Source organism: Sciurus vulgaris, assembly GCF_902686455.1.
Source record: "Sciurus vulgaris genome assembly, chromosome: 10".
In the NCBI taxonomy this organism is placed as follows: domain Eukaryota; kingdom Metazoa; phylum Chordata; class Mammalia; order Rodentia; family Sciuridae; genus Sciurus; species Sciurus vulgaris.
Genome location: NC_136470.1, coordinates 83,447,734 through 83,712,736, shown reverse-complemented (window position 1 = coordinate 83,712,736; position 265,003 = coordinate 83,447,734). Strand labels below are relative to the sequence as shown.

Sequence of the window (265,003 nt, the reverse complement as noted above, 5' to 3'; positions counted from 1 at the left end):
CATCTCTTTCTCTCTCTGAAACCTCATATGTCGCAAGATCAGCACACAAAGACATTTTCAAAATGCTTATTATTATTGTTGCTCTTTATCTGCTTCCACTGTCTGCCCAGAAGCCATATCCTATAGTCAACGATTGCTTCATGGATTCCATAATATAAGGTGATGATAAAGATCATTTGCTCTAATATCTGCATCAGACAATCATTCCAGTCGGAAAAATTCAACCCTTTATCCAACAAAAATAATATACAGACATTTTTGGTGATCGTGGAAGACTTTTTATTTAAAACACAAAAATTTCTAAGAAACACACTTATTTATGACTTATAATTCCTATTATTCCTTTACATTTGTTATGGTAAAATTGCTGCTGTCCCCCCTACATTAATTGCTTTTTTAGAAGTTATATAGTTTATCTTTGATAGGTCTAGGCTTACAGAAAAAGGTCTGTGTGGAAAGTAGAGAATCCCCAGGTCCTCCCTCACTTCCCCACCCAGTCTCTGGTTTTCTTTACTATTAACATATTGCATTATTATTACATTAGTTACAATTGATTACTCAATATTACTTTACTAATTAAAGTCCATAATTTACATTAGGGTCACTCTTTGTGTTGAACATTCCATAGTTTTTGACTATACATGATGACAGGTACCCAGCACTACAGCACCAATACAGAACAGCTTCATTTCCGTTAGCATTCTGTGTGTTCAACTTCTTCATCCTTCCCTTCCTCCAAGCCCCTGACTACTGCTGATCTTTTTACAGTCTCCATAGATTAGCCATTTCTGGAATGTTACATTGCTAGAATCATATAAGCTGCAGCTTTTTCAGATTGGCTTCTTCCACTTGGCAAAATGCATTGAAGGGTTTTAACATCTCCTTGTGGCTTGGTAGCTCATTTCATTTTAATACTGAATTACTGAAGTTACTGAAATACTCCATTGTATGGAAGTAGCAAAATTTATTTATGCATATTCTCATTGAAGGACATCTTGGCTATTTCCAAGTTTGAACAACTATAAATAAATCAATTATGAACATTTATGTGCAGGTGTTTGTAAAGACATACATTTTCAACTCATGAATATGTAGTAAGTAGCACAATTGCCAGATCACAGTAAGAGTATATTTAATTTTGTAAAAAAAAAACACTGCCCACTGTCTAAGTAGCTGTGCCATTTTGCATTCCCACCAACAATGAATGAGAGTTCCTGTTGCTCCATATTATCACCAAAAATTTGTGTTAGTGTTTTTTCAACCATTCTAATAGTAGCTCATTGTTTCAGTTTTTAATTTCTTAATACAAATTATATAAAGCATATTTATTTGATTATATGCCATCTGCCTATGTTCTTTGGTGAGGTGAATGTTCAAGTATTTTGCCCATTTTTTATTCAGTCTATTTTTCTCTATTGTTTAGTTTTAAGAATTCTCTCTATACTTTGGATACCAGTCTTTAACTAAATATATTTTATGTAACTATTTTCTTCAAGTCTGTGGATTGTAAGTCTTATTTTCTGGATATGTCTTTCACAGAGTAGTTATTTTTAATTTTAATGAAATCTAATTTGTTAATTTTTTTTCATGGATTTTGCTCTTGGTGGTATGCTTTAAAAGTCATCATCTACCTCAAGGATAAATAGGTTTTCTGTAGATATGTTCTAGGAGTTTTATAGTTTTGCAGGTTACATTTAGGTATATGAACCGTCCTGAGTTAATTTTTATAAAAAGTATAAGAAAAGTGTCTAGAGTCTAGATGGTTTTTTGTTGTTGTTGTTGTTGTTGTTATTGTTTATTTATTTATTTATTTATTTATTTGGCATGTAGTTAAGGTGTAAGGTAAGCATCTAGTGTCTAGATCCTTTTCTTTCTTTTTTTTTTTTTTTTTGGTTTGTGCTTATCCTGTTGTTCAAGAACATTTGTTGAGACAATCTCTCTTTCATATCAGATTGTCTTTGTTCCTTTGTCAAAGTTGAGGTGATTATGTTGTGTGCATCTACTTTGGGGCTCTTTATTCTGGTTCTATGATCAATTTTCCAACTGCTTTGCCAATACTACAGTGTCTTAAATACTATAAATTACAGTAAGTCTTGAAGTCGGGTACAGTTGGTCTTTCAACTTTGTTCTTCTCTTTCAATATTTTGTTGCTACTATGGGTATTTTCCTCTATTTTTAAAGCATAGAATCAGCTTATAAATATCCACAAAACAACTTGCTAGGATTTTGGTTGGAACTGACTTGAAACTATACATTTAGTTAAAAAGAACTGACATATTGCCAGTTGAGTTTTCCTATCCATGTGTATGTAATCTCTCTTCATGTCTTTAGAACTTATATCTATCAAAGTTTGTTAATGTTCCTATTATTCATTACATGTATGTATTTATGTGTGTATACATATGTATGTATTTACAGTTATATTTATGACTACAAATTTCATTTTTTGATTCTAGTATTAATGTTGTGAGATGTCCTTACTTAAATTTCAATTTTTCATTGCTATTACATAAGAAAGCTGTTGACTTTTGTGGAGTTACTTTATACCTATAAATCTTAAAATAATTGCTCATTAGTTCCAGGGTTTATTGTTATTATTTAGGATTTTTCTACACAATCAGGTCAGTATTATTTCTTCCTTTCTGGTCTATATACATTTTATTTTATTATTTTGTTTTATTGCATTAACTAGAATTTACAGAATGATGTTGAGTAGAAGTACTGAGAATGGACATCCTTGTTCTGTCTTTCAACTTACTGGGAAAACAAGGTTTCTCATCATCAAGTATGGGAATGGTTTTGATTTATTTGAAAATATTCTTTATTGAGTAGAGGAAATTCCCCCACATATTTTAATTGTTTCGAGGTTTTTAATCATGAATGTGTGTTACATTTTGTCAAATGCTTTTTCTGCCTCTCTTGATATATATGATAATATATATATATTTTCTCCTTTTGCCTGTTGATGTACTAGTTTTTTCTAAAAATAATGCATATGTGGAATAAATCCAACTTGTCTATGGTGTAGAATTCTTTTTACACTATCTTGGATCAATTTACTAATATTTTCTCGAGGATGTCTGCATCTATGCCCATGAGAATGAACTACACTGATTTATGGATTTACAAGTGTAGTTGTATCTATATGCTGAAATTGTTTTATGAAACTTGCAACTCATTATGAATTTGCTTATCCACCAAACTGTGAAGAACTCAAAGCAGTAACTGTCATATTTGCTTTTGTATTTTCCCAGAATGAGGCATACTGTGTAGCAAATAGCAAGACAGTAAGTTTATTCATTCAATTGATTAACTAAATTATCTATCATGTGATAACTAAATATGTACATCAATCCCATTTCTGTGTTTGGAACTGGACTAATTAATGGCAACACAAAGATGAATACCTGCACCCTGTCCTTATGGGTCTCTCTAGATATTACTTGAAATATAGTAATTTAAAATTGTTTAAAATATGATAGCTAAACTAAAGTCATAGCACCAGTCAATGTAAAAGTGGACCAAACAGCAACAACCTGAATTTGAAAGTTAATTCTTTATATTGAAAAGCAGGTTTTCTAGTACATATTTATGATACTCAAATAGCATAAATTTTATAAGTGAAATAATGTCTACTATGCAAGTAAGAGGATTAAGAAATACTGTGCAGGGGCAGCAATGGGTGTGGAATTAAACTTTTTTTTACTCCTTTAATTCAATTTAATTGAATTTAATTCTTTCTCAATTTAATACTTTCCTTCATGATCACTTCCCATTGCCACTTACACTTATCTCAACTCCATAGTAAACAATGAAATGCATATTTAGAGTATAAGCACTAGTGAAAAGCATTTGTGGTAACAAAGGTAGAGCAAATATGTTATTGATTTTTCTACTCAAGGGTAACACAGTTACAAGAATCTGAATAGAGGTAGAAAGAAGACAGTAACTTATGAATTAAAAGGGTATTGGGAGGGTTATTCATTATAAAGATATTCTTTCATTCAATTGAGCATATCATTTACTGAACCAATGTTTACAAACTTCTTCATAAGTGCTGGGCACAATGTTAAGTACAGCGGAAATCTCCACTCCTTCAAAGAACACAATAGAAGATGAGGAAAGACAGGAAGTATCCAGGGGTAACCCTGGTATGGTGTTGGCATGCATTAAATATGTACTGAAATTTAAGCTATTGATTCAGTAAGTATTTATGGAGAACCCAATATTTGTCAGATATTCTTCTAGATACTTAGGATATTCAACTGAACCTAAAAGAATAGACAAAATCTCTGCCTCTAAGTTGCTTCTGTTCTTAGAGAACAAAGTTAATTGTACTGAGAGAGAAATTTCACCTCAACTAATGAAAAATACAGAATGTGTAATAAGGCTCCTACTGAAGGATAGAGCAGTAGTTACCCTGGATTGTGGAACATCCAGGAAGGTGAATTTTTTTTTTTTTTTTTTTTTTTTTTGAGATTCAAAAGAAATGCAATCCAAGCAGAAAAGAAAAGCACAGAGGAGTAACAGTTCCCCATGAATAGGTGGGTATGCAATACCAGATTCTCAAGTGCTTTACTGGAGTTAGCATTGGATGCAATACCAGATTCTCAAGTGCTTTACTGGAGTTAGCATTGGATGTGGGGCTGGAACTTCTAAGACACAATACTGAAAAGTTAGATGAGAACCTATCAACTTTTAGTACATGGCTGTATAGATAGGATTTTTTTTTAATTAAACTCAGAGGGAGCTATTGAAGATTTAAAAGCAGAAGGATGATATTCACAAGGTTATTTCCAGAAAGATGGATACATAGTGTCATTGAGGAACAGAGAAAGGAATTTGAGGCAAAGGCATCTTTGTGCTAATTTAGTGAAAAAAACCAGCATGGAGCCTGTTGTAGGATAAGGCTCCAGTCTGTTCCCATGCCCCATGCATCACATCTTTTAAACTTGGAGGTTATCTAGGTGCTAAGAAGAATATTTGGGAAAGGCATGGGCTGTTCTCTTCACACTTTCACAACTACTTTGAGATTATAGTTCTTCTGAGGATGTTCTACTGTCTAGAAAATGAATAAGAGTGCCATTGCAAAGTTCTACTTCAAGGTCCCCACAATCTGTTGAGTCATTAGTGGCCAAAGATCTGTGCTCCCAACTATGTTAGCATAGGGACTCTACCTCTCTGCACACATCTGCCTCTGGGAATATGATGGTGAGGCTGGGAATTCTGGTCTCCCAAGTATGGACCTCCTTTTCACCTCAGCAGTTGTTCCTGCACCCTCTTTCCTCATCACTGTAAGCTGTAGAAATAAGAGTGGAGCAGGGTGGGTCTGCAGCAGGCACCATGGCTTTGGTCTGAATCAGAATGTTTTCAGAAGAGAAGAGAAATGGTGTCAAGCATATAACTGTGTCCTAGAGACGCAACACAAGAACGCTCACACGCCTCCTTATACACTTGAGGCCAGGGGAGGTTAAGAAATATAAAAGATAAAGAAATATAAAATATAAAGAAAATAAAAACAAATGATAAAACATGAGGAGTAACAACATTAAAACAACACATGAGCTGTGGATGATTCCCAGCTATCCTAGTTTTTAACAAAAAAGTATATCAAATAATTAAGTGGGCAGATGGAGTGGAAGAGTCACCCAAAGCCAGTTTGGGTTGAGCCCCTGGCTTTCTTAAGTACAGTATCCTGGAGACACAAGTGAAGATAGTCTTTCTTTCTTTCTTTCTTTCTTTTTTCTCTTTCTTTCTTTCTTTCTTTCTTTCTTTATTTATTTCTTTATTTCTTTCCTTTCTTTGTAGGAGTCCTTTAATTGCTCAATTCCTTCATTTTTTTCCCTGCACTATCTCTTTGGATTTGCTGGACTGTTTTGGAAATACCAGTTTTATTATGTGTGTTAGGTAAGGCAGTAAAATTTCACACAGTTTTAGAGAGTGATATGACTGAGAGCTATAGAAGGTTTAGAAAATGACATTCACTTTCCAAAGTGCTCAGTATACTTTGCCATATTTGTTCCTATTTACCTGCTTGTGTACATTCGTCCTCTGACTGGCTTGCTCCTCACTACCTGACTAGCTCCTGCTCATTCTCTGAGACCCAACTGAGGTTTAAGTCTTATGTGATCCCTTTATAGTCCCTCTCAGGCTAAGTTACACCTGGCTTTTGAATTCCATGGCTTTTTATATATGTTTTATTTATAGCAATTACAAAGCACTTAACATTTAAGATCTATTTTTCCTTATGACTAGACCTGAACACCAGGTCTGTCTGATTCATTTTCCTTTCACCTCCTGCAAATAATGCTGCTCTTGATGCATTAGGGGCAGACAATACATACACAAAATAAGAGTAAATGTGCTGACCGACCTCTTTGCTTCTCTTGCTGACACCATGGGTGTAACCAGTACTCTTGAGCACTATGAGGACCTGCCACGCCCATGCCTTATCCTAGTGACTGGGTCTATGTGAATTTGACTGGCTTTTGCCATATAGGTCACCCCCTTTTTTGGGCGGAGAGTGATCAGACCTGGGTGTTGGAAGACAACTCCAGTACTGAGTCACCGTGCCCGTGGGTACTGTGGTTCCATTCTGCGTGGAAGGTCTCCCTGTAGCATTCTTGCAAGATGAGTTTTCTAATTAGCGTTCCCTTATAAGGTGCCAGAGGGGATGGTTGGTCAGCATTAGGCCACAGATGGGGAAACAGTAGCTACAAGACTTTGCCTTAGGCTATTGGGTGGGCTAAAGCACTGCAGTTTTCATCTGGTGAGAATTGAATGACTCAGTGATCTATTCTCCACCCCATGTTCTCTCATCCCCTGTTCTCCATTCTGTAAGGCCTGGAACTCAAGCACATGACCTATTCTATGATGTGATTGTGACTTCACTGCTGGCTACATTTTGCATTGATCCAGGAATGCCCAGTCTTTAAATGGCTGTAGCAAGAGGACAGGATATTTCTCTGAGTACCATTTAAATCTAGTATCTTTGGGGCTTCTCCAGGAAAAGGATGAGACAAGACCCAAGCATTTATAGAGTGATCGAGAGACTGAATAATGACAGAATAGCAATAACACTGAAAATGAGTTCTTTTGACTATATAACGAACTTCATATGCCACTATAAGCAGTCTTATGAAATATGTACTTTTAAAAAAATATATTCCTCTTTAGAACAAAATTAATAAATGTTTTAGAGTTAAAAATTGGAAAATAGGGGGGAGGAATAACAACAACAAAAATAAGTTCACATATAATCCCAACATCTAGAAATAACCACCACCGATTACTAAGTATTTCTGCTTCATATTTTTTAGCATACTTCCTTACACATGAGAAGGGACTGATAGTAATTCTCATCTTATAAAGGAGGAATGAGATGGCAAAATTACTGGAAGAGTCATTTAGGAAAGGAGAAATCCAGTAGTCCTGATCTTAGGTACACACAGGCCACACAGTGATCTCCTAGTCTTAAATGTTTCATTTCAAAGTTCTTAAAGTGTACTCTCACCCTTAATTTATGCCCTTAAAAGAAGATAATTCAGATTTCAATGTCAACAAAAGCTCAGAGCCCTGAGATGAAAGTTGATCATTAAATTTCAAGTTTTATTGTGATGAAAAGTTCATGTACATTCAATGAGCAAAGGCACCTAAATTGATTCTTAACCTCAGACATGCTGACAGAATTCCTTGAATGAAGGAATTGTAAATTAATTCTTTACATAATCCACATTCATTTTCATTATGCCCATGTTTTTGGATTGCTGAGGCCTAAGAAAGGAGGAGGATGAGGTAGCTTAAAAGACTATGAATCAAGACAATCGGCTATCATTTCAATCCAGGAAATAAACAACAAGTCAGTTATAATATCCACCATTCCTGAGCTAGTAATTAGTTGTACAACAGTAATTAGTTATACAACAGTTTTCTGCATTGAATTTTATCACATCTTAAGATTTAATCATACATATTCTGTGGGCCACATACTCTCCTCTGATGCCCAGACATCATGATACGAAAAATCTTCCTAAACTTCATGAAGACTAAAGAAGATGGAAATGTTCACTCTGAGTCCCAGGAGTGGACACCACATACCTTTTTAGCCTGGGAAAGCTAGTGGGGTGGGAGAGGAAAAGGATTTCTGAGTTTTCATATTTGCATTGCTGGTCTGTAGTTTAAGATTTTCTTATCATAAGTTGTCTGCTATTTAGGAGAGAACTTTGATTCTATGGACCAGAGGAACCAGGGAAGGACCCAGAAGAAAAGACCAAGGGCTGGCAGCATTGGCCTAGTCCTAGGTTTTGAACTCAAAGGACTGAACTCACAGACAGAGAAGATCCTTCTATATGCTTCTCAGCGGATAACACAGTTTTGGGTACACAAGAAGAGTTGGGGCATTCCTTAGATTGTATCATATTTCAGATTGGCAGTTAAAACCAGAGAATGCTTCAAGCATAAAATTTACAGAAACACTCAAATGTTGTTTAAACTAAACTCTGTTGAGTAAGGGTAATGACGATGTTAGGGATGATTATAAATATGGCTATCAAGTATATCAAAATGTTTAAATGCATTCTACTGTCATGTACAGCTAATTAGAACAAACAAAAAAATTAATAAAAATTGTAAGTGTTCTATATGCCACTTGACATACATTGTTCCTTATATAACCCTGTAAAATAAGTATCATTTCTTCCATTGCACACATGAGGAAGATAATGTTCATATAGAAGGAAAACAAGTCTCCCTAAATCACCCAGCTACATAGCAAAAAGCTATAAAGTGAGGTGAAATTTCTTTCACTATTTGCTGTCATTAGTATAGGGTTCAAGCTGTGGGTTTAGTTCATTATGGAGAATGCAGGATACCAAGTCTGCAGACTCTTGCACCTCGCATGTCTGGGCTAATGTTCTGAGAAGGTCTCACAAGCATATCCAATGTCATTGGGTGGCATGGCTACGTGGCATTTTGTAGCAAAGGCTGTGGGCCTAAAGGAAAGGATTGGTCTCATGAATTACAAATTATTTCCTAAGGCATCTTTTAAGAGAAGAAAGATAGAGGGTTGATTTTTCAGGATAATGGGGAGAAAAGGCTGCATGGGTACAAGGTAGAAGCAGAGGCCTTTGGCTATTTCCTGCATCTGTCAGGGCAGATCACAGCTCACTTATTTTCCGTCTGCCTCAAACACGTACATTTTTTTTTTTTAATTTAGAAAAGAGATTATCTTTAGACAGAAGTGGCACCAATATCCTGCCACCCCGATTAAAAGCAGGATGAAGATAAAATGATTTCTCTATCCCTCATGGCCTCCAAAGCCAACGCCTCCCAGGGAAATGGCCCTCTCCCAACCGCAGTCCTGCTCTCCACCTTTGAAGCTGCCTCTAAACCTGTTTGCTTTTGGTGCCCCAATAAGATTTGTGCTTCTGCCTCAGGCTGGCCCAGCTAGGCTGCTCATGCTGAGACCATGGCTGGTTTCCCGGGTGAACAACCAGGACAGTTAATTACATCAACCCAATTAGCAGCAGCACCCACCTTATGCAAGCAGGGCTCACCTGCAGTCTCACCCATGTCTGGCAAAGGCCCCCAGGCCTTAGTGGGGAGGCTGGGGAACTGGGAAGCTAAATGTTTAACAGTGACCTCTTCTCAGAACCCTCATTTCTTGGAGATAAGTGAGGGAACTGGAAGAAGACCAATCTCTTACACCATAGTCTGCTAAGTAGCCTGCAGATGGTAATGGTTTTCAGATGATTCCACGGGGTAGGAACAGAGTCTTCCCTCAGCACCTAGTGAATGATCAGAGGTGGAACATTATCAGATTTTGCCTTTGGTAATGAGGCTGGTTTGCCCTGCCTCTAACAGAACACTGAGAGACAGAGCCCTCTCTATGAAGGCGGGAGGTAGGTAAGGGAATGTGACAGCTGTTTTCCTTGGCTCTGTGCTCATGTTTTCCACCTTTACAGGGAATCAGAAGTGCTGGGTTCAAAAGCAAACTCTAATCACCTATTAGCAGCTTACCTTGGGCAAGTTGCTTAAACTCCGTGAGCTTTGGTTTTCCTATTTGTTGAAAATATGATTATAGAAATTATATGAGGATGGAGAACAAACCAGTGACTGCCAGGGAGGAGGAAGGGAATGCATACAAAGGGCAGCACAGGAGGACAGAAAAATTCTGTGCCACGATCACAGAGGTGGCTGTGCCACTCCATGCGTTTTTCGAAATGCAAAGACCTGCACTCTGAAAGGATGAACTTCGCTGCATGCAGATTTAAAATATAAAAAACTTTTAAAATTGTGATTAAAATAACTTTTCAGGTGGTGCATGTCTGTAATCCCAGCAGCTTGGAAGGCTGAGGCAGGAGGATTGCAAGTTCAAAAAGCTAGCCTCAGAAAATTAGTGAGGGCCTAAGCAGCTTAGTGAGACCCTGATTCTTAAAAAAAAAAAAAAAAAAAAAAAGTACGGGGAATCTGGGGCTGTATCTCAGTGGTTGAGCGGCTCCTGAGTTCAATCCCTGGTAAACCACCCACCCCCCATTTTTTTTTTTCAAAGGTTAGTTATAAGGATGAGGATGATAAAAAATTTGAAAGTACTTAGCACAATGAATGACTGGTATATGTCCTAAATATATTATTAACTTTCTTTTGTCTCTGAGCCTGTTTTCCTCATAGATAACATGGGAATTAAAATGTTACTTTTTATAAGCCTAAAATGTCTTCTCTTCTTCATAAGCCTGGTGCAATAATAGAGGATTATGAATGTCAAGACACAGTCATTCATTAGTTCATTCATTCATTCATTTTTTTTTAAATGCCCTTGTTGGATTGGGCCTTGTAGTAGGCTCTGCTATAAAAGCATAGTCTTCCCTACCCCAATGCAGCTCTTAGCCTAGGAAGGGAGACAGACAAAGAAACATCAGTTTGATGAATGATAGACATGTGTAGTTCCACCTGCTATGGCAGTGTTTCTAAGGAGCATCTGAATGCAAACTTTAGTGATCAAGGAAGACTTCCTGAAGATAATATTACCTAAAATGAGACTTGGTAGGCAAGTAGTGGATAGGCCCAAAAAGAAATAGGGGAAGAGGAAAGGCTACTGCAGGCCCAAAAAACTATGCAGAGAAAGGTCTAGAAGTGAGGGAAAACAAGACTCTCAGGATGGAGCATCTGTCAGTCTGGCTGGGGTCAGGGATGTTTCGTCCTGAAGATTCCAAGCCTCACACAGGTTGTTGGACCAAGTGGCCATTAAGGAGCTTTCTACTCCCGTGGGTGCATACTTCTATGATTCTTGGCTATCCTGTACCCATTGCAGGTAACTAGGGCCTCAGCCCTTTGCATCTCGTGGGAATTGGGTCAGAAGCCAGGAGACTGCCTCTCTCTTGAGGAGTCTTTTTGTTCCTTTCATTTGTTTTTGCATAATCACTCAGCTGCCACCCTGGTGTTTTTACCTCCAGATGGGAGGTGACAGGAGCCACGGAAGGGATTCAAATCTTCTAAGGTGGCTGAATGACGTCAACCCAATTACCAGAGACAGCACTATTGGCATGGTGCTATCCCTCAGGTATCTGCACCTGTGTGGACCTGGGTGGAATTCTTTCATATGGCACTGGCTGGAAAAAGCTCTGCTCCTTCCTCCCTTTTTTTCCTCTCCTGAAAAGGAAGTGGCAGTAGAGCGAAGCCCAAGTGACCTTAGAAGAGTTCTGGGAATGACAAGAAACACTGCAACTCTGAATATACTGCTGAAAGGCTAGAGCTCATATTCTACTGTCATGCACCAGGATGGCTTTCACAGTTATTAAGTAATCCCAGGCTATTTGCAAACAACCACCTTCCTGGTCCCAGCACCTGCTGCTCCAGCCATCCCAGCTCCAACTCTAGAGCCCTCCTCAGATCCAGCCTGAAGGGGAGGAACCTGAACCCTGCCTTAGGGTCTTTTCTTTTTTCCCCCCCTGACCAGATAGAACGTATTGCTTGTTATATATTGTAAATATCATGTCTTTGGAAGACAGAGCCCAAATGGCCAGACGATTCTGCTGGGCTGCTATGACTTATAATTTTATTAAGCATGTGGGATTATTGAACTGGTTGATTTCTAGGTGTCTTGCATCTTTAGCCATCTGCGATTCTGCGAATGATGAAGAAATTCAGATTTCCATATCTAAGTTCTAATTAGCTAGTACTCCTTAGAGGAAGGAATCCATAGTCTGCATGTGGATATGGTGGAAACTTGAAATCTTAGATTCATAGCACCTAAAAGTGAGGAGTGTTAGAGTTTGCCCAGAAGGCCTAGGAGGATGTGTTCCAAAGTTATCTAGGAAGGTATGGGAGGAAGATGGGGGTGGATGTCAGCTGATGAGGCTCCTAATTCCTGACTCTTGCTTCAACCCAAGCAGCCCTGATTTTTTCTGTTTTATATAATAATATTCTACATAATATTTTTTTTGAAAAAATATTTCTGTGTCTTTTGAATAAATCCTTAAAACCCTGACCTGGCAACATGCTCTCCATAGGGTCTTGGGCATCTTACTTAACCCCTGACAACCTCCGTTTCCTTATCTGTCAGTGGAACCCATATCACAAGCTCACAAGGTTTTAGAGGAGCACAAAGCATTCCAGTAAGATGTGTGGCATGAATAAGGAGCTTAATATCTACTAGTTGGGTATAAATTCAACCCGTGGTTACTTCCTTGAAGTGGAAATCAAGTTCTGAGCTGCTCTATAAAGACTCAGGAGGATGGTAAACACAGATTAGCACGCACATGTGCACACGCACGCACACACACACACACACACACACACAAGAACACACAGGAAACTGCCAAGAGGACATTTCAACAGTGACAATTATACTTGCAACACTTGCCATTGTCGTGTCACCAAACAAGGTTGACAACAGCAAAGTTCTATTCAACCACAACTGCAGAGGAAGATCTACCCGATAACCACTGCAACACCATGGATTTGGTTACTATAGAGTAACTCTTTGACCTTACCCGGTTCAGGTTTGTATCCACACGGTAGCTGTGCAGGGGAAGGTTGAATAACCAGTTTGGTGCCTTGAGCTCAGGGTGTGGTAGCTCTAACGCTTGAACTGTCTCCTTTAAATTTACTAATTCAGCCCCCTGTGCCCTTTCTCTCTGGACCCCCTCTGAGGTGGTGGCTCACTTTTTCTACTACTGGATACAGCACAGCCTTAGGCAAAATTTTGTGTGCAGGAGGAACTCCTTTCCTGTTTGAAGGGGTGCTATTTTCCCAAGGGGACATCTTAAAACTTACTTCTGTCTTCTCTTAAGCTCTCTGTTCTTGGATGACTAATTGGAGAACCCACCCACTCTGGGGGCCATTAGGAGGCTGCTAGGAAAGATTTCCAGGCAAAGTTCTAGTCACAAGTATGATTGGTGCAGGACTCGGTCATGAGATGGGAATGGGCCCTCCCGTGGTGTCATTTCAGGTTGCTTGGACAACTTATCCCTGGGCTGAGGCTCAGTCCCAGCCCTGTAATGAGTCGTCTGTGTCAGCTTGGCTCAGTCACCTGCCTGCCATGCATTTCCACATATGTGGAATTCTCACATCTCTTGTATATATTTTTTCTCCGCTGGTACTGGCACAGTGTTTCTCCTTACCTTGTTAAAGCTTCCTACTTTTGAATCCCATCTGACAACACATTTGGATTCTAGTTCTTACCTGTCATGGTCTCATGGATGCTGAGAATACCTCTACTTGTACTATCCTCAAACAGATTTGAGTACAACACCTTCATTTTATAGTTGGAGAAAATAAGAAGTAGGGTCAGAAAGTAATTTTCTCAATGTCTTTAAAATTCTGAGTGAGCTGAAATGTGCAATTCTTGGTCCATTGCTCTTTCACTGCCTGCTTTTCTCCTTTACTAATCATGTGCACATGCAGTATGTATTCATGCAAACTCAGAAGAAACTTCTGAGTATCTTCTCTATGTACCATTTTAAACTCTGGAATGATAATAATGAATATTTTCCTACCCTAAAAGCTATTTTCTAGGTGGAAGAAGACAGCCAATACACAACATAAGTTAGTTAAAAGGTAAGTAGAAAGATAATACATGCATGAAAAAAAAATAAGCATGGGGTAGAGAAATGGGAAATGGCAACTGCCAGAGTTCAATTGTAAAGACACATCATGAGAGACTTCTTCAGGAAGTTGTACTGTGATTTCTTTTTTTTTTTTTTTTTTTTTTTTTCACACAAAGGAAACTGGATTATTTATTTATTTTTTTTTAACTGCAACTCTGAAAGAGAGTATTTAGAGCAGAGGAACTTGGAAAGCTTACGCTGGCCCACATCATGAGATAACCCAAACCGCTTCACTATTAAAATCAGGGTGACATAGCTCTCTAGAGCACAGGCTTGCAATCCTCGAAGAGGCCCACACACCAGCATCAGCAACAACTGGAGGCTGATTAGAAAGGCAGAGTCGAGTCCTGTTCAGGCACAGTGCATCAGTCTCCATCTTAATCTGCAGACATAGTCACCTGGAGTTCCTGTTAAACAACACAGGCCTGCGGTGGGGCCAGGTCTGCTGCTCCCAGACCACACTTGGAAGAGCCAGGCTGAGAGTTCCAAAGAAAAACTGTGCCAAATGTGAGAGGACTGTCACCTGGAGTCTGTAAATGACAAGAAGGGTGGATGGGGCATGATCGATAACCAAGGAAAGTGCATGGCTAAGAAGATAAAAGGCTGGTAGCATAAGGAGCTCCTTGCTAAATTCTCAGAAGTAGAGACAAGCCATAGTCAGCTTTGTTTCCTCAGTTGAATGCTTGACATGAAGGAAATGTTCACTGAGATCAGACACTACCTTTTTTTTTTTTTTTTTTTTTTTTTGAATATGTATTTTATTTTTAATATTTACTTTTTCTGTGGTACTGGGGATTGAACCCATGGGCACTGTACTACTAAGCCACATTCCCAGCCCTTTTTATTTTTTATTTTTTATTTATTTATTTTTTTGTTGTTGTTTGATTCACTCTGTTATTTTTTCCCTTCCCCCCACCCCTCCCACCCCTCTTTACCCTCTACACAGTAGTTCCTTCCTCCATACTTGCCCCCCTCCCTAACTCCAACTGGAAGGGTTAGAGTTGTACTGTGATTTCTATTTGATGGATGTAGGAATGAGTTCTGTAGACACCTGAGAGGAGAGTAATTCAGGCATAAGGAAGAGCAACTGCAAAGGCCCTGAGGCAGGAACACACTGAGCATGCTCTAGGAGGAGGGGCAATGAGTCCAGTGGCACTGGAGTCAACTAACCCAGGAAAGAGTATATCAGACATAGAGCAGAGAAATAGTTAGCTCAGATCTTGCTGGCCATTAACTTGGCTAGGGTGAGAGAAAGCCTGTAAACTATTTTGAGCAGAGGAGTAGCATGATTGGACCTTAAAAGAATTACTCTTCCTTTATGTTCAGAATATGTCAAAAGGGGAAAAGGATGGAGGCAAAGCGAAAAACCAGGAGGTACTGCAGTAATTCTGCAGAGAGATGATGGTTGCTGGCCCAGGAGCCTGAACATGGTAGAGGCACAGATGCAGCTTCTGTGGACAGCAGAGAAGGACAAAAATGCAGTGTGTAGCTGTGAGAGCGAGGTCATCAAAGGGCAAAAAAGGGAAGGGCTGGTCTGCTCAGCCAGGACTGAACTTGGGCTGGGAGTGGAGATGGTCAGAGATGGCTTCCTACAGGAGGAAGTACACCAGACTAAAGCAGTGCACACTGTAGGGTGACCCACTGTCCGTGCTTGCCAGAACCACACTGATTTGGGCATTTCTCACTTCCAGGGAAACTACTTTGTTGCCTAAGTTCCTGGTGCAGCTGGATTGGTGGTGGATGAGAGTGTTCTAGGCAGAGACAACAGAATGTAAACATCCCAGAGACAAGAAAGGGAGAGCTAGAGGGCAGGAAGGAAAGGGGAGGAGAGCCACCACAGGTGGTGGGTGCCCAGGAGGCTGGGCAGGGTTGAGGTGTGCAGCGTACCCCAAGTCCAAGATCACAATTTGTTTTGATGTCCTTTGAAGGGTTTTAAGGGAACAGTGGTAAGACTAACAACTTGCCAATTTTCCCTCACTTCTGTTTATTGACTTATAAAAAAGCTATTATAGATCATTTATGAGTTTTTAGGTGAAAACATCATTACCTTATGTAATGTATGATTACACAAATGGTGTGACTCCACTTCGTGTACAACCAGAGAAATGAAAGTTGTACCCCATTTGTGTACAATTAACCAAAATAAATAATAAAAACAAAGTCACAAAAGAGTCATGAGTTACTCCTCCAGCTCTGCTAATTGATAGTTATATATAATGTGAGTGAGTTATATCTGTTTTCTATGCCTCCGTTTCCCTGTCTGTAAAACAAGCATGACTCTTGTACTTTATCACACAGTGTTGTTGAATAAAATACATAAAAATACCAAAAAAAATTGAATAAATGTCTGCCCAAAAAACTAAAAGGAAAAAGGTGAAAAGCATGAAATCAATACATAGAACAGGAAATACATTTGCATAGAAACACTCCAGGTGAGTGTTCACTTGCCACATGGAAGTTCTGATGTCCAGTAAGGTCACCTTCCCTATAAAGCCTCTGCTTCCCTGTTTGCACTAAGGACATCATTACTTTCCTAGGCTCAACATCTCAGAGTCATGGTTTTTGTCTTTTTACCTAAGTTTGGTGACTTAGGCAGCCTCCAAACTCTTGTCTCTTTTTCCTTTAAAGTACTTCTTAGTTGTTGACTCGGAAGTCCCTCTGCTGCCAGCCTGATGTAGGCTGTCATCAAGTGTGCCTTGAGAGCAGGTAACTAAGGCGGAGGGCATTCCTCAGAGAGATTGGATCCCCCACACATCAGGGTGCATGCAGGCAATGGTGGGGGGTGTTCTATAGGTCATTTAAAACCAATGTAAAATGAATTAGAAATCAGTCTGCTTTGTATTATTCCCTTGTGTCAGCGATTACCGATAATGACAGTGATAAAACTGCTTTTCCACTAGGGCAAATGACCCTGGACCCTCTCTTCCAGCCTGGATTACATTTTCCTCATCAGTGTGCCTGATACATGTCACTTTCCCTCCAAGTCCACCTATGCTGATTTTGTTAATACACCATCAGAGGCACATAGTCACTATTTCTGACTTCCAAATCTCAGCCTTCTGCTTGAGGTTTAAACCCCAGTGCCTCAGTCTAGCTTCTAGTCATGCCCTCAGTAATACAGAGGTAACTCCCAAACATCTGAAACTTGCACTGTTTACACTACACTCCAGTGGGGCATGATGGTGCATGCCAGGAATCCCAGAGGCTCAGGAGGCTGAAGCAGGAGGATCCTGAGTTCAAAGCCAGCCTCAACGACTTAGCAAGATCCTAAGCAACTCAGTGAAACCCTATCTCTAAATAAAATATAAAAAAAGCGCCCCTGGGTTCAATCCCCCATGCCAAAAGGTGCCCCTGGGTTCAATACCCAGTACCAAAATCGAACAAACAACCAAAAAAACCCTACTACACCACTCCAAACCCTCACCACTCCAAACCCCCACGTCTAGGAGAGTCGATGTCACAAAATTCAGGATTTCCTTCTGCATTAGCAGGGAGTGAAACTAGTTTGGATCCCAAAATGACCAGTGACTGCCTGCGTGACCTTAAGCAAGTCACTTTCCCTCGAAGAAGCTCAGTTGTCTCATTAGTCAAATTAGAACAATACCTGTAGAGCCGAAGTCACAGGATTGCAGCAAGGGCTGAATGACATCATGGTTGTGCAAGCTGCCTCCCACATGAGCCATGATGATTATTATAAGTGGCAGAGGTAATGATATTCGTCAGCATACCGGTTGTCACAGTTACAGAGCTGATGTTCATGGCATGACTCTTCACTTTTGCTTGTGTTGTCAACGTTACCTGGCTTTTGTCTTAACCACCCCAAGGCCTCCTTGTCATTTAAGGAACAGCTCTAGACCAACTGCCTTGAAAAATTTTCCTGGGCTACAGAGCTCATCCCAAACCCTCAAATACCTCTCCTGAACAAACATGCATCCTTTGTATTCACGCAGGTACCACACATATCTTTACTTATTTTGTACATGGTCTTTGCACTTGGTCTGCAAGTGCCACATCTTATGTTTGTTCGGCATTCCTTTCCACACAGAACACACAATTGATGTCAACTCAAGATTGCTAAAATGAAAGCCAGGCGTGGTGGCACGTGCCTATAATCCCAGCCTCTCTGGAGGCTGAGGAAGGAGGATAGTAAGTTCAAGGCCAGTCTAGGCTACTCAATACCTTGTCTCAAAATAAAAATTTTAAAAATGACTGGGGATGTACTTCAGTGGTAGGTCACATGTCTAGTATGTGAAAGGTTCTGGGTTCAATCCTCAGTACTGAAAAAAAAAAAAAAAAAAAGACTTTCCAAAATAAAAGGAGACCACTCCCCACCCCGACCCTCATAGCAAAATATACTAATAGTGCCCTCTGCTGTTGGCCAATGATTCTGCTTTTTCTGTATAGTTGAAAAGCAAGGGAGAGAATGCTAGCAAGAGAAATAGGTAAAAATTGTTGTACTTTTTGAAATGCCTGGGACTCTGTGTACTTGGAAGAGTAGCTAAAATGTCACTTTCAGATGCAATTAGGGAGTCAGAAGGGTCACATGAGGTGTTTTTTTTTTCTTTTATGCACCAAGGATTAAACCCAAGGGTGCTTAACCACTGTGCCACATTCCCAGTCCTTTTTATTTATATATATTTTTTTAAATTTTGAGTCAAGATCTTGCCAGGTTGCTTAGGGCCTCACTAAGTTGCTGAGGTTGGCTTTGGACTTTCGACTCTCCTGCCTCAGCCTCCTGAACTGCTGGGATTATATTCATGCACCACCATGACCAGTCACTTAAGGTAGAATGGTGAGGGGTCTCCTTTCTGGACAGATGGTGGTCAACCTGTTTGAGGTTAAAATACCCTCTCAGTTGTGTGTTACAACTTTCTCTTCTCCATGTTAATTATGGTCATACTGTTTCTAAATGTAATTATATGGAATTTGACTTTGAAAATGCCAAAATTCTTCATGGGAATAATATCTTCTAAAAAACTCACAAGAGCTGGAAAATACTCAGAGAACTTATATTCCTATATATTTTTGTCCTTTCTAGGTGTTCTGAGGTAGTAAAACAGCCATTGTCTTCTAAAGGTCACTTGCTCTGTTCAGGGTATTTTCACGTATTAGTTCAATTAAATCTCTTGAAAACTCATAGAATATCTTTCCTTTATAAATAATGACTTTAAAAATGAGAGAATTAGGAATGTGCCCATCCATAAAGAGCTAGGAAAAGGCAGCAAGGGGTGCCAGCTCTGTGTGACTCAACTGTACTCTTCTCTATACTATTCTGTGGATTTTTGTGATGGAGTTCTAGACTAGGAATCAGGAGGCCTGGGTGTGAGTCTGTATCGTATTGCCAACTTTTTAGTAAACTTGAATAAATCACAACTCTCCCTGGGCCTCAGTTTCCCCAAAATCTAAATAAGTGGTATAGGACCAGGTGGTCTCTAAGGCCTCTTTCAACTTTGAGTCAGTATTTGCAGTGGCCTTCATTTGCTCAACTATAAACACATTGCACTATTGTGACAATGATTTTCTTGAGGTCCCCATCATGGGCTTGATCTCTTTAGCTCTCTGTGATGAGCACAGATGGCCATTCAAATATCTTTCTATTTAATTGTAACTTTCTGCATAAAAATGAAGGGCTTGCTCTGCCACATTAAGGCAGGATGATATCTACTACGCTGATTCTGAAGGTGAAGTGGTTTAGAGTCTTCAGTATAGCAATTAGTCATATTTGACAGATTTGACATTTAGTGTTCAGCTGGTAGTGCCTGGGTGGGCAATGTGTCCTGGTTCACAGGCACACCTTGGAGTTCCCGGGAACAGTCCCCTGCGTGGTGTCCGGACTTTGAAGTGGTGCACTAGTGCTTCAAAGCAAAGTTCCTGGTACAGGGAGCAACATCTGATGTACTTTTTATTACCCTTAGAGACAAAAATACATCACTCAGAAGCTGAATGTCTGGAAGAAAAAATCCGTACCCTGCACTCAGCCCTGCGGCTTGGAAGTTCAGAGAAGGCTCACAGAGCTCCCTCAGACGAAGTCAGGGCCTGTTTGAACAGAGCTTTAACTCCATGTGACCAGCTCAGAGCAGTGGCAACAACCATCCTGCTGAAGACGGATGCCTCCTTCCGGATTTCCACTGCAGTGTGGAGGAGCCGGTGAGACCTGGGGCCACATAGATCATGAGGTCTCCACCCGCCTTCTCATTATCCGATCACCTAAACACAGAACTGCAACTCATCTGAAAGTACCGTCACTTATTTGTTACTTGGGAAAGTGACCTTCTGCTGTGACTTGAAGTTAAATTATTTATCTAGCATGTCTCCTGGGATGGTGTGGAAAGCTTAGTAACCCCAGTGCTAAATGATCAAGGGAAGAGAAGCGTTCTCCCAGGAATCTACAGTCTAGTCCAGGCAGCCTTCCAGGGCTGTTCTTGACTTGACACTAAGTGGTTAAAAGAAGAATACGTCGCAAAGTAAGACCACTTAGAAGGCAATTGTGCCAACAGATATGTTATGGTTTAACCGGAATACTGGGGAGTATGGAGGGAGGAGGGGGTGGGGGATACCTAGTCTTTATTTAATTACCAATATTAACTTCAAAGAAGTATAATTTTAGTTCATATTATCTTGCAAGAAAAACATGTCCTGAAACTCTGAACTTCAAATATAGAAAAGAAAAACACTGGTGTCTGTTCAGTCAATGTTGCTAAACACTGGACTATCATGAGAAACCAGAGTATTACCCTGGTGACCAGCAGCCTTGAAGTCAGTTTCTGAGCCTCAGGGACTCTATAATTTATTCTAAATCTAAGGAATATGATTGCTTAAGACCTTCAAAGGCATTTGAAGACTTTAACAAACCAAAAAGCAGGTAGAAAGAACAGAGATTGGACACTTATTGTGTAATGTCCTATTTGGCCCTTTTGGTTTTAAATAAGGAAAGCTGATCCCATTAACTTCTGCTGGAGATGATTTTCTTCTAATGATCCCCGAAGTTTCTGAAACTGCATTTCCTGTGTGACACTGGAAAAAAAAAAAAAAAAAAAATTGGCCTTACCCTGTTACCTGGCCTTCAGATTTTATTAGAAGACATACTGAATTTTCTAAATGCTTTAGGCTTTTTAGTTCTCATACCTGAGGGCTGGAATGTCCTCATCTCTCCCATTTCTGACATGAAAGTGTAAGGACGCACACGGGCTCCAGGGCCTGCGGGATGGAAAGTTTCATACATCCCAGGCAGAGAGAATGCTCTGGTACCGCCATTGGCTTCAGTCTGCAGGATGAGCTCCCTCAGCAATTTCTGGCAGCAGCTATTCCTTTCCTGTTTGGTAGGAAGCACAGTCCTTGAGGGCTTCACCCCACCCACTTAAATAATGATTCCCTTGCAAGGGGATAAAATAAAACTTCCTCTTTACCTGGTATTTATTTGAATTTTCACAGCATTCATTAAAGTGCTTGCCCAAGGCGATCCATAGTAAAGATCCCATTCTGTCCTACCCCCAAATACAAATTTCAATATGAACTCTCCCTGACGTCTCTGAAAGCCCAACATTTTAGAACCCAAGAATCCCTCCAGCTCAAATTCAACACCCTCCAGTTTGGGACACTGATAGTCAGAGGTCATGTGACTTGTGTCTGCCTGTTGGTGGTGGAATGGGCAGGCACCTAAGAACCAACTCAACGGTCCCCTCTGTAATCCTTTCCCTCTCCCCAACCACTTTCTTCTCGGAGTCCATCAGGCCTATTCCACCTACCAGAATATCTACCTTATTTCAGATTGATCATTTGTTTACACTGATTTTTTTATACTTGGAGTTCCTTAAAGAAAGCAGCAGAATTTACTTCATCTTTGAATACTTCCCCAAACCCACAATTGAGTGTCCACTCAAAAACTGAGGACTGAATCCAAAAATGACCAGAGCATCACTACCCTCTCTTCCCTGAGACTGTTCATTTTCCCCATTTATAAAATGAAGATTGCATTGATGTGTCTCTCAAGATAATTATGTAGTTATATATGATTGCCAAGTGCTCCAAGACCATAAAAAGCTTTATAAATGCCAGCCATGATTATAACCCTTTGAAACAATGGGATACACGGTTAACAAGTGGAGAAAGATGAGACAGAGCAGGTAATGCTTCTTGCCCTCTCCCCACCCACCACTCAGAGGTAAAACCATAAAGTGCGAAGAAGAGGTTTAACTGGGGTCTACATAGGATTTCTTGGACCTATGCCATCTTACTGCCCTATGTCTGACAAGGGGAGACCAAGGCAAGATTTCTCACTGGGTGAGTGAGTCCCAGTTCACTGTTGAAATGGACACTCAGATGATGAAGGCACCTGGTCATATCTACCGAAAGCTTTTGGGGCCTTCAAAAGCAGACAAGGGATTAGGAGAGGGACTGGAGGGACTCTCAAGGTGAAAACCTGGACTCTACATGGATCTCCAATGCAGCTGGCCTGCCCAGGGGAGGGAGACAGGGCATGTCCCCTTCACCTCTTGTTTTCCTTTCCCCCAGATATATCATACAAAGAGGCCAGGAAAGGTGTGTTGTTTGTTGAATCAACGGGGCATTCAGACATTCCTCTCAAGCAACATGTCAGGAAAGGAGGGCAGGAACATCTTTGGTTCTTTTATTGTGGATCCTTAACAAGATTTTTGAAGCCAGAGGTGACTCATTAAACCAACCGTTCACATGATTGTTACCATTCAAGGTAGAGAAAACCAGGATCAATAATCAGATTGTTCCCGATTTGAACTGTCTGGCCTCCGAGGTCAACCGTGGGCACAGAAAACATTGTGATTTATAGGGAGGGGAAGTGAAGGGGGCAGATGACAGAATCTGAGGCTCCAACACAGCCATGAGCTGAAGAATGGTGGATGTTACTTGTCTTGATGTGTCTGAAGACGTCAACCATGTCCAAAACAAAGTGGGTCCCTACGTCTCATATTGGAAACATTGAATTATCTGGGAATAGCTGATTTGTGGGTGGGCTGCTGGGACTATGTGGGGAGGTCACTTCCCATCGCAGGCTTCTTGGCAAGAGATAGAAACGTGGACTTGAGGTTTGGAATTTTTGCCAAATGGCTCCTATTTCCCTGAAGATTCTGGATGTGGGATCAGTTCAACTTTTCCCCACTTCTCAGCCATACCACTGTCAGCCACCTCAGAACGCTGAATGCCTTGGCATAAAGAGCTGGTGAGGTGGCCCCCATTACCTCCCCTCTTGACGTCAGTGAGGGAGTTGTTCCCTGTGGCTGTCTTGTGGGAAATAATTCAGCATTTGTACTTCAATTAAAATTCATAGGTATATATTATTAAATGGTACTGACTCATTCCATGGCTTCTCTTCAGCTGAATAAGTGCCAAAGAGTGTTACATATGTGTTAATGATGAAGAGTACATTAAAACTAAGATTTCCATGTCCATTGACAGTGCTGTGAAGCAAGCACTTCACATGTCTGGAGGATCACTCTGTCCTGTGTCAGTCTTTTCTAGAGAAGAAACTCAAGTTCAAAATTCTGTCTGTCTGTGAGGGAGAGAAAAATGATACTCAACTAGAATCCTCTTTTATTCAGCGAGCTTCGTGCCAGGCATGAGGTACGTACTCAAACATGGGCCTGAATCAAACTGAGTTGTATGCAACTCATATTCAATACTTCTCAGAGAAGGGGAATCACACACCAGCTCAGGTCACTCAGCAGGAAAACAGAAGAGGAGTTTTCTTGACTTCATAAAGTCAAACCTTCTTTACACCGAGTCATTATTTTACATATGTGCCTGGGAGGATGGCCGGGGAACAGTGATCCTAGTGTTTTTTTCTCCTCTCCAGCTCAAAAGACCATGCTTGTAGCTACTGTGGTCATGCCACGCTGAGTGACCACAGCAGTCACTTCGCTTCATATCCCCTGCTCAGCACACCTCCTGGGATTCTTCATGTGTGAACATGTTCTGTCTTATAAGCACTCAATACAATAATACAGATGAAAACAAAAGCTTAGTCATCAAGACAAATGGTTGGTAGTTCTCCAAGTCAAACCAACCAAGAGCCCTAAATATAAAAATTGAGCTTTCTAGCCTAGGCTGAGTCCAGTACATCTATCACTTCTGTGTGAATAAGGGAAAGGCTCCCCAGCCTGCAGAGGCGCACACCTGTAATTCCAGTGACTTGGGGGTCTGAGGCAGGAGGATTCCAAGTTTGAGGTCAGCCTGAGCAATTAACTAAGACCCTGTCTCAAAATAAAAAGGGCTGGGGATGTAGCTCAGTGGTAAAGCACTCCTGGGTTCAATCCCCAGTGCCCAAAAAAAAAAAAAAAAAAAAAAAAGGGAAGAAAAAAGAAAAAAAGAGAAAGACAAAGTTCCCCTCCTTCTGGACAGACACAGACTTGCAGATCCTTGGATCAGTGAGTAAGTCCCATTTCTGGCCAAACTGTAAGAAGCAGTCCTTCCTGTAGGTGGATGAAGTCCTACCTAGGATCTTGAGCCCCATGTAACATAATCAAATTCAACAGTTCTGGCTTTAGCCCTGGTTCTATTTCTAACCATAGGATTATCTCTTTTTTCCAAAGAGAAAGACAGAATTGAATTGTGATTTCTATGACTTTCTTTATCTCTAAAAGCTTCAAATTTTCCAATAGGCTTTTCCATTCTTCCACAAAAGGGATTATCTAGCATACAGATACTGCAATTTCTGAGTGTGATATTTTTTTAGTCATCTGATGACACTCCCTAAATATTTGAATGAAATTATGTATGGTTTGATGTGGAGCAGATTAAAATATAAATGCTTTAACATATGCATGATGTTCCAGGTGTCGAGCAACATGGGGAACCAGCAAAACAAGAATAACTACCCTGTGCTGTCAGCAAATGGCCCACGATGTGGATCTCACACAATGACATCTATTGAGGCCTTCACCCACTTTCTGTGGGACTGAGCATCAGACAGTGCTGATCATCTGCCTCTCCCAGAGCACCCACAGCACCCAGGAAGAAAGGATTGCGAGGAGCGAGGGACTGTTTTCTCTGTTGATGCCTTGTTGCCAGAAAACAGAAATCAGATCCTTGCCTGGATCCTCCTATCAGCAAATCTGAGTGCCAGCAAGTTCTTCACAGTGGGAGAGCAAACAAATAGCAATCTACTTCAAAGCTCAAGAATTTCAAGCCCTTAAAATTGGGTTTAAAATCTTACAATCACATGTGCATATAAGAAACCCATTCACAAGTCTCAAAATGTTAATAGAAAAATTTGTTCATATTTGTGAATATTTCTGGAATTAGTTTTGTTTGAAGGTTTTACTTATTTGTATTTGGAGCAAAAGGGAGGAGTTCTGGAAAGTTATGAATAATTATGTCATTTTCAGAGAAAGAAACTTAAGTCCAGAAAGGGAAAGAGAGTAGTTCCAAGTCACACAGCAGGATCTGATAGGGCTGGGATTATAATCTGAGGCTCTTTCCATTTTCCCATGATGAAAATGTGAGCAGAAAGTTTGGTAGAAAACAGATGGCACATAAATCACTGAAACTCAAATTTTCAGTTTCAACATGGATGTTCTTACCAGGAACCAAGAACATACATTGCAGAAAGTAAATCTTAGTTCTACCAGTGCCCATCACAAAGGTGCCAGTCTCCTACTGTTTAAACACGGCTCAGACATTAATCTCTGGATTAATATCCTTGTGGGCCAACCATCTGTTTCTTCCACAGCAGTGCTCCCCCAGAGCTGTGTGCCTGCTAATAAACAAGAGTCATGGCCCAATACTGCTCCTAGGTTGTCCAGGAGCTGCCGTGGGACCATTACATGAAGACAAAACAGGTATTGGGCAGAAGAAAAAAAATCCAGATATGAAAACAACGCTCCCTTTATTAAATAACTCAGACACAAGCAGGAATCTGTGAGCTGGGTAGCAGCAATATGGAGGGGACGTTAAATATAGGCAGATGAAGACTGGAATTAATCAGAGTCATTTTTCTTAGTACAAAACGTCCCTTTTCACTAGTGGCTGCCACTCTCCAGCAGCCTGACCATGGTGTCCTGAGCCAGGTGGGATTAAAGATTTTTTTCAAAGTCACTGGAGGAAGACCCATTCCATTTCAACCTTTATGTGACTCTTTGAAGACAACTCAGAGGGCGGTCTTCCCTGGAGCACGATGGAGGGTGAGCTGAAGTTTCCAGTGTACAGTATGAGGTTTTTCCCTGGGGAGAAAACCAGAGCCAAAAGCTCCAGCAAGGCCCTAGGAAGATGGGATCCCTCTGTCTCAGGCAGTCCTTATCCAACAGCTTCCCTCCTGGAGCCTGGATGGCCCTCGTGCCTGAGACTCCTGAGGTGGTGCAGACTCTGAGCTGACTCTGAAGAGTGGAGCTGACGGCTGTCAGCACTTTGGGAGGACATGGCGGAAAGGCTCTGAGCCAGGAAGGCATGCTGAGACCAAGTCACACTCTAACTTTAGAACTGGGACACACACAAGAGCATGGATTTGCCAAGAACCAGCTTATTCTCTCTGCCCTTTGGAACGTGCAGCAAAATGTATGTGTATGTGTGGTATGTATTTTTGGTGTGTTTATTTGTGTTCGTGCACGCATATTTGTGTGTGTGGTGTGTTTGGTGTGTGTTTATATGTGTGGCAAGTGTGTGGTGTTTGGTATACTGTGTATTGGCATGGTATGTGGTACCTGTGTGTGATGTGTTTGTATGTGGTGTGTGTATGCAGGACAGGGGGAGATTGAGCTTTGAGAGAGAAACTGAAGAAAAACCAAGAAAGACAGGAGTAAAGCGAAGCCAGCATCCTTAAGAACAGAAGGGAGATCTAGCAACTCATATTAACCTGTTAATTTATACCACGGCTCTGTACAAAAATAAAAAGGTTCTTTTAAGATTAACAATTTAAATAAATATTTGATAGAACTTCCTTTCTCATTTTTATAGCTCATCTTTGGGGTTAATGTTCAGTTCATGCTTCCCCCGCTGCTTCTGATCCAGGATCGCAATCACTTCATCAGCCTGTATTCGCTCCTGCAAAGAAGACAATTGACACGTTTCTATTACAAGCATAATAATCAGTCCCAGTGGCAGATGCTTCCTGAACACTTTCAGGCATCCATCTGGGCATGGACTGCTACTAAATCCAGCTAACAATTAAACCTCATCTTCATCTCCAGGCTTGGGGCATTCCCCTTGTCCTAAGCAAATACTTTCCACAATTTCTCTCACTGCAAAAAAGTCTTGCCCATTCAACCACTTCCTACTCTTGCTACTTCATGGTCTCATCGACAGCTCCAGCTTGGCTCAGTGTCCTGACTCAGTGCATCCTTTCTCTCCACAGACCTGTTCTGCTCCCCAGGTACTGAATCTCTTAGTAAAGGCAACAACTGTACACCCATTTGCCATAATAGCCTGACCATGGATTCCTGCAATGATAAGCCATCTGGTCCTGTCCATTTTCTCTCTTATTTCTGCCCCTTTCTTTTACAGGCATATTACTGTGGTTTTATTTTGGGCCAGGGTTTCTCAACCTTGGTACTACTGACATTTTAGCCCAGATCACTGCTTGTCATTGTGTGGGTGGATGGGTGAGAGGGCCTCAGGTGCACTGCAGGATGTTCAGTAATGTCCCTGGTTTCTATACTACAGGTAACCAACAGCATGTCTCCCTAAGTTGTGATGACCAAAATGTCCCCAGACATTGCCCAATGTGCCCTAGAGGGCAAAGCTCCCTCTTGAGAGTCGCTGGTTTAGGTCCACATTATTTCCTAACTTGGTTGCATAAGAAACTTCCAAACTGGTCTCCCTGTTTCCCTACTCACATACTTCTAATACTCATGTGCTTCTCATGGGTCCTGTTCCTTAAACCTGGCCATGTCACTCTGCTATTCAGCACTCATACCCATTTAGCTTCCAATTGCTTGAAGGTTCAGGTTCATATTTTTCAATGTGCTTATAAGAAGCTCACCAATTCAGACTTTTCTGTTCTGTCTCCTTCAACCTTATTTTGTTTTCTTCCCTCTTCTCAATTTACACGCCACCTTCCCGACTTACCTCCTTGTCTCTAAATACCACAGTCTCAAAAGAAACTGCCAAGTCCTGGTCTGGATTAAATGTTCCTCTGGATATTCCCATTTTATCCTGCATTTTCTCTTATCTCACACCAACCAGCCATAGGTCCAGCTGGTCTACCACCAAACTGCATCTCAAATCCTCCACATCTTTCACCTTCTCTGTCATTATTCTAAGTCCATGTGTTAGCTAAAGTAACCTTCTGGATCTGGTTGTTCCCAGGACTGGGGGAGCAAACTGGGAGGAGGGGGGCACAATGGCTTCCTAGCAGTTAGAATGAATTTCACAATTCTGATCCAACCTGGAACTGTGGGCCTGCCTTTTCTATCCATCCTCTTCATACCATGCACCATCTTGCATGCCATAGTCCAGACACTCTCCTTTGGGCTTTTTGTTTTTGTTTTTGTTTTGTGGTGGTGAATTGGTTGCTTGCTTTTGGTGCTGGGGACTGAGCCCAGGGCCTCACAAATTCCAAAGCACACTGTCTACTGCTGAGCTACACCTCCAACACCTTCTTTGCTTTTCTACCTCTCCAAATTCCCTCTTGTCTCTGGGCTTTTGCAACTTGTCCTCCACCTGAAATGCTGTTCTCCGGATGTCTGTCTGCTGGTTCTTCTTGTCACTGAGGTTGCAGCTCACATGTCACTTGCTTGGCGAGAGTTCGCAGTTTGACAGCCCATTATTTTCAAATCAATTACCTTGTTCCATTTTCCACACACCATTTATGACTATGAGAAAATCTCTTAATGGGTGATACTTTTGCTTATTTGTTGCCTGTCTCTGTCCACTAGAATGTAAGTTCCAGGACAGCAGGGAATCTTATCTTCTTGGTCACTCCATTTTATAGTACCTAGAAAAGCTACTGACATTTGGCAAGGACTCCATTATATTTGGTGAATAAAGGCCTTCTCTAAAATGCCTTTCCTTATGGAAATCTCACTCACCCTGTAAAGCTCATTTCAAACATTATCTCCTCAATGACCCTTTCCTGTCTGCTTCTTTTCATCCCCTACACCATTCATTTGCTGCTGACAATTCCTACCATATTCTGTGTTACATTTTACTTACTTGGGCCCCTGAATTATCTCTCCAATGACTCTGAGCTCCTTGAAACCAGGGTTAAGCCTCATCTAGTCTGTATCATAGGTAGTCCCTAGCACAAAAAGTTATAAAAACAACTGTTTTATGACATGAAAACAAATCCCCTTTCATGTAGGACCTTGTAATTGAAAACAATGTTGACATAAAGGCAACCCAAAATGACCAAATATACTGAATAAAAGTAAAATAAATTGCTGTTATAGCTTTATAAAAAGGCCTGAGTACTAATTTATGAATAAGAAAAGAACAATCTGGATGCTTAAAAAAAAAAAATCCTGACACATGCAAAGCTCTCGCATCTGATGGCCACAAAATACTTTTACAATTATGTCTCTTATAAAGGGAAAGAAATTCAAGACCTGAAAATGAAATACACGAAACTCCAATGCCCTTGCATAATTTATGTTGCTAAACACCTCTTGAGATTCCAGTGTCTTTAAAGTATTCTATAATATACATGGGAATCCGCCAGCACTAGATCTCCTCGCTTATGGATTCAATCTGAGAAAAGGTTTTTGCCAGGGGTTCCTAAACTTTGCTGCACATTAGATTCCCTTGGGGAGACATTGAAACTCCTGATGCCCATGTAACACTCCATAGAAATTAAATAAGAATTTACGAGGGTAGGAGCCAGATGCTAATAGTTTCATAAAGAATATCAGGAGATTCGAATGAGAAGAAAGTTTGGGAATCAAAGTGTAGGCAAAATTTTCTGTTGTTGAAGGGGCTCTTGCCATTTCCCACTGTGGCCACTAGATGCCGCTACTGCCTGAAGACTGGACAAGTTCACAGTACTTTTCCATCCAAGGAGACAATGGGATTGATGTTTTCTGATTGGAAGGAGCAGGGAACTTACTTTGTGTTTATTTGGTTAATTTACATTTTATTTTGATAGAACAATATGTTTGAAAATAGAGTTGGAATACAGAATGATTAAATCCCCTATTGAGTAAGGTTAAAATTATGGTAGCAAGGCAATTTTTAAACAATTTTATCTTTGAAATCTCCTTTACCTATGGGCCTTAGTATAGAAGGAATGCTTTGGAGAGAGGCTGATATTTTGAAGTTTAAAAAACACAGGGGTGGGGGGAATGCTGGGGAGTGATATTGACCAAAGTATGTTGTGTGCATGTACAAATATGTGACAACAAATCCCATCAATTTGTACAACTATAATGCACCAATAAAAAAAAAAAAAAAGTGGGTGGAAATAAATAGAAAAAGAAAGGAATTATAGGTGAAGGAGACCGTTCAGTGCCCTTGAAGTTTTCAGCTCTGTGCTCTCTTCCCTGTTAGGACAGTTCTTTTTCTTTCCACGCCAGCTATCATCTTCTTTATGTCTGAACTTATGTGAGTCTTCTTGAGTCCCATTTCCTGTCTACTTATCTCTCCCTGCTTCCTGCAGTCAGGGACTATGTTTTGTTCATTTTGTGCTCTAAAGGCCTGCCTAGAAGAGCTTGCCAGGCAAATAACCAGTCTTCTGTGAACCTGTGTTAACGTATGAAAGAATGCTCAGAGAATGTGGGCAAAGAACTTTTGAGTTAGTTACTGTTTTTCACAATGCGGGGGATTGAACCCTGAGCTTAAAATGCACATACTAGGCAAGCGCTCTCTCTATCTCTGAGTTACATCCTCCACCCTTGTTTTTGTTTTTCTTTTTTCTGAGACAGGGTCTTGCTAAGTTGCCTAGGCAGGACTGGAACTTGTGATTTTGCTGCCTCAGTCTCCCTAGCAGCTGCTATGAGATATATGAGAAAATATATAAGAAAAAGGGATTATTTTTAAGTAGTTTCTGATGAAACTGGATTCAATTTAGAGAACCTAAAAAGGAAAAACAGACAGACTGTCATTTTAAAGAATAGATTCATTAGAACTTGGGCTGGAGAAGACTTTGCAGTCATTCAATGTGAAGCCTGTCATGAGGCTAAGTTTTAACTTCCATGTTCCAGGCCCCACTGTTGACTGGGCTTTTATTGGAGCCATCAATCAGGTAGATAAGGGTGATAATTTGAAAGTTATTCCTTATGGTGATCCCCAATTTTTCTCCCAGGGACTTCTATCTTTTCACTGGCGCAGAATACAACCTCTGCCTAGGCTCATCCACAAGGATAAGATTACTGTCTCTTTTTCAGGCTAAGTGTCCTCAGCTATTTCAAATACAATATTAAGATTTAATTTAGTAGTAGTAATAAGTCATAAAAAGCTTTCAGATTCCCTCATCCTCTTCCACATATTTTATAAATTATTCAGTGATCATTTTAGAGCTTTGCAAAGAAAATAATAGTCTTCTTCCTGGAGACCCACAGACTGTTATTCCCCTCTCCTGAGGCTCCAATTTGTTAACGAGCTCAATGTTGATTAGTAACTCCCCAATACCAATACCACTGATGCTCCAATTTCTGAAAACAGCTTCATTTATTAGACATTTTAATCAGATTAAAAGCTGCCTTCTCAGGACGGGATCAGGAACATTTGTTCTTGCTTAGAAAACAGTGTCAGCATTGCAAACCAGAAAGAATTCTCTAAAGGTTTTGTCATGATGTCTTAGGTCCCTGAAGGGATATGGAACAACTTAAAGGACTTTACAGATTGATCAGTTCAGAAAGCAGGTCTAACTGGCTTTCCGAGTGTTAGGAACTCACCAATTCTCTATAAAGTGGGTCCAAGGTGAACCACAAAGCCACAGCACACCTCTGTCCTTTGGTGACTGCTTTCACCCCATGTGGGTTCTCTCCTCCAGATGAGAAGCTGATCATACGCCCACACTTTGGTTTTATAGAGGCCTGCGAAAAAAAATGACAGCTAAACTTTTAAGTCTTAGATGATAGACATTATCCTCCACAAAATTATTTGGGTTAAGATTTTAGTCAAAGAATAATGGAATGCTGAGGCTGTAGAAAGAAGTCCTCTCAGTCTTTTGATCTGTAGAACAAAGATAAAACCTCATAAAATACAAAGAATTAAACGAAATATGTGGAGTAGCTCATGCACATAGTAATTGCTTAATACATGCTGTGCTAATAGCTTAGAGATTCCAAGAAGGCAAAGTTCTCTTTTAATCACTTATATGGTTTTAACACAGCAAAGCATCTATGTGCAAAGTAAGTGTACATTTAATATTTGTGGAGTTAAAAAGAAATCAAGAAGATATCTGAGCACCAGAAAAGTCTTACTATTGGTCTAGGTAGTAGGAACATGAGAGCACCCTTTGTAATTTCTTCGTTGTGCATTTATGGGTTATACATTTGTCACAATACAAAGATTTCTAAAAGTCAAATCTAATCCCAATGATGCATTAATCCCTTTACAGTATTCCTGGCCAGTGGTTAATCAGGTGTTGTTGACTGTCTTCAGTGAAGCGAACATACTACCCTTGGGATGACCTATTCTGTGGCCTCCAGGTGTTTTGAGATGGCTGACTCAACACTTCAAAGCTCGGCATTGCTCAGGTGGAGTTGTCCAGTGATATGGAGGTAGAAGAGTGCAGTGAGGGAAAAGCAGATATTGCTGGGGGCACTGGGTTGGGGTGGAAGATGGAAAAGCAGGCTCTTCAAGTCGAGAGAGCTCAAGCAACTGGATATTAGGAGCCTTGGTTCTGGGTTTTAAGTGACTGATTTGAGTAGATCATTTTTCTTCCTTGGGAAATACTGAAACCTTACAAATTGTATTGTAGAGTTTAGGAAGTAAAGCAAAGCAAAACCGTGGGACTGGCCATTCTTACTGCTTGGTAAGAGGGACTATTCGATGAGCTGTTTTCTGAACTGACTTCAATTAATACAGTCCTATTAAGGGAATTTTCATTTTTCTTCTGCATAACATGAGATGATTATGATTTTTTCACTGGTTTCTTCAGGCAGAATGTCTGAAGCATTTTCTGAAGTCCTTGGATGTAACATTTTATACTCCCAGATAGTGTGACTCACATGGAAGCTCAGAGGTAGGTGGAGGAGTCAAAAAGTCAGAGGCCCAGGTGTGTGGGTATGCCCATGTGTGCATGTATTTTTATGCCTTTGTGTGTGTGCATGTGCATGTGTGAGTGTTAAGGGGAAGAGCAGAAGGAAAAAGTCAGTTCCTGATTGCTTTCCTATTCACAATAACCAGTGATTTGTCTTTTCTAGAGAGTTGCTTCTCTTAAGCAGCTCTACCGAGGTGACTGTTCTGGTGCAAATCTGAAGAGTTAATTAGTTACTGGTGTTCACAGTATCCGTCTGATTCCAGGTTACCGGGGAAATAGAGCTTGCTGTGTATTCTGCATAGAAACAGAACAATAAATGATGTGTGAAGCCTGTGAAGTAGGATAGAAAAACCTCTCTAGTAAATGACTGTGGGAGCTGGAGCTTCAAGTTCTCTGATTGGCTCCCTCAGAGGAGCTGGTCAGGACTCACTTACCACACATGGTGGCCATCACTGTGTGATCACCAGATCTGGTGGCAACATCTTAGGATATTAAAAAAGTAATGTCAAGACAATTCAGAGTTTATTTTCGGATGGAATTAGAAGAATTGGAAGTATTTTTCTAAATGTGAAAAATTTCAAGGAAGTTGAGGAAAACAAGTTAAGGAATGGCTGAAGCAATCAGAACTGATGACAGGGGTGTGGGCTCTCAGGACTGACCAAACAGGGAGCTTCGCCTGACACATATCAGCACATGGAGGAGTAAAGACGCTTTCGTCAGCCATTTGCATTTTTGACAGTTTCTACAGGAAGTTGTGGTCTGAAGTTTAGTTAAAGGGTTATGAACATACTTTTGGAAAACAGCACCATTCACGCTGAATTTCATTTGTCACGAGGAAAATACAACTCATTAAATTTTATCTTCTTCAAACTTGCACAGAGAGCCCCAAACCCCTTAATTCCTGGCCCATGAATAAATGCTATTGTTTAAAATAAGCCATGTAGCTTCCCAGTATACAATTTCCAAGCATGATATTTTAAAACAATTTTGCCTTCCATCTAAGTGATGATGAAGAGCTGGAAAGTATTTCCAATGGATTTGTCCTTAATAAATGTAAACATTCAGTCAGTATTTAGTTCATCATACAGTCTCTATATTTTTCCAAAGTAAAGGACAGAAAAATTTTAATTCTTTGTGTGGCCCTACATTAGGTCATTACTCTTCTCTGTTTGTCCTTTGGGAGTCAAATAAGAGAAGTAGAAAAGGAAAACTGTCCATTTGTCTTTGTTAAAATTGGAATAAATTTACTACAGGAAAGTACTTGGAATTCTTCAATTTTAGTATTTCCTAAAATCCTTACCCGGGAATCTTAATTGTCCCGTAAAATGTTCTAAAAACTGTCATATGCATTAATATAAAGTATTGATAAGTTTTTGGATTAAAATTTTAAGACAGTTTTCCATTTACTTTCTTGAGGGGAAGTTAGATTCATTGCTTTTAAAAACAAAAATTCTCTGATAATTAGAGATAGCTCAAGTGAGAATATTATCTACTTTGATGTGGTTAAAAAGCAGAATTCCAGTTAACTTACATGCAACAGTGAATGAAACTGATTCATATATAGTGTTCCAAGCATCAAATCTTTCAAACATTCAACGTCTCCAAACATGGCCACTAGGGGGAGTAGAAGCAAAGAAATCTTCTCAACCACCTGTCTGCTTTTCTTTCAAACTGTGATTTTCTTCCAAAGTGTATAAGATAGCAATGGTTTTTTGTTACCTCAGTTTCAGTGTTAGTAGTAGAGCTCAGAAACAAAATGACTTCTATACACAGCTTTCAAAAAGTATCAATCTTGTATAGGGCTTTTAAACTCCAACCAAGATCATCAATCTTCACTTAATTTTCCACATTATGAAGCATCCAAATACTCCAAGGTTAATATTTAAATTTACAAAAAAAAAAATGAGGCATCATAAACTTTTAAACATATATTATTGTATTCTACTACATGAAATATATATTTTCATTCTACTGCATGAAATATATATTTCTACTGCATGAAATATATATTTTTCTACTGCATGAAATATATATTTTTCTTAATTATAACAATATTTCTGAGCAAGGTAAACAGAATCTTCATAGAAATTTTCTTTAAACCCAGTAATAAATAACATTTTATATCACCTCCTACAGCACAGTACTGTGTCACGAAAGATGCACAAATGCCACACTGTTCAGAAAAACATACAGCTATGAGGGTAAAACTAAAACTCAGGAAAAGTTTTGGAAATGGCTTATGTAATACCATACTTTGAAGTTTATCATATTCATGTCCCAACTATTTAGATTTTGTATGGAAGAGAGACATATCTCATTTATTTCCTCAGTTGGAAAATCTACTTTTCTACCATTGTGTATGTTCTTTAGTTTAAAGATCAAATAATGCTAACTAAACCTGATATGGTATAACATGCCTGGAATCCCAGCATCTGAGAGGCTGAGACAGAAAGATAGCAAGTTCAATGCTAGCCTGAGTAACTTAACAACACCCTTTCTCAAAAAAAATAAATAAATAGATACATAGATAGATAGGTAACAGGGCTTGGGATGTAGCTCAGTAGCAAAGAATAACTGGGTTCACTCTGAGTGCTGAAAAAGAAAAAAAAAAATGCTAGCCATATAGCTTCTGTAATTGCAAAGTAGGCTGGTTTTCTAAAGGCACTGGTTTGCTTAGAAAGTTGGTTGAATTTTAGGTTTTTATTTACACATTTGTGAATAAGTGTAACAATCTGCAGATCTAAGTTGACTACTTACACTTAAAACTATGTGTATGTGTTTGTTATGGTTTACATATGAGGTGTCCCCCAAGGGCTCACATGTGAGACAATGCAAGAAAGTTTAGAGGTGAAATGGTTGGGATATGAGAGGTTTAACCTAATCAGTGTGTTGATCCTTTAATAGGGATTAACTGGGTGGCAACTGGAGACAGGTAGGTGTGGCTGGAGGAGGCAGGTCCTTGCGGGGGTGTGCCTTGTGGGTATATATTCTGTTCTTGGTGAGCGGAGCTCTCTCTCTGCTTCCTGGTGCCATGTCCTGAGCCTCCTTCCTCCACCACACTCTTCCACCATGAGGTCCTGCCTCACCTCTGACCTGGAGCAATGGCATCACCATCTATGGACTGAGAACTCCAAAACCGTTAGCCCCCAAATAGAATTTTCCTCCTTAAAACTTTGGTCATAGCAGCATAAAAGCTGACTAAAACAGTGTTATACATACACACAATTACATATACCCCTAAATGATCATTTGGATAACTAGAGATTAGGAAGCAATGCTCAATCCAAGTAAGTGGAACACCAGGTTACTTGAATGTTATTCTGTATAATTATTTAACTTGGCCTAGACTTGGGTGACTAAGGACTAATATTTTTATTTTTCCATCAGAGTACCTGGCAAAGAATTAGAAAGTCTAGGTTTGGGTTCCAAGTGGAACACTACCTACCTATGTGGTCCTTATCAAATCCCTAATATCTCTACTCTGTATGTATCTTTAAATTGGACTAGAAGAGATTTATGGATGCTTCTATTTCTAAAAGTTTATGATTCACCAATTTACTTGGACTCTTTCTACCACTTGAATTCTTGAGCTCAGAAGTATTGGTAATCCAACAGTCTGGGAATCCTTGGAAGAATGTAAGACAAATAAAAAGCAATACATAAATTTACAGGAAGAGATTTACTCACAGTCACAGTCTTAGCATCCATTTCAGTGAATATGAATTCTCCTCCTTCAAAGTCATCATTCATATACAGGAGAGCACTAAAGGACAGAGAGAGAACCATTCAGAGGACGATATGCTCGCAATATCATCATTGGGGAACACTTAAAACAGGTGATGAACGGGCTGCCTCATTAGTAAAGTTGCCTTTGAACTAGACCTCACAATACTGGACCCACCAGACTCTTGAAGGTAAGATCAGTTATGCTTTGGGTTATACCTCTGAAGTATTATTAATTCCACTTACATAAAAGTTATAATTGTATTTCAAAGCTCCGATCATGTTTCACTTCTTCCAAATCATACCTGATTAAATTTATTTTAATGGAGCCCTCTGAACCCACCCACATGGCTTCTAACTCACCTAATAGTAATTCTCTTTTTTCCTTAACTAGCTGGAGTCTGGCCTTTCAGATAGGGGTGCTCAAAAAATATTTTAGAATAGGACAAGTGTCATAATAATTATCACACTATTATACACATGGGGACTTCAACTCCTGATTCTTCCCTTTACAGACTAAGATATCTTTCCATGTCATAAAACAATATATATTTTTCTAGGTTTCATTTTTCTTGTTTACAAAATGTGACACAATTCTTCACACATGTGAATAATTGATAAGTGATGTAAGAAGATCCCCATGTGTATTAGAACACCATGATTTTGTGTTCTTAGATTGAGATGCACATACCAAAAAGGATATGCCTCAGTGAGAACACAGTGATTTTTTTAAAAATGAAACAAAACACAACACAACATACACGTGACTTGGTAGGAGGAAAATGTGATGATTTTGAAGATAAAAAAGAAGCCATCACTTCTCGGCTATGGAAACTGCTTCAGATTACTTAAGAATCTCTGCTTCACAGAGACAAACATGATAAGCAAAACCAAAGTTTTCCAGTTTCCATGGGTTCTGATTACTGCTGGGTAAGAGCTTGGTTCTGAAGCAGATGCCCACTGTACCTGTAGTCCCGAAAAGTGTAAGCAGGAGGCTCCTTCCAGCATTCATTGGCTTCTGGATCCAACAGGCAGTTGTCAGCATGGATGGGATGACTGAGGTCATTTCTCCTATCCTGTTGACCTGCCAGAAAAAGGAACAATATTAATAGCTGTCTTCTCCCATTCTTGGTGTCCTCTGCAAGTGGGAGGAGATAGATGGGAGGCAGAGCAGATGAAGGACAGTGGGCAAGCAGCCAGGACTCTGGTCTGGTTTTGACATGAACTTGATGTGTATGTAACCTTGAGCAAATCACACCTGTCTCTTCCACTGAACGCACGCGCTGATAGAAATATATGTGTATAATAAGCTCCATGCATTTCATGGATTGCACTTCAAAAAGATAAAGATGAAGCGAAAATGTAAACAAATGATTTTGATTGAGGGGAAACTCCCCCAGTGTGGTTGACTCCTATGGCATCTTTCCCTTCCCATTCAGGTGGATGGAAGAGATGATGCCAAAGAAAAATGATAATGGATATCTCTTCAATAATCCCTTTAACAAACGGCAACCATGATGTCCAGGTTCCTGGTCCCTTGGAAAGAGAAGCTTAAGAGAAGAAAAGCATTTTTCTGTATCACATCAACAATAAGGGAAAATACATAGAGAGTCTTCAGCAACTTTAGGGGATCAAAAAGGAGCAAAAGAGGGATGTGAAAAATAAAATAAGGCCCTGAATTTCCTAAGTTGCTGCTGTTCCTCTTCCTCCTTCTTTCGAAATATAGACCTCTTCTAGAATATTAGGCTACGTGTAATAGAGATCTGTTTTGCATTGGTTTAATTCCCATTGCATTGTGGGTAGAAAGGAACAAGTTCAGCTCTGGATTCTCACCAGACAGGGCTGTTCGGCAGACCATGTGTGTATAGGAAAAATAAAGGGTCGAGTTCAGCATGAAATAGGACTCTACGATCTTTCGTGCCTTCTCACTGATGTCATAAAACAGACGTGCACTCTTCAGTGGGACTCGGCCCTCATAACCAAACTGAAAAGAAAAAAATAAATAAAAACATTAGAAAGCAGTGGGTTGAGCAGTAGAATTAAAAATCAGGAACTTTATTTTTCCTCATCCTGTCAATTCCCTGTGTTAGCCTCTTCTCCCTATCCTGTGTGGAATGTTGGGGTGGGGGTTTTATTAAGTTTTATTAAGTTGTTTTATTTCTCCAGTTACTCAAGTAGTTAGGTCCTTTAGTCACTTTGTCCCATGCATTCATTTTAGTAATTAAAATATCCAGGTACCCATATTTCCTTTAAATCTGAGCTCAGGCTTGCCTAAGGCTGGAAGCCTGCAATGGGAAAGGGTTTGGTAGTAGAGACTGCTAAATTTTGCTTTTTTTTTTTTTTTTTTTTTTTTAAGATATGTTACTTAGATGTGGCTGCCCAGTAAGAGACCACATTTACCTCCTCAGGGCCATGTATATATGTGAGACCATGTGACTAAGTCTTGGACGGTGCCATATGGGTATAGGAATCTAGGTCTGACCCATTAAAATTTCTTCCATGATCCTGTATTTTCTTCTCCCATCTGCTATTTAGAAGGGCACACCCAAAATAACTACGAAAGCCAAATGAAGATGGCAAAGATGGTCAGTTTGGTTCCTGAATGATTGTGAGGACCAGTTTTTCCTTTCATTAACTCCACATCTCTCCCAGATGACTTAATTCTATGCGAGTAAGAAACAGACTTGTTTTGAGTAAGAAAAAAAAAAAAAAAGCAGTGGGTGGATTGGAGGAGTTTGAAGCCAATACAGGAATACAGGGTGGCCATATCCACGCTGACTAATGGGAATGCTGACTGGGGTTAGACAAAGAGCTGCTGAAATAAGCTTTTACTAATTATAAAGGGAAAATCAAAAGCTAATTGTTTCCTCCGCTCTTCTCTCATAATACATTCTTCATTCCTCTCTAATAAAACTTCTTGTAGTAGAGAATAATTACTTGTTTTGGTATGTTTTATAACCAGATCATGAGCTCTTTGAGGACAGGGGTTTTGTTTTTGTGTCAGGTACAAATTTAGTAAATGTAAAGTTCAATGAATTAAATGACAGAATGAAGGACTGATTAAAAACAATGAAGGTGTCTGGGCATGGGGAGCTCAGTGGTAGAGCATGACCTTAGTATGCACCAGGTCCTGGGTTCAACCCTCAACACCCAAAAACAAATCCCAACAAAGTTTCTGCTTCATATCTGCTCCTGATTGGTGCATATTCTAAACTCTTCTCTTTCCTGCGTCTGCCATTCACCAAAGCCCCTGGGCTGACATTTAGGAACACAAATCTGAACACAGGGAGACTTTACTTTGAGTGCTTTCAGAACAGTTGCACCTTCGAACTTTTCATTGGGTGTATGGGGTGAAGTTTTTCCTCTGTAGCCGTCACCAACAAGCATGATTCCCTGGAAGCAAAAGGCAAGAAGACACTTGATCAGTGACAATCAGGAATTCATCAGGTCTTTCTTTCTGCTTTGGTTGCCAGGAAGGTGAGAAACAAAGTGAATACTCAGAAGCATCCCCATTTGATTCCAGGATCCAGGTTTAAGTTTTTTAATCAAAAGAAATATCTGTACTGTCTTCACACTCCATTTTCAGTATAAAATACTGTCACTTTTTAGTAGAAATAAATGAAATGTAATAATTCATATGTCAGTTGATTATTGATTAAAATAAAGGGATTTCCCCAGCAACTTTATATAGTAGGCAGGGCACATGCTGGATGGCTATTGTCCTGGGAATTAAGCCACTGGGGTATTCCCATCTGCAGAAGTAAAAATCATCACAACCCAAAGCTATGAAAATCTCTCCACAGTCAATGTCCTTCTAAAGAAAGTCAAAGGTCAGGCCTAATTCTCTAGATCCACTGAGACCAGACCATGGGTCCTCCAGGCTCATGAGGGGCCCCGACCCCACTCCATGCTCACGCTGGCCACACTGTGGAGCTCCCGGCACTGCTCCTCTGACAGGACGTTATCCAGGAGAACCCGCTGGGTCCCGTTCAGCTGCTCTGAGTTGTAGACAAAAGTGATGTTCTCGTAGAGCAGAGGGCCACCTGAAGGGACAGAGCACATTGTCTTGTTATCTCTCCTCAAGGAGGGAGCACAGAGCACACAAGGGCTTTGAGTAGACACTGTGGGAGAGGCAGATTCCTCAGGAAGACATAGGCACCATGACTAATGACATAGTAGGAAGCTCAAGAAACAATATGAATTCAGGGAAAAGGCATGTTTCCCTGCAGTGTCATAATAATATATTCCATGCATGTGGTATTTTGGGATGGACAAATTTTTTTTTTTTTTTTCTTTTGATTCTCATGATCCTGAAAAGTAGACCAGGCAACTCCTAGAATTCTCCTCTGGGAAGACTCATCCTTCTCCACAGCCCTTCATCTATACCTCTGTCATATCACAGGAGATGACTTGGTCACATGTCCGTGTCGCCCAGGCATGACATGCACTACCACAGTTCACTGGCATCCACAGCATTGCCTCTGCAGGTGACCCTGGTATAACGCCAGTGTTCTGCTCTTCCCCCAGGCACCCCCACCCCCCTGTCTAATGGATTCCAGGAGGTCTTGTGTTTGTAGTTGTTTTCTCTGCTTTCCAGATAAAGTGTTTACATTGCTTTTTCTGCACAGGAGGTTTTCCTGTAGGCTGCTTCCTCCCTAGAAAAAGTCCACAACTTTGGAAAAATTAGCTCCCTATAGGCTCTTCAGAGTGTGATTCTTTGGGCTCACATTTTAAATTGCAAAATTACAAAATTCAGACCTGACAAGGTCTTTTCCTTAAAGAGTAGGAGTGACTGATGGATAGAGACTCTAATGTGAAGAAATCTTCAGATGCAGCAAAGTGAAAACATTTTGAAACAGAAACTGAACAGAAAACGGTATTTTTTAATTCCTTATAATACTCCTAATAAGTATCCTAATAAGTATAAGGACCTGATAAGCTGACAAATGTCTATGAGTAAGAGCAGCTCACCCTGGAGGTTTCAGGGGTAAGGAGACACAGCTCCCCAGTCCTTTAGTCTAGCAAAGGACGCCACCACATGGGGCTAAATCACATGTGCTAAAGGATGAAGAGACATCAAAATTGATGTGTGCTTTATCTCCATAAAACTCAACCTGGGGAGTAACACTACTTGTTTATTAGTCAAGTTAGAAAAAAAGTAAAGCTTTCCCACAGACCATGATTAATAGAATATTTGAAAAACGAGACAGTATATCTCACTCTTGAGTAAGGTATGGATATCTGGTAAAGCCAATGAGAATGGTCCCTAAGGAGCTGCAGTGTGGGCATATTATTTTACTGTGATTTTTCCTCCATATTTGTAATTTTAAAATGCATACCATATTATTATTGTTTCATACAGCTATAATGCCAAAAATAATTTACAAGATTAAATAAAAGCAAGACCATAAAGCCAACTAAATTCAAATTAACAACACTAATAAAATGGTCGATGTGATTTGCTGAAAATAAAACAACAGTTTCCACCTACCTATGATACATATTCTTCTAAATAATTTGGCCCAGGCTCTTCTGAGCCAGCATTTCTAACAACACTGTGGTGTGTAATGACTTGCTCTTTCTACCACAACTTTTCTCTATAGAAACCACTTTAAAATCTTACTGTATGTGATGAATTTTGGCCTTCATCGGATCCTAATATATTAGGTAGAAGTATATCCCCTTTGTTTATTCTTAGTCCTCAACCACTGATGTATGAACAACTGGGCCAACATGACCATAACTGCACTCATGTCCACTGACAAGGGAAACCTCATGGCAACACCTAGCTACAAGATGGTCATCAGATGACTCACTCATTGCCTTCCTTAGTTTTTAAAACTGTCATCAACGTTTATAAATACAGAATTTCTTGGATTCTAAAAATATATCCACAGCCCCCAGTTTCAGTATCACATATCTTCAATGAGCAGAAAAATACATTTTTCAACAATATTTTTGTGCTGAAAAGTTTTTGGTCAGGGCTGGGGAGATAGCTCAGTCGGTAGAGTGCTTGCCTTGTAAGCACAAGGCCCTGGATTCGATCCCCAGCACCAAAAAAAAAAAAAAAAAAAAACAGGTTTTGGTCGAGTACTATGTTAAATAAAATTTAAAAGGACTTCCTAGAACTTTTACTATGTGAATAAGCCCTATGAATCTCCTAAGTAGTGATGTGATTCACGACAGATTTTAGCCTTAAGTGAACACAATTCCTCGCCTCCTTTACCTTGCCCTCCTCCCTTCCTCTTTTCACTCCCTCTCTCCCTTCTTTCCCTCCCATGGCAGAGAGACTCTCAGATGACCCTGAATGATCACTGCCTCCTGGCCTTCATACCCTGCTGTGATCTGTTTCCCACAAGGGTGGGTGTGAACAGGACCTCCTTCTAATCAGGAGAATACAGCCAAGGTGATGGAATGTCACATCCTCGATATGTCATATAAGATTGCCTCTTTGATCTTCAGCAGACTCAGTCCTTTGCCTTCCCATGCTTTGATACAGCAAGTGGCTGCATTGGAGCTCATGAAACTGAGGTCCTCCTCCAGGGAGCATCCAATAAGGAACTGAAGAACTACAGTCAACAACCCCTTAGGAACTGAATTCTGCCATCCGACTTGGAAAAAGATACTTCCTAGTCAAGCCTGGGAAGAGATCCCAGTCCTGGTCACCAGCATATGACAGACTGAAGTTCATTCAGCCACACTAACCCCAGACCCCTGACCCACAGCAACTGTGAGATAATGAATGTTGCTGTAACTGCTCTATTTGTGCTCATTTTTTTCATAGCAACAAAGCAAAACAAAGCTTTAGCCTCCCACAGACCCTCTTAACACAGAATACAATTTTGGTATGTTGCTCTAATCTATGAAACTGATTAGAATTCATAATCAAATTAAAGCAGACCCTCCCTTCAAATATTTGGAAAAGTAAACTGTGTATTCACTCTATTATAGAAATATAAAAACAAATGTTCCTTCAACAGAAAGAGGAGGTATCTGGAGGTTAACTAAAAAACCTTTGTTAATATAAAATTCAAGCAGAAATAGAAAAATGGAGATACATCAAGTTTAATAAAGTAGGCTGGTTTGTATTTTATCAAGTTTTGAGCATATATGACTTTGAATATTATTAGTTTATTTGTGAAGTATGATTTTTTTAAGTTATTGAACTAAAACATTTGGAAAAAGTATCATTCAAGCTCTATATTTGTTATCATCATCATCACCATTATCGTACCACTAAGATTGAGCCAGTTAACTGTGTCTGGAATATTTTGTGAACTTTAGACTGAGGCACCTTAATAAAGAATATGGCTTGATGGGGAATATTTAAAGGAATGCTAATGGGATACTGACATCTCCCAAATGGACTACAAGTAACACTCAAAGATATGGTAAACAATAAGTGCAAAATTGAGTCTTAAATGTCTAGATCCTAATAGATTCAGAGAGGAATTTGCATTAGAAACCTGCCTTTAATGTAAAAGCTATCAGAAAGCATACATTTTTATACAGAAATTTTCCACTTCATAAACAACTAGCTACCTACTCAATAGCAAAAAGGGAAAAAAAATAAAATAAACCTTACCATCCATAAGGCAGGTCAACCAGCCTGCAGATGACTACTAGCACACCAGACAGAGGATAACATTAAAATTAAAATAAAAACATAGTCCAATAGGTTGTGGTTCCTGTGGCCTGACTTGATGGTTTCAGTCAGCTCTTAACCACAGCTCCAGGAGATTTAGTTAAATAACTTAATTCTTCCCTCATTCATAAAGTATGTGCCTGGCTCTGATTCTCTGGTTGCAACAAAGATATCATCTAGGAAGCTACGCCTTTGCACTCACTCTGTGGCTCACGGCAATTAGGATCAATTTCTGATAAATATCACAATGTCACACAAGGTACCGATGGGGTGCACAAGCTAATGAGTCCTTATATGAGTACAGCTCTTTACAGTTTACAGAAGATTTTCACACCTCAAAAATGATGCTGTACTTCCTTTACAGATCAGAATGAAAGGGTCCAGAAGTCTGACTCCAGTATTCCATCAGTACACAGAACATCAGAATAAGATATCCCCGAAAACTAAGCCTTCTCATTCCAAGTTCAATGTTGTTTCTACCATGTCCCCAACAATCTCTGCAAAGCTGGTGGTTACAAGGAGTCAAAAATGTCCTTAATAAGTTACGTTGTATGTTCCATGGACAGAATGTGGCTCCAGGTGACTCCCATTTAATGCTTAGGAGACATTCCCTGGGAATGCTACTAGATACCACCAGGGAACCCAGGGAAAAAATGATATCTTTGTGGAAGATGAGAAAAGCCAAAATATAATTTATGGCACTTGCATATTTTCTTGCCTCCTTAAAATCTTCTTTCAGCCTGTTTCCTGGTTCAGAACTTTGCCTCTGTCTATCACTGCTCTAAATCTACATCCTATGCAAATGCTTGATCATTGAACAGAAGGTTTTCCAGTTGTGGTATAATGATAAATATATTTGCTTTTTGTCCCTAGTTCATAGTGCACAGCTTCTATCACTCTTTTGATTTATTAATGATAGAAGAGTCTTTTGTTATTTGTAATAAGCTTTTTTTTTTTTTTTTTTTTTTTGAGGGGGTGCTGGGGATTGAAGCCAAGGGTGCTTATTGAGCACCATCTCCAGTCCATTTTGCTTTTAATTTCAAGACAGGGTCTAAGTTGCTCAGGGCTTCACTAAGTTGCTGAGGTTGGCCTCGAACGTGTGATTTCCTGCTTTAGGCTCTGAAGTCGGTGGGATTATAGTTGTGTGCCATCACAACAAGCTGTAATAAGCCTTTTTTTTTTTTTTTTACTACACCTGAGTCTACTACGCTAATGAAGTGACCTCAGCTGCAGTGCCTGGATAGACTCAGGATGGGACTAGTCACCAGAAAGACTAAGTGATGAGGGGTGTAGAACTGGAAGTCTCAATGTGAACCTCTGGGAAAGGAGCAGAAGGGCTTGAAATCAAGCTCTCTGAAAGATCTTGAACAAGGGGTAATGAACTTCCTGGGTGCTGAACATGTGGGGATGCTGGAAGGCAATTCCCCTAAGAGGGCAAGGAAGCTCTGTGCTCTCCCTCTCAAGCCCTGGTTATATTCACCTCTGCATCTCACTGTTCATTTGTATTCTTTATAAAGTTCTTCATATTAAACTGGTAAACATGAGTGATTCCCTGAGTCCCGTGAATTGTTCTATTAATTAATCAAGCTTATAGAGGGGGTCATGGGTCACAACTGTAGCTGGTCAATAGAAAAGTCAGCCAGAAGTATAAGTGACAACCTGCTACTCTCAGTGGTGTCTGAAGTGGGACAATCTTGTGGAGTTAAGCCCTCAACTTGTGGGACCTGATACTCTCCAGGTGGAGAACATCAGAACTGAATTAAGTTCTAGGACACCAAGTTGATATCCCCTAGAGAATTCCTTGGGGTGCTGGGAGAAAACCCCACACATCTGGTCACAAACATGTTCGTATTGAGTATAAAACAGAGAAGGAATTTTCTTTTTCCTTTCAGACCTGTAGGTTCCCAAAGAATATTCTAAGATCCATTCTCCAATTCAACCAAATAAAACTGTAGAGATGGTAGATTTTGGTAACCCAATATATCAATCATCACATAGAGTCAGTCCTGTGTTCCACGCTTCCCTTTAAGCTTCCTACTTAGCAGTCAATTACTGGACATCAGATTCTCTCCTGGTAGCACAGTAAAAAATAAATAAATAAATAACTTTGAAATTTGGCAACTGCTCTGGAGTTTCCCAAACATTTATAGCAAAGTGCTGGCCTACTGGCATGTACTTCCTGGGTGATTTCTCGGCTTAAAAAGCAATATGAACTCTGGCTGACCATGAAGCTTTCTGGCAGTTGGAAAACAGCTTGGGATTTGTGGCTACAAACTGAGGTCTAGGTCAGAGGAGATGAGCATATTATCCTGTTTACTGCTTCAAACTGACTTGGAAGCTAAGGAAGGAAAGGGCTGGGAAATATAAGAGTATAGAGAGCCAGACATTTTTAAATCAGCTAGAGGAATGTGCTGACAAGTTCACTTGGGAACAGAAGTATGGTACTCCTCAGTGCAGGTTTTTGAAAGCCTCTTCTTATCTTTCAACTGCAGTTGGCCCTCCATATCTTTGGTCAGCTATGGATTCAGCATCTTAGACTAAAAATAGTTGAAAAAAACTATGTGCAGTTTTTTTTCTTTCATAACACAGTATAACACCTATTTACATAGCATTTATCTTATATTAGGTATTATAAATAATTTACACATAATTTAAAGTATAAAGGAAGCTGTGCATAGGTTATATGCAAATACTAAGCCATTATATATAAGGAACTTGAGAATCCTTGGATTCTGGTATCCTTGATGACTTAATCGAGGATTATGCTTTGGGAATACACATGTCTATGTTCCATGCCGCAAGTTAAGAAGAAAAACTGGAAACTGGATTCCAAATTCTGGGTTCAGAAGCCTGCCCAACATGTTATGAGCTGTGGACTTGGGAGAAGTCACCAAATCCCCTCACATGAGTGGCTCTTAGAATTAAAATGAATTGTGTATAAATTTGATTGAAATATTATAAATTATAAAATGAAAAACTGTTAAGAATGAGTATTTCTATTAGGACTATGACTGCTCATAATTTATCATTATAACAATGTTTGGTTCTATTTAAAAACTACTTTTGGTAACTCTCTGATTCCACTAATTTTGATCTACATGACTAGGTATATAATACTCTATTCTCCCCATCTCTGTGACTTTGCTTTATTTGTTTTATAGACCAGAATGGCTCCCTCCACACACTGTGAATTCAATCTGAAGTCTATTTTGGGCTGGGATGTACAGCTCAGAGGTAGAGGGCTTGCCTACCACACCAAAGGCTCTGGATTGAATCCCTGGCACTGCAAGAAATTTTAAAAATAAAATAAACTGTACTTTCTCTCAAAGCACTGCTCAGATCTATATTCTTCAAGTTTGTTTAGATGTATTAACCTAATATCCCATGTGACCTAACTCCTTTCCAAATTCCCTGGATATTCCTACAATATCCAGCATTCATTAGCTGACTATGTGATGGAACTAAGTCCTGTGGCCTCACTAAGCCTCAGGTATTCAACTCGGGCAAAGGATGACCATACTGTACCTGCCTAACTTACAGGATTTCTGTGTGGAAAAAAGATGAAAGAGTGAATTTGGAAGCACTTTTGTAATAGCATCCAAATCTGAGACATTCTTGTTTTTAAGTCTTACTTTCAGGCTCTTATGAACAACTGCAGTAGGTCAGTCCTAAACTTAATTTTCCAGAGAAAGTGGGTTCTGTATTGATCTAGATAAGAACTACCCTCTTCCTCCCCTCCTTGTAAAAGTGAAAGCCAGCAGGAACTTACCCTCTCTTAGATCTCGATCTATCTTGGGTGATGACTTTTTCCCCATTGATAATCCATGAACTTCTGACCCCTCCACATTCACTCCTGAAGGGACCCTGTCCATTCAAAAAAATTGCAAAATATTTCCCCTGAGTAAAGATAGATACTGAGGAATTTTGATTCTGTATTGTACATTTCCATTGTACATAAGTCCACTTGCCTTTGAAAATCAAACTTTACATATCCCTGCCTCCATGAGGTCCTTCTCTATTTCTTCAATGAGTATGCTCCATTTCACTCCTGTGAATCTTCTTTGCAAACTCGTTTACAATTAAAGGTATCTATAACTTAACCTCCTTCAGATCAGACCATAGTTCCAGTGGAGCAGGAAAAAATTATCATATGAATCTTTAGAAAGCTTGGAATATTGTGCTTTAAACAGGGACTGCATCACTGAGTAATGGTTGAACCGAAATAAATTATATTCTAATGTTCTAGTTCTTTGCTATTCTGAGAAAGGAGATTCATGTTTGTGTCACACTTTGCAAACACATAAGTGAGAGTTAGCTGCCTTTTCAACATACAGGGACTAGATAAATCCAAACTGCATATACATCCTTAGATTTCAGGCAATAATCTTACACCACCCAAGAGCTAAGTCCTTGAAACTTAGTAAGAACTGGGTCTGCCAATCTCTTGAGGTGAAACTAAGCATGCTTTCCCATGACATGGCCTGTTCTCCAATTTGAAAGTGAATAGACAAACATGTAACTCCAAATATGTCAACAGTTTGAGTTATTCAAACATATAAATTGATGTCAGTTATTTTTAAAAATTAGTTTCTTCATTTCTGATCGAATCAGTGACAGTATTTTAGCTTGCAGAAAAACTACCTGGACTTTTTGATTTCAAAGAAATATAGTCTATGAATTCACCATCAATAAGAAAATTTCAGTTTCTTTTCTATTAATAAATAAAACAATGGCATTGACCTTTCTCCAATTTGGAATCACAGAATGTTAGCACTCTGAAATTGCTGGATTCAATTTCTTTTCTTTTTTTTATTTTCTTTTTTTCTTTTTGAGGAAAAGTCATGAGATCCAGTGAGAAAGATAATTACTTCAGGTCATAGAAAAGTGACAGGAAGAACTGAAACCAGGATACAGAGCGCTTAATTTGTAGCTCAAAACTCTTTATCTTTTTGCCAATTTCACAGAGCTAAGTTCCTTATAATATGTTTTGACTCTTAAGTATTTCTTTCATGAAAAAGAAATAGTTCGAACTCTGTATGGAAGACTCACCGATTCTCATCCTGTCGTCCTCCATATCTGATCCAATAATTCTGTTTTAAATTAAGAAAAAAATTGTATTTGTTAACTAAAATACCATTTGTAGAAATAAAATTAAAAACATATTTAAAATGTTCAAAAGACCTAAATTATTAGGAAATATACTTTATATAAAATACCATTTTTTATATTATTAATTAAAAGGAAGGCTAATGTTGATGAAATCTTGGCAAAATGGAACATAAACGGATTTGAAAGTAGTATGGGATTGCTCAGGTATCCATCATTCTGACCCAGAAAATGACTTGGAATTTGTTGTCAGAAAGAAATTTGGAAGACTATTCAGTCTAACAAAATAGATGGAAGGAGTAAAACTTGATTAAATATCTGTACAAGATTATAAAGTAAGTAAATGCAGTATTCTGGGGTCTCCTCAGGTATACGAATTTGAAAAACAATAAGTTGGAATAAATGTATTCAAAGCATTACAATAGAAATATTACCTTAAATTAACCTTACTTTAAAAACATACCAATGAAAACATATCATGACTAAGAAAAACTGAAAAAACATGTTGCAAATAAAATACACTACAAATAATAATTTAATAGGCATATAATTTCATAAGCATATATAAAGAATATATTTAGTAACCAATAATGAACAAAATCCATGCCCAGGTAATTCAAAGATGAACAATAGAACAATAATACTGAAAAGGGCTATTCTTGCTGTTTATTGAAGATATATAAGTTAAAACAGCAATGATGTACTATTTTCTATATAATAAATGAATAATACAGGTGATTTAAAATATTATTTCTTGGTACCAAGAAGTTTGTAGTATACCAGTACTTTTACTGGGAGCAGTGAAGGTATTAGAAAATTCTCTTAGAAAAGTAATTAGTTTCAAGAACTTTACAACCTCATATGGTTTGATGGCAAAGTAATCCCACCCCTGGGAATTTATTCTAAGGTTATAGTTCAATAGACACAAAAATGCTTAGGAGTAAATATGGGAGAAAAAGATGAAAAACAATTTAAATATCCAGCAGCAAGACAGAGGTTTATCAGTTCTATATAGATATAGCTAAAAATAATTTGTGAAGCTGTAAAAATATAGAGCTGCTTTTGATATTTCTCAAATAAAAATCAGAACACAGATCTATCTACAACCATAGCACTAGCTCTGCAAATGGTATGCCTTTGCATGAACAATTTAGAAGACAGCTTGGGAAGTGCAGAAAAGGCAGCATGAAAAATTGATCCAATGCTGTTCTTTCTGAAGTCTCTTTAATGTTTACATAATAAACAAGCACTAAGAGAAAATATTAAATGTTCCATCCAAACTCTTTGAAAAATAAATCAATCCTGAGGCAAATGAATCATATACCAAATACTTATTTCCAATATATTTGCTTTTGACTTTGGTCTTGGATGCTATGGAAATCTACCGGTCTTTTAAAGTTCATCACATATGTTGAGTACAGATCCCACCCCTACCCCAGTGTTAACTCAAGGAGGGCATTAGATCCTTAGCAAGTGGGGTTGGGGAACAAAAACACAAATAAGAATTCCACAGACAAGTTCTTTAATAAACATTTCATTTTTCCACTTTCCCCTTACTGGTTCAGTGTATGAAAATCCCAGTCCCTCTGCAGCTGATTTTATTAGTTCAGATTCAAGTTTATGACGTTTCACAAACATTGTCAAATCCTAGAGAAAAAAAAAGGAAGAAAATTAATATTCAAGTAACAGCTTAGAGATATGATAAATGTTTGAGTGAGAATAATTTTCATTATACAATGACAAATGAGCTAACAGAAATATTCAGAGTCTGAAGAAAATAAAAAGTCCTCCTGTCAACAGATTTTCAAGTTAGGGTATAAGAGAAAAATGTGCTTCTGGCAAGATGAAGCCTGAAAGAATTAAGTTCTAGAACCTTTCCTAAATTGTTCAGTATCTTTAAGAGCAGTGGTATATTTAACAACTCTCTCCCGAGCACATGTCAGAATAAAGAGCTCTTTCTCACATCATTGGTCTCACCTCTCTGGCCTCAATGGATGCTGGGTCAATGCTGTCATCCAATAGACTCTCATAGTAATCCACATTGTCTTGGACATCCTCATCATCAGGGTGGAACAGAAGGTAGGCCCTGGCACACTCCAAGGCCTTCACATACTCACCAACTGAAAGGCCAAGGACATGCAGCATTAGAGTTAGCCTAGGTCTGCCCAGAGAATTTTTAAAAGAGATTTCAACCTGCCAATCAATGTCAACATCAATCATCAATAAAAGAAGATAAACTGAGCAGAGTAAGCAGAAATACAGATTAAGGAAGGACATGGGTTCACATACTCAAAAGGGATTATCTTGTCAGGCTTGGTGGTGCAAACCTGTAATCCCAGTAACTCAAGAGGCTGAGGTAGGATGATCAGGAGTTCAAAGGCAGCCTCAGCAACAGTGAGGCACTAAGCAACTCAGTGAGACCCTGCCTCTAAATAAAATACAAAATAGGGCTGGGGAGGTGGCTCAGTGGTTGAGTGCCCCTGAGTTTAATCCCAGGGACTGAATCATTATCTTTGGTCTGATTCGGTGCCTGATATTTTGCATAAATTATTAAAAGTTTCTACATGAAGATGCTTGCTAACGACTCATTTAATACAAACAGCAGAACTGGAGGAGTTAATTCTTATTTCCATACTGAGTTTGGATTAAGTACACATCCTGTGGATGATCTTCTACAATAGTGATGTACTATTTTTGTTCATAATGTATGAGAAATCTAATTTCAAAATGCTGCTCCTCATTGCTGTAAAGTTTGTGGTAAAGTGTTACTTCTTTAGAAAGTCCTTTGAAGAGTCCCAAATGCTCTGGAGGACTTCTCTCCAACCCCTTACCACACAACTGCATTAGCCTCAAGAGTGGCCAAGTACAAAAAGAACAATTAAGAATGTTTCAACTATGAACTCTTCATTATAGAAACGTTTACCTATTATAAATATTTAGAAATATTTAACCATTATGAATGGAATTTTGAAATGCTGTATGTCATATTTTCAAATCGGTCACAACCCTTGATTTCTTTCTTTAAAAGAAATCCCATATCTATACACATACACATTTTCAGAGATGGCTTGGATTTTTAGTAAGAATGATAATATTCAGCAATTCTTTCGACTCTTTTGCATTCACTGCTCATGACTTAAGCACACAATTTATTTTTTGCCATTGGTGCCAGGACAATGAGTAATGTTTTGCTTTTGGAAAGGGAGAGGATTTGCCAAAGTAGCTTAAAAATGTTGATTTTCTGAAGTAGCTTTAGAATATTGGCTTGAGATTTTTTTCTTCTTATTTCAGAAGGGGAAGAGTTTCTAGTGACCTGATTACAAGGCACTGATGCTGGAGACAGAGAGAAGAGCAAGGAACAGGAATTATGACCTTTCACTAAGAGAGGTGACTGCAAGCCAATCACTTCTCTACAAAATGAAGATGTTAGACAACGTGACGCCAAAGACCAGTTTCAGCAATCTCAATTCTATTAACTGCTTCAAAGCCCAATAAAGGATGTTCAATATCTCTTTCTCAATAAGATAAAAAGAAAGTAAAACTACATTGAGATTTCATTTTTTCACTTAGTGGACTGGGGAACATCTAAAAATTTGATAATATATTCTGATGATGAGCACTGGAAAATGTACTCTATCTGGAGGAAACTTTGTTAACATCTGCCATAACTACACCCAATAAATCATTTGACCCAGCAAATGGACTATAATGATCTTACAGATAGATATCTGTGGTCAGCTGTGCAATGACATACACATAATGCTCTTCACTTCAAAGTTCACGCATTAGCAACAGATCACCAAATACACAACTGTCCATCAATAAGGTGACATTGAAAAAAATGACAGTTCAAAGACATGCAGAGAGCAAGAAAAAATGGACGAGAAAGATGTCTACACACTGATACAATTATGTTTAACCCAAAAATTGCCAAAATTTAACCATTTGACTAACAAAATGGGGATTTCATATCATCTTCAGGAAATGATCACAGTACGCTACATTCTGTATTTTGCCTATTTGCGGTATCACCTTCTGCTCTTCTTGTCCCAAGCAGTGATAGGAAGTGAGGAAAAATTGTAAAAATTCCATTGCTTTGGTAATAAAGAAAGCAGAGGACTGAACCATGAAAATGTAGTGTCGGCAAAGATGAAAAGCAACCTCCCAAAGTCTTCACAGATAATCCCTGCTTTACCTCGGTAGTAGGCAAACTGTAGGTAGTCATAATGCAGAGGAAGGAAGTTCTCAATGGGCGAGAGGCGGCCAGGACGGGTGGCAAGCTCCCTCACACACTCATGCTGGCAAACCAGCACCTGCATGTAGTGATCTGGAAGACAAGAGCCAAAGGTGTGTCCTGCAGTGAGCCATGCCTCAGTCATGCTCCATGGGCATTCCTCACCTGCCCTCACTGCCAGAGAGACCTCCTTAGCATCAGCACTTTGTGATGGTTGAAGCTTCTCACCAAGACAGTAACTTTCCCTGGTCTCCTTACTCAACAATGGTAGATCCCAAACCTCTGGCTCATGAACTTTCTCCATATTGTACTCTTCCCTTCCCATACGCCCCTTTTTTAACCCTTCTGAATGTGACGGAAGCCATTTTACCCCACCTACATCTAGCTGCATGTGGACTTCCTTATTTAACAACTCTGAGGCTTCTCTTTGGATGCCTGAAGCATCCTGGAATGAGGATTGGAAGTTCAGATCCTAGTGATGTTAAGAAACGGTTCAGAGAATGGGGCCTCCATGTTGATTTAGAGTTCAGGCCAAGAAATGAAGCAAAAAAGCTCCGTTTCCCTGGTAATATTTTCAAGACAAATTTGCCTAAGGAAGAAATAAAAAATAAAATAAATAATAAAAATAAAGTAAAAGATAGCATTTCTTGACATTTACTGATCAAGACTCTACCCTGTTACAAATTAGTCCATCACCTGGATATTGCATATTTTAACACTGGGGACACTGTACGCATTCTTTACCAGGAATTGGTAAAGTAGCATGAACTTTATCAGGAACTGGCAAAGTAGGGGAAAGGATGAAAGCTAAAGAATTTGAGTAAACGTTTTTCTTCTTTCTCCTTGCTCCCTCTTCTATCACTGCCATTCTTCTCTCTTGCCCAGACTTTGATTTTGACAATGAAGCAGAGGCAGTCTTTTCCAGAAAGAATAGTCCATTCATGCTCGTGTTGAGCAGGTTCCCTTGAGGAGGATGATAGAACAAATTTGACTTATGGCTATACAACTTAATTTACCCAAACTACCTTCTTTCAAGAGGTTTTCTGTTTAGTCACAGCTCGGCTTAGGGCTGGATGATCTTGCAGAGGTCTCAAAACACAACAGGAAAGAAATGTGCATTTTCTGGTGTGGGGGAAAAGGTGCCAGGATCACATGAGCTGACTGACTCCTAGGGGCACAGTTAGAATCCCTGAAGTCCACTGGCTCCAGATGGACCATGTGAGAGGAAGAATGAGTTCCATTTATTTGATTAGCTAGTTAGAAATAAACAGCTAGCTATTTTATTTCTCAAGGGAACAACAACAAACAACCTTCAGCTGTCTTCTCCTACTTAACTGTTTGTATTTCTATTTACCTTCTAATGCACATTTCCCCATTCCAAATGACAAGCAAAAGAAAAAGATGAAAAACACACCCACCATGAAGTAATCTTCTGGTGTAATAGTAATTTTCTATTTTGAAAATATTTTTCAAAGCTGGATATAAACAGCAGCAAAAGTGATAAAATGATATCCTTCAGGGTTAGTAATAAATAACTGCATTCAGCAGCCATTTGTACTTTTCTCCAACTTTTAATGTCTCTTCTAACTCTAAAACACAAACATTATGGCTTTCTGACACAGTCCGTATTTTAAATGCCAGTTTTACTCCTAATTTAGGACACTTTTGAACCAGACAAGAATTAACATAGAGTTGTCATATTTCTTTTTATGAGTTGTATTCCCTGATTGCATTCTGCTTGAGTGTCATTATGCGATTAATATGTTTTTAATAAGCATGAGATCCAAGATGCTTCTGTGGGAATACTTTAAAATTTTCTCTTCTTATAATAAATTAGATATGCTTCAAATTCCCAAGAAGACTTACCATATTTCTGAAATTACAATATTTGGTTTTGAACTCTTTCTTATTGCTTTTCTTTATTGGAAATTGTGATGGTAGTGGTGGTGGTTGTATTAGGAATTAAAGAATCTGAGTTAGAAGACCTGTATTCTTTTCCAGTAAACCATGTGCTGTAGTAGTGACCTTGAGCAAATCACCAAATGCTGATCTGTGGGAAACAGCTTCCTAAACCAGATCTCAGATGTTTGCCAACACTTTTCCACAGGCATTACAGAGGAAGGTTTAGAGGTGACTGTGGGGGTGAAGTCTGGGGACATATCCCCATAATATCACAACACAGCAAACTATAACAAAAGAAAAAATAAGTGTAGGCATTTCCCCAAAAAAATAAGTGTAGAGAAATACTTGCAATTAGAATGTAAAACATACAGAAAATTGACATTGAAATGAGCAATGCTACAGGCAAATGGATATGGCAGAAACCCAGGGAAACAAAACTTTGGGGAACAAATCCTCAATAATTCATGAGTTTATCGATTTTTGGTGAACTGAGCTGATTTTGAGTAACAGGGGAAAACTAAAAGTAATTTTGAGTCTACTAAATTATTGATTCTAGTTTATATTTTGGTAGCTATTCCCTAATTATCCCTTTAAAAAACCTTAACAATTTATGACCTACATTTTCACAAACATGGAGTACTATTAACCATGTTAGTCTTTATAGTAATGTTGGTTATCTGTCATTCTAACTCATTCATCCACCTATTCATTTAACCAATATTTACTAAGTACCTACTATCTGCCAATCATTGTACTTAGGTACTAAGGACTGAGCAATAAAACAGGACTTTGGACAAATGACACAGGAAAACATTTTGAAGCTCTGTGAGTAAAAATAAACATGGTATATCCAAGAAATTAACAGTGCAGTAAGCACCAATCAAAGAGAAATTTGGGGGTGGGAGAATGAGATCATAGATATGAAAGTCCTTGAAGGTTTTGGGTTTTATTCCAAATGGAATGTAAGTCATTGGTGGTGGTGATGGTAAAGTTTAAGTAGGTCTGCGAGTATAGAATTTTGTGTTTTAGAGACACAAAATTGTCTGTCTCTGTTTAGTGTCAAACCTGAGCTATACACTAGGAGCAGCAAGGAGGTAATCACAAAGGTTTAGTTAAAATATACAGGGAGTTAGCAAAAGGGATGGAGAGAGCCAGAAAATCTTAAGTACTACTACAAGGTAGTATCTATTAAGGTTTTGTAACAAATCAGATGAAAGAAGGAATTGAGGATGATGTTGGCCTGAAAGATAACTTCCTGGGACCTGGTTTGAGTTACTTGGTAAGTGCTTTCTTAGGGAGACAGAGAACACTGGAAGTTGGGGAGAACAAACTAACCAGTAATTTACATCTCTATGAAATTGAACACTTTTTTATACATGTGTAACTTGGAACACAATAAATACTCAACGAATATTTCTTAAGCAGTTGTTGAATAAATTACTCTTTGTCCATTTTTCGATTATCTAGACCTTGAAAATATGGTCTCTAGATTCAGAAAAGCCTGCATTTGACATCCAGCTTCATTTTAGTCGCATTGCTTGATCTTACTGAGGGATAAATTCCTCATTCATAAAAGGGAGTGGAGTCTCTTCAAGGAGGTGACCAAGTGACTGCCACAAAGATGCAGACCTCTGTGCAAACCCTGATGGCCATCACGTTTGTGGTCCAGCCTAGTGACACCATCAAAAATGTCAAAGTCCAAAGCCAAGACCCAAGAGCATCCACCTGACTAGCCGCATTTGATGCCTGCAGGCATGCGGCTGGAGGATGGCCGTACTCTCTCAGGCTGCCACACCATGCACCTGCTGATTTGCCTACGTGGTAGCATCACCAAGCGTTCCCTGCACCAGCTTGCTTAGAAACAGCTCTAACAAGACAACTGCTGAAGGTGTTATGCTCTCTTGCAGCCCACACTGTCAAATGCCACAAAAAGTGAGGCCATAGCAGCATCCTCCACGCCAAGAAGGAGCCAAGCAAGTCCTCTCCATGGGCTCCTCCTTCCCTCACAGGGCAGCCGCCTGCCCAAGACCCATGGCTCTGAGGTCTCAAAAATTTTTCCCTTTCATTGACTGGAGCAGTACCAAAAAAAAAAAAAAAAAAAAAAAAAAAAAAAAAAAAAAAAAAAGACAAAAGGGATGGGGGACAATACCAACAGTATCTTGCACCTCATATCTCATTTTATATCTTTCCTATAAAACATTTCATATCTTACAAACTTTATGCGTCTTAGATCTTATGAAGCAGTCTGTCAAAAAATGTGGGTGTAATTCCAACAAAATAGGAAAATGTACTTTCTTAAGGGGCATCCACAGGTTGATAACCTGTGTCTCTAATATCCAGTACAATCTGTGGATGTAAAATTTTTCAAGACTATTATTGGGATTACATATAAGGTGATAGCTTAGTTTTTATTCTGTTACCCTGTGTCCCCTTTGACTTTTGTGACCACCAGTGCCACATCATATCCACAGATAATTCAGACAACTAACTTGGTGGTGCAGAGGAGGGTAGTAAAAACCTAAAAAGGTGGAGTTTGTGTGTGGTCATGGAGATGTGTGGCTAGGTCCCCTTGGAGGGGGGATTTGGGACAATAAGTGCTAGGAGAATCAGAGACACTCACTTGTTAGCAGTCAGCCCTCAGCGAGCTGTGTCATAGGTCTTGCTGTTCTGGGGTGGCCCATGTTCACTGACTGATCAAATATACAAAGGCCAGGTATTTCAGTCAGTGCAGGATATCCCGAAAAGCTCTTTGCTGTGGAACTCCCCATGAAGACCTGTTTTGCAGCTGGACTTGTCTTTCTGCCCACTCTAGTTCCTTTCTCTCCCTTTCAGAGGTGCCTTGATCTTGGACTTACAGCTTCCCAAAGTATTTATGAGCAATAAATATCTGCTGTTTACGAACCATATAGTTGATAGTATTTCTGTAACAACTCAAATGAACTAAGACACAACCAGTTTGTTTCCTCATCTGTAAGATGGGATTATGAATACTCTACTTACATCAAAGGGGTGCCATAAAATCAAACAAAACAATATGTGTGAAATAGTCAGAAATCTGCAGAGAGCTCAAAAATATTTTGTTGTTCATGTCTTCTACATGCCTTCCTAATTAACATCTTTTAGTTCTATTCAAATACTTAGTATTTTATAATCCTTTATTTTTTACCATTCTCACTACTTTCTTACATTCTGTTATGCATAAAATAAACATTTTTAAGTATTTTTAAAAATATGCCCTTTAAATATAAAGGATATTAACTCTGTCCATAAAATATTTTGCAATATTTTTCAATTGCCTTTTGTAGATCAACTTAATTTATTGTGTAAGTTCCTATTTATGGTTCTTATATAAAGTCTTTTACTTCATTCATCTTGTTTTTGTCATGCTCAGAACTTTTCCTCTCCCAACATAATACAAAAATTCTCCTATATTTATTTTAACAATTTTACTTTTTACATTTATATTGTTAATACAAATAGAATTTATTTTCATGCACAGTATACAGCAAAGAACTAACCACCCCCCGTGCTTAATTAGCTAATCTTATCAGTGTATAATGCACATTACTTACTAAATACCATTCTCATATATAATAAACTACACTTTTAAGTAACTGAAGAAGACTATACTAAAGTGTTCACTACTACGTTATTTATAAAAAATGAAACATTGCAATCATTTTAATTAAATGACCAGTAAAACTGGTCAAATAAATTATGACATCCCAACATAATGGAATATATCAAGTCATTAAATACAATAAGTTGAATCTGTATGTACTTACATTAGAAGTCCACAATTAGTTAAGCATAAAATAAAACAAAAATATGTTGAAAAGCAGTATTTATAGCATTTCCCTATTTTATAAAAATGCAATAATAATTATAAACACAGAAATATCTGCAAATGAATTGGAAAGTGTTAACCGCACAGGTTTATCAATGGGAGATAGAATTGATATGAGAGTCTTTCACTTTTTAGAATATACATTGTGCAACTTCTACATTAGTGCAACTCTTTTACAAAATGCATGTAGTATTGTTGTAATTAGAAAATAAAAGAGAAAAAATAAGCCTTACCTGCAATTGTTTCATAAAGACCGGCTTTATACCTTAAGTGCTCATACTCTTCAAATCTTTGAGGCCCCTCACATAAAGTTCTGCACTCCATATCTTCATTGAAATATTCTCGTAAAGCTTGTTCAAAGTACTTGATAGCCACTTCAAAGTCATCAGCCTCGTAGTGTTTAACGCCTGCACTGTAACTCTCCTGCAAATAAACAGACAAAGAACATCTTTTCACAGAGCAGCATATAAGCAGCCCAGGATCCTGTAGGAAGGTCGGGTGGAGCTCACATGCTGCAGGAATAAAGCGGAACTAGAGTGGGAGACTGCAATCCCTGGATTCAAATGACTAAATGAGAGAGGACTGACTGAGCAAGCAGACCGCTGGGGCACTAACAATTTCATTCTTTTCCTGAGCGCACATTAAGATTATACTTTCTAGGCCCTTTTCCTGTGGGTAGGGCCATAGAACAAGGGCAGGACAGCAGGTGTGGATGGAAAGAACACCCACTTGCGGGCCTTGACCAGCTGAATGACAAAAAGAAATCTTCCTCTCTTGTCCTTTACCGCAATGATTTTGGAGGCCCCTGAGAATGGTGATGACAAGAATCGGGAAGAAAAGCCCTTCTAACGTGTGATTTCAAATAACATTCAAGAACCAAAGAATTGTGCAGCTCTTTAAAACCCCGATTTGAAAAGTACAGAGATCATGGGCAAACCTGTGCCCCAAGAACCAGGGAGCCATAGTGTGACCGTCGCTGGCTTCACAAAACTCCTAGGTATGAAGTGTGTAGGAAGCAGGGCATAATGGTGTGTGCCTGTAGTCCCAGCTACTCAGGACACTGAGGCAGAGGGTTGTTTGAGCCCAGGAGTTCAAGGACAGCCTGAGCAATGAAATAAGACCATGTCTTGAAAAAAGGAGAGAGGAGCTAAGGGTTACAGATACCTGTATGATGTCCTAGTTTTTACAATATACTGATTCGCTAAGTCAATTTTCCTTTCCCTCAATTTTTAATATTTTTAAAATTTAAATGTTTAATTAAAAACAAAGATTTTCTTCATTTGTTGAATCTTGATAATTATAATATTTCCTCTGAGAACTCTGAAAATATAAAAATTACTACTGGAAATTGAGAATCGAGTCGAGATATCCATTGACATGAATCTTGTTTGGGTCCAGTGAAACCTGAGGAGTGCGTAGCTCCATGAGGGGAGGAGGCAGGGGTCCTCAGAACTCACCAGGTGAGGTTTGGCTTCTCGGTCGATCAGCCGGAACTCTTCCACACCAGACATCATTCTGTAATTCTCCAGGTTCTGCTGCATTTCCATGTGCTCGGGATTGGCCATGAAGAAAGTGTGAGCAGCTTCCACTGCTTTTTGCAACTGGTTAAGCTGTAGAGGAAAAAGGAACAAATGAAGTGCGGCAAACATTTCTAAGGTGGCCTCAGAGAAAAAGATCAGTTCAAGGTCTCACAGGGTGAAAGCAGTATGGCCAGGATTCCAGTTTGAAGGCATTATTCTATACATATTTTTTTTCCACTACACTATATCCAACTTCCACACTTAAATGTCAGGAAGTTAGTAGTGTCTCCAAAATAATATGTGGATATTTTTGGCTTTGGTGACAATGAGTACACATGCTTTTTTCCAAATTTATGCTCCTCCCTCTGTTTTCTTAGCCACCTATGTTTTCTAGGAAACAATATATGTGATTATGTTAGCTTTATGATTAATTTATTAAAAAAAGCTCCCAGGGCTGTGTATTGCCAATTCACATTTTCAATATTTTTGTCTTCTATTCTCTCCTTTTTGCCCATTTTGCCATCAATCCTGAAATTCAGTACAAATACTCTTCTCCTTTTCCAAAGGATGCGAGTAAGAAACCTGTCCCTCCATCAAATATGTCCTCGGGCTTAAGATACGTGATGAATTAAATTAAGGTGTAAACTATTCCAGTGTGTGAGAGACCCTGAACTTACCATTCTGATTCTCCCAAATATGAAAGGAAGGACTTTTAATAATCACTACTCAGGCATTGTCATCCTCCTAAACCACTTGACCCTATTCTCCATGGACAAAACGAGGACTCATTTTTAACATAACAGAATTAAATTCATCAATTTAAGACATTTTGATTTGTGCTTTGGTCATGGAGAATGTCTACGGAAAGATCCATTTATTTCATATCAGAAAAATAAATATTCTCATTAGTAGTCTTTTTCATGGTGAAAATCAAAAGATATGTCAGGTCTGTTTTAAAGTACGAAGATATGAAACTCATTATTATTGAAGAAGTAAGTATAGAATCATAGGCATCATAAAATATTCAAATAGGTCTTCTTTTGGCAATGTAGCTACTCAAAGACTGAAAAATAGAAATAACAGTGGGTTCACAAGCCCCCAGTCACTGCACGCTGGTGATGCCCTTCAACAGATGAATGGATAAAGAAACTATGGTATATATATATGCAGGGGAATATTATTCAGCCATAAAGAAGAATAATATGGCATTTGCAGATAAATGGATGGAATTGGAGAATATCATACTAAGTGAAATAAGACAATCCCCAAAACCCAAAAACTGAACGTTTTCCCTGATAAGTGAATGATGATATATAATGGGGGTGAGGAGTGGGGAGTAAGAGAAGAATGGAGGAACTTTAGATTACATAGAGAGAAATGTGAGGAATGAGGGGATGCGGTATGAAAAACAGTGGAATGAGACAGACACCATTACCCTATGTACATGTATGATTATACAAATGGCAGGAAAAAAAAATAATTGACTCTCCCAGCAGAAAACATAAACTACTTAATTTTATGACCTGGCATCCTTACTATCATATTCTTAACTACTGACCTTCCTTATATTAAATCTTTCCTGAGAGACTTTTTCCCTTTGTGCTAAATTCTGTGCTTCCAGAATTATTTTGGTTGTCAAAATCTCTGATTTTGGATCTGTTTTTTTTCTCTCTCTCCCTTTCCATTTTCTCAATTTCTCCCACACTAATCAGATAAATAGGAATCATATGGACATCAACATGGTGACAATTATACAAGTACAAAAGGAAAACAATGGGTTCTAAATTATGCGTAGCTTCACTTTTATTGGCCAAGTGAACCTGGAAAAATGTCTTTTAAACATTTGTGCTTCAGTTCTCCCTTAAGAAAAACATACTCACAAAAACTGCATATAACTACTACCACATAAGATTTTGGAAGGACTTAACAGTGTAATATATATGAATGTGCTTCAGAAAGCACTAAAAATAAAATAAATCAATACTAGCATACAGTTTATAAATGATCTATAAGTTCTGAAGATGTAAATCTGTTCCCTTGAATGAGTATAATCCATAACTCACATGAATATAATCTATGACTTCCATGAATGAGTATAATCTAATTAATTCCTGCGAACACACCACTTATGAGGTTATAGTAGACACCTTTGGTGAAACTGTCTCAAAGTAATAGCCAAACCATAAGCAGTGAGTAAAACTGATTAGTACTGACATGCTCTGATTTCATAGCCCAAGGTCTAAAAGTTGATAGAATACAAATAAATAGTTGTGATCCTCATTTTTCTCCTTTTATGCCTTGGTTCAGGCTGTTCTACTGATTTAGAGAAGCTTTTCTCCTGTGTCACTTCTTACTGAAATGTAACACATTCTATAAAACCCAGCTTGAATCCTGCCTTCCTTAAGAGCTACTTTCCCAAACCCATAGCTATGGTGAAACATCAGATATCATCTTATCCCTATTACTCTGCAGGTACTTAACATATTCTGCCTTACATTTTATGTGAGTATATTTGCATCTCCCAGCAGAATTTTCTGTGGATAGGGACCACGTAAACTTACTTACCTTTTTATTTCCCACCTAATTTACATATAATATACATGATGTCTATGATCTGTCTAAGAAAAGAGAAAACATGTAAGGCAGATCTTTAATACATAGATTGAGAGGTATTCATGTTAGTGTGTCTCATAAGATATACAGTACAAAGAGGATGTAACACTGAGAGTTTCCAATAATGGTTATCACAGGTGAATATGATTCAGTGACTCTTCAAAATGATCAGCTAATGTTTGATAAAACACATTGCCTATTTGCTTATTTGGTGCAATAATATATGTGAATGTATTTTCAACCAGGGTTGAACGCAGTACCATCTTCCTCACAGAAATACAAAGGAGATTTCATAACTTCACATTGAACCATAAAACTTCTTCATGAACTGGCTTTGGCTTTTAAATTATTGTAAAGCAGTTATGAAACTAAAATTGTCTGCCAGATTCTATAAAAAAGATCACTGTTTTAATTGGAAACTTGATATATCTGTACTCTCTCTTAGAAATAAAACTCACACACTGGGTTTCATCGGAAAAGTCCACATAACCATGTGCACACTACATAAAATGTTGTATCATTAGATGGAGATTACTACATGGCCTTGTAAGTACAAGATCTGGACTAAGGAGGGAACTACCGACTACTCAGTTGATGCAATCTGCATCTGAAGACTTCAAACTGGATTTCCTTTAAGGTATCATTAAAACATAATATGAGGATAACTCTGCACTAGAAAAAGAAATTTTGAAGTAAAAAACAATTGAGAAAAGGGGAATGATTCAACAAGATGATATCAAACCTATAAGAGAAGCCACTGACCTCTGAGATGTGAGAAAAGTGTTTAAGAAGCCCTGGATCAGTTCAACCCAGGGTATGAGGAATGCAGGCAAACATTTTCTCCTGCCAGCCCAGAAGCACAACTCTACGTGGCAATCATGCTGCATGGAAAAAGAAATGAACACTGACTAAAACAACACCCTACTGACGTTCAGAAGTTGCAGTGTCATGAGCTGGTGAGTGAATGAGGCTCTTCTGACACGAAAGTCATTTTCCATAGCCAGCAATAAAGGAGACATTTCTAAAGCATGCACCAATGACTGAAAATTCTCCAGTAGCTAGCTATCCACGGACCACAAAGAGATTCCAGACACTGCATCAGGACATTCAAGAACTCCAGCATTTGGCTCCAGTCTTTTTAGCATAACTTCATCCTATCCATCATTAAGAAAACTTTCCCCAGATGAGCTGAACATACCAAGTTTTATAACTTCCCATCACCCTACTCAAGAAAAGCCATGTCTCATTCTGTTATTCCCCCTCCTACAATGAATCAAAATAAGTAAATTTTTAAAAAATTAAAAAATAAATTAAAAAAGAAAACCCATGTGAGTCCAGTAATCTAGTGCCCAAATTCTTCATTTCGTTCATTCATTTATTTAGCAAACATTTATTTTGCATCAACTCTGTGCCAGACACTATATTAGCCAAGGAGAATACATATGTGGTCAAGGCAAAGGCCCTGCTTGCAAGATGCTAAATATTCTCACTGAAGGAGACAAATCTCTAGTGAGTAATTATTAGTAAAACAGGTTGAGTGAGTGCTGAGTGTTATGAAGTTACAGATGAACACAGCTGTGAGCCTGGCAGGACTGGGGCGAAATGAGGAGCCCTCAGATCCATTAGTCAAGGAAGATCTCTCTGCAATCACCTAAAAGTGGAGAACCCAGTCGTGAGCTTAGCAGAAGAAAGATAATTTCAGGCAAAAGAAAGTCAAGGGAAAGGGCCCTCAAGTGAAAAAAGCCTGGCATATTTCAAAAGCTGAGCAGTGACTAAGCAGGGAGATTTGAGAAACTAGAGGACTTGTCACTTTTAGGCTATGCTAAAGAGTTCCATGTCAATCAAAGTGCAAGAGGAAGCTATTAAGAAACTTAAGGAAGGATGTAACAAGATCTTAAACACATTTTAAGATGACCATCAAAACTGTTATGTGGAAACCAGATTTTGCAGCAAGCAGGAGGGCACTGCAGTAATTCAGGTCAGAGTTCCCTCCTTGAACTTTGCAAAATATAAACAGGGCTGCATAGGTCAGTCACCTCCTTTTTCTTCCTCTCCCCTCCATGCTCTCCATTCCTTTCTCCTCCTGTTTTGCCCATTATGCTACGACCATGTTTCTCAACTCAGAAGGCACACACAGTACAAAAGGAAAGAAAATTAAATTTCCAAACACTGTAGGAAAAATATAAAATTTCTTTTTCTTCTGATTTAGGGCAAATATAAAGCACTAATGTTTTGAATATAAAATTGAGAACAGTATGTGAGATATGTACAAGAAACGAAAAACCCAAATTCTAAAGCACATTAACATACTTATGGACCCCTGTGCACTTCAGGTACACTTTTTCTCTTCTGAGGACTTTTTGAACAGTGGGAGTAAAACACCGAATTTGAAATAAGTGATTTCCATTCTCCTACTCAGACATCAAGGTTTTCAATAAAGAAGCAAATTTTTTTTCTCTGTGGTCATCTCCCTAAACTTTGGAAATTTATCCAATATTATACCTCACCTTTTGATAAGGTGTTGTATTTTTGCTTTGAACTGTGTTTCACAATATAGCCACTCTTAGCCCGGTGTGGGGTTGCTCACCAGGTGACAGGATGTAAGTAGACACTGAAGTCATCTGGTTTCTAAACCACAGAAATTTCAAGTTCTAGTTAGTAGCATTAGCATACCAGTTAGAGAAAAAAAAAAAAATAGGCATCAGATGAAACCTAAAAATTCCTGAGCTGAAATGTAAGTTTTCGTTTTATGGAGCTATGAGATATATACTGTGACACAAGACACTTCTGTAAATATTTCATCACTTGCGAAAATCTCCAGATTTACTTCAAAATTTTGTGAACCCTAGTTAATTTTTCTTCCCAAAGCCAAATAGGTAAATACATATAAACATACCTTAAATTGAACAAAATAGTAAAAGAATATTCTTTAAAAATACATACAATTTCAAAACAAAATTTGGAAGCAGTTTGACCTCCTGGATTACACTAAAGCTTGTAATTTATTTCCTTCAAACTTAAAAGACCTGACCATGTGGTATGAATTCTATCTTATTTAAAGAAATTCCTAAACTTTATATAATGAAATCAGATTTTGAGGCAATGAAAAATTGCCACATGAAACATGACTTGGCATTTTATTTCGTAATTAGTAATGCCATCTATCATGTTAATATACCTTGTAAAAAGACCCATGTATGAAATTCCCTTCATCATTCAGAAGTGAAAAACAACAGCTTGTTTCTTTTGACAGATTTATAAAATTAAGTTTAGTATATGTTGAAAAGTCCATAATATATTGTATAGCCCCTTTCACCCTGACTTCTGGGAAACCCAGAACTAAATTTTATCTCATTTATAGTAACTATATTACATGGAGTTTCTAGTATATCAAACTGAAGCTGGCATACTTCCCTTTCTTCTTTCAGGTTTTCTTTATATTTCCATTTTAAAAATCTAAAAATAAAAAGAATTGCTGTAGCAAAGTAACTCAAAGACCTTTTGAACACAGGAAAGGTACAATTTATTAGAAAGATATATCCCCAGAGGAAGGGAAATTTCTAATAATTGTATTTCTTTCTTATATCTCAGTATAGAACATTTGAAATTTCTAGCTTTGAAGACCTCAGTTATTATTAAGTTAAGGTGTCCACACCAGTGTAGAAAATGAACTTATCTTTACTTTTATGGAATATTAATCTAAAATGTAGTCATGGTTATAAGTAAATATTTATAGATTTCAAAATGCTACTTGGTCGGGATTAAAGGGAAAATGAGATTTCTAAGGAGTAACATTTCCTCTGTGGAATAGGTTGGAAAGGAAGGATATGTATTTTTAAAGCACTTTCTCTTGCCAAACTACTTATATGCTTTTCTTCAATTACGTATGGTCCTGAATCTGATTAATAGACTCCTGCTCTTTTTTAAACACTCTAGTGAACTTTAAATCCCATGTTTACATTTTAGTGATAAACACCAACGCCTAAAAGCCACTGCCGAAAGAGGTGACCCTGTTAGCTCATTGTAACAACATACTCCATATGCTCAATTTTCTAGGTTTCTTATCTGAAAAAAGCCCATCTTTCTGGTAGGAGGGAAAAAAACACTAAAATGAAGAAGCAGAACTTCTCAACATGCTATTTCAGATTAGATACTATTTAAAACAAAAAGCCTTGATGTTTGGAAAAAAAAAAAAAAAAACCTCAATATCAGCCAAAAATAAATGTGAGCCTAATTGGACAAAATCCCTCCAGCCATCTGCGAATTGTCTGACTTCGTAACAAGAGAGCAGTCAAAACTCGTTGGTTCCTGGGCCAGGAAGAGAGTGCACTATCTTAGTGATGGAATGTGGACAAGCCGTCTCTGCCTTGGATCAAATGAAACTAGTGTGCGTGGCTTACTGGTGAGTGGCTGTTGTTTTTGGTTCTCCGCATTAAGACAAGGTGCGCCTGGAGAACCAAGCAGCATCTGAACCTCCGCCGTGTTTGTCCAGCAGTCTCCCTCGAGGTGTCAGAGGGTGACTAATGGTTCCTGAGCAGCGAGTTTGGGCCAAGACCTCTCTGACATTTGCTTCCTGCTACTGTTTCTGGAAATATTAACTTTAATCCTCTCTGAATATTTCTTGTGAAAGTCTGTGCCACTCATTTCATAATCCAGGTCCCATGGTTACTGTAGTACTCATCACTTAAATGTGTAAAGAATCTCACTCAGGGCAGATTTTAAAAACAAATATAAGTCCAGTATTCCTCTATATAAGCTCAGAACTACATTCCTCTCATGGGTGACCATCATATTGGTGAGCAGAATCTAGTTTGTGAAGTTGCTAATAATAAGATGTATCCTTATGTATTGTTTACAAAGCATTTTACAATACTAATAATAAAAATAAAAGCAATAGAAGTGGTCATTTACTGAGTGCCTACAATAGGAATGTGAAATTTTTCAAAATGATAGTAGATGAGCCTCTATCTATGCCTTCAGTGTGGAGCACAAGTAGCTGGTCATTATGTATGGGGGTACATTCTGATACAAACAATATTTTATAGCACCACATAGAAAACTGTCCTGGAAACTGTTGCTCTTAACAAAAAACATGGTTAAATACAAAAGTGTTTGTGCATACTTTTCACTCATGTTTTGTTTTGCCTGGTTTTTCATTATTAGAAATGGAGATGAATGCTATCTTTCCCTAGTGATCTATCTAAAAGTTTTAGCTGGAGGGCTGGGGTTGCGGCTCAGTGGTAACGCGCCAGGCCCTGGGTTTGATCCTCAGCACCACCACATAAAAATAAAGGTATTGTGGGCTGAGAATATAGCTGAGTTGGTAGAGTGCTTACCTAGCATGCACAAGGCCCTGTGTTCAATCCCCAGCACCACAATCAATCAATCAATCAATAAAGATATTGTGTCCACCTACAACTAAAAAATTTATTAAAAAAAAAAAAGTTCTAGCTGGCCCCCACTCTACTAATGCCAGAAGCCAGTTCCCTAAGTGTTCACTCTCAGAGATTTGTCTCTGCAGCCATTTGCAGACAGATTACATTTTCCCCCAAACTGTACAATATCACAGTCATATTAATTTGTCCACTGTGATAAGCAACATGATAATTATCTAGGAAATCTGCTTCTAAAATACCTTTGAAAATCAACAGTGAAATAGTTTACTATAAACTTAGGACTAATTTTCTGATCTTAAAAATGTACTGAAAATTGTTTTCAAAATTTTTTGTGTCTGCATCATTGTTTTCACAAATGACAAAGTGGCTGACATAAAATGTTTATTATGGCAAGAAGGAGTGGAAGGCCAAGGACTGGGAATCAAATTGTGGGTTTACTTCCTATTTCTCCCATAAGTACCCATGTTTCCTGAGTGGATTGCAAAGAAAGGCATGCTAGGCAGAGAAAAAAATGAAACAGTTGGGACTTGGGCTGCAGAAAATTAGAACAGAGCTAGGATAACACTGAAAATAGCCAGATGAAATTAATGACTTTGAAAAGGGCTCTAAGGTTTAGTGAACATAAAAAAAATTCTATCATGACATTTTTCTAACATGCTTGATTTCTGTTCTGTTTTGTGTTTACTAAACAGATTTAATATTCCACTGAAACTGCTCCACCAAGAGAAATGTAAGAAAAGCAAACAAAGTAAATCAAAAGTTTTTCCACTCGCACCTTTTTGGTAATATGTAAATATGCCACATTCTTCTGTGAAACATAATCTTTTGCTTTTATAGGAGTGGGGAGTTTACTTCAAAAAATATTCCCAAATGCTCACTTCAGCTTATGTAAAGCAATGTACCATGGCTACAAGCCAAAGAAAGTTCATTCGAGACTCTTCCTGGTGGGAATTTCCAAAAAAGTCTGAGGTCTCTTCAGGTATTTAACCCAGCGAGCTGACTAATGAGCACTCGTAGCCTAACAGGCCACGTGGTATTACTAAAGAGGTGGTTTGGATGACAGGGTTCTTTCAAAGTTTCATAAGCACCTCTGGCATCACACCTGCACCTCTTTAAGTATTAGGTCACAGCAATACCTTGAGGCTGTATAGTAAATGAAATGTCCCTGCCACATATACAGGTTGTACCTAAACCCAAACTTCTCTGTGCTTTAGTCAAGAGACGTTTTTTGGGGGAAAAAATGGTCCCAACTGTCTGAATTTCTGAGAAAGTTAAAGTTTGAAAAAAATATACTTGCTGACTAAACATATGGGGTAGCATCAATTTTGAATTGGTCTTATGAATACTAACTTCCAATAACCATAGCGAACCTGGCCTGTCTCACTGCTTCATTTTATAGATGAATAAAACCGAGTGGTTTTTGCCCAAAAATCGAGTGTCAGGATTGTCATTAGAATCTACGTCTTTGATTAAAACAAACATTCATGAACACACAATAGGCATTTCAGTCACCATTATGTTAAAGCAGAGGTGAGTTAACACATATTCCATCCACGTGACAAGTGTTTGCTGATCAACCCTGTTAGGGAAAGAACTGTGATAGCTCTGTGCTTCTGAGGACACGAAATAAATGTGACATGGTACTGATCTCTTGTCCACCAAGGACCAGGGGACATACATGGAATATTAATAACAAGAACTAAGGTTCCACAGGATTAGAAGGCAGAGTGAGCGGGTGCAGGCAACACGGAACGTAGAGAGAAGTTCTCTCCAGGAGCCTGGAAGATTCGGGAAAGTCTTCATTGGAAAAGTGGGGAGGATTGAGGTTCCTGGAGAACAGAAAACATGTGGGTCTCTCAGATGCAGAGGAACATGAACAGAAAGCAAGCAAAGTGTCTCAGAAGTGTTTATGAAATACTGTTTTGGTTGACCTGGTTCATGTGGGAGGGCTGGAAAATCAAACAAGCAGAAACAAGATTGAATGGGACTGGATCACAGGGATCTTTGATCATGTAGATAAGGTATTTTGGATTTTACTCCTAGCAAAAGGAAGGAAGATATATCGATCTATGTTTCTATGTATGCATCTGTATAAGTGTAGTAATGAAAATGTATCCTACTTCATTTCAAAAGGACTTCAAAAAAGAAAAGCTAACATGTGAGGTGGTTTTGGAAGACTTCATCTCCTAGCAGGGAGAAGAAGGGTGTGAGACTAGGGGCATGTGATCAATTTGATGATGTCCTCTGAACTGTGGAAACTAGCCTGGTTATGGCTGGATTAACTGGGAGTCAAGAGATTGGAGGACAGGCTTAGTTCTTGGGAAACCTCTGCACTTTCCTTCCACACATAAACAAGAAGCAAGTTCATCAAAATGAATGTAAAGTTAAGAGCATCTTTAAAATTTCAAAGCCAGTCAACTAAGAATATGGTGGTAACAGCAAGTGGTAGTCTTCGCTTGAGGTGTTCAGTCTCAAAGAAAGCCAGGGAGAAGAGTTTCTAAAATGAGAAAGCCATAAATCAGTCAGAACAACCTAGGAGGACAGGAAATAGACATTTTGGGGTTGATAATTAACCTTTATCTTTCTAAGAAGCATCTTCCCCTGGATGTTCAAAGACATAAAAATGATTTTATAGTTAATAAAGTAGATACCAAACAGTATTAAGAGTAAAATGTACTTCTGCAGTCTTCATTGTATGATTGCTACAGTTAATCACCATAAATGGAATATTCCACCATCTTCAAACTTTTTTGACCAAAATCCTTTCTGCCTGCTTCAGAATGACTCAAAAGACTAATGGAGTTTCTGAGACTCTATTTGGGTGATATGTAATCTTTTTGTTTTTGGATAAACCTTTCTAACTTTGATGAAAGAATGGCTTCAACTATAAAATCATCCCCTTAGTGAGACCAGACTCCTAAAATGCAGAAGTTGAAGTAGCCCTTTGAGATCATCAGATGTCACGCCACCTCATTCCATACTATGCTTATATGAATAGGTAGCTGAAGTATGGAGTGAGATTATGTTCTCAGGTCCACATGAATCCTGAAAGAGGAGCTGGATTCCACAACCTGAACTTCTGACTCCAAACTTAATGATTTTTCTAGTATGCTCCATGGCACCTAAGCCTAAGTGGCCAATCCACCTTGTTCAACAGGACAATGAGAGTCCACTATTTTTAACAAGTGCATAGGAAAAATGAGTTACACACAGACTAGCTCCTTCTAAAAATCAGTGTCACCTAGAAGAAGCCACAGTAAAGTTCTCTCTCCATGTCACCCAGAAGCAGCCCAATTAAAGTTGCAAAGTGACTGCTAATGAGAACAGAACTATAAGATTCTGTTCAAATGAAGAGGCTGGTTTGAATTGAAAATCAGCCTAGAAAAATCATATCAAATAGACTGTAAAATTATATTCAGTGGTTAAAAAACTCAGGGTTTCTGACTTCAATTTTGCACATACTGTGGGTTGACATTGGCTCCCCTCCTCTTGAAATGTTACACTGTGTCAGAGTTTAGCAGCTGCATGTTTGGTCTGTGCTAAGAAAAGATTGCCACTGGGAACTTCCCGAGTTCAATACGCCAAATCTGTCTGCATTTGGTATTAAAAACTGTATATTTCTAGAGGCCTGGAGGCTTAGTCTACTCATCTTTCAATCCAACCTGACTAACATTCAATGAGTATCCTAAACTGGGTATTGGGTGATTGGAATGGTGGAGAGAAAACTGAAATAATAATAATTCCTGATTTTCAACAGTTAATCTAGGGCATGTGGTGGAAAATCAAACACATCTATAATTCAGGGTCAGGTAAGGGGTCTTAGAAATAAAAACACTTAGCATAAGGATTCAAAGTAGGAACACAACACTTCTGAATAGGTGGATTAGGATCTGGGCAGTTTGCCTGAGAGCTTAGTGTGAGTATGGAATTTGTAATAGATCCTGAAGGATAGATGGGACTTCAACAGGCAGAGCATTTCGCCATGACAGAGGGAATGCTGCATCCTTGTGTGAGGACTCATGCATTGGGAACCTAAGGATGGAAGCGGGATTTGGAGAAAACAAGAAACTGAAAAGGTACATTGGATCCAATATGGGATGGAGCTTGAAAGCTGAGTGTATGTTGTATTATATTTTGGAAGCACATGAAAATTTTAGAACAATGGAGTAACTGAATCTTTTAAGCCTCTTTTCTAGAAAATTTCTCCATCTCATTACAGATGAGAAAGTCTAGGTAACTAGTTTGTACCATTGCATAGGAGCGTCTGTAGTGAGATAGCAAGATTAGATCTATCCCCCTGGGCAGCAGCTGCCAGTATCTCCTGCTCCCTCCAACCAGGCCTCTGCCTGGCCTTGAATCCCAAGTGTTTGGAACCACAGACTCACACTGCAAAATTTCATTTGGTAGGACATGCAAATAAGATGCTACATTGCCACATTGCCCATTTCTAAAAGACCAACTTTCTATTCCTCTAAAGGCTTTTATATTTTAAAGACTGCATCACACATCCAATTTTAAGACAGAGAAAAATTCTAGCCATATTATTAAAATGAATAAAGTCTTCCGAGAGTTGCCACCTCAACTCTTCTCTACCCAGGAGAACATGTGGTCCTATTACAAAATAATGTGTGCAGCTTTTTTTTTTTTTTCTTTTGCATTTGAAAACACTGTTATGTGGCACCAGAGGAATTCTCACTTGCCTCTACTTGGAGAGGGCAAAGCAGAGAGATTCTGTTACACTTGCATTAATCTGTGCCTTTAGCCCCAGGGGAGTAAAGAAAGTTACCTTGGGAAAGATTATATGAAAAGGGATTTATTAACCTTCTGCATTCCTGTTTCAGGGGCTGAGGATGCCACAGACGCTTTAACGGGGAGAGGAGCAGGAGCCCACGCTCTACCCTTCCAAACCAAGCTTTAGTGTTAAAGAAGCTAATGGTGAACTCCTGGATGCGATTTTCACATTCTCAAAGAGAAGCCAAGTACATATGTGCACATTTAAGACAAACAACAGTTTCCTACCAATTATTTTGTAAAGAACTTTAATATAAATTATCTCAAGTCAGCATCAGATACAAGCTGGACAAATGTCACTTTCCCAGCTTCTCAAATGAGATTGAATGAGGACAGATAGGAAGAGCTGCCACTACTATTGAATATTGAATATGCCAGAAACCTGAGGTAAATGTCTTACATATTATCAGGTGTTATGAGCTAACTTGTGCTCCCCTGAAATTTACACACTAGAGCCCTAACCCCAGCACTGAAGAACATGGTTGTATTTGGTGATAGGACCTTTAAATAGGAAAGGTTAAGTTAAAATGAAATCATTATGATGAGCCCTAATACAATTCGATTGGTGTCTGGATAAAAGGAGGACGTCAGGACATGGATTGAGAGCCTGAAGATGCATGTGCACAGAGGAGAGGCCACATGAAGACCAGGAAGAATGCAGACATCTAGGAGCCAGGGAGAGAGCCTCAGCAGAAACCAGCCCTGCCGACACCTTGAACCCGTACTTCTATCTTCCAGAACTGTGAGAAAATAAATGTTCAAGTCACCCAGTCTGTGGTATTTTGTTATGGCAGCCCTAGCAAAGTAACATACCACATTTTAAAACTGAAAATAACAATGAGGTTTGCATCAATAATTTCATTTACATTTGAGAAAACTTAATATCTCTTACACCAAACTTTTGGCCCTTAATCTGTACCATATATACCCCCAATGATAAGATCAGTCACCAGGCTGGCAACTAAATGAAGGCATTCTGATGTTAATTCAGTGTTCTTTCTACAAAAGAATCATGAAGTGACCCTGGTAAGACCACTATAACAAAATAGGAAACAAGGTTAAGAAAAAAAAAAAAAAAAAGACTTCCAAATGAACACCAAAAAGTCTGTTTTTTCTTCTTATTTCTCAGGATAGGACTACATAAATCAAAGCAAATAAATAAATATTATTTTGCAGGCATTCTGGAGTGCTACATCTGGTTTTATTTATGGGACTTAAATCTCCCATTTTGTTTTATTCTAAAAATGAGTTTGATCAAGACTATCTTCCTCTAGGCATCTCCTTTCATTTCATTGTAAGTGAAAGATTTTCCTAATGAAGAAAAACTCCCAAAGGGAAGATACTTTCCTGGTGTTATTTTGATTAGCTGCGAAAGTTTCTGAAAAATCCAGAATACCAGTATCACAGAGAAGTGTGCTAGGAAATGTCATCTTAATTTTGTGATGCAGAATTGCTAAAATGCCGTAGAAGCTCTGGTCGGATTAAATTAAAAGCAAAATTTTATACAAGGATGGACTAAACTGAGGCACAGTCACATGCCAGAACATTGTATGCCCACTGAGTATAATGAGATATGAAAGACGCCCATGATACTCTTCTGAATGGAAAAAGCAGGCTGAACACTAATAGCATGATTCCATTTGTGTAATAAAAACCCAAAAGAAAAATTTTCTATTCCAAATGTTGACAGGGGTGGTATGTAAGTGGAGCGGGGGACTTAATCATCAACCCTATTTTTAATTTTAAAAACAAGTGATGGTATATATAAAAGGAAGAAACAAATAGAAGTTGAATGAGAAAATAAGTAAAATAGAGGTGAACATGATTTTCTGAATAAAGAAACATTTCAAGAATAGGCAAGGAAGGGTCAGCGTGGAAGAGGGTCTGATAATTCCACCGGTAAATTTGGTTGATTTATATAATTTGTATGACAAGTGAATTCGGAAACGTGTGTCTGTGTGCAAGTGTGTGATCAGGAGGGGCAGGATATTTGAATGTACAATGGAAAACAGCTGTAGGGAACTTTCTTGTGAATTCTTGCTTCCCTTAATCTATTTAGCAAATGACAGCCAGAATGATCTTTCTAAAATGTAAATCTGATCTTATCTCTTCCTGATTTAAAACTCTCAAAGCCCCCTCCCCCTTCCACCCACTGGTTAGAGGATTAAGTTCACATTCCTTAACATGACGCACCAACTCCTGCTTGACTGATCCTGGAATACCTACCCAGACTCACTATTTTCTCTTGCTTTCAGAACTGTGGTCCCATTCAATTTTATCTCAGTTCCATTCATTGTCTCCACTCTGAGTTTATAGTACTTTTCTTCTTGGAAAATTCTCCTTCCAAGTCTTTGGCTGATGTTTGTCTCATCTTCATTAGTCAGCTTAGACACCATTTCCTTTGCCTTGTCTTCCATGCACAACTAAGCCCCACACACTCCTATACACCTCTGGACTTTACCTCGCAGTGCCTCCCTAACAGTATTACAGCCATTCACTGATGGGTCTGAGTTCTCCAGTGATTCTCTGGGGGCAGAGTTCAGACAACATTGTTTACCAGAACACAGAAGAAGGTTAAGAAATTTTGCAAGTTTTAATAAAAATGAACTCATTTGCAGTTCAACAAAACAGAACAGATTCTTTTAATTTGAAGGTCTGCTCATCTCATGAAAAGTTATGACTCTATATCTCTCTGAATGATTATTTATCCCCAATGACAAACTCTCCTTGGCACACCTGGGGCTCTCAATAAGAAATTGGTGAAAGGTTGTCCAAATACTTGTCATTTCATCAAATACTGATTGAAGGCCCTCAATCTGCCACTGTGGTTCAGTTATCAATATGACATGACAGTACATGGGCATGAGTTTGTCTCTCCATATATATCAATATCAAGATAAGAGGTTATAGCATTGTGAGGGCTGTTGCAAATAATTAAGCAAGACAATAATCAATTAATTAGTCAAATGCAGAGGAGATTTATGTAGGAACACATAAAAGGGCCACCTAAGTCAAAATGAGTGGCATTTACTACAGAACCAAATATTTATAGTTATAGCAACTGGTTAAAAATAATAGCAGTCTCCGAAGAGCTATTTTTTGAACACAGTGTAATTAAACTGGAACTAATAGGTTATTCTTAGATCAAAAAGCCCAAATATGTGATCCTACAATATGTACAATCAGAAAAATGAGAAATTACACTTCATTTATGTATGCTTTATCAAAATGTATAAATGCATTCTACTGACATGTATAACTCATTAGAACAAATAAAAAAAATATAAAAATGTCCAAATAAACCAATAATAATGTTGAGAATTTGTTAGCATATTTGATTAACTGAAAGTCACTCAGTGGAAAGTGCATAGTCTTCAGTTACCGATGAGAGGGACACATCTGTAGGAGGACAAGCGGATCTGTGTTCTTGCCACGTGGAACGGGGCATGGGTTAGACACGTAAGATGAGAAAAATAGACAAATAAAATCTGTAAATTCCAAAGAGAAAACAGATTTTCCTTATAAATATTTCCCCTTAGGACTTCTGACATCCTTTAGGAAAAGGATGATTTTAACAACCCTGGCTTTGCCTGCCACTAGGTTTTCAAATATCTTTTCCAGGACCAGAGAATAATTGGAATGACCTGGTTACCACATGCTAATGGCTTGAAAATGGCCATGAGGGATGAAAACCCAATTAAGATCCAATTAAATCATCACTGCAGAATTTCTGCAAATGAAATAGTGCACTGAGATCAAGAATTTGATATAGGTAGGCTATCAATGAATCTCTGTTTCAACCTTATTTTTTAAAAATACATAAAAATGTTCTTTCTTTTCTTGGTATTTTTCTTGAATATTATCCTCTGGGAATTTATGGTCTACTAAGGGTGAAAAACTTTTTTGGTGCCAAAATATAGATAATAAATAGTTGATTTATGAGAAGTATTTATTACTTACAGGGAAGGATCCATGAAGAACATAATATTTGTGCTGACCTTTGAGGAAAAGGTGTGATTTGGATGAGGAGCGATGCTTAGTAAACGTTTGTTAAACTTTTAAAAGACTGAGTGAGTGCCAATTTCAAGTCTTCATGAAGCTAGAGGATTTCTTGCATTTTCTTATCATTAACATTACTTTCTCCTATTTTTATCCAAATAAATTTTATTCCTTCTGAGAGAAACATGGACAGGGGGTCAACAGGTATAGCTGCATGACAATGTGAATGCCTGGGGAGAGAGAAGTCAGGTTCCATAAAGGAGGGGACCCTGGGATCAACTTGGATATTCTAGGTGAGGTTGCTATAACTGACCAAAGCGGGATACTCAGAAAGTGCAAGCTAGGGTCTAAGAGAGGAGCTGTAGTTAAGGCTGCTGACTGGGAAGAAGTGGACATTAGGAAAGAGGACAAATTTACATCGTGGGCATATTTGAATGAATATAGACACCAACACTGAACCCACAACATCTTCTGTGACTTGAGTCAAAATGAGGAGCAAAGAGGACACCAAGCTTGTTGAGAAGCTCGGTGAAGCTTGGTGTCCTCTTTGCTCTTCCTGGTGGCCTTGTGGCTTCTCCAGGGCCTTGACCTTAGCATGGGGGCCTTCTTGATGTATCATTCTGCGCTGTATCCCTCTTGCCACACTGTCAAGCTGAGGTCTTCAGAGCAGCAGCAACTACTTTACTAGACTTTTGAGGAAGGAGGCAGAACTGGGAAAAGGGGGAGTGTGGGACCAGGAGTCAAGAGACGGATGCTAGTTCCGGCTTTGCTGGTGAACAGCTGAGTGGACTTCAGCAAGACACTCGCTGTCTCTAAAGCTGCTACTTCTTGTAAGATGAAGGGCCTGGGCCAGATGGTCCTTATGATGGCATCTCTCTTGCTACATTTATAAAGGGAGATTATGTAAATTCTAAGAATGAATGGCATCAATGGCATAATTGGCTTAATCCATTTTAGAAATTAAACATGAAAATTTTAAAGGTGGCTTCAATATATACCAAGCCTTACTTATAAACCCTTCTGTTTTCTTTACTCACTGCAGAGTAGTTGATTCCCATGCCAGCACATTTCCTGTGTGCCAATAAGAGTTCTGTATTGGAACGAGCACTGGCTCAGCTGACTTTCCTTGTTGCTCTTACCAGTACTCTTCTGACCAATCTTAACTATTCCTCACATGAGAGTAGGTTCAGATTTTCTGATTATTTCCAAGCTGGTGTTGGTAGGCTCTGGGTTAGTCCGCATTACTAAGGGGACCTCACTACTTTTATCTTTTAGGTATTCACTGAATGAACTAAGGGAGAATCAGTACGCGAAGAGAACTCCTTTTTTTTGCAAGATCATTCTTGCATGGCCTGAAACCCTGCCTTGAGCATAGGGTTGGAGATAAATGGTCCACTAGAAGAAAAAAGTTAGAAGAAATGTGGATGGAGAAGTTGGTACATATGTGTGTGTGTGTGGTGGAGCGAGGAGTGTTTGTATTTTGCTTCCTGGATAGATATTTTCCCTGAGAGTTCGGGCATGATGGCAGATGTCTATTAATTGCCCTTGCTCCCAGCTTGCTGTTCTGCCTCTCAATCCTCTGCTTCATTATCAGTTAGTACATCTGTGGCTCCTTTATTCTGGAGGGAGAGCAAATTCACTGCATACATCACAGGTGGAATTTCCTGTTCTGCTGGATCTATATATAATTAATAAGTCTTTATCTGTTTTAATTTAATTGTCTCATATGTATAATAGGAGCAATAACCTTAATTCTTAATTTTTTTATTTTTTTACATCTGGAATGTGATTTGTAAAAAGAATGCCAAATTTGAAAATTAAAATCCAATGTAAGTTTGATATTTTCTCACTGCTTTCTCTATTGACTCTCGGGCATTGAAAAGTCCTTAGGGGTCACTTGGTGAAACCCCACCCTCTCTCTATTCTGGTGCTTGAATCCTCTGAAAATTCTGTCAATTGCCATGTGGCTTCTGAGCGAATATACCCACTGACATGAAATTCACTATCTTCTAATAAAGCCCATTCCAACTTTGACCATCTTTGGTCATTCCAAAGCTGTTTCTTATGCTGACTAGAAACTGTCTTCTTAGAACTTCTACCAACTAGTCTTCCATCTACCAGTTGCCGCCATTGCAGATAGGTCTAAGGCAGCCACACTGAAGTTGTTCCTTTAAGAATATTGTCATGTGCTGCCAATGTCAATTCTAAAGCCAGACAGGTGGCAGGGCTCTCTGTATCATGGAACCTGCCGCATCTTCTCTATGTTTCCTTGCATTTGTTCTTCAGCGCCTTCCCAGCTGCCCTATCAGTTAGCAGTGGTCTCCCACATCCTATGGGATTTTGTTCAAGGCAGCAGTGATACTTGATACACAGGGTAATGTCATTTCTTTTTCCTTCATAAATCAGCTATGACTAAAGCAATGAAATTCTATTAAGTAGTATAAATTTAAGCCACCTCAGCTGTTCTCTCAAGAAAGAAAATAAGAACTGTTTTACTGTTGGTTCTCCAGTTACAAAAGTCTGGGTATCATCCCAAAAATATTTCAAAAAGAGGTATTATTTCCAGAGGGCAAATAGCACACACATGGGATGAGAAAGATCTGTTGACTAAAAGGAGCCAGCAACAGCATAGTAAATATACCTGATTCCTGACAATAACCAAAACAAGTCCCAAAGACAGCTGGGTTAATGGGAAATAGATTTAAAAAGAAATTCTCCTCCTCTGGATATCTCCTTAGCACATCGACTGCCAGCGTACACAGTTATGTGTTTGCCACCGAGCCACACCCCTAAGCCACAGTGTATTATGCATGTGGTTTGAGATGTTGAATGCTGCTGAGGCTACAGTCCTTGTTAGTCTTGGACCAGGAAGTAAGCTTTGTTTGTGGATTCACAAGCAAACAGAAGAACATTACATCTCCATGTAGTCTACTCTCTGAAAACTTTCTCTCTTTGACTTGAATGAGCATCTCTTGGTAATTAAAGCCAAATTACTTCAGGACTTAGGAATTGTGAAAATTGGCCCCAAGAGGGCAGAAAAGTGCTTTCATGGTAGAGAAATTTTGCTAAAGCCATAGACACATAACATCTCAACATATACATATCCATAACCCGAGAATAACAGATCTGAACAAATGGAAATAAATGTTTAGATTATCTTTCCCATGATTTATCAGGTGAATGAAGTCAGTGTTCAATTCTTTATTTTCATAGCTTTTAAAGGCATTATAATATTTAACCTTAACATCATTATAAGGTGGGGATTAACAGTCACATTTTTATAAATGAGAAAACTAAGACTTAGGTTAAGTACTTCAGATCTTTCTAACTCTACTACTTCATGCTGCTAGTTTATTTTTACATAGACATGAGGAAGGAATGAGCTACAAGTGGTTGTTTGTGTATTTCTGCATGCATGGCTTGGGATTGTTGTTTTCCAATCTATTAACTATTTTAGGGCAGAGAAAATACTTCTGTCTTTTTTTCTTATATAGCCATCTGGCACTCCTTACATGGAAATGACCCAAGTTATTATGAAAATACATGCACACGAGATCTTAGTGCCACTGTGACATTTGAAGGAAGAAACTACTGGATTCTATACCACTCATCCTTGTCCAAAACACATAGGAACTTGGAACACAGTTTGACCAAAGTCTCCCCTGAGGAATTCAAGAAAACTTCCATTCATTTTAATAACTGGGAAGATTCAATGCAGGCACTTTTCTGACCTACATTTAAGGAAGAGCAAATAGCAGAAAGGAAAGCCCAAGGGGAACTGACCCTCCCAGTGTCCTCAAAGGCAACGGAGATTAATGATGCTGATGCTATTTTTAACCACATTTTCCCCTGAATTGAATGCCAATTTTTAACGTCAAAAAAAAACCAAGGTATTTCTTTCCATTCCAGAAGTACAGTGTGAGAGCCTCATAATCACCATACCTGAGAAAGGTTATGATTAGTTTCCAGAACTGAAAAAGATCAAAATACTGAATGGTATTTGTTCAGTGACTTATTTATTTATTCTTACACAAGAACGTTCCTCTATCTCTACATCCAAATATATGTCAGGGTGTTCACAATCAGTTCAAATACCATTAATTTGACACTTTATAATGGTAAAAAGACAGATGGGTCTGTCTTCCATTCATGGAAACTCAGCTCAGTTGTTCCACTGCCCTCCTAGTTTTGAGGACCTCAGTAAAAAAATAGCAGTGATGATCCCTGTTCAGGTTTCCCCATGGAGATGCTATGAGGAACAAATGGGAAAATCCACATGACATTGCTGAGGGGAAAACATACAGATATAAATATATATCCACAAACTCACAATTGATGTTGCTATAACTATTTCTGTGTAAGAACTATTTCTCTCCATCTCTACAACACGGACTTGTGCTTCATGTTATCTCAGTGCTTAGGATGGGTAGACGTTCAGTGCATGTCAATGACAATGATGAGAAAGAAATTACACATAACTAGCCATTGGACACCATTCTGCAGCAGTTATAATCATGGCAGCAAGAGAGGGCACATGCCTGAGCCGTTTGATTAGAAGGGTACATGGTTACTTCTACAGTAAAATGAGAAGCTACCAAGTAAGCTCAAAGCCTCTCCTTCAGAGACAGTGGCCTAGTGCTAGTAGCAGATAAAAGCACAGGATATAAAATCGGGGATAATTTCTCACACATAAATCTGTGATGCTAATGATATAAAAGTCAAAGAGATTCAGAAAAAAATGAACTAGAATATTCCTTCTGGAGAAGAGTGGAAAATTTTATTAATAGCCAACTTTACTTTTCCTTTTCCATCTAACTCCAACCTTTTTATTTTTCTTCCTTTCAAAACATTGAAGCAGCTTAGTGGATCCCCAAATATAGTATCAGTGGCAATTTCAAACAAGCCACGATAAGTCGCTCAAGGACTTTCCCTCATAGCATCTTTTTTTTTTTTTTTTTTTTTTAAATGCCTGGACAGACCTGACCTCCAGATCTCATCTTAGAAGTCAAACTCTTCCCCTTTCATGAAAGCCTCCTATGTCTGATCGGCCCCAGACACACAGCAAAGTTAAACAGGGTCACAGTGTGGGTCTTCAGTGTGAAGCCCGTCCAGGGGTGGGGTGACTTTTCCTGTGCGTGGTCTGGCTGGTGGCTGCCACACACATGCTAATTAAGTCTGCAGAAGAGCCTGAAGTCTAACTGGCCTTCTAGAAAGCCTTCATAAGAAGTCATTTTCCAGGGAGGAGTGGACACTCTCAAAAATGGAAAACAAATAGAAGCAATGTCTACAGAATCCCAGTTAAGATGCTGGAGGAAAAACTGGATGCCTTGGAAAGACAAGGAATCCTACTTTCACCCAAATCCCTCATCAAAGGAGAAACAGACCCAGAAAGGGGAAACAATTTTTCAAAAGTCACTTGGGAAACATCATTGCCCAGGACCCTAACTAACCATCTTTGCCTTATACCAGGCCAGTGTTTTCCAGATGTTCAGTTTAAATAATGCCAACTACAGACATCTGGAAACCTGTACTTACACAACACCCAACATGAACTATTTCCAAATAATCAGAAATTTGCTTTGAAAAATTAATATAACAAGGAAAAAATATGTGAGTGATTTCAGACTTTTCACACCATTCATGCAGAGGTTTTAATATGGTGGAGAAATAAACACAATTAGGAAGAGCAAATGTGGTTCCCTTGCTTATGCATTGATGTAGCCCATTAAAATAATAATTTGCAATTGTCTCTAATGCTTGGCATTTCCTTATGCCTAAACACTTGAAATTCAGTTGGCCTCTTTCACAATGTTTATAAAGTTTTCCTTTTGATTTTTTTGGTTGTATAACAATGGATTTTCAACATTGTTTTAATACATAAATCCAAACAAAATACATTTTTTCTTTCATAATTTTCCTCTTTTTTTTAAGAAAAGTAACTTTCTTTTCTCTGCAAATATTTTACTTATAAATTATGTAATCTCTTTCTCATCCAGCTTTAAAAATAAAACAAACTTTTGGCTTATGTTGCACAAATTTGTAATATTCATGATAACAGATGTCTATCCAACTGACCAGATCTGCTTGCCAGACCATCTACCACCCATCCACTCATTTTTTTTCAAAACATCTTTAATGAGTGCCTTTTATATGTCAGGTATAGCAGTAATTATGGGTGATCCAACTGTGTAAGAGGTAGACAACATCCCTTACCTGACTGACCTAGTCTAGTGGTACTAAATTTGCATATTCTAGATTTTGAAAAAAAAAAAAACAGTGTATAATGTTATATGATGGTATGCTTCTATAATGTAACTGACCTGATAAGAAAGTTTCTAAAGTTTGTTAATTATACTCCATTGGCTATCCATTCAACAAATATTTAGTGAGTACTTACCATGCATCAAACACCTTTTTAATGAAAAAGATCCTCTCTTAGGATTTTACAATGGCAATTAGCCTCTAAAGAGTTTTGAGAGTACCTTGTAACAAGTCACCCTCTAATCAGACTTCTCTCAAAATAGAAAAACATGTTTAACTATACATTACAATAGTTAATAATGTTTTTTTCTTATAAGAAACATCAAATAGCATTCCCAAATTATAGTCCATGTAATAAACAGAAGATCCTTAAAATCTGCCAATGTAACAATTGTGATTTCAGCTCTCTGAGAATGACCTCAAAGACTTTCAGTATTAGATTTATAACTTACCTAAAGTACAGATGAGCCCTGCAAGAGCGGGGGTGTGCATTTGAGGGAGTGGATCCAACCATGGGGTCAACGCCCTCAACTCAAAATGGCTTTGCTTTTCTAAACTTAAGGTAATTAGTGTAGTAACGCTCAGGATTTGGTAAGATCTTTATTTCTTTATGAAATACAGTTTAAGGAGGTTAAAGTTTTCTTGAGGTATTATTATATACAGAAATAAAATTGTTTATAGTTATTTAACATATTACCTTCAAGAAATACAATTTTTAAAATAGTGTAATGCATGTATATGAACTTCTCGGTTTGCAAAGTTGGAAAATGAAAGGTTATTCTAATAGGTCAAATCCCCAAGTGTCTTCAGGGGTCAAGCAGGTAGTATCAGCACTTAAATGGTCACATCACATAGCACTGAACAGTGGTTCTCAAGCCTTAGCACGCCTCAGAATCATCCAGGTGTCATAAAATACAGATTGCTTCTCAACGACTCAGGAATCTGAGGCAGGAGAATCGCAAGTTTGAAGTCAGTCTGGGTAATTAAAAATAACAAAACAAACCCTGAGCGTGCAAGCGCGCTGGCACACACACACACACACACACACACACAAGGAAAGAAATAAAGTAAAGAAAAGTAAAAGGGGTTAGGGGTGTAGCACAATGGTAGAACACTTGCCTAGTATGTACAAGGCCCTGGGTTCAACCCCCAGTATTTCAAAAAACAAAAAACAAACAAAACAAAACAACATCAATAACAAAAATGCACAAACAAAACACACAGATTGTTGGTCCCCTCCCCTAACTGATTAAGTTGATCTGAGTCAGGGCAAGAAAAACTGAATTGTTAGCAAGTTCCCAGATGAAGCTGGTGCTGCCAATCCAACATGCTCTAGGAAATGATAGGGTCATGAACAAGAACCCTTTAAAATTGCTGCCTTGGGAATGGAGACCAAGTATTAAAAGGAGTTTCCATTTTTATAGAGATGATAACCTAGCAATCTATATAAAATTTATTGGCAAGTAATTAAAAGAGTAGGTTTATGGTTTAAATATGAGATGTCCCCCAGAAACTCGTGTATGAGAAAATACAAGAATTGTCAGAGGTGTATGACTGGATCATAAGAGGTGTAACCTAATTGGTGGATCAATTCGCTGATATGGATTAACTGGGTGGTAACTGTAGGCAGGTAGTGTGTGGCTGGAGGAGACAGATAGCTGGGGGTATGCATTAGGGTTTATATTTTGTCCCTGGTGAATGAAGCACTCTCTCTGCTTCTTGATTGCCATGCCCTGAGCTGCTTTCCTTCACCATGCCCCTTTTGCCATGATGTTCTGAATTATCTCAACCCAGAGTTTCCAACTGAGAACTCTGAAACTGTGAGTCTTAAAAAAACTTTCCCTCCATTGTTGTTCTTGTCAAGGTCCCGTGGTCCGTCACAGAGACAAAAGAGGTGACTAAAACAGTAGGGGTCAAAGAAATCAAGTCTATAAATTGTCCTGCAGGCTAAAGGTTTGTACCCTTGACCAAACTGCATTTAGTTTTTTGGGGAATAATGTGTCAATGTTCTATGTAATATTACAAAGACAACATGATGCCTAGAAAGCTGTCAACAAAGCCACTTGGCTTAATGCATTCGCCACATGTTGATGGTAAGGTATAGTAAGTTACTTAACTGTGATGGGCCTCGCTTTCATCCTCTGCAAAACAGAGTTTATAAGTATACTTGCTTCAAAGGAGAGCCTGTTATTCGATGAAATAAAGACATGATGAATAAAACCCCTATAGTGTCTAGTGCAGGGGCCCTACTTGTTATAAAATCAGTAAAAATAGTGTATAAATAATTGTTAAAATTTAAGGTATCTGCCCTACTATTACTTGGTACACACAGTAGACTCCAATATAGCAATGTTGTGCAATAATTCTACCATTGGGGAATGTTTTTATTTTTCCCAAACGAAAAGAAACAATATTTGGGAATATTTTTTTAAAAAAGGATTTTGAGCAAATACAATAAAAGAAGACACGGAATTATATTTTTTTAAAGGCAGTGTTAATACTGGGGTCATTTTAGGATAACTAAATGTGCCCACTCACTAAAACCCCTCTCTACTAGAACAGTTGCCACCCTAAAGGGGGCAAGTAATTTTGTCCTTGCTGCCAAGAGGGAGATACTGTTAATAAGCAGACTGACTTATCAAAATTTAAAAAAAGACTCTTAAATAAACTTATAATTGGCTCTATATCAAGCCCTTGATACAGGCTATCCCTTTTAGCACTTAAAATAGACCTATGAAAATGTAAGGCACACAAAATACAGACTTCATGCTTACTGAATCATTTCCTTCTGAAGTTTTCACCTAGAGTCACTAATAGAATTTTTTTTTTCTTTTTGCCTATAACTGAGTACCTCTCCAAATAACTTGCCCCTAAAAGCAGTTGATTTTTTACCTTCTATAGACCAGATGAGCACAAGTTGTTCTTATATTTTGAGATTTTTTTCAATAATAAACTATCTTTGCCTCAAAACTCTTTATTTTTCATCTTTTAGTCACTAATAGGCAGAGTAGTGAGTTAAGTTGGCCAACTCTTTTAATTTAAAAAATTTTGTACCCTGCTTTATTCAATTATGCTGACATATGAACACACAGCTGAGTTTAAATTTTAAATCTGTCACTAGTTCTATTTCTTTGGGCACATTAATTAACCTGTCTGTGCCTCAGTTTCTTCACCTTTAAGATAAAGATCCTTACCTCTGAGAATTATGGTGAGGATTAGGTAAATAGATATTTGTGAAACACATAGTACTATTCTTTGCAAAAAAAATAATAAATCAATTAATTGTTGTGCCTTATCTAGATCCTTTATTCTATACTTTACATCCCCCAAATGGGAAAAATTAAGTATAAATATGGATGAAAAGATAATAGTTAATAAAGCTATTAAATTATATACTTAAAAAATTAATTCATTTAAAAATGGAATAACCTAATATTCCTCAATCATGATATCCAGAAGAATATATTGGTACTTCTACTAAGAATCAAGATTATCTGTAAATTAGAAGCAGAATCCTGACCTGTTCAGAAAAAAAATATTCTCAAAGTTTCTTTTGAAAAACTAATTTTAGAAATTCACAACTAAATTTACCAGACATCTTAAAAGATAGGAAAATCTTAGAAAATGTTTCCAGTATGTGAAGGTGTGTTTTATTGTCACTAATTTTATTTTGATTTTTTTTTTTTTTCTTCATAAACCATTATTCCTCAGGTTCTGGAATGTCCTTTTCATTTGGGGAGAGTGTCTCAGCCAGTTAATACAACTCCCAGCATTTCATTTTATCAAATGAAATTTAATAGAGTGTTCTAAATAGAGGATCATGTCATTGGCAAACAGAGATAGTTTGAGCTCTTCTTTCCCTATTCCTATCCCTTTAATTTCTTTGGTCTGTCTAATTGTTCTGGCTAGTGTTTCAAGGACGATGTTGAATAGAAGTGGTGAAAGAGGACATCCCTGTCTTGTTCCAGTTTTCAGAGGCAATGCTTTCAGTTTTTCTCCATCTAGAATGATGTTTGTCTTGGGTTTAGCATATATAACTTTTACAAAGTTGAGATATGTTCCTACTATCCTGTCTTTCCAGTGTTTTGAACATGAATGGATGCTGTATTTTGTCAAATGCTTTTTATGCATTTATTGAGATAATCATGTGATTCATGTCTTAAAATAGACTTTTAAGTCTATTTATGATGAATTACATTTATTGATTTCTGTATGTTCAACCAACCTTGCATCCCTGCAATGAAACCCACTTGATCATGGTGCGTTATCTTTTCACTGTGTTTTTTATGTGATTTGCCAGTATTTTATTATGAATTTTTGCATCTATGTTCATCCAGGATATTGGTCTGAAGTTATAAAACTCCTAAATGAATTTAGCAAAGTAGCAGGATATAAAATTAACACCCATAAATCAATTGTATTCCTATACACCTATAATAAATCAGCTGAAAGAGAAATTAAGAAAACTATCCCCATTTATAACCTCAAAAAAAAAAAAAAAAAAAGAAAGAAAGAAATGGGAATCAGTCTAACAAAAGAGGTGAAAGACCTCTACAATGAAAACTACAGAACACTAAAGAAAGAAATTGAAGAAGACCTTAGAAGATGGAAAGATCTCACATATTCTTGGATAGGCAAAGCTGTCAAAATGACCATACTACATAAAAATTCTATACAGATTTAATGCAATTCTTATTAAAATTTCAATGACCTTCTTCATAGAAATAGAAAAACCATCACAAAATTCATTGAGAAAGAGGCCCAGAATAGACAAAGCAATCTTTAACAAGAAAAGCAAAGCAGGAGGTATCACAATGCCAGACTTTATATTATACTGCAGAGCTTCAGTACCAAAAACAGCATGGTATTGGCACCAAAACAGGCATGAAGACCAACAAAATAGAACAGAAGACACAAGAGATGAACCCACATAAACACAGTTATCTCATACTGGACAAAGGTGCCAAAAATCATACATTGGAGAAAAGATAGCCTCTTGGTGCTGGGAAAACTGGCAATTCATATGTAGTAGAATGAAATTTAACCCCTATTTCTCACCCTGCACAAAACTCAACTCAAAGTGAATCAAAGACCTAGGTATTAGATCAGAAATCCTGTACTTACTAGAAGAAAATGTAGACCCAGCACTCCAATTTGTCAGCATAGGAACCAACATCCTCCACAAGACTTCTAAAGCCCAAGAAGTAAAACTGAAAACTAATAAATGGGATACATCAAACTGAAAAGATTCTTTACAGCAAATGAAACAATCAAAAGCACAAAGACAGAGCCTACAGAAAAGAAAAAAAATCTTTACCACCTGCACCTCAGATAAGGCGTTAATTTCCGGGATATACAAAGAACTCAAAAAGCTTGACACCAGTAAAAAGAAATAACCCAATTAATAGATGAGCAGAGGAACTAAAGAGACACTAAAGAAGAAATACGGTCAACAAATATAGGAAAACATGTTCAACATCTCTAGCAATTAGAGATACACAAATCAAAACTACACTGAGATTTCACCTCACTCCAACCAGAATGTCAGATATCAAGAATACAAGTAGCAATAAATATTGGTGAGAATGTTGGGAAAAGGGTACACTCATACATTGCTGGTGGGACTGCAAATTGGTGCAACCTCTCTGGAAAGCTGTATGGAAATTCCTCAAAAATCTAGAGATGAAACCACCATTTGACTCAGTTATATCACTCCTCAGTATACATCCAAAGGATTTAAAATCAACATATTACAGTGACACAGCCACATCAATGTTTATAGCAGTTCAATTCATAATAGCTAAGCTATTGAGCCAACCTAGATGCCCATCAACAGATGAATGGATAAAGAAAATTATACACACACACACACACACACACACACATACACAATAGAGTATTTACTCAGCCATAAAGAATGACTTTAGGACATTCACCAGTAAATGAATGAATGTGGAGACTATCATGCTAAGTGAAATAAGCCAATCTCAAAAAAACAAAAAAACACAGTTGAATGTTCTCTCTGACATGTGGGTACTAACACACAATGCAGGGGGAATAGAATTTCAGTGAATTAGCAAAGAGGAATGAAGGGAAGGGATGGGGGACAGGAACAGGAAAGACAGTTGAATGAATCTGACATAACTCTCCTATGTATACACACGAATACACCACAGTGAATCTTAATAGTGTACCTCCTCAAGACTGGGATCTTAATTAGAATAAGATATATACCATGCTTATATAAATACATCAAAATAGATTTTACTATCTTGTATAACTAAAAAGAACAAATATATATAAAAAAAGAAATTTAACAGTTTTATTCCAGTTTTTACATGTTGTATGTGAACTAGAGAAACCCCTTTCTTTCTCTTCACCTTTTTACTTAGAAATGAGATTCCCAGGAATTTGTGCAAAATCTTCCTCATGGTATTGCTGCAGGGTGAGCAGAATTGAGGAGTGCTTTAGAAATAGAATGTATTGGATATACAATAATTGTATATGTTATATATACATATATACATATATATATATATATATATATACATACACACACACACACACACACATATCAGTTGTTCTGCTATCTAGGTATGGCTTTTCAGTGTGGAAGCACAACGGATATTTGCAGGGTGTGTGAAGCTATTAACTGAAAAGGGTTGGTCTAGGAAAGAATCCCTGAATTTTACTTTAAATGTGAGTGCTTTTTTACAAGGCAAACACTGTGTTAGGTGATTTATAAACAGTAACTCATTGAATCCACATGACGATTTCATAAAGCGGGCATTGTTGTTGTTCTCATTTACAATGAGACACAACCAAGCCCCTGAGAAGTAAAAGTAACTAGCTCATGTTAACAGGGTTAGAAATGACAGAGGTCATCAATCAAACCCAGGCAATTTGGCTCTGAGGCCTGTGATTTTAAGCCACAATGCCCGACTAAATCCCTACCACTTAGCTCTGAGAAGAAACTGCCAAACAGATAATACTTTGCTATAAAGCAGGGATGGTACCAATCTGCCTGTGGCATTTTACTAGTGTTATACTCATAGGGACATCCAAAAAGGGCACTGTAGCCAGCTAGCTCCACCTCTCTATAAAATACAGTAATTCGACCTTAATCAGTGTGGGAGGGTGGGGGTGGGGCTGAAGTAACTGAAAAGTCTTGGAGTAAAAGAATTAACTCTGAGAAATCACACCCTCATAAGGAAATACCAGGTTATAGAGAAGGAGGTCATTGGTGACCCAAAAAAGTACTTGCAAACATTTGTTGATTTTCACTAAAACAAAACATCTCTAAATAGATGCTGTTACTATTTAGTGAATCCTAAGTGAGTACCGAACTCAAATACTATTGACTGCCATGCATCACTCCCTGTCGGGCTCTCTTTCTCAGTGCTGGTATGTGTATTTTGTACACACGATGTCCCCTATGCTGTCTAAGCACCCACCTCCTCTTCTCCGCCATCACAGCACACAGGCTTCCACCACCTTCTCTGCCCACACTGTTCCCAGAGCCTTCTGCTCTCTAGTCTTTGACTTTTGGGTTGAGGTGGTTTTTCTACCTATTCCTGCCACAGGTTCCTTCCATTATCAGATTTTTCCAGGAGAATGAATGATTATTTTCATAACATCTATGTTACATGGACCCATATTTTACTGTATCATGCCCCAAAAAAGACAAATAATACATGGTACCCCTATTCTTCGCTGGATAGTTACCTTGTTTAGTAAGAGGTATAGCAAAGGCATTCTCACTGGGCAACAGTTTTGGGCTGCCCTCTCACCCAGGACACATCAAGTGCTGTCTGGTTTAGTCATCTAGGACATCAGGATTGGGAGGGACAGGGAAATGCATGATGGAGAGGCATTCAGTCCAAGTGCCAGAGGCCAGAAATCCTCCCATCTCCTCGGCTGACCCACACCTAGAGCAGGTGTTCTCTGCCAACTATTTCCACATCTGAGATGCTCTGCCAGTTGTACACCCAGATCAGAAGCCACAACTCAGACCAATGTGAGCTTAATCTCTGTAGTAGCGCCCAGCACAGGATTCGACATTCAGTGAATACTGCCAGAATTAATTAAAATTCTGTGGTTCTTAAATTCAGGGGAGGGGGAATCATTATTATTATTTCATTATTATTATTTGAACTTGTGTTTGGATTTTCTCTTAGTTTCCTCAAAAAGTCTATTCCTTAAGAGCCCAAACTGATATAAGAGAAGAATGGGACAATGTTTCTGAACCTGGACTAAGCAAGTCAAGGGGAAGGAGCCTGAGGTAAGACAGGGAAAGTTCCCAGGAGGCTGCGGTGGAGGTAGAAAGCCTGAAATCACCACTGACTCCCAAAGTCACCTACAGGCCCTCTGAGATTTCTCCTTGGTTCCTGCCAACTCCTAGAGTTCTGGCCTGAACAAATATTTGATTCTCTCTTAAAAGTTAGAGTGGGGGATGACAAATATTTACTGAGCGTCTGTAGTGAATTTGGCATCTTTCTGGCACCTAATGTAAATTATCTGATTTAATGGAACTCTCAATATATGAATAGAAGTTGATTATCCCAGCAGTTGAGACCACTGAATCAATTCAGCATGAGGTCCTCAAATCAAAGTATACTTCCTACTTAATCTGTCTCCTGATGATAATTACAAAGAATATGTTAGGAAATCATAGACATCCAAAGATTTTTAAAAATCACCTACTTTAATCCATATCTCTTTTAAAGTATCCCTAACTTGACAACTTCATTTTGTGAGAACTGGATATGCATATATCAAGTGGTGGATGACCCCTCAAACTGATAATCTTTTTAGAAATATCATAAGGCAATAAGAAGTTAGTGACTTTCCTGTACTTCCCTTTTATTAAAATCAAAGTATCTAATGTACTTGACATAATTTCTGATTCAATAATCATACTTATTGACAAAATGTTAGAGAAGTTCTTATTTATATTATTGTTTATTTAACTGTGTTCTGGAAATTCTGAACACTAAAACAGATATGTCAAAAAATATAGAAAAGCAGGGACAAAAATTATCAATTGAGGAAACAAAGAAAATTTACTGAACTATTAGACTTAGTAAGACTTCAATTAAATAGATGTATAAAATATATAACTATGTAAAATAGCTTTCCTATATTCCTTTAATAATCAATTTACACCTGAGCTTTCAAGATGGCGGCCTAGAGGGTGGCTGCATTACGTGTTGCTCCAGAACTCAGGATTCAAGAGAGGAGATATTGAGATGCTTGGGACCAACTCAAAGTAGCCGGGTGACTCTCACCCCCTGGGGGGGCACCCCGGATGGGACGGGGGTCCCGGAACACAGGAAACTTTGTGAAGTAGAACTGCCGGCGAGACGCCCCTCCCCCCGCTGGAGCGCCATAGAGGAGGCCGCTGGGCACAGCGCTGGGACTCGGAGCAGCCACTGGGGCTCCGACGGCTGCCCGGGGGAGGAGTGGCGGGGAGAACTGTGTGGACTCAGGACACCGGGGCCTGCCCTGAGGAGGAGGAGAGGAGCGTGGCCACTTGGATTCGGAGAGACTGCGCCAGAGCTGCAGGCGGTTGCCAGAGGAGAAGCCGCGCGGCGAGCTGTTTGGAAACAGAACGACGCTTCTGAACCCCGGGGCCTGCCCTGAGGACAAGGAGGAAGAGGAGCAGCCGCTTGGATTCGGGTGACTACGCGGGAGCTACAGGCGGTTGCCAGAGAAGGGGCTGCGTGGCGAGCTGTTTGGACCCTGACCACTTCTGAACCCCGGGGCCTGCCCGGAGGAGTAGGAGAAGGAGGAGAAGGAGCGCGGCGGGTCCTTTGGACTCGCAGTGACTGCATTAGCGCTCCAGGCGGCTGCTCAGGGGAGAAGGCGAGTGGTGAGTTGTTTGGTCTTAAAGTGACAGCTCCTGAACACAGGGGGGCTGCCTGGAGGAGAAGCGTGGTGGGACGCTTGGTCTTGAGGGACCACACCAGAGCTCCGGGCGGTTGCCCAGAGGACCCGTGCAGCGGGTCACGTGGATTCAGAGCCACTCAGAGGGACTGCTCCTGAACACCCGGGGGGTTATCTGGAGAAGGAGGAGGAACGGGCAGGGTCACTTCGACTCGGAGTGATTGATTGCCCCGGGCTACGGGTGGTTGGTGGGAGGAGGAGGCACGAAGTGAGTTTCTTGGACTCCTAGTGACCGCACCGGCATACTGGGCGGCTGTCTGGAGGAAGAGGCCTGTGGCGGGTCTCTGGGACTCAGAGCGATTGTTCGGGGCCACAGGTGGCTGCTCAGAGGAGGGGCCACGCAGCCAGGCGATTAGGTGCAGAACAGGGTCCCAGGATCTAGGAGGCTTCTGGGTGGAAGAGCCGCACAGAGACAGGCTTAGGGCGGAGCGAAGGTTCCAGGCCTATGGGCAAATTCTCTGAGGAGGGGCAGCCTAAGGAGATTCATCTGTGAAGGGTGAGGCTCCCAGGCCCAGGAGGTAGGGCCGGGCCCCTGGAAACTTTGCAGAGGAAGGCAGCCCAGCCCAGGCAGTAGCTGTAAATTGAGGGGAACCTCTAGGAGGAAACTGACCAGCGAGACCTCCCCACCGGGTGAGTCTTCCCTGCTGGGTGAGGTTTCCCACAAGGACGGTAAAACCCGAGACTCAGGCCCAAACAGGCCTTGCCTCAGCCCACAGCCTAGGTCCCCTTTGGATGACCATTGGTCAACAAGTGGAGGCACCTCTGCCCACTAGCAGGGAATATACCCCACCTGAAGGCCACCACTCCTAGAGAGGCAGCTTCCTTGTGGAGCACCGCATTATCAACCTCCTCCAAGACTTCAGCCTACTGAAGGCTAAGAGGGGATATATATAGAAATCTTCAGGGTCATTGTAAATCAACAGAGGAAATCTGCAATATCTCAGCGGTCCACTGATATCTGAACAACATGAGAAAACAAGGAAAGAAAATGCTGCAAACAAATCTAGATGTTACATCAATAAAACCCAATGACAGCATGGCAGAAGAAATGACAGAAAAGGAGTTCAGAATGTACATAATTAAAATGATCAGAGAAGCAAACGAGGAGATGAAAGAGCAAATGCAAGCATTGAATGATGAGATGAAAGAGCAAATGCAAGCATTGATTGATCGCACCAATCGACAGTTAAAAGAGCAAATACAGGAAGCAAAAGATCATTTCAATAAAGAATTAGAGATATTGAAAAAAAACCAAACAGAAATCCTTGACATGAAGGAAACAATAAACCAAATTAAGAACTCCATAGAAAGCATATCCAATAGGATAGAACACCTGGAAGACAGAACCTCAGACATTGAAGACAAAATATTTAACCTTGAAAACAAAGCTGAACAAACAGAGAAGATGGTAAGAAATCATGAACAGAATCTACAAGAACTATGGGATATCATGAAAAGGCCAAATTTAAGAATTATTGGGATTGAGGAAGGCCTAGAGAAACAAGCCAAAGGAATGAACAACCTATTCAATGAAATAATATCAGAAAATTTCCCAAATCTGAAGAATGAAATGGAAAATCAAGTTCAAGAGGCTTACAGGACTCCAAATACACAAAATTACAACAGACCCACACCAAGGCACATTATAATGAAAATACCTAACATACAAAATAAAGACAGAATTTTAAAGGCTGTGAGAGAAAAGAACCAAATTACATTCAGGGGGAAACCAATACGGATATCAGCAGATTTTTCAATCCAGACCCTAAAAGCTAGAAGGTCCTGGAACAACATTTTTCAAGCCCTGAAAGAAAATGGATGCCAACCAAGAATCTTATACCCAGCAAAACTTACCTTCAAATTTGACGATGAAATAAAATCCTTCCATGATAAACAAAAGCTAAAAGAATTTACAAAAAGAAAGCCAGCATTACAGAACATTCTCAACAAAATATTCCATGAGGAAGAGATGAAAAACAAAGAAGCAAATCAGCAAAGGGAGGAATTATCCTAAAGGAATTGTCAAATAAAGGAGGAAACAAGTTGTGTCAAACAAATAAATAAACAAAATTTTAAAAATGAACCAAATGACCGGGAAAACAAATCATTTCTCTATAATAACCCTGAATGTTAATGGCCTGAATTCATCAATCAAAAGACATAGACTGGCAGACTGGATTAAAAAGAAAGATCCAACAATATGTTGCCTGCAAGAGACTCACCTCATAGAAAAAGATACCCATAGATTAAAGGTGAAAGGATGGGGAAAAACATACCATGCACATGGACTCAGCAAAAAAGCTGGAGTATCCATCCTCATTTCCGATAATGTGGACTTCAAGCCAAAGTTAGTCAGAAGGGATAAAGAAGGTCATTTCATACTGCTTAAGGGAAGCATAAATCAACAAAATATAACAATCATAAACATCTATGCCCCAAACAGTGGCTCATCTATGTATGTCAAACAAATCCTTCTCAATTTCAGAAACCAAATAGACCACAACACAATAATACTAGGTGATTTTAACACGCCGCTCTCACCACTGGACAGATCTTCCAGACAAAAATTGAGCAAAGAAACCATAGATCTCAACAACACAATCAATAATTTAGACTTAACGGACATTTATAGAATATTCCAACCAACCAAGAGTGAATACACTTTCTTCTCAGCAGCACATGGATCCTTCTCTAAAATAGACCATATATTATGCCACAAAGCTAATGTTAGCAAATACAAGAAGATAGAGACACTAGCATGTATTCTATCAGATCATAATGGATTGAAGTTAGAAATAAATGAAAGAGTAAAACACAGAAACTATTCCAACATCTGGAGATGAAACAATATGCTATTATATGATGAATGGATAACAGAAGATATTAGGAAGGAAATTAAAAAATTCTTAGAGGTAAATGAGAACAAAGAAACATCATATCAAAATCTCTGGGACACTATGAAAGCAGTACTTAGAGGGAAATTTATTTCATGGAGCGCATTTAATAAAAGAAGTAAAACTCAACAAATAAACAACCTAACACTACAGCTCAAAGCCTTAGAAAAAGAAGAACAGAACAGCACCAAAAGTAGTAGAAGACAGGAAATAGTTAAACTCAGAGCTGAAATCAATGAAATTGAAACAAAAGAAACAATACAAAAAATTGACAAAATAAATAGTTGGTTCTTCGAAAAAATAAACAAAATTGATAAACCTTTAGCCACACTAACCAAGAGAAGACGAGAGAAAACCCAAATCACTAAAATTCGGAATGAACAAGGAAATATCACAACAGACAGGATGGAAATACAAAACATAATTAGAAGCTATTTTGAAAATCTATACTCCAACAAAATAGAAAATTTCGAAGACATCAACAGGTTTCTAGAGACATATGAATTGCCTAAACTGAATGAGGAGGACATAAACAATTTAAATAGACCAATTTCAAGTACTGAAATAGAAGAAGTCATCAAAAGCCTACCAACAAAGAAAAGTCCGGGACCAGATAGGTTCTCAGCCGAGTTCTACAAAACCTTTAAGGAAGAGCTCATTCCAATACTTCTCAAAGTATTCCATAAAATAGAAGAGGAGGGAACCCTCCCAAACTCATTCTATGAAGCCAATATCACACTGATACCTAAACCAGACAGAGACTCATCAAGGAAAGAAAATTTCAGACCAATATCCTTAATGAACATCGACGCAAAAATTCTCAACAAAATTATAGCAAATCGCATACAAAAACATATTAAAAAGATAGTGCACCATGATCAAGTGGGTTTCATCCCAGGGATGCAAGGTTGGTTCAACATCAGGAAATCAATAAACATAATTCACCATATTAATAGACTTAAAGTCAAGAATCACATGATTATTTCAATAGATGCAGAAAAAGCATTTGATAAAATACAGCACCCCTTCATGCTCAAAACACTAGAAAAAATAGGGATAGTGGGAACATTCCTTCACATTGTAAAGGCCATTTATGCTAAGCCCATGGCTAATATCATTCTAAATGGTGAAAAACTGAAAGCATTCCCCCTAAAAACTGGAACAAGGCAGGGATGCCCTCTTTCACCACTTCTATTCAACATCGTTCTTCAGACTCTGGCCAGAGCAATTACACAAACCAAAGAAATTAAAGGGATACGAATTGGAAAAGAAGAACTCAAACTATCCCTGTTCGCTGATGACATGATTATATATTTAGAGGAACCTGGAAATTCCACCAGAAAACTCTTAGAACTCATAAGTGATTTCAGTAAAGTAGCAGGTTACAAGATCAATGCCCATAAATCCAACGCATTTTTATACATAAGTGATGAATCTTCAGAAAGAGAAATTAGGAAAACTACCCCATTCACAATAGCCTCGAAAAAAATAAAATACTTGGGAATCAATCTCACAAAAGAGGTGAAAGACCTCTACAATGAGAACTATACAACACTAAAGAAAGAAATTAAAGAACACCTTAGAAGATGGAAAGATCTTCCATGTTCTTGGATAGGAAGAATTAATATTGTCAAAATGGCCATACTACCTAAAGTGCTATACAAATTCAATGCAATTCCAATTAAAATCCCAATGACGTACCTTACAGAAATAGAGCAGGCAATTATGAAATTCATCTGGAAGAATAAGAAACCCAGAATAGCTACAGCAATCCTTAGCAGGAAGAGTGAAACAGGGGGTACTGCAATACCAGATCTTCAACTCTACTACAAAGCAATAGTAACAAAAACGGCATGGTATTGGTACCAAAATAGAAAGGTAGATCAATGGTACAGAATAGAGGACACGGACACAAACCCAAATAAATACAATTTTCTCATACTAGACAAAGGGGCCAAAAATATGCAATGGAGAAAAGATAGCCTCTTCAACAAATGGTGCTGGGAGAATTGGAAATCCATATGCAACAGAATGAAACTAAACCCATATCTCTCACCATGCACGAAACTAAACTCAAAATGGATTAAGGACCTCGGAATCAGACCAGAGACCCTGCAGATTATAGAAGAAAAAGTAGGTCCAAATCTTCACCTTGTTGGTCTAGGACCAGACTTCCTTAACAGGACTCCCATAGCACAAGAAATAAAAGCTAGAATCAACCACTGGGATAGATTCAAACTAAAAAGCTTTCTCTCAGCAAAGGAAACTATCAGCAATGCGAAGAAAGAGCCTACAGAGTGGGAGAATATCTTTGCCAATCATACTTCAGATAGAGCACTAATCTCCAGAATCTATAAAGAACTCAAAAAACTCTACTCCAAGAATTCAAACAGTCCAGTCAACAAATGGGCTAAGGAAATGAATAGACACTTCACAGAAGAAGATCTACAAGCAATCAACAAACATATGGAAAAATGTTCAACATCTCTAGTAATAAGAGAAATGCAAATCAAAACCACCCTAAGATTCCATCTCACCCCAATTAGAATGGCGATTATCAAGAATACGAGCAACAACAGGTGTTGGCGAGGATGTGGGGAGAAAGGTACACTCATACACTGCTGGTGGGGCTGCAAATTAATGCAGCCGCTATGGAAAGCAGTGTGGAGATTCCTTAGAAAACTTGGAATGGAACCACCATTTGACCCAGCTATCCCACTCCTTGGCCTATACCCAAAGGACTTAAAATCTGCATACTACAGAAATACAGCCACATCAATGTTCATAGCTGCTCAATTCACAATAGCCAGACTGTGGAACCAACCTAGATGCCCTTCAATTGATGAGTGGATAAAGAAACTGTGGTATATATATACTATGGAATATTACTCAGTCATAAAGAATGATAAAATTATGACATTTGCAGGCAAATGGATGAAATTGGAGAATATCATGCTAAGTGAGATAAGCCAATCTCAAAAAGCCAAAGGACGAATGATATCGCTAATAAGTGGAGGTTGACACATAATGGGGGGGAGGGAAGGGTTAGAGTTAGGGTTAGGGAGGGGGGCAAGTATGGAGGAAGGAACTACTGTATAGAGGGTAAAGAGGGGTGGGAGGGGTGGGGGGAAGGGAAAAATAACAGAATGAATCAAACAACATTGCTCTATGTAAATTTATGATTACACAAATGGTATGCCTTTACGCCATGTACAAACAGAGAAACAACATGTATCCCATTTGTTTACAATAAAAAAAAAAAAAAAAAAAAAAATAATCAATTTACATATACAATGGGCAAAGAGAATATCTATAGAATCAGTATACCTTTAAAACAAGATCTTTATAAGTAACATGTGATAATCCCCTGAAAAAAACTATAAAATTTCACTGGGATAAAAATCTAAATAATTAGAAAAAACAATGATTGTATGTTCAAATGGGAAAATGAAAAGGTAAAAAAGATAGATAATATTTTCAAATAAAAGTGAACTTGCTATAATACAGCCATGATAATTATAATAATCTATTAGAGAGAGAAAATTGAAAATTTTCAATGTAACAAAAAAGGAAGCCCATAAACAATTCTTAGAATATAAATGAACTTTGTATAGGAAAAATGAGTCAATGACAATCAATGAGAATAGAATGTAAAATTCATAAATGATGTTAAAAAAATCAGTGGATTACTTGGAAAACATCATTTTGACTTTCAATTTTAGCTTGATATCACACTAAAATTAAATAACAGATGTACTGAGGGTATATAGTAAAATTCTTAAAATTTTTCCAAAATTTATATTTTAAAAAAATCAGAATAAAACTCATGTAAATGTTTCTGGTACCTGGATGAGGATGGATTTCCTATGCTTAGAAATGATGAAAGATACCACAAGTAAAATAAACTACAAATGGATTAATATACTAAATGACCTAAGATAACTATAAAATAACTAGACTAAAATATATGTGGATATAGCTGATTTCTAGATGAGAGAATTTCTCATCTTTAAAACTGATAGAAGGAAAAAGTTAAAGTGAATATACATGAACTGAAGAAAAATAAAGAAAAGATAAATTCTTATGTACATCAAATGACAATTATGTTGGGAAAAACATCTCAAAAGAAGTACAATTTACATTAATATCATGATCGTAATCTTTCCTAATTTTTAAGGAACATCATTTAATCTCTAATTGAAGTAACCATAATTCACAAAAGAACAAGCAAATTGGGAACATTAAAAATTGAAGCTAAGATTTATGATATACATTTTAAATGCTTCAACTAGAATAACTGATCATGACTTATCAAAATTGCCAAAAGACAAGTAAAGACTGAGAAACTGTCAAAGGGAGCTCAACAAATTAATGCAGTGTGGAATCACAGACTTGATGCTGGATCAGAAAAATGACAATAGTGGAAAAACTGGTGTAAAATGAATAAGGTCTGCAGTTGAGTTAACAGTATGGTATAAATGCCAATTTCATTTTGATCATTGAACTATGGGTTATGTAAGTAGATAACATTAAGAAACTGGGTTAAGGGTGTATGTCATTTCCTGCCTCATATTTTGAAAGATTTCAGACTAATGCATTTTCAAAATACAAAGTCAAAAAGATTATGCGACTAAAGGGAAGAAAAAAAGTATAATAAAGTCTTTGTATTTAATCAATAAATATAAACTGAAGCTTTCCTTGGAGGAAAAAAAACTGGTTCAATTACATTACAAATCAAAGAATTACAAACATAAAGTCTTATAAAGAAACAGAAATCTATCACAAAAGTAATGAATACCAGTTATTTGTACACATAACTGCTTTTTTCTTTTTAAACACAGTCAATAATATCTGTATAATCAGAAAAAAGTGCATGTGTGTATACACACACACACACACATATATATATACATACACACATACACACACAAACACACACAAATACACACACACACACACACTTTTTTAAAGAGGAGAAAGGAGACATTGCAAAATATTGGGATGGCATTTAACCATTGCTTGGGGACAAGGACAAACATGACTTTTTAAAATAGAAGAGGTACTAATAAAAACTTACTGGTTTTATAGAGCATAAAAGTTTCCTATCAACAGCACCATCATCTTTGTGAGTCAAGAAGAGGACATTATGTTAAAATGCATTTAATCAAACAGATCAAATAATAAAAGTAAAATATTGCCAATTATTAAACATTTTAACAAAATATCCAAGAAATGTTTTTTTTTGTTCTTTTTTATACCACTTTTCAGCTAAGAAAGCTTACAAATCCAGGAGCTATCTATTGCATCTGAGGCGATTTGTGTGATCAGACAGAAACTTAAATATCTTGTGTTGACAAGTTGTTATATCATATGCCACACTTCCCTCTTTCTTTCCTTTTCTATCCTTGTGGTTGTTCCTTGCTTTGTTATTTTTAGTTTGTTCAAATTGAATGCATGCCTGTTCAGTGGTATATCTACTGCTACGCCCAGGAAGGCCAAAATGGGACAAGTTCCTTGTCCTTCAGACCATGGCAAAGTACTGACAGACATTAACTGATGTCCTAGAAAAACACTGTCTGAAATGGTTAAGATGTGCTTCTTCCCACATTCCATTCTAAAGTGGATTTTCAAATAAAGCATTTGCTTTTCTTCTCCAATTCCAGAAATGTTAGTGGTAGAACTCCCTGTTTCAACGTTGTTCATTTTCAACGATATAACCTTTCAAGTTAGCATATTCCTGCAGGCATGTTGTTGAAATATGTCTTCATCTGCTCAAATATCCAGTTTACTATGTGGATTGCCTTAAGATCCTGAGGATTTACTAAATTCCATGCTCTAAATCAACATGTGAAGATCACAGTTGGACAAATTTCTGAGATTTGGTGTCAAGAAATTCAGACTAAAAATTAAATGTTGAAGTTTTTGTGACAGCACAAAGAGAACGGGGGGGGGGAGGGAAAGGGAAGAAAGAAGGAAGGTGGGTCGGCTCAAACCCCAGGCACTAAACCTGGGACACTGACTCAGCAACAGGAGAACATTTACAGGTACATTGGGAGCTTTGGATTTGTCAGATCAGAGTTTGAAGTTTTATTATTTCCTCTCAGAACACGGTCTACAATTAAACTGTCACCAGATGTCAGAATTACTAAGATAGTGTTAAGTTTTGGTTTTTGTTGTAGGTGTGATTTAACAATCAAATCATCTGAATGTTTTTATTAAAATTAATATTTAAAAATTAGAAAGACACACAGAAAAGTGAAAATAAATGAGAGAGAAAATAAGTATCTAGCCTAATTTGATAATTTTTTCATACTCATTAAAAGTAAATCTTTTTTTTTTTTTTTTACATTTATGGTATTTGTGACTGCAAAAAGAAAACGTTTGACCCTCCCTTTCATTGGTTAACCTGGCACTTTTGTTGTTTTTAATTTTTATTTATTTAGTGGTCAGGGGGGACCGGGGATTGAACTCAGGGGCACTCAGCCACTGAGCCACATCCCCAGCCCTATTTTGGATTTTTTTAGAGACAGGGTCTCACCGAGCTGTTTAGTGCCTTGCTGTTGCTAAGGCTGGCTTCAAACTTGTGATCCTCCTGCCTCAGCCTCCTGAGCCTTTGGGATTATAGGCATGAGCCACCGCACCCAGCAACCGGGTACTTTTAGAACAGGTGTATTGCTTTTCCTGCTCAGCATTCTTTCTGTCTTGTTTTGAGAGCAGCATTTCAATTTTTAACTGCCAACAGTTCCTTCCTTGGTTCATGCTCTTTGGATGGGGCTGATTCTATAAACTTGTCTCTAAAAGTTCCCAAGGGTGAAAGACTATTCTTACCCAGGTAATAGTCTTACCTACATCTAATTTTCCTGCCTCTTAATCCCCCATGTTAAGCTATTTAAAAGAGACTATATTAGCCTATCTAGCCTGAAATTCCATTTTGTTGTTTATTTTTCCATCCAGTAGTGAATATTAGCCGAATCCTAACACCCAAGGTAAAGAAGTTCTCTCCCTTTCAACAATTTTGTCCTTATATTCAAATATTTAAAAAACAGAAATTTACATACAGAAACTTACATATTCCCTTGACAACCACAGAAGCTCATATTTTCTGTCTTTGAAACTACAATTAAAATAAAAAAATTTTTAAAAAATTCCTAACATGGGATTTACTATAATTCAAGCACATCATAAACTACTTTCTGAAACACTATTTATACTAAACATAATGTTCTAAAAAGTTGTAATGTGGTTCCACATCATGGCAAGGCAAGTCTCGACATGATGTAAAGGCCTGTGTAGATTTCTGTGATAAAGAATGTTCAGTGGGCTGGGTAAAGACATAGTTGAAATGCTTAATTACAGATCAATAATTATTCCTCATAAACTCAACCAAATGTCAGATTTAGTAATGATGGAGACTCAGGCAAGTAAGAGCTGGACTTGTGTACCTGGTGGTAGTACTCCTAAACATGTTAGGGGCAGTCTTTGGTAGAATTTGAACAGTTATTTGTCTCAGAATTTTAACATCAGGTTTCACAATAAATTGAGAACTTTCTATAGGATTGCAGAGTTCCAGATAGAAGTCAAAAAAAAAAAAAAAAAAAAACTGGAAAGAAAAAGATATATTCTCCATATGATTCCAATCACACATATAAAATATTTGAAAACAGAAAGAAGCCAAACTCCAAAGACCTCCTACTGTTTGATTCAATTTACAGACTTTCCACAACGGGCAAAACTTTAGGAACAAAGAATGGGTAATGATTGGGAACTGAGGGAATGTTTTTGGAGGGATGAAGCTACTCTGTATCTTATTGTTTGTGTAGTTATTACATGACTATGCAAGTGTCAAAAGTAACAGATACATACACCAAAAAGAGTGAATTTTTAATGTTTGTAAAATTTAAAATGAACAAGTCCTAAATATTTGAAAGAATCTACACAAATGACTATTTTTTTTTTTCTTGTTTCAATTCAGGAATAGTTGACAAAACAAACAATTTGTTATCAGAAGACCAGCCCTGGAACTTTGTCCCGCACGTTATTTGTTGCATGACTTTAAGGGAAAAAAATTAACTTCTCTTGTTCTTTATACATTAAATGGATATGAAGATACTTGCTACCCACTGGCACCTACCTCACTGTATCTGGCAACTAAGTGAATCTATATAAAATCCTATTAAATTTTTATATGAATAAAAGCTTATTCAAAGGATACTTTAAAAATTTTAAATCCTTAAGGATTAAAGAGTCCTAAATTCTGAAAATCCGTTTTCTCTGTTTTGAATTCTTCACTCAATTTCTCAGGGCATCCTCTTTATCATTCCATTCACCAGCTCTGATTCCTACGGCAGTTCTCCATCACCCCTTAATGATTCTATGGGTCTCCCTTTACTTACACTTTTCAGTCACGCCCTTTGCCTTAATTTACACTAAAGGACAGCAGGATGGGAAGAGGTGCTACTGATAACTGGAAGCTCTTCCCATTTAAACAAAGGCAAAAGGTCAAGAACCATTGGGGCAGCTTGAGGGGATCTGGGAGGTCTAAAGCAAACCCAGTTCTCACACTGAAATGTCTTCCTGGAATTTTTCCCTTAACATGTGCTGTTAATTATCAGTGAGATTTGGAGTGGGGAGCAGGAGGTGCACAGAGGAAATGTGCCCGATCGTTAAGTAGCTGAATTCAAATCAAACACAAGACACTGCAGTGAAGAGTTCCTGGAAAGTATTTACCCCTGGGATGGGTATTTCCTAACGATGACCTTGTTCTATTGCAAACCAGTGTCTCTACCTCCACACCATTTCTCGTCTCATTTTTCCACATTCAGAATGAAATTTTCTTCTGAAAGTCCTACTCACCACCCTCCTTTTACTCCTACCTCTTTGGTTCTTTAATAAGCAGCAAAGTTTGCTTTTTTTAAAACCTCTTGACTCTCCCTTTTCTCCCAGACCCTTTTTCACTTGTTATATAGTTTCTGATTTCTTATTTGAGAAATTGGCTCTTAACCAATGATGCATCCCACATATTTCTAGTGTCTTCAAATAGTAACTAATATATACATTTAAACATGTTTGAATAAGCAAAATAGTGATATCCCATCATACGGAAGTCCAGGGGAGCCAACAAATCATTGTGCACCATAGAATTCCGTTGAAATGATTATACCCTAATAATGAATAATATTAAATTGGCATATTGTTACAAAGTACATCCCATAGATACAATCATTTCATACTTAACATATTAAATAAATCCTTTTGTTTAATAAGATCTTTCTGTTTAATATCCATTTTAAAAACACATGACTTTGGGTCTTAAAGAGATTGTGACTTGCTTAAGATTGCATGGCAGGTGAAGCAGGACATTCAATTGATAATCTAATGAGAAATTACATTAAGTCTCATTCTACTTAATCCTCAATCTCAGTTATTCAACCTATCTTTGGCTTTAATCCAAAGGAAACAAAATTAGTACCTCCAAGTTTCTTCTGTAGACTCAGAGGCCAAGGACTCTGAGTGGTGATCCCACCCCCTCCTCAAGGATAAGGGGGCAGCAATCATGGTGCTTCAGTACTGGCATCAATTCATTTGAAACCAAAGGAAGAATGATCTCGCTGATAAGCGGATGATGACACATAATGGGAGGTGGGAGGGGGCAAGAATGGAGGAAGGAGGGCAGTATAGAGGGAAAAGAGGGGTGGGAGGGGTGAGGGGAAAGAAAAAAATAACAGAATGAATCAAACAACATTACCCTATGTAAATTTATGATTACACAAATGGTATGCCTTTACTCCATGTACAGAGAATCAACACGTATCCCATTTGTTTACAATAAAAATATATAAAATTTTTTTAAAAATTTAAAAAAGAACTTAAAATCAGTATACTCCAATGATACAACCACACCAATGTTTACAGCATCAAAATTCACAATAGCTAAGCTATGGAACCAACCTGGGTGCCCTTCTACAGATGAATGGATACAGATGATGCCGTACATATACTCAATGGAATATTATTCAGCCACAAAGAAGGAAATTATGGAATTTGTCATTAAATGAATGGAACTAGAGACTATCATGCTAAGTGAAATAAGCCAATCCCAAAAAACCAAAGGTCAAATTTTCTCTCTGATATGTGGATGCTAAAACATAATAAGGGTGGGGGAGGGAAGAATAGAAGTTCATTGGATTAGACAAAGGAGATGAAGAGAAAGGAGAGGGGGTGGGAATAGGAAAGATAGTAGCATGAATTAGACATAACTTTCCCATGTTCATATAAGAGTACACAACCAGTGAAACTCCATATCATGTACAACCACAAAATGGGATCCTAATTAGAGTAAATTGTACTCCATGAATGTATAATATGTCAAAGTATACTCTATGTCATGTTGTCATGTGTATCTAATAAGAACAAATAAAAATAAATAAATTTGTAAAAAAAAAAAAAGAAAGAAAGAAGAGACCTACAAAGGCATGGCAAAACTGAATCCCTGTGCTTTAAGAAACTAAGTTGACACACTAGAAAAATACATGTATTAAGTTGGCAATCAAATAAAAATCTCAACTAATAAACAAAAGCATGCTAGACTGTCAGATTCAGATGCATGAGCAATAGTAATACACTCCATTGGTAAATCTTCTATGGTTTATTATGGATAATCACATAGTCCATCTCATTTGACTCTCGGGAATAAAGGGATAAGATTTTCAGTTCATTTTCTATATAAAGTCATTATAGGTAAATAATTTCTTAGAAATCACACTGCTGATAAGGAAAGAATTAAGAGCTATAATTTATGCCTTCTAACCCAATTGTAGGATCCTGCCACTAAACACACTGTCATCCCTGTAAGGAGAAGCAAGTTATAAATCAAAATCTACTTCAGTGATTTTTAACATTCCAGAGTCATTACTTTGAATATAGTATAAGCTTTAGATCCTTCTCCCAAAAGATGTTCATATATACACAATTTTGCATATAATTCTAAGGGCTTCATTGAGACTCAAGCCTCAACAAAAATATCAACCCAGGGAAGAATTGCTATTTTAGATAAAATCTGTATTAAAAATAAGGTATCAGGATCTCAGATTTTAGCAAAGGTATTGACTTAGAGATTCTCCACCAATCTTTTCCCCTTAGTCTCCATACCCCAATCTCTCACATGTACTCACTCTATCACTCTATTTGCACAATTCTACTTTCTTTGTGTGACTATTAATCAGTATACTGAGAGTGTGTGTGTGTGTGTGTGTGTGTGTGTGTGTGTGTGTGTGTGTGTGTGTGTTACGGGGAATCCAATGCACATGCTAGGCAAGTCTTCTACCAGAGTTACACTCCCAGCCCCAAGCATGCTTTTTAAGGTTATTTTAAATTACTGATACATATTCATAACTTTGATGTTATGTAATTTATGAAAAAATAATTTGTGATAATTTAATATGGATACTATGTCTTATTACCTTGTTTGCATTTCTTTCAGTGTCATGTATTGCAGACACTCAAGATTTCTTGAACAAATCCATAATCTAAAAATAAATAAAACAATGTTTTATTCTTATAGCAGGGTAGGCATCAACATGTGGATTCAAATAATACTATCCACAAGTCATTACTAACATTTACTTTCATAACAAAGTCATCTAAAATGTGTTAAATTTATACTTCTTCACTGATTTCAAAAACCTCCAAAATCTAATAACAAGCTAGCTCACACTGGGAATGAAAACTCAAATATAAGAAAAATAAAACTGAATTTGAGCTTGGCACTCATTGTATCAAGCTAAATCCAAAAGAAAATTAGAGCAAGCTTTGTTTGATTCCCACTCAAACTGTCTCTGAGAATGCTTACAGCAAGATCTGTCACAACATGGAACCCTTGCTGGGCCTGTGCTTCTCGGAGACAGTGAGTGAACCTGGTGAGATGCTCGGAAACCCAGCACCAGGATGCTGAGGTCTCTCCTGGTCTTCTGGGCACCCGCTCTACCTCCAAACACCAGGCACGTCTCTGAATTCTCTCAATCACCCTCCAGGTTCTCCCAGACAAAAACCTAGAGATGAACAAGAAGAACCAACTGCAGAACCAACTGCAGAATGGAAAAAATGCCAAAAACACAAGCAGGAGTAGAACAAAAATCATCTAGGAAAACCTGATGATTTTTCAGGTTACATTCTGCCTAAAACTCCAGGGAAGAAACAGAGATAGAACCTGCCTTTTTAACTTAAAGCAAGTTATTTCTCCGAAACCAAAGATGGAAATGACTGCATAGGCCGTTAATTTCTTCCTCAAGACAAGCCAGAAACATACCTTACAGTTTCCTTCCTAAAGTGCGTACTCTGAGTGGAACTATATGCCATCATAATTCACATTTTATGGACAAGAGAAAGGTTAAAAGTTTTAAAAAATAAACTAGACATGGTATTCATTGGACACTGCTTTTAAAATTTCTGTTTAACGATCACGCACTATAAGGAAGGAAAGTTTTAGGGGGCATGTGGTAGTTGAATTCTCCACGAATAGCCCTCACTTCATTATGGACCATAGTTAAAAGGCAACTCACAGTTGTATATATATTGAATAAAAGTATATATTCAATTTTAATAAGCAACTGGTATATTGGTACAGTGATTCACAATTTGCAAAAATTAACTCTGATGTGGCATATACTATTTTCCTTTACAGATGAAGAAAACAGGATTCAGATACTAAACCACTATCTAAAACTCTTATACATTTTTAGTGCTAAGTCACCAGATCACTCATTTGTCTTAAAAATAACTGTTTAGCACATAATATTTACTAAGAACTATACTGGAAAATAGAAATACAATCTGTAAGAAGGACAAGAAGGACACAGTCTTTGACTTCTAGGAGTTCAAAGTCTATCAAGGAGCATGAAGAGAAAAACACAAAACTCTAAAGTAAAAATAATCTGATAAATTCCTCAAGACTTCTGAAATGACATGGGGATTCAGGAGGGAGGAATCAATAAAAGAGATTTTTTTTTTTTGAGTCGATTATCTGCTAACCATGAAATTAGTACAGGCATAAAATTGGACTTATTCATTCCTACTTTCCCAAGGACCTTAGTGTCTTCTGTAGGTGCTCAGCAAGTGCTGGTGGGATGAATAAATAAATGAATGCACTATTTATCCATTCCCCATGTTTTCTCTATAATTCCTAAAATTATTATTGTACACTCTAGAAATGGGGTACAGACTGAAAAATTTCTGCACTATGGAGAAAAAAGAACAGTGATTAGTTGTTGCCGTAGATATTTCCTAAAGGGGTATTCATTTATTTTCTACATAATGATTTTGTATGTGTGTCATGATGTTCATAGTAACTGTCACCAGAGAAATCAGTTTATATTTTATCAAAAGGCATGCAGGAGACCACCAGTTATAGGGTAACTGCCAACTTGGCTGCAGAGATTCCAGAAGAGATTTAGAAGATCTGGGATAGAGACATTTTCAAAGTACTGCCAGACATTTAAATTGTTTTTATTGGGTCTGTAAACCTTTGTGTTATTCGTTTAGTGCAAAATCCATGTGTGCACAGAGGGGTTACTTGAGGTTTGCAAGAGAGAATGCCAACTAATAGTTCCGGAATCTGCCACCTGCAGAATAACTTCAGAAAATCAACTTGTTCCAGCAAAGTCAAGTTACAAGTGTGCATCATTTTATAGGACATGGAATATGATTGGTCACCTAAGGGCAAGCGATATATGGACTAAAAACATGCATACTCATCACCTAGGAAGGCACTGCTTACATCTTCAGGATCACAGAGTGGCGTTTTTCCAAGAGCATGACAGTCTTTCTCTGAGTCATGAACACCTCTTGGTTTCTTGTCCTCACACAAAATGGCCCTGACTTAAGACAAATTGCATTATTGTCTGTGGAAAGCTGTTGGATTTTCAGATAGATTGGATACATTTTCCTTAAACTCTATAGAAAAGCTGAGCTGATCAACATGCAATTCATTCAACAAATATTTAATGAACACCTACTACAAAGCTAGTATATAATAGTTGTACATTAAGTTCCATATGGTGTTCACGACCTTTAAGTAAACACTAAAATCTGTGTTTAACACAAGTTCTTCATTTATTATTTTCATATCCTCTTTCCATTAGGCGTATTAAGATTGAATAGTCACCAAAAGAATGGGAGTAAAGAGAAAAACTTTTCTGCATACTGAGCAAAATGTTTAAAATCTGTCCAACAAGAAGGTCCTGAGAGGCTCACAGCTGGCTTTTGCTTAGTGCAATTACAGAATGCAAACTAGCACTTCTGTCAGAGACTTCTTAAAAATTTCCATTCGTGATTTGCAAAAGCTTAAAGGCATCCTTAATTGTTCTGCAACCTGAAAGGCCCCCAAAGACCTAGGTCAAGAGCTCAACATCTGGTCCAGTCATTGCTGATCTTCTGTTAACAAGTAAAAAACTAAATTAAACAACATTTCCCACTTGATTTTATGTGGCTTTTTATATCCTCAAGGACAGGGAGAGAGATACTCTGCTTTTTTGTCTACAAGGACAATTTTAAATTTTTTAAGTAGAAAGCAATACTGTAAAGAAAACTTAAAAAGTCATGGGAAGTTAAACATTTTAAAATTTCTCAACGTGTTAAAGAATGTCTGAAGAAAGTAAAAGGGAATTATTACTTGGCTAGTGTGTTTTTCTTATCTAGTTGTTCAGTTTAGAATCACATATGCATATGAAATAGATTCTCCCAAAGGAACTAGTATGTCTTAATGAATAATGTCTATAAATGCCTAAACCAATGTCATCTAGTAATCATCAGTTCTCAGGTCTCTGTACTCAAAAATTACCACTGTCATGAATGCAAAGTCAGAAGAGTGGAGGGGGCAGGTAGGAGAAAGATGTTTATTTTGTTGAAGACCTATCTGTAGGAAGATCCTTGACTTGCAACTAACTTCACAGACATGAGTAGAAATCCTATATTCTGAATTGTCTTGATGACTGACCGTCATTGCTATGTTGGATGTGCTTTTTTTTTAAAAAAATAAAAGGGGGGGGAGGGGATTTTTAGTTGTAGATGGACACAATACCTTTATTTTATTTATTTTTATGTGGTGCTAAGGATCAGACCCAGTGCCTCACACATGCTAGGCAAGCTACACCACTGAACTCCAATCCCAGCACCAGATGCTTTTTTGTTTAACTGATCCAGTCCACAGAGTTTGTGGCAAGTGACTATGAAATTGCCGTGCTGACATCAAAAAGAGTACAGTATTGGGAATTAGGTAACCTGGTTCCAAAAAAATTTGTCTTAAGACATCTAAAAACTTCATTGTCATGTGTGTGTATGTATGTGTGTGTGTGCATGTGTGTGTGTGTGTGTGTGTGTAATCTATCAAGAAAAAGAGAGAGAGAAATATATATTTTTCTGGCCATCTCTCTCACAGGAGTGTTATGTGATATATCAAAATATATAAAAGCATGCTACAAACTCTCAAGCTATCTAGCAACATATGAAATTATTACCTTTGTAGGGAAAGATTTTAAAAACCAATGTAGCATCCTCCTCCAGAACAGCCCTATGGATAAAAATACCATATTTTCTATTTCGTATCACTTGTGGTCCCCTCTGCTAAGCCTTCTGGCCTGAACTCAAGGAACAGCTCCTACCCGACACTGGCCTCGTTACTGTTCCCTTTTAAGGGTAAGTGGGATTCCAGCATGCTGACTGTTCTTAGAAACAAGAGGCAGGAGAAGGCAGGGAAAAATCTGTCCCCAGAGCTCCACAGTTTGGAGGAAACTGGTGAGCACTTACGATGTTTGTTGATGTTTTTTTGCGTTCATTTCATTTCATTTCATCTTGTAGGAAAAATCAAACTCAGAAAGAAGGCAAATTGATTTTAATGTGAAAAATGAAGGCACATAGATCTTTTCACTACAAATGTAACCATTAGAGATAGTCACTGCTTTTCCTATAATAATCTGTGGTAGTAGAACTAAGCAAGATCCATGTCTTGTGAGTGAAGGACTGTGAGAGAGGAAGTAAAAGAAAGTGGGTGGGGGATATAAGGAGTGAAATGGAACACCAGGATCACTTTTATATTATCATTATTATAAAATAACAAAAGTGTGTGTAAGATGTAACAAGGCAGTGCCATTTCTAGCTAATTACTGTGGGATCTTCAGGTAATTGCTGTATGTAATGAGAGTAAGGAGGATGAACCCTGAGCCCACTAGCTCTGCATGTCCTCACTGTGCCCCTGGAGTCAGATGGAGACCCCTGGAGTGGGAGCTGAAAGCAGCATAGAGGTCACCCTGTCTGACCTTCTCATGGGAACAATGAAGCTCAGGGATGAATGGGGTGAAGGCAGGGGTTCCTTTATGGTTCCTGATGGTTAATATGTGATTCACAGTCAAAAACTCAGTAAAGCTATAAACTGGCCCTCAGTAAAATGATGCTCTTTCCACTCTACTCCGTCTCCTTTTACCTCCCCAGCAACTGCAGGAAGAGGAAGAAGGAGATCCAATTCATTTGAGTGCCAAGTCAGCAAATTCATTTGGAAGGAATAGGACAAAAACAAAAACAAACTAAGCTCTGAAGCCAACAAAGACTAGCTTTGAATCCCAGTTTTATCAATGACTGGGCAAAATTCTAAGGCTCTGTGATCCTCCTGCGCTAATCTAACTCAATACCCTAGCATACATTTTGTTCTTACTTTGTAGGACAATATTTTAAATTCAGCAAATGGCGATGCCTAAGGGAGGCATAAAGCCTTAAAACAAATCTGTGGTTTTATAAATACTCCAGTCTCTTCACATATGTATTCATGTGCACTGCACCTGGGGTGTACAGGCTTTGGTTGAAATCTTTCAGAAAACTCATCGGGTTTGGTTTCACTCTTTTGCACTGTAATCCCACAAAGTCCCCCACCCCTGCCATCTGCACATCCCCAGCCATTTTGAAGGAGTCCCTTCACATTTCTACAACATTTCTGGTCTTTCCAGAATATGACAGCTGTTTTCACACCCCTATGATGTTTCTCCTTCAGGTTAAATTTCCCCATTTTTAGCGTTCAGTGAATTCCTTAGCTTTTTCTGATTGGCAGCTATTATGATGTGTTATTGTATAGTGTAGGACTAGGGCACACCATCCATGACAAAATTCAGAATTCCATCGAACCACTGAGTCAGGACTTTTGGAAGGAAGGTAGCGATTTGATAGTTTTGCAGCTTGTTTATAGGAGATCCAAAACTTGGCATAGATAACATGCTGTGTTATGACTTTCTTTCGACATCTCTGATTTACTCTTCTAGGTTTATAATTATTAAACCAACTTCAGTTAGAGAAGATATATGCCTTCTGTAATTCATGAAAGTCAGCAAAGCTACTGACTATGAGTCAAGGTTATCCACTTAAATACTAACAAAGATCATATGCATAAATACAAGATGCCAGCCTTTATCTGTGTCCCAGAAAAATTTACAAGAAACAAACAGGATCCAGTCACTGACTTCCTAATTCAAATAAGACGAACAATGTAGGTGGTCTTAGGGAATCAGGATCCAGACCGAAAATCACATTCCTGCAGGAGTGACTTCGTAGAAGTAAATGACATTTTGGAAAACATTCTCCCTGCGAAACTGCATCATTCACATCCACAGAAGAACAGTTACAAATCATATTATTTATTTTTTGATAATTGCTTCTTGGAAAACAGTATTACCTCTTCGGAGCTTAATTGTGCTTGGTATCTATTGCCTGCCTTATCATACATTCTTTTATGGTTATCAGAGTAGTTGTCTGTGTAGCTCCTTTCTATTCTAGGAATTACTAAAGAGGATGTAATCATTAATCCACTAATAAACATTATTCTAATGATACATTGATAATCAGTGTAAAGTTAATGTCCTTCCCAACAGAGAACAAATAAACAATTGAGAAAATAAAGTAAAACATTTTTCATAAAATATATGCTAGATATTATAAACAAAATTTGAAATTTTTAACTTTCCACAAGAAAGTGCTATTTTTGCCTGGCAAGGTGGCACATTCCTATAAACCCAATGACTCAGGAGGCTGAGGCAGGAAGATTGCAAGTTCAAGGCCAGCCCCAGGAGCTTAGTGAGATACTGTCTCAAATAAAAACCAAAAAAGGACTAGGTAGAGCACCCTGCCCCTATTCTACTCCAGTATCATACACGTATATGCACACACAAAGTGCTATTTTAAAAAAAACTACACACACATCTAATATAATGCAGTATAATGAAGTGAAGGACATTTCTTGAAAAAAAAAATTTTTAAAGCAAATTTTCTGGCAAATCAAATCTCTTTTTTAAAAAACCTGTCTTTTTTTAAAACTGAAATAAGAGTTTTAGAATGTTATTTGGCTGAATTCCAGATAGGAATCAAAACAAAATAAATAATAGAAATATATTGCTCTCCTAGAATTCCCAGATACAGACACACTTTACAAGTAAATATGAAATAAAAACAAAACTATTACCTTTTATTTTATTTTTAGTTTACACACTGTACATCTGTTAAAATATATGCAAGGTCAAATAAGTTTTTTTCTTTTAATAAAAACAAAACAAGTTCACAAACAAGGGGGTGAAAAGGTGCCAACTCCATTTCCAAGATATTTTGAAAATCATCATCCAAGACTTTTTCAGCACTTGTTAGAAGTAGAAGTTACTCCCAGATGCTCGCTGCCTTCTCTCCACACTTCATAATCCCAACACATGACATTAGTTTCAGCTAAACCAGATGCCAAATGGGAGAAATTTTACAGTACAGAGAAATCAGCGTGGTGGAATGATACAGAAACTTCCAGCCAAGACACATTGCCTCTGCTTTCAATTCCCTGACAGCTGCCACACCCCTTCCTAGAGTGTACTGCACACAGAATACAGTTCTGGCATTAGCCTCCCTGTGGTCCCAAAAAGAAATTATAAGACATTTTTAAAAGAATTATAAGACATATATTCCTCTCAGACCTGGAGCATGGAACACTTCACAGGGACTCTTGATTAATTCTGCAAAAGCAGGCATTTACCAATAAAGTATATACTTACCACCTCCAAAAAATAATATGTAACGTGCTTAAAATAAACATGCATAATCAGAAAATACAATGTTAGAAAGATAAACAAAAACATTTTATAGGAACAAGTGATTGAGTGGACCTAGCAAGTGATTTGGGATACATCCACTGGTGTCATAGTATGGTGCAGACTCCTAAGAAGACTGTAGTCACATGATTTATTGGAGAACAGAGTCTCTGCTCTCAAAGATGTAGGCAAAGTGATATATGCAATGATTGACAAAACTGTGAAATCATTAAGATTATTAGAGATATAACTTTTCACCATAAATATGAACATAGGACAGTGAGATAGAGTAATTGAGAGAAGAGGAGACTCCTTTGGGTAGGGTGGCGGCCAGCAGGACCTCTCCAGGAGGTCACACTTGGACCAAGAACTCAAAAGCTAGGACAGGAGAGAAAAGACCTGGAGGAAGGTATACAAGGAAATGAGAAAAGTATCCGCAAAGGCTTCTTGTACCTTTGAGGTTGAAAAAAGAAAAGCTAGATTGTATCTAGTAAAATGATGGGAGGCCCCATAGCAGCAGAGTCCAGATTTTCTAAAGCACTGCAAGGACAATAAAAGGAAGGATCCTAGATTACTTCTCAGCAATGAGAATACTGACACCATTAGGCTCTACACTTACATCTGAGCCTCCTGACAGCTTTATGATCTCTAATCGTGGCTTTTCCTTCAGCAAGGAAAAGTAGGGCTAAAGTTGTAAGAAAAGATATCTGAAAACAATTCAGATTTTCTTCTTCTGTAACCCACATTCCTTCTTACTGGAATGTATTTCTGCCCTTACCCTTTAAAAATTCCTTCATATATCCTAGTTTAATTATGGGAGAGAGAGAAAAAAAAAATAAAGAACTAACCTTGGAGGTATAGAGGTATGATGGAAGTTTTACATGTCAAGTTAGCTATAATACAGTCCCCACTCACTAACTGAAGTATTGTTCTGAAGGTATTTTGTAGATGTGATTAAAATTCGTAATCAGTTGACTTTCAGTAAGGGAGATTATCCTAGATAATCTGGGTGGGAACTGATTCCATCAGTTGGAAGGTCTTGAAAGCAGAAATAAAAGACCTTAAGAGAATTTTTATTTCCCTCAGGAAAATGCAAATCATCCTATAGCAAGAAGTTTCAGTTCATGGCCATGAACTTTTTGCCCTTTTTCCCTTTGGTGGCCTTCCTTAAGGATCCCATACTTGCCAAACCAGCCCCACAATCATGTAAGCCATTTCCTTGCAATAAATCTCATTATTATATACCTGGTTCTATTTTTTTCTGGTTGAAAAACTGACTGATACAAGATGTCATGCTGATTTATAAATAATGTCTTAGAGATAACCTGCACCAAACACCAAAAAGGTGAAGACCAACACAATCCCTTCATTTCTATGATCTATGCAATATGGATTCAGTTATGTGGAAGATGTAAAAAGAAAGAACACTCTACTTGGGCATAAAACTGCCAAATTCCTTTGTTCTGGCCAAATGAACTCATGGTAGATCGTGATGAAGTCAGGATCAGAACTTGGAAGCCCTCCCATCTTGGATGTGTGAGTCACTGTCATCCTGGAGTCTACAGCCAGGATAGCTTGTCATAATGAGCAGTAATATTAAAAATCAGAGCTGGAGCATCATAACACCACAGATAAGAATGTATCTTTAAGAAATAATTCATTATGAATAAAAATTGCTATAAAGGAATTTTCCTCAGTAAACAGTGTTTCTGGACAAAAAGAAGATTAAATTAACCAACTGCTCAGCATTAATGTGAATTAAAAAAATTTATGGCAATTTAAATCATGAAATTCTATTAAGCTGTGACTGACTGTTTATGTGCCAATGACATCAACCAGTCGTGTTCTGGCCCACTGAACTGTCAGGATAAGCCTGTCTCCTGGTTTCCCACAGCACCTTCAATCTTCTGAAGCTGCAGTTTCACCAGCTCCAAATCCATCAATCATCCTCATTCCAATCACATTTATGCTTTATGTTCTAGACTCCTTTAGCATGAATAAAAATCTTGCTCCCATCACCTCAATGACATGGCCACATCCCATTCATGTTTCTTGCTTATCATAGGTCACCACCTCCATGTAGGACCTTCAAGAGACCTTCAAGAGGTTATATCTGACTACACTACCTTCAAGGAACTTCTCTGCTTCTCTGCAGTTGAAGAGCTTCCCCTATCAAGCCCTTGACTTCCACATTCCCTTCTGATGAGTTTCTTCTGCATTATATCTGTTCTCTACACATTCCCTATGGCACAGTTCAGAGACAGGCCCATAGTTCAAGGAAAAACTTACCAGTCACTATGTTATGGCTTAGATGTGATGTGTCCCCAAAAGCTCAAGTGTGAGACAATGCGAAAAGGTTTGGAGGAGAAATGATTGGGTTATGAGACCCTTAACCCATTCAGTGAATTAATTCCCTGAAGGATTAACTGAGTGGTAACTGGAGGTAGATGGAGTGTGGCTGGAGGTGGTGTGGTATTTGGGGCATGACTTTGGAGTATATGTTTGTATCTGGCAAGTGGAGACCTCTCTCTCTGCTTCCTGATCATCATGTGAGCTGTTTCCTTCTGCCACACTCTTCTGCCATGATGTTCAGCCTTATCTTGAACCCCAAGAAATGGAGCCTGTCATCTGTGGACTGAGACCTCTGAAACCATAGGCCTCAAATAAACTTTTCCTCCTCTACAATTGTTCTGGTTGGGTCATTTAGTCACAGCAGTGAAAAAAACTGACTAAAACACACTGATTCCATCAATTTTTGCCAGATACCTCTAAACATTCAATTCTGTAAAGCAATGCTACTCTTTAGTCTGTTTTTTAAGCTAGATGACTTAATCTATATTCCTCTTTAGAGCAGGATTTTGCTTTATTCATTTATAAATCTCATAAATATTTTTTTCTCACAGTGTACACCCAATAATTAGTGAGCAGAATTGAAATGATTTGAAATTTGATAGGAAAAAAATTATACCCATTAACTCTCTAGTTTCACTTCGGCAAATATTTTTAAAAGTGGACACAGATGCTTTAAAATAGGTTGGAAATCATAACCTAGAGCTTGCATATAATATTAATCAATATTATATTTAAATTATTTTACTGATATATTATTTTTGTTATATAGTTCTATAAGTTTTTATGTATTTTTCACATCTGGGTCAATGGGACAAATTGGGTAAAAAATAAAATAACAGAATACACCTTCTATCCTTCCTCAAATATCAGTATCATTCTGGCAAATAGAAGTACTTACTGCCCTGGACTGGAGATGGAGAGGTTGTAAGATTCTGTGTTTTTGTGAGGAGGAAGATTTATCCTTCCGAATACATATGCTTGAGCAGGGGTTTTCACATTGAGTTCCTGGAGGCCTATCCCAAAGACAGTAGGATCCAGAATACATGCAATTTGACCAACACAATGGTCTGCATTCATTCTTGTTTTTATTTTTTTCTAAACTAATAATTCATGAGATTTCATTTTTGGAAGTGGGTATTGTACAGCATGCCTGTACTCTCAATGACAGGAAGCTGGTGCAGGAAGATTGCAGGTTCAAGGCCAGTCTATGCAACTTAGAGAGACTCTATATTAAAAATGAAAAAATAAAAAGGGCTGGGGATGTAGCTCAGTGGGAGAGCACCCTGGGATCAATTTTTATAAAAGAGAGAGAGAGAGAGAGATTTCATTTTTAACATGGCTTCTGCTGACTTAATAAGAATGGTTTGAAAACAACTACATTAGAGATCACTTGTTTATTAGAGATCCTTTTTGCCTGGCAGGTAACTGATGGACTATGACAATAATAACCAAGTACTTTAAAAAACAAATTCAAAGAAATTAAAAAATCCAGAGAAAGTTTAAATTTAAGTTTGACACTGTTGGCCATAAAAAATTACACTTATCAACTATTACTTCCTATCTCTTTGGCTAACTGGAGGAGGTTATCAGAACTAAAGACTTCTAATGTCTGCCAAGACTACAGGAATAACAGCCACAGGTCAGCTGAAACATATCCCAAAAGCAGTGTTCCTTCTGGGTCAGTATCATATTCACAAGTTTAAAATGGTTGTGTAGGAGACAGGAAAAGCATTCCACTTGCTGTCTATCCACATGTCCTTCAGTCTTAGAATGTTCCAGAGGAACAGGAAAAGACAGCTTTGCAGGTGTGTGGAATGTGTGCAGGTAGCATTTCAAGAACAAAAATGGCTGCCTGTCACAGCTGTGTGGGAATTTGCCTCAGATTCTGGCTTCACATTACAGAAGACGTGAGTAAGGGCACATCTATGACTCAGTCCTCAACTCTTGCCAAAGTAGTAGTTTTCTAGATAGAAATACTAGTTTACCAGATTTCTTACACAGAATCTAGTAAATTACTAGATAGAAAACTACAGGAAAAGAAAAATAGAAAGTCAGAAAAAGAGGAAGAGAAACTGTGCTTTCAGAAGTCCTGAAATCTTGAAGGTAAACTAGGGAGAACAGGCCTGGGGAGTGTTTAGGGAAGAGAAGCACACATACGAGGCACTACCTAATGTTTCAATGGACACATGGTTATTTTCCAGTCACATTAATTAAGTTCTCTGCATGGTGCTTACACATAAATAAAACCAGATGTTTAAGATGTGGCTCAACCATTACCCTATATTCACTCACATCCCCTTCTGCCTCCTATACCACTTTCAAGAAATTGGCCATTTGCCTAAATGTTAGGGGAGGAATGGGAGAAAGGAGAAACTAGTCATAGGCTACAGCCTCACTCTCCGGTTGATGAGTGGTTGTTGATGTGTGGCGAACACAGTTGGCTTTCATGACCTCTCTGAGGGAAAGTAAAAATCGTAGTGTTTTTGAGGCAAGTTACAGTTCTTAAAGGATTATTTATTCATCATGCTATCAATTTATATTTCCTTTAGGAAACTCTTTCAAAATTGTCAGCTATACATAAAACAAGCTTTGATACCCTGTCCTGAACAGACAAACAGACACCTAGGTGTGCATGTGTAGGTATATTTATAGGATGTATTGGGACATATGGAGAGAATGGTTTCATGGGCTCAGAGTCATCTGGTCCACTTCCTATTACTACACTTCCCAAACTGTGTTCTGTAGCATACTTATTCCATGATATGTGGAAAACTTTAGAGGTTTAAATGTTGGGTTACACAAAGTTAAGTGAATCTCTTTACTGTGGAACTTTGAGAGTCTCTAATAATGCTGAAGCGCATTGTGAATGTTCAAGAGGTGATACACTGTATAATGTCTCTCCAAGATGTCTGACCCAGAGTCTTGTAAAATACCTTGTGAGGGTAGTGATCTGCAGGGTATGCACTAAGAAATGTTAATCTAAATTAACCCAAGGTGTTTGTTCAGTCTCTATAAAATTTAAAAAAAAATTAAAAATAATAAAATAAATTTTCCTTAAGAAAATCACTACTTTCCAGGAGTATATTCTTTCCTACAAAAGATCTAAGTCAACATGTAATTGTTTTCTTACACAGAACCATAATCAACTTCCTTATAACTTCTACCTTTCCTCCTTATTTTGTCTTAGAAGAACAAAATCAAGAGCAATGTAATAGCTTTTTCCTATGACATCTTTTCAGACATTGGAAAATAACAACCATATTCTCACAAAAAAATTCATGTAGTTCTTGTGAATGTGTCAAATTATGAACTACAGTCCCATTTTTCAGTGTGCTATTTACGATATGGCACTCAGGATGAACACAGAGTCAAATATGCTTCTTTAGGGGAAGCCCTAGATCCTATTCATTTAGTTTCTTTCTTTCGGGCAGGTATTTCTCATCACTGATTCCAATTAATATATGAAACTTTTGAGTCTTCACAAGAATCAAAGCTAAGTCACTTCTCTACACTTTAGGTTTTTATGACTATTTTATTGGGTATATATGTTGTCTGAGGGAATATTAGTCTACTACATTTTACTTTCCCTCCAATGGAAAGAAACTCCTTAAAAAATTTGATTATCTTTTCTTAGCTACTTTCTCTTATAAAGTTATATCAGCTGCGTGCAAATTTTATCACTTGAAGAGAACTGGGAGTAACACCTCAGAAGCTCACTACTAAAGACCTCCTCCAGTTAATTCTAATTCATTATTTGTTACCTGGTAAAAACCTTTCAAGCAGTTGCAAAATCTATGTTATACCAATCAGAAAGCATTTGTTTAGCTGGTTATGAATATCAAAACGTAATAAAAGACACTGTCAAATTCCTTCTGAAATTAAGATATTAATATGTAGCAATTTCCTCATCTGTAAATTCAAATAGTCTCACCTCATAGCTATGCAAAATGCAGGGTTTTTTGTTTTTGTTTTTGTTTTTGGTATTGAACACCAGAGTGCTTACCTACTGAGCCACATCCCCAGCCCTTACTATTTTCATTTTGAGACAGATCTCTCTAGATTGCTTTACGGCCTCAATAAATTCCTGAAGCTTGCTTCAAACCTACAATCCTCCTGCCTCAGCCTCTCCAGCCACTGGGTTTACAGGCCTGTGTCACCGCACCTGACAAAATGTAGTTCTTATTAACCCACAATCTATGGCATAGTAGGACCATTATGTAAATTGACATGTCATAAATATTGTGGGAAGAGGAGACTAGTAATGGCAATGAGCTATAGGTGCTAGTTAGGATCTGAAGAAAATAGGCTGTCACTAGCTGGGAGAAAAGACACTAGCTTTGGATGATAGAGAGATAGGAGGTAATTGAAGAAAAAATTCTCATACATGAGGATGGACAACGAGCACAAAGCAAGACAAATTTTTTATTTTGTTTTTCTCTAAAAAAATTGGATTGGAAAAGATGACGATGAATTTCACATCATTAAGATAATGTCATTTTCAATGTGCACAAACATAATTTAATATGAAAACAGTAATAAAGTAATTTGTTCAACCTCCTGTATCACTAGATTCCTCTGTTAAACAAATAGAAATCTCGGGCACTTAGTTGCTGTAAAAGTAGGATTTTGCTTTAAAAAGAACTTACTTTTTATAAAGTTTATAGTTTATTTATTGTTTAATTTAAAGAAGCACAGGAAGTTTATCATTTACAAATGTGTCCATGGCTGATTTGCAAAATCCCCAACAATTCAATTGGAACACAGAAAACAACAGGAACCTGCAATACTTGTTTGTCATTTTAAGAACAATTATTACTTTCAAATCACTTTTCCTCCCCAAGATCTAATCTGCCAGTTTCAGCCCACAGTGAATTCTTGCAGCTGGGTTAGGAATCCCCCAAGAAAGGGCGTTCAAAACAGAAATGCTGAGAGAGGCATTTCAGCCAAGGGAGGCGGTTCAGCTGCAGAGGAGGATGGAAAATTTCCAAGCTCAGGACTTCCCCTTGCAGGCCTGGGATGCCATTTGTTCTAGCCACGCTTCCAAAAGCATGGGACTTATAAACCAACAGCAACAGAACACAAAGGCAGAAAAATAGCTCTTGAGGGACATAGTTTTTTTCCTGGTAAGACACCCTAAAAAATAAAAGAATAATGGGGGCAGAATAAACAAATAAGGTTTAAATGAAGGGAATTATTACCATGAGGTAATAATATTAGTAAACATTAACTGAGATCTTGCTCTGTGCTCGCACTATTGTTTCCCTATGAAGACAATATTATATTACCAATCTGTACAAATGTAGGCTGAGAACACAAAAGTAATCAACTAGCCTATGAACATACGGCTCTGTCTGTTTATGTATACACCTATATGTGTACGTTTATGCATCTGTATATCTATATGGATATATGTATAGTTGACAATAAACTGTACACATTAAAAACATAACTCAGAGAGTTTTGACACATTACTCATCGATGAATGCATATCACAATGATGATAATGAATACATGAATGACCCCTGAAAGTTTCCATCTGTCCGTCCTTCTATAATTCATCTCTTTACCTTTGTTTCATCTGACTACAACCAAGAAACTGCTTTCTTCTTCCCACAGATTAGTTTGAAATGTTTTGGAATTCTATATGCAGAGAATCACATGGCAAATACTTTTTACTGGTTTCTTTCACTCAGAAAAAATAGATTGAGATTCAACCATGCTGTGGCACTTACTGAAAATTTATTCATTTTTATTTCTGAGTAGTACTCTATCATATGGCAATACCTCAATTTGTTTTGCTATATGCTTATTGATAAATATTTGTTTCTGTTTTTTAACTATTATTAATAAAACTGCTAAATACATTCATATAAAAAATCTTTAATTTCTCTACTGATGTTGAACAATTTTTGAAGTACTTACTGCTATCTGTATTTCATCTTTGGTGAAATGTCTGTTCAAATGTTTTACTTTTTTTTTTTCAGACTGGGCCTTTTTTTAATATTATTGAATTGTCAAATTTATTTTTATATTCTGGACACAAGTCCTTTGTCAGATATATATTTTGCAAAATAAACTTTTTTCCTAGTCTAGAGCTGCTTTGCATTTTGTAACAGTGTCTTTTGAAAGGGGCAACCATTTTTCATTTTAATAGAGTATAATTTATTGATTTTTCTTCTTTTATAGTCTGTGCATTTCATGTTCCATTAAGAAATAACTGCCATACCAAATTACTAAGATTTCCCATTTTCTTGTAGAAGTTTTACAATTGTATTGCCTAAATGTAAGTCTAAATCTATTCTACTTAATTTTTTATATGATATGAAATGAAGATTGTGGGCTTTTTCCCATTCTGCATATGGACTATTCAATGTTTCCAACACCATTTGCTGACAAAACCATCTTTTTTCCATTGAATTGCCTTGTTACATGAATTGAAAATCCCTTGGCCCTCTACATGGGACTATACCTGAGCTCTTACCTAATGTTATTCACCACTCTACCGTATCACACTCCCAGGGCACTGTTGCAACAGTGAGGTCACAGAAATAATGTATCATTGAAGTTCCTCACTCCCACCACAAGTTTAGTGACTATATGCCTAATTTATCACCAATAAAACAACGTAGGCAATGAAAGAATTTGGCTTATATAAGTATAGTGTTCAAAAGACTCTGTAACAGTCTTTAGGGACCTAAATCCTGTAACCTGCAGGTGGAATGACCTCTGAGATTTGGGTTAAAGCTATCACCCACTGCTCAGACTGACCTGAGAGTTTACATCAAGGGATATCCAGTTTTGTCATATCTGACAAAATCTGTGGTGAGGAGAAAGAAGATCACAAAATGTCAGCACTAGAAGAGATACTCTCGGGTTCGTAGTGGATCTGTGTGGCACTAGGATCCTCTTAGCATGTGAGCTGCCTTGTCTCAGTCATGGAGCTTTGGGCCTCTAGAGAGAGAAATCAACCTTATTCCCACCCTACTCAAGAGAGCCCGGTCATTTGTGGACAGTCCTAACTGCCTTACAGCTCTTCCTCACATTGGAGTGACTTCTATGATTCGGAATCTTTACCCAACAATCTGATTGGTATAGCCCCTCATGAATTCTACTGGCCTGGCGTCAGGCATATGGGAACATTCTGGGGTACTGCCCTCATCTTCCCACCCAGTATTATGGGTACAATCTAAAGAACTAAGCTCAATATTCCTCCTTCTTCTCATCATAGGGTTATAAGTCCTCTTGCCATCCAGTTCTCCATTTTAAATAGCTTTCTTTTTCAATATCCCTCTTAAAAGGCTAGCCACCCCCCAGCTCCCACCAATGAACACCATCTCCAAGAATCATGTCACAATAACTACAGTAGGAAAGTCAGCTTCTGTGTTCATTAGGCCTCCCAAGCCTTCTTACCTCTCTCAGTGGCTGAAGTAGGCATGCCTTTCTGTCCTCTAAAAGAGGGGCCTCTATCAATCAAAGAATTCCCAATCTTCCCAAGAAAAACAAGGATGTATGGCATGGGTGTCACATTTTAGAAAGAATACTGACTTTTGCGCTCATACATCAGCTTCAATTGTGCATTTCAGAGCTAGGAATAATAACAATATGCACATAATATACACTCAGATGTTCAGCAGTCTCCACCTGACTCATCCAAGTTTATTTGGTTTGGATAAAGACTTCTAAAACCTTTCCCAAGTTGATTTTCTTGTGCCAAACAGTCAAACTGTAATTGCATTATGTTTAACTTATAAAACTCAGTATGAAAAACTAAAATTTGTTAGTGCCTTCTTCATCTCAAACTTTTTATTAAATAACAAACACCAAAAAAAAAAAAAAAAAAAAAAAGTCTCTGGTTCATTGTCTCAAGAACCTTTAGTGATAAACAAAAATGTAAATGGAATTCTACGAAAGGTCTTCTGGCCAAATACATGGTGATATTTTTTTCCTTTTCCTTTTCTCTAGTTTCACTGAATACCAAAAGGTCCAGTACTTAGATATGTGAGGCATCTAGTAATTACATTTCAAGAGTCAGGCAATGACCATAGTTAAATTTCACAAAATGATCATTTTCTCTTTAAGGAAGTCAAAGATTATTGTGTGGGTGTTGAAGCCAGTCTGAATAAAATAGGGTTCCAGGAAAGAACACAGAATATGATATAATTCTTGATTGTTTTTGCCTGGATCTTCTGATTTCTACTTTTAGTGGGTAATAAAAATAATCTTTATAAAGAAACTTCATAGAATACACCTATAAAGCAATAGTATCTTTTTGCCTCTTGGCAATATCATACTTTGTAATTGAGTTTTATATATGTGTTTACCTGTGCTATGGACAGAATATTTGTGTTCCCCCAAATCCATATGTTGAAACCCTAACCCTGGTATGGTGGTATTTGGAGACAGCCCTCTAAGGAAGTCACTGTGCTTAAATGAGGTTATCAGGGTAGAGCTCTGACATGACTGGATTAGTATTTTATAAAAATATGAGTTCTTTCTCCTTCTGTTCTCTTTTTTCTCTCACTTAATTCATATCTCTATCTCTATTTCCTTCTCCCCCATATCTCTCTCTCTCTCTCTCTCTCTCTCTCTCTCTCTCTCTCTCTCTCTCTCTCTCTTGTCCACACCTAAGGAAAGATCACTTAAGGACCTGTCAAGAAAGTGGCCATTTGCAAGACAAGAAGAGAAATGCATCAGAAATCAAATCAACTGGAATCTTGACTTTGGATTTTAGCTTCCAGAAGTGTAAGAAAATAAATGTTTGTAACTCAGTCTGTGATATTTTGTTATGGCAGCCTGAGTACACTAACACAGTGAGGGAGAAGGCTGTCCCCCTAATTTGCACTGTAGGCAGTCCAATAAGGGCAGCTACCACTCCACTACATTCCCATGTACTTAACAGGGTCCATATGGCAGGTGCTCAATAAATAGTCTACAGAAAAAGATAAAGTCTTAAACTAGATCCTTTTAAAATGAACTTGGGAAACCTTTATTTCATTTATTATATTTGATATTGGGAGTCTCACTAATGTTAAGACATCATGGATGGTAATCTGGATTGACCCATCACTTTTTCAAGGTCTCTCTGACTAGGCTAAACTGTGACTAAACTTCCAGGGACCAATAGAGCCTCTTTTGGAGGAGTAGTTCACTGGGATGGCTCAGACACACCAGCACAAAGTCTATTTCCATACGTCCATCAGGCTGGATTAGAAAAACACACACAGCTGCTCCAGGCCTCCCCACTTCCTCTGCCTAGAGAACGTCAAATCCTGGCTCTGCCCAGACTTCACTCTATCTTACAAAAGACAGACGTCCCAGGCCTTAACTGTTCAAACAGACCACCCCCCCTTTACCACAGACTAGAAACACATTTTTGGAAAATGTGACCTCATCCTAGGGTAACTTAGGTTCATTTGTAGCAGAGAGGACTGATGGAGCTGCTGCCAACTGCACAGACATGGGAGGAGGGGAAGGGGAAAAACTGGAGCAAAAGGAGATGAATTTTAAAAGGGATGTCTGTGCTACCCATAAATCAATTTTGAACAATTTGGAAGGATTAACTTTAAATATCTTGTTTCCTTTTACAAAACATTGGGTGGCTTCAAGTCTCAATACTTAAAGGGTAGTCTGCGCAGCAGAAGCAAGACATCACCTGAGCCTTGTTAGAAATGCTAATCTCAGAGTTTTCAAGATGGCGGACTAGAGCATGGCTGCATTTCATGTTGCTCCAGGACTCAGGATTCAAAAGAGGATATTGAGAGACTTGGGACCAATTCAAAGCCACTAGATGAGTCTCTCCCATTGGGGAGGTGTCCCGGATGTGGCAGTAGTCCTGAAATGCAGGGAACTTTGTGAAGTAGCATTGCCTGGCGAGACACACCTCCCCCCTGGAGCAGGGAACTCAGACAACTGGAAGAATTGTAGAGGAGGCTGCTCATCACAGCGCTTGGACTTGGAGCAACCACTGGGCCTCTGGGCGGCGGCCCAGAGGAGGGGCAGCGAGGAGAGCTGTTTGGACTCAGAGCGACCACTCCTGAACACTGGGGCCTGCCCGGAGGAGGAGGAGGAGGAGTGCAGCCACTTGGACTCTGAGCAACTGCACCAGAACTACAGGCAGTTGCCAGAGGAGGAGCTGCGTGGCGAGTTGTTTGGACTCAGAGCGACCGCTTCTGAACAAGGGTGACCGGCCCGGAGGAGGAGCGCAGTGGGTTGCTTGGACTCGGAGTGACTGCATCAAAGGTCCAGGTGGCTGCTCAGAGGAGGAGGCGAGTGGTGAGTTGTTTGGACTCAAAGCAACAGCTCCTGAACACAGGGGGTTGCCTGGAGGAGGAGCGCGGCGAGTCGCTTGGTCTTGAGCTGTCGCACCAGAGCTCCGGGCAGCTGCCTGGAGGAGGCATGCAGCGGGTCGCTTGGACTCACAGCGACTCAGAGCGACTGCTCCTGAATACCCGGGGAGTTACCCGGAGGAGAAGGAGGAACAAGGCGGGTCACTTGGACTCGGAGTGACTGCCCAGGGCTACAGTGGTTGGCGGGAGGAGGAGGCGGGCAGTGAGTTGCTAGGACTCCTAGTGACAGCACCAGAACACCAGGCGGCTGTCCAGAGGAAGAGGCGTGCGGCGGGATGCTGGGTCTTGGAGGGACGGTACGGAGCTCCAGGTGGCTGCTCAGAGGAGGGGCCACATAGCCAGGCGATTAGGTGCAGAGCAGGGTCCCAGGACCTAGGAGGCTTCTTGGTGGAAGAGCCGCACAGAGACACGCTTAGGGGCAGAGCGAAGGTTCCAGGACTGCGGGCAGATTCTCTGAGAAGAGGCAGCCTAAGGAGACTCGTCTGTAAAGGGTGAGGCTCCCAGGCCCTGGAGGTAGGTCTGGGCCCATGGGAACGTTGCAGAGGAAGGCAGCCCAGCCCAGGCAGTAGTTGTAGATTGAGGGAAACCTCTAGGAGGGGAACTAACCAGCAAGACCTCCCCACCAGTGAGTCTTCCCTGCCAGGTGAGGTTTTCCCACAAGGACGGTAAAACCAGAGGCACAGGCCCAAACAGGCCTTGCCTCAGCCCGCAGCCTAGATCCCCTTTGGATGACCATTAGTCAACAAGTGGAGGCACCTCTGCCCACTAGAAGGAAATATATCCCACCTGAAGGCCAACACCCATAGAGAGGCAGCTTCCTTGTGGAGCACCGCACTATCAACTTCCTCCAAGGCATCAGCCTACTGAAGGCTAAGAGGGGATATACTAGAAATCTTCAGGGACATTATAAGTCAATAGAGGAAATCTGCAATATCTCAGCGGTCCACTGATACCTGAACAATATGAGAAAACAAGGGAAGAAAATGCCCCAAACAAATCTAGATGTTAAATCAATAAAACCCAATGACAGCATGGCAGAAGAAATGACAGAAAAGGAGTTCAGACTGTACATAATTAAAATGAACAGGGAAGCAAACGATGAGATGAAACAGCAAATGCAGGCACTGAATGATGAGATGAAAGAGCAAATGCAGGCATTGAATGATCACACCAATTGACAGTTAAAAGAGTTAATACAGGAAACTAAAGATCATTTCAATAAAGAGTTAGAGATATTGAAAAAAAACAAAACGAAATCCTTGAAATGAAGGAAACAATAAACCAAATTAAGAACTCCACAGAAAGCATATCCAGTAGGATAGAACACCTGGAAGACAGAACTTCAGACATTGAAGACAAAATATTTAACCTTGAAAACAAAGTTGAACATACAGAGAAGATGGTAAGAAATCATGAACAGAATCTCCAAGAACTATGGGATATCATGAAAAGGCCAAATTTAAGAATTATTGGGATTGAGGAAGGCTTAGAGAAACAAACCAAAGGAATGAACATTCTATTCAATGAAATAATATCAGAAAATTTCCCAAATCTGAGAATGAATGGATTTTCAACGATATAACCTTTCAAGTTAGCATATTCCTGCAGGCATGTTGTTGAAATATGTCTTCATCTGCTCAATATCCAGTTTACTATGTGGATTGCCTTAAGATCCTGAGGATTTACTAATTCCATGCTCTAAATCAACATGTGAAGATCACAGTTGGACAAATTTCTGAGATTTGGTGTCAAGAAATTCAGACTAAAAATTAAATGTTGAAGTTTTTTGACAGCACAAAGAGAACGGGGGGGGGGAGAAAGGGAAGAAAGAAGGAAGGTGGGTCGGCTCAAACCCCAGGCACTAAACCTGGGACACTGACTCAGCAACAGGAGAACATTTACAGGTACATTGGGAGCTTTGGATTTGTCAGATCAGAGTTTGAAGTTTTATTATTTCCTCTCAGAACACGGTCTACAATTAAACTGTCACCAGATGTCAGAATTACTAAGATAGTGTTAAGTTTTGGTTTTTGTTGTAGGTGTGATTTAACAATCAAATCATCTGAATGTTTTTATTAAAATTAATATTTAAAAATTAGAAAGACACACAGAAAAGTGAAAATAAATGAGAGAGAAAATAAGTATCTAGCCTAATTTGATAATTTTTTCATACTCATTAAAAGTAAATCTTTTTTTTTTTTTTTTACATTTATGGTATTTGTGACTGCAAAAAGAAAACGTTTGACCCTCCCTTTCATTGGTTAACCTGGCACTTTTGTTGTTTTTAATTTTTATTTTTATTTAGTGGTCAGGGGGGACCGGGGATTGAACTCAGGGGCACTCAGCCACTGAGCCACATCCCCAGCCCTATTTTGGATTTTTTTAGAGACAGGGTCTCACCGACTGTTTTAGTGCCTTGCTGTTGCTAAGGCTGGCTTCAAACTTGTGATCCTCCTGCCTCAGCCTCCTGAGCCTTTGGGATTATAGGCATGAGCCACCGCACCCAGCAACCGGGTACTTTTAGAACAGGTGTATTGCTTTTCCTGCTCAGCATTCTTTCTGTCTTGTTTTGAGAGCAGCATTTCAATTTTTAACTGCCAACAGTTCCTTCCTTGGTTCATGCTCTTTGGATGGGGCTGATTCTATAACTTGTCTCTAAAAGTTCCCAAGGGTGAAAGACTATTCTTACCCAGGTAATAGTCTTACCTACATCTAATTTTCCTGCCTCTTAATCCCCCATGTTAAGCTATTTAAAAGAGACTATATTAGCCTATCTAGCCTGAAATTCCATTTTGTTGTTTATTTTTCCATCCAGTAGTGAATATTAGCCGAATCCTAACACCCAAGGTAAGAAGTTCTCTCCCTTTCAACAATTTTGTCCTTATATTCAAATATTTAAAAAACAGAAATTTACATACAGAAACTTACATATTCCCTTGACAACCACAGAAGCTCATATTTTCTGTCTTTGAAACTACAATTAAAATAAAAAAAATTTTTAAAAAATTCCTAACATGGGATTTACTATAATTCAAGCACATCATAAACTACTTTCTGAAACACTATTTATACTAAACATAATGTTCTAAAAAGTTGTAATGTGGTTCCACATCATGGCAAGGGCAAGTCTCGACATGATGTAAAGGCCTGTGTAGATTTCTGTGATAAAGAATGTTCAGTGGGCTGGGTAAAGACATAGTTGAAATGCTTAATTACAGATCAATAATTATTCCTCATAAACTCAACCAAATGTCAGATTTAGTAATGATGGAGACTCAGGCAAGTAAGAGCTGGACTTGTGTACCTGGTGGTAGTACTCCTAAACATGTTAGGGGCAGTCTTTGGTAGAATTTGAACAGTTATTTGTCTCAGAATTTTAACATCAGGTTTCACAATAAATTGAGAACTTTCTATAGGATTGCAGAGTTCCAGATAGAAGTCAAAAAAAAAAAAAAAAAAAAACTGGAAAGAAAAAGATATATTCTCCATATGATTCCAATCACACATATAAAATATTGAAAACAGAAAGAAGCCAAACTCCAAAGACCTCCTACTGTTTGATTCAATTTACAGACTTTCCACAACGGGCAAAACTTTAGGAACAAAGAATGGGTAATGATTGGGAACTGAGGGAATGTTTTTGAGGGATGAAGCTACTCTGTATCTTATTGTTTGTGTAGTTATTACATGACTATGCAAGTGTCAAAAGTAACAGATACATACACCAAAAAGAGTGAATTTTTAATGTTTGTAAAATTTAAAATGAACAAGTCCTAAAATATTTGAAAGAATCTACACAAATGACTATTTTTTTTTTTCTTGTTTCAATTCAGGAATAGTTGACAAAACAAACAATTTGTTATCAGAAGACCAGCCCTGGAACTTTGTCCCGCACGTTATTTGTTGCATGACTTTAAGGGAAAAAAAATTAACTTCTCTTGTTTCTTTATACATTAAATGGATATGAAGATACTTGCTACCCACTGGCACCTACCTCACTGTATCTGGCAACTAAGTGAATCTATATAAAATCCTATTAAATTTTTATATGAATAAAAGCTTATTCAAAGGATACTTTAAAATTTTAAATCCTTAAGGATTAAAGAGTCCTAAATTCTGAAAATCCGTTTTCTCTGTTTTGAATTCTTCACTCAATTTTCTCAGGGCATCCTCTTTATCATTCCATTCACCAGCTCTGATTCCTACGGCAGTTCTCCATCACCCCTTAATGATTCTATGGGTCTCCCTTTACTTACACTTTTCAGTCACGCCCTTTGCCTTAATTTACACTAAAGGACAGCAGGATGGGAAGAGGTGCTACTGATAACTGGAAGCTCTTCCCATTTAAACAAAGGCAAAAGGTCAAGAAACCATTGGGGCAGCTTGAGGGGATCTGGGAGGTCTAAAGCAAACCCAGTTCTCACACTGAAATGTCTTCCTGGAATTTTTCCCTTACATGTGCTGTTAATTATCAGTGAGATTTGGAGTGGGGAGCAGGAGGTGCACAGAGGAAATGTGCCCGATCGTTAAGTAGCTGAATTCAAATCAAACACAAGACACTGCAGTGAAGAGTTCCTGGAAAGTATTTACCCCTGGGATGGGTATTTCCTAACGATGACCTTGTTCTATTGCAAACCAGTGTCTCTACCTCCACACCATTTCTCGTCTCATTTTTCCACATTCAGAATGAAATTTTCTTCTGAAAGTCCTACTCACCACCCTCCTTTTACTCCTACCTCTTTGGTTCTTTAATAAGCAGCAAAGTTTGCTTTTTTTAAAACCTCTTGACTCTCCCTTTTCTCCCAGACCCTTTTTCACTTGTTATATAGTTTCTGATTTCTTATTTGAGAAATTGGCTCTTAACCAATGATGCATCCCACATATTTCTAGTGTCTTCAAATAGTAACTAATATATACATTTAAACATGTTTGAATAAGCAAATAGTGATATCCCATCATACGGAAGTCCAGGGGAGCCAACAAATCATTGTGCACCATAGAATTCCGTTGAAATGATTATACCCTAATAATGAATAATATTAAATTGGCATATTGTTACAAAGTACATCCCATAGATACAATCATTTCATACTTAACATATTAAATAAATCCTTTTGTTTAATAGATCTTTCTGTTTAATATCCATTTTAAAAACACATGACTTTGGGTCTTAAAGAGATTGTGACTTGCTTAAGATTGCATGGCAGGTGAAGCAGGACATTCAATTGATAATCTAATGAGAAATTACATTAAGTCTCATTCTACTTAATCCTCAATCTCAGTTATTCAACCTATCTTTGGCTTTAATCCAAAGGAAACAAAATTAGTACCTCCAAGTTTCTTCTGTAGACTCAGAGGCCAAGGACTCTGAGTGGTGATCCCACCCCCTCCTCAAGGATAAGGGGGCAGCAATCATGGTGCTTCAGTACTGGCATCAATTCATTTGAAACCAAAGGAAGAATGATCTCGCTGATAAGCGGATGATGACACATAATGGGAGGTGGGAGGGGGCAAGAATGGAGGAAGGAGGGCAGTATAGAGGGAAAAGAGGGGTGGGAGGGGTGAGGGGAAAGAAAAAATAACAGAATGAATCAAACAACATTACCCTATGTAAATTTATGATTACACAAATGGTATGCCTTTACTCCATGTACAGAGAATCAACACGTATCCCATTTGTTTACAATAAAAATATATAAAATTTTTTTAAAAATTTAAAAAAGAACTTAAAATCAGTATACTCCAATGATACAACCACACCAATGTTTACAGCATCAAAATTCACAATAGCTAAGCTATGGAACCAACCTGGGTGCCCTTCTACAGATGAATGGATACAGATGATGCCGTACATATACTCAATGGAATATTATTCAGCCACAAAGAAGGAAATTATGGAATTTGTCATTAAATGAATGGAACTAGAGACTATCATGCTAAGTGAAATAAGCCAATCCCAAAAAACCAAAGGTCAAATTTTTCTCTCTGATATGTGGATGCTAAAACATAATAAGGGTGGGGGAGGGAAGAATAGAAGTTCATTGGATTAGACAAAGGAGATGAAGAGAAAGGAGAGGGGGTGGGAATAGGAAAGATAGTAGCATGAATTAGACATAACTTTCCCATGTTCATATAAGAGTACACAACCAGTGAAACTCCATATCATGTACAACCACAAAATGGGATCCTAATTAGAGTAAATTGTACTCCATGAATGTATAATATGTCAAAGTATACTCTATGTCATGTTGTCATGTGTATCTAATAAGAACAAATAAAAATAAATAAATTTGTAAAAAAAAAAAAAGAAAGAAAGAAGAGACCTACAAAGGCATGGCAAACTGAATCCCTGTGCTTTAAGAAACTAAGTTGACACACTAGAAAAATACATGTATTAGTTGGCAATCAAATAAAAATCTCAACTAATAAACAAAAGCATGCTAGACTGTCAGATTCAGATGCATGAGCAATAGTAATACACTCCATTGGTAAATCTTCTATGGTTTATTATGGATAATCACATAGTCCATCTCATTTGACTCTCGGGAATAAAGGGATAAGATTTTCAGTTCATTTTCTATATAAAGTCATTATAGGTAAATAATTTCTTAGAAATCACACTGCTGATAAGGAAAGAATTAAGAGCTATAATTTATGCCTTCTAACCCAATTGTAGGATCCTGCCACTAAACACACTGTCATCCCTGTAAGGAGAAGCAAGTTATAAATCAAAATCTACTTCAGTGATTTTTAACATTCCAGAGTCATTACTTTGAATATAGTATAAGCTTTAGATCCTTCTCCCAAAAGATGTTCATATATACACAATTTTGCATATAATTCTAAGGGCTTCATTGAGACTCAAGCCTCAACAAAAATATCAACCCAGGGAAGAATTGCTATTTTAGATAAAATCTGTATTAAAAATAAGGTATCAGGATCTCAGATTTTAGCAAAGGTATTGACTTAGAGATTCTCCACCAATCTTTTCCCCTTAGTCTCCATACCCCAATCTCTCACATGTACTCACTCTATCACTCTATTTGCACAATTCTACTTTCTTTGTGTGACTATTAATCAGTATACTGAGAGTGTGTGTGTGTGTGTGTGTGTGTGTGTGTGTGTGTGTGTGTTGTGTGTGGTACGGGGAATCCAATGCACATGCTAGGCAAGTCTTCTACCAGAGTTACACTCCCAGCCCCAAGCATGCTTTTAAGGTTATTTTAAATTACTGATACATATTCATAACTTTGATGTTATGTAATTTATGAAAAAATAATTTGTGATAATTTAATATGGATACTATGTCTTATTACCTTGTTTGCATTTCTTTCAGTGTCATGTATTGCAGACACTCAAGATTTCTTGAACAAATCCATAATCTAAAAATAAATAAAACAATGTTTTATTCTTATAGCAGGGTAGGCATCAACATGTGGATTCAAATAATACTATCCACAAGTCATTACTAACATTTACTTTCATAACAAAGTCATCTAAAATGTGTTAAATTTATACTTCTTCACTGATTTCAAAAACCTCCAAAATCTAATAACAAGCTAGCTCACACTGGGAATGAAAACTCAAATATAAGAAAAATAAAACTGAATTTGAGCTTGGCACTCATTGTATCAAGCTAAATCCAAAAGAAAAATTAGAGCAAGCTTTGTTTGATTCCCACTCAAACTGTCTCTGAGAATGCTTTACAGCAAGATCTGTCACAACATGGAACCCTTGCTGGGCCTGTGCTTCTCGGAGACAGTGAGTGAACCTGGTGAGATGCTCGGAAACCCAGCACCAGGATGCTGAGGTCTCTCCTGGTCTTCTGGGCACCCGCTCTACCTCCAAACACCAGGCACGTCTCTGAATTCTCTCAATCACCCTCCAGGTTCTCCCAGACAAAAACCTAGAGATGAACAAGAAGAACCAACTGCAGAACCAACTGCAGAATGGAAAAAATGCCAAAAACACAAGCAGGAGTAGAACAAAAATCATCTAAGAAAACCTGATGATTTTTCAGGTTACATTCTGCCTAAAACTCCAGGGAAGAAACAGAGATAGAACCTGCCTTTTTAACTTAAAGCAAGTTATTTCTCCGAAACCAAAGATGGAAATGACTGCATAGGCCGTTAATTTCTTCCTCAAGACAAGCCAGAAACATACCTTACAGTTTCCTTCCTAAAGTGCGTACTCTGAGTGGAACTATATGCCATCATAATTCACATTTTATGGACAAGAGAAAGGTTAAAAGTTTTAAAAAATAAACTAGACATGGTATTCATTGGACACTGCTTTTAAAATTTCTGTTTAACGATCACGCACTATAAGGAAGGAAAGTTTTAGGGGGCATGTGGTAGTTGAATTCTCCACGAATAGCCCTCACTTCATTATGGACCATAGTTAAAAGGCAACTCACAGTTGTATATATATTGAATAAAAGTATATATTCAATTTTAATAAGCAACTGGTATATTGGTACAGTGATTCACAATTTGCAAAAATTAACTCTGATGTGGCATATACTATTTTCCTTTACAGATGAAGAAAACAGGATTCAGATACTAAACCACTATCTAAAACTCTTATACATTTTTAGTGCTAAGTCACCAGATCACTCATTTGTCTTAAAAATAACTGTTTAGCACATAATATTTACTAAGAACTATACTGGAAAATAGAAATACAATCTGTAAGAAGGACAAGAAGGACACAGTCTTTGACTTCTAGGAGTTCAAAGTCTATCAAGGAGCATGAAGAGAAAAACACAAAACTCTAAAGTAAAAATAATCTGATAAATTCCTCAAGACTTCTGAAATGACATGGGGATTCAGGAGGGAGGAATCAATAAAAGAGATTTTTTTTTTTTGAGTCGATTATCTGCTAACCATGAAATTAGTACAGGCATAAAATTGGACTTATTCATTCCTACTTTCCCAAGGACCTTAGTGTCTTCTGTAGGTGCTCAGCAAGTGCTGGTGGGATGAATAAATAAATGAATGCATTATTTATCCATTCCCCATGTTTTCTCTATAATTCCTAAAATTATTATTGTACACTCTAGAAATGGGGTACAGACTGAAAAATTTCTGCACTATGGAGAAAAAAGAACAGTGATTAGTTGTTTGCCGTAGATATTTCCTAAAGGGGTATTCATTTATTTTTCTACATAATGATTTTGTATGTGTGTCATGATGTTCATAGTAACTGTCACCAGAGAAATCAGTTTATATTTATCAAAAGGCATGCAGGAGACCACCAGTTATAGGGTAACTGCCAACTTGGCTGCAGAGATTCCAGAAGAGATTTAGAAGATCTGGGATAGAGACATTTTCAAAGTACTGCCAGACATTTAAATTGTTTTTTATTGGGTCTGTAAAACCTTGTGTTATTCGTTTAGTGCAAATCCATGTGTGCACAGAGGGTTACTTGAGGTTTGCAAGAGAGAATGCCAACTAATGTTCCGGAATCTGCCACCTGCAAATAACTTCAGAAAATCAACTTGTTCCAGCAAAGTCAAGTTACAAGTGTGCATCATTTATAGGACATGGAATATGATTGGTCACCTAAGGGCAAGCGATATATGGACTAACAACATGCATACTCATCACATAGGAAGGCACTGCTTACATCTTCAGGATCACAGAGTGCGTTTTTCCAAGAGCATGGACAGTCTTTCTCTGAGTCATGAACACCTCTTGGTTTCTTGTCCTCACACAAAATGGCCCTGATCTTTAAGACAAATTGCATTATTGTCTGTGGAAAGCTGTTGGATTTTCAGATAGATTGGATACATTTTCCTTAAACTCTATAGAAAAGCTGAGCTGATCAACATGCAATTCATTCAACAATATTTAATGAACACCTACTACAAAGCTAGTATACTATTGAGTACATTAAGTTCCATATGGTGGTTCACGACCTTTAAGTAAACACTAAAATCTGTGTTTAATACACAGTTTCTTCATTTATTATTTCATATCCTCTTTCCATTAGGCGTATTAAGATTGAATAGTCACCAAAAGATGGAAGTAAAGAGAAAAACTTTTCTGCATACTGAGCAAAATGTTTAAAATCTGTCCAACAAGAAGGTCCTGAGAGGCTCACAGCTGGCTTTTGCTTAGTGCAATTACAGAATGCAAACTAGCACTTCTGTCAGAGACTTCTTAAAATTTCCATTCGTGATTTGCAAAGCTTAAAGGCATCCTTAATTGTTCTGCAACCTGAAAGGCCCCCAAAGACCTAGGTCAAGAGCTCAACATCTGGTCCAGTCATTGCTGATCTTCTGTTAACAAGTAAAAAACTAAATTAAACAACATTTCCCACTTGATTTTATGTGGCTTTTTATATCCTCAAGGACAGGGAGAGAGATACTCTGCTTTTTGTCTACAAGGACAATTTTAAATTTTTTAAGTAGAAAGCAATACTGTAAAGAAAACTTAAAAAGTCATGGAAGTTAAACATTTTTAAAATTTCTCAACGTGTTAAAGAATGTCTGAAGAAAGTAAAAGGGAATTATTACTTGGCTAGTGTGTTTTCTTATCTAGTTGTTCAGTTTAGAATCACATATGCATATGAAATAGATTCTCCCAAAGGAACTAGTATGTCTTAATGAATAATGTCTATAAATGCCTAAACCAATGTCATCTAGTAATCATCAGTTCTCCAGGTCTCTGTACTCAAAAATTACCACTGTCATGAATGCAAAGTCAGAAGAGTGGAGGGGGCAGGTAGGAGAAAGATGTTTATTTTGTTGAAGACCTATCTGTAGGAAGATCCTTGACTTGCAACTAACTTCACAGACATGAGTAGAAATCCTATATTCTGAATTGTCTTGATGACTGACCGTCATTGCTATGTTGGATGTGCTTTTTTTTTAAAAAAATAAAAGGGGGGGGAGGGGATTTTTAGTTGTAGATGGACACAATACCTTATTTTATTTATTTTTATGTGGTGCTAAGGATCAGACCCAGTGCCTCACACATGCTAGGCAAGCTACACCACTGAACTCCAATCCCAGCACCAGATGCTTTTTTGTTTTAACTGATCCAGTCCACAGAGTTTGTGGCAAGTGACTATGAAATTGCCGTGCTGACATCAAAAAGAGTACAGTATTGGGAATTAGGTAACCTGGTTCCAAAAAAATTTGTCTTAAGACATCTAAAAACTTCATTGTCATGTGTGTGTATGTATGTGTGTGTGTGCATGTGTGTGTGTGTGTGTGTGTGTAATCTATCAAGAAAAAGAGAGAGAGAAATATATATTTTTCTGGCCATCTCTCTCACAGGAGTGTTATGTGATATATCAAAATATATAAAAGCATGCTACAAACTCTCAAGCTATCTAGCAACATATGAAATTATTACCTTTGTAGGGAAAGATTTTAAAAACCAATGTAGCATCCTCCTCCAGAACAGCCCTATGGATAAAATACCATATTTTCTATTTCGTATCACTTGTGGTCCCCTCTGCTAAGCCTTCTGGCCCTGAACTCAAGGAACAGCTCCTACCCGACACTGGCCTCGTTACTGTTCCCTTTTAAGGGTAAGTGGGATTTCCAGCATGCTGACTGTTCTTAGAAACAAGAGGCAGGAGAAGGCAGGGAAAAATCTGTCCCCAGAGCTCCACAGTTTGGAGGAAACTGGTGAGCACTTACGATGTTTGTTGATGTTTTTTTGCGTTCATTTTCATTTCATTTCATCTTTAGGAAAAATCAAACTCAGAAAGAAGGCAAATTGATTTTAATGTGAAAATGAAGGCACATAGATCTTTTCACTACAAATGTAACCATTAGAGATAGTCACTGCTTTTCCTATAATAATCTGTGGTAGTAGAACTAAGCAAGATCCATGTCTTGTGAGTGAAGGACTGTGAGAGAGGAAGTAAAGAAAGTGGGTGGGGGATATAAGGAGTGAAATGGAACACCAGGATCACTTTTATATTATCATTATTATAAAATAACAAAAGTGTGTGTAAGTATGTAACAAGGCAGTGCCATTTCTAGCTAATTACTGTGGGATCTTCAGGTAATTGCTGTATGTAATGAGAGTAAGGAGGATGAACCCTGAGCCCACTAGCTCTGCATGTCCTCACTGTGCCCCTGGAGTCAGATGGAGACCCCTGGAGTGGGAGCTGAAATGCAGCATAGAGGTCACCTGTCTGACACTTCTCATGGGAACAATGAAGCTCAGGGATGAATGGGGTGAAGGCAGGGGTTCCTTTATGGTTCCTGATGGTTAATATGTGATTCACAGTCAAAACTCAGTAAAGCTATAAACTGGCCCTCAGTAAAATGATGCTCTTTCCACTCTACTCCGTCTCCTTTTACCTCCCCAGCAACTGCAGGAAGAGGAAGAAGGAGATCCAATTCATTTGAGTGCCAAGTCAGCAAATTCATTTGGAAGGAATAGGACAAAAACAAAAACAAACTAAGCTCTGAAGCCAACAAAGACTAGCTTTGAATCCCAGTTTTATCAATGACTGGGCAAAATTCTAAGGCTCTGTGATCCTCCTGCGCTAATCTAACTCAATACCCTAGCATACATTTTGTTCTTACTTTGTAGGACAATATTTTAAATTCAGCAAATGGCGTATGCTAAGGGAGGCATAAAGCCTTAAAACAAATCTGTGGTTTTATAAATACTCCAGTCTCTTCACATATGTATTCATGTGCACTGCACCTGGGGTGTACAGGCTTTGGTTGAAATCTTTCAGAAAACTCATCGGGTTTGGTTTCACTCTTTTTGCACTGTAATCCCACAAAGTCCCCCACCCCTGCCATCTGCACATCCCCAGCATTTTGAAGGAGTCCCTTCACATTTCTACAAACATTTCTGGTCTTTCCAGAATATGACAGCTGTTTTCACACCCCTATGATGTTTCTCCTTCAGGTTAAATTTTCCCCATTTTTAGCGTTCAGTGAATTCCTTAGCTTTTTCTGATTGGCAGCTATTATGATGTGTTTATTGTATAGTGTAGGACTAGGGCACACCATCCATGACAAAATTCAGAATTCCATCGAACCACTGAGTCAGGACTTTTGGAAGGAAGGTAGCGATTTGATAGTTTTGCAGCTTGTTTATAGGAGATCCAAAACTTGGCATAGATAACATGCTGTGTTATGACTTCTTTCGACATCTCTGATTTTACTCTTCTAGGTTTATAATTATTAAACCAACTTTCAGTTAGAGAAGATATATGCCTTCTGTAATTCATGAAAGTCAGCAAAGCTACTGACTATGAGTCAAGGTTATCCACTTAAATACTAACAAAGATCATATGCATAAATACAAGATGCCAGCCTTTATCTGTGTCCCAGAAAAATTTACAAGAAACAAACAGGATCCAGTCACTGACTTCCTAATTCAAATAAGACGAACAATGTAGGTGGTCTTAGGGAATCAGGATCCAGACCGAAAATCACATTCCTGCAGGAGTGACTTCGTAGAAGTAAATGACATTTTGGAAAACATTCTCCCTGCGAAACTGCATCATTCACATCCACAGAAGAACAGTTACAAATCATATTATTTATTTTTTGATAATTGCTTCTTGGAAAACAGTATTACCTCTTCGGAGCTTAATTGTGCTTGGTATCTATTGCCTGCCTTATCATACATTCTTTTATGGTTATCAGAGTAGTTGTCTGTGTAGCTCCTTTCTATTCTAGGAATTACTAAAGAGGATGTAATCATTAATCCACTAATAAACATTATTCTAATGATACATTGATAATCAGTGTAAAGTTAATGTCCTTCCCAACAGAGAACAATAAACAATTGAGAAAATAAAGTAAAACATTTTTCATAAAATATATGCTAGATATTATAAACAAAATTTGAAATTTTAACTTTCCACAAGAAAGTGCTATTTTTGCCTGGCAAGGTGGCACATTCCTATAAACCCAATGACTCAGGAGGCTGAGGCAGGAAGATTGCAAGTTCAAGGCCAGCCCCAGGAGCTTAGTGAGATACTGTCTCAAAATAAAAACCAAAAAGGACTAGGTAGAGCACCCTGCCCCTATTCTACTCCAGTATCATACACGTATATGCACACACAAAGTGCTATTTTTAAAAAAAACTACACACACATCTAATATAATGCAGTATAATGAAGTGAAGGACATTTCTTGAAAAAAAAAAATTTTTAAAGCAAATTTTCTGGCAATATCAAATCTCTTTTTTAAAAACCTGTCTTTTTTTTAAAACTGAAATAAGAGTTTTAGAATGTTATTTGGCTGAATTCCAGATAGGAATCAAAACAAAATAAATAATAGAAATATATTGCTCTCCTAGAATTCCCAGATACAGACACACTTTACAAGTAAATATGAAATAAAAACAAAACTATTACCTTTTATTTATTTTTAGTTTACACACTGTACATCTGTTAAAATATATGCAAGGTCAAATAAGTTTTTTTTCTTTTTAATAAAAACAAAACAAGTTCACAAACAAGGGGGTGAAAAGGTGCCAACTCCATTTCCAAGATATTTTGAAAATCATCATCCAAGACTTTTTCAGCACTTGTTAGAAGTAGAAGTTACTCCCAGATGCTCGCTGCCTTCTCTCCACACTTCATAATCCCAACACATGACATTAGTTTCAGCTAAACCAGATGCCAAATGGGAGAAATTTTACAGTACAGAGAAATCAGCGTGGTGGAATGATACAGAAACTTCCAGCCAAGACACATTGCCTCTGCTTTCAATTCCCTGACAGCTGCCACACCCCTTCCTAGAGTGTACTGCACACAGAATACAGTTCTGGCATTAGCCTCCCTGTGGTCCCAAAAAGAATTATAAGACATTTTTTAAAAAGAATTATAAGACATATATTCCTCTCAGACCTGGAGCATGGAACACTTCACAGGGACTCTTGATTAATTCTGCAAAAGCAGGCATTTACCAATAAAGTATATACTTACCACCTCCAAAAAATAATATGTAACGTGGCTTAAAATAAAACATGCATAATCAGAAAATACAATGTTAGAAAGAATAAACAAAAACATTTTATAGGAACAAGTGATTGAGTGGACCTAGCAAGTGATTTGGGATACATCCACTGGTGTCCATAGTATGGTGCAGACTCCTAAAGAAGACTGTAGTCACATGATTTATTGGAGAACAGAGTCTCTGCTCTCAAAGATGTAGGCAAAGTGATATATGCAATGATTGACAAAACTGTGAAATCATTAAGATTATTAGAGATATAACTTTTCACCATAAATATGAACATAGGACAGTGAGATAGAGTAATTGAGAGAAGAGGAGACTCCTTTGGGTAGGGTGGCGGCCAGCAGGACCTCTCCAGGAGGTCACACTTGGACCAAGAACTCAAAAGCTAGGACAGGAGAGAAAAGACCTGGAGGAAGGTATACAAGGAAATGAGAAAAGTATCCGCAAAGGCTTCTGGTACCTTTGAGGTTGAAAAAAGAAAAGCTAGATTGTATCTAGTAAAATGATGGGAGGCCCCATAGCAGGCAGAGTCCAGATTTTCTAAAGCACTGCAAGGACAATAAAAGGAAGGATCCTAGATTTACTTCTCAGCAATGAGAATACTGACACCATTAGGCTCTACACTTACATCTGAGCCTCCTGACAGCTTTATGATCTCTAATCGTGCTTTTCCTTCAGCAAGGAAAAGTAGGGCTAAAGTTGTAAGAAAAGATATCTGAAAACAATTCAGATTTTCTTCTTCCTGTTAACCCACATTCCTTCTTACTGGAATGTATTTCTGCCCTTACCCTTTAAAAATTCCTTCATATATCCTAGTTTTAATTATGGGAGAGAGAGAAAAAAAAAATAAAGAACTAACCTTGGAGGTATAGAGGTATGATGGGAAGTTTTACATGTCAAGTTAGCTATAATACAGTCCCCACTCACTAACTGAAGTATTGTTCTGAAGGTATTTTGTAGATGTGATTAAAATTCGTAATCAGTTGACTTTCAGTAAGGGAGATTATCCTAGATAATCTGGGTGGGAACTGATTCCATCAGTTGGAAGGTCTTGAAAGCAGAAATAAAAGACCTTAAGAGAATTTTTATTTCCCTCAGGAAAATGCAAATCATCCTATAGCAAGAAGTTTCAGTTCATGGCCATGAACTTTTGCCCTTTTTCCCTTTTGGTGGCCTTCCTTAAGGATCCCATACTTGCCAAACCAGCCCCACAATCATGTAAGCCATTTCCTTGCAATAAATCTCTTATTATATACCTGGTTCTATTTTTCTGGTTGAAAAACTGACTGATACAAGATGTCATGCTGATTTATAAATAATGTCTTAGAGATAACCTGCACCAAACACCAAAAAGGTGAAGACCAACACAATCCCTTCATTTCTATGATCTATGCAATATGGATTCAGTTATGTGGAAGATGTAAAAAGAAAGAACACTCTACTTGGGCATAAAACTGCCAAATTCCTTTGTTCTGGCCAAATGAACTCATGGTAGATCGTGATGAAGTCAGGATCAGAACTTGGAAGCCCTCCCATCTTGGACGTGTGAGTCACTGTCATCCTGGAGTCTACAGCCAGGATAGCTTGTCATAATGAGCAGTAATATTAAAAATCAGAGCTGGAGCATCATAACACCACAGATAAGAATGTATCTTTAAGAAATAATTAATTATGAATAAAAAATTGCTATAAAGGAATTTTCCTCAGTAAACAGTGTTTCTGGACAAAAAGAAGATTAAATTAACCAACTGCTCAGCATTAATGTGAATTAAAAAAATTTATGGCAATTTAAATCATGAAATTCTATTAAGCTGTGACTGACTGTTTATGTGCCAATGACATCAACCAGTCGTGTTCTGGCCCACTGAACTGTCAGGATAAGCCTGTCTCCTGGTTTCCCACAGCACCTTCAATCTTCTGAAGCTGCAGTTTCACCAGCTCCAAATCCATCAATCATCCTCATTCCAATCACATTTATGCTTTATGTTCCTAGACTCCTTTAGCATGAATAAAAATCTTGCTCCCATCACCTCAATGACATGGCCACATCCCATTCATGTTTCTTGCTTATCATAGGTCACCACCTCCATGTAGGACCTTCAAGAGACCTTCAAGAGGTTATATCTGACTACACTACCTTCAAGGAACTTCTCTGCTTCTCTGCAGTTGAAGAGCTTCCCCTATCAAGCCCTGGACTTCCACATTCCCTTCTGATGAGTTTTCTTCTGCATTATATTCTGTTCTCTACACATTCCCTATGGCACAGTTCAGAGACAGGCCCATAGTTCAAGGAAAAACTTACCAGTCACTATGTTATGGCTTAGATGTGATGTGTCCCCCAAAAGCTCAAGTGTGAGACAATGCGAAAAGGTTTGGAGGAGAAATGATTGGGTTATGAGACCCTTAACCCATTCAGTGAATTAATTCCCTGAAGGATTAACTGAGTGGTAACTGGAGGTAGATGGAGTGTGGCTGGAGGTGGTGTGGTATTTGGGGCATGACTTTGGAGTATATGTTTGTATCTGGCAAGTGGAGACCTCTCTCTCTGCTTCCTGATCATCATGTGAGCTGTTTCCTTCTGCCACACTCTTCTGCCATGATGTTCAGCCTTATCTTGAACCCCAAGAAATGGAGCCTGTCATCTGTGGACTGAGACCTCTGAAACCATAGGCCTCAAATAAACTTTTCCTCCTCTACAATTGTTCTGGTTGGGTCATTTAGTCACAGCAGTGAAAAAAAACTGACTAAAACACACTGATTCCATCAATTTTTGCCAGATACCTCTAAACATTCAATTCTGTAAAGCAATGCTACTCTTTAGTCTGTTTTTTAAGCTAGATGACTTAATCTATATTCCTCTTTAGAGCAGGATTTTGCTTTATTCATTTATAAATCTCATAAATATTTTTTTCTCACAGTGTACACCCAATAATTAGTGAGCAGAATTGAAATGATTTGAAATTTGATAGGAAAAAAATTATACCCATTAACTCTCTAGTTTTCACTTCGGCAAATATTTTTTAAAAGTGGACACAGATGCTTTAAAATAGGTTGGAAATCATAACCTAGAGCTTGCATATAATATTAATCAATATTATATTTAAATTATTTTACTGATATATTATTTTTGTTATATAGTTCTATAAGTTTTTATGTATTTTTCACATCTGGGTCAATGGGACAAATTGGGTAAAAAATAAAATAACAGAATACACCTTCTATCCTTCCTCAAATATCAGTATCATTCTGGCAAATAGAAGTACTTACTGCCCTGGACTGGAGATGGAGAGGTTGTAAGATTCTGTGTTTTTGTGAGGAGGAAGATTTTATCCTTCCGAATACATATGCTTGAGCAGGGGTTTTCACATTGAGTTCCTGGAGGCCTATCCCAAAGACAGTAGGATCCAGAATACATGCAATTTGACCAACACAATGGTCTGCATTCATTCTTGTTTTTATTTTTTTCTAAACTATAATAATTCATGAGATTTCATTTTTGGAAGTGGGTATTGTACAGCATGCCTGTACTCTCAATGACAGGAAGCTGGTGCAGGAAGATTGCAGGTTCAAGGCCAGTCTATGCAACTTAGAGAGACTCTATATTAAAAATGAAAAAATAAAAAGGGCTGGGGATGTAGCTCAGTGGGAGAGCACCCTGGGATCAATTTTTATAAAAAGAGAGAGAGAGAGAGAGATTTCATTTTTAACATGGCTTCTGCTGACTTAATAAGAATGGTTTGAAAACAACTACATTAGAGATCACTTGTTTTATTAGAGATCCTTTTTGCCTGGCAGGTAACTGATGGACTATGACAATAATAACCAAGTACTTTAAAAACAAATTCAAAGAAATTAAAAAATCCAGAGAAAGTTTAAATTTAAGTTTGACACTGTTGGCCATAAAAAATTACACTTATCAACTATTACTTCCTATCTCTTTGGCTAACTGGAGGAGGTTATCAGAACTAAAGACTTCTAATGTCTGCCAAGACTACAGGAATAACAGCCACAGGTCAGCTGAAACATATCCCAAAAGCAGTGTTCCTTCTGGGTCAGTATCATATTCACAAGTTTAAAATGTTGTGTAGGAGACAGGAAAAGCATTCCACTTGCTGTCTATCCACATGTCCTTCAGTCTTAGAATGTTCCAGAGGAACAGGAAAAGACAGCTTTGCAGGTGTGTGGAATGTGTGCAGGTAGCATTTCAAGAACAAAAATGGCTGCCTGTCACAGCTGTGTGGGAATTTGCCTCAGATTCTGGCTTCACATTACAGAAGACGTGAGTAAGGGCACATCTATGACTCAGTCCTCAACTCTTGCCAAAGTAGTAGTTTTCTAGATAGAAATACTAGTTTACCAGATTTCTTACACAGAATCTAGTAAATTACTAGATAGAAAACTACAGGAAAAGAAAAATAGAAAGTCAGAAAAAGAGGAAGAGAAACTGTGCTTTCAGAAGTCCTGAAATCTTGAAGGTAAACTAGGGAGAACAGGCCTGGGGAGTGTTTAGGGAAGAGAAGCACACATACGAGGCACTACCTAATGTTTCAATGGACACATGGTTATTTTCAGTCACATTAATTAAGTTCTCTGCATGGTGCTTACACATAAATAAAACCAGATGTTTAAGATGTGGCTCAACCATTACCCTATATTCACTCACATCCCCTTCTGCCCTCCTATACCACTTTCAAGAAATTGGCCATTTGCCTAAATGTTAGGGGAGGAATGGGAGAAAGGAGAAACTAGTCATAGGCTACAGCCTCACTCTCCGGTTGATGAGTGGTTGTTGATGTGTGGCGAACACAGTTGGCTTTCATGACCTCTCTGAGGGAAAGTAAAAATCGTAGTGTTTTTGAGGCAGTTACAGTTCTTAAAGGATTATTTATTCATCATGCTATCAATTTATATTTCCTTTAGGAAACTCTTTCAAAATTGTCAGCTATACATAAAACAAGCTTTGATACCCTGTCCTGAACAGACAAACAGACACCTAGGTGTGCATGTGTAGGTATATTTATAGGATGTATTGGGACATATGGAGAGAATGGTTTCATGGGCTCAGAGTCATCTGGTCCACTTCCTATTACTACACTTCCCAAACTGTGTTCTGTAGCATACTTATTCCATGATATGTGGAAAACTTTAGAGGTTTAAATGTTGGGTTACACAAAGTTAAGTGAATCTCTTTACTGTGGAACTTTGAGAGTCTCTAATAATGCTGAAGCGCATTGTGAATGTTCAAGAGGTGATACACTGTATAATGTCTCTCCAAGATGTCTGACCCAGAGTCTTGTAAAATACCTTGTGAGGGTAGTGATCTGCAGGGTATGCACTAAGAAATGTTAATCTAAATTAACCCAAGGTGTTTGTTCAGTCTCTATAAAATTTAAAAAAAAATTAAAAATAATAAAATAAATTTTCCTTAAGAAAATCACTACTTTCCAGGAGTATATTCTTTCCTACAAAAGATCTAAGTCAACATGTAATTGTTTTCTTACACAGAACCATAATCAACTTCCTTATAACTTCTACCTTTCCTCCTTATTTTGTCTTAGAAGAACAAAATCAAGAGCAATGTAATAGCTTTTTCCTATGACATCTTTTCAGACATTGGAAAATAACAACCATATTCTCACAAAAAAATTCATGTAGTTCTTGTGAATGTGTCAAATTATGAACTACAGTCCCATTTTTCAGTGTGCTATTTACGATATGGCACTCAGGATGAACACAGAGTCAAATATGCTTCTTTAGGGGAAGCCCTAGATCCTATTCATTTAGTTTCTTTCTTTCTGGCAGGTATTTCTCATCACTGATTCCAATTAATATATGAAAACTTTTGAGTCTTCACAAGAATCAAAGCTAAGTCACTTCTCTACACTTTTAGGTTTTTATGACTATTTTATTTGGGTATATATGTTGTCTGAGGAATATTAGTCTACTACATTTTACTTTCCCTCCAATGGAAAGAAACTCCTTTAAAAAATTTGATTATCTTTTCTTAGCTACTTTCTCTTATAAAGTTATATCAGCTGCGTGCAAATTTTATCACTTGAAGAGAACTGGGAGTAACACTCAGAAGCTCACTACTAAAGACCTCCTCCAGTTTAATTCTAATTCATTATTTGTTACCTGGTAAAAACCTTTCAAGCAGTTGCAAATCTATGTTATACCAATCAGAAAGCATTTGTTTAGCTGGTTATGAATATCAAAACGTAATAAAAGACACTGTCAAATTCCTTCTGAAATTAAGATATTAATATGTAGCAATTTCCTCATCTGTAAATTCAAATAGTCTCACCTCATAGCTATGCAAAATGCAGGGTTTTTTGTTTTTGTTTTTGTTTTTGGTATTGAACCCAAGAGTGCTTACCTACTGAGCCACATCCCCAGCCCTTCTATTTTTCATTTTGAGACAGATCTCTCCTAGATTGCTTACGGCCTCAATAAATTCCTGAAGCTTGCTTCAAACCTACAATCCTCCTGCCTCAGCCTCTCCAGCCACTGGGTTTACAGGCCTGTGTCACCGCACCTGACAAAATGTAGTTCTTATTAACCCACAATCTATGGCATTAGTAGGACCATTATGTAAATTGACATGTCATAAATATTGTGGGAAGAGGAGACTAGTAATGGCAATGAGCTATAGGTGCTAGTTAGGATCTGAAGAAAATAGGCTGTCACTAGCTGGGAGAAAGACACTAGCTTTGGATGATAGGAGAGATAGGAGGTAATTGAAGAAAAAAATTCTCATACATGAGGATGGACAACGAGCACAAAGCAAGACAAATTTTTTATTTTGTTTTTCTCTAAAAAAATTGGATTGGAAAAGATGACGATGAATTTCACATCATTAAGATAATGTCATTTCAATGTGCACAAACATAATTTAATATGAAAACAGTAATAAAGTAATTTGTTCAACCTCCTGTATCACTAGATTCCTCTGTTAAACAAATAGAAATCTCGGGCACTTAGTTGCTGTAAAAGTAGGATTTTGCTTTAAAAAGAACTTACTTTTTATAAAGTTTATAGTTTATTTATTGTTTAATTTAAAGAAGCACAGGAAGTTTATCATTTAACAAATGTGTCCATGGCTGATTTGCAAAATCCCCAACAATTCAATTGGAACACAGAAAACAACAGGAACCTGCAATACTTGTTTGTCATTTTAAGAACAATTATTACTTTCAAATCACTTTTCCTCCCCAAGATCTAATCTGCCAGGTTTCAGCCCACAGTGAATTCTTGCAGCTGGGTTAGGATCCCCCAAGAAAGGGCGTTCAAAACAGAAATGCTGAGAGAGGCATTTCAGCCAAGGGAGGCGGTTCAGCTGCAGAGGAGGATGGAAAATTTCCAAGCTCAGGACTTCCCCTTGCAGGCCTGGGATGCCATTTGTTCTAGCCACGCTTCCAAAAGCATGGGACTTTATAAACCAACAGCAACAGAACACAAATGGCAGAAAATAGCTCTTGAGGGAACATAGTTTTTTTCCTGGTAAGACACCCTAAAAAATAAAAGAATAATGGGGGCAGAATAAACAAATAAGGTTTAAATGAAGGGAATTATTACCATGAGGTAATAATATTAGTAAACATTAACTGAGATCTTGCTCTGTGCTCAGCACTATTGTTCCCTATGAAGACAATATTATATTACCAATCTGTACAAATGTAGGCTGAGAACACAAAAGTAATCAACTAGCCTATGAACATACGGCTCTGTCTGTTTATGTATACACCTATATGTGTACGTTTATGCATCTGTATATCTATATGGATATATGTATAGTTGACCAATAAACTGTACACATTAAAAACATAACTCAGAGAGTTTTGACACATGTACTCATCGATGAATGCATATCACAATGATGATAATGAATACATGAATGACCCCTGAAAGTTTCCATCTGTCCGTCCTTCTATAATTCATCTCTTTACCTTTGTTCATCTGACTACAACCAAGAAACTGCTTTCTTCCCCACAGATTAGTTTGAAATGTTTTGGAATTCTATATGCAGAGAATCACATGGCAAATACTTTTTACTGGTTTCTTTCACTCAGAAAAAATAGATTGAGATTCAACCATGCTGTGGCACTTACTGAAAATTTATTCATTTTTATTTCTGAGTAGTACTCTATCATATGGCAATACCTCAATTTGTTTTGCTATATGCTTATTGATAAATATTTGTTTCTGTTTTTTAACTATTATTAATAAAACTGCTAAATACATTCATATAAAAATCTTTAATTTCTCTACTGATGTTGAACAATTTTTGAAGTACTTACTGCTATCTGTATTTCATCTTTGGTGAAATGTCTGTTCAAATGTTTTACTTTTTTTTTTTCAGACTGGGCTTTTTTTAATATTATTGAATTGTCAAATTTATTTTTATATTCTGGACACAAGTCCTTTGTCAGATATATATTTTGCAAAATAAACTTTTTCCTAGTCTAGAGCTGCTTTGCATTTTTGTAACAGTGTCTTTTGAAAGGGCAACCATTTTTCATTTTAATAGAGTATAATTTATTGATTTTTCTTCTTTTATAGTCTGTGCATTTCATGTTCCATTAAGAAATAACTGCCATACCAAATTACTAAGATTTTCCCATTTTCTTGTAGAAGTTTTACAATTGTATTGCCTAAATGTAAGTCTAAATCTATTCTACTTAATTTTTTATATGATATGAAATGAAGATTGTGGGCTTTTTCCCATTCTGCATATGACTATTCAATGTTTCCAACACCATTTGCTGACAAAAACCATCTTTTTCCATTGAATTGCCTTGTTACATGAATTGAAAATCCCTTGGCCCTCTACATGGGGACTATACCTGAGCTCTTACCTAATGTTATTCACCACTCTACCGTATCACACTCCCAGGGCACTGTTGCAACAGTGAGGTCACAGAAATAATGTATCATTGAAGTTCCTCACTCCCACCACAAGTTTAGTGACTATATGCCTAATTTATCACCAATAAAACAACGTAGGCAATGAAAGAATTTGGCTTATATAAGTATAGTGTTCAAAAGACTCTGTAACAGTCTTTAGGGACCTAAATCCTGTAACCTGCAGGTGGAATGACCTCTGAGATTTGGGTAAAGCTATCACCCACTGCTCAGACTGACCTGAGAGTTTACATCAAGGGATATCCAGTTTTGTCATATCTGACAAAATCTGTGGTGAGGAGAAAGAAGATCACAAAATGTCAGCACTAGAAGAGATACTCTCGGGTTCGTAGTGGATCTGTGTGGCACTAGGATCCTCTTTAGCATGTGAGCTGCCTTGTCTCAGTCATGGAGCTTTGGGCCTCTAGAGAGAGAAATCAACCTTATTCCCACCCCTACTCAAGAGAGCCCGGTCATTTGTGGACAGTCCTAACTGCCTTACAGCTCTTCCTCACATTGGAGTGACTTCTATGATTCGGAATCTTTTACCCAACAATCTGATTGGTATAGCCCCTCATGAATTCTACTGGCCTGGCGTCAGGCATATGGGAACATTCTGGGGTACTGCCCTCATCTTCCCACCCAGTATTATGGGTACAATCTAAAGAACTAAGCTCAATATTCCTCCCTTCTTCTCATCATAGGGTTATAAGTCCTCTTGCCATCCAGTTCTCCATTTTAAATAGCTTTCTTTTTCAATATCCCTCTTAAAAGGCTAGCCACCCCCCAGCTCCCACCAATGAACACCATTCTCCAAGAATCATGTCACAATAACTACAGTAGGAAAGTCAGCTTCTGTGTTCATTAGGCCTCCCAAGCCTTCTTACCTCTCTCAGTGGCTGAAGTAGGGCATGCCTTTCTTGTCCTCTAAAAGAGGGGCCTCTATCAATCAAAGAATTCCCAATCTTCCCAAGAAAAACAAGGATGTATGGCATGGGTGTCACATTTTAGAAAGAATACTGACTTTTGCGCTCATACATCAGCTTCAATTGTGCATTTCAGAGCTAGGAATAATAACAATATGCACATAATATACACTCAGATGTTCAGCAGTCTCCACCTGACTCATCCAAGTTTATTCTGGTTTGGATAAAGACTTCTAAAACCTTTCCCAAGTTGATTTTCTTGTGCCAAACAGTCAAACTGTAATTGCATTATGTTTAACTTATAAAACTCAGTATGAAAAACTAAAATTTGTTAGTGCCTTCTTCATCTCAAACTTTTTATTAAATAACAAACACCAAAAAAAAAAAAAAAAAAAAAAAAAAGTCTCTGGTTCATTGTCTCAAGAACCTTTAGTGATAAACAAAAATGTAAATGGAATTCTACGAAAGGTCTTCTGGCCAAATACATGGTGATATTTTTTTCCTTTTCCTTTTCTCTAGTTTCACTGAATACCAAAAGGTCCAGTACTTAGATATGTGAGGCATCTAGTAATTACATTTCAAGAGTCAGGCAATGACCATAGTTAAATTTCACAAAATGATCATTTTCTCTTTAAGGAAGTCAAAGATTATTGTGTGGGTGTTGAAGCCAGTCTGAATAAAATAGGGTTCCAGGAAAGAACACAGAATATGATATAATTCTTGATTGTTTTTGCCTGGATCTTCTGATTTCTACTTTTAGTGGGTAATAAAAATAATCTTTATAAAGAAACTTCATAGAATACACCTATAAAGCAATAGTATCTTTTTGCCTCTTGGCAATATCATACTTTGTAATTGAGTTTTATATATGTGTTTACCTGTGCTATGGACAGAATATTTGTGTTCCCCCAAATCCATATGTTGAAACCCTAACCCTGGTATGGTGGTATTTGGAGACAGCCCTCTAAGGAAGTCACTGTGCTTAAATGAGGTTATCAGGGTAGAGCTCTGACATGACTGGATTAGTATTTTATAAAAATATGAGTTCTTTCTCCTTCTGTTCTCTTTTTTCTCTCACTTAATTCATATCTCTATCTCTATTTCCTTCTCCCCCATATCTCTCTCTCTCTCTCTCTCTCTCTCTCTCTCTCTCTCTCTCTTGTCCACACACTAAGGAAAGATCACTTAAGGACCTGTCAAGAAAGTGGCCATTTGCAAGACAAGAAGAGAGAATGCATCAGAAATCAAATCAACTGGAATCTTGACTTTGGATTTTAGCTTCCAGAAGTGTAAGAAAATAAATGTTTGTAACTCAGTCTGTGATATTTTGTTATGGCAGCCTGAGTACACTAACACAGTGAGGGAGAAGGCTGTCCCCCTAATTTGCACTGTAGGCAGTCCAATAAGGGCAGCTACCACTCCACTACATTCCCATGTACTTAACAGGGTCCATATGGCAGGTGCTCAATAAATAGTCTACAGAAAAAGATAAAGTCTTAAACTAGATCCTTTTAAAATGAACTTGGGAAACCTTTATTTCATTTATTATATTTGATATTGGGAGTCTCACTAATGTTAAGACATCATGGATGGTAATCTGGATTGACCCATCACTTTTTCAAGGTCTCTCTGACTAGGCTAAACTGTGACTAAACTTCCAGGGACCAATAGAGCCTCTTTTGGAGGAGTAGTTCACTGGGATGGCTCAGACACACCAGCACAAAGTCTATTTCCATACGTCCATCAGGCTGGATTAGAAAAACACACACAGCTGCTCCAGGCCTCCCCACTTCCTCTGCCTAGAGAACGTCAAATCCTGGCTCTGCCCAGACTTCACTCTATCTTACAAAAGACAGACGTCCCAGGCCTTAACTGTTCAAACAGACCACCCCCCCTTTACCACAGACTAGAAACACATTTTTGGAAAATGTGACCTCATCCTAGGGTAACTTAGGTTCATTTGTAGCAGAGAGGACTGATGGAGCTGCTGCCAACTGCACAGACATGGGAGGAGGGGAAGGGGAAAAACTGGAGCAAAAGGAGATGAATTTTAAAAGGGATGTCTGTGCTACCCATAAATCAATTTTGAACAATTTGGAAGGATTAACTTTAAATATCTTGTTTCCTTTTACAAAACATTGGGTGGCTTCAAGTCTCAATACTTAAAGGGTAGTCTGCGCAGCAGAAGCAAGACATCACCTGAGCCTTGTTAGAAATGCTAATCTCAGAGTTTTCAAGATGGCGGACTAGAGCATGGCTGCATTTCATGTTGCTCCAGGACTCAGGATTCAAAAGAGGAGATATTGAGAGACTTGGGACCAACTCAAAGACACCGGATGAGTCTCTCCCATTGGGGAGGTGTCCCAGATGGGGCGGTAGTCCCGGAACGCAGGGAACTTTGTGAAGTAGAGCTGCCTGGCGAGACACCCCTCCCCCCGCTGGAGCAGTGAACTAGGACAACTGGGAGCATCGTAGAGGAGGCCGCTCAGCACAGCGCTTGGACTTGGAGCAACCACTGGGCCTCTGGGCGGCGGCCCAGAGGAGGGGCAGCGAGGAGAGCTGTTTGGACTCAGAGCGACCACTCCTGAACACTGGGGCCTGCCCGGAGGAGGAGGAGGAGGAGTGCAGCCACTTGGACTCTGAGCAACTGCACCAGAACTACAGGCAGTTGCCAGAGGAGGAGCTGCGTGGCGAGTTGTTTGGACTCAGAGCGACCGCTTCTGAACAAGGGTGACCGGCCCGGAGGAGGAGCGCAGTGGGTTGCTTGGACTCGGAGTGACTGCATCAGAGGTCCAGGTGGCTGCTCAGAGGAGGAGGCGAGTGGTGAGTTGTTTGGACTCAAAGCAACAGCTCCTGAACACAGGGGGTTGCCTGGAGGAGGAGCGCGGCGAGTCGCTTGGTCTTGAGCTGTCGCACCAGAGCTCCGGGCAGCTGCCCGGAGGAGGCATGCAGCGGGTCGCTTGGACTCACAGCGACTCAGAGCGACTGCTCCTGAATACCCGGGGAGTTACCCGGAGGAGAAGGAGGAACAAGGCGGGTCACTTGGACTCGGAGTGACTGCCCAGGGCTACAGTGGTTGGCGGGAGGAGGAGGCGGGCAGTGAGTTGCTAGGACTCCTAGTGACAGCACCAGAACACCAGGCGGCTGTCCAGAGGAAGAGGCGTGCGGCGGGATGCTGGGTCTTGGAGGGACGGTACGGAGCTCCAGGTGGCTGCTCAGAGGAGGGGCCACATAGCCAGGCGATTAGGTGCAGAGCAGGGTCCCAGGACCTAGGAGGCTTCTTGGTGGAAGAGCCGCACAGAGACACGCTTAGGGGCAGAGCGAAGGTTCCAGGACTGCGGGCAGATTCTCTGAGAAGAGGCAGCCTAAGGAGACTCGTCTGTAAAGGGTGAGGCTCCCAGGCCCTGGAGGTAGGTCTGGGCCCATGGGAACGTTGCAGAGGAAGGCAGCCCAGCCCAGGCAGTAGTTGTAGATTGAGGGAAACCTCTAGGAGGGGAACTAACCAGCAAGACCTCCCCACCAGTGAGTCTTCCCTGCCAGGTGAGGTTTTCCCACAAGGACGGTAAAACCAGAGGCACAGGCCCAAACAGGCCTTGCCTCAGCCCGCAGCCTAGATCCCCTTTGGATGACCATTAGTCAACAAGTGGAGGCACCTCTGCCCACTAGAAGGAAATATATCCCACCTGAAGGCCAACACCCATAGAGAGGCAGCTTCCTTGTGGAGCACCGCACTATCAACTTCCTCCAAGGCATCAGCCTACTGAAGGCTAAGAGGGGATATACTAGAAATCTTCAGGGACATTATAAGTCAATAGAGGAAATCTGCAATATCTCAGCGGTCCACTGATACCTGAACAATATGAGAAAACAAGGGAAGAAAATGCCCCAAACAAATCTAGATGTTAAATCAATAAAACCCAATGACAGCATGGCAGAAGAAATGACAGAAAAGGAGTTCAGACTGTACATAATTAAAATGAACAGGGAAGCAAACGATGAGATGAAACAGCAAATGCAGGCACTGAATGATGAGATGAAAGAGCAAATGCAGGCATTGAATGATCACACCAATTGACAGTTAAAAGAGTTAATACAGGAAACTAAAGATCATTTCAATAAAGAGTTAGAGATATTGAAAAAAACAAACAGAAATCCTTGAAATGAAGGAAACAATAAACCAAATTAAGAACTCCACAGAAAGCATATCCAGTAGGATAGAACACCTGGAAGACAGAACTTCAGACATTGAAGACAAAATATTTAACCTTGAAAACAAAGTTGAACATACAGAGAAGATGGTAAGAAATCATGAACAGAATCTCCAAGAACTATGGGATATCATGAAAAGGCCAAATTTAAGAATTATTGGGATTGAGGAAGGCTTAGAGAAACAAACCAAAGGAATGAACATTCTATTCAATGAAATAATATCAGAAAATTTCCCAAATCTGAAGAATGAAATGGAAAATCAAGTTCAAGAGGCTTATAGGACTCCAAATACACAAAATTACAACAGACCACACCAAGGCACATTATAAGGAAAATACCTAACATACAAACTAAAGGCAGAATTTTACAGGCTGTGAGAGAAAAGAACCAAATTACATTCAGGGGGAAACCAATATGGATATCAGCAGATTTTTCAATCCAGACCCTAAAAGCTAGAAGGGCCTGAATCAACATTTTTTAAGCCATGAAAGAAAATGGATGCCAACCAAGAATCTTCTACCCAGCAAAACTTATCTTCAAATTTGACAATGAAATAAAATCCTTACATGATAAACAAAAGCTAAAAGAATTTACAAAAAGAAAGCCAGCATTACATAACATTCTCAGCAACATATTCCATGAGGAAGAGATGAAAAACAAACAAGCAAATCAGCAAAGGAAGGAATTAAACTAAAGGAATTTTCAAATAAAGGAGGAACTAAGTCGTGTCAAATAAATAAATAAATAAATAAATAAAATAAATGAACCAAATTACCTGGAATACAAATCATATCTCAACAATAACCCTGAATGTTAATGGCCTGAATTCATCAATCAAAAGACATAGACTGGCAGATTGGATTAAAAAGAAAGATTCAACAATATGTTGCCTGCAACAGACTCACCTCATAGAAAAACATACCCATAGACTAAAGGTGAAAGGATGGGGAAAAATATACCACGCACATGGACTCAGCAAAAAAGTTGGAGTATACATCCTCATTTCAGATAATGTGGACTTCAAGCCAAAGTTAGTCAGAAGGGATAAAGAAGGACATTTCATACTGCTTAAGGGAAGCATAAATCAGCAAGATAAAACACTCATAAACATCTATGCCCCAAACAGTGGCTCATCCATGTATGTCAAACAAATCCTTCTCAATTTCAGAAACCAAATAGACCATAACACAATAATACTAGGTGATTTTAACACGCCTCTCTCACCACTGGACAGATCTTCCAGACAAAAATTGAACAAAGAAACCATAGATCTCAATAACACAATCAATAATTTAGACTTAACGGACATTTATAGAATATACCATCCAACCAAGAGCGAATACACTTTCTTCTCAGCAGCACATGGATCCTTCTCTAAAATAGACCGTATATTATGCTACAAAGCTAATGTTAGCAAACACAAGAAGACAGAGACACTACCTTGTATTCTATCAGATCATAATGGATTTAACTTAGAAATAAATGAAAGAGTAAAAAACAGAAACTACTCCAACACCTGGAGATTAAACAATATGCTATTATATGATGAATGGATAACAGAAGATATTAGGAAGGAAATTTAAAAATTCTTAGAGGTAAATGAGAACAAAGAAACATCATATCAAAATCTCTGGGACACTATGAAAGCAGTACTTAGAAGGAAATTTATTTCATGGAGCACATTTAATAAAAGAAGTAAAACTCAACAAATAAACAACCTAACACTATAGCTCTAAGCCCTAGAAAAAGGAGAATAGACCAGCATCAAAAGTAGTAGAAGACAGGAAATAGTTAAACTCAGAGCTGAAATCAACGAAATTGAAACATAAGAAACAATACAAAAAATTGACAAAATAAATAGTTGGTTCTTCGAAAAAATAAACAAAATTGATAAACCTTTAGCCACACTAACAAAAAGAAGACAAGAGAAAACCCAAATCACTAAAATTCGGAATGAACAAGGAAATATCACAACAGACAGGATTGAAATACAAAACATAATTAGAAGCTATTTTGAAAATCTATACTCCAACAAAATAGAAAATTTCAAAGACATCAACAGGTTTCTAGAGACATATGAATTGCCTAAACTGAACGAGGAGGACATACACAATTTCAATAGAACAATTTCAAGTAAAGAAATAGAAAAAGTCATCAAAAGCCTACCAACAAAGAAAAGTCCGGGACCAGATGGGTTCTCAGCCGAGTTCTACAAAACCTTTAAAGAAGAGCTCATTCCAATACTTCTCAAAGTATTCCAAGAAATAGAAGAGGAGGGAACCCTCCCAAACTCCTTCTATGAAGCCTGATACCTAAACCAGACAGAGACACATCCAGGAAAGAAAATTTCAGACAAATATCCTTAATGAACATCAACACAAAAATTCTCAAAAAAATTTTAGCAAATCGCATACCAAAACATATTAAAAAGATAGTGCACCATGATCAAGTGGGTTTCATCCCAGGGATGAAAGGTTGGTTCAACATCCGGAAATCAATAAATGTAATTTACCATATCAATAGACTTAAAGTCAAGAATCACATGATTATTTCAATAGATGCAGAAAAAGCATTTGATAAAATACAGCACCCCTTCATGCTCAAAACACTAGAAAAAATAGGGATAGTGGGAACAATCCTTAACATTGTAAAGGCCATCTACACTAAGCCCATGGCTAATATCATTCTAAATGGTGAAAAACTGAAAGCCTTCCCCCTAAAAACTGGAACAAGGCAGGGATGCCCTCTTTCACCACTTTTATTCAATATCGTCCTTGAAACTCTAACCAGAGCAATTAGACAGACCAAAGAAATTAAAGGGATACGAATTAGAAAAGAAGAACTCAAACTATCCCTATTTGCTGATGATATGATTATATACTTAGAGGAACCAGGAAATTCCACCAGAAACCTTTTAGAACTGATAAGTGAATTCAGTAAAGTAGCAGGATATAAGATCAATGCACATAAATCTAATGCATTTTTATACATAAGTGATGAATCTTTGGAAAGAATAATTAGGAAAACTACCCCATTCACAATAGCATCAAAAAAAAAATACAATACTTGGGAATCAATCTCACAAAAGAGTTGAAAGACCTCTACAATGAGAACTACAGAACACTAAGGAAAGAAATTAAAGAAAACCTTAGAAGATGGAAAGATCTCCCATGTTCTTGGATAGGAAGAATTAATATTGTCAAAATGGCCATACTACCTAAAGTGCTATACAGATTCAATGCAATTCTGATTCAAATTCCAATGATGTACCTTACAGAAACAGAGCAAGCAATTATGAAATTCATCTGGAAGAATGAGAAACCCAGAATAGCTAAAGCAATCCTTAGCAGGAAGAGTGAAGCAGGGGGTATCGCAATACCAGATCTTCAACTATACTACAAAGCAATAGTAACAAAAACGGCATGGTATTGGTACCAAAATAGAAAGGTAGATCAATGGTACAGAATAGAGGACACGGACACAAACCCAAATAAATACAATTTTTTCATACTATACAAAGGTGCCAAAAATATGCAATGGAGAAAAGATAGCCTCTTCAACAAATGGTGCTGGGAGAATTGGAAATCCATATGCAACAGAATGAAACTAAACCCATATCTCTCACCATGCACGAAACTAAACTCAAAATGGATTAAGGACCTCGGAATCAGACCAGAGACCCTGCAGATTATAGAAGAAAAAGTAGGTCCAGATCTTCAACATGTCGGCTTAGGACCAGACTTCCTCAACAGGACTCCCATAGCACAAGAAATAAAAGCAAGAATCAATAACTGGGATAGATTCAAACTAAAAAGCTTTCTCTCAGCAAAGGAAACTATCAGCAATGCGTAGAAAGAGCCTACAGAGTGGGAGAAAATCTTTGCCAATCATACTTCAGATAGAGCACTAATCTCCAGAATCTATAAAGAACTCAAAAAACTCTACACCAAGAATGCAAATAATCCAATCGACAAATGGGCTAAGGAAATGAATAGATACTTTACCGAAGATGTGCAAGCAATCAACAAACATGGAAAAATGTTCAACATCTCTAGTAATAAGAGAAATGCAAATCAAAACTACCCTAAGATTCCATCTCACCCCAATTAGAATGGCGATTATCAAGAATACAAGCAACAATAGGTGTTGGTGAGGATGTGGGGAGAAAGGTACACTCATACATTGCTGGTGGGGCTGCAAATTAGTGCAGCCACTCTGGAAAGCAGTATGGAGATTCCTCAGAAAACTTGGAATGGAACCACCAGTTGACCCAGCTATCCCACTCCTTGGCCTACACCCAAAGGACTTAAAATCAGTATACTACAGAGATACAGCCACATCAATGTTCATAGCTGCTCAATTCACAATAGCCAGATTGTGGAACCAAACTAGATGTCCTTCAATTGATGAATGGACAAAGAAACTGTGGTATATATATATATATATATATATATATATATATATATATATATATACAATGGAATATTACTCAGCCATGCAGAATGATAAAATTATGGCATTTGCAGGCAAATGTATGAAATTGGAGAATATCATGCTAAGTGAGATAAGCCAATCTCAAAAAACCAAAGGAGGAATGATATCGCTAATAAGTGGATGATGACACATAATGGGGGGTGGGAGGAGTTATTGTTAGGGTTATAGTTAGGGTTAGGGAGTGGGCAAGAATGGAGGAAGGAAGGTCTGTATAGAGGGAAAAGAGGGGTTGGAGGGGTGGCGGGAAGGGAAAAAAATAACAGAATGAATCAAACAACATTACCCTATGTAAATTTATGATTATACAAATGGTATGCCTTTATGCCATGTACAAACAGAGAAACAACATGTATCCCATTTGTTTACAATTAAAAAAAAAGAAGTTTTTACCGACAGCTCAAAAAAAAAAAAAAAAAGAAATGCTAATCTCAAACTCCAGACATACTGCATGGAACTACCTTTATATAGTACATTTGTGTGCACATGAAAGTTTGCAACCCACAGGTTGTCAGGTTTTGGGGTATTATGGTTTGGATGTAAGGTGTCACCCAAAAGCTTACCTGTGAGCCAGTGCAAGAAGGTTCAGAGAAGAAATGAGTGGGTTATGAGAGTCTGAATCCAGTGAATTAATTCCCTGACAGGACTAACTGAGTGGTAACTGAAGGTGGGTAGGATAAGGCTGGAGGAGGTGGGTCCTGGGGGTATGTCTTTGAGATATATATTTTGCATCTGGTGAATGGAGTCTCTCTCTCTGCTCTCTGCTCATCATGTGAACTGCTTCCCTCTGCCACACTCTTTTATCATGAGGTTTATCTCACCTCGAGCCCCAAGGAATGGAGCTGGCCTTCTACAGACTGGGACCTCTGAGACCATAAGCCCTGAAATAAAGTTTTCCTCCTCTACAATTGTTCTGGTCAGTTTTTACTCACAGCAGTGAAAAAACTGACTAAAATCAAGGGTGAGAACTCTAAATGAGTAAGCTTCAGGGACATCTGAACCCTCTGGTTCTGACCCCTAATCAGCCTGCAATGACCAGTTTTGCTCCCTCTCACCACTGTCTCCCAAGTTCACCCTTCTGCCAGTGCTATTCCTCTTTCTGGTTCCCTAGAAACAGAATCCTGCATCAGTCCTCCATCTGAAGCAAGCATTGCTCCTCCCTGGCTTTCCTATGAGTGTCTATCAATGAGAGTGGGGACTCTTCAAGAAAATAAGGAAGCTCTGAAGCTCTGTCTTGCAGGATCCTCCTGCAGAGGACAGGGCAGGCAAACAGAGACGGGTCAGATGTGACCACTTCCTTTCAGACAGTTTTAAATTCATGGACATTTCAGTAAAAATCCAAACTTTCTACTGAGGATTTTTCCATAGCAACCAGGGAGTAAAGAGAAAGACAAAGGAACAGGAGAAGTATTCAGTAGAAGCCAATTGTGCAAGCATGAGGATGATGGCAAGGTCACCACGGGGGTCTCTACTCCCCTCTTCTCCATCTCCCTCAGGACTCACAACACTGAGGCATAATGCATCTTCAGCCCAAAACAGCCATCAGTGAGAAAAGAAATTTGGATCTGGCCATGAAGATGCGGGCATTAGAGGCAGAGAAGGAGCTGAGACAGATCAAAACCAGAATAAACGTCCTCCCTTTTCCCACCAAAAAGTGAAAAGGGAGAGTATGGAAATTCCCAGCATCACCTTAGTCACTTCTGACTTCATCTAGTTTAGGAGAAGGCATATTCTTCTATGCATTTCCTTAAGGGGCCAGCAAATTGTCCTGTACATAGATTTCAGTTCACATCTGCTAACTGGCATGTTGAAGAAATGGTCCTTTTCCAAAAAGACAGTGAAAAGCTGTGCTATCCTGCGTGCAGGGCAGTAGCATAATATCAAATTTCTCATGGATCAGTCTCTAACCTCACAGTGAGGCACTATGGCCTTCCCCAACCCAACCCCCCAATATAAAAGATTCACAGGAGAGACAAGAGCCAGACCCTTGGAGTTTCACACACAGGTCAAAGTTCTGAGCTGGAATGGGGAGTAAATGGTCTGAGGAATGCTAAAAACAACTTGTTGGTAACAGAGTGGAAGTGAAGGGAAAGGATGGGATGACAGCAATGGAAAGGGTAAAATGTCGTATCAACTTAAAAGAGCAGACGAAAGTTAATTGCCCTGACAGGTTCAACAACATCCTGGAAGCTGAGGGCAGCAGGGCCCCCTGATCTGCTGACGCTGGCATCACATTATAGGGAGGATGGAAACAGTCAGCAAAATGCAGTCTTCACTTGAGCTACGACGCCTGTTGTTTTAACCCTGTGCGAAGGGTCACGATGTTCTGTCCCTGATAATAAACGGATGCTGGGTAAAGACCAGAGAAGCCACACAGGCAAAGGAAATTCTCCAGACAAAGGCTAGATTTTGTTCAGAGAAAAAACAACTGACTTGCTGGGATTCCTGAGTGGCCCACTCTGGCTTCCTTCTCTCCTGCGGTATTTTTACCTTAATGGGATGGGGAAGGAGGGCATTCTTATTGGTTACCAGCAATATACATATAGGAGTGGAAGTTCTAACTCAGGTAACCACCTTTCTGGATCCCCTGCTACCAAGGACTTCCCTCAGGAAAAGGCTGGGCCACAAAGAAGAAATAGGATGAGACAGGTAGTACTGACTTCATGGCAGCTGGCAGGGCTGAAGGGGCATCTGACCCTGTGTTTCTATGGCCCTGAGTTAAGCCTCAATTGTCTCCCAACCTATACCATAAAAGCATACCTACTTGTCTTCATGTCTGTTTTCCCCACTAACTGTGAGTCCCCGAGTCACAGGTCTCTGGGCACAGCTGGTTCATACACTAGGTACTCAACGCGTGTGTTTCTGTCAACTTTGGCATCACTGTGACAAAAATACCCAACAAAAACAATTTCAAGGAGGGAAAGTTTATTTTGGCTCATGGCTTCAAAGGTTCAGTCCATGGTCAGCTGACTCTATAGCTCTAGGCCTTAAGGTGAGGCAGAACATTGTGGCTGTAGGGCATGGCAGAGGAAGGCAGCTCAGGACATGGCAACCAGGAAGTAGAGAGAGAGAGCTCTGCTCACAAAGGACAAAATATAAACCCCAAAGGCACACCCCCAGTGACCTACCTTCCCCAGTCACACACTACCTGCCTTCAGCTACCATCCAGTTAATCCATATCAATGGATTGATCCACTGATGAGGTTACAACTCTCACGATCTAATCATTGCACTCTGAACATTCTCTTGTTGTCTCACACATGAGCTTTCGGGGTACGACTTGTATCTAAACCATAACAGTCTATTTGACAAATATACTCCAGGGAGACAACCTCCATGAGTAAGAAGCTCCCAGCACAGCCCCATCAGGCAGCATCAACAGCTCCTAACTGTCATCCGACAAGGGAGGATGGAAAAATCAGAAAGGTCACTGGTTTTAGCCACAGAGGTCCTTTTCTTCCCTGTGTCTCCAGTCATAGTGTCATGATGAAAAACAAGCAAAGACCAAGGGAATGAGAAAGCTATGAACCGCCAGAATTGGAAAAAGTGACATTTTTCAATTCATTAGTATGTCCTTACTTCACTTCTCTCCACCACCTCCAGCACCATTCGCCTCCACTGTATCTGCCACCAACCCTTCCAACAATGCCTGTCACCAACTTCCACTAATGAGGTCTCCTCATGCGGGTAGCATCTCTAGAGTGGGAAAGAAAAACTAAACACCAGCTAAGGGACCAGAATGAAGACATTCTTGACTTTTGTTCGGTACCCTGCAGAAGCCCGAATCACTCTCTCTTCATTGCATGCTCTTGTTTAAAAGTCATCCACCCGACTTCTTGTTTTCCACACTGTGGAAATGAGGATTCCTGGTCATAATCTGATATTTTGCAAGGGTAGTGGCACCACCATGACTCTATGTAAGCTACCATGGGAAACACCAATAGGTATGATTTCATTTTTAAGAGAAAAATAAGAAATTTCTCCAAGTGAGAAAGGTTGAATAGGAAGAAATTCAGACAAATATTAGACTGCTGAGGCATTAAGTCTTTGGCCAAAATCAAGAATTTTCCTTTATCTAAACATTTTTCAATTTTCAAACATTTTCTTATGGCAAATCCAATGTCTGAGAAGTACCTGGGTTTGGCAAAAGATAGCTGGAAATTGTCCTGAAGTAGCTTTCAGAAATACCAAATTTATTGAAATTCACTGCTTTAAGGTTCCTAAAATGAATGGAGGTTAAAGGAAAGAAGTGGCCACAGAAAAACATAATATCTGCCACTACTAATGAAGTATTCAGCCATATCCAGAGCACCTATTTTTAAATTAGGCTTGAGATTTGTAAAAAAGTTCATATCTAACTTGTAACTCTCTTAGCAGCCAAAGCTGCCAAGTTTCTGAAGGTTATAAGTGAACAAAAAAATTTCAAGTTCACATATTAATTTTGTGGGAATTAGAGGAACCATGAATGCCAAATCAGACTTAAGGGGAAAATTCCCTGGATATTATAAATCGTCAGTGACTCATGAAAGTATTTCCCTCTCAGTGGCTCTAACTCCGGGTTTTTAACGCTGCCAGTGCTTTCAATCAAGTGTCCACTTTTCCATAAGCAGGTAATTTGGGGATGCACTGTATCTTAGAGCAAAGGTTTCACATCGAACCACAGTTTGGTGCTACTTTATCCCGTTTTTCATAAATGGATAAATGTGTCCATAAAAAATTTCAGAGTAAAAAAAATGAGTTGTAAACCCAAATCTATCTATTAACAGGTTAGAAATACAGGGATGGAGAGCGGGCAGGAATGGTGGGAGTGATTACATAATTGGTTTTATTGTGATCACACTAACACCTTACTTCATCCTTCAGCCCAGGGCTCTGAGGACAGTGAAATTCATTGCTCTGATCGTGGATACAGAGTAAAACTGAGCTGGACTTTGAAACAAAACCAAAATGCCTTCCTTCCCTACTCCTTTTTATTTTCCCCACAATTGCCTGAGACTTGCCTCCAGTTTCTTTTCTCTGGGCCTCAGGATAGCATTTACATAATATGCTGTGTTTGGGAATTTCCTGTGTACTAATCCCAACCCAGGGAGAATTTACATCCATAAGAACACGGATTCCACTGAAAGGTTGATGCCAGGAATTTAGGGGTAAATTTGATTTAGTGCAATATGGTTCTGTCTTTAATGTAAAACCCCATAAAAAGGTAGAAGTGAGGACAGTGGTTCAAAAGGTCAGGAATACAAAGATCAGCAGAGAGATAATGGGAATGTGGGTTCAACCACAACTTCAGAGATAGAAATAGGTCACCCTGTTCATGTTTACCAATGCCTCCTACTATTCTACAAGAGCTAAACAATACTAAACCTTGAGTTTAATTCAGTGTCTTGCAGACCATTTTTAGTTCATCTCCCTGCAATGTCCTGCGCAAGACACCAGGTCCTCTTGACCTTGCTCCCTTCTATTTATTAGGTAAACTGATGTCAATTATCATGTACACACCTCCTAAGAAATTGTTAATGGCTCTGCACCGCCTCCAGAAGAATATTATGACAGAAAGGAGACAATGTATGCTAGGACTGCAGGCAAATCTAGACTCAAAATACTAGCATATTACCAATTGACCTTAAGAAAGTTCCACCATCTATCCATGCTTCAGTTCTTTCCCAAATAGAATAAAAAACACAACTATTTGTGGTTATGAAAATTACATGAGAAAAGTACATGATATGCTTCGCATATAGTGGGAACTCAATAAATGATAGATTTCCTTTCCCTGGAAGGACCTCCCTGATGTGCCAATTTACTTTTCCAATCTCAATTTACCTCAACTCCTCAACAGGAAACAAAGAGAATTATAGTGTTCCCTCTAAACCCACCCTCCTCCTACAGCTCTGCAATGTTCTTCTTCATCTCTCATCATAGCTATTTTGTCAATTATATTCATAAGCCACTCTTCCTTCAGAATTAGACTAGAGTATTGCCACTATGTTCTTGAACCTTTCTCTCTTCGCCTCAGCCCTTATCTCTCCCCCTGAATTCCACAGCTCATGTTCACCTGTCTTCGGGCACTTCCTAATTCTGTGCTCTTTACCATAAAAATACATATATGACATATGCCCTTCTTGACAAAATCCTTGGTGCAGATATTCTGTAACTCTCTAGTCTCAAAACGCATTGCATAAAATAGTCCCAATTTAGCAAATTAAATTTGAATAAATAAACAATTTCTCACTTTTATGAACTAGTTCTAACAACTGAAAATCTGTGGCACTACATTACCACACTACACAGGTAGAACAGTCATATGCCATGGATTCAATAGGAGTCCAATAAAAACTTATAAACAATAACCCCAGTACTATTATTATGTGTGAGCATTGAATTTTTTTAATCTTTTTTTTTTTTTTTTTTTTTTTTTTTAAGAAACAAGGTCTCACCTTGTTGCCCAGGCTGGCCTCAAACTCACAATCCTGCTTTAGACTCCTGAAGAGGTAAGATTACAAGTGAGTGCCACTGCATCTGGATTGTACTGCATTTTAAAAGCAAGACCAGACTTCCTATGATGAAATTCCTACTTTTCTTACTTGCTATATGACCTCAGGCAAGTTGCTTTATCTCTTTGTGCCTTAGTTTTCATCATTGTAAAGTGAGGCCAATAATAGTGTTCTGATTCACTGTGAATACTTCCCCTGCCCATCTATATAATCTCTCATATCTGCAAATCTTACACTCCAACCACCTCCATTCACTGTGAATGCTTCCCCCTGCCCATCTATACAATCTCTCATATCTGCACATATTATACTCCAACCACCTCCAAGGACTTCATGGGAAGAAAAACCTTGATAATGAACTCTTAGGAAGAGAATACTAGGGTGGGGTAACATCAGAATTGGAAGCAAGAGTACAGAGGAAAGTGGTAGATGAGAGACATGTGCAAATCTTATTGGGTAATTTAGTTTATGTTTATTTCTGAGCTTCCATTATGAATGAAGATCTTTACTCATTAAAAAATTTATATCAAGCTACTCTTCTGTTAAACCAATGTGTTTGGGCCCAAACCATATTCCCTGAAAAATGGCTCCTGAGATTATTTACTTCAAACTTGGGAGTTCTACCTTTACAAATTGCTTCATAATGTGACAAACATGCCATATGTAGAATGCAGCTACTGGCAAAGGACAGGATGCTTCTAGTTAGTCAGTGATGGATAGTTTGCAGATAGCATGGGCTGTAGATTAAAATGTAGAGTCAGTCTGACACAAAGAGAGAGAATAAGTCATTTCCATGCCTGAGTAGAGCATTCTACTTCCCAAAAGGTCAAAGGCAAAAGCAAATATTCTTGAGACAAAGACATTTTGCTAAAGTCTCACTCTAGTCAATGCATTTGGCTATTTCATTAGGGACAGAATTAATGGTTCAAGTCAACCACAACTAGACTTAGTATAAAAGTTATTTTTTATGATCATTTCTGCAGTTGCTTCCAGACTTCCGTTTTGTATCTTCAAGGCTGTAAGGCTTTCTTTGCATCTTAAATGTGCTATTAAACACCAGGTATATGCTTTTGCAAGATTCAAATAATACTGTTCCAAAAAGTATCTACCCTTGATTTTCTGTGAAATATAAAAGTGTCCATGTAAACTTGGAATGGAATCACTACTTGACCCAGCTATCCCACTTCTTGGTTTATACCCAAAGGACTTAAAATCAGCATACTACAGTGACACAGCCACATCAATGTTTACAGCAACTCAATTCACAATAGCTAAACTATGGAACCAACCTAGATGCCCTTCAACAGACGAATGGATAAAGAAAATGTGGTATATCCTCAAATGGAATATTACTCGGCCTTAAAGAAGAATGAAATTATGTTATTTGCAGGTAAATGGATGGAGCTGGAGACTATCATGCTAAGCGAAATAAGTCAACCCCTCCCAAAAAAAAAAAAAAAGAAAGAAAAACAAAGGCAGAATGTATTCTCTGATATGCGGATGTGATTCCTAATGATCCATAATGGGGGGGGTAGGGAAGAATGGAGGAACTTTGGAGGGGGGTGGAGGGGAACAGGTATGGAGGTAGGAAGGATGGTGGAATGAGACAGACATTATTACCCTGTATATATATGTATAATTACACCACCCATGTGACTCTGCACCAGGTACAGCCAGAGGAATGAGAAGTTGTGCTCCATTTGTGTACAACGTGTCAAAATACATTCTACTGTCATATATAACTAATTAAAACAGATTTTTTTTAACAAGTGTCCATGTGTCCTCCCACCCATTCTGGTCATGGCTATTATTGTAGTTGACTTCATTCTTAAAGTAAAGCCTGTGTGGTTACCGTAGAGACTTCATTGGCTGCCTCTAGAATTATGCTGTTACCCCTGGACCTGCAGAACAAGAACTGGAAGCAGAGAGGCAGAGGCCTTAAAGTGAGAAGTTAATTTCTTATTTTCTGCAAGAAAGGAATTTGAGGAACCTCCAAAGGAAAGGAAAAAAAAAAACTCTTTTTTCCTGATGAGTTAGAGTTGAGAGTGTTTATATTTAACTACATTACCTATTTAGACATTTAAACTTAAATCAACCTTCAAAACTAAAACAATTTTAGAATAAATATTCTTAATAACAAAATTCTAGGACACAAGTCATTTTTTTCTGATATATTATGACCGACTAAACACTATGTATACCCTCCCATGCCCAGCAGTATCCCAAGAAACTATGGAAAAAATACCTCTTATTAGTGAAATGATACCTTAAAGATGTCCTAGGAAAATTCTATTTCCTGGTTTATTTACCTAAGACAGTCTCACCTATCAGGGCCATCTACATATTACAAGTTCAATAAATATTTACATAATTAAGAAAAAAAAAGTCAGCTTCCATGTGGTTTAACCCCATGTCCTAGAACACCCTTTGGAGAAAGTACACCAAAAAAGAACAAGGAAGCCTTTGTTGACATGTTCTTGGTTTCTTCTCTGGGACATAGCTAAGAAATTTGTGTGTGTGTGTGTGTGTGTGTGTGTGTGTTTTTAATTAAAAAAAGTAAATTGGTACTTTTAATATGAGGTTTAATTATCTTACTAACATCATTAAATTAGCTTCCTTTGACTTATCCTCAGTGTAAGGGCTAGAAAAAAAATTGTGGTTCATAGTCCTTGGAAATCTGCTCCTAGACTCAAAGTACAGGTTGTATACTTAGTAGGATGATTTAAGCTTCTTCCATAAATGGACCTCCTCTTCAGCTTCCTTAAGCTCTACCCAAATACAAATTCTCTAAAATTTATAACATGTTCATCTTTTCTTCTTTTCCAAGTCATCCTCACTTTCATTCTTGTGTATTAAAATTCTACTCATCTCTTCAACAAATGAGAGGCTGAGTGCAACATGCAAAGGTCCAGGAGAAGAGCCAACAAAGGAGACAGACAATAGCCAGTTAAATAGAAAGAAATCGGTTAGGCTGGGGGAAAGGATTCCAAGGGAAGGAAGAATTCTAAGATGCAAAGTCATGAGAGTGAAATACTGCTGAGAGGTCAAGAATGTTGGCAGCAGATAACTGACCATTGGCTCAGCAAGGTGTAGACAAGTGGGGAATTTTAGAGTGACATTTCAGTGCAATGGAGTAGATGGAAATCCAATTAGAGTAAGTTGTGGAGAAAATGGGAGGAGAGGAGATGGAGATGTATGGACAAGTTTTTAAAGTTATAATAACAAAATTTTGAAATCTTATTGATATCACAAAGAATTCATGATTTTTTATGATTGTGATAGGAGGAAAAGCAGATTCTGGTAAAGCAGGTTGGAGGAAAGGTGGTGGAGGAAAGGATTGTTCTCATCCCATTTAACTTGTCTTAGTTATAGTACAATAGAAGATGCAAAAGGGATTTAGAAAGTACTTCTTTCAACTTTCTTCTCTTGCATTTGGGGTAACTGGGTCCTATGAATTATCAAGTCAGTTCTTGAAGTTATAAATGTTGAATGTGTCCCCTATACCAGCATCCAGGGACTTCTCTGAATCACATGCCTTCCCTTTTCTCCTCCAGAATTGCCCTACGAGTGTTACAACCAAGAGCTCCCCATTCAAGGGGGAATGGCCAAAGTCACATCAAAGAGGCAAGAGCTTGTAGGACAAGAAATATTGACTATATGTAGCCATGTCCCCTTCTCACATTAAACACTTATGACTGAAAATCCATATTAATAGCCAGTTTTCTCTAAAATGCTCTTTTCAATAAAAACACACTGTCTGCGTCTGCCTGAAGTGGGAATTTCCATTACCTCAAACTTGCTTAGAATTCCAGCCTATTGCTAGGGTTCCAATTTTCATGCCTATGCACTGTCCTCACTTCATGAACTCCTGCTAATTAAGTCAAAAATGTTCATCTTTGAGCTAACCAGATCACCATAATCATATTACATGTAGAATGCACAAATCTTTTCAAATGGTTTGAAAAACCAGAATACATTACATCAAGGAAAATAACTTATTAGAGAAATTTTAGTAAGCAAGCCTTGGCTTTAATTCTGGATTCTAAAACATTTTTCCACTAGCTTCCAAGAGATCCATCAACTCCAAAGTACCTAATTTCCTCCATAAATACCAACATGTTCCAGGATGACATATTTTCATTGAAACTGATGAGCTAAGCAAATCTGCATGACATTGTCATCAGCTATCCTGGTTTGTTTTAAGCACTCAGACAGCATCCAAATGTTTACAAGATAAATAATGAAATAAATATCTTTCAAATGGCTTACATTCATGTTGGAATATCTTATTACAAACCACAAAAAAAAAAAAAAAAAAAAAAAAAAATGGGTTTTTCAGTGCCTGCCCTTAAAAGGAATCTGTCACCTGGAATAAATATTGAATTAAGCCTAAATGTTCAGGAAGGTTTTTTTCTGGCAAATCAATTAATCCTACTTGCAGTTCTCGGGACATGTAAATCCAATCAATTTCTCTACTAATCCTGAATGCAATTAATCAATGGGCAAATATTGGCTAATAACCACTATGAATTTTTATTAAAAAATAAAAATAGGATAATTATATTTATTCCAAATTATTTCAGTTCAGTTTTTAAAAGCACTTCTGGGCTATTTCACTACCATCTTCTTGTACTATTCATGGGTTTTATAGGTACACGCATGTTGAAATCAAAAAGGAAATGTTGCAAATAAGAGTGATCTGACAGTCATAAAAAAAAGGAATTTATTTCTCTAGCATCTAGAATTTATTCTATATTAGTTCCAGTTAAATTTGCTAATATCAGGTCTGAGTATGAGTGATAACCAATTCAAGGACAATGATGAATTAGAAAAGGCATGTGTATTCTCACTTAGAAATCTCATGTGACAGTAAGAAAAACAATATCTCAATAAGAGACAAAAGGAAAGAACAATCAGCAATAAACACATTTAAAATATTTGCTTATGGATAAGACATAAAACATGGAAATTAAGACATGAGGAATTTTTTCATCAGTCGAATTTTAATGTTTTCCCTTTTTTAAAGTATAATCTAGACAGTTGGTAGTGGCTATTGGAATCAGAAGTACTAAATTTCTAAAGGACTATTTGTCAAGATGTATCAAATGTCCTAAAGTATGCATACTAACTGATCCAGCAAACCTACTTCTAGAGATGAACCCTGAGGAAATGATATTAACATTTAAATACAATAATATGCATCAAGCAATATTTATAAGAGTGTAAAACTGCTTACAAATAACTACAGCAGATATTTCTTAAATAGATTCCAGTGTCTTCAAACAATAGTTACATTATGGTATTTAACAGTATAAGAGTAAGATGTATACTTTTTAATTAAAAAGTTACAGAAAAACATATACAATTTGATTCAAATTTTGCTTAAATATTTATGTACATGTGGCGTGTGTGCATTTAAAATGCAATAAAGCAAATGTTATCAGTAGTAGGTGTGGGTGGTGGTGATACTGAATATCAGTTCCTTAGATTATTATCTCTACTTTGTTTCTCTGTATTTTGCCAATTACCTACACTGAACATATATTATTCCAGAAAAAATAAATATTATTCTTAAATCATTATAATAGTGTCATATCATAATCATTTTCCCCTGCACTACTTTTCAACTAGATTATATCACTTTGAACACACCAGAAGCAAAATTGTAGGACGTATCCAGAGATAATATAAACAGTAGCTTATGAATATACTGGTACAAACATTTATTATCAGTTTGACTCTAATGCACAGATATATTTAATTTGGAATTTTGAAGGGACCTAATGTGATGTTTAATAATCTTCATTAAATGAACTGTTCACTTTGTAATTTATAATCTGTGTAATTTTCTGTATACATGGCGTATGGGAATTTAAAAGATTAAAAATAACCCTAGCCCATAACTTCTGGTTTGCTTCTAACAACAGCCTCATCATGGAGCTAGAGGGAAAACTGAGAGATCACCCATCTCACCCCACTTGATAAGAAATGCTACCATGGTATGTCATGCCATTAATGCACAGCCCTGATAAAGCCCTCTTCCTCCCAGCAAACCTCAAACAGTCTACCTCTTTGCAGTTTCCAGGCAACTCTTGACCAATCTGCTGCCACAAGCATGCTTGAGCACAGGTGGTGTCAACCACAAGAGCTAGACCACATCCTGTCATTTGGCCTGGAAACTGGCTGCCCCAGCAGCTCTGGTGGGCATGATTGAAGGACAATGACAATGGCATGCCTAGAAATTGCTGAGTGGTCCAGGAAAGTAGGACAAGTGCAAAGAGTAGGGCCAGAACTCTAAAGCGTGTCTTATGGCAAACTGAATCTCATCTTCAAAGCCAGTGGTGTACAGACACCCAGTAACAGTATGCTGAAGGAAGAGATGCCAAATGCAACCAAAGATGATCGCTCTTCTTGTTCTAATGCCATACCTCAAGTGAGCTACAGATAGGACTGTCTGGCGAATCACGTCTGCAGCTGTATGTACTCTTCCTGAAGTTTTTAAAGATAAAAAAGACTTACAAAGAATGCACTTGAGGTTAGGTGACCTTTTTTTGAAGAAGGATCAGCGATTGAAGGAGATCTGCAGCAAATGACTTGTCATTTGATTAATAATTACTCCCATGAAAGCAAAAGACAGAACATAAAACTATGAGTCAAGACACTCAGACTTTACCCTTAGTCTTTATGAAAAAGATACATGATTACAAATCATTCAACCATGTGCTACTTTAGTTTCTGAATTAATGAAATGTAACTGGATCTCTAAGTCTTAAGAGTTTATTTGTTCTAATGATTCTTCATTGAAATCTAAAACTCTTATGATTCTGCATTCTTAATCTTACATGAAAACCATCACTGTAAAGAGAAAGGGATGGCCTATTTTTTCAGAATACAATGTTGTTCTCAGAAAAAGCTGTACCTATATTACATTATAGAGCCAATCTCATCTCATTACAACCACAGGGGAAAGATCAAGAGAGCTTGCAAGTGCATGTGAGGAAATTGGCTGCCCCAGCAGCTCTGGTGGGCATGATTGAAGGACATGGTGACCCCTGAACCAGTCTCTCTTTGGATTTTCAACAGTTTCACAACTTTTGTTTCACTTCCTCAAACATCTTCTTGGTTCCCTTTAATAGTTTATAAACACAAAATTGAGAATGGAAAAATCTTCAAGTACAATAGAGAAAGGAAAATGTATGCAGAAAATCAAATCCAACAAACAGAACTGCTGTGTTTACAATCACTTCTCTTTAAAAGCTTGCCTCTGTTTAGAGGAGATCTGCCATTTAATTTTGTGGAGTCCTGCTATGGACTTAACCTGAATGAGGACACCTGGCAAACAGCACCTCCCTCTGAGACCACTGCTCGACTCATGTATTTGCCCCTAATGACAGTGATGCTGTAGTAACACAGAGGTAAGAGACAGAGGCCCTGATCTCAAGGACCTAATACCCCAGGAGTGAAGAGAAGACTAGAACAAATAATTCATGCAAATAGAAAGAGTAGGACCTAAGCTGGGTACACATAAACTCCTGGGGATTTCTGAGAACTGAAGACTGCAGGGATCAGAGAAAGCATCCTGAAACACATGACACTGCAAAAGGGCCTTGGGAAAAGGGTAGAATTTAGACATGGGGATAAATATCATGGAAGAGAGAAGCAGAAAACATTTGGTTGGTACTTAGGACACCTGAAATAGATAAATGGTGATCAGGATGGAAACAGGCTAGTCAGACACTGAAGGGAATTCCAGGCTAAGGCAGTTAGAATCCATATCCAGTAAGAGAACTATTCATTTTAGAAAAACAATGTGACTGAATCTGCACTTATGTATGATGTATAAACATCCCTAAACTAAAGCACTTCTCCTCCAGATGTACCAGCTACCTCTCAGGGAAAATCCTCTAGGAAAATATGAACATAACTCTGCTTGTGCTGCTCATGGTAACACAAACTGTCTTGCTGCCAAGTATCAGATCTGAGTAGAGCATATTTTATTTCATCCATTCAGTACATTGGGCTCAACCTTCAATGTCAGCATTAGTGGCTTCCAGCCATTTCAACATATGAAATACGTAAATACATACACACACACACACACACACACACACACACACACACACACTTACATACTGAAGCAATTAAGGATAAGTATCCTTAGCTTTGATATATTCATGTGCTTTGGCAGAAGCACATTCTAGATTTTGAGAGCCAAGCACTCCCCATTTTCTGGAATTTTGACAAGACAGACAATATGCTTGATCATCACCCAACAAAAGCTAGAACATTCCCTAAAGTTCTTCATGTCTGTTGGGAGATTCTTTAAGATAGTGACATGCTACTCTAATCATGCAAAGATGTGACAGCCATCATCCCAGCTCCAGCAAAGTGAGAATATCTGCTTACTCATTTACATATCCTTCCTCTACAAGTCTATTTTTGTGACCTCAGCTAGCACCCATGTACTTCAGGATTAATATAAACCGATCTAGGTTGGTGACACCTGTCTGTAGTCCCAGAACCAAATTAAGCTGAATATTTTATAAGGTATTATAATCCAAAGTGCTGAACTCATTCACCTGAGAAAACAGAAACCCATCAAGAAAGACATGTCCCTGGCCACATGGCTGCTTGGTGGACAGAAATTAGTGCCAAGTTCTTCATAGTCCAGGTAAGATCACACCACACCATCTTTTCCCACAAATCGTACAGAGTCTAGACTTTAACTCATTAATGATGAGTCATTTGATCAATAATTTCAGCTACCTACAAGGAACTCTGAAGACAAGCAAGTTAAAACTCCCCTGTGCTTACCGTTTAGGGAGAGTTTTTCACTGGGAATGGTGGTTTAAACTACAGTACCATTTATCTCAGGGTGTCACAATATTTCCAAGCATTTTATATTCACTGCTGAATCTTTAGCTAGGAGTTTGTATCTGAAAAAAAAAAAAAAAATGAAGGGAAAAACATAAAAAGAGGTAGGAAAACTCTGCCGACTACTTTCAGCTCTGGCTGATTCTGACTCAGCCTCAGTGGCATGCGTGATTCAATGGTTCGTCAAACATGAATTCCAGCCCAATGCCCTCCATCTGACGTGCTCTCATTCCTGAGCCCAGGGCAGACCTGGTCTCCTAGCAACACTCCACATTTTCTCTGCCTAGTCATCTGTAGCAATTGGCTCTTTTTCATGGTTGTCCACCCATCCTCAGTTCAGACACACCAAAAGCTTTCCATGCCATCAAAGGTGTCTGACGTCTTGGATTTAAATCTGGAAAATTCACTGAGATTAAGTTTCTTTCCTCCTCATCCCCAGTCTCCCTCTTCCTTTTCTCTCTTCTTTTCTCTCAATCTTCTCTCCCTCTCTCTGACACGTACATGCACATGTGCAAACACACACAGACCAACAAACAGAATGGCTCTGGAATCTGCCCTGAGTGATGGCAACATTATCTAGCCACTTACCTGTTGATGAATTTAGGAATGTTTCTTCACCTCTCTGGTTACTTCACCATGTAATGGATGGAGGAGGGTGATAAATATTCACCTCACAGTATTATTATGAAACTCAAAGGATATAATGAATGATGAAGGGTTTTGTAAGGAAGTACAGTTGCACAGATGTAAGTTATTATATTAACTGTGTCAGTTATCAATAAGTACAGGAAATATCCTTTAAACGTATTATTTAAGACCTTTATTTTATTTATTTATCTTTTGAAAATTTTTTTAGTTAAAGATGAACACAATACCTTTATTTTATTTATTTACTTTTATATGGTGCTGAGAATCAAACCCAGGGCCTCACACATGCCAGGCAAGCACTCCACCACTGAACCACAACCCCAGCCCCTGGACTTGTATTTAAGAAGAGATACAACTCAGAGAAAGCCTGTGAAAACTAGTCACGATTCTCTTAAGATCAAAGCCCCTATTATGACAGGACTGAAATTTATGCCTCTTCATCATTCAAATCTCAAGCTTTACCAGAACCTTCCTGGGACCCACAGAGTACTAATTGCAACTGATGGGGCATTCGAGACTAGGCAAATTAAAAATGCCATTAAATCTAACAATTTGATATGGCTAACAACTTTGTCTGCTGGACCATGGCAAATAAATGAAGGGCCCTTCCAACTGTTTCTAATGTGGCTCAAGATATCACAGAAACACAGACACGTAACAACTCTAAATCCTCTCTATCCCTTTCTTCAAAGGATAATAAAGCAGGACTGGAACTGGAAGATAGATGAGATATAGGATTACCTCTATGGGCTGGAACTTGTTAAGCCCTCAAACTCCCCAGCCTGTAAGCTCTGTGAATGGAAGTCATGTTTCTTGTTTGTTTTATTTTTTAAATTATCATTGTATTTTCAGTATTCAGGCAGGGCCTTCCACTTGTTAACCTTCTGATAAACATTTGTTGAAAGGCGGAAGAAATTCAATAGGGCTGTGAAACTAGTCTTAGTGGTTTTGACCGTCTTAGATAAATTTCATTTTAAAACTCAGGTTTGTTACTATTAAACAAGAAAATGTGTTAATCATTTGGCACTTCACAGGATCTCAATAAATGAGATCTGTTGTTTTATATTCTACTATTATCCAATCCAACTATCATTCATTACTACCTACCAATGGCAAGTAATTAGAAGCATTATACTAAAGAAGCTGTCTACTCCAGCCAAGGAGAGCTTGCTACAACAGCCCCTGTGAGAGGAAAACATGTACTTACACAAATGGCCTAGGTGTTCATGAACTGGAAAGAGTAACTGCAATTTAAAGTCTCACTATTCTCTCCTAATTTGCTAAATAGGAAAAGATACTCTGTTTGCTTAGCTCTAACTATATACCCAAAAGGTTTTTGCTTGGGTACTATGGACTGAACCCAGGGGCGCTCTACTGCTGAATTATATGTCCCCAGCCCATTTTACTTTTTATTTTGAGACAGGGTCTTGCTAAATTGCCCAGCGTGGCCTGGAACTTGTGATCCTCCTAACCTTCCCATTCACTGGGATTACATGTGTGTGCTCCAGTTTGCACAGCTTGGCTGATTGTTTTGGGGGTTTTATTCTTGGGGGGGGGGGGGGGGGTTGTTTTGTTGTTTTTCTCTTAGGACCATCTTTTAGAAGATAACATGGCTCTGCTTCATGGCAATGTGTATGTGCTAAAGTTCTCGGTTAAAGGGTAGAAGAATACTCAGACTGCCCCCTTAAGCCCTTTGCTGGTGGTGCAGTACAATGAGAGGACTGTTTGTATGGAGGCAGTATAGCTCAGTGGTTGGGTCATGGGCTCTGGAATCCAAATGATCACCGTACTCCAATCCTAGCTCAGTTGCTTACTGGCTACTTGACCTTGATGTCAACCTGACCTCTCTGTCTCAATAATATGCATTTGTAATCTGGGGACTTAACATTACCTGTCTCAAAGGATTATTATGAGAATTGAGTCAATACTTGAAAGCATAAATGGACAATAAATGAATGTGCCTCAAAGGCACATAGTGGCACTGCCCCAGCTCTCACTTCTACATTCCAAGCCAAGTGCTCACCACATGTACGTATGGGGCGAGAAATTAGTGAACAGAAAGGAATGGCACTGAACCTCCTCTTAATTCATCAATGAGGCTGTCATAGTGATCCAGAGTTCTAGCTTCAAAACAACAGGCCTGGATTGAAGTTTTGGCTGTCATTCACCAACGGTATGACCTAGGCAGTCAACCTATAGTACCCAGTTTTCTCAACCATAAAGAATGGGAGGGAAAATAAAAATAGCCATTCCAGGAATTTGTAATATATCGCTTATTTAAGTATGAAAAGTGATTAGTATAGTGCTTGCAATAAATAACTTCACTGTTATTAGAGTAATAAAAGACAGGTTCCATATTATACTTACAGTAGAGGCAGAAGAAAACAATATAAGAATTCAAAGGCATGAATGGATTGGGGAAGTGGTTGGACAGTCTCAAAAATCAGTTCAGGAAAAGTAGATTTAGGACCTGATGGGCAAAAAGAGCACAAACTCACAGATACATGACTGAGCCAGGTGCATTCAGGCAATGCACACCACTTTGATGGAACTAAAGAATAAGACATGGGCATTAAGGGGTAGGCACTGAGGTCACCAAGTAAGCAAGCCTACACCATGTAAAGGAACCAGGTGTCACAAGAAGCCATTTGGTCTGTATCTCATGGTTCCCCAGAATCACCCAACATCTAATCTTGTTAGTGAGGCTGGGAGAGAATGAGATGTGAGCAATCTTTCTAACCCCCTCTGTAGGTGGTCTCTGTAGGTTTGAGGGGAACACTGACAGCATCACCAGCAACCAATACTTATCAAGGTAACATCTGGTAGAGAAATAAGGGAGAATGAAATAAAAATGATGGCCTTCCCATCTGCTGGATTCACAGAAACCCTCTAGAACCTCTTAATTACATAAAAAAGTACATGCTGATGTTTCTTGTCTACACAGATAATAATTTACTTCAAAAGAAACTCAGGGCTCAAATTACCATGCTTGTGTGAACAGCTATGGCTGACTGACAGTCATACCACTTAGAATATCTGAAGCTTAGGTGACTGAGCAAACAACCAGCACTTCTGTTCTTCAGTTTCTCCATCTGCAAATAGGTAAAGCATAAATATTCCCATCTTTTCACAGAGCTATAGAAATTGTAAAATCATATGATACAAATAGTTCAATCTATAATGACTATACCATTTTTTATTACTGTAAGTTAAGCATGTAAAGTAGTTAGACACAGGGAAGATTAAAAATAAAGACACATCACTATATATTTAAATATAAGTACTTAATACTTTCTTGTCATATATTTTTCCTACTTTGGTATATAACTAAGATGCAAAAATTATAGCTTCATACTACCACTGACCTAAAGTAAGTAATATAGTAGAAGGGCTTCCTACATTGAGTTGTGTATCTTTACAAAACATGTAATTGAATATAAATGGAAGGAAAAGAGTAAGTTTGCAAAAAACAAAACACAAAAGATAAAGGAAGGGTTTTCAAACTTTATAAAGAAAATGAGTAATTTCTAAAAGTGAACAACCATCCCATTTAACTGTGTTCCCCTTTTGAGGCCTTAGAGAACAAGGTACTCTCTCTAAAGTGATCAATCCAGTGGAGAGACACTATGATACACCTGCTAGCATTGTTTTCATGCCAGGCCTGGATATTACTTCTTTGCATTCCATTATTTTGATCAAAATATTTTCATGGCAATTTTATTTTAAATCACTTCTATTTTAGAACATGAAATAACTTACAATATGAAATGCAGAAAAGCTGAAATACCAACGAGAGTCAATAATAGGGCTGGGGCAGGAGAATAACCAGCCACTCATTCTAACAAAATTACAATTCATGGAGTACAGAAATGCTCTGAATTGCTAAGGCTTTCTGAGACTCCAGACATAAGGCATTCAGCTGACCAGGCTAAACATGGTTAAAACTTTTAACTTGTTTTGAGATGAATCTAGATCTAAGTCCTAAATTTTCTTTGTCTTAATTGGGTTAATGTGTACCAGGTAATTTCAGTTTCTGCATGCATAAAAAAAGAGATTAATAATAATGCCCACCTTAGGATTCTTATCAGAAACAAATGAATCTATGAAGGTGATGTTTTTAACAGAGTGCTTTGCAAAGAGTAATGCTCAGGGAGAATTAATTTCTATTCCTACTACTAATAAGGGAAAAAAATCACTTGTAGAAATTATTACACATACTGTACATACACAAATACTAAAGTTTTATTAAAATGATATATTGGTTAATGAACATCATACTCCAAGTTTTGGTTAATATGTATACATAATCAGAATTCCATAACAGAGGATCATGGAACTTGTCTGCATCCACATAAAGTCAAAATCACGCAGCTAGTAATGATATCCATATTTTTCCCTTAGGACACAACTGATTTTCAAAAATCTCGAAAACCTGATTATAAAAATAATTTACAGTTCTGCTTCTTCAAAGCTTATTCAAAAACACATCTGGCCTGAGAAATGCCATCCATCTTATGTATTTTATGGGAAAGACAAGAAGGTTGGAAAAGTCTGGTGAAGTCCTAACAAGGAGAAACTATGAAGCCTTTAAGTGTCCAGGGAGATGATGTGGATGTTCCCCATCCTCATCCACATCAAAGGAGGAAACTCCCCACCCTTTCTATTTTGGATAAGGAAAAAGACTTCATTCCCCGTTGTATTCTTTGACTAAAAACACAACCTACATAAATCTCCCCAAGAGTAAGAAAAATTCTTCATGTGCAAAAAGGATCAAACAATTTTCAAAGGATTTTTAAATGTTAATCTTTTAACTGGGGGAAAATGAGAGGTAGAAATTACATCTGTCATCAAAGGATCCTCCCTTCTAAAAATGTGTAATTGTGGTGTGTCCTGCCTCATCGCAGGCACACAGATGGCTCGAAATAAAAGTTCTTTCTAAAATTAGCCAAGTGTAAGAATTCCCTAGACACCCATAGACATCTAATCCATCCTCAAATCATCTGTAGCCTCTCAGAGGTATTTAGGATTAACACCAAAACCTTTTTTTCTCCACTTTGCTAAGAGCAAGCAACCCTCTGCTCCATAAAATAGAATCGTGGTTCCCACTGGGCCTGTAGTTTTGTTCAGACAAAGTAACACTTGTTTAAAATGAACAAATAAGCAGTAACCACAGACTTGGTTGGACTTTAAAATGGGAATGTGGATGTTTCATTAAAATAACCATTATTAGGTCAAAAGCCCATTTAACATGCTCTGTGCTCATTATTTTGAAAACCATGTCAAATCCAAAGGTATTTCTCATAGCAACTTGGGTTCTCAGTGAGAAGGTGATCTGAAGAGTGGTATATTCCCTCAATGACAGTCAAGGTCAACAGCTATGAAAGGGCAGGGTCAGGCTTTGAATCTGCTTGTAAAGTTAGGATCAGACTGTATCATACATAATGTGAGGCAATACAAAACAAAGCAAAACACACAAACATTGAGGCAATCCAGACCATGACTTCAGTCTTTTCTGAAATGCTCTCTTTTTTTATCCATTCTCTTCAACCTGCAGAACAGATCTCTCTTGGTGGGAACTACAAGTGTAAGATAATGTATATAAAATCCATAGCATTTTATCTAAGGTTAATTCCTTTTATTCAACCTTTATTGATAAAAACAACAATAACTCAGCAACAACAACAAACTATAAAACTTTCAGACAAAAAGTTAAGATTGCATCCATACCAAAAGTGGAAATAGAAAGTGTATGTCACATGGGCCTAACGTTATTTGGGGAATACACAATGGATTGTTCTGGAACTACTCCTAGTGAAACTGTCACTTCATAGACGTAACACCTGAGGACCAGAGAACTATGACATTTGCTCAAGGTCACAATAAATCAAAGAATAATGAGCTGGAACCCAAGGCCCTTTCTGTTTACACCATTATCCCTAATGAGGCAGTCATTTGTGTTGTCTGTTGGGTTTTTGTTTTGTTTTGTTTTTGTACCAAGGATTGAACCTAGGGGTGCTTTACCACTGAGCTACATCTCCATCCCTTTTTATTTTATTTTAAGACAGGGTCCTGCTAAATTGTCAGCCTGGCCTCAAACTATAATTCTCCTGCGTTGGCTTCACAAGTGGCTAGGATTTCAGGTGAGGGCTACCATGCCTGGCATGTCTGCTGGTTTTATAGAGTTTTAGTATTAGGGTGGTGCTAACCAAGAAGGTCAATACCATGACATAGCTATGTTTGACAATACAAACAGGCTAAAAAATGGCTTTTTGAGAGGATACAAGTCTCTGACACATGTGGTTAAACACATAAACCACTAAATGGAAAACAGAAATGTTGACAGAAGGAAAGTGATTGATTTCCCAGTTGCCTGACAAGTGCCTACACAAAGTGTCTAGCCATTTGCAGTTCCCCACAATCTAACAGATTAAATGTGCTCCTTGTAAACAAGTGACTCCAAAATTGTTGCTCTTATTGATGCTGACTACACATTTTTCCCTTCTGGTTTATTTTTCATTGTACAATAGCAATTACTTTTAACCCTTCATTTGAAAAAACTGAGAAAACCTATGGGGGAAAAATACTAATATTTCTAAATAAAATTGAATTTTTAAATTATTGGCATATTTAATATTTGTGAGTCTCCTCTGTTCATTAACATAGATCATAAAGAATAGTAGACTTTTACTTTCTTGATAACACCCTCCATACCTTACTTGGGTCTTAAATTAAAACATCTACACTTTTAAATATTCTCAACAACTTGACAAAATTAATAATATGAAGTGATTGAATTCTTGAATTCTTATATTTCCAGGACTTCAAAGGTAACATTTCACTGGGCAGATAAAGAGAGATGAGAATATCTGTTGGGTACAGGGAAATTTATTTTAACATGATCCACTTAAAGAATGAAGTTCATTCTTCATTACCAAAACTGGCCTCACTAAATTTTCCAAAAAGCTTACTTTATTTGATTGATGGCATTAGTGACTATCCCATAACCCAAGCAACAAATCTTAAGTTCATCTTGAGTTATTCGTCTCCCAAATTTAAATTAAATGTTTTATCCTGATCTTCCTGTGCATCTACTTGTATTCTCCATTGTCTTTGGTCTATTTTAGAACTTCATTATCTCTCAAATGGCATCTCCTAAGTTGTGACACTGAAAATTCTCTCCCTGGATAAAAAAACTAGGGACAAAAGAATGAACTGGGTATCTATGAGGGAACCTAAGGATCACAGCATGACGTTTCTGCTTCCCAGGGTGACTGCTAAGGGAAGCTACTGGCCTCCAGAAGCCCAGTTGTTCCTTCTGCTTCCCAACTTGAAGTTTTCCTCTTGGATTTCACAGCCTGCACTCAGCTGGAACTCTGGCTTGTATAGGAGAAATCTCATAAGTGATAAGATCATGTTTGTATAAAGGTCTGAGGTCATGCAAGGAGCTTACACTGTATGGGGATAATCTCACCAATGGTTAGGACTAGGGAGATCATGAATCCAAACTCTTCTTCTGCAGATGTCAAGTGGGGCCAATGGCACTTCACGGAATGCCAGTCCCAGGATCACACCAGACCAGTGTCCACAAGACTCCATGATGTTTTCCTTCTGCTACCAAAAAAATCACATAAACCTTCTCAAATGTTGAGACATTATCTTGGCAAAGAGCATGAGAAGAAAGAGGAAATCCCAAAGACTAAACACTTTTCCCAAAAGATTGAGCCATTCACAACAGACAAAATAAAAACAGGGTGAGATGTCATTAATTAGCAAGCTAAAATCCCTCTCCACAGCTCAGCTCTTAGCCCACCTTTCCTAGTGAAACAGATGAAGGGTGGGGTTCCCTCTAAAACTGAGAGCATCTTCCTCATGCTGGGAGACTTAAAGTTGAGGGGCTGACACCCCACACCTGGAGCCACCAAGGAAAGTGAGAGTAGAAACTGCCCCTTCCCAGGCCTGTCAGGCATGCTAACTAAATTTGCATATGGCTATTTTTGTGGGGGTTTTGTCCCATTATGTCACCTCTTCTCTTTTAAAAGCTTTCCTGGCCCTCAGAGCCTCCCAGGATAGAATTAAGGAAGCAAAGTTTCTTCTATTGCTCTTCAAAACTAGCTTTGAAAAAAACATTTTTTTTCCTAACAATCCAACTCCAAATATTTGTGGAGCACTAAACTGATACAGCCTCTTTCCCCAGACTGTATTGGTGCTGCCATATTAAGGCAGCCCCCATAAAACAAGTAGGAAGGGAACTTGCTAAGAAGATTTGATTTCTACAGTAGGAAAGTTATTTGCACATGTGAGTATTTAAGTGAGTAAATAAGTTTGCAATCCCTAAATCATAATCCATGTCACTTAGTCTACCTTGAAAACCATGCAAACTTCTACTCATCTGCACAGGCCCAGTTAAATTCACCCTATAAATGCCACCATGTGGAACAAATTCTTCCCATGCATATTCTACAGTTATCTGAATTTACCTCCATAAAAATATCTTCCACTTCCCATCACTGCTCCTTATAGGTCAGTAGGACCTTTAATATAAGGTCTTCTGCTTTAATATAAGATCTTCAATTAAAGGTCAATGCTGTCCATTTACCTGGCTCTTCAATATAAATTAAAGATCTTGCTGAATTATAGGAACTCAATATTTAACAAAGAATAAATCAAATTCAGATCTAAACAATTCCAAAATGATTCTAATTTGTGTAGGTTTTGTTTTGTAGGACGAGTGTTGGGCGGAGAATGAGTGGAAAGAATGTTCAAGAAAGTGGAAGAACACTTAAAGACAAAAATGATGCAGCTTACTGGAAATTAAAAGCAAAGTTCACCACCCATACTTTCACAGGTAACTAATCTGAAATAGACCTGTTATGATTCACACATCGACTAATATTAGAAATAAAAGTAATGGTCTAGATTTTCAACAGGTTCTTAAAACTGTCCTCTGACCTCTCAACACATGAATTAACACTGGGAAAGTTTTTCTTACCAAAATGCATGTGCTAGATTTTCAATGTGACTTTATTCAAGGTAAACTTAACAGGGAACAAATACACAATCCCATATGGAACATATGGAAATAATCTTTATTTCAACAGATAAGTCTCATTTGATGATAACCATAGAATTTAAAAGTCATCTTTAAAGGAGCTCTTTCTTTGGTTTTAAATAAACACACCCTTTAAAATTTGGAATCACTAAAATGTTATTTCCTCAGAATAATTTTTTGTGCCTAATATAACATTTAGATTAGCATGCAGTTGGGTACGTCCCTGACCAATATTGAGTGAAGCAACTGAACTGGACTATATTCTGAGACGTCTTGGAAGAGAAAGATTATTCATTAAGTTTAAAAGCTATATATTCTCTCATTATTGATTTGAAAGTGGTAAGGGCATACAAGTTGAATCTGTACTGCTTTCTACAACACAGGTAGGTCCCCCTTGTGATTAGATTGAGTGTCACTGAAGTGAGTCAGAGTTGGGGATGGAAAGATAAAAACGGACTCCATGATTACACCCTGCCCTTGGCTCCTACTTGATAACTGCAGGGTTAGGATAAAAAGTAACAGAACACGTGAGCCCAGATCAGAAGGAAGGTGAAAAGGCATTGGTTTTTCTTCCCAGAATAACATTTATGGACTTATGAGAATGTCAAAGATCAAAAAGAAGAATTTCTATTCTTGACCACAAGAAAACTAATGAGATTAATTTGTATATAAATGAAACAATTTAGATAGCATTTTTATATATACTGATGCCACAAAAAAATACTTTCTATGATGATTGGGAATATTCATGAAAGAATGAACCTCCCTCCATGCGTGGCTCAAGCTGTATTGGACCCTCACCCACTTCATCCCTCAATTCTCCCCTGCTTACTTGACCCTGAGGTCTTGAAGTGCATGAGAGCCACAGGGGACAAGAAGAGACTTGTTTTGGTATGGTAGAAGTCTTCACCAGAGCCCCTACCGTGCCCCCCACCCCACAGATGTCAGGAACTCTATAGTGACATCCCATGATCCTATGCTCTTTTTATCTTATCTCCTCAGGACTCTACCAGCACATTCATCCAAAATGACTAAGGAAGCTTCCAAATGAGTGAATCATATCCTGAAATTAATTAAAAATTTCCAAGTAGTCTTCTGAAACATGGGCATCACAAGATGGGCAGCCATGTCCGGAGGCTGAATTATTAAAAATAGCCTCGTCTCTCCTTCTTCTCCTTTCCTCCACACCAGAAGTAGAACTGGGTGGCCTGTTCTGACCCCAGAGAGGGATCACAAATTCTTAGCTTAGGTCCCATCCTCCACCTCTTCTAAATTTTTTCAGTGCAGAAATGTAGCATTTGGGGAATAACTCACAAAAGCACTTGAGATATGTGAGGAGAAGCACGTCAGAAACTGGGAGACAAGAGCTGGTTGTCATGCTGGGGTTTCCCAAATCCATGGAGTCATAATAGTATGGGCAGGACGAGATGGGTGTCCTATTTGTGGGGTCTGTTAAAAAAGACTTGGATACCACAAAGCTACCACCCTAGAGCAATTTGGGGTTTTGTCCCTATATTTAGCCAGTAATGGCTGATACCACATCACATTTCAATCACAGAGTGAAGAAATGATGAATGGGGTTTTTGTTAGGGAGGTTTTCTGGGTCTGGCAAAGTCCCAGTGGTTAGTGAGGTAAACTTGTGGTCTGGGTCTGTGTCATAAAGTGGAAAGAATCTGAAGTCAAGGAATCCTCTCTGTAGGTGGATTCATCCAGGGCTGTGAGTAAGACTTCAGAGCTGCTCCCTCCCCTGTACCCAACAGCATCTTTTCATTTCTCACTGAGCATCCAGTCAAACACTTCCCTTGGAAATTTCTTTTGAAGATATCCTTTGTTTCCTTTCCATTTTTCTTTCTTCTTCTGGGGTCTACTGGACCACAGGCAGTAAATAAATACCTTGAGTAAAATGCTTACTGTGAACCAAATAGTTATCTGTACAGAAAGGTAAACAGACAGTTTGTAGATTTAATGCTTGCAGTTCATACTGAGAATATTTTAGACCATCCCCTCCCCCCCACAGAAGCCTTTACCACCTATAACCTTAGAAAATGGACTGGACAGCTAGTAGAATCCCTCATGGAACATTTAAACACCTCTGAGTCTTTACAAATGGCACTGCTCTTTCCTGGAGGACCCTATCCAGTCCCCTCTATCTGGGACCTCTACTTGTTTGCAAGGTGTATCACTGATGTCAGCTTCACAGAGTTGATTAGGCAGTTCTCGGAATTGCCTAATCCCTCATCAGTACTAACTCAGCCCTTGTCAAGCATGATTTCTAATCCTAGATCATGCCTCTGCCTGCCCTTTTCCCCAACTAAAGCCAAACAAGGTAAATCAGTCCTGTTTCTACACTGCTATGACAGGATTCTGTCTTATTTAGTACCCAATGCTTGTGTTTAAATATTAAAGCTAATTTTTTACTGTGTAAATGAAGAGGACTAGGAAGCAAAACGAACTCAAAAAGTAGGTAATCAAAAAATGTGCACTGGCTCTGTGTGTGTGTGTGTGTGGTGCTGGGGATTGTGTTTGTGCACACATATTATTGTGTGTGTGTGCACATTCATGCATGTGTGTGTGCAGTACACGTGTGTGTGTGTAGTGTGTGTGGTGCTGGGGATTGAGCCCAGAACCCAGAGCCTCACACATTCCAGGCAAGCACTCTGTCCCTGAGCAACATCCCCAGCTCCACTTTGGTATTAATACTGATTTGAAGACACAAGTTTACCTTTTAGATTATGTTCGGCAAAGGGCGTAGTAAACTCAAATTTGCTGAACGCCCTTTGGTCTGATATAAAGAATTCAAACTACCAGATGTGATTGTGCTCACCTGTGTTCCCAGCAACTCAGGAGGCCGAAGCAGGAAGATCACAAGAGGCCAGCTTGGGCAACTCAGAGGGACCCTATTTCAAAATAAACACTAAAAAGGTGTGGGGATCTTGCATGCAGAAGGTCCTGGGGTTCAATCCCCAGTACCACACACAAAAAAGTGCAGTTCTAAGATTTACATTCGTCATGTGGAAACACAAAGTGAACACATTTGTGACAGTACCTTATTTTAATAAATACATGCTCCCAAATAAAATAAACCATATCTTAGGCCCCAAAGCAACTCTTCAAACTTCTCTCAAATTCATCATTTAAAAAATAATACAAGTTGTTTCTCAAAGAAAAGGAAAGAAATATTATTTCAACATAGGTATAGCACAGGTGGTAATTTAGTTTACCAAAAGGTACAACTTAATGTCTGCAAAATGTCATTTTGATATTTAATTTATTTAATTCTGTTGGTTTGATACTTGGGATTGAACTGAGGAAAAGTTTACCACTGAGTTATGACCCCCAGTCCTTTTAATTTTTTAGTTTAGACAGATCCTCACTAAGTTGTTGAAGCTGACCTCCAATTTGTGATCCTCCTATCTCAGCCTCCAAGTCACTGGAATTACAAGCATGTGCCACCCCATCCAGCAGATATTTTATATATACCGATTACCCCTGCTTCCAGCCCGGGTCGCTTCTTGCAGCTCGGTGCCGCTTCTTGCTCTTACAGCCCGACCAGCAGGACAAAAGACACGTACTCTTCAGAAGTTCATGAAGCAGCTTCCCGTTTATTCAGATAACACCCTCAATATATAAGCAGTCTCATGCATAAGCAATTGTAACCAGATATGTCCATCCAATCCTGTTAAAGGTCAAGTGATCACTCGCTCGAGCATACATGTAAAGTATATCTGTCCACGCGCTAGGCGGCTGAACTGATTATCATACAGCCAATTGTAAACACTTCCTGCCTTTCTCCAGGTATAATCAGGATGCCGTTTGCTCTCTGCCAGTCACCATCTTTAGATGCACGTGGCGTAACCCTGGGCCCCAGGTCTCGCCCGCCACAATATATACACACACACACACACACACATACATACATTATGGTAGAAAATTTTCTTCAAAAATGCCAATCAAGTGTCAAATCAAGTCCACACAAAACAGATCCCTAACAAACAGACTACTTGTATAATTCTGTAAAGAATGATAAATGAAGTTTTTGAAGATATAGACCAGCAGAGGAAACCAGTATATGAAGAGTTTGAAAGTGAAGACACATTGGAAATTCAAGATCAGTTTCTTATGGTTTGGCAACATCTGTGATGTGGGAAAGGTTGTTACGAAGACACTAGAACATTGAAGAAAACACTTTCTAACATGTGAGGACGGGAACAGTCAGGATCCCAGGTTCTATTAACGTGTCAGTCAAGATGTGGGGCCACCTTTGAAGCTAACAATGGCTTCCAGGAAGTCTCAGTCACACAGTATTTCCATGGAAGGGGAAACAGTTCTGTTGAAATGGTATATAAGGGCCACAAAGATACTCAGCACAAGTACTGAAATACTCACATTACCCCAATGCCGTGTGTCTCTTCATCACCAACTGTCGACCTGGCTAGCTAAAAAGCGAAACTCTGAGGAGACAGTCACTGGGCAAAGACATAAAATCTAGAAAATGTTCTCATTAACAGCAGCATCTCCCTTTCATAGCTATTTTTAAAAAGAAGAAGAAGGGCAAGGGACACAGTGCCTTTTCCCAAAGGCAGAATGCTATTCTAGTTATCTAGCCCTAGAGAGCTTAAACCACGCTTATTAAGAGGATTATTGTCTTCTGGAAGCCAGGACCTGAACTCTTTTTAGTCTTTCTGGTATGTGCCCTGTTATTTTGAAAGTTCATTCATTTCAAGCAATAATTTTTTTTCTGTTTTATTTAAGGCAATTAAGCACAAATAATGAGACTTTCATTAAGGACAAACAGAACAGAAGAGGCAAAGGAAAAATGATATCCTTCCTCCTCCTTCCACATCCTGCCCTGTACTTCTTATTTATGTTCATAGAATCACAATCTATCAACCACGCAGACTCTGAGTCAATACTGAGGCCATTTCTTTAGGTTTTCCTTCTTATGCCTAAAAAAAATGCCAACACTTCATTTCACCTACTTAGTATCTCAGATAGGTGTCCTTTCTTCTCCTTTCCCAACATACCACCCTAAATATTATTCCTTATTAAAGCCTTCCTTAGTGGTGTGAGAGATGAAGTCATGCAGAGGATGACAGGTTGCAGAGTTGAGGACTATGATGATTCTGCACATCCACTCTGAGTAAGCATACTAAGCAGCAGAGGAAGCAGCAGAAAACTGCTAAACAATTCTAAAACCACAGTTATGATCTCACAGTAGTGAGATGTGGAAGAGGCAGGAGCATGGCTGCGTGTCATCTCTGCAGTGCTCAGTGAACAAGTGGAACACTGTAAAACTTGATGCTATGGTTTAGATATGAGGTGTCCCCCAAAAGCTCATGTATGAGGCCATGCAAGAAAGTTTAGAGGTAAAATGACTGGGTTGTGAGAGTCTTAACCTAATCAGTGCATTAATTCATTTGAATGGATTAACTGGACCATAACTGTAGGCAGGTAGGGTGTGACTAGAGGAGGCTGGTTACTGGGTATATGCTTTGGGGTTTATATTCTGTCCACATCTCTCTCTGCTTCTCTAGTGCCATGTTCCGAGCTACCTTCCTCCTCCACACACTTCTGCCATGATGTTCTGCTCACCGCAGGCCTAGAGCAATGGATATGGTCATCTATGGACTGAGACCTCTGAAACCGTGAGTACCAAATACATGCTTCCTCCACTAAAATTGTTCTTGTCAGGTTTTTTTCATCACAGAGGTAAAAATGCTGACTAAAACACTTGATAAGACACAAAGCTATCAAAAAGGGTGGTAGCCAATCTTGACTGCAGTGCAAATGGCCAAATGCTCAAGAGAGTAGTAGCTCAAGAGACTGGCCATGAGGATTGGTCTGGACAGAAAGGTAAAGATAGGAGGGAAGGGCATGGGAGAACGTTCAGAGAAGCTGGAGAGAGAGCAAGAGCAAACCTAAAGAAAGAAATCTGAGTAAAATCAAGTGAAAGCATTATCCCCATGGCTGTTGAATTCGCAGATGTTAGTAGCTGCAGTTGACAAAAAACAAGGACAGAGATGAAGTACAAACCAGAAGCTGAAGGTGTACGTGGGCATATCTGTAGGTGGTGCGAATGTGACAGAGTGTGGGAATGCAAAAAGCGAGTGTTACAATTTAGAATGTGTGTCTGTATGTGTCTGCCTTGTTGGCTGTTGTTCAATACCATTGTCACAAGGATTAATAACAGATACACTAAAAGTAATTTAAAAGCTTGTGTTTGTTTTGCAAGTTTCCCAAAATTCATCACATAACTCTTTAATAAAAATCCCATGAAAATGGAAAATTAAATGTTGCAACTTCCTATGGTTCACTGAAAGATCCCAGTGGTGTCATTTAGGTTTCCTTTTCACATGATGAAAAATTCAAATCCTTTCACTATTATCACCTCTTCTTCCAAGAAGAAAAGCAGGGCTGTCTAGCCCAAACTAAAGTAATATTGATTAATTCTAAGTATTTTGACAAACATTGATACAAAGCAATGGCTAGCAATCTGATCTGCGTAACCAGAATCGAGAATGAGCTGTTTTGGAGAATTCATCTCTGCTCTATTGACTGGAACAGTGGAACTATATACATTGAAAATATCCTAACCAGTAATTCAATACTGATGCCGGTTTTCTTCCACCCAGGAAGGCAAAACCTTGGACCACATCCTCACATCTATATCCACATTCGTTTTGAATTACAATCAGGAAATCCCAAGTTCCAAGCTACAGTTCCTTTTTAGCTTTCTTGAGCACTGCAACTAGCCTTGGGATTCTTACAGGAGGAATTACTTTGGGAAGTTATTTCCATTTGTCTTGCCTATCTGCTGTCCTTCAATTTGATGACCCTGGTTGCTGATGGCAACCAGAATTATTCCGGACAAATTTGTCCTGATTTATGAAACAGTGAACTAAATTTAGCAACTAAGTAAAACAGCCCACTGATTCACATTTTCCCTGCAATTTCCACTGGAATCAGGCACAGATCCAGAAGCACTGGGACAAGGGTGGCCTTAAAAAGGCTGCCTCAAGGTCACAGCTCTGATGTAACAATTTGGTTGTTCCTGAGAACAATATACCGACAACAGTGGGGTACTGAGTTCCTCTGACATTCTGCCCTAACCAATATAGGAACTGATAAAGTTGAAATAATATGAAGACACCTGTGTATGGTGCATGCATAGTAGAAATGACTTTGTAATTTGTACTTACCTCAGCCACTATAATGATGCTCCTAGTAATGCTGGCGAGGAAAGAGATCAAGCAGAAGTGCAGTATTATTCTTCCCCATGGAAAAAAAAAACAACACTCAAAGAAGTAAAATGATTGACCCAAAGTCATGCAGCCATGAGAAAAGAAACAGTGTGACCAGGAAGGAATCCTGATTTCTCAACTAATAATCCATGATTATGAAGCCAGAATTGGGGACAGGCAGGTAGTGTAGAAATAGGGTATCAGGTCAAATCAAGGAAATGGAGGCCATGAGAGCCATCTGCCTCTGGAAGTTGGAGAATGCCCCTGGGAGAATGGAATGTCAAGGATCTCCAGAGCACACTGATTATCAAATTTACCTGCCCTTATCAAGGACTGCAAGCAAGGAGCTGCTAATTAATGCCACCTGGGCCCTTATCTGGCTGAATCACTTTGACCCTCCCCCTGCCCATTTGCTTCTCACTTTATGCATCTCACCTACAAAACAAGGCCTAGTCACATAGGCAAGAAGGAGAAATAAGGGGGAAGAGAACTGAAGAACAAAAGAGACCTTAGCCTATAAAAGATGTAGGGTGCACTCACTTCTGGGGACTTTAGAACATCAGACAAGGCCCCCTTCTTCCTCCCGGGAGAAGTCTGTATCATTACCTTTAAATAAAACCTGCTTAATATGATTGCCTTGGTGTGCTTCTCTGATGTCATACTTCAACACCTGAGGAAGCAGAACTGGTCACCAGTAAATGGCAGTATCAATTACACTGTTACATAAAAGAAATTCTACTATAGCCAACCCAAGTACACTCAATATCACAAATTTGAAAACTTTCTAAAAGAATGGGTCCAGTATTTTCCAGAGCAAGATCCATTAGTTTTAACAGAAGTTCTACCAGGTGCATCTTGCTTAAGATATGCCTGATATTCCTAAGCATTTCCTATGCATTAGCTCAGTTAATTTCCATAACACTCATAGGAGCTTCACATTTTACAGACAGGGAGACTGAAACTTATTGTTATGCTAACTCTACAGATGATAATTTGGAGTCTTAAGAGACATTAAATGCCTTTCCCAACATCAATACACAAGAGCTTGAAGCTGTCTCAAAGTCAAATTGTTTTAGCCTAAGAAGCAAAAAGAGTTTAAAATGTTTTAAAATGTTAAGCAATGAATCCATATCCACACCACAAAGAGTGATTCACCATTTTGCTTATAATTCCCCAATGTGAAAGAATAACAAATCTCATCCAAAAGTTTTGAGCAGTGATTCAAATTTCTCCTGGGTTCAGAGTGAGCAACAGAGAGGGAAGTCCATGAAGATAAGTCAATTAACGCAAAAACTGTCAAAACAAAAACAAGCAGTAATTCTAACTTTACAACTTTAGAGAAAGGCAATTAAATACAGCATAAAGTCAACAACGACAAAGTCACATGAAATCGTAACCCATCTCATCCGAGGTCCTATTTTAGATTCTGAAAATCAAGCAGTCCTTTGCTGGATCAGAGAATGAAATCCAGCACTGTATGTAGTTGTTTACACACAGCACAAACTGAATGTTTACAAATGAACACACACACCAAAAACCAGACTAACAGACATCAGGCCACACAACTGTCATTTGCTTTATATGTAATGGACAATCGGGAATATTATCAGGGAGCTCAAGGCAGGCAAAGGGAGGTGCGGATTCCACCTCAGATTGGAAAAAACTTTGGGGTGATCCCATACTTGGTTGTGCAACTGTGGCAGCTTGGCTGGAAAGAGTATCCCATGCCCAGATCTTCCTCTGACAATTCCAGGTCAGCAAGTACAGACACCCAACAAGGCCAAGGGGTCTCCACATATCAAAGAGTATAGCAAATGACTTGCAATCTCTTCAGCTTTGGAAATACCACATACCAGAAAAGACAGACATATAAAAACAGCATCATGAGTGCCTTGAAAGAGAAATTTCTTTGGTTGCATAGCTTCATGTCTACAAGGAACTTCAAATCTGAACAGATAGCAGCTGTGACATTTTGGCAAGAACACTGTCTTGGAGTATGAAATCCTCTACTCTGCCCCAATCTCAGCATCTAACTTTAGAAGTCACTGAATCACAGCTTTCTCACAGGGTTTGCATGTCGAAGATGTCTGTTCACATCATTCACAAATGTCAAAGCATGATACAAATATGAGAGGTGATTATCTTAATTCCCTTCGTCATTTCACCATTCAAAAGCAAAGAAAATCCTTATAAGAAACTGAGTGCAGAAACATGCATCTACTGACTCTCACTGATGGACTGTGTGACTTAACAGAAAGGAGTCGCCCTCACTTTCATACACTTGAAAATCACAAGTAACAGTGCTGACTTCTCACATATAGTTCAATAAAGATACTGACTCACACCCAAGAACAAACCAGCTGCACACACACACAAGCACAACTCCATGTCTGCTACCATTTGGAAAGTAATAAGATGCTTCCTACGCTAGGGGCCAACTCAGAACCCCACAGTAGGTTCCCACTTCCCTTCTTTCTGCTGTGCATCAGATCTAGAAAGTCTTGCTTGAAGGGCCAATTCTTACTGTTAGATTTCCCACACAAATTACTAGATAATCTTGAGGAGCTGATGTTATCATAGGAATTCAAAACAAGAAGCTGCAAATATTCTAACCATTGGCCTTATCAAACAATTCCTGCTCCAAGTGTTGTTTTAAGCAAGTTTCCATCCTCCACTCCCCACCCCCCAAGGATAAAGGAATTCCTGGGTCTGGAATGTATCAAAGGAGGTCAAAGACCTTACTCATTTCAGAGACAAAAAGAACCCTAGACATATGTTCTTTTATGTCTATGCTACCCATATCTGATTTATGTAAGCTAGAAAGCATTTGGAAAAATACTTTTGGGTATATCATTAGGCTTTATGGCCAGTATGGGTAGTGCCATTGTTAAAGGAAAAATAAGCAATTTAATGGAGTGAAAAATAAAAAGAAACATTTTACTGATATAGTAAAAGGAATTTTATAAATGTCTATCATTTATAAACATCTTATAAATTGATACAAATCCTTATATGATTGAGACATAATCTTACTTTTACATTACATTGTAAGGACCTTGGTCATATTGAAAATATTTGCCCCAGTTCTTATTGCAAATTTGTTCCATAAGTATAATAAATATCAGGAGTTCCCATTTTGCAGAAAGAGAAACTGAATTTTAAAAAAAAATTAATGTCTTTTGCAGGGACCTATAAAATTGATCTTAAGTATTTTATAATAGGATTGTACACAATTTAGGTCCTAATGAAAATAAGGTTAATTTCATTCTATGATAACAAAAATTAAAAGGGAGGTTTATACAATTGTAACAATTGTCACGATTCTCCTTAGTTCACGTGAGACAGAATAACAGATGACAGTCCATTAGAAAAATGAAAATAACATCAGCAACAATTACTATCTACTAAGTACTTACTACAACCAAAGCTGTTCTAATACCTCACACGTGTTCACTAATGAAACTGTCACAATACCATTGTAACTCACCCCTCCTTCCCACATGAGTGAACAGAAGCACAGAGGCTTTCCTAAAGTGGAAAAGAAAAAGATGGACTTGGCACTTGAAGATTATACTGGTAAGATTCCTGGGTTTCTTTTTGGTCTTATGTATATTACAGACTGAGTTCCAGAGAAGCCTGCAACTTGGTAGTCCCAACCAACAATAGCAGAAAAAAAAAAAGAAAAATCACTCCCACAAGCATTATCTTTCTAGTCAAAGGATCAGGAAAAGCTTGGCATGGTAGAACAAAAACATTTCTGACATTTCTGCAATATTTGCTGTACTAACACCATACAACATGGGAAAATCTCCATGCTCCAAATCACCTTCATGCTACCTTGGTGTCCAGAGAGCTTGGACTTCTACTCAGTACCCGTGCCCTGAACTTCCAATCACTCACCTCCTTTTAAGTGCTAACAGCAGATATTCTACCCTATCCCAATTACAGAGTATAGGAAGAATTTTGAGGAGAAGGAGAATAGATAAAGAGATTCTTTAAATATTCCTTAATAATATTTTATATATTAATATCTTTGGCACATTCTTTAGCAATATTTAATTCAAAAATATTCAAAATGTTTTAAATATTCTTTGTCTTGGGATGACACCCTAGCAATTCACTGTAAAACTCACCAGAATTAACACTGGTTGAAACATTTGAGAATTAAACTACACTGTAAATAGCTCCAGGTTTTAGGTTTTTCCTCTGAACAACACATAAATGAAGCAATGCAGAAAAGGGCCTCAAAGTTTCTGTAAATGGAACTTTTTCTTAGCACATGGTGACAAGCTTGCTAAGAGGTATGCCCTACACACTTCAATTCCAAGCATGGGTGTACTGTTCAGTTATCATAGAATTAACTTAAAACTTCTAGTGGCTCTCTGTAACACTAAATCCATTTCAGATGCTATCTCAGAAAGACTTCAGGCAAAAGTCAGAGGACAGATGCCACATGGATCCTGTTACTACTTAAATATTCTATGAATATGTGGTCCTGAATGTGTATTTTAAGGCCTTTGTATCTTTTTCACTATTTTTTTTGTATTATGTAAATTATTAATAGGGAGTGTGTTGATGGCTGTGGTCTAAGATCATAACAACCAGAACCAGAGAAAAAGACAAAGAACTGTAGGACTTTTTCAATGAGAAAAGTCTTTAATGACTCCATCTGTGGGTAAAAGACAAGTTTTCACTTCATAAAATCAGGGAGTTTGGTCTACATTAGAAAATTTCATCTATTTCAACATCACGTTAGTGCTCTGAACCTTAAATATAACCTCCCTGTTAGGCATCTGTCTGACTCATGTTTGAACAAATTCCCTTGGAGCTTCCTATTATATCTTAGAACAGCTGTTCATGTTAGGAAAAGTCTTTCATATTAGACCGTGATCTTGTTCCTTGTCACTTCTGTTACTTGGACCTAGGGCTTCAACTCCTCAATGTCATAAAGATCAAGAATGGTCAACCGAGTGATAACTTAGATGTTTCTTATTGTTCTTCGTCTTCTCTGTTAGTCTACTCATTCCTATTTCAACTGTTTCTCATATAACCTGGTTTTGAGTCTTTTATCTTGTCTCTTTTACACATGCTCTAGTTCATCTTATTCTCAAAATACCATCAAATTAAATAGTAGTGCAACTTCTTTTCGAACTTTACCTTGAAGTGATTCACTGTCCAAAGGTGTAAGATCAGCATCAGTCACACTAGAAGTGACTAGAGTCAATTTTTCTTCTGTAACCTTTCAAAATTCTTTTATCTCCATTGCACTTCATATTCCTTATATTACTATCGCATCAATTTTCTTTTTCCATGGGTAGACTGCTGGTTAACTGTACCAGTGCACTGAACAATATCAGAATCTCAGGCTGGCAGATGAGGAAGAGTTCTTATAAGCCACCTGATTCAAAGCTGCCCTTGCCCAAATGGAGACCCTCCAGGACTAGGGAAAACAGTGACAGAACTGGGGATGGAGCCTAGATTCCTTGATTCCTAGAATTTTTTTTTTTTTTTTTTTTTTTTTTTACTTACTTTTCCATTAACCTTCCAGTTATCCAAAAAGCAGTTTAATTCTTGGTGTCCGTGAGGAGATGTTGATTCCCAAACCTACGCCATCTCCCATGGGTACATGAGATCAGGGTGGAGAAGATACTTAAAGGGATTTAAAATTCCCAAGATGTATTGGTCCATGGGAAAAGATTTTATCTAGTAATATGAAACAGAATAGGTCTGAAATGTGTTTGAACAAAGTCCATTTAAAAGAAAAAATTCAAAGGCCACAATCTCAAGGAAAGCATAAAATCAAAGGATGGAAAAATTAAGTGGAGAAGAGAGCAAAAGCACTTTTCTTAACATGACAAACCACCCCAAATGCCCACTAAGAGGATCACTTATGTTTTAGCCTGGTGGTGAAGCAGCTGGTAAATCTGCTCCCAAGTGGAAAGTGTTAAACTTGAAGGCAGTATCTCAACTTAAACAGACCCAACTCTAGGGGAATCCTCTGGGTTTCCATGCTTCCTGCATGTGTAATAATTGTCTCCATTTATCACAATGTACTTTTCTAAATAACTGTTCTGCACTTCATCTTCGATCACAAGATCACAAGTTCTACTAGAAACTATGAAGCAAGAACAAACTTTTTTTTTTTAATTAGCTTCTCACAAGAATCATGTGATATGAAGTTGGTACAATTAGCCCATTCATTTTATAGGTGGAAAACTCAGGTTCACACAGGAGAACTTTTCCAGTACCGTGCAACTAATGACAAGTAGACATTTTTAAAAATATCATGTTTGATGTCAAAACCCAAGCTTTGAAAGGTACATGAGAATTCATGTTTTGTGATCAGAAAATCCCACATTCAGATTTCAAGTCTGTTACTCACTAGCAGTGTAAAATCCAGCCTATTATTTAACCTTTCAAACTTCAATATCCCTATTTCAAAATGAAGATTACACTAGAATCTATATTAGGCTTTTCATAAGATTATGATAAGAAAATTTATGTAAAGCTTATAACATAATACCTGGAACAATAATAATCAAGTAATATCTATTATTACTAATAAGTAGAGTTACAAAATATACTCACTGTCTCAGATCTAACCATGTCCAAGTGCTTGTTTGCAGTGACTTTTTTAAGTTTTTTAAAGTAAATGTCATTTCAGGTTTCTTTAATGCAATATGATTTTCACAGTTTAACAATTGCTCTATGTGTGTTTTTGGATTAATTCTTCATGCAATACAGAAAAAGATTCATTTAATGTATTTAATGTCTTTCCTGATGCATTTTTACCTTTTGAAACAAAGATAAATTCAACAGGCTATTTTGATAAAGTAGGAAAATTCTTTGACACATTTCAGCTATGTGAAGTAACAAAAGATTTTCCCCTTATAGCTCCTTCCTGGCATACGTGATTTAGTCTGTCAAGGGGATTTCAATTCTTCCCTTTTCTCTTCCCTCACTCTATGTAGGCTTATCTTTCATAAATGGCTTCCACCAATATTTCCTCATTTTATACCTTCACCAACCCAGGACATTGGTTAATTATTATTTTCAAAAAAGATAGAAACTAAGACACAAAGAAGAAAACTTGGGAAACTATGAAAGGAAAGATTAAGCTAAACCTAGAATTTCAAAGAACCTCAGATGGCAAAATGACATTTCCCTAAAAAAATAGAAAAAGTCACTAAAATCAGGGCTGGGGTTGTGGTTCAGTGGTAGAGCTCTTGCCTCACAGGTATGAGGCACTGGGTTCAACCCTCAGCTCCACATATAAATAAATGAATAAATAAAGGCATTCTGTCCATCTACAACTAAAAATATATTTTTTAAAAAGTTACTAAAACCACAATTCATTTGGACCTACCTTTCAGGTAATATGCTTTACAAGTATAATATAGTAATGAATGCCTTTACAGGCATTCATTACTATACTACACTGACTTTTTCAACATTCAGGATATTATACATTCTTTTAAAAATAGGAAATAAACATTCTTAAAAATGCTTATAATTATGATTAAATTAATTCAAAATTTTTATTATCTATTCTTCCAACAGTTTTGATATTTTCTTTTCCTATCAAACTGTTAAAACTACAGGATTTTAACTGACATTTCTCATAGACCACACAATTTTTTTTTTATCCATTGCTTTGATGGAAATGATTCCTGAATTGTCACTGCATAATCACAAAGGAGTGCCCCTGTCTTATCTGAAGGGTTAATAGTTTAACTGTACACACATTTGTTTCCCTCAATGGACTGTAACCTATTTGAAAGTTAGGAAAGTGTATCATTCATCTTCACATCTCCAGGACCTAACACAGATAACATCTAAAGGGCTCAATATATTCTGGAATTGCTGAAAGCAGTATAATTTAATGTCAATTAGCAGTTAACATTTTTTATTGGTCTTCTTTCTGCTTTTGTTTTGTTTCTTGAATGGGAATCACCTCATCTGGTAGACACTCAATGCTGTGTACTGGAATCTCCCCAGGAGGATTCCTTCCTTTACTCCACTGAGGACACTCACAGGCTCTGCCACCTCCAAGCTTTACCAGGGCAGAAGTGTCTCAATGGAGCATGAAAATACAGTGATACAAGACTGAAGAAAGAACCATCTGCTCTTGACTCACTGGTTTGATTACAGAGACATGGAATCAGACTGTGCAAACACCAAGTTTTGTTTTGTGCAACCTCCTTTCACACCTGAGATTCTGTGTGGGCTTAGATCTGATCGCTCTTGCTCTCCTTTACCTTGTTTTTGTTTATCATCTCTCCGTCCTTTCTCCTCTTTTTCTCCTTTGACACATACTCGTCTTCTCTCTGTGTGTCTTCTGTTATTTCTTCTTTACTCTGACCTCTTCTAATTTTTCCTAATTCCCAGACTTTTGTAGGTTGACATTTTTAAGAAGATCAGTTGGTCCCTATAACTATACGTGATACAGAGCTAACTCCCAAGACATTTAAGAACACTTGCAGTGGAATACTTTTAAATGACTAGGTTTGCAAAAAGAATTTTGGAATCACGCCTCTCAGGGGGAAATGTTAGGTAGGGGAGTTCAAAGACACCAAGATGGCAGAAGTAGAGTACAATAATAATGCCTGGAGAACAAGACAGGGAGATGAGTCATCATGCCCCTGTTTACAAGAAGTCCCATTACCATGACAACTCCGGGCCCTGAGGACTTATCACCCACGATAACTCCCACAATGGGTTCAGTATTCTAAAATGACCAATGGGGGCAAAGTGGACAGTATTCTAATTAGGTTTTCTAAAGTAACTAATGGAAGAAAATTGGACACTATTCTAATCAACTATCAAAAGATAACCAATGGAAGCAAATGGGGTAAGGTCTTCAATCAGGTCTGTACAGGAAAGAGAATGCCTCACAGCTCAGTGTATAAGACAATAATTTCCAGATATCAGGGCCTTGAACCTCTCTTTCTTGCCTGCCACACTCCTTTTCTCCACTCTACCTTATGGAGTGCTACTTTCAACTCAACTTCAATAAATCTGTACTTTGCTTGTTTTAAAATATTAATAAATAAAATAAATGACTGGGTTTGGGTACTATCCAAGTTGAATGAGAAATATATTCTGGAGATGAGAGCTCACAACTAAGGGTGTTATTCTGCATTGCTTAAGCATCCTGTTCTGTCATGTTGGGACAATAAACAGAGCAGAGCCTGATCCTCTGGTCTTTTCTACAAGCAGAACTATTATGGCCATGGAGGTCCAGATACAAGATATAAGCCCAGCACTGCGTATCTAGGAGAGAGAGGCTCTATTTCCTATAGACTTCCTCTTGTGGAAAACAAGAAGCTAAAGCCAAACTGTTTCATAAATACTATGATTCACTGATGGGCAGGTTGTCAACCAGTACACACTGTTTGAAATCTGAATTGTACTTGTATAATTTGATGTCCACTCATCTTAAAATATGGCTAAATATTTATGTCAGAGGTTTACACTGGGTGATTTCTGACCTCCCAGGAGCACATTGCAATATACAGAAACACTTTTCATTGTCACTGTTTAGGTGCAGGAAGGTGTTGCTACTGGCATCTAGTAGCGAAAGGCTGGTGATTTTGCTAACCATCTTAAAATTCACAAGAAAGCTCACCACAACACAGAGTGTTCATCCCAAAGTATCAATAAACCAAGGTTGAGAAACCCTGTCTGGTTTATATGCTTACTGACCTGAAAACCTGCAGACTCCACAAAGTTTAGTACAACCCTTGGAAATCCTACAGAAGCAATGATGACTGTGAAAGTCTCTGCCTCAGTGACACTTTATAAATGCCCTGTTTTAGAATCAAATGCTAATCCTAGATTCTAACTGAAAAATATTATTAAGAACCAAGTCTTGCTTCAGTACAGAAATAATACATATGGCCTACCAGATTAGTCTTTGATATTATCATTTGAGATCACTTTTTAAACAGCCAAATCTGGTGTTAAGGTAATTCTCTGTGACTGGATTCTTAATTCAATGTTGATTTCTCCATGCAAGTCTATTGATCTTGACAGAATTAAAGCCAAACATTTAACATTCAAGCAAGAACATAAATCAAATTTGGCTCAATTAACATTCCTTTGTTTCAGGATTTGTTAGCAGTTTTTTGTTTGTTTGTTTGTTTGTTTGTTTGTTTCGTATTCATTTATTTTATTATACCATTTGCTTTTACCCATTCCTTTCCAGGGTCTCAGTGCAATTATCCTACAATCAACAGTAGTGTTCTGTTCCTTGCACAAAAACTGAATCCATTACTTGCACATAATGAATTCCAGCAGGATCATTATGACAGCCTTGAACTTCTGGAAATTCTGACATCCTGGATCTCCCTTTTTCTGGCTCTTACTCCTTCAGTTTCTTTCCAAAGACTATTCTTTGTCTCATTCATTTTCATTTTAGACTTACTGGGGAACAGCATCGGCATCTACCTAGATTATAGTTGTGAGCTTTTCTCAGAAATAGGTAGAAGAGGAACAACATTGCATAATGAGATGGTGGCTTGTATTTTCAGGGTTTTATTTCCCTTAGCAAATAATGTAAGTGGCAAGTTATATGTTTCATTCTAATATAGTTGAGTTTGTATTTTAAGTGTACATCTTAGAAATAATAGCAATGGCATAGAAGTGGGAGTTGAGCTGTTTTTTGTTTGGTGTGTGTGTGTGTGTGTGTGTGTGTGTGTGTGTGTGTGTGTTTTGCACCCCAGGACCTCATATGTTCAAGTTAAGTACTCCACTACTGCACCACAGATCCAGCCCCGAGTCCTTGAATACTAATCCTGGATTCTTGATTAAACTCCAGGAGAATTTGGGCAACTCAATTCTTCTTGTAAAATAGGATGGTTCTGTTCTGTTCTATTCTATTCTATTCTATTCTATTCTATTCTATTCTAATTTAAGTACTGTGGATTGCTCTACCATTAAGTTATATCCCCAGTCCTTTTTTATTTTTTATTGTGAGACAGGATCTCACTAACTTGCAAAGGTTTGTCCCAAATTCATGATCCCACTGCCTCAGCCTCCCAAATAGCTGGGATTACAGGTGAGTACCACCACATCTGACTACATGGTTGATATTCTCATGTTCCATGAATGTAGCAGCTTCAGAAAGACGAGGAGATGAGGGGGGAGAGAACCTCCTCTAGTTCACCGGGGGGCTCTATCTCAATATATTTCATGTAGAGGTGCCACTGCAGCTTTCATCTTTATATCTAAAACCTTTATTTGGAAACTAGCATCTGCCTCTGTAAAATAGACCAATTTAAACATCACACACAAAACCTGTTTTTGGTTCTTCCTACTCCCCATTTGGATGTAACTTTTCCCTTCTTATGAAATTGCATGGATAGACAGAATTTTAGGAAATGCCTCAGGCCATCTAATTCAACTCCTTCTCTGAGGCATCAATCTCAGCATAAATGACAACTTTGACAGCCTCCGTCTCAGAGTCACAGAGCTTGAGGAATCTAAATCATTAAGCTGGTCCAGCCACCTGGCTTCACAGGAAATCACAGGAGAAGCCCAGCCAAAGAACAAGAATGGACTGAAATGGTTACTATTCCTAAGGTGAAGGTACTTTGCTTATCATTAATGAATAGCTAGAAGTGAAAATAAAAGCCCTGTACTTTGTCTCATTGTTGGCACTTTCGCCTGTGGCCTCCTATTATAATCATGTGTCATTTTAAATCCTGTATTTATTAGATGTGAGTTCACTGAGGATAGGGACCCCATTTTAGCATGGATCTTACAAACAGTGATCAATGGCAATGCCAGAGGTGAAAGGGATTCTGGGTTCTTGAATTATAATCCGAGAACTTCAATTTGAATGCATTAAATTTGAGCAACTCAATTCTTTTTCAGGTTTTATCTTCCCATATGTAAAATGCGATAGTGGAGCACTGATGTTCCATGATAGGGCAGGGAACAGTAGCAGAAAAATGGGGAGAAAATCTTCCTCCAATCCATGTCAATGAACAACACACATAAGGAAATGGAACCTAAAAGCATTTTAAAGACACAGATGCCTATGACTGCTTATTAAATTAAATAAGCTTTATGGTTCTCATTTTATCATAAGCAGAACTCTGACCTTGCTTCTACCAGTATCTTCTTTTCTCCTTCTCCCAAGATCACCTTAACTCCCTCCTTTTCAGATGTACTTATGCTGTGTAGACCACCAAGAGGACAACATAGAGACAGAGCTGGGGAAAAAAGCAGAGAGGAGTAAGGATCTACACATCACAGTAAAGCAGAAAGGAGCATGGTCAAGTGAAACCAGTCTCTTCCAACAACAGACTGTAGTCCTCTTCAATACTAAAAACAGAAAAATCCCACACACCACACTAGGCAGACCATGCAGGAGGCTGACTCCAGATCATCTTTTTAAAAGGTTGGTCTGGGTCATTTGGTAAATGATGGCCAGATCTGTCTGGTAAAAATTACATGGTCAGGAAGTCAGACAGGAGGAAAGGAGGAATGAATTAAAAGACAGAAAAAGAATTATAGAAGAAAGCTGAGTGGAGAGAGAGAGAGAGAAAGAGACAGAGAGACAGAGAGGAATTATCGTTCCTAATGAGAAACCCAAAATTTTCCACCAGACAACTGTGACTCTTGGCTGAATGGCCTACGAACCATGTGAATGAAAACTCAGGGCCGATGGGTGTTCCAGAAAGATGAGCCTTGTGTTTTCTCGGCCTGCAAAGGCCACCAGTTCACGTCAGGCCTCCCTGCACCCCTGACTCAACAGATCAGCTGAGGAGGCAATCATGCCCTCTCAACACAGTTTAGAAAGAGTATAGGGCTCTAACTTAAAATACCTCCTTTCTGGACATAGCCCCACTGTTGACCCTCCTTGATTTGTCAATCTGAAGCCAGAGTTACCATTCATAAAGTGGCAGTGACAGATTTCTTCATTATCTTTGAGGGTCTTTCAAGATTCGAGATTTTTTATAGTACCAATAACTGCCAACCCTACCCTTGCTAGATTACATTTCTTGAACAAAACAATTACCCTCACTTTCTCATTCTTACTTCATTGCCCAAAATTAATTATTGCACTTGAAGATGTTCTTGTGGATTCCCTTCCATCCTTAAGATGTATGATTCTAAGTAACCCACAGCTTAATCAATTCTTTGAACCAAAAGAACCACTGTTATACCAAATCAAAGGGTTATCCTTTTAGGTGACCCTGCCCACTCTTTGAAAATCATCAAATCCCACCCATAAAGCAAGAAGACATTTTATCAAACAGTTCTAAAAGAATTTCATGCAGTGACCTCTTGGGAGTTTATGGAATGAGAAAATATTAGTAACAGAATCCATTTGATTCTCAGAGATGAGATCTGTTAAAGAGAGAGAGAGAGAAAAGTAATTCATTATTTTTCTTTATTAAAACCTGTAAAGGAATTCCTGATTCCTCTGGCTGAAAGTGGGGGGAAGGTGTAAGCAGTTGCTGCTCTCATCTAATTGAATTTGATAGTCTCTGTGACACTTAGTATTTATAAGGGACTAGATGACTAATAAAGAACTGACCATAATCCCAGCAGCTCAGGAGGCTGATGCAGGAGGATCGTGAGTTCAAAACCAACCTCTACAACTTAGTGAGGCACTTAGCAACTTAGCAAGACCCTATCTCCAAATAAAATATTTAAAAGGACTGGGGATGTGGCTCAGTGGTTAAGCACCCCTGGGTTCCATTCTCAGTACCAAAAAACAAAAACAAAAAGAGCTGACCAGCCCTCAAATGGACAAGCCCCATGAAGAAGCAACTGTGATTCTGGCACACTGGACCCAAGAACTGGTGAGACAAAGCATTTCCCAGGTTTCCTTCCCAAGGAGTGGGACATAATAAGCTGACTAGTGCATTTTGAAGAGTCAAGCACAAAGATGTTTCAATTGTATGTGAGAAAAAAAAAAAAAAAAAAAAAAAGGTCTCATCTCCTGAGGAAATAGCCATTACAATAATTTCAGAAGAGCTATTTCAGGAAGACAAACTCAACTTCTTATTTGAAATAATTTGGGGACACAATGTACACTTTCAACAAACAGGTAAAAATAGTTCAATTTGGGATTCAGGAGCAGCACAAGATCTGTATGAAGCAGTTGTCTGAGTTTTCAATTTCTCTTTCAAGGCATTCCTTCTAGAAATGAGAAAGTAGTCAGTGAAGTGGAATTAGAGTGAGAAAGAACCTGAGTTTACTTTTGTCTTTTTTATCAACCACTAATAAGATTTATAATGGCCAAGATAAAGGGATTTGGGGAAGAGGATTCTAGGAAGGAGAGAGAATTGACTAACCTATGTACATTTTCTTTTTTCCCTCTTTTTAGTCCCAAGAAGAATAACAAAATTCAAATGGCACAAACACTAACAAACATAGCAAGAAAGCATGCAGGAGAAAGCTAACTTTAGGTTAAAAAAAAGAAAGGAAAGGAAAAAACAGCACCAATTTGTTTTTCTTAAAGAGCTGGCAATAGGGGGAGAAAAGGAGCAGACACTTTCAAATGACACAGGTAAGAAAGGAACATCTCCCTCACATCTGTTTAAATTCCACAAATGTATATAAAACAAGTACAATGTGCCAAGGACTTTCTGAACCACAGTTTTAAATAACATGAATGAAAATACAAAAAACTGGAAAGGGTAAGGAGGAGACCTACAACATTAGCCAGAGCTTGCAAGAAGGAAATAGTGAGACATCCACAGTCCACACTCCTGTAACTTTCTCTTCCAATTAACCAGCCAGGGAACCACACGATTAATGTGATAAATGCTTTCTGCCACCACACAGAAATCTTAACACCATTTCATGAATACAGAACCAAGCTGTTATTCATTCAACACATATATACTGAGTATTTATAACTACAATCCCAGCTGATATATTTGAAAGGAGTGGTTATTGATGACCCAACTGAGACCTATATTGACCCTAATAAAGCACCAATTTTAAATCATATTTTAATGCCCCAGGTATTAAGAATAATCATCCATCTAATAATCACCCAGGTCTGAGTCCCTACTTTAGGAATGCAAAAATAACTAAGGTTATTCTTGCTTTCAAGGAGCTCATATGAAAACAAATGACAGAAGAGGAATAAATTTCCTGCTATACGTGTTCAGAAAAGGGAAAAATGATGAACTTCTTGGGAGTTGTAGAGGGAGTGAGGAATGCCTCATAGAAATAGGTATGTTTATGTTTGGATAGTCACAATTTGAACATGTAAAGAAGGAAGAGGAAAAAATATTACTGTAACTAGTAATAAGAATAAACACAGAACCCAATCAATAAATGAGTTAAGGAACTGGGCAGACACTTCACAGAAAATATACAGGTGATCAACAAATATATGAAAAAGTTCTCATCATCCCTAATAATTAGAGAAATGCAAATTAAAACCACCCTAAGATTTCATCTAACTCCAATTAGAATGGCTTTTATCAATAAGTGTTGGTATGGATGTGGAGAAAAAGGCACACTCATACATTGCTGGTGGAATTGCAAATTGGTGCAGCCGCTCGGGAAAGCAGTGTGGAGATCCCTCGGAAAACGTGGAATGGACCCACCATTTGACCCAGCTATCCCACTCCTCAGTTTATACCCAAAGGACTTAAAATCAGCATACTACAGTGATGCAGCCACATTAATGTTCATAAAAGCTCAATTAACAATAGCTAGATTGAAGAACCAATCAAGATGCCCTTCAATTGATGAATGGATAAAGAATCTGTGGCACATATACACAATGGAATATTACTCAGCCATAAAGAAGAAAAATATGGCATATGCTGGTAAATGGGATGAAGCTGGAAAATATGCTAAGGGAAATAGGCCAATCCCCAAAAACCAAAGGCCAAATGTTTTCTCTGATAAGTGGATGAAGATACATAAGGGGGGTGGGCGCGGGGAGGAAGAGAAAAATGAAATAACTTTGGATGGTGTAGAGGAAAATGGGGTGGGAGGGGATGAAGAAAGGAAAAATAGTAGAATGAGACAGTATTACCCTATGTACATGTATGATTACATGAATGATGTGAATATACATTGTGTACAACCATAGAAATGAAAAGTTGTACCCCATTTGTGCACAATGAATCAAAATGCAATCTGTAAAAATAAAAAATAATAAAAAAAAGAATAAATACATATCTATTGTTTGCTGGGATCAGGCCCTGTTTTTGGCACTTGACATCAGTCATTTGTTAAACTTAACCTAAACCACACAAGTAGTCCTATTATTTCCCCATTTTGCAGATAGGAAGACTAAAGCTCAAAAAGCTTATATACTTTACTCAGAGTCACGCAGCTAGAGATTGGAGAAAGTAGACATTAGTCTTTTATCTAGCCTAATCCAGAGCCTGCATGCTTCCCAAGAAGAATAAACAAGGTGACAGAGTTGGGGGAGATAGAACTGGGGAAGTTGAGGGGAAGTGAGGCTGCCTTAAACTATGTCGGCTTTATTTAGTAGGAATGGACAATCACTGAAAGTTTCTCAGGAGAGAATGCTACAATAAAAGCTACACCTTAGGTTTTAGGCTATGAATCATGAATTATATCTTTCGATCTGAAATGATAAAATCAAAAGTTTGAAGGGTTTCACCCTGCCTCTACACACACACACACAAAAGAGTGGCTAGCAGCCAGGCAGAACTGCCGCTTCAAACTGTTCAGGCAAATTCCCAACATGCCAGGCCTCAAGGAAGAGTCTATGGAGCAGGCCTTCAGAGAAAAGCAGTGAGTGTAATCCCACAGGTCAAGGACTTAACTCTACTGGTCCCTGGAGCTGTCCAAATCTGGCATAAGGAGAGCCTTGGAGTAGCATCCTCTGGAACCTGAGGCCATCCCACGGCCTGAGGGCACAACGGGGCAGGTCCTAGATCTACTGGCAGATCCTGGCTCCTGACTTCCAGGCCCGGGCTCATTACATCAACCCATACTGCTCTGCTACTGAGTAACTCCTTTCCTTTTCTGGGAATTCCTTTCCTCATCTATGCAAAAGGGAACTTAGCTCAATGGGTCTCACATATCACAATCTTCAATCCTTCCTCTCTGACATACCAGCAGAAAGAATCTGCTTCCATTGGAGGCTCACAAACCAGGATTTGAGGGAGAAGCAATACCTCCTAAGAGCTGCTGCAGTTTGTAAACTTCCTAGCTAAAAATAACTGTACTTTTTTAGCTCTGTGAAGTCTTTCAATCCTCACTGAATTCAATTTGGCCTAGGATTATACTTTTAACTACAAACTAGATCACTGATGTCAAAAGTATTTCATCATTAGAAGGCACCATGATCAGACTCAGGTACATGTAGAGAACTCATCCTATCAGTGAGTGAACACTCCAGAATCCAGATCTGTCAAAACCTGAGGATGTCCTTTTATCATTTAGGAGATTTGTTTTAGTCTCAAATGTTGGTATGTACTATACTTAGGAGTAAAATCCCCTGGAGGGTGAGCAAAAGCTATCACTAGAGAGGTTTTAGAGGATGCAGGGGAGGAAAGAATAACGATGATGCAAAGTGCAACCACACAAGACAAATTTCCAAAGGGGTACAAATATTTATTTTTTAAGTGATTATCAATTATGTGTATCCAAGGAACTTTGCCCATCGGAGTGGAGGTAAAGTAGGAAGGAGACACAAGGCTGCTTCTGCCCCTAGAAACGTTGCTAGTAGAGCAGAAATGAACACAAGGTGCCAAATATTTATGAAAGGATTTCTTAAACCTCATTGGTTCATCAGACGATGCCCATTAGTATAAGCACAGTGGTGTCCACATGTGACTTGCTCTTTTAAACAATTAATTGCAGAAGTCTGAGGCCTGATAAATCTACATCTTCACCTTCTTTGACCTCCAACTAGGGTACAGGAACAGGGGAATGGCTGACAAATGTTAACATTCATAGTGTAGCAAACATAATTACAGAACCAAAGAAACCCTCCTATTGACATTTACCTCATGGTTATTTTTATATGGCCAAACATGAATATGCATTCCTTCCCCAGACCTGAGAAAGGAAAATTTGCCCAATATGTGTGAACAAATCATAAGTAAGATGTCCAACCTCACATCTGAGACTCTTGGGAAGATCATTCCACAGAACCAGCCACATTTTGCTTGGGGGTCTCTTTGCTGTCAGGTACTCAAGATCCCCTCTCTGTCCCGAATTAACTGGTTTCTGGAAGACTACTCCAAAATGCCACTCACTTAAAAGAAAGGAGATTTATACTTCGTGGATGTCTTAGCAAATCCAATAGGAGGCACAAGTAAGCAGGAGACAAGTCCTGGAAAGGATTCAGGCTTTCTCCTCCTTTCCTCCCCAAGGCACAAGTCTAGTGAGCTCTGGGATATAAGCTACAAACAGCACACTGGGAGTTAAAAGTCTCAGACTTCATAACTCATCTGACAGTTGTACACCTGAGAGCCTTATGGCCTTTGACAGCACAGACCTTGTGGGATAAGCTGCTAAAGGCATGTGAATGTCAGAACACGATGCACACTTTCTTCTCCTTAGAAATGCAGCCTGGTCCATTTGCAGCACTACCAAGTAATCCCCAGAGCTGTTGCTCCTCCAACAGCTGTGGAAAACTCTGCTATACTGACACCAAAAGTCAGAATGTGGGGAGAAAGTGGGTTAAAGTTGGAGTAACATGGGTGAGTGGGCGAATTCATTCTAAATTCTCTCTATTGAAGTATCCAGATAGATCTTCAAAATTGTGGATGCGGGAAATAATGTCAATTTACACTACATGCTTCCAGTACACAAAGATGCCTTGGGCATCTGGTGTCAAAAGTCAGCACTTGTAGATAGTTTAATGAGAACCCCTCAGAGTTTCACCTCCCCCTAGCATTCCTTTCCTGTAACCTTGGAGCTTTACCTTTTTATAGAAGAGAACAGACATATTTGTTTAGGAACACGTTTACTTTTAACTTTGCTATCTTGAGAACACTTTCTTTACACTTACCAGAAAAAAGAAAAAACAAAAATGCAGACTGAAGTATAGAACCGGTTAAGGAGAGGAGACAGAGATGGGAATGGTTATAGACCAAGAATGATCCTTGAGAAGAAAACTTATAATAGACCCAGCTATGCTAAATGGGTGCTTTAAATATTACCCAATCAGTGCAACCCTCTTTTTGAGAGTAAAGTTGATGTTTAGAGAGAGAAGACTTGCCCAAGTTCATCTAATATTGGTTACAAAGCTTGGGCCAACAGATGTCAAGATTCATAAACATCAGACAGACGCTTAAGAAATCCACTCTGAAAGACTGCAGAGCAGAGCAATACCAAGATGACCCGAGAGTAGGGAGGACTCAAGAGCGCATCCAAGAGCCACAGGGGGCGTTAGGTGTGGAAGCACGCGCGCCAGGGTACCTTGATGTAGGCCCGCTGCAGGTAGTTGTAGGGCACTCTGCGCTGAAAGTCGCTGCGCACATCCTCGCTAACGCGGTGTCTGGACGCGGGTCCCCCGAGGCGCTGGGTCTCACAGCTGCGGGAGCAGCGCGCCCGCTCCAGCAAGGCGCGAAAGAAGGGCAGCTCGGCCCCGGGGCCCGCACCCGGGGGCACAAGAGGGCGGCGCACGGCGCAGTGGCGGGCACAGCGCGTGCGGATCTCCCGCAGGCGCCGGTGGCTGCGCAGCGCCGCTTCCAAGTCGTGCACCGCTTGATCGTAGTCCCCGTTGTAATAGGCAGCCACACCGCTGGCGTAGAGCAGGTCGAAAGGCTGCAAAGGCCCGCGCTCAGGCTCTAGTTCCTGGCGCCCGCTGTCCGGGGGGCCGCCACACAGCGGCGGCGGTAGCAGCAGCAGCAGCAGCAGCAGCGACGCCCAGATGCGCTCCTGCATCCTCTGCAGCAGAGAGGCGCGCGACCGCCCCGCTCCGAGACCGCTCCGCGGCACCTCGCGACCGGGCCCCTCTCCCAACTCCGCAGGCAAGCGCGCCGGTCCCGCAGCAAGATCTGGCTTCCAGACAGCCCCAGGTGACCGCCCGCGCTGCTCGGACAGAGAGGCGGAGGCTCTGCTCGGCCCGCGGCTCTTAAAGGGACGCCCACAGCTCGCACGCTCCTCCTGCTGCCCCGGCCTCCGCTAGCCGCGCTCCCAGACTTACAACCGCAGCCGTGGGGTTGCCAGACAGGGGCCGCACACAAGTGCCGGGCAGAGAGCTAGCGCCGCTTGAGGCCAAACCCGGGGGAGGAGCTTTACACGTGAGTCCTGTTCTAGGTTGCAGAAGCGGATATTACTACTCTTTCTTTTTTATAGACCAAAAAAAAAAAAAAAAAAAAAAAAAATCGTTTTAGTGAGGTTAGCGTCTTAATCACTTTCCGGAATGTGTACGTGATCTCACAATCTGCAGGGTTCTTCAGTTTGAAAAGAAAAGTGACTTGCCCTAGCTTATACAGCTGAGGTGTGGGCAAAGGAAGGACTGGAGCTTGGACCTTTGGGATCAAAGCTTACTGCCCCTTCCCTTGATGCGTGGGTGTCTGTCCTTTACCTTCTTCCACTTTGCGTGGATGTGTGAGTTCGTGGACTGGGGCAAGATTGAACAATAAACATGCTACTTCTGTGTCTGCCTTACAGGACAGGGAACAAGAACACCTAGAACAAGGAGAAACTACTTAAGGCTCTGCCTCTGTCAGTTTTCCAGCTGTTTAACCTTAAGTAACTGTGCCTCAGTTTCCTCATCTCTTAAAATAGCCAAACGTCCACATGTCAATTGATATTCAGATATAAATTCTTGTACAATTTGAGCAGTCATTCTAATAAATCTAGTACCTCCAGGATTTAAGCAAAGAGCATCAAGCTAGGAATGGGAAAACTGACAGAAATAGCTGCCAGACTCCAAGAAACTAGCTGGAGGTGTTTCTCTGTTTCTCCTCTGTCATAAATACCTTTTTAGAGGAGGTGCCACCCTCTTTCCTGCCCCTTGGCTGCAAACTCTCAGAAGGATGCATGCAAGCTTATTTGCTGGGCCCTGGAATCCAGCCTGCTTCCTGGGGGCATTCCTTTTGTCTCTTAATGCCTGTGGAATGTCACCAAAGTCTCTTGCCATTTGGATGATGAGCGGAAGAAGGGCAATGGAAAAAGACCACATCCAGTTGATCTGAATTTCCCAGAAAAGTTCTCTGTGACCACTATGCTGAGGTAGTGTCCAGAGTTTCTTGTTCATCCCTTCATTCATTTTGTTGAGTTTGATCACTCTGACAATGAATAGCCTTACCTATGCAACTCTGAAGAATTGTGCTCATATTATATTTTTTCCACTAAACCTTACTAATTTGTCTCATCCTACTGATGGAAAAGCTCCAGTCTGAAGCTGAATGTATACTAAATCCCTTGGATATTCAGTATTCCAAAATTAGTACTGGGTCATCTGCCCAGACTTTTTCTCTAGGGAGTGTCTCTGTTTTCGGATAACTCTGCAGTCTAGAGTTATCAATCCACTTGTGAAAAGTTTTGAAACTGGTTAGGATAGAAAGTATTACCATGGGACTGTGGGCAAAGTACCCAAATGCTCTGGTATATTTTATCTTTACATTAAGAAACATTTTTAGAACTGGGGATGTAGCTCAGTTGGTTGAGTGCTTGCCTAGCATGCACAAGGCCCTGAGTTCAATCCCCAGCACCACCAAAAACAAACAACCAAAAAATAAACATTTCTATATCATCTATTAGCAGAGAGTCAAAAGTCTATGAGGTGAGTTGGAGTTGTTGCTCACTGACAGAGCACTTGCTTGGCATGTGTGAGGCCTTGGGTTCTATCATCAGCACCGCCTATAAATAAATAAATAAAATAAAAATCCATTGACAACTAAAAAAAAGTATTGCCAAAAAAACTGTATGTTTCCTTTAAAAAAAAAAAAAAAAAGTCTGTAAGATCTCAACCACACAAATATCCTGCTGGTTCCCAAAGTGGCCATGACTAGTTAAGCCTTTTGCACATCATACCATCTTATCTCCTTTTGCAAAACTCCTACTTCATTTTAGGGAAAGCATCCCGATTTCTCCTGAATATTTCAAATACCCAAGGAACTTAAAGTTTTAATTCCTGGTTCCTGCTCTAAAGACATTCTGATTTAATTGGTTTGGGATATGACTCAAAACGGGATTTTTTAGAAGTTCCCAAATGACTAGTGTGAAGCCAAGGTTGGAAACCACTGGTCTAGAGAAAATGCCTCATGCCAAGGAGTAAGTCTATGAACTGGAGTTCCAGGTGTACGGAGGATTCATGAGTCAGAGATATGAGAGTAGGCAGGACTTTGTGTCTTCTCTTAGATCTCTCTTCCCCAGGAAGGTCAATCTTATTTTCCTTTTAAGCCTGGACCAGGTCAAAAAGTTTATGTCTATTAAAAAGTTTATTACCATATGGTGATAAGAGCCACGCAGTGCAGAGATGTTGATTTCCAGTCACACTCTGCCCAATGTACCTACTGCTTGGGAAGACACAGTTCTCCCATAGTTTCTTGCACTCTTTAACTCCTTGCTTGATATGCCATGAATACACATCATCTCTAGCTGGTTCATTTCTTAGACAACTAAAGGGACCCCATCTTAGAGTGCCTGACTTTGTTGTGTTATAAAAAAGTTAATTATTTTTAAAACTCATAGAAATACCCAGAGGCCTTGGCATTTTGGAGTAGAATCAAGACTGGACCTTTATGTTTTTGCCAAGTTTTCAGGAGATTCTGATATTTTCCAGAGTTTGAGAACTACTGCTTTAGTGATTTAAAGCAGTAGTTCTCAACTGTGAATTATTTTGCCCACCTAGAGATGTGAAAATGCCTGGAAATATCTGTGATTGTCAACAAGGAGTTTAGGGAAGGAAATAGTTATACTATTGGTGTCTGGTGGGAACGTCGGAATGATGTTGACTGACCCATAATGCAGAACAACCTCCCACAAAAAAGAATTACCCAGGTTTCAGTGTCCATAGTTCTAAAGTTGGACACTTGAAGAACCCAGGACAGAACATAATGTGGCACTGAGAGCCTGTCCAATACCCTCATTTTACAAATGAGGAAACTTATGGATCAGCAATGGCAGGAGGAGAATGCTTTATTTTTAAAAATATATATATGTTAAATGTCAGGGAGCACTGGGTGATGATATTTTTGTGAATTCTGTCTTTTTCCTAAGAGAAAGAAAGAAGTGTGTGAAAGAAAAAAGTTATGATTTGAGAAAAATGACATTGGAAACATAAAATGTTCAAGTTTCCGCTCAGATAGATAGGAACTGGGAGCCTAAAATTTCACTTTTGTTCCCCATTCTTTACAAATTCAAAGAACAGCCAAAGCACAAGAGAGCCCATCCAAAAACTTTAAAAGGGATCCAGTCATTTCCCTGTTTATTATATTTGGAATGAGTCTTGACAGAAGCTTGAATTTCCTTTTGACTTCTGTTTACAAGTCAACAGCTTCATTTTGCCCCTTTGTTTTAGGGAACTATCAGCAGAAAGGAATTCAGACAAGAGAAGATCTTCAAATGCTTTTTAATTTCTCCAAATCAGCTCAGCTTTTTAGACCTGACTTCTCTTCCCTACAAAATCATCATGGAAGAATGAAAAGTATACTCAGACTTCAGTATTAGCTTGAATCAACACTTTGCGCAAGTAAATCTGATATTAGTTTATTTTGATCATGTGTAAACCAGGGCTTTTGCTTGCCCCAAATGTCTCTGATTTCTTTGAAATGAAAGGGATAATTCTCACTGTGCAACAACCCAGCCCGTGTTCAGCTGCTGTTGATGCTGGCGACAAGGGAGTTGTTTTGAAGACTTTTTTTTTTCTTACGCAAATAAGATCATCTGAAGATTTTTTTTTCCTCCAAATAAGTTAGTGTGAAAGGCAACCCACCAACAATCTGTCAACATAAGAGAGTGAGAGAAAAAGGCCTCCCTGGAGGAAGAGGCTTTTTGTTTTGTTTTGTTTTAAGAAAAATTAATATTTAACTTACATTTAAAATCAAACAGGGGCTGCCACAGTCCAGAACTGTCTGTTCCTTTCCAGTTTCCTTAATAGCTCCATCCCTGTGCCTACCTTAATTCCTGATTGAGCTTAAAAATTCCAAATCAAACAGAGCATGCAAACTCTCTGTCCTCACACTCATGTTGTGAAAGACATTCTAATAACTTCATTCCTTGGAAGACTCACATTTAGTTGGAAAAAAAAAGGGGGGGGGGTGGATAATGCTAATTAGTCCCAAGATAATTTAAACTGAAAGCACAATTCATATTGAAATCCAAAAACTGAGCATAAAACTAGTTGTTTTTATGCTTTTTTTTTTTTTCACAAACATTAAGTCCTTTAACTTCCAAGAACGTCTTTGAGTAAGGCAATACTACTGTCATTTTGCTAATGAGAAAAATTGGGCTTATAAAGGAGAAATAACTTGCCTACGGCCACAGTTGGCAAGTGATAGAGCCAGGATTGGCACCTACTTAGTTCTTTTTTCAATGTGCTATATTGCCTCCTAGGTCTACAATATCTTCACATCTTCCATCAAAATTCTCTTTTGATTCAACTTGTACAGAGCACATCATTCTTAAACTAAATTTGTCATACATGCATCATTCAGCTATAATCACAGACCCATAAAAATATTCTGCAAAATAAACACGGACAAAGGTTTTGTGTATGTGTATATAAAACCATACATATTGGTCAGAGGCTGAATATAACTGTAAGCTCAACTAATAGGTGACATAATACATATAAAAACTGCCATGATAACAGTAGGAAATAGGTCATTATTTATTACTCTATAAAACGATGCCAGATCACTGCATGGTTGCAAGAAAACAACAAAAAATGAGATTTATCAAATATTCTGGGAGAAAGCATTCTGTTTGCATAGAGCAATCTATCATCTGAAAACTTTCATGTCCTTCCTACCTTTGACACCCCTTCCCATCTCCATCTCTACTCTTTCTACCAGGGGATCCCTGACCCACATTTCATGTTCAGCTCTGCGGTAGGCTATAAGGACAGAGTCTGGCCCTAGCCACCAGGGAGTCGAAGGAGGCTTTATCTCACCTCAGAGCAAGCCCCACTGTTCTACTGACCTGCTTTGCCTTTGAATGCTACTTTAGAAACTGTACCTTTTGAGTTCTCTTGTTTGGAGATATTAGAGTTGATAATCAATTGTTTTATCTCAACTTAAATTTGTACCACTTCTGTACCCCATAAATGAAAGAGATAAATATCCAAATATTACCTTTATTGCTGAAAAAGCAAGTCTGAAGAACATGGGCTTTAATCTGCAGAGAATGTTCTTCCTCTTATTACCTGAGCCAAGCACAACCTCAAATTAAACCATCTGCCTCCTCCCAGGACAAACTGGAGAAGAACTAAACACTGTTCTGAAAGTTCTCTTATTGAGACATTTAAAGAAAATGAGGGTTTCCCTTCAACATGAATAGAATATTAACTATCATCCTATTTCCTCTGAAAAGGACACTTGTCTTATTCATAAAACCTGCCCTCGTTTCCCAGGTGTCAGACATTAACAGCCCTTAGTTCTTTCTAACAGATTACTTAAGGGTAAGCTTCATCTCTCTGCTCATCATCCACCTGTTTCCTTGGTATAGTTTGGATGTTAGGTGTCTCCCAAAACCTCCTGTGTTAACCCATGAATGCTTGGAGGTGAAGTGATTGGATTGTGAGAGTGTAACCTAATCAGTTCACTGAAGTTTAAATGGACTGACTGGCTGGTAAATGTAAGCAGGTGGGGCATAGCAGGAGAAGGTAGGTCACCCAGGGCCTGCTCTGGAAAGGTTCATCTTCCCTGTGACTCCTTCCCCGCTTCCTTCTCTCTCTGCTTCCTGGCTGCCACAAATGGAGCAGTGCTCCTCTGCCATGCCCTTCTGCTAACATGTTCTGCCTCACTAGGATACAGAGCAATGGATTCAGCCTACTATGGACTAAATCTCTGGAACTGGGTCAAAATAAGCTCCCTCCTCGAAGTTGTTCTTGTGGGTATTTTGATGACAGCAACACAACACTGACTAACACACTTCCTCTTAATGCCACCTAGATACTGACTGCTCTTTTTTAGACCCCTGTCTATCATCCTGCATTTCATCCTGTTTCTTGTGCACCAAAGCATTCTGACCAATTGTCAAGACCTCCCCTCTGGTCTACCTCCCTGCTGCTGACAGGGCTCCCACACTGAAAGTCTGCACTGGGTCCTGGCCCAGCTGTAGCAGAGCTGTGGACAAGATAGAGAAGCCCACTTCAGAACAATTATACCTTATACCAAAAAAAAAAAAAAAAAAAAAACTAGGCTACTGTAATTTTTGTAACATTGTTGGAGATCTAGATGGAAAACCGAGAAAGTACAGGAAGAAATACAGATGCTCTCCTTTGGTAGAGAATTCAAGTTGATTTCCTCATAGCATTGAACTTTCATCTTTGTTCAGGTTCTGAGGATTCTAAGCTGGAAACATTTTATAATTTTTATTCGATTCTTGCAGGCAAAAGATGGGAAGGAGTTAAGACTTTACAAATGAAGAAATGTGGATATAAAAAGTTTTTTTTTAAAGTTCACAAAACAGATGAGTCAGGGAGTCTTACGTGACTTCAATCCAAACCCAGAGACAACCTCACTGAGGGTCTCACCTTCTCATCAGGGTCTCCAGATAGGAATTCCTTTCAGCATCTGCCCACAGGTGACTTTGTTCTAGTCACCTTCTCTAATCTTCTGAAAACCTCCCAATTCATTCTCTGATGAGACCACAGGGAAATAGAAATGGCCAAATACTAGTGTAGTAATGCCTCAGTTGCTAAAACCCCTTAATTCATCTGGGTGACGGAACTGTCTCTCTCATTATTCCAAGCTGCCTTGCCACCTTTTTCTCTGTTTTGACTTTCCTCCCCCACAATCCGCATCATGAATGCCACAGCCTGAGTCTGCCCGGGGCCTGTACCTCTGCTTCTCTGAATGCCTCTAGATGACCCCTCCCAGGACTGTTGAGCTGCTTCCTCTGTTCTTTCTAGTGCTTAATAGATACTTAGCAGATCACCCATCTTGAGGATGAGGTTCTTCCAAGTCTCAGGAGGTGCATGGTCCTTCCCTATTGTTGGCCTCACAAATCTCAGCAGCTCATTGATGAACAGTCTTTCCAGTGGCAAATTAGGATAAATTCTTTTTGTGGTAATAAAATGACATAAAACATAATTGATTTTGAGACTAACTAGTTCTTGCTCTGTTGTCCAGGCTAATCTCCAATTCCTGGGCACAAATGTTCTTCCTGCCTCAGTGTGGTAAGCACCACAGCGCCTGGGTACTATTTTTTATTTTAAATATACACCTAAAACATCAGCACCTCATTTTTTAACCAAAATATGATTTGTAGTCACAAATTTTAATAGCCTTTGTGATTTATACCAAATATAGAATAAAAAGTAATTAATCAGCTATATATGTATATGTAATATATATATATTTGGGAGGAAAAGAGACAATTTTGTTTTTCTTTTCAATAAAGGAATGCATCTTGCATTCACTCTGCAGTTATTTCAAACTGCTCAGTAAACCTTAGTGATCAAAATTAAACTTTAAATTATCAGTCTGGGGTTGTGGCTCAGTGGTAGAGTATTTTCCTAGCATGTGTGAGGCACTGGGTTCAATTCTCAGCATATAAATAAATAAAATAGAAGTCCAGTAATAACTAAAAATTTTAAATTAAATTATCAGTTAATGAATCAAATATACATGCTATTCAAACTGAATTGCATGTATTTTTTGCTCATTGTAGTGATTTCAAACAATTCTTTCAAACAAAAATCATTGGCAGAATCTGTAGAACTCACCACTGCTGTGGAGAACTTGTCACTCATTACATTTGAATGCTAAGTGTTAGATTCTGAATTCACTATTCATTTGACTCCCTTGAAAACAGCCCAGGTTTCTGATTACCTGACCACGTGGTTATTGCCAGCCAGGCATGGCAATGGCCTATGGACGCAGTTGTCCTGGTCCCTCCTGCTGTGTTCACAGCCACATACTTCTCCTCAGCAGTACCTAACCAGGTATATTTGGCCCAAGTGGAAATTTATTCAAAGAGAAATTAATCATCCCCTTAAACTTTTTTGGAGGAAAGAGGTATATTATCTGTTCAGCACTGTGTCTATGTTCTAGCAAACAATATTTGAATGAATAAAAAGAAGTTATTTCAAAAGAGATGTGCATGTAAAACGACTGGGCGAGAAATTAGAATACCTCAGATCTGGTCTGGTTCTGCCATATGTTAGTTGTGATACATTGGGCAAGTCACTTCTCTTTGTGCCTGTTCTCCCCATCAGTAAAGGAAGGAAAGTGTGAAACTAGATCCCTGAGACCCTTTCTAGTTTTCTAATTCTCTGATTGTTCATTTTTAAAATATCATGTATGTTATCACATTCCTAGAGATCCTCAAAACATTGCTCCCCCTCTCCCTCTATATGTGGAATAAAGCTAAACATTGGTTCCCAGACAAATTTCTAAGCTCCCTCTGGGGTCGTTAAAAGTCTCCGTTTACTCAGAGCTTGTTGGTTTTGCCTAGAAATATCAGCTGCCCTCAGCCAGTAGAGCAGAAGACTACTGTTATTGTTTTGAGCCAAATCGTAGCATAGTAACCATTCTGGGCACTGCAGAGTGGATCCATATGCCCCAGCTCTCTGGGAACCTCCTTGCCTGAGGCTGTCCAGCCTGCATTCTCCCTCTGTGTCTGCACAGGAATGAAGAATATAAAGAGGATCCAGAATGGAAAGAAATTAATGAGTACAGGCACAGCTACCCTAGTATCCCACCCTGTGTAACAGATGGAGAGACAAAGAGCCAGAAACCATGAAGTGGCTCACCTGAAAATAAATAAATAAAAGAATAAAGAATTGGCAAAATCAATCATTTCTCCAATGCATGTAATCTGACCCCCTTACCACCCTCTCTTCGAGAAATGCAGAATGTAAATAGTAAACCATCCTGGGGCAAATTATGTTGGAATGGGGGTGTAAGGCCCCCAAAAAGGAAACCCCAACTCTGTCCCATGGATCCACGGCAACCCCAATCAACCGCAGGAGGCGTCACTTGATGCAAACCACAAGAGGTGTTTATTCCAGCGCACTGGGACCCAACTCGAGGAGTCGAGTCCCTCGCAGAAAATCTTGTAGGTTTATAAAGGCAGAAACCACACATCGGGAGGGGTCGCACATGAAAGGGAAAAGGGGGACAAACTGCCGGGAAATTTCAAAGGGGGTCTGGGTTTGCTGATAACATACAACATGTTTCACAATGTTTTACAACAGGGCGTAGATTCTGGTCAATAGTTTCTGGTAATCATTCTGTTTGATCACTATCTGGCTATCTGGCTCAATTTACCCTTTTATTCTCTGTTTGGGGCTGTTTCTTGGAACAGCTTTAAGGGCTTTGTTCCTATTCCTGGGAGGGTGACCTTAGGGAGTTGAGATGACTGGGAGGGTGACCTTAGGGAGTTAAGATAACTGGGAGGGTGACCTCAGACAGCTTAAAAAAAATGTCCATTCTTTCATTTCCCCATTTTCTTTTCTGGTAAGTTCTAATCATGGAACTTCTGTCTCTATATACTCTTCTCCAAAGCTATTTCCTTGGCGGAGGGACTGGTATTATTGCCTGAGCATTAGTACCTGTACAGCACTTATTCTTTCCCTGATGAAGGTGACTAGGCGATTTCAGGCAGACAAGAGCCGAGGGGGCGGGCCACCAATTAGCAGCCCCTTGTTTGCAGTCCTTGATAAAAAGTCCTTGATAAAGGCAGGTAAATTTGGTAATCAATGGCCTCCGGAGATCCTTGACATTCCATTCTTCCAGGGGCAGTCTCCAACTTGCAGAGGCAGATGACCTCATGGCTTCATTTCCTCTATTTGACCCGATCCCCTATTTCTACACTAACTACCTATTCCCAATTCTGGCTTCATTCCCCCCTTTAGCTTTAGGAACCCATAACTGCTTGTTAAGGAAATGAAAAGGGGCGTCGGTCATTCTGGCTGCTTCGAAGCTGAATGGGGGCAGCGAGGGGCAAGCAGTTTGGAGTTCCTTCTTTTTTAAAAAATCGGGTCAATCGAGGGGTCCCAGGAAGAAGCCTGGTTGGGGAAGAGCAGGTTGTAAAGTCATCTGGGGGTGGCTGCTTCTATGATAGAAGAACAAAAAGACATGAGTACTGAAATGAGATTAGTACAAAGTAAATGTTGCAGCATCTGCAACATGCCACTGAGTATCATGAAAATGACAGAAGTTAATCTCTCACCAGGAGGTGAAAGAACTGAGAAATTGTTCCCATAACTAGGCCTAGCAAAGGCTGGAGAGGACAAGGCCTTTATTTGGGGACTTTAACATTGTCATAGATGTCCCCAGAAAAAATAGTTAAGCTACTTAATGTCATCTGATTTTGTAGAATATCCCTTTATTGGTATAACCTGTGTTTACTAGCGATCTCTATACTTCTGTTACTTAGGAATAGATAATCATACTAGCAAACATAGATTAAGTCTATCTGTGTAGCTTAGGAAGGTCTTAAACTGACTAAAAACTTCTGACTCTGGCAGTTTCTCTTGATAGTTATCAGGCACATTTGCTGAAGAATCTTTCTTTCATTTGTAGCTTCCAGCCTTTATTCTAGTGGGCTAATACAAGTGTACATCTTAAGTTACATTTAATTATTATTTCCTTTAAATGCTCAAGAATGGCTATATTTTGGTTTTAACTGTTTTGCTGGGTATCTAAGATCAAGCTGGTCAAATTGACCTGGTTCCTGTCTTGTTAAAGAGTCAGCTGAGTTCCCACAGGGGTCACTCGTACAGAACTTAAGAGCGGCTCCTTAGCTCCACCAATGACTTTGATTAGGCAGGGTCTCTTGATGAGGTGACTTCCTTTAGAAGCATCAAGGGATGTTTCCCCTTTTCCATGACCCTCCTCTGCAGCAGATGCACTGGATGATTTTTCATCCTCTAGTCTCAACAATCTCCTTGATCAGGAGGTTGTGTGACCCAGAGTTGCAACGCTCCTTAGAGACGTCCTCTTATTCCCTGGGTTCAGGCTAACGTTGAGGGCAAGACCCAAATATGGACTTTTCTTGACCTCTGTATTTAACTCCAATCTCTAAGTTTGATCTTAATTATCCAGCAAGCCGGTCTCACCAGTCATAAAGTCTAACTGGAGTCTGCATTAGTACGGAAGTTACCACTATCTATTCTATAGGTGATGGCTTAGTATCATAAGTTACCTAGGTTGTGTGTTCTTGGAGCAGCTACTTCTGCAAAACATTAACAGGTAACAGTTTTACAAAATGAAATTAGCAAGAGTAAAAATATATTCAGCTTGTATAATAGCTATCTTGAATTTTGATTGAGAACTACATTCTATCCCCTATTTGAGATCACAGTACTTTTACAACAAGAACCAATCTTTTGACTATAACTTTAAATAAGCTGAAGTCTGACTTATTTTGGAGTCACTCTAACATGCAATAAGGTGGGAGGCAGAGCCTTATCTCAGGTAAGGCAGGGCTCTTTACAGATCTTAAGTTCTAATTCTGATGTTGATCTTTGCTTCTTCCTTAAATATCATTAAGTAGTTTACATATACTGTTTCCTGAGTCTATATAAACTTTATAATTAACACAATTTAACATAGTATCTAAAACATGAATCAAAGAAAGGCTGAGAGAGCTTTTAACTTTCCTTTTGTGATTAAATGGCAAAATGTTTTCATGTTTCTTTCATGTTTCACAATATTAACCTTTAAACAAATCAGACTCTAATGTTTAGAAATACATTTACATTTGAAATTCTTTATCCCAGTGTAAAAAGTAACAAATTTTACACATACCCTATTGATAGCAGGTCCTATAATAGAACATTAAATGATAGAAATAAATCCCCAATAAAATTTACTCTTATAAGTTTAAGATTACCATTACAGACAAGTTTAATCTGGAGAATAGCAGAGCTTAATAAATTCCTTGCTTTAAAAACTTGTGGTCCTGAAAAATATGAACACATTTAATATACAACTAGTGACCATTTCACAAATACCTTGACACTTTTATCTTACCAAATTGAGTTTTTAAAGAGAAATGTAGACTCTGTAACAAAGTACAATACTCTATAATAGTTGTTTAACCATAATTGTATACACCCCAATGTTTAAGACTAATTGTTCTAAAGAATAAAACTTAATAGACACAAAGTTAAGAGTAAATTAGTGTTTCAAATCCTTGTCATTTTACCATGTCATTCTACCATATAGATTAAACTTTGGTTTATATCAGAACATTAGTATTTCACCTTAGGAAAAACCTTCAATAGTTTTAGCTCTCTCACATACATATAACCAACTTATTTACACACAAACTTGTTGAAACTTGCCCTTTACTTACACAGACTTTCTTAGCACTTACTTAGACCCTCATGTATTTCATCACACAAGCACTTTCTTACCCAGAAACATTTCCTTTTTCCTTTTACTAAATATATTTCCATACCCAGAATCTTTTATTTTCTCTTTCCTATTTGTTGACCCCTTTTTGTTCACATTCTGAAACAACTCTTATGAAATTTCTGAATTTAGATAAATTACTCTATTTTAATAAGATTAAATATTCTGTTGTTTATAGTACTCTAATTGAAACAGTTGAAACTTTTGGGACCCTTTGTATATAGAATTGCACTTGTTAGGACATAACTCTTAGTAACCTTGTTTTTAGTTTAGTGATGACACAAAGCAAGTTTAAACCCTTTTATTTACCAACCTATGAAAACACCAATAATGTTTAAGTATGATACCCCATGGAATTTAAGGAGTTAAAAGTACTCGATGTTATTTAATAATTAGCATTTTAACTTTGTAAATTAATCAGATGTCTCTACAAACACATTTGAGTAATCCCATACATGTTAACTCTAATTCACTTATTCTGTAAAAACCAAGATATCAGACAAGTGTCCTGAACAGTATTTGCTATCTCTTTCCTGTTGAAGAAAAGTCCTAGAAACAATTGACATTAGACATTTTATTAACATCAATATTTTATTAGCTTGACCACCTAGAGACTTGCGAGTTATTTTCAAAGACATTTTGCTTTTATTAGTTTACCCAATTTGAACCTTTTTAAATCACGTGAATTAAAAGTCTCTGGATCCATTTTTAAATCTTAATTTTAGGAGTGCTCAGTTTTGATACAGACAAAACATGACATCAGACAGCACAACATACAAATAACACAAAATCAAGGCCTTGTAACTTTATACGTGAATCTCCATTGCAATGTAACAGATGTTCAAAAACTCTAGTTGAATAAAAAATAGAACTGATCAAAAAATCATGAGCTCAAAAAAACATATAATTAAAAAAACCAAGAGTCCTGGAAAAAAATCATACGGCCGTTAATTACTTTATTAAAGTATCATAAAATTTACTTTGCTGGAGTTTGAAGACTCTTTTTACCTTTTCTTTCCCTGGGTTTGAGACCGGTCTCCTACTGAGCCTTTAGGCTTCTTTTATTTATATTTCAATGCAAGCCTGGACTGAGATCTGGAAGGATCTAACAGGTTTTAACAGAAACTCTGTGTCTAAGGCATTTTAGCCATCTCATCCGGACAGGTTGGATGTTAAAATTATGAGACCTTATTTTTCATTACTTTTGAGACTGAAGCTACTTTGCTAAGTTACCCTTCAGGGCTGTCGGGAGGGGGAGTCCAGAGAAGGAACCTTTGGGGTCCACCCGAGAGTAGCCCGGGCCGAGAACCCCCCAGTTGTTCCAATCCTTCCTCCACCTCCGCCACAAACACACAACAGAACCAGATACAGACGGGCGCCAATCTCTGATCCACCAATTGAACCCATCAGCGCCCTTACCGACGGAGACTACCAGGCGTCCCTGGCTCTCCTTCCACCCTTAGGGCGTCCCCCAGGGCTGCAACCTGTGGCCCCCCAGGCACGTCTGCCGGCCACTGTTCGGCCACTCTCACGAGTCACCGAACGGCTGCCACCGAAACCGAAAGCGCGCTCACAGAACCAGACCAACTAACAAAACACAAGACAAAGACAGACAACTTCGGGGTACCCCTTCTCACCTCCAAGGTCGACTCCGCGGATGAGGGGGGGCCGTCTTATCCCGGGCGAGCCCCCAAATATAAGGCCCCCAAAAAGGAAACCCCAACTCTGTCCCATGGATCCACGGCAACCCCAATCAACCGCAGGAGGCGTCACTTGATGCAAACCACAAGAGGTGTTTATTCCAGCGCACTGGGACCCAACTCGAGGAGTCGAGTCCCTCGCAGAAAATCTTGTAGGTTTATAAAGGCAGAAACCACACATCGGGAGGGGTCGCACATGAAAGGGAAAAGGGGGACAAACTGCCGGGAAATTCCAAAAGGGGGTCTGGGTTTGCTGATAACATACAACATGTTTCACAATGTTTTACAACAGGGCGTAGATTCTGGTCAATAGTTTCTGGTAATCATTCTGTTTGATCACTATCTGGCTATCTGGCTCAATTTACCCTTTTATTCTCTGTTTGGGGCTGTTTCTTGGAACAGCTTTAAGGGCTTTGTTCCCATTCCTGGGAGGGTGACCTTAGGGAGTTGAGATGACTGGGAGGGTGACCTTAGGGAGTTAAGATAACTGGGAGGGTGACCTCAGACAGCTTAAAAAAATGTCCATTCTTTCAGGGGTTACTTAATATTTAAAGTAAACTGAATTAACTCCAAACTTTTTTCAAACTTTTAATCACTAATTTTGAAGTATTATAAAAATATACATATATATGCTTTAAATCTTTTTAGATAACTCTTTTCCTTTGAATGATTTAAATTGGATTTATAAAATGTATATTTCTTCCCCTCGTTTCAGTCCTAATACACAAGAAAAGATGGGTCAGTAACTTAATATTCTGCCTCTGAAAGATGGCCAGCCCTTGGGTTCTCCCACAAAAAAATATAAATCATAAGTTGATTTGTTAAAATGAAGATGAAAGAATTGTAGCTAATTTCCTTCAAAGTAAACACCTTGAGATGCTATAGGCACATCCCAAGAATACTACCAATGCTTTGGGAAAGACTTGTAAAGAATTACATCATATTATTTTACAATCAAAACTGAATTTGGGCCCTAAAAGGCTCTTCCTTAAACTTATTTTACAGAATCAACTTTAGTGGACATTTTTTTAAAATTCAAGTGTATTTCAAAAGATAAAGAATCACCCTTATTTAAAATTTGTGCAGTCAGTGAACCAATTTTCTAAAGATCAGAAGATATCCTTTGGATTCATGAATAATCGTTTCATATATAATAATACTTTTTTAAAAAATAATCATTTTAGTTTTTCTTTTATACTTTTATTTTATTTATTCATTTTTATGTGGTGCTAAAGATAGAACCCAGTGCCTCACACAAGCTAGGCAAGCGCTCTACCACTGAGCCACAACCCCAGCCCCCATCACTTTAGTTTTTGTATGATTGGATCATTTTCAAAGTCTTCCCACACATGAAAAATGATAGTGATACAGCTGTTGTCTCCCCACCTGCCCTGATCTCCAGGGCATTTCCTGTACTAAAGCTTTTGGTTATGTTGCAAAGCAGGGGAAATTCAGAATCTTGCTTGCCCCTCTTTTTCCTCAACTTCATGGAGTCTCCCTCATGATTGAAAAGGTCACCTTGGAGGAAAGCAACTTTATTAAAGCAATAGAGTTAACTTTCTGGAGGTATTCTCTGAAATCCAGACTTTTGCTACACTTTGAGACATAAACTTAGTGAAATGCATGTTAAATTGGGGGATCTATCAAAGAGTTGTTGAAAGTTTCCCTTCTCTCTCTCCCTACCCCCAACCCCAACACTTCATTCCTGATCTATCCACAAGAAAACAGAAGAATCTACATCTGAAAGACTGCCAGACCTCAGATTCTGTCACACAAAATGTGAAATTCTCCAGAGATCAGCTTCTGTATTATTGCAGGATAGCAGATGAGAACAAACGAAAGTAGAAGCTTATCCCGGTATTGAACTCCCTGCCTCATTTTAATCGGCAAAACTTAGGACCCTTCCCTTAGACTATTATGCCATAATTGACCAAGGCTTTCTGATAAGGACATTGAAAGTCAGATATGAATTTTTAAATTTTTTTCCTCAGTGACTTTCCTTTTAAGAGGGTCTTTCATCTGACGTTTTACGAATGGAACAATGTAATCAGATGATGCATTTATTCATACTTTCTGTTCCTTTTCCCATGGGTATAGCTCAAACCTTTCCAAATTTTCCTGATAATGAAACAGACCATGACCTGAGGGTTTGCTTAGTTTTATATCCCACAGTGAATCTGGAACTGAGTGAGTGAATGAGGTTCAGTGACCAGTTTTCTAATAGTGGGTAGCCAAAACACACAGCTTCCTGCTACCACACTTACCCACACTCCCCACTGGTTTCCTTTCCCCTACACTCTCACACTGACCTACCAGTCAAAGGAAATGTCAAAGAGGTCATCATGAGAATGAAACTCAATGGCAACAAGCCTAAGAAACCAAGCTCCCAGGATGCTCTGGGCTATGGGAACATTTCAAGATCATTTCCGCTGCAGACCTTGAGGCCTAGATTGGAAAGTGACTTGTTAACATACAGAGAGTGATTTTGTGGCTGAATTTGCATAAAAATCACGCTTTCACCAATAAGATTCTTTTTTGTGGCTCAGTGGTTAAGTGCCCCTGGGTTCAATCCCTGGTACAAAAAAGAAAGAAAAGAAAAAGAAAAAAAGAAGGAAAAAAAAAAAAAGAAAACAAACCTTATCAGTGTATTAATTCATCTGGTGTATCAATTCATCTGATGTATTAATCATTCAGATGGACTACTGGATGATGGGGCATATCCAGAGGAAGCAGGCTCATCTTGTCCCTGACTCCTCTTTCTTTCTCTGCTTCTGGGTCTCCAAGAGCTGAGCAGCTTTTCTCTGCTATGCCCTTGTACCATGATCTACTGCCTCACCTCGGGCCCAAGACCATGGAGTTGGCTGACGATCAACTGAGACCCCATAAACCCAAAATGAACTTTTCTCCTTTTAAGTTGTTCTTGTCAGATCTTTTGGTCACAGTATTGAAAAGCTGACTAACCCAATACTGGAGGGAAAAAAGGAGTATGATGTTGCTACTTTGAAACTTTAAAAAATCCTTAATTGAAATATGCGGCACATCCAACATACCCTCACAAAAACACAAGCAGAATCTATGAAGAAGGCATTACTGAGAACAAACATACAAAATTTCTCAAGGGTTCAAATTTGAAAACATCAGCATTGTTCAACTATCTGACTTTAAAGAAGTTGCTTTTGCTTCTATTTGCATAGTATTTGTGGTATGCTCAAATTACCCAGGACAAGGTTATTCTTGTTTACTTCTAGGCTACAAGTCAAGATGACCAAGAGGAATGAAAAACCAAGCAACTATGATCCAGCAGCATATTATGGAGATGGATCTAACCAGAGCAGAGACTCAATGAGAATTCAGTGATGTACTCTGAATAATAATTTAAATCTAAGAGGCAATTGGAAGAATCTTGGAAAAACAAAAACAGAGCCATTGGACAGATCCAATCAAATTGCCCTTGCAATGTCAGCAAAGTGAGAAAATATATCTTTATTTTCAATCCCTTCCCTCAATCTCATCTGCCCTTTTCTTAGTCTTCTCCACATCATCAAATCTTTCAACATACTCCTAATTGCACAAACCCAAAATCTTAAAATTATTTTTGAAATCTACTTTCTTTTATACTCAATAGGTAATCACTCAACAATGTTCATTCAAAATTAAAAATATATTACTAATCCATCTCTTTTCTTTCTAAACTAGACCTGTACCCTGAAGCAAATTACCATAATCTCTCACTTTGTAAATTACAATAGTATTCTTACTGGTATCCTAGCTCACATTCTCACCCCTGTCAGTTTTTTTTCTTTTAACTACACAATAGCCTAAATGTCTATGAACAAAAACATCCTGTAACTGATAGATGATTCTACTAGTTTCCAGAATATAAGTATAAAAAAATCATTTGCGTTCCTATATACTAGCAATGAAAAAGTGGAAGTTGAAATTAAAAATAAAGGCCATATGCTAGCAGTTAAATAAATAAAATACCTAGGTATAAATCAAACAAGGTATTTGCAAGGTCTTATGAAGAAAACTTACAAAATGATGGAGGAAATTAAAGAAGGTCTAAATAAATGGAAAAATATTCCATGTTCATCGATAAGAAGACTCAACATTGTCAGGATTTTAGTTCTTCTCAACTTGACCTATTGGGATTTCAGAAAACTGTTTTCTAGATATTGACAAATTAATTTTAAAGTTCATCTGACGAGGTTAAAAGACCTTCAAAAGTCAACACAATATTTAAAAAGAATAAAGTTGGTAGACTGAAATTATCCAATATGAATACTATAAGAGTTATAGTGACAAAGAATGTGTAGAATTAGTGAACAAATAGACAAATTAATGGAAAAGTTTAGAAAGTTCAGAAATAGATGCATGTGAATAGAGTCAACTGATCTTTGATGATGGATCATGGGCAGCACATTGAAGAAAAGATCATGTTCAACAAACAGTGTTACAGCAACTAGACAGTCATGTGCAGAATCTAGACACACATCTTACACCTTTCATAAAACTTAAAGTGGACTGCAGGTCTAAAAATAAAGTGTACAACTATAACACTTATGGAAAATAACATAGAAGAACATCTAGATGACCTTGGGTTTGGTGATGACTGTTTTGATACAAGACCAAGAGTATAATTATGAAAAAAGAATTAATAAACAGATTTCATTATAATTAAGATTTTCTCCTCCATAAAAGGCACTTTTAAAGAGTAAAACAGGAGTTACATCAGAAGAAAAAATTTCAAAAGATATGTCTCATAAAGGACTATTATCCAAAAAATATTCAAAGAACTCTGAAAACTTAACAATGAGAAAACAAAACAAAAACCACCCAATTTTCTTATTGTTAAATAACCTTGTTTTCATTGTACGAACTTTGATCCTTTAAACTTGAGACACCTTACAAAATAAGATATATAAATATCAAATAAGTAGATGAAAAGATGTTGCCAATCATGTCATCAAGGATATGCAAATTTAAATAACAATGAGATGCCACTAGACATCTAGTAGGATGGCCAAGATCCAGAACACTGGCAACACCCAGTGATGGCAAGGATGTGGACTAACACAAATGCTCATTCACTGCTGGTGGGAATTCAACCTAAAACAGTCACTTAGGAGGATAGTTCTGACAAAACTAAAACACTCTTATCATATGATCCAGCAATTGCCTCCTTAGTATTTACAGAAAGGAGTAGAGATCTGTGTTCACACAAGACTCTGAAGACAGATGTTTAAAGTAACTTGATTGCCAAAACAACCAGGGTATTCTTCAATAGAATAGAGAAACTGTGATACATCCAGACACTGCAATATTACTCAGCACTAAAATGAAATACATTATCAAACCATATGAAACTGTAGAGAAATGTAGTTTACTAATTAAAAGAAACCAATCTAAAAAAAATACATACTATACCATCCCAAGAAGTTTAATCTGTACAAAGTCAAAGCTACAGAAACAGTGAAAGTTCAGTTTTGCCAAGGGTTGTTGGGAGAGAGATGCAAAAAGGCAGAGCACAGAGGATTTTAAAGAAAGTAAACATAATCTAAGAAACTATAATGGAGGATGTATGCCGTTATATATTTGTCCACATCCATAAAATGTACAATAATAACAAGAGTAAACCATAATGTAAAATATAGGCTTTGGGTGGTGTTCTTCTAGTCAGTATTATGTTTCTGTAACCAAAAGACCTGACAAGAACAACTTAGAGGAGGAAAAGTTTATGTGAGGCTCCTAGTTTCTGAGGTCTCAGTCCATGGATGACCCACTCCATTGCTCTGGGCCCCACATGAGGAAGCACATTACAGGGAAAGGGTATGGCAGAGGGGAAGCTGTACTGCTGGCAGTAAGGAAGCAGGGAGTGGAAAGGGGCCGCAGGGAAGATGAACCCTTCGTGGGCATGCCCCGGTCACCTACCTCTTCCAGCCATGCCCTGCCTGCTTACAGTTACCCTCTGGTCAGTTCATTTAAAGTAGGATGAATGGATGCGGTTATAGCTCTCATTTTGCAATCATTTTACCTCTGAATATTTCAGCATCAGTGCAGGAAGTTCTGCAGAACATTTCTCATCCAAACTATAATAAATAATATTGATGTATCAGTGTAGATTCTCCAATTGTAACAAATACACCACACTGAAGAGAGATGTTGACAGAAAAGGCCATGCACCTGTTGGTGCAGGAATTTATAGGAAAATTCTAAACCTGCCTCTCAATTTTGTTGTGAATCTAATACTGCTCTAAAAATAAAGTATAAAATGTGTATAGTATACTAGAAAGAAAAGAATTAGAACAGCTACAGTTTTAAAGAGTTTAAATACAGTAAAACATTCCAAATCATCATGAATATTTAACTTAATTGAGAAACATTATCTTAAAAACAGTTGCTAGATATTGGTGAAATGTAACAAAAATGTACAAATGAACAAATGAACAAAAAGAGTACCTGTGAAAATAGATGGTAGCATGTGCATAATTTTATATTAAAAAATTAAAATTGAGAATATCTTCTCTCAGTTCTCATGGTGATATTAGCCATGAGTTTGCCAAGCATTTCTGCATCTCTTGCCCAATCATTTTCTCATCTAAAAATATAATTCACAGAAGAGTCAATTAAAATTTCCAATAATTTCAAATTAATCATAAAAAGAAACTTAGAAGAAAGTTGCTGAAGGTAAAAATACAGTCTTTGTGATGATGTTTTTGCACAACCTGGGAAATTTATTTAGCAACATTTAGTTGTACACTTAAAATGTGTAAACTTTTGTCATGTCAATTTTACTTTAATAAAGCTGTGAAGAAGGTAGGTGGTGTAGTCTAGGGATAAATCTCATGCTTAGCATGCACAAGGCTATGTTCAGTCTTAGCACCAATTGTTTGTTTAAAATTTAAAAGCAGTTAAAAATTGAAAATAAAAACACACTGAAAAATAAAATATATTCCAGGAAAACAAAATTAGTAACATGATGATGGATACAATGAAAACTGATTAAATTTTATGAAAATATACAAAATATAATTCTTCTGATAATCCCATATAAGTTAATAAATAACACAAATAATATTATTTTGTTTTCATAGACATAAATATTATTTTATCTTTAAGATGAGATTAATTTTTAAATATTTTAAAGAGGTTAATTTTTTAAAATAATTTTTGAATAAGCTATCAATGGTTTATAAGAAAACTATTTTGTGATTAATAAACACTTCATGTATAATAAATATGAACATGTAATTTCTCACCTTAATATTATTCAATGACTTCCTATTGCAGCCTTGCCTCTTGAAAATATCTACCTATTTATTACTTTCTACTTTTATTAAAAGATTCTCATTTTTTTTCCTTTTTTTAAAATTTTGATTCATTGTACATAAATGGGGTACAACTTTCATTTCTCTAGTTGTAGAGTCACACCATTTGCATAATCATACATCATAATCATACATGTACATAGGGTAATGATGTTTGTCTCATTCTGTTATCTTTCCTTCCCCACCCCTCCTTACCCCTCATTTCCCTCTACACAATCCATCCTTCCTCCATTCTTGCCTCTCCCTCCCCAGTTATGTATCATCATTCACTTATCAGAGAAATCATTTGACCTTTGGTTTTGGGGAATTGGCTTATTTCACTTAGCATGATATTCTCCAACTCCATCCATTTACCTACAATCCCATAATTCTATTCTTCTTTATGGCTGAATAATATTCCATTGTGTTTATATACCACAGTCCCTTTATCCATTTATCTATTGAAGGGCATCTAGGTTGATTCCACAATCTAGCTATTGTGAATTGAGCTGCTACAAATATTGATGTAACTGCATCGCTGTAGTATGCTGATTTTAAGTTCTTTGGGTACAGGTCTAGGAGTGGGATAGCTGGGTCAAATGGCAGCTCCATTCCAAGTTTTCTAAGGAATCTCTATACTGCTTTCCAGAGTGGCTGCACGAATTTGCAATCCCACCAGCAATGTAGGAGTGTACCTTTTCCCCTACATCCTTGCCAACACTTATTTTGCTTATATTCTGGATAATAGACATTCTAATTGGGGTGAGATGGAATCTTAGGGTAGTTTTGATTTGCATTTCTGTTATTACTAGTGATGTTGAACATTTTTTCATGTATCTGTTGATTGCTTGTAAATCTTCTGTGAAGTGTCTGCTCATTTCCTTAGCCCATTTATTGATGGGGTCATTTGTAATCTTGGTGTCAAGTTTTTTGAGGTCTTTATAGATTCTGGAGATTAGTGCTCTGAGGTGTATGTGGAAAAGATTTTCTCCCACTCTGTAGGCTCTCTCTTCACATTGTTGATTGTTTCCTTTGCTGAGGAAAAAGCTTTTTAGTTTGAATCTATCCCATTTATTGATTCCTGTTTTTATTTCTTGTGCTTGGGGAGACACATTAAAGAAGTCTTGTCCTAAGCCCCCATGTTGAAGATTTGGGCCTACTTTTTCTTCTATAAGGTTCAGGGTCTCTGGTCTGATTTCAAGTTCCTTGATCCGTTTTTAGTTGATTTTTGTGCAGGATGAGAGATAGGGGTTTAGTTTCATTTTGTTGCATATGGATTTCCAGTTTTCCCAGCACCATTTGTTGAAGAGGCTATCTTTTGTCCATTATATGTTTTTGGCACCTTTGTCTAGTATAAGAAAACTGTATTTATGTGGATTTGTCTCTGTCTGTACCACTGGTTGGTCTGTCTGTTTTGGTGCCAGTACCATGCTGTTTTTGTTACTATTGTTCTGTAGTATAGTTGAAGTTCTGGTATTGTGATACCACCTGCTTTGCTCTTCCTGTGAAGGATTACTTTAGCTATTCTGGATTTCTTATTCCAGATGAATTTCATGAGTGCTTTCTCTATTTTTATGAGGTAGGTCATTGGGATTTTAACTGGAATTGCATTGAATTTGTATAGCGCTTTTGGTAGTATGGCCATTTTGGCAATATTAATACTGCCTATTCAAGAACATGGGAAATCTTTCCAGGTTTTCTTTAATTTCTTTCTTTAGTGTTCCATAGTTCTCACTGTAGAGGTCTTTCACTTCTTTTGTTAGATTGATTTGAAGTATTTTATTTTATTTTTTCAAGGCTATAGTGAATGGGGTAGTTTTCTTAATTTCTCTTTCAGAGGGTTCATCACTTATGAATAAAAATGCATTAGATTTATAATTGTTGATAAGACTCTCATTTTATTAATCTTGGCACATTTTTCCCACCTGAGATCCATTCCACATGATACCTTCTCTTTTAGGAAACCTTCCCTATCTTTCAGGTATTAATCTAAACATAACCTTCTCAGAGAGATTTTCTTTTCTTCCCTGCTTAATTCTCTGTCCCTCTCATTGTGAATTACACAGTTCACTGTCATGTTCCTTTATAGCACTGACCATGGTATATACATTTATTTGTGTTTAATTTGTATCTTTCTCCTTTAATGATTTTAAACTCCATTAAACACAAATCAGATATTTTGTTCACTGCTGCAGACCCAGAAACTCAAATAGTGCTTGATGTATATCAAAACTGTCAATTCACTAATATGTTGAAAGAATAAATGAAAAAATGAAGTCAATAGAGAGGTAACAAATAATCAGCTGTACACATTCTGAAAACCTCAGGGAAAACCTTTTTTTATTATTGAGCTTTATAGTTATTCACAGTAGTTAGGTTCATCCTAACAAACTCCTTCTACATTGAATTCTGTTTCTGTCCATGATTCACCTTCTTCCCTCCCATTGAACTCCTCCCTCCCCCATTCTCCTTCCTGTACTCTAATAGACTTCCTTTCTCTTGTCTTTTTTATTTCTATTCAATTGGTTCTTTTCACTTTAAACCTTTAAAGGTGAAGTTCCCTGTGATATAGCTGTGTCCTATGGTGGTTCCAACCCTAGTTTTTGAGGAATCTCTATAGTGCAGAAAACCTCTTTTTTAACCCCTATAACTTGTCGATTTGCTTTCATCATCCTCTGTGAGAAGAGAAAAAAGTTAAATCCATTCATTTAACATCTCCACATATAATGGAAATCAACTTCTGACACTTATTTCTGATTTTTTTTTCCCTTTGGTAAGATTCTATGGGCCCTCATGGCCACCTCTCCACCAACAGTCCTGGAGATGGAACCCACATTCTCAAGCATGCTAGGCAACTGCAGACTCTTAATAATCAAAATGGTTTTTATGTATTTCTTATGTGTCTTTTATTTACAATGACCTTCTTGATTCAATGAAGACTACAATAGAAAACACATGCTATCCTCAAAAAGGACAATTTTGGGGACATATGAACAAATACTATTTTAAGCAAAAGGTGAATTTTGCTAAAAATACTTTACAAGGAAACCCACAAACTATTATTTCTAGCTTAGGAGTGGCCAGAGAATATTGAGGTAGTATTTAAGTGGAACTCTGTAGGTCGGATAGGATATCAATAGAACGATGGGGTGGGGAGGGATAGAAAATGGCATTCCAGGCAAAGAATAGTGTGACAAGATATGCCCATTTGGGGAACATGGAGAACACCATAAACTCCCATTTTCCAGGATATTATGTTATGATAGACAGGAAGTGACAGCTGGAATAAGGGATGGGAGTGATTTTTGGAGGTCACTGATTCCCAGGGTTTAGACTCTTTCACAGAGAATAACAATCTATTGCAGTTTTTGCATGTGGCAATTGTACATTTAAAAGATTAAACTGTGGCACTTAAATCCATTTTATTAAATAGAATTTTAACCCTCTAAACAAGCTAATGTCAGTGAGATGGCTACTATAATTGAGAAAAATTGTACTATAAACCAGAACTAAGGTGTGGTGGAGGGAAAGGAGAGAAAAGCAAAGTGAGACCTTGGTTCTGATAAAGCCCCAAGGCATGTTCAACGTTCTGTGAGATTCCTTCAGTAGAACGGAACCTCAGCTGCCCACAGTACCAACACATTTCATAATACATTTTTCACTGGTTTTCTACCCTTTCACTTCCCAACTTCCCTTCCAGTTCTTTCTGGAATCACCTCCCAAATATGCTCTTTGTACTCACATCTTGGTTCAGGGTCTGCATCTGGGAAAACTCAATCTAAATCAAATGACATTAATAATAACAGAAAATAAAATAAATTGGGACAAGTTGAGGATGGAAGTTGGAAGGAGAAGATCAACAATGCTTTTCAACATTTTGAGTGGGGTTGGAATTTTTATTATTACCCATACTTAGCTGAATCACATCCATATAAAGCATAAAGTATAATTAAATTGATAAAATAAACAAATATGCAAATAATACTGAGTTGTGAGGATCTCACATCTGTAAATATTTTACATCTCTATATTCAAGTTTTTTTTTTTTTTTTTTTAATGAAACATTCTATTTCCATCAAACTTATGAAAAGTCTAAGCAGCTGAGGGCTATGGCTTACACCAGTGTAGCCCAAGATTAAATTCCAAATAACCTCTGAAATGGCTCTGTTTTTAATAGAGAAAACAAGAATATAAAATTCCTCTCTTTTATTAAATACCAAAGAAAATTTCAGCAGATTCAAAGTTAAATATAACATCTATAGCTGTAGGATGACAGGAGAAATGTAAAAGTCAATATTCGATCTATAAAGGGGGAGGAAATTTCTGAATATAAAAGTGAATAAAATGTCACTATGTGGATATTTTAAAACAGCCAAATTAAATAATTAAATAATGAGCAGTGAAAAGATTTCAAGATCTACTACAAGGTGTCATTACCATTAATACAAAGAGATCTTAAAAGCAATGAATGCATGTGTAACAGTGAAAGAGCAAAGGGCATACAAAAATAACAAATGAAAGTATAAATGAATAACATGAAAAGGTGAACATTTCTAAATATTCCAGTTTTGCTTATCAAATTGGTAAAATCTAAAAATGACAGTGAGTGATGGGTTGACATTATTTGACTCCATGGAAATGTTATAGGCCAGGCTATATGGGCAATGACTAAACAGACTCCATTTTACCCTGAGACTCCATGTTATGTAGGAAATGCTTCTCCTATAGGAACACCCCACCTCTGTACCTATTATCAGTTGCTTAGCATAATGTATTTGGCAACACAAAATGGCAATTCTTATATAATGAAAAGTTGTTCTCTTTTTGATTCCTATTTTTCCTATTTTATAATGTACCATGTCAACAGTGATGTCCACAGTGATTATCTAGATATTAGTAACCATTCTTTGACTTGTACCTTAGTAAGGGCATTTTGACCCACTTCCCCCTTCTGCTTATGATTTTAGATCTCATGATGTTAGTTTGTAGTTTTGAATCATAGCAACAGACACTTATGATTGACGTACTGACTTGTGGTATAAAAACCCCTGCAACCCTGTGGGCGGGCTGTTCTCCCAATAGTCATTTTGGGCCTTGCGTGAGACAGTCAGCCTGCCAGCTAATAAAGACTCTCAAATTTGAACTTCCCAGTGATGATGGGTCTGTTCTTAAAATTGCACCCCACAACAAGTGGCTGAAAATTCTGTGGGTCACCATTTTCATGTACTCTGGGAAGATGCTATAAATTACTATGGATTCACAAAACATATTCACACTTCTGAAGTTCAAAAAGTTCTTTTGATAGCTCAGTTGGTGGTACCCAAAAATTTAAATTCATATATGATTCTTCACAATTTTAATTTTTTCTATTTAGTGAGATTATTAATACATTTTGCTAAAAATAGTAATATATTTGATTGGGAGCACTTCTCTAGACTCCAAAAAAAATATGTTACCTAATAGAAAGTAAAGGCAACATGTTGTCCTTCTAAAATCCAAGCATTATAGGTCTTTTGGGAAAATATTATCAAAAAGAATATCAGTTATCATCAGTGACATGCAATAATATTTATAAATAAAAGTATTCATTAAAGTGTTACATGGAATAGTCAAACTGAAAATAAACTTGTATGATCATTAACAAGATAATGTGATGTAGACAATGGTTACTACATATGCTAAAATATTATAAATATATGATTTCAAGGAAAATTGATAAGACAGGGCAGAATTGAGATAAGAAAACACACACATACACAAGGCATAATATAGCTATATATTTATAGAAAAAAAACTCAAAAGGAAAAAATTATGTCTTAGAATTGAAATTATGAATTCTTTTAATTTTTAAAACTAAATTGTTTTATGAGATTTCCATAAATTATGTGTAGGAACAGAAAATTAAATGCCATTTAGTTTAAAAATTTTAGATCCTTTCAAATATTTGAGCTCAGAAAGAACTTTCAGAAATAGAAAAACACACTTAGGAATTTGGACTATTAGAATTTGGATTATTATTTGCAATGTTCAACTTCCTAAACTTACTAAGCACAGTTTAAACCTCCACAATGCAAAGCTACAATATGTTTGAATATTATCTTACATTGATGCAGTTTTTCAGTTTCCCCAGAACTATAACATATGTTTTCCAGTTTGTTCATTATGTGTATATCTTAGTTTCTGGGTTTTAAAAAAATAAAGTTTAAATAAAAGCAAAAATGTACAAAGAATACCATAAATTATTGAGTTCTTACAGATCATTATTAAAAAGTTACTATTTTTTTTAAAAAGAATGAATACCCTTTGTGTAAAACCGAAGACCTTGTTGACAACTTTTCCTTCCACATTCACACAAATATCTCATTGTGTGTGTGTGTGTGTGTGTGTGTGTGTGTGTAATACATATACACACATGATAAAAAAATGCATAGTATTCTTTATGTTTTGTGGGAGGGGCTGTATATTAAATTCTATATGATTTTTTTTTTTTACTATTCATATAGTTCTGCCCTTATATTTTTTCATATTGGGGATACACACACACACACACACACAATTTGTCATTCCTTTGTGCAAACTACCATATTTTATAGTCATCTCTTTTTCTGATAACCATGTAAGGCAGGTAAGGCAAGGATTTTTATTCTACTTTCTAGATGCAATGTAAAGTGAGTTACCAAGACTTATAACAAGAGGCTTACTTGCCATTATTCTGATCCTAGTTCTGTGTTTAGTCTTCCTTTCCTAAACCATTATTAGATAGAAAAACCAGACTTACAGAACCATGAAATTCATTGGTGATCTATTGATGCTTCTCTCCAGATATCTGATGTTTATCTATTCGGGGGAGGGGTACTGGGGAATTGAACTCAGGGGCACTTGACCACTGAGCCACATCCCCAGTCCTATTTTGTATTTTATTTAGAGACAGGGTCTCACTGAGTTGCTTAGCACCTCACCATTGCTGAGGCTGGCTTTGAAGTCCAGATCCTCCTGCCTCAGCCTCCTGAGCTGCTGGGATTACGGGACTGTGCCACCGTGCTCAGCATGTTTGTCTATTTTTGAGGGACAAAGAGTGTTGAAAACAATGACTGTAGCTTTTGCTGGTGTAACGTAAATGAAACATAGCTGCATGTGTCTACTATTGTCCTTTAAATATTAACTGGAGGCAGATCTTCTCTGGCCCTGATGACACTGGCAGGTTGCATGGCTTCAATTGTTGGGTGATAGCCTTCCTGTTACTTAAATGTGAACACAGCATAACTGTAGTGTCCTGTCCTAGATACCAGTGACACTCCTGAGCCTGGAGTGTCAGTGGGATAATTACTTCCTGGTCAAGTTTGGGTTCACTTCAGGCTGGAGGTCTTCACAAAGGCAAAGGGGGATTTGCAAGTGGCAACTTCTGCTCTCTATCCCCAGCTTTCTTTTTGTACCATTCACCAGCTGTTTGCAGGTTTCATTCTTTATAGGAGTCTCAGGAGGAAAAGAAGAAAAGACAAAGGGATAGGGCATTTCTTACTTGGTCAGTGGCTCTCAGTTCTTTCGGCCGATGGATGAATAAATCTGCTGCCCCTACGTGGGCTGACAAAGAAGAAAAGCCAGTCTCTTTCTAGGTGGGGCCTTTGTGATTTTTGTGGAATTTCCTTGCTGGAATTTCCTTTCTCTCTCTTTTATCACCTTTATTGCTCTAATGACTATCTGGGGTTACATATCCAGTATCTTTTGCAAAGTTTTCTCCTTGCCTCTCTAGAATTTAGACCTGTTTCAGAAGATCTTCCTTTGGCTTTCTCTCACATGACCTTTACTAACCTGGGAAAGCCTCTGCATCTGATAAGGGAGGGTGGATTCCAATGCAGAAGCCCTCTCTGGGCCTCATCACCAAGACACGCCTACTTTTACCATTCAGATTTTCCAGGTAAGAGCTCCATAAAGCTTTCTCTGGAGAGGCAAGCACAGTACTTGATCTCTCAATTACTGTACACACATTTCAGAGCTCTTATATCTGCAATAAATCGTTAACAGTCTCCCTTCACAAATGAGCGGGGCAGAGATTTATAGCATGAAAACCTAGTTCCAAAGAAAATTCTCAACAAATCTTGATTCTACCCCATATAGAGTATAGGTATCATATATGTACAAATATGTACAAAACTGCATTGATGCAAAGGGGCTTGTTTTAGTCTATAGTAACTGATGTTTATCTTTTTGGTGTTTCAGTTAAAAAAAAAAATGAGGCAGGGAAAATCCCATTCTAATTTCCTGTGTTACTTGATCAAGTGTCACAGAGCAAACTTTTTAAGAATGCTGCAATTTCCTCACATTTATAATGATTAAATGAGGTAATGGGATAATAATATTGCTTAACTCATAAAGTTGTCATGAGTATATATGTGTAAAGGTTTAGAATGTGTTTGGCATGTCCTATATGTCTAAAGAACTCAGCATTAGTTGCTACTATTTGTCTTTAAAATTCAACTCAACTGACATTTCCCAGTGTCTTAACTTACCCTCTTAGTGTTCATTAAGCACACCTTCCTCTGTGCTCTCAGAGAAACTTAGATGAGTTCTCCCTCCTTGTGTTTTCAAATTTGTGTATCAGAATCCTACAAATTGGTGTTTATATGTCCGTTTCCCCCTTCAACTTTTCATACCAGGAACTTTGCTCTATTTATTTTTGTTTTCCAAGCATTTCACATGGTTGGTGGGTATACAAATGGAACAGACAGATAGAATAGCTAGATACTCCAGACTACACAGATGGATTTGCTGAGGAGTGCCCCAGAGGACTACCTTTGCTGAGATGGATTAAGGACTGTATGAAACTTGCATGGGAAATAGGTCTCTGAAAACTCCCAAAGAGCACAGAAATATGCAGAGTTTACACATGATTGTGCCAATATTTTCCTATTAAAGCCATAAGAATTTGCAACAAAAACAGACTAAGCATTGGATTCTGCTAGCTGGTTAATGATCATAGACTGTATTCAGAAAGGAAAACGAATCTCTTCATAATGATTTCATGTGGGTAATATATTGAAAGAAAATCATCCTGTAAAAGTAGTAGCCAATGGCTTCCTGTTTCTATTGGGTAATTATAGCTGTTTATTTTTCTCTAGGCCTAAAAGAGAGGTGGAAAAATAATTGATCAAATAAGAGATGAAATTGTTGGGTATTACCATTAAGTTATAATAAAATTAAAATAATATTTAATTACAGTTTCTTTGTACTTATAATGAATACGGATGAATACGGATAAAAACTCAAATTAATATAGCATTAAAGTAAAATTATCTTAGTTTTTCCTGTTGATTTATAAAGAAGTTTTAGTATAACCAGGCATGGTACCATACTCCTGTAATCCCAGCTACTCTTGAGGTTAAGTCAAGAGGATTGCAAGTTTAAGGTCAACCTGGGCAGCTGAGACCCTGTCTCAAAAAATAAAAAGGTCTGGTGATGTAATTTAGGGACAGAGCACCTCTGGGTTCAATACTCAGTACCACAAAGATGGAAAAAGTTTTTGTAACAAACTAATTAAAAAATGTATGTAACATTGATTGGGACTGAAAGGCACCTAAACAGAAAGAAAATTGACTTCCTTGGCATTTAAAAATGATTCAGTTATTTTTTGAATGGATACATTTTAGTGTTGCAGAACGCAGCTGCCAAAAAAACCTTGGTAATCAGTAAGAGAAAATAATAGTGAAGTTTTGCTTCTGTGTTTCTTCTTTTCAGGCCAAAATGTTCCATTTATTCAGCTCCAAAAGATCTGAAGCATTTGCAAATTTTTGAGCCATGAAAAATAAAAGTTACCTTAGTCCTCGTGACTCTTTATGGATTCCTCTCTGAAACAGGCTTTAAGAACTGCTGTGGCAGCTATGCTGAAACTTTGGATATGCCCCCCAGTGGAACCAATTTCCTGCCAACTGCAGCTCTGGTAAAATGAGTTGCCCTAGAAAGGCGTGGATGGTAATTTTGGGAATGAAGACTTGGGTTAGGCTCATTCTTCCCACCTCACTATCTGACTTTGGACAAATTATTCATCCTTAGCTTTAGCTATAAAATTGGACATCTGTTTAGTTATCAATAAATCAGAGATTACATTTACTTTCCAGGGTTATTTCCAGAGTTACTTTCCATAGCCAATCCTTCTTAAGTGTCATAGAAATTCCTCTGTACTCTATGCAAGTGATATTATTCTACCAATAGATTTTGCTTGCAAAGAACAGAAATGAGTTTGAAAAAGGGTAACAAACTTCATGGTGGGAGGAGGTGCTCCTTTCTGTTTTGTTTTAAACTTTCAACTCCAGTTCCGCTCAGAGAAACTCACCCCTTGATGCACAGGTAAAGGCACACTTATTTTGGTGTATGAAAATGTTTTTTTTTTTTTTTTTTTTTGTGGTACTGGGGATTGAACCCAGGGCTCCAAGCTTGCAGGGCAAGCACTTTACCAATTGAGCTATCTCCCCAGCCCTGGTGTATGAAAATTTGAAGCACAGGGAGGGTATTTAATTCACTCACAATTTGGATGATCGATTCTGAAGTACAGGTCTGACAAAGTTCTTTTTATACAAGGGCAGTTTTTCCCTATGCAATCAGCAGCTGGCCAAGGTGCTGAGTCATTTCGGTTGAACACAACTCTTGGTACTTAAATGACCTTTCTCAGGTCTTTAGACCCTGTTAGTTTATAAACCACAGACTCCTAATGACCTCCATTAAGGAATGAACTCCACAAGGCATCCTAGATCCCTGTCTGCCTTCATGACCCATCTTGTTTAGGTTTTCTCCATCAGAAACTTAATAATTAACTAGAAAGTGTTTAATGGCCCAATGGAATGAAGCCATGTGACTTAACAATACAAAATATATTTACACTCTCATTGAGTATATGGGGTTCAAATCCTTAGAAACACAACTGCTGCTCTTTGCTATCTGAAGGGAAGGGAGAGTGATTTATTTTCTCCCTGATACATTAACAGTTGAGAGTGAGGAATTCTGGATGAAGCAATAAAAATAAGTGCACAATGCCCAAATCATGAGCAGAATTTCCCTGACTTGTCACAACTCGGCAGGCACTCACCCAGATTTCCAAGAGAGGAAATAAGGTTTTCTACTCAAGCCTCGAGGAGAATACAGCTGGAATGCCAGGTACAGAGGGGTGACTATCTCAGAAGCCATTCCATTTTCCCTGCTGCTCTTCTCTGCATATTTTTGTCCCTCCTTCCTCTCCACCTTCCTCTGCATACTCATCTTGCACACAATCCAGTATGAATGGGATCTCTAACTAGACATCTTGCTTTCTAATGTCTGACGCTTATTTTCAGCTAGCAGTTGTATCTGGACCTCTTAGATCAGAGACAAACTGGTAAGATTAGTGGTGCTATGTGTTGTCAACTCCCTGAAAATAACATCAAGTTAACTTATTTGCCACTGAAATAATCTCTTGATGCAACACATCAGAGTGTATTGCTTGCCACATTAAGGGAGACCAATATTTTAATAGTCTTAGTAGCATCTTAAAAAGGAGAAATGAGTCTTTCAGTACTGGAGTCAACTTTGGATTGGGCAAGTTTGCAACATAATAGTTTAGGATTGGTAGACACAAGGAAGTGAGGGTTTTAAGAGTCTTGATGAGCTTACTGAAACAATCTATTGCCCTAAGAAGTGGTAAAAAGATCTAGCAAAGTAGTAGTCCATTGTTCAGATAAATGGATTTGGGGGATAGTTCTTGGGGAAAAAAAAAAGAAAACGTGAAGTCACTTGGAACTTCACCTTCTTGTCTAGGTTCCTAGTCACGTTAATTTACATACAGCTGTATATTTAAGACAATTTTCTGTACTCAATTCTCAATGTCGTGTCATGAGAATCAATGGAGAGTGGAAGGCTTTGCAAAGAATATAGCTCATTCCACAACAAGACATCAAATTTTATCTTTAGGTAAAGGTACTAGGGCATTGGTAAAAATTTAAAAGTTTTCCCAGGCAATTCTAATGTTCATTCAGGGTGGCAAACCTATAGCCTAGATCTGGGTCAAACAATCTGCCATATTTAGTCAAATAGCCATTTGTGGTGGTGTTTGTGATGTTACTGTGGAGGCAAATGAGACATGTAAAATATAAGATTGCTCCTTCGAGGGACTGTGGCTATGGCAGGTAACTGGAACTTGTCTATTAGTGGTATTTATCATACCCAGGGAGTGTCTGTTCTGGGGTGAATCACAGTATGTGCACTCCACCCACATTTTTTACACAGGTGTTAAAAGGCCAACACCCCTGGAAGACATCAGTGTTTAAACTGCCAGTACATGTGTCTGTCCAGAACTTGTGTAGTGTGGAGACACCAGGTGCCATGGCTGCTGTGGATGACTGTAAGTGGGTGGAGGCACTAAAGTGAATCTTGTTGTTTCTAAGCCATGGCCCAGAGGCTACGAAGAACAGACAATGAGAAGATGGTGACTCAGCTGATCAGTGTAGGAGTGCCAGATTATGGTTAGGGAAAAAGCCATGAAAAACTTCAGAGAAATAGGGAGGTTAGGGAATGACTAGAGGCCTGTTAAGGCAGGAGAGGGCTTGACAGGAGTCTAGACTAGTATCCATGGTGTTCTTGGTGGGGGAGGAAAAGTCAGGTAGGAACTGGAGTTGAGGAAGGCCCTAGGGAGAACATTGGAAAGAATCTGGCCACAGAGTAGGAGATTAAAAAAAAAAAAAAAAAAAAAAAAAAAAAAGATCCAGGGGCTGGGGACATAGCTCAGCTGGTAGAGTGCTTGCTTCGTAAGCACAAGGCCCTGGGTTCAATCCCCAGCACCGTAAAAAAAAAAAAAAAAAAAAAAAAGATCCAATGTAGGCATGAATATTGGGATATTAATGGTGCTTTGATCTCAGGCTACAAGAAAAAGGCAGAACTGTAATCTACAATAACCAGCCACAATCAGCTGAGAATAAAGTATTAGATGTAGCAGAGGTGAAGGTGCACCCCCCCAATATTTCCCCAGCACCAATGAGTCAAAAATTGAAACCCAAGACCTCTGAGGTCAAATATGAAAGGGTAATCAGACAGCAATGATTGTTAGGGAGGAATTTCATGGCATCAGATTCATGAAGGAACTACTTAGGAGTCAGAAAAAGTAGAAGGGAGGACAAGCATCCATAAGATTGACCAAAATAAATAAATAGGGCAAAACTCCTTTGGCCCAACTATCTATTAGTTAAAGATTACAGAGATACATCTAGTTTATAAAATGTCCACTCTTGTGGAAACTGAGTTCTCTTGAGAGCAAATAGTCACTGAAGCCTGAACCTGGCCCCTGATTTGCCCCCAGGCTTCCTGCTGGCTCCCTATGGCACTTGTTATCATTATGATGTAATCTGCCATGATGTGATTTACCACCATACAATGTCATCAAGAGGGCCTTCACCAGAACCGAACTAAGGTTAATGTCATGCCTCTGTACCTCTATAACTGCCTGGAAACTTCGTTTCTTTATATACTTGCCTCAAGTATTTTCTTATACTTATTTTAAATGGACAAATATTATGACCTTGAAGAAGAATTTGACCTTGTTAACTAAATTGAAAAATGACATAACAATTTCACTTTCAGGTATAATTCTTAGATGAATTCTTACACATATACAGAAAAGATATTACAACTATGTTCACTGAAATGTTTATTGTAAAGCAAAAAATTAAGAACATCTTCCTATCTTTAGAAGAATTACTTATGATTTATTTATATGAAGAAATATCATATGTCAATTAAAATAAATCATTTAGACTGTAATTATTGACATGGATAATAAGTAAAAGGCAAGTTGCAAAAGAATACATGCAGTATCATAGCACTAATATATATTTAAAATGTATAGAATATTAATATTCATATTATTTATTAATATATACATATATTTAGAAGAGGTAAGAACAGATTGCATGTATATCAAATCAATGAGAACAATTGCTTCTACAGAAATAATTTGGGTTTGATATCACAACACTAAACATAATATTTTATTTCCAAAAATGTCTAAAGTATAAATTCACTTTGGTAGTTTCATCATGTTGGTTACATAGTTTCTTTTGACTTTACTGACTTAAAACCAACCAAGTAAAAGTAAATAGACAAGAAAAAAAGAAAAGCACAATCACATGATGCTCCCCACAGTACTTGCTGAATTATAAGAATTCAATTTATTAAATATTTTATAGAACATTGAGAAAAAATCATTTAGTCTATGTTCCCAAGAAGTTCACATTATCTAAAGAAAATATACATACACACAGTCACAAAGGTACATATAAATTCTTTTGGAAACGTATTAAGCAGACCTTAATTTTTGTTAGGAAGGAAAGTCTTGAAAAACTAGAAAAGATAGAATATTTTAGATGAGCCACTTGGCATGACCTATTTTTTAGAGCAGGCAAATGGTGCTCAGAAAGAGGTAATGCCATGAGTAAAGACCTAGAGATAAAAAACAAATAAACATTTTTAATACCAATATTTAGGGTTGCATGATCATAGGAATCATAGGGATAATAGAGGAAAATGGCAGAAAATGGACCCAGAAATTGGGGATAGTTAGTACAGGGACCATAATGTTTTATTAAGGAGTTTGAGGAACATGGGTGAATTTCAATGAAATAATGTTGATAATATGAAGGACAGATTGAACTGATACGAGTCTGGAGAAAGGAATGCAAGAATCTTGTTGACAAATACCTGTCATGCATTACTAATTACTCTATAATGGACAATATTTAACGGAGTCACTTCCACATCATCTACTCAAAGTACAGTCTCAATGTTTCAGAAGGGAACTGAAGATCAGGATGGAAAGGATTAGTTTGCTGGTGGTTGGTGACAACCCCAGAGAGAAGCCAGCAATGAGGTTCAAAGCAACCAGAAAAGTAGAGCACAAAATCACCTAACAGAGAAAGCTTTCTGTTACACATCTATTACTCACTCTAAAGACTAAATAAATATATAATCAACACTCTCTAGGCAAAGAGGGTTTTATTTGTTTGTAAAGCAAAGTCAGCTTTCTCAAATGGTTGTGCTGTAAACAGGAGCCCTTTATAACTACACCCTTAAGAGCATGATGAATGTGCCAATGGGTGGGTCACCCTGGCTGGAGTAGTAACACAGACTGGCTCCTCCATGAGGAAATTAAATGTTTGCAACAAACCCCCAAGGACCCTGAAAGCGCTTATCTGAAAAACATCGGTACTGGTTGGAGTGACATTCTGAACCGAGACAACTTTTGTACTTTGCCCTCATCCCATCTAACTCTGTTATGACACAGGTTTTTGAACTTGCCTTAGTTACATCTGTTCATCTGAGTTTGTTACAATGTTGCTTCGCCTCTCTGGGTCTGGGGACTTCATCTGAATGTAAATTTCATTTCTCTGGACTAACTTAATCTTGGTCCTACAGTATAGACTATATTTCTCAGTAGTTTGACTCAATTTGTGAACTCAGTGTTCCTTCAGATCCCTTTTACTAATTCAAGCAAAGGGAATGCAGCTCTGGAGATGTGTGAAGGACATTCCTGTATACTGTCTAGCCTTAGAAGGAGCGATGATCCAAATGTGGTCACCGATCTTAGGAGATTAGACACGAACAAACAGTTCAAGGCCAAACCAGATGAAGATGGGTGTAGCCCAACTGAACCCAAAGGATTTGAGAGCTTGGTTCTGGGTGGCTCTGCCAGCAGAGTGTGGGTGGACTTTTTGACCTTTCCTGCACTGCCCAAGGCAGCAGCTTCCTGGACAACTTCAGGGACAAGCGATATGCTTGGCTGCCTTCTTGGACTATTTTAATTGATCTTATTTCTGTTTCTAACATCTGGTTTGGTCAGAGTCTTTTCTCTCTTATGATGAGATTGGAGGCCTTTCTCATCTTATACCTTAGAGTTTTGTTTGAAAATTTAAAGTGAAGTTTGCACCTTCTTTTTTGAAGAAGTAATTTGGAATGGGTAAGCTACAGGTCCTTTTGAAACCACAATTCTCAGTCTTGCCAAGAGCTTTCAGTTGTGTACTTGGGAGATGAAATGCAATGTGGAAAAGTTTTGATAAAGGCTTTTTGTTAATTGTGAACACAGAAAAATTATTTACCTGTATCTTCAATTTATTTGTAATTAATATTATACATAAAGTTCCCACTTTTAAAATTTGTTGTGATAGTCACTTGATGGAGGAGGTTCATGTACTTTTAGACTAAAAGAAGTGTTCAGTATACCATGGTACCTCTGCTACTCTCTATAATCTGTACTGCTCTCTATAATCAACCAAAGAAAACAGTGCTGTTGCATCCTAGTAGCAACTTCAAATTTCAAAATTGAAGTTTTTAAATTCATTTTATCAGTTTTTTTTTAAGACAATAATACCCCTGTGAATAGGTTATAGTGGGTGAGAATAGAGTGTAAGTGGAAGGGGCAATTGTGATCTTTCTCATTAACTGAACTTCTCAACTGGTCACATCACTACAGACAGCTATCATATCACAAACCAATGCTGTATGCCTTTGTCTTTCCATTAAATTCGCTGAGGAAAAACTAACTTTATGATTACTGCATGATCATACCTGAGTAGCTAAACAAGCTGGAGAAAAGAATGGGCTCACTTCAGATTTACAGAACAAAGCTCAGATGTGAGCTCAGGTGTACTAGGCAATCAGCTAGGTCTCATGACCTAGCTGCCATCTCCCTTTTGGCACCAATTTTGTATCTTTTCCATATTTGCAAACCTTATCACTGATAGCATGTAATTTTGCTTTTCACTCTTACCTGGAAAAATTGAAGTAATTATTATATATTTTTATTTACATATTTTTGGTACTGGAGATTGAACTCAGGGCTACTCTACCAATCAGTGATAGAGTAATTCTTTTTATTTATTTATTTTTTATTTTGAGACAGGGTCTTGCCCAGGCTGGCCTTGAACTTGGTAGTCTTCCTGGCTTAGCTTCCAAAGTAGCTGGGATTACAGGCATGTGCAACTCCACCCAGAAGCAATTATTATAAAGCTTTGTCTTTCCTCCAACAAACTATAGCTGAAGTGCATCAAAATTCATATTCTGTACTATATTTCCTGTTAAAATGATGTAATATCCATCAGAGTTTTCATTCATGCACTGAATTCCATTTCTTCTTTTCTCCTCAAAGATTTTACTACTACAGAATCATTTCTGTCAACATAAGTTTGCTATAATGTCTTTTTATCTTAAAGATACACCTTATACATCTTGTGTTTTCTGCTCTCCATAAAGTAGTCTGTACATGCTACCTTTACCTCTTTCCTCCTAAACATGCAGTAACCAGGAACCCATTGCACCCCTCCACTGAAAGCATTCACCAAATTAGCAACACAATTCCTCAATGAAATCCAATTATCAGTTTTCAGTCTTTCTACTACTTAACTTAAAAGTAGCCTTACTAGAGCAGAGTGGTCCTGTTCTGAACTGCTTCTTTTGGTTTTCAATACCTTCTGAGATGATTGGCAGAAACATGAGGAATCAGATCATCACTGAATGAAGCCACTGAATGAGTAATCTGCTGTGCAGCAAAGGACAACTGATGCAATGTTCTCTAGAGAGCAAAGTTGCAGTTGAAGGATTATGGAAAATAATATTCCTACAATACAGCTCCCCAAGAAAAATGGAGGGACGGTGTGGCTTGGGAGGTGGAAGGGGAAACTGGCCAAATATTAAACTTCTCCCAGTAAATCCTCTCCTAATAACAATGGGCCCTTAAAGGAAAGGGGTGGATATTGAATGCTGGGCCCTGAACTTTGACCTTCCCCCATGGCAAATTAGTCCTAAATGGAGGCACTGCAAATATTGAAACTCTGGGAAACAATGGATCCCAGAGAAAGTAAAACAATGGGCAAAATTTGAGTACTCATCCCTTGGATCTGGACTGCTAACTCACCAGATAATAATGAGTTTCAACCTTTTTACAACTACCCTCCTAAATTAAAGTTCTAACCTATACAACTAGCCCCAAACTGTCCAAACTGCATGTCTGCAGGCTCCAATAAAACTATAACACCTAGACTTCTTCTGTAACTGGGGACCATCTCCATACTCAGAAAATAGGCCCTCCCATGCCTGATCCATGAACCTTGCTGCAGTATAAAGAAGAGCTTGCTGATCCCAGGTTTGTTTCATCTCCTGCCTCCGTTATTTGTGGGCCATGAGCTTGTTATGTGGCAAAACTTAAGAACAGACTAATCACCACTGAGAAGTTCAAATTTGAGAGTTTTTATTAACCGGCTGGCTGACTGTCTCACAGAATGCCCCCAAAATAGCTATTGGGAGAACAGCCCTAACTATAGGGTTGCAGGGTTTTTTTATACCATAAGTAAGTTCATCAATCATAAGTGTCTGTTACTATGATATGAAACGACAAACTAACATCATCTAAAATCATTAACAGAAGGGGTAAGTGAGTCAAAATGACCTTACTTAGGTACAAGTCAAAGCATGGTTACTAATATCTAGACAATCACTGTTGACATCACTGTTGACATGGTACATTGTTTAGGAAAATAGGAATCAAAAAGAGAACAATTTTTCATTATCATTTTGTGTTGCCAAATATGTCATGCTAAGCAACTGTTGGTGGGTACAGAGGTGGGGTGTTCCCATGGGAGAAGTATTTCCTACACAACATGGAGTCTCAGGGTAAAATGGAGTCTGTTTAGTCATTGCCCATATAGCCTGGCCTATAACATTTCCATGGAGTCAAATATGTCAAACTGTCACAAGCTACAGCAGTTATATCTTTTTAACTAAGAACAAGTGTCCAATCGACCCATGTCATCAGATATTCAAAAGAAGAATTATTATGTGTTAATTGTTTTCTCCTGAATATTAGGTGATGGAGAATGTAATATAGTCTTGAGAGAGTTAAAAGCAGTCAAGGAAAGATATTAATAAATGCTCGAAAATGAAGAAAGCAGATTGTAGTGGGAAAGAAATCTTATCGTGGAATTCTGGTGCAGAAAGTTCAGAGAAATTGACTAATTTGAAAATGCATTAAAAATTCTCTTAGTTCACTTTATATGAATATATTATGAATCATATTAAAGGATAATTTAATACCAAACAAATATTGTTTTTATAACTTTCTGATTTTTAGCCTTTGGAGATTGTGATATAGGTCACCTTCAGAATGTTTCAAATAGAGGGACATACGTTACTGAGAAGGTAGTGATACCAATTATGGTGGTGGAAAAAGAAACACACTCCAGCACCTTCCATACCTAGGTCTAGGTGTTTGTTCAGAGGCAACAAGCAATTGCTTAACAGATCTAAATTATGGGTAAATCCATTTTGTGCATGTATAAATGTGCTCCATTTTTACCCCAAATCTGAATCAATCTAAAGTGTCGTGAGCAAAAAGGAAAGAGGTAAGGAAAAATAACCAAATCAGTCCAAAACCTTTCCTCCTATGAAAACGAGCTTGCAACCTATGAGCAATGACTACAAATAAATACCTTTGCTTTCAAAAAATGGACCACTTTGGGGTATTTTAATTTTAGGCTTCAAAGTTTAGAAAGACTTAAAAATGGAAGTATAAAACTATTTTTGTTGTTGTTTTAAACAGTTGCTGGTTTTTTAGTGGCTCATAGGTCAATCATTTTCATATGCTTAATAAAAACGAAGATCAAACATCAGTCCTTTCAGAACTAGAAAACAAAATCATTTTGGAACACAGTCTGAAACTGAGGTATTTTTAAAAAAAATTTATTGGTTTATTTCCTTCATTTGATGTATGTCTACTTTGTGTCCTGGAGACATAAGTGATGAAACATTGACAGAAATGCAGCTAAAATTTGTCTTGGAAGTTTTCGTCTGGGTGATAATTTTGTTAAACAGGTCAAATAGAAGACTATACGATATATATATTTTTTAATTTTTTTAGTTGCAGATGGACCCAATATCTTTATTTTATTTTCATTTTTTATGTGGTGCTGAGGATTGAACTTGGCACCTCACATATGCTAGGCAAGTGCTCTACTACTGAGCTACAACTGCAGTATACAGCATTTCTTTTTTGGGGTAGGGGATACCAGGGATTGAACTCAGGGGCACTTGACCACTGAGCCACATCCCTAGGCCTTTTCTGTGTTTTATTAAGAGACAGGGTCTCGCTGAGTTGCTTAGTGCCTCACTTTTGCTGGGGCTGGCTTTAAACTCATGATCCTCCTGCCTCAGCCTCCTGAGCCATTGGGATTACAGGCCTGCGCCACCTTGCTGGGCTATACAATATTTCTGATCATAAGATTATTTTACCTAAGTTTCAGAACAGGTACTATGTATGTATAAATATGTAACATTCATTTTTCATTTTTTGAATGCCAAAGAATATGAGAATTTTGAAACATTCTATTTAGTCAAGAATATCTTTCCACTATTACTTCATTAAAGACTAATGAGTATATGCCTTTGACATTTTGGTATTTCATCCTGGATTAAAATTATTTGTTGAAATAAAAAATATTAAATAGAATTTTCTCCTGAAACAGCTGGACACAGCACATGTTCTATTTATTGCTTCACACCAGATCCTGTCTCATAATTGCATTTTGGATTTTGTCTGGACAAGTCCAAATTAGCTACTGCATGTCTTTCCCAGACTTACTTTCATAATCAAAATTGGTTAACAAATGGAAATAACTGTGGCTAAAGCTTTGGACAAAGTTGTATTTTCCTATGCTGTTATAAATTGTCTACTTTAGAGGGAAGAGATGGATAATTGTTCTTTCCTTCCTTCCTTCCTTCCTTCCTTCCTTCCTTCCTTCCTTCCTTCCTTCCTTCCTTCCTTCCTTCCTTCCTTCCTTCCTTCCTTCCTTTCCTCCCTCCCTCCCTCCCTCCCTTCCTCCCTTCCTTCCTTCCTTCCTTCCTTCTTAATAGTCAGACATTGAACCATAGGCACTTAACCACTGATCCACATTCCTGCACCCACCCTGATCTTTTTGAGACAGGGTCTCATTAAGCTGCTTGGGACCTTGCTAAATTACTGAGGCTGGCTGGCCTTGAACTTGCATCCCAAACTGCTGGAATTACAGGTGTGAACCACAGAGTCTAACCAATTATTCGTTTTTAAATGAACCTACTTAATAAGGTTCATAAAGTGGTGGAGTATACTAGAGCAAAATTGACTCTTTGTGAATAATTTAGTGTATTTTTGGTGGAAAGGACCAGATTGTTGGTTGGTGGTATTTTTCCCCCTAATTTGTGAGATAGTAATACTTTTATAAAAATAAAATTTAAAAATGAGTTATTAGAAAAACATATTCAAAATTAGGCATACTATTTTATTAGATCCAGCAGGAATAAAATTCTGTGAGAAGTTTGTGAAATGTTTAAAAATATTTGCTCTCCATTACTGTGCTAATGCAATCTCAGATCAGTAATAAACATTTTAAGAACTGATACCAGTCTAGGGAATATATGTTAAATAGCACAAATTTGATTCACCTACCTCATCTCATAGGTGTTGCCCCTGAAACCACTATTAAAAAACATCATTACCCTATGTTCATGCATGATTACACAAGTAGTATGAATCTACATCGTGCAAAACCGTAGAAATGAAAAGTTGTACCCCATTTGTGTACAAGGAATCAAAATGCAGTTCGTAAAAATAATTAAAAAAAAAAAACTCTTTCCAAATGAAAAGATAAATAAATAAATAAATAAATAAAAACGTGCTTAGTAACAAGAAAAAAGAATAAAGAAAAAAAAATGACCTACTTGAGATCACGTAGACAATAGGTACCAGAGATAGGACCTGATTCATGACCCTTGGTATATTAGCTAATTGTGCTCTTTCCTCTTTCAATAGAGTAGGTGGCCTCAACTACTAACTGTCAGTGGGGATGTAAGGAGGTCCTAGAAGACTCAAATTCAGGTACCCGGGCAAGTCGCCATCAGAATTCAATTGATTTTTTTAAAATCTCACTTTTATATGAATTCTAAAATACATAGTTGTGGACTTACCCTTGACACTTCTCTCAGAAACAGTTGGACACATAAAAAGACCTTGAGACATTGTTAATATAAATTTTACATTTTTATTTTAAAAGTAGGAGCGTTAGCCTTTCTAAGTACTAAACATGAATATAACCATTTTAAAATCTGACATTACCTACAAAGGCCATGTGATCTGTATTTCTTTCCTTTTTTATTGTTTTGTTGATGCAGACTGACTTTCAGACTGATGATACTTATTTTTCTTTCCTGATTAAATCTTCTTGATAATAGAATGACACTGATAATTATTAAAAACGTCACTAAGTACTTTTTAAAGAAACAATCCCACATGTTGAAAATCTGTTAACTCTTATATTACTCAACTAAAACTTACCAGTTCTCATCTTTATCTACATTTTATTGACTGTTTAGCTTTAAAAATTTATATTAATTTAACTACTAGCATATGTTCATAAAATTGTATATACTAAAATTATCTAGTCAGTTTCTAACTTATTAGTGGGTTTTAATAGAGATTGATTAAATGTAAATTTCTGGATAATATATTTCTTACATCATTTTGTGATTTCCCCATGGGAAAAAAAAAACTATAATTGATTTCAAAGTGCCCAAGCAATTAAATAGATTTAATATATAAATAAGATATGCAAATTATAATACATAGAGAATGATCGAAGTTTACAGTTATGCTTGGCAATGTGTTAATTTTAAAAATGTTCACAGAGTTCCTGTGAAACCATGATAATCCTGACTCATCCTTATTTAAATCTGGGACACTTTACCCCAACAGTCAATATATTCCTATCAAAGTGGAAAGGATTCTCTCCTAGTTCCATTACCATGGCAACTCATTTCCATTTGAAGGCTGTAGAGGGCAAAAGAAATGGACAGATTAGCCAGGCCACTTGGGCCTTAAGCACTAATCTCCAACTAACTCTGGTTATTTAGTAATAAGTACAAATGCCTGTTTGATTCCAAAGTTTGTTCTCCTGTCAACAGAAACATTATAAAGCTTATTTAAAAAAAAAATAAAAAACATTTTTTTTTAGTTGTAGATGGACAGCATGCTTTTATTTTATTTGTTTGTTTCTTTTTTTCTGTGTGTGGTGGTGCTAAGTATCGAACCCAGTGACTCACACATGTTAGGCGAGCGCTCTGCCTCTGAGCTACAGTACCAGCCCCAAATCTTATTTTTATATAGTTAACTTGATACAAAATAAATTTCAATCATATGTCTACTTGATGAAGAGCTTAAAGAAATCCACAAATACGTAATGAGAAAACTTTCATAAAATCCTATTTAATCTATTTTATTGATTCTGCAAGAACTGCTATTACTAACACCTCACTTTACTCAATATAGTAAAAGGTCTGAATAAAACTGGATGAAATCAACTTTTCAGCAGAATATAGTTGAAAAAATTTACCATGGAGCTAAAGAAGGTACTTTCTATTGACCCTTCCTATTGACTGGGAATAGCCCATGCATTGTAACTGAAGCCAGAATTGGAGACAGGCAGTTAGTATAGAAATAGGGGGTTGGGTCAAGTGGAGGAAATGGAGGCCAAGAAAGCCATCTGCATCTGAAAGTTGGAGACTACCCCTGGGAGAATGGAATGTCAAAGACCTCTGGAGCCCATCGATTATCCAGGACTGTAGGCAGAGGGTTGCTAATTCATGCCCCCTGGGCCTCTACCTGCCTGAATCCTCCCTGTGACCCTTCCACCTGCCATCTGCTACTCACCTTTGTTGCTATGTTACCTGCAACTCCTGGACCTAGCAACCTGCCTGCAACCTGCCTGTCCCCAATTCTGGCTTCAGTTACAATGCATGGGCTGTTCCCAGTCAATAGGAAGGGTCAATAGAAAGTACCTTCTTTAGCTAGGCCGGAAGGATGAGAAATAAAGGGGTGAGGGGAGAAAAAGAGACCCTAATCTATAAAAGATGTCGAGGGTGCTCACTTCTTGGGACTCTAGAACATCAACCATGTCCCCCTTCACCCTCTCAGGGGGAAGTTTGTGTTACTACTTTTAAATAAAATATGTTTAATATATGCTTGCCTTCGTGTGCTCCTCTGGTTGTTATACTTTAACAGCTGAGGAAGCAGAACTCGTCAGTGATAAACTGTGGTATCATAACCATATTGTGGTGTTGTCATAAAGTTTACAAAAAATTTTTTTTCCCTTATACTATACTTCCAGTAATGAAGTGTCCTTGGAGTAGCCACAGGGAAGTTAAGATGGGGACACATTTAGTCTGAGTTCAGAGGAATACATTTACATGGCATGCATTTACTTAAGCTAAGTGTATTAAAGTGCTGTCCACCAGTAGCAATGAGAATGCCAACCTGAAACACAGATCTTGATATCTAATGCCCATTTACACTAAAAGCAGGCAGGGCTTCTTGGAATTATGGATGGTACCAGGGTTGGAGTAGGTACAAAGTGATCCTACTGACAAACTTGTTACTTCAGCAAAGAAAGTGCTCAAGTAAATATAGGAGCATTTACAAGGATGCAGGAATCAGTTTGAAGGGGCTCTCAATGTTCATACATAGGAGAATTTGATGACCAAATACTTTCAAACAGTGATGAATTACAAGTAACTGAATAAACAGGAATGCATGAGTTCACATGGTAATGAATAAAAGAGTAAATATCAGCAGGAAGAGAGAAATGACAGAATCATAAAGCAAATGAAGTAAAATATTAGTACTTGAATCTGGTTATGACGTAAGAGTCCACCATTTTTATTTTGAAATATTTCTATAAGTTTGAAGTGATTTCCAGAGTAAGAATGTTTTTTAAAATAGGATATTGCTAACCTGTCCTGATTTTCAGGAATATTTCTGCTACTGTGTCCACTCATTTAGCAACCTGCCATGAAGATGCAGAGCCAGAGACCATAGTGTAATTAACTGGGTCCTGTAGGGCCCATCACATGAAATAAAGGGAAGTGGATAGAAAAACAAATTTGACATGCATTGGAAATTCTTTTGAATATCAGATGTAAAAATGTAAACAGACAATTGTAAAAGCACTCATTATCTCCTAATCAAAAGAAATTGTTTTTGATAGAAATATATTAGATATTGAGAGAAATGCAATTATAAATGTCATCTTCCTTTTAAAATCTGATTAGGAGCTATATAAAATAGAATGCATTATGATATGTGTGTTTGATGAGACAAACCTGCAGTAGTCCTGCAACAGTGAGTTTAACTGTGAGTGACTATTCATGTCTTACACTTCTCAACACAGGACCATATCTGAGCATACCTGCTTCACCCTGTCCTGACAAGTCTGGAGATTTCAGATGAAACAGCTTGCAAACTTGCCCTTTGCACAGTGAAATAGCCTGAAGATAAAAGTGTTCCAATGACAAATCTCACACATATTCATCAGTAAATCAGTTTATGCAGTACAGTAAGTATGTGATCAAACAATTACGTAACCTGGCACACCACACTTGGCAATTAAAGAAGAAAATCTCTTGCAAGCTGAAAAAGGAAAATAAACTTGGATTGATCATGCTAGAGCAAATATTGAAGTGCCTTTTAAACATATGTAGAAAACAATAGTATAAAATTATTGTCTTATTAAAAGAGATCAAATTGTATGCTGCCAAGTGTATAGGAAAAAATAGATTATGAAGTTATGTCATAGAGTTCAATAATAAAGACTTGCATTATTTTCTTAACTTTTTGATGTTTATATTCTTAGACTTAAATACAGATAGCAATCATTCATTTTCTCATTCTAATAAACATTCCCTTTCAAACTTTGCTTTCATTAGTATATATTCCCTTCTTAACTACTTTTATTATAAAAATTTCAGAATGCAAAAAAAGGTACATGAAAGAAATGTGTGGATAAGTGAAGTGTACTTTTATAACCGATACACAGGTTAGAAATAAAACTTTGCCAGCCACCTCTGGAAGTCTTCACACCTCTCTCAGAAGCTTGTCCCCTTTTTTCTGTTCAATGTAAATATAATCACTAGAAAAGTAACTACTTTCTCTATGATATCAATTCTATGTTTTTCTTTATGGTTTTATAATAAAATGTTTACTCCTGATCACCATAGTAGCTTCTGTAATTTACAGAGACAGGGTCTTGCTATGTTGCACTGGTTGGTCTTGAAGCCCTGGGCTTGTCTCCCGACTCAACCCCTACATGATGGGATTGCAGGTGTGCACCACCATACCCAGTTGGTACTTTTTATTCACCTGACAAATCATAGCACTGATTCTGTAGGCTTTCCCACAGTAAAAATTTTGCTGATTGTGGCACACTGTTTTTTTTTTTTTTTTAAATTTTGATCCATTGTACACAAATGGGTTTGTGTAATCATACAGGTTTATAGGGTAATGATGTTTGTCTCTTTGTATTATCTTTCTCCCCATCTCTGCTCCCTCCCCACCCCTCATTTTCCTCTATACAATCCATCCTTCCTCCATTCTTGCCTCCCCCCCATCTCATTATGTATCATTATCCACTTATCAGAGTAATCATTTGGACTTTGGTTTTTTTGGGATTGGCTTATTTCACTTAGCATGATATTCTCCAACTCTATCCATTTACCTGCAAATCCCATAATTTTATTCTTCTTTATGGCTGAGTAATATTCCATTGTGTATATATACAACAGTTTCTTTATCCATTCATCAATTGAAGGGCATCTAGGTTGGTTCCACAATCTAGCTATTGTGCACTAAGCAGTTATAAATATTGATGTACCTGTGTCACTGTAGTATACTGATTTTAAGTCCTTTGGGCATAGGCCTAGGAGTGGGATAGCTGGGTCAAATGGCAGTTCCATTCCAAGTTTTCTAAGGAATCTCCATACTGCTTTCCAGAGTGGCTGTACCAATTTGAAATCCCACCAGCAATGTATGAGTGTACTTTTCCCCCACATCCTCACCACTTATTTTGCTTATATTCTGGATAATAGACATTCTAATTGGTGCAAGATGAAATCTTAGGGTAGTTTTGATTTGTAAATATTTCTCCTATTACTAGAGATGTTGAACATTTTTTCATATAGTGTTGATTGCTTGTTGATCTTCTTCTGTGAAGTGTCTGCTCATTTCCTTAGCCCATTTATTGACTGGTTATTTGTAATCTTGGTGTCAAGCTTTTTGAGGTCTTTATAGATTCTGGAGATTAGTGCTCTATCTGAGGTGTGTGTGGAAAAGATTTCTCCCACTCTGTAGGCTCTCTCTTCACATTTTTGATTGTTTCCTTTGCTGAGAAAAAGCATTTTAGTTTGAATCTATCCCATTTATTGATTCCTGCTTTGATTTCTTGTGCTTTGGGAGTCATGTTAAGGAAGTCTTGTCCTAAGCCCACATGTTGAAGATTTGGTCCTACTTTTTCTTCTATAAGGTGCAGGGTCTCTGGTCTAATTCCTAGGTTCTTGATTCATTTTGAGTTGAGTTTTGTGCAGGGTGAGAGGTAGGGGCTTAGTTTCATTTCGTTGCATATGGATTTTCAGTTTTCCCAGCACCATTTGTTGAAGAGGCTATCTTTGTCCATTATACGTTTTTGGAACCTTTGTCTAGCATGAGATAACTGTATTTATGTGGGTTTGTCTCTGTGTCCTCTATTCTGTACCACTGGTCTATCTGTCTGTTTTGGTGCCAATACTATGCTGTTTTTGTTACTATTGCTCTGTAGTATAGTTGAAGCCTTGGTATTGTGATACCTGCTGCTTCACTCTTCCTGCTAAGGATTGCTTTAGCTATTCTGGGTCTCTTATTCTTCCAAATGAATTTCATGATTGCTTTCTCTATTTCTATGAGGTAAGTCATTGGGATTTTAATTGGAATTGCATTGAATCTGTATAGCACTTTTGGCAGTATGGCCATTTTGACAATATTAATTCTGCCTATTCAAGAACATGGGAGATCTTTCCATCTTCTAAGGTTTTCTTTAATTTATTTCTTTAGTGTTCTGTAGTTCTCATTGTAGAGGTCTTTCACATTTTTTGTTAGATTGATTCCCAAGTTTTTTTTTTTTGGTGGTGCTGGGGATTGAACCCAGGGCCTTATGCATGAGAGGCAAGCACTCTACCAACTGAGCTATCTCCCCAGCCCAATTCCCAAGTATTTTATTTTATTAAGGTTATTGTGAATGGGGTAGTTTTCCTAATTTCTCTTTCAGAGGATTCATTACTTATGAATAAAAATGCATTAGATTTATGAGTGTTGATTTTATATCCTGCTACTTTGCTAAATTCATTTATGAGTTCTAGAAGTTTTCTGGTGGAATTTTTTGGATCCTCTAAATACAGAATCATGTCATTGGCAAATAGTGATAGTTTGAGTTATTCTTTTCCTATTCGTATCCCTTTAATTTCTTTGGTCTGTCTAATTGCTCTGGCTAGTATTTCAAGCACGATGTTGAATAGAAGTGTTGAAAGAGGGCATCCCTGTCTTGTTCCAGTTTTTAGAAGGAATGCGATCAGTTTTTCTCCATTTAGAATGATATTGGTAGTGGGCTTAGCATAGATAGCTTTTACAATGTTGAGGTATGTTCCTACTATCCCTATTTTTTCTAGTGTTTTGAGCATGAATGGGTGCTGTATTTTATCAAATGCTTTTTCTGCTTTTATTGAAATAATCATATGATTCTTAACTTTAAGTCTGTTAATTTGGTGAATTACATTTATTGATTTCCAGATGTTGAATCAACCTTGCATTCCTGGGATGAAACCCACTTGATCATGGTGCACTATCTTTTTAATGTGCTTTTGTATGTGATTTGCTAAAATTTTGTTAAGAATTTTTTGCATCTATGTTCATTAGGGATATTGGTCTGAAGTTTTCTTTCCTTGATGTGTCTTTGTCTATTTTTGGTATCAGAGTGATACTAGC

The 265,003-nt window shown here is 38.1% G+C and overlaps 1 protein-coding gene and 1 long non-coding RNA gene across 2 annotated transcripts; both read right to left on the bottom strand.

The window, feature by feature from the left end:
- Positions 1-26,439: 26,439 nt before the first annotated feature.
- P3H2 (prolyl 3-hydroxylase 2) lies at positions 26,440-214,834 on the bottom strand. Its single transcript, XM_079156027.1, has 15 exons — positions 214,060-214,834; positions 61,125-61,277; positions 59,901-60,090; positions 53,880-54,011; positions 51,662-51,804; positions 51,242-51,331; positions 49,628-49,668; positions 48,348-48,442; positions 40,849-40,976; positions 40,231-40,326; positions 38,767-38,917; positions 37,900-38,017; positions 36,898-36,973; positions 31,898-32,038; positions 26,440-27,113 (listed from the first exon to the last, which is right to left on the bottom strand). The coding sequence occupies exons 1-15, from the start codon at positions 214,525-214,527 to the stop codon at positions 27,021-27,023; spliced, it is 2,115 nt and encodes a 704-aa protein (XP_079012153.1). The 5' UTR covers positions 214,528-214,834; the 3' UTR covers positions 26,440-27,020.
- On the bottom strand, positions 177,800-190,870 carry LOC306670955. Its single transcript, XR_013766545.1, has 2 exons — positions 182,140-190,870; positions 177,800-181,472 (listed from the first exon to the last, which is right to left on the bottom strand). It is a non-coding gene; the product is annotated as an uncharacterized lncRNA (long non-coding RNA).
- Positions 214,835-265,003: the final 50,169 nt, after the last annotated feature.

Bases quoted from the DNA above. Each gene is read 5' to 3' on its own strand.
- P3H2 (XM_079156027.1), bottom strand. From the start codon at position 214,527: ATGCAGGAGCGCATCTGGGCGTCGCTGCTGCTGCTGCTGCTGCTGCTA. The intron at 60,091-61,124 runs GTGAGTTCTGAG...GTTTATTTGCAG, and splicing joins GAGAAGCCAAACCTCACCTG to GAGAGTTACAGTGCAGGCGT. The intron at 51,805-53,879 runs GTAAAGCAGGGA...TTGGCCTTTCAG, and splicing joins ACAGTTTGCCTACTACCGAG to TTGGTGAGTATGTGAAGGCC.